This window comes from Aedes albopictus, chromosome 2 (assembly GCF_035046485.1).
Source record: "Aedes albopictus strain Foshan chromosome 2, AalbF5, whole genome shotgun sequence".
Taxonomy (NCBI): Eukaryota; Metazoa; Arthropoda; class Insecta; order Diptera; family Culicidae; genus Aedes; species Aedes albopictus.
The window spans coordinates 309429378-309717735 of NC_085137.1; the positions used below are offsets into that span (position 1 = coordinate 309429378).

Sequence of the window (288358 nt, forward strand, 5' to 3'; positions counted from 1 at the left end):
AGTTTGATATTGCGCTTATACTCGCACCCGCAGCAACTCCTCTTGCAGCCGCAAATTTCGGATGTTCTGAGTTGGTGCTATTCAACTCCCAAACCACCTGGAGACCAACCGGAATGAACTGAGAATGGCAACAATCGTAGAAAGAACGAGTTTTTCATTCGTGCCACCGCAATATTTGATGAAATTATGTTTCAAAACAAATCCGGAAATCAAAACAAAAACAAAAATAGAGTTGCCAAATTTCAATGAGCATGGTGGTGTAGGGTGACCAGTTTGTCGAATTAAAAGTTTACCCCGGTTATACGACAACAGTCGGTGTCGTATTAGCGGGGTAATACGGTAATGCAATTTAAGTATTTACTGTGAATGCAATATGCGCCCGGCTTAGACAGCCTCAGTCCAGACATGTTCTGCTGACAGCGCCGTTCCCACGAAAGGCGAGCCTTCGTTAACATGACACTCCAGGTATCTACCCTGGTTCGTCCCAAAGTAATATGTGGGACAAAACGATACCTATAAATACACCGATTTGAATAAAGAAAAACACACTTGACTTTTAGCAATCATACGGGTTTTACTTCTTTTGTTGCTAATAGTTGGACCGGGTAAACCGTAATCCTCTATTACACCAACAATAACAGAAACTCCCTAAGTTTGGAAGTCTGTTTAAAAAGTATGAAAGCCAACTACTACATGGCGACCGTGATGCCCAGTGTTAAAATACAAACAGTTTTTGCAAATATTGCTGGAACACGGTATCATCACTGAACAAAAAACGGTAGAGAGAGATACCATAGAAGTGAAAGTGAATAATAACGAACTGTGTGCGGGGATCATCATAGTCGAGCCGGTAATTAATGCTAAAGTGAAGGATTTCCAGAAATGGCGGAAGATTTTTCTGCCATATACTACAGTGAAAAGAGCACAACTCGTAATAACAACAAACAAAGGTGTTCTTGACGATAGCGAGGCAACACGATTGAAACAAGGTGGAAAAATTTTCGCATACTTTTTCTGAAAAGTTTTTGCGAAAACGCATGGAAACTGCGCAAGACAAGCTGTAGGATAAGGATGCAGTCGCTAAAAGTAAACATGTTGGTGCAAAAAACCCATGGTAGTTACGTAAGTACAACGGCGTAAATTACAACGGCGTGACAAATATTCGATCATGATAATATTTGGAATGGTGTAAAATTATAATTGTTAAATTTTAAATAAATTTATGTAAAGATTTCTGTATTCCGATGATTTTTTTTGTAGGAAGTGTCTAATGTGTTACAAATTTTGTCTTCAAAACTAATTCAAACAGTGAACTCCAATTGTGTGATCAATACTGCTCTATTAGCTGAAACTTATTTTATAAATATATCCCAATTAGATTATATATATATATCCCAATTAGATCTAATGTTTTAAATTGCTCGAATTATTCTGGAATGCTTTGCCAGTCATGTCGAGAAGTTTGTTTATTTTTTCATATACTTTTACTTACCATATATGTATAATTTCTTAAGTAATGCATCATATTAAAGACTATAATGATTATATAGTTAGAGAAACTTTAAATATTCGGAAAAGTATAAACAGGCCAAGATCATTAGAAGGAATTCTTACTAAGAAACAACAGCTTAAGGAAGCAATCACTGCAGTAAAGGATATACTGCAGAAAAATCAAAACCGCATAAGTTTAAGGGATTGGCTAAAAGAAATTAAAAATTATGAAGCATTAAAAGTAAGGTCAGCAATTGGTGGAAACCCTGCTACACTGAATGACATTATTCAAAATTTGTCAGATAAATGCAAATCACAAGAACAACCTGAAGTTATTCATGCTAAATTAAATGCACTACGACAAACAAGTGAATTAAACAAATTTACTGAACAAGTAGAAAAACTAACACGTGATTTGGAAAAGTTGGACATTGCTGAAAATGTCCCAGTAGACACAGCATCAAAACTAGCCACTAAAGCTGGAGTAAAGGCTTTAGCTAATGGCATACGTAGTCAAGAAACTGCTATTGAAGGCTGGGCAGTACGATAACTTGGCAACAGCAGTAGGAAAAGCGACTGAGAATGAGTGTGAAAATTCATCAAGTATTTTAAGCTTCAAAACAAACCGCTCTGATACACATAACAGTGTTTCTTGCAGAAATTCTTATCAAGGACAATCGAACAGGCATAGAGGAAATCAGTCACAATTCCTATTCCAGCGGGGCAATTCCCATTTTAACCAACGAAACGATCAGCATTTTAGGCGTACTTATGCAGGTCGTGGTGGATATGGACAACGCGGTGGTTATAACAACCGCGGTGGGTACAGTAGCCGTGGTGGTAACCATTTCCGTGGTGGTTACTCTCATCAAAATAACAGAGTTTTCTATAATCAAGCGGGAAACGTACAGCCTCCAGCACCAGAATGTTGGGGGACCAAGACCAGAATTACCTCAGCAACAGCAACAACAAGCACCAAGGCAAATCTCGTTACAACAAGTGTCGAATCAACAGTAAAACGTATTTACAACGTATGTACAAATTTTACAAATTTTGTTTATCTTCAGCCAAAAAACTCAAAACATGTATGTTCATTTTTAGTAGATACAGGAGCAGAAATTTCTGTTTTGAAACCGAACAAATTAAACCAAAATGAAATTATCGCTGTGGACGATAAGTGCATAATAACAGGTATCAATGAACACAGTACAGAAACTCTTGGATCAATGACTATTGATCTGCACGTAACAAACGATTTAATAGTGTTTCATAAATTTCAAATAGTTAATCAAGAATTTCCAGTACCTACCGATGGTATTTTAGGCCGAGATTTCCTCTCCAAATACCATTGTAGAATTGATTATGACTCATGGATACTAACATGCATTACTAATTCGGATCCTGTTGAGATTCCAATCCATGATCACTTAGCAGGAACTATTATACTACCTCCGCGATGTGAAGTATACAGGCAAATATTGATAAACGATGTTAAGGAAGATTGTGTGCTTCAGGCAAGTGAAATTCAGACAGGAGTATTTTGCGGAAAAGCGATTATAAATCCAAATAACCCTATAGCTAAATTCATAAATACAACCAATGATCCAGTCAAAATCAATAAGAATTTTTCAAAACAGGTGATCCCATTACAGCATTACCATGTTTATATGTTTGATGAAGTACATGAACATGACAGAAATAAAAAAATACTAGATAAATTAACCCTTCCGAACATAGCAGAAGAGGTTAAGCAAAAATTAACTAAACTATGCGAAAAGTACAATAACATATTTTCATTGAAAGATGTTAAACTAACCTGCAATAACTTTTATAAACAGCATATAGAAGTCACTGATAAAATTCCGGTATACATAAAAAAATTACAGAACACCTGAAGTACACAGATCTGAAATAACACGACAAGTTAATAATTTACTAAATGAAGGAATTATTCAAAATTCAACTTCTCCATACAACACACCATTATTGTTAGTACTGAAGAAATCAAACACTAGCGATAATAAATATCGTTTAGTTTGTCATTTCCGTCAGTTAAACAAAAAAATCGTAGCTGACAAATTTCCACTTACAAGAATTGATGATATACTTGATCAACTCGGGAGAGCGAAGTACTTTTCGACTCTTGATTTGACAGCAGGATTTCACCAAATAGAACTAGAGAATGATTCAAAAAAATTTACTGCCTTCTCCACTCACCAACGTCATTATGAGTTCAATAGACTACCTTTTGGTTTATCAATATCTCCAAATAGTTTTCAAAGGATGATGACCATTGCTTTCAGTGGTCTACCTCTTGAGTGCGCGTTTTTATATATAGATGACATCATTGTCATAGGCTGTTCTATAGAACACCATTTAGCAAATTTAGAAAAAGTTTTCGCGAAACTTCAACATTACAATCTTAAACTGAATCCAGCTAAATGTTATTTCTTTTGCGCTGATGTTACTTATCTAGGACATCACATTTCAGCTGATGGGATTCAGCCAGATAAATCCAAATTTTCAGTCATTTCAAACTACCCAGAACCACAAAATGCTGATGAGGTACGTCGTTTTGTAGCGTTTTGTAACTACTACAGGCGGTTTATACCTTACTTCTCAGTTATAACAGCTCCACTTAATGCTCTTTTAAAGAAAAAGGTAAAATTCGATTGGAGTAATGAATGTAAAAATGCTTTCAATAAATTGAAGAAGATGTTAATATCACCAAAAATTTTGCAATTTCCAGATTTTGACAAAACGTTCATTTTAAGCACGGATGCGTCAAAACAAGCTTGTGGTGCAGTGCTATCCCAAATGCACGGTGATGCTGAATTACCAATTACATATGCAAGCAAAATGTTTACAAAAGGAGAAAGCAATAGAGATAAGTGACATTTCAACACACGAACACAAGCGCGAATTTTTCCTCACACAAAAGTGCACGCCGATTGAAAGGCTATTCAGATTGCATATGCAAATATTACTCAATCGAATTGGGTAAAACGGGTATATAATGATAAAACTAACGTCCGGGGCAAGAGTGCAAATATTTTCTTCGCAGTTTCACAACTACATCTACAAAAAAGACACGCATACATTTGAACGTGATTACCTCTATAAATCAACCATTGAACAAGAATTAAGGAGTGTATCGGAAATTAACTATAAACATTCAGGATGCTCTATCTCGAAGCATGTTTGGTCTTATCATTTCGGTTCTTCTATCAAATCTTCACAATACAGTCAAGTTTAGAACAGCCTGAAAAAAATTGAAAAATGTTTAGCATTATTGAAAATATTGTAGAATGAATACATCCCACAAATTAAAGTTTTGGACAAATTGTTGTTTTTTAAAGATTTTTCAGCGTTTCAATAACCTGTAGCGAATAAAACTTGTACGGCGAAAAATCCAAAAAATATTAATTATTGTTAGCAGTTATGTACACATAACATATCACCGAACACCAACTTAAAAAAAATATTTATGATCGAAAAACCCTCAACATTTGAAAAATGACCTATCCTAAAAAAAACACTAATTTTTTGTCGAACTTTGACAGTCTGTTTTGAATATCATCAAAGGTTATACAATTCCGTTCTCTACTAAAGCTACCTCGTCGTTAAGTTTAAAAACATTTTCAATTAAAAAAAAATTGAATCATCAATTTGATGTATTTTTTATTTGCGTAATCGTGCTTTGAATGAGCATCAAAAAATAGGGTCCCTGAAAAATGACCTTTTTTCATTTTTAAGAATTGCGCTAAAATGGAATCGAATTTTTTCTTGAAAATTTTTTTTTACCTATATTATGAGCAATCTGGGAAAGAATATATTTGCGCTAGTATATTTTAAAAAATCAAAAAAAAAATCATTTTTTCCGCAATTTCAAATTTTTAAGAGGTGTCCAAAATTTCAAGATCATGCGTTTAAACTTTGAGATTGATGACCATGTAAAATAATTATTTTTACAAAAGCAAAAGTGCCATTCCTTTTTCTGAGGATTTATATAGTACCTCCAAAAATAAAATTATGCATAACTTGAATAAATTATTTTTTAGGATGTTTTGAACATATATAGTTAATTTCCGATACAGTCCTTAACTGCCATTCATTGGGCAATCAACTATTTCAGACCCTATTTATACGGAAGACGTTTTCTGGTCAAAACTGATCATCGTCCTCTAGTATACTTGATTCTTGATCACTTAACCTAATTTACAACTCTATTGTCCACCGGGGCACAACGTGAGCAATTTCAATTGACAGCTGCACTTATATTTTTGTACAGCGCCTAGATTCTATATTCTACTTTATCGAATTGGTTGCCTCTCTGCTACTTTCACTTTATTCTACTTTATACCTAGTAGAATGATGAGCACAAGGATGATCAAGGATGGCCGTTGTTCCGTTCCAGTCCGATTGGTGGTCCATTATGAGTAGCAATTCGCCGATGTCCAGGTATCCGGGATCGTTTGAGCCATGGGGCTCAGAAGAGGGTCAGTGTCAGTTCTCTCGGGGGAAAAGCAACTGACGAAAAATTGCAAGTGCCGGGGCTGGGAATCAAACCCATGACCATCCGCATATGAAGCGAACGTGTGACCAACTACGCCACAGGCCCCGGCTATCTCTAGTATACTTATTTTCTATGAAAGAACCTTCGTCTAAATTGACACGAATGAGAACAGATTTAGAGGACTTCACTTTTGATATTGAATACGTGAAAGGCAAAAATAACGCCGGCTCCGATGCTTTTTCACGCGTCATTATCAATTCTGAGGAACTTAGGACAATGTTCGTCTTAGCAGTTCAGACAAGGTCTAAGACAAAACAAAAACAACTGCAAAGTTTACCAACAGATAATAATGCTATTGAGATTGATCACCTCAAAGCTTATGAGTCTGTCAACAATGTACATGCATTCAAACTACCAAAATTAGTATTTGAAGTGCAAAACCAAAAACTTACAATTAAAATAACATCCAAGACAAAGAAAAGGGAGTTAGCATTAGTGCAATTTACCTGTAATGGAAATATTATTGATGTCTACAAAAGTATTGAAGAGATAAACAATATGGCCAAAAGATTACATATAAAGAAGTTAGCGCTTGAATTCAGCAGCATTTTATTTTCCTATATGAACGTTCAACATTTTAAAGATTGCTGCAACAAATTGCTTAAAGACGTCGAAATCATACTTTACAAAAAAGCAAAAGTAATTACCAATAAAGATGACATTATTAAATTGATAGCCGAAAACCACAATACCCCTTTAGGAGGTCATGTAGGTATCAATAAGCTATTGATGAAACTAAGAAGAGACTATTATTGGATAAATATGAAGTCTATACTTACCAATTACGTAAAAAACTGCATTTCGTGCAAACGAAACAAACATGGAAAACGAACAAATGAAGAATTTGTCCATACTACAACACCTACTAAAGTGTTCGACCTGATATCAGTCGACACTGTAGGGCCTTTCACTAAAAGTAATAACGGTAACCGTTATGCATTAACGATACAATGCGATTTATCTAAATACGTAGTTATAACTCCTATAGTTGATAAGCAAGCCAGTACATTGGCTAGAGCTTTCGTAGAATCTTTCATTCTTATATATGGCTGCCCAAAATCTATTAAAACGGATATGGGGACAGAGTACAAAAATGAAATTTTTAATAATGTATGTAAGATATTGTCCATAGATCAAAAATTTGCACGCTTCTGAGCTGAGAAATCAGCAAGTGAGTGTAACTTTTTGCAAGTGCGGCTCCGTGGTCGTGCGGCTAGGGTCACCAAGCTCTTAGTCGCATCGTGCTGAGGAGCGCGGGTTCGATTCCCGCCGCAGCTGTCAGGAAAAGTTTTCGGCTGTGCCACTGGGCGTTGCATGCTAGTCCGTTGTCTAGTGTCGTGCTTCCTTCAAAGAGCGAAAAGCTCACTGGAAGCATTGAACGTGTCCGTGTCTTTTTAAGTGAGTGTTCCCATCCTTGATTTATGGAACGATTTTTCAGGAGATGTTTCGTGCATTTTTTTTAATCTGGGGAGAAATTATATGAGAAATCTCTTGAGTATTCTTGGAGCTGCCCGTAGAGATAATCCTGAAGGAAACCTTTAGATCTTTCGAATGAGATATGGATCATTATTGTACATTCCGGGCAGGTTACGGGTACATGTGCTCACTTATTTATCCAGAAAGACCGTTTTCTATTACAATGTACAACCTAAACTTAAAGCGAAGAACAACGGATGATAGATGGAAAATCATTTATTATGATGAAGAGTATCGCGACGCAAATTAAATTAAATTCCGGTGAAGCTTTTCCCAAGATTTGCAGAAAAAAGTAATTTTTAATTCGTATTGTTTTCTATGTTGTACTTTTCATCGAATACATACCAATTCAACTAGATTTCATCACCCATAACTTCTTAAACTGCGTACACATTCCTATCCTCGTAACCGAATGCTTCGTTTGGCCACCACATCTTCAAAGTCACGTGGTCCAAATGGTGGCAAATAGTCTCCGTTGGGCTTGTGGGTGGTAATGATCGGTGCCAGTCCTGGATATTCATCGTTGGGTCTGTGAGTGGTAATTATGGGCGCCAAACCCGGATAGACGTCGTTCGGCCTATGGGTGGTAATGATTGGTGCCAGTCCTGGATATTCATCGTTTGGCCTGTGAGTGGTGATGATCGGTGCCAAATATCCATTATCCAGCTTAGGTCTTTCGTAGTGATATGGTCCTTGGTAGTCGGCATGTGACTGTTGAAGCTGGAATGGAACAGCAGCAGGCTCGCCGGACTCTACCACATCGAAGGCCTGCACGTCGTGGCTAACGGGATCCTCCACGTAGAAGATAGTTTCGAACTGGTGGGGGTCTTCTGATTCAGTTGGGTTGAGGTTGTTGGATCTTGGATGGCCACCGTAGTGTGCTGATTGCACAGCAAATCGTCCATGCGACCGACGAAGAATTTCGCTGACATCAGCGGCAACTATGAAGGAGTCAAATTTATCACCACCAAGGTAAAACATTAAATGCTTATTTAATCTTACCGAAGCCCACAAGTGCCACAACTAGAATTAACTTGACCATCTCGACAGATGATCTGCTTCTAACACCAATAGCCCGAGACTGACGTACGAACAATCAGAACGTTCTCATTTTATACCTAAAAGTCCATATCTAAAGCTAAGAAGATTGGTTCTCACGGAAGTTCTAAAAGAACTATTTTTGTCCGTTATGCATGCTTGTTTGCGCGAATGTGTGTGCTTTGCTAAATTCTTGGACAGTTTGGGTGCAATTCTTTTTGCGCTCCATACATAATAGGTAGGACAATATTTGATCTGTATAATCGAAGCTTTGGAAGAACGTCGTTGTTCAATTTACATAAATTATGCCACTTTATCTAGGGTGTGTGATCATTTGGGGAGGGGATCCGTTCCAGTTTTGGACACCTCAATTTTATACCAATTGACGACGGGTATCTAGCCAAGAGTAAAAATTCAAGTCGATTATTATTAAGCTGACTAAGTTATAAGCGGAAGTGTCCAAAAATAGAACCACCTTCACCTATTGTCCCGACCCGTGTAGCATTGAGAGCCGTAGGTGTAGAATTATGATGAACGTAGGTTCTTTATTGTTACTAGTACTGCAGATCAAGTCACTGTGTAACTAGATCGTGGGTTATTAAACTATGTTCCGACTCCCCTAGCCGTATTTCAAGTTTATCGCGACCGCCTACACTTGGCCCATCGCGATTGAAATTTGTATGGGGTATTATATGGAAAAAAAACTTACTTTTTTGCAGTTTCTTTTTGTAAAAGAATAAAATTATTCTGAAAGTATGTTACCGATTATGTAAAAGTATAGCCTCAGATGCCCTGAATAACTTTGTCGACAACCGCAAAGAGATACAAGTCTTGTGACAAAAGTTATAATCAAATGATCGTCTGAGTATGCTTGACATTTAACATGTAAAGGAATAATAAAATATTAATTTTTTGCCGGAATTGCAAAGAGTATATCTTTTCCACATAGATAGGATCGCTTTGCCTCGGAGCCTCCTGACGGACGGACGTGAGGTGATCGAAAGGTGGAAGCAGCACTTAGATCAGCACCTGAACGGCGTGGAGAACGTAGGCACGGGAGCCCACGGCAACGGAGGAATCGACGATGCCAGTGCAGCGGAGGACGGAAATGAACCAACTCCCACGCTGATGGAAGTTAAGGATGCCATTTACCAGCTCAAAACCAACAAAGCGGCTGGTAAGGACGGTATCGCAGCGGAACTCATCAAGATGGGCCCGGAAAAGTTGGCCACCTGTCTGCACCAGTTAGTAGTCAAGATCTGGGAAACCGAACAGCTACCGGAGGAGTGGAAGGAAGGGATAATCTGTCCCATCCACAAGAAAGGCGACAAGTTAATGTGTGAGAACTTTCGAGCGATCACCATTTTGAATGCCGCCTACAAAGTGCTATCCCAGATCATCTTTTGTCGTCTTTCACCTAAAGTAAATGAGTTCGTGGGAAGTTACCAAGCCGGTTTCATCGACGGCCGGTCGACAACGGACCAGATCTTCACCGTACGGCAAATCCTCCAGAAATGCCGTGAATACCAGGTCCCAACGCATCACCTGTTCATCGACTTCAAAGCGGCATACGACAGTATCGACCGCACAGAGCTATGGAAAATTATGGACGAGAACAGCTTTCCCGGGAAGCTGACTAGACTGATAAGAGCAACGATGGACGGTGTGCAGAACAGCGTAAGGATTTCGGGTGAACTATCCAGTTCATTTGAATCTCGACGGGGACTACGACAAGGTGATGGACTTTCCTGCCTACTATTCAACATCGCCCTGGAAGGTGTTATGCGACGAGCCGGGCTCAACAGCCGGGGTACGATCTTCACGAAATCCAGCCAATTTGTCTGTTTTGCGGATGACATGGATATTATTGCTAGGACATTTGGAACGGTGGCAGAACAGTACACCCGCCTGAAACGTGAAGCAGCAAAGGTCGGACTGGTGGTGAATGCGGCTAAGACAAAGTACATGCTGGTAGGTGGGACTGAGCGAGACAGGACAAGCCTTGGCAGCAATGTTACGATAGACGGGGATACTTTCGAGGTGGTAGAAGAATTCGTCTACCTCGGTTCCTTGCTAACGGCTGACAATAACGTGAGCCGTGAAATACGAAGGCGCATCATCAGTGGAAGTCGTGCCTACTATGGGCTCCAGAAGAAACTGCGGTCAAAAAAGATTCACCCCCGCACCAAATGTACCATGTACAAGACGTTAATAAGACCGGTGGTTCTCTACGGGCACGAGACGTGGACGATGCTCGAGGAGGACATGCAAGCACTCGGAGTTTTCGAGCGACGGGTGCTAAGGACGATCTTCGGCGGCGTGCAGGAGAACGGTGTGTGGCGGAGAAGGATGAACCACGAGCTCGCTGCACTTTATGGCGAACCCAGCATCCAGAAGGTAGCCAAAGCCGGAAGGATACGGTGGGCAGGGCATGTTGCAAGAATGCCGGACAACAACCCTGCAAAGTTGGTGTTTGCTAACCATCCGGTTGGTACAAGAAGGCGTGGAGCGCAGAGAGCACGATGGGCGGACCAGGTGGAGCGTGATCTGGCGAGTGTTGGGCGTGACCGACGTTGGAGAGCTGCAGCTGCAAATCGAGTATTATGGCGGCAAATTGTTGATTCAGTATTATCATGAATTTGATGTTAACTAAATAAATAAAAATGAAATGAGGATCGCTTTGCGGTCTTTGACAAAGTTATTCGACACATCCTGATCTACACTTTTATATTAGCGGTTATATATATGTAAAACATATTTGAGCAACTTTCAAGAAAATACGAAAAAGTATGTTTTTTCCATGTAAAATCCTATACAAACTTCAATTGGCTAAAACAATTATACCAAAATTTTGCACAGTTGTTTGGAACCTCAAAGAGCATCTAGAAAACTTGATCAATTTTAAATTTTCCCATACAATTTTGACCCACCCTAATGTACACTGTGATGTATAACTGGTCGGACAAACGCTGTTTTTCGTACCAAATGATCATGTTTGAGATGTTGGAACTGTGGTTTGCTTCGATGGATTGAACTCAATGTTTGACACGGATCTACAAATATGCTAAATTTTATGTATACTAAGTACAAAATGCTTTCTTTCACAGGTCCAGGCTCAACAAGGCGTTCAAAATGTGTAAAAGTGATCGCACAGCGGCACCCCTTTCGATTTAGACGGATGCACATAAACATTTTGAGCGCCTTGTAAGGGGCCTGGTATGTAGATGCCCGGGACTATGACTCCACCAGCCTTCAGTCCTGCTAACATCACTGTGCCTGCATCTGTCTCTACCGGCTATCATGTACTCCATCTTGGTCGAGTTAGTCGTCGATGCTATCCTCGTGTCTCTCTCTTCAGAAGAACATTAGCTTCCTCCACTGCCCCACGATCGATGCCGATGAGATCAATATCGTTCACAAAGTCGTGGAGTATGTAAGGCCGTGTGATAATAGTGCCATTCCGCTGCCCACCTGATCGCTCCTTCGAGTGCACTATTGAATAGTAAATTTGAAAGACCCAGCTTCAATGCTTCCAAACAAAATAGACATTTCACCTGCGATTCGAATTCACCGGGATACCATGTTCTGAAATTATCTGCCAATGCTCATTTTCTTTCACTAAGTAGTACGCTATTTTAAGGTGAAACGGGACGCCGTGTTATTTTTCCTATCTTGCCTCTCTTTCTAACAATTTGCGTCGCGATTTTGAAGATGGTAATCTCGAGTTCTATCGCACTGAAGATGCTGAAAAACAATCAGCATATGCACTGCAAGTGAGCATACACAGTGATAGGTTTTTGTTGCAAAATATGAAGTAGAATCTGAGATTACCATCTTAGTAGCAACAGAGCAATGGCGGATATTTCCCCGACCGTCCCGTCCGCCCTTAAAATCGTTAAACATATGGTGAGCCGGCAAGTTATATTCCCGAAATTTGTTATGGACCATCTGGAGGTTAAACAGGACACGCTACAGTATTTTGTACGCCGAATTTAAAAGGGTAGTTTCTTTTTAATTAGCACCACAGACAAACAGACGTAACACTCTTCAAAACGACTTGGCTCATGCATTTAACGATCAATTCAAATTTCATTTGATTTGCGCGTTCTTCCATCAGAGGCGCTGATGCAAATGAAAATTACAGGCACTTTGTTTGGTAGTGTGCATGTTAGACAAATGTCAAATCAAAATCCATCATGGCTGACAGTGTTGCGCGCGGTTCTACCAACAGGTGACAGTGTGATCATGAAAAAGGCACCGGGCAAAATCGATAGAAAAAGAGTAGTTCTGCTGAACGGCGAAGAAAGAGTGTTAATTTGTTGAAAAGCACAAGATTTCTGGGTGGTCAAAGTAGGACCAGCACAATTGTGCTGGCTCGTCCCCAAGGCTGTCGACGATCCATCGGAAATTGCCAATTGTTAGGCGTTTTATGGTATAGAAGATTGATTTTAATTATTAAATCACTACAAAGTGTTAGTTTATAAAAATTTAGACGTATAATTTCAACTCGAGGAACACGATATCAGTTTGTTTGAGTATTTCAAAGAACTATGAATACCTTGGTGATTAATATTACTCCATATTATCGAAATCATGAATTAGAATGGAACAGGGATTTGCTGTTCTTATTAACTTTTTCTTTTTCACTTCTATGATTTGAATACCCTGTGAAGCAGACCTCGTGTTCCTTGAGTTAAAATTGAATGTCTAAATTTCTACAAACTAACACTTTGTAGTGATTCAATTATTTCAATCAATCTTCTATACCAGTGGTGCTCACGTTGAAGTATAACGCGGGCCAAATTGAGATTTTGCGTCTAAGCTGCGGGCCGCAGGATAAAAATCATCGTATGACTATAAAGAAACTAGAATTACTATATTATATTACAAGTGTTTTAATTTATTTACTAATGCAACTTTAGTATTGTAAAATCATAGATGTTTGTATAATTTCTGGAAGTATCTGTTGCATTTTAATACTTTCAAAGAACAGAGATCAGTTTGACCATTGGAAATGTATTAAAACCCGGAAATCTAAACCAATTGTGAGTTGTCATGAAGTTGATTCATTTGATTAGCGAATCTTTTGCTATTTGGCTAGATCTAGGATAGGATGCGACATGTAGTCAGCTAATTTGAGACCAGTTTGCTGTCGAACGGAGACCAGTCGCTGATTGGTCGAAATTAATATTTGTTTGCTGCAATCAGATTGCTTTGTTGTTGGTTTGGCCATGTTGCTAGTTCGTAGGTTAAGCATTTGATACCAATATTCAAAATAATTGTACAACAATCCATCGATTGCGCTTGGTCATTCTTAAGGATTTCAATCGCGGAAGTTCTTGGGGGACCCAGAACATCTTAGGAAATTGTGTCGTTACAAAACAATGCTCCATGGATCTGCATGATGTTACACCGTGTCAGAAATATAACAACAATTACAACAAATTGATTACGCTTGTAGATCTTAAAACCTTACTCGCGGAAGTCCTTGGATGACCTAGAATATCTTTGGAAATGAGTTCTCTTCAGCACAATGCTCAATGGACCTGTAAGATGTTACACCATATCTGTGATGTTACAACAATGCATAGATTCACAAGGTATTCACTCGCAGAAGTTCTTAGAGGACCTAGAACATCTTCGGAAATTTGTTCCTTGCAGAACAATGCTTCATGGACCTGTAGGATGTGGCACCGTATCATTTATGTTACAACAATCCATAGATCACGCTCGTAGATCTTAAAGCCTTTACTCGCGGAAGTTCTTGGATGACCTAGAACATCTTTGAGAATTACATCTCTAGAGATCTATGCCTTAAGGATCTGTGAGATGTTGCACCGTATCATTTATGTAACAACAAGCTGTTGATTACGCTTGTAGATCTTGGGCCTATATTCGCGAAGGTTTATGGAGGACCTTCAACATTTGTGGACATAACTACTTTACTGAACCATGTTTCATAGACCTATAGAATGCTGCGCATCAGCAGAAGGATAACAAAAATCCATTGATAACGTATGTAGATCTGCTGAAAGTTTCTTGGAACACCCCTGAGCCTTATGCTCCTCCCAAACAAAGCCGTGTATCCTCTTGAACACTTTGTGACAGTATCCGTGATTCTTCGCTTCGTCCGACTAAACCGCCCTTGACACCCTTAAAATACTCTGAAATCCTCCTTGAAACCAGTATGCATTCCCCTCCTTCAAACCCTTCAACCATCCCTTGCCCCCTTCCCCACTAGCCCCTAGAACCCACCCTTGCTACACTACCCCCTAGAACCCACCCTTGCTACACTACCCCCTCCCTTTCTGCTTGAACTCTCTGAAACAAATCCTCGGATATCTGAAGGTCCCTTAGTTTTTTACGCGGGTTCCCGAATTAGCTCGGTTTTTTTTACACGGATTCGAGAACTAACACGGTTTTTTTTACACGATACGTATCCCCGTGTAAATAAAAAGAACTTAGTGCATAGGTTCCTAAACTTTCAGAAGCGCGACCCCATTTGGCCAGCCGACGTACTTTTCGCGACCCACCATAGAAATTCTCTCATTTGTTGGCTGTTACAGTTAAATATTCAACTGACCCCCTGGACGAAGGCCGGCGACCCTCCCTGGGGAGTCGCGACCTACAGTTTGGGAAACCATGCCTTAGTGTATTTCTTTTTAGCTCCCTTTCTTCGTCGGTGAAACATCCGAAAAGGTTCGAAGTACAACAATTCCGGACGTCGAACAGTGTTCAAACCCCCACTAATTAATTTCCCATTAGTTTGGCAAGGGTTCAAAATTGTTAATGAGACCTATCCACCAAAATCTCGACAAATACGTGCAAATACGGCACCTCACAAGTTGTTTAGCTTCGAGACCTGAAGAAGATCCAAACCCACGGATCGAAACGTCGGCGATGAAATAAAAATATCAACGCTTATCTCTGTGACTGCAAGTCGAAACCACTTAAAGTTCTACAGTTGAGATTAATGGGAATTAAAATAACTTTTTTTTACAACTTTTTCAATCATGGAAAATTATTAAAATGTATTAATGTTGTCATTGAAAATTTATCTTATTATAAATTAATGATATATAAATATTTGCATAAGATTAAGCATTATAATATTTTTTCATCATTTTGAAGGATCAATAACATTTTTTCAAAGCACTCAGCGGGCCGCAATCAAGAGCTTCGAGGGTCGAATGCGGCCCGCGGGCCGCGGTTAGAGCACCTCTGTTCTATACCATAAAACGCCTAAAACTAGGCAATTTTCAGAATTTCTTATAGAACAACGACCGCCTTGAGGACGGACCAGCACAATTATTGTACTGGTCCTAATATAACCCCAAAAAGTGCATAGGTGGATAAAGTAGCCGAAGTAATGAATGTTTTATTCTAGAAGACGTGTAGTTTATAAGATAAAAATTGAGATAATCAGTCTTTTATGGTCCGTCCGCATCAGTTGAATTTTTGAGTAATAAAAAGGTGTTTTCACTTCAAGTGTAGGCTGACCATACCGTTTTAATGACCTTTTAGGGTTGTCCCGTCGTATTGTAGAAAAAGGTCAAAATGTCCCGTATTTTTCGGAAGTGAGCATCTTAGAGTTAACAAAAAAAGTTAAGTTTAACTTATTAAGATAATGTTTCGAAATATTTTCCTATCATTATTCTTTTCAATGAAACTAATATTCCTTGATTGAAAAGTAACAATTTTGAGTTAAATATTAATAATTTAATGTATCACAAATATTATTTAAAAGCATACTGAAATTTACAGTTCAATAGGTTTTTGTGCTTCTATTCAAATTCTCAACAAGTTTAAAATTATTGATTGATTTGTCTTTATTAAAGAGACTTTCAGCCCTTGGCTGGTTTGTCTCTTACCTAAGCTTAAAATGTAGTTTGTGAAGTATTAAGCCATAATTTTGAATTACCTTAGAATGTACCCTTTCTCTTCAGCAATTCTACAGGAATTCACTAGAATAAAATGTTAATTTTTCCATTTTTGAACGAATTTTTTTACAGGAAATTATTAAGGAGAAACTTCAGAGAATACAAATATGGCTGCCACAATGGCCGACTGTCGCTAACCGCTGCTGACTGAGCAGCAATTAGATGCGATTAACGACGGTTAGCAACGGGTAAATGCGGATTTTTCCGGTTAGCATGATAAGTGTCATTTCCCCTGGTAAAATGTCATCTTTCTCAATGTCTTTGGCACAACTCCGTCTAGATAAGAGATCCATATAAGAGAATCTTTCCCGACCCGTTCATGTGCCTTAGATCACTCCTAATTAGCATTCAAAACCAATATTAGCTGCCTATTTACCTTTCCGCCTAAAAAGATCTATGCAACGTTCCCATTTTTTGCCAATTCTTGCGTGGAGACAAACAAAGAACGCAACAGTTTTTGAATCTTATCCCAGAATAAACTGCAGTAAGAATAGCCACAATTAGGTCAGCGTTCCCTCAGCACTTATGAAAAGCAATCATCTTCTAGACTCAGTATCAGTTTTAAGGTATCGTTCTTTGGAGTCGAGTCTGCGCCATCATCCATCCATCATGTTCTGCAAATTGTTTTTGCTTTCAGCACTTTTGTGCATTGGTAAGCTACCGAAGGTTTAGATATAAATTCAAATGTTAACTGATTAGGAGTTCTCTCACAGTGGCTGCCGATGTCGGGGAGGTACTGAACCGTCCGAAAGGACGTATCGTCCTGAGGTCCGTTCACCTACGCCCTGCTGCCTACAAACACAAGCTCAGGGCCCGTGAAGTCGATGGCGGTGAGACCGATGCCCAACTGTTAGATACCGTCATCATCGAAGACAACGCTGATCCAGACCCTTTGGATCCCATACCCTTGGCTGTGGTAGACTCATCGGACGTACCGGCTTCAGCATTCCAGCTTCACGAGTCTCATCAGGATTTCCAGGGTCCGTACCATTACGAAAAGCCAACCATCGAGAATGGCTACCTGGCACCGAAACCGGACGGTGACTATCTGCCACCGCATGGGCCGCGAGATTTCGACGATAGTGTGGCAAAGCGGAGCATCAGATTGAGATTGCGGCCCCGTCATTAGGAGTTAATTTGGGACCTGGAGAATGGATGCAAGCGTGAAAATGTTTGTCGAATGATTTGTCTTGTAAAAATAAAAATGGTTATTTTAATGGGTTGTTTAATTTTCCAACCGTATGTCGGCGTGAAATTTCAGCTGAAACTTGTTACAAATCTTACTTTAATTGAAGAAACGAAATTGTGGGATCCTTCGGATTGAATAAAAAACGTTTGAGTTTAATTTCTCGTAATTCTTGATATTCTCTATATTCCAAATGGAGAAAACATAAAACTGCATTATTGTAACACCGTTGCCTTACATCATTTCACATGTTGTATCTCTCTAAGATATAAGTCACACCATACGTTCTCCTTATTGTTTAATACAAATACCCGACGGTCGTCATGCATCGTTATAAGTTCTTACACTTTCGCTCAGTTACTTCCTCTGACATTCCATACAAAACCCATCATTTAAAGCTGCAAAATCTCTCAGTCTAACGCATTATATTTCGTTCACATACAGTCACTCACATTTCTCGTACATTCGCATCTATTCTTTACTTGTTTGTCCTTTAATTGAGAGGATCACCGCCATCGCCAATGATGATCTGCCTGTAATTCTATCGCGTGTTCATCCCAGGAAAATAATATAATTTTAAGTAGATTGGTATATAGTAATCTGTTGCTTCATCACTTCTTAATGTTTCTCTGTAGTGTTCATCTGTTCGTCTCTAAAATGCCTCTATGTCTGGTCTCACCTAGGGTAATAATTCGAATACACTACTGCTTCTTTCTAGTTGGGTAGGTAAGTGGTAGGGCGTTGGAAAGATGTACTGTGTCAGGAAAATTTGAGATCCACACTTCGAATGATGTATAAGAAAAGAATATTACAAATACATCACAGTCAAACAGACGTATCACTTCGAGCATTTTTCTATTCAAATCATAGTCCCTAAAACATGTTCGCCCAATGCTAAAAGTATTGATTTTTGCCAACCATCAACTAAGTAGCGATTGTGGGCAAACGTCAAAATCGAACAAAAACGATGCGAGCTCCACAGGTGGGCAGTTTTCCAACTATCAAATTTTTAAACAGAAGACCGCTGAATCGGTGTATGTACGATGGAAAATGTCAGAGTGTTACGTACACGGAGAAACTAAAAAACTCAAAATTAGGTACTTTTAAACTCAATTTTGAGTTCTTTTTCATCTCCCTTTTCATGCGCTCTTTCTGTTGTTGTCAGAGAGTGAAGAGAGAAACAGCCCAACTTTTGCAGTTCCGTGCGTCAAGCCAAAACTGAGTTTCTAGCACAGTACTCAAATTTGAGTGAATACAACCTAGTCAAAATTTCGGTTGGGTGGAAAAAACTTAAAATTAGGTATTTTTTTCACATGGAAGCAAGCGGGAACAACCCAACAAAAACATCGATTCCATCAACTCAAAATTGGCTTGACGCACGCAACCACTTACTTAGTTTCGTCTCTCCGTGTATGTATGTTTATTTGTTTATTTATTTATACCTCATCTGACTTTACTCTTAATGAGGATGTTATGATGGCGAAAAGCCATTTTGAAAGAACAAAGTTCAATCACAAGGACATAAAAAACCCATATCTTTTCAGAAACGCCGTATTCATGCCTGTGAATCAATTATTGTATTACACCCAGTAAATAACTTCTGCAAATGTCGTTTAGAGGTAGTCTGTTGGGTTCATTCTGCAAAAGGAGACTCACTTCATTCAAATCCAGATTTGTCGCGTCGGTATACGACTCCAAATTATGTAAGGAATTCAAAATAATTTTCTTTCTGCTTGGGGAACGTCCATAATTAACGTCACGCTTTGAGGGGGAGGGGGGGGTGTCCAGCAAAGTGTGACGACTCATACGAAAAAATCAGAGGTCCCGTACAAAAAGTGTGGCATGGGGGGAGGGGGTTGGGTTGAAAATGGTCGAATGTTGCGTGACATGATGCTGTATCGCTTGCGCAAACAAATAATGACAAGCCCTATACTGCCCTGAATCGCATTTCTGTCCCATTTGCATAGGAAATCCGGCAAGATGGGACTGATATGCGATTCACGGCAGTGTAATTCTAAGGATATTTTTTTAAGATCATCTCTTTAAGTTCCGTACGCTTCACATGGAGAAACAGAGTACCCAAAACAAGACATCAAAATATTCATCGGAGATGCAAATGCGCAGATCCGAAGAGACATTCATTTATTTAGTTAACATCAAATTCATGATAATACTGAATCAACAATTTGCCGCCATGATACTCGATTTGCAGCTGCAGCTCTCCAACGTCGGTCACGCCCAATGCTCGCCAGATCACGCTCCACCTGGTCCGCCCATCGTGCTCTCTGCGCTCCATGCCTTCTTGTACCAACCGGATGGTTAGCAAACACCAACTTTGCAGGGTTGTTGTCCGGAATTCTTGCAACATGTCCTGCCCATCGTATCCTTCCGGCTTTGGCCACTTTCTGGATGCTGGGTTCGCCGTAAAGTGCAGCGAGCTCGTGCTTCATCCTTCTTCGCCACACACCGTTCTCCTGCACGCCGCCGAAGATCGTCCTTAGCACCCGTCGCTCGAAAACTCCGAGTGCTTGCATGTCCTCCTCGAGCATCGTCCATGTCTCGTGTCCGTAGAGAACCACCGGTCTTATTAACGTCTTGTACATGGTACATTTGGTGCGGGGGTGAATCTTTTTTGACCGCAGTTTCTTCTGGAGCCCATAGTAGGCACGACTTCCACTGATGATACGCCTTCGTATTTCACGGCTCACGTTATTGTCAGCCGTTAGCAAGGAACCGAGGTAGACGAATTCTTCTACCACCTCGAAAGTATCCCCGTCTATCGTAACATTGCTGCCAAGGCTTGTCCTGTCTCGCTCAGTCCCACCTACCAGCATGTACTTTGTCTTAGCCGCATTCACCACCAGTCCGACCTTTGCTGCTTCACGTTTCAGGCGGGTGTACTGTTCTGTCACCGTTCCAAATGTTCTAGCAATAATATCCATGTCATCCGCAAAACAGACAAATTGGCTGGATTTCGTGAAGATCGTACCCCGGCTGTTGAGCCCGGCTCGTCGCATAACACCTTCCAAGGCGATGTTGAATAGTAGGCAGGAAAGTCCATCACCTTGTCGTAGTCCCCGTCGAGATTCAAATGCACTGGATAGTTCACCCGAAATCCTTACGCTGTTCTGCACACCGTCCATCGTTGCTCTTATCAGTCTAGTCAGCTTCCCGGAAAAGCTGTTCTCGTCCATAATTTTCCATAGCTCTGTGCGGTCGATACTGTCGTATGCCGCTTTGAAGTCGATGAACAGGTGATGCGTTGGGACCTGGTATTCACGGCATTTCTAGAGGATTTGCCGTACGGTGAAGATCTGGTCCGTTGTCGACCGGCCGTCGATGAAACCGGCTTGGTAACTTCCCACGAACTCATTTACTTTAGGTGAAAGACGACGGAAGATGATCTGGGATAGCACTTTGTAGGCGGCATTCAAAATGGTGATCGCTCGAAAGTTCTCACACATTAACTTGTCGCCTTTCTTGTGGATGGGACAGATTATCCCTTCCTTCCACTCCTCCGGTAGCTGTTCGGTTTCCCAGATCTTGACAACTAACTGGTGCAGACAGGTGGCCAACTTTTCCGGGCCCATCTTGATGAGTTCCGCTGCGATACCGTCCTTACCAGCCGCTTTGTTGTTTTTGAGCTGGTGGATGGCATCCTTAACTTCCCTCAGCGTGGGAGTTGGTTCGTTCCCGTCCTCTGCTGCACCAAAATAGTCATTTCCTCCGCTGCCTTGGTCCTCCGTGCCTACATTCTCTTCGCCATTCAGGTGCTCGTCGAAGTGCTGCTTCCACCTTTCGATCACCTCACGTTTGTCCGTCAGGAGGCTCCCGTCCTTATCCCTGCAGATTTCGGCTTGCGGCACGTAGCCTTTGCGGGGTGCGTTGAGCTTCTGGTAGAACTTGCGTGTTTCCTGTGAACGGCACAGCAGTTCCATTTCCTCGCACTCCGCTTCTTCCAGGCGGCGCTTTTTCACCCGGAAGAGACGGGTCTGCTGCTTCCGCTTCTGTCTGTATCGCTCCACATTCTGTCGGGTTCCATGCTGCAGCATTACCGCCCGCGCTGCATCCTTCTCCTCCAGAACCGCTCTGCACTACTCGTCGAACCAATCGTTTCGTCGACTCCGTTCTACGTACCCGATAGTGCTCTCGGCTGCGTTGTTGATGGCTGCTTTGACTGTACTCCAGCAGTCCTCTAGAGGGGCCACATCGAGCACACCCTCGTCCGGCAACGCTGCCTCGAGATTCTGCGCGTATGCGGTGGCGACATCCGGTTGCTTCAGTCGCTCTAGATCGTACCGGGGCGGCCGCCGGTAATGTACGTTGTTAATAACGGAGAGTTTTGGGCGCAGTTTAACCATCACCAGGTAGTGATCAGAGTCGATATTAGCGCCACGATAGGTCCTGACGTCGATAATGTCGGAGAAGTGCCGTCCATCAATCAGAACGTGGTCGATTTGCGATTCCGTTTGTTGTGGTGATCTCCAGGTGTAACGATACGGGAGGCTGTGCTGGAAGAAGGTGCTACGAATGGCCATGTTCTTGGAGGCGGCGAAATCGATGAGGCGTAGGCCATTTTCGTTCGTCAGCTGGTGGGCGCTGAACTTTCCAATCGTCGGTCTGAATTCCTCCTCCTGGCCTACCTGAGCGTTTAGATCCCCTATGATGATCTTGACGTCGTGGTTTGGGCAGCGGTCGTACTCGCGTTCGAGCTGCGCGTAAAATGCGTCTTTGTCATCATCAGTGCTTCCGGAGTGAGGGCTGTGCACGTTTATTATGCTAATGTTGAAGAATCGGCCCTTGATCCTCAACCTGCACATTCTTTCGTCGATCGGCCACCAACCGATCACGCGCCTCTGCATGTCACCCATCACTATAAAAGCTGTTCCCAGCTCACGTGTGTTGCCGCAACTCTGGTAGATGGTATGCGTACCTCTAAACGATCGCACCATAGTGGTTTCGCAGCGCGGTGTCACGAACACTAATGCAAATCTACTGGTTGAAAATATGCCCATTTAATTTTGCTGGGAACAGCTGATCTTTGTTTACTATTTTCAACCAGTTACTCAGGTAGTGTTCGTGTAATGCAGCGTGTACGTACACGCAACACCATCAAAAGCAGAAACCACTATAGATCCTGTCCAACACACCTCCTGCAGCGCTACGATTCCGAACCCGCAGTCCTTCAGTATATCGGCGAGTATGCGGGTGCTCCCGATGAAGTTGAGAGATCTGTAGTTCCACGTACCGAGCTTCCAATCGCAAGTCCCTTTTCGTCGCTGTGGTCGTCGCCATTGGTATCGGTTCGCATTCTTCTCTTGTTGATTTTCCGGTGCTAGTCTTTTTTACGGCTGGCTCGCAGGGCCTGACACCAACCCACTAACCCAGGGAGCTGGGCTTACCTTCCCGGAAGCTACGGGTTCTGCATTGGCATTTCCTCCAACTACAGTGCTAAATAGCTAGGCTCGAGAGACCTAGCTAACTAATACAAGACCGTATATAACACGCACTTCAAAGGAAGAATAAAGATGTAGATGTCCTTCATTTGATCATCCAATTCAATATCATACACGACACGACGTTATGTTAGATGACAGACCACGTGGGAAGTCATAGTAGATTTGAGATCAGTTTCAATATCCATCGCTTGATAGTCGAAAGGAATGCTGCACAGTAGCATCAGAAGTTGGGCAATAGGCCAAAGTAGAGGCCAATAGATTCGACTAATGAAAAGAATGCTGCTAGCGGTCGAATGCTAGTAGCTGATATCCGGCACTACTGGGAGAGATGCAGGCTAGCAAGAGCAAACAGAAACGATTCCACCGTATCGAAAATCGGCAGCACAAAGAGAGTGTGATTGCAAAAGCACAGGAAAGCATGGATCGGCACGTTATGTGGAGGTTTATGCTACTGCCAATAGTGCACGGCCTAAGACTGCGCCAGCGTTCGCTTGTACAATGACATGCAATAAAATTTGCTGACACACTATGATTGCAGCCGGGTGGAAGGCGTTTCGTGGAATTGTAACAACGAAGGTGGCAAAACTTTCAAGCTATAGGAAGCGAGCAGCTGTACATCAATCAATCCACCAAATTCTTAGCCAGATATGGAAGAATGAACAATTGTCCACAAGCTGCTTGCCAGATCTATAAGCAGGGCACAGACTGCTGCCTTTCCTAATTCTGAGTTCAGCTTCCGCTCGATAAATGGGCTTTTCCGACAGTTCAGTTAGCGAGCACCGCTCGATAACTGGACTGAGCTCACGGAGCCGGAGGCTATTGTTATATTGTGTTTTGTTTACTGATTTACAAAATGTGAAGTTAAATATCGTTTATTTTTGACAAACAATTGCTTTTCAACTGGACTTTGGTCTAGTTATCGAGCGCCCAGATAAAAAGCAAGTCCAGTTAAGGACAGACTTGTTAGAATCCCAAAATGGCCGCCACAATGACCGACTTTGGCAACTACTCACGATTTCGAGCGCACAATTCTCTTCGTAAACAAAACCAGCGCACCTGATCTTCTTATTTGAAGCTTATTACAAATGAGCAAGAACAGAATAATGAAATGCACTGTTGTTTGAAGCTTGCTTCTTGAGATTTGTGCGTCTGAAGTTCTGATGTATTGTTCAAGCGGGATTTCAAGACGTTTGTCCTTAAACAGCAGTCCGTTATCAAGCGGATGATGTATAAGATACTGTCGCGTGTTCTGTTCACTGAAACCACTTGAGGAGTTCTTCCATGAGGGCCGATCAACGATGGATTAATCGTATACCATGAGTATGCTCTTAGACAAATTGCGGGAATATAACTTGCAAACTCAACATCTAATCTTTGATTTTAAAGCAGCGTACACTTCAATGATAGTAAATGGGATTTGGCAGATAAATTCAGAACATGGGTTCCCGGTGATGCTAAATACTTGTAAAGCAAATCAAGTACAACAATGCTCTGTGATTGAACTGACGATATTGATCGGTATCGATCGTGAGGCAGTGGAGAAGGCTCTTGTTCCGCTGAAGAGGAAGACAATGGCACTAGGCTTGACAATAAATTTATTGTATTTAAGTCAACTTAGATGAAGTACATGATTGCGGGCAAGGCCAGAAGTAGGCCTTAGTAGTGCTAAGGTAGTTGATTTGAAGTTGGTAAAGAATTTGTTATACATTTGGTAAACACACTGAGGCGCACAAGCAATAATGCTAAAACCTAGTATAAAAGCCAATTGTGACATGTGACAATGGCGTTATCTGTGACTGTGAGTGAAAAGACGTTTTGCTGTTTTGAACATTACCTTTTATGGACTACGAGAGCAGCTTGGGTCTAGGAGTAACGTAATTCGCTTTGTATAAGATGTGGATCCTTTTGGTGGCCCTATTCCGTTACGCAGCAAAAAAGAGGCAGACCAAAAAGCTTTCGGAAATTTTGAGCGCAAAGTGCTACGGACAATCTTCGCAGTGATATAGAAAACGGTTTGTAACGCAGCCAGCCAAAAGCAAACAAAGGAACATGAAATACAATTGCTGGAAAGAAGCTACGCTGAAGCCAACAAGCACAAGGTAATATGGAACGAGCTCATCAATAAATATGCTGATGTGATACTTTAATGGAATTCCTAGTGAAAAAACATTTGTGTTTTTGAGATTCCGGAAAGACCTTACACTACAAGTCGCAATATGCGGAGACAAGATATGACTGAAAGGTGAAAGCAGGATTTCTAAGAACTCTTGAACAAGAATACTTTCAGATTTGTTCAGAACCTGAACAAGTGAGTGAAGTTCATTCTCTTAAGATTAAGCAGAGACTTATGACATGGAGATACCTGGTGGTTTCTCAGCTAATTGTTAACTAAATTTTAGTTGACTAAAATAAGCTCGAGCATGTTGACGAAACTGGAGATAGCACCTCTTGAGAGTCACGGTTGGCAATTAAGTAGCAAGGTAAGAGCAATCACATAGATCCCGCTCTTCAAAGAGATTGCAAATATTTGCACCGGCTGTAGGGGACCCCGGGGCAAAAAGGACACCGGGGCAAGACGGACACCCTTTGATTTCTTTATGAAACATAATAATATAGGCATAATCGATGACTGCTGAACCTTCTACACAGTCTTAAAATGTAATATTCATCATATTTTGTATTGAAAATCCTAAATTGAACTAAAACTTGCTGAAAAGATAGATGCATCTTGGATCTGATCAACAATTATAATAGGGACATCGCACAAAATAAGGATTTTCAAAGGGCATTTAATATTTCTTTAGGGTTTTTCAAAGTAGAAAGCAAGTTTACAATAATTACAAATATTTGTAATAGAATACTACTGGCTATGCCGCCATTTTTTGCGAAAATATGCATTTAAATGCACTATTGACGATCCAGGGCAAAAAGGACACCTCTGCCCGGGGCAAAAGGGTCACTCTTTAATTCGCACTTTGCTTGAACATAACCTTGAATCTAACTGTCAAACAGTTGTTTTTGTTGTGATTTTATAGTGACCGGTGCGTAGTTATAGTGCGTAGGTAAAAGCGGATTTCGACGCGGAAACTATGGCCATCCGCCAGCAGGACCGCGGTAATCAAAGCATTGACTGATTCCGCCATGCCGGTGAAGCGTGCAGCCACCCAGCACGGCAATCATCGACGAATGCTGATTAATTAGGTATGTGTCCTTTTTGCCCCGGTAGGGTGGCCTTCTTGCCCCGGCCCAATTTTTTCAATGAAAAATACATCCGAAATAAATGGTCATATTTTGTCCACTTTCATGATATTTTTCATATTACTATCGATGTAGTTTTGTAGATAGCAAGCTACAATACACTTTGCGTTCGATAAACGTTTGATTTACTGGTGTTTTACCATGTAATAGTTCAACATGCTTAAGGGGACCTTCTTGCCCCGGGCCCCCCTAAGTCAGAATCTGGAAGTTTTCGGAAGTAGCGCATTGACGTGCCTTGCAATAATAACTCATTCAGTTTCGACAAGGACCATGTTTTGAACTCATAAGAGTCGCCCAATGGGAGGTGTTAGGACAAAACGCTCCCCCATCTGTAGCCTGCGCCGAGGGCACATACGAAGGCTGGTACGCATGGGGACAAGTGTTTCTTGGGTGTTGTGGAGGTAAAGGGTTAATTATCCCCACTCTACAGTCTTCCTTCACAGCATCCCTGAATTACCAGACCATGGGCCCGTTATTTCATTTGATTTAGGTGGTGAAGGATGTGTGATTGGATATTTGGGTGGGGATGTGTATAAAAGTCCCTAACATATGCGTGCGTCGGATGGATCATTTGAAAGGTCATTCCTGCCATGGCCAGTTAGCAATCGGTACTGACTACCCAACACCTTGGAGTATGTTAGTGCCTCCAAAACCATAACAAGGACCCTCTTTCGGAGGTTTGGGGAGATTCGTGAATTTTTCAGTCTGAGAGATGGAACTGAAGAAATGCATAAAATTGACATTAGCTAGAATAGCGAGACTATCCTGTTGAAAAGTGCGGACTGTAACAAGCAGGATACGGTTTTCAACAGAGCAAGCCAACTCGTCTTCTTGTTATTGGTGTGCCGTCCCCATTGAGGCACAACCTAGTACTCAACTTTATAAGTGTTCCACGAGTTAGCTGAGAAATTCTTCTACTAATGACCATGTGTGGCAGGCACGGAAGTACTCTATGCCCAAGAAAATTAAGGAAATGTCCTAAACCATCAACACTCTGAACTTTTCCATTGACCGGAAAAAGAAACCGTCACTCTCAGCATGGACTTGTGGAATATGTACTCGAGAGTTTAGCGCTGGGGTATGGGCCCTTATTAGCGTGGTTCAAAAAATCGTTTTTGCTCCACACCGATTATTCTATTTGTAACCAGATTCTGTGCCTTCTCCCAAAATTTGAGTTCATTTGGTTGAAAATTGAGACTGCACAAGCCCTTCAAAGTTTGTATGGGAATTACTATGGGAAAACGATGTTTTTCATTCAATCGACCGTAGTATTTTCCCAAGTTCCCTAGAGCGTTTGTTGACCCTTGGTACTTCTAGGCTACTCTATCAGCTACAACTTTGCCGAAGACCGCATTCAAATCGAATGCCTCATTAATTAGTTATCGATTTGTATCCAACTGGACAAACTTTAGCAATGATCCTCTAGCTTCCCAGCAGGCAACATTGCTACATATGGCGCCAAAGATAGCACAATGAAATCATGGCTACTATGTTTCACTGCAAAATGCAGTGATGCCCACCGATTAGTTTAACCATCATAAGTAACGATTTCGATTCTGGTTGATTGATTGATTTGTCTTTATTAGAGAGACTTTCAGCCCTTGGCTGGTTGTTACGGATATAAATATTTGTTACAATAATAAGACAGAATAATTGTTTAATGTGTTTAAAGTTCAATATTCGTTCGTTCCTTGTGCTACATGTTGAATTTTAACTTGTAAATATAACCCTAGTATTAATTAACATTTATAGGGTTCTGGCAGAATAGAGGCCAATGAAGTGCAATCCTATTTCGATTGCCAACATTCAGGCCATTTCGGGCCGCGATTAAGAACTAGATACGTAAACCTTTCCCTGACACAGACTTCAAGTCATAGAGCTCTAGTATCGAAACCCGTAACGGGATGCCCGATTAGGATTAGTTTTTCTAGACAAAACCAAGCTGTGAATACAGCAACAAATGCTGTGAACTAAAAGGCAAACTGCCAACTAAAATACAATTCCAGGATGACTGATGGACACAAACCCTTACATGAAACCTCGTCATCCTGTGATCGGAAGATGTTATCCATCTGGATAACAGGGCACATTTATGTTATGTGTTGTGCTGCGTCAATTTGTGATGTTCCTAATTTGTGCATTTGAAAGGTTCTATGTGTATCGTGCAGTGTTAATACTTTGTAATAATTAATTTCTTTTATTTTTGTAACATGGCGCCCAACGTGGGGCGTGGATTGTGTTACGGGTATAAATATTTGTTACAATAATAAGACAGAATAATTGTTTAATGTGTTAAAAGTTGTTTCAAATGCACAAATTAGGAACATCACAAATTGACGCAGCACAACACATAACATAAATGTGCCCTGTTATCCAGATGGATAACATCTTCCGATCACAGGATGACGAGGTTTCATGTAAGGGTTTGTGTCCATCAGTCATCCTGGAATTGTATTTTAGTTGGCAGTTTGCCTTTTAGTTCACAGCATTTGTTGCTGTATTCACGGCTTGGTTTTGTCTAGGAAAACTAATCCTAATCGGGCATCCCGTTACGGGTTTCGATACTAGAGCTCTATGACTTGAAGTCTGTGTCAGGGAAAGGTTTACGTATCTAGTTCTTAATCGCGGCCCGAAATGGCCTGAATGTTGGCAATCGAAATAGGATTGCACTTCATTGGCCTCTATTCTGCCAGAACCCTATAAATGTTAATTAATACTAGGGTTATATTTACAAGTTAAAATTCAACATGTAGCACAAGGAACGAACGAATATTGAACTTTAAACACATTAAACAATTATTCTGTCTTATTATTGTAACAAATATTTATACCCGTAACATGGTTCGTCTCTTCTTTTCGATTCTGGATAAAAATCGGTAACTAATTAATGAGGCATGCGATTTGAATGCGGTCTTCGGCAAAGTTGTAGCTGATAGAGTAGCCTAGAAGTACCAAGGGTCAACTAACGCTCTAGGGAACTTGGGAAAATACTACGGTCGATTGAATGAAAAACATCGTTTTCCCATAGTAATTTCCATACAAACTTTGAAGGGCTTGTGCAGTCTCAATTTTCAACCAAATGAACTCAAATTTTGGGAGAAGGCACAGAATCTGGTTACGAATCAAATAAGCGGTGTGGAGCAAAAACGATTTTTTGAACCACGCTAGCCCTTATGTCAAATATTATAGAATCTTTGGCCCGGAACTATGCTGCCGTTCTAAGCATATCTGTCCCATGTTGATTTTCATCATTTTTCACTTTTTTCATCCTATCGCCATAATTGTATGTGTATTTTCATGTAAGCTTGCAAAAGTCCTTAGTTTGTTCTGAAATTTTGAAAATAAATACCAAGCCATATTGTCCCATTGTTGCATTTCCAAGCATATCTGTCCCACTAAAAGAAATACAGTCAAAGACTGCGAAAAGTATGCGTGGAAATTTCAAAGTTGCGTTGTGTTTCAGAGCATAACTGTCCCGCTGGGAACTATTTATTCAAACTTGAAATGTTTTTTTTGCGTTAAAAAAGTCAACTTCACTGATTCCACTTCAGATATAATTAATTTTAATAGAAATACAGCTGCATGTGCCGTTGTGGTACTGTAGTTATTGGTCAATTAGAAAAATACGTTATTAACTTTAATCGCAGTTTTCTCAGTTGCACATTTTTAAACATGGTACAGATATGCTTAGAACGGCAAATGTAAATATATAGAAGAGAGCTAGAATTTGTAATGTCCTCATTTAACATTTGAAGGATGAACCTAAAATTTTCCTATCACCCTCAGTTCCTCAAACACCCTAGTAAGTATTAACGTATTAAGCAAACAGTTTGTTTTTCATTTTACCGAAGTTAAGTATATCGATTCATTAGTATTCACAGGACCGAATGTTACTCGCGTTTGTCCGAAAATGTTAAAGATGGAAAAAATATCACAAAAATGGCGTTGATTAACTCGTCTTATACATATATGTAGCAGGTAGGGGGGATTATCCAGCCGGACCTAATCGAAACGCTTTGGCGGGGGCGGTAGCAGGTTCTCGCTGCTGGCACTCAGATTCGGTAGCGACTTGAACAGCTTCAGTCGGTTGCTGTGATGGTGTTGTTCCACCGCCGATTGAGACTGCAGCAGTGGCTGAGGCATTTGTCGTTGATGTTGCTGGATGGCGGCTGCGGCGGCGTGGTGCTGTTGGAATTGTTGCAGTTGAGAATTCGACGCGGAGGGACAGATCATCGGCCGGCGCACCTTGGCCGTTGGCGATGGACCGAGGCACGGCGAGGACGGGTCGTCTGGACAGTACGAAGAGGAGGACTGGGAGTGCTGCGAAAGATTGCCGAGGGAGCTTTTCTTCTCATGCAATCGCTGGATGTTGGCAATGTCAAGTTCCAGCATTTCCTGAATGTTGAACTCTAGAGGATCGTACGATGATGCCCGGGGCGGGGCTGACTCTTCATCACAGTTGTTGTCGAATTGGATGTCGGTGGTTTGCATCCGATGGCTCGGACTGTCCGCCGTTGTAAGTACGTGGCGATGGTGGTGATGGTGATGGTGCGCTCGATGTGCCGGGTGAGGACTATCTTCCGGATCTTGTGCAACTACCGGACCAAGAAAACTGGTCATATCGTAGATGATGCTCTTAGGGTTAAGTAACAATTGATCTTTGGTAGGGCTGTTTTCCACAGGGCACTCGCTAACGTATGTGAGTTTTTGCTGTTGGAGGAGTTTTGTGTCAGAGTATCTCCGAGTATCGATTCGTGGATCTTCCTGAGTAAAACTGCTACCACCACTTCCGAGAACCGTCGATCGACGGCTAAAAAGCTTGACCTGATTCCCGGTAATTTGATCTTGACATGGAGGATCATTTAAAATATCACGATTTTCTAAGAATATCGCTGAGTTGGGATACCTCCCGGAAGTTACTCCGGAGGGCATACCGGAGCTGCTACTAACGCTACTCAGCTCCGAGGTCGGCACTTTGAACAAGTTCAGATCAGCGGTCTTAATACTACCTCCTCCACAACTACCATTACTCACTTCATGAATACTAGAATTCTGCAGCTGATCCTCTTCATGTACCGTGTTGGACGACCCGGAGATCGCCGAATATCGGTGAGTCGCAACCACTACTCCACTTCCGCTTCCGCTTCCCTCGCAAACATTATGCGCCGAGTCGTGGAACGGCATCGGTGTCAAGCTTCCACTCCCCTGTGGACACGGTTTGAACGACATCTGGCTGATATCGTCCAACGTCCAATCCCGGTCGTAGCTAATCGAACTATTCTCAATGTTGGCCGCTATGATTTGTCCCTGTTGATTGATTTGTAGCTCGCAAGCATGTCCCCCGCCACCGATCGATCCGATCAACTGCTGCTGGTGGTAGCCACGGTACTGTGGGCCACCGTTGTTGTTACCGGAATTATAGCTGGCACTGCTGCCCGGTCCGCCACTGCCGTTGTGGCCGATACCTCCTCCGCTCGTAGCTGCCGTACGAACACGGGGAAACCGCTGAACACCAGGTGATTGCGGTGGGTGAATTTTCTCCGGAGCGTTTTGAATCAGGAGGATCCTAAAATAGATAGCAACGAAATTTATTAACGACTTGAAATATACGAAAAGTGGTTATTCTAACCTATTTGATGAACATTGAGGGCATTGAAATAAGGCCCATATAGCCAAAAGGCTAAATGCTAAATGGGAGTGTGGTTCAAGCTCTATTGAAAAAATAAATTACTAGGTACGACTATCTGACGGCCATTTAGGCGATGCTGTTCATATTTAAAGTTTGTATTCTGTTAGATTTAGCACAGAAAGTACTAGCATTTATAGGACAGTACTTTTGAATTGAATGTCTTAAGTATTATACTGACTGTGTTTGTATTACATAAGATTAGATTAGAGATCCTCCATATTATATCGGGGATTCCTCTAAAATTCTTTCAAGGAGTTCTTCTATTATTCGTTCAGATATTTCTACAAGATTCTATCAAAAATTCCTCTACATTTTTTTTTGTGGAATCCTTTTAGGAATTCCTCCCGGGAATCCTTTAAATATTTCCTCCGCATTCTATCAAGAAAGTCTCATTGATTCATTCCAGGATTCGTTTTGAAATTTCCCCCTGGATTTTTTATGGTTTATACCCAAATTTTCACCATATATTACTGCAGATTTTTTCTTGGGGTTTCTCCCAGGATGCCGCTTGATATTCATTTGTAAATTCTTCATTGATACTTGGAATTTTTTTTTTTCGGATTTCCTTTAGGGACTATTCCCGATATTCTACCATTGATTTCTGCCGGGGTTCTTTGAAAGATCTCTCCCCGAACTCATTCCAACATTCTTGTAGTTATCCCACCCGAGATTCATTATAGGGCTTTACCAAATAACAATGGCTTTCTAGAGCTACATGCTGCTAGCGAGAACACAGTGAAAAATCTTGTGATATCATATTATTTTCGCTGCACATCAGTCTTCGTAAAAGTGATGGGATTTCAACCGCGTCGTAAACCTGGGATTTCTTCATGAATTCCTCTAGGAATAACCTGCAAAAAATCCTTCAGTTATTTCTCCGGGATTTTTTTCCAAAGATTCCTCCAGGAATTCCTCAAAAAACTTCTCCAGGATTTTTTCGTCATGAATTTCTCCATGGGCGTCTTGTGGGGTTCCGATAGTTCCGATCAGAGCTTGTTCCAAGAAATGCTTCAGTAATTCATCAAACGATTCTTTCAAAAATTCTTACAGATACTTCTGCACGGATGCATCGATGAATTTTCAAAGAATTTTCATAAAGCTTTCTTCGGTGATTCTATTTTCTATTTCCTCAGAAATCCCTTCAAGAATTCCTCTAGGAATTTCAGCAGACATTCGTCCGATAATCTTTTCTTGGGATGTCTTTGGAAGTTCCTTCAGTGATGGTTCCAGTGCTTTTTTCGAGGATTCATTTAGGAATTTCTCTAGCGATCCCCAAAGAAATTTCGCCACAGATCCTTTTAGGTATTTTTGCAGGTATTCCTTCATAAATTTCTTCTGGAATTTCTTCTTATTCCATCAAGCTTTCCGCTGGAGATTGCTCGAATATATCCATTTGGAATTATTTGAAGTATTTCTGCAGAAATTTAATCCAGGAATACCTTCAAAATTTTCTAATTCTAATTCTAAATCTTTGAGAATGACTCTTTCAATCATTCTTCCAAATTTTTTTGCAAATATGGATTGCTTTATTTTTATTAGGAATTTGTTAGGACTTTCTTCCAAGAGTTCGTTCTGGGATTTCCTAATGAATTCCTCAGGGATTCCTCTGGGTCTGTGTCATTTGGCATAAGGCCGTTTGGCATAAGGCCGTTTGGCATAAGGTCACTTGGCATAAATACATTTGGCATAACGGTCATTTGGCATAATGGACACATGGCATAATAAAGAAGGGTGCATTTCGATTATGCCAAATGACCATAATGCCGAATGTATTTATGCCAAGTGACCTTATGCCAAACGACCTTATGCCAAATGACTTTATGCCAAATGTCCCGCTCCCGATTCCTCCTAGGGTTTCTTTAGGAATTCCTCCAGGTATTTTCCAAAAATTTCTCCAGGAAATCCTCCAGTGATTTCCTCAGAAATTTCTCCAGGGATTTATTCAGGAATTCCTTCTGGGATGCTTTCAGGAACAGCACCTAGAATTATTTTAAAAAGTCCTTCAAAAATTCCTCTAGAAATTATTTTTAGGTTTCCTTCAGGTATCCCTTTCAAAATTCGTTCAGGAACTCTTCCAGGAATTTATTCAGGAATTGTTTGGGGATTCCACTTGGAATTCCTCTTGGCATTGCTTCCGGGATTCCATCTGGAGTTTCTTTAGGAATTCCTCCAGGGATTCCCTTGGGCGTTCCTCTTGGGATTGCTTCCGGGATTCCTTCTGTGGTACGTACTGGTATTCCTCCAGGAATTCCTCAAGGCATTCCTCCAGGAATTCTTCAAGGCTTCCTTCAGGAATGTATCCAGACATTCCTCAAGGCGTTTCTTCCTGGAATTCCTCCTGAAATTCTCCCAGGCATTTTTTCCAAGAATTCTACCAGGACTTCCTCTAGGAGTTTCTCCAAGAATTTCTCCAGGATTCATTCTAGAGGTTCATCCAGGAATTGTTCCAGGGATTTCTCCAAGAATAGCTATAAAGACTTTTCAAGGGATTTCTACAAAGATTTCTCACGGGATTCCTCCCAAAATCCGAACTTCTCCAGGAATTCATCAAGCGATTTATCCAGGAATTCTTCCTGGGATTCCTCCAGGATTTAATCCAGTATTTTCTCCAGGGATTCCTTCAGCCATTCTATCATGCATTCCTCCAGGGATTCTACCAGGGATTCCTTCGGGATTTCTCCCAGAATCCCTCCAGGGAATTCTCCAAGAACCCCATCAAGGATTTCTTACCAGAATTCCTCCAGAGATTTCTCCTAGAATGCCTCCAGAGATTTCTCCTAGAATGCTTCCAGGGATTCCTCCCAAAATCTCTCCAGGGATCCCTCCAGATTTTCATTCAGAAATTTCTCCAGGGATTCCTTCCGAAGCTCCTCTAGAGATTCCTCCAGGCATTCCTTCAGGAATTTGTCCAGGGACTCCTTCAAGCATGCCTCCAGGAGTATCAGCAGATTTTTTTAAATTACTTCAAAAATTTCTAGAAGAATACCTCCAGAGATTTCTTCAAGATAATTTTGCAGGTATGCATACAAGAGCCAGGAAATTCTCCAACAAGTTATCCAGGAGTTTTTTTTTCACATTTTTTTCGAAGAAATCTTTTAGGAGTTCATCCATGGATTTGATTTGTTCAGGAATCCATCCATGAAACCCATCAAGAATATCCCCTGCAGCTCCAGAGATTCCTCTAGATTGTTTTTCCAGGGATTTTTTGAGAGTGTAAGTACTTCGGGGATTCTTTCAAAAAATAGTCAAGGGATTCTTTAAGAAATTCCCTCGTCAATACCTCGAGGGCTTCCTCCAACGATTTTGACTTATCCTAGGATTTCTAGGAATTTCACCAGGGATTTCTTTCCGAAATCTGTGTAGAGATTTGACAAGAAGTTGTCAAAAATTTTCCAGGGAATCCCTCAAGCAGTTTCTTCAGGAGTTTACTCAGAATTCTATAAGCAATTCTTTGACTAATTCCTTCAGGGATTTTTTTCAGACATTTCATCAGGGGATCCTTTAGGAATTCACCTAGCGAAGACTCATTCCAAATTGTTTCAGGGATTCCTCCCGGTATTTTTCTAGGGAATGCACTAGGAACTCCTTTAGGAAATCTATATTGAATTCCTTCAGAAATTTATTGTTGACAGCATTCCAGCGGTTCGTCCAAGAATTTCTTCAGGTGAATTCAAGAATTGCCGGAGCCCGTAGCGCAAGTAATCACACCCGTTTTTTTTTTTTCAATGCTTCCAATGAGCTTTTTCGCTCTTTGAAGCGACTAACATGCAACGCCCAGTGACACAGCCGAAAACTTTTTCCACTCTTCAGCACGATGCGACTAAGAGCTTGATACCATTAACATCACGACTACGGGGCCGCACTAGAGCAAAAGGATATATTTTTTTTTAGTTAAAGTTTATAGTTCTGGTTTGTTTCACAGTTTCCCGTGGTTTTCATGGAGTTTTTTTTTTCGGTGTTTAGAATCCCCTTTTTATTTTTCAATTTACAACTGTTGAAAAACCGTTCACATAGCGGCAATTTGTTCGTCTGCCGTCCTTGAATAAAAAACAATATTATGTATCACCCTCAGATGTAAGTCACGTAGAACGCTGAAGCATGGAACGTATACACTCAGCGAAGTAAACTACCGAAATTCATCAAAATACCTTATGAAATTTAGCCATAACTGTAAAGTATCGATGCCATAAGAATACCTTATGAAAATTGAACATGCTGAACATGACCTAATTACATAAGAGAAACTAATGAAAAGAGCAGAAAAATCCCAAAATGATGCAGACTGGAATTGATCCATGAACGTGCCCAACTCTCGCGGCTATCGACGCTTTTTTTTCTTCCTTCTAAACCATAGGGGGATAATCTGCACAACAGACACCCTAACAGAAGGTTAGGGTAGTGTAGGTCTGAGGCCGTCTTCTACAACAAAAGTAAAAGCCTGGACTACTCTCTCCTCGTACCCACTAAACACATTCCTATGGTCGCCAAACCCTACGTCTCTCCGGAACCACCAAGAAGGTATTGCTTCAGAGAGGGGCTAGTGCACATCGAACCCTCAAGGTTAGCTGCGTAGCCTAGCAGCAACGAACATCGATGACTCGCTCTGGAGAGACCATCACGGTAACATGCTGGCGCTTAGCCAGTTTCCCGAGTGGTCCTCGCCACTCCCTTTGTCTTCGGAAGGCGGGCAGGGTCAACCCCGCCCGCGCCCTACTGCTTTACAGACATCAAGAACTGATGCCCACGTGCAACCCGATCTGACCTGCTGAAGGCAAGGGTATCACTACGCTTCAAGCCCTATCAGCTGCACCAGAAGGTTGCTGACAGCAGGGTCTCCACCTGCCCCGACCCTTGCCGGGGACCCCTTTCCAACCGCGGGCTCGGATCCAACCCAGTAGACCGACGCCACGACAGCACCGCTACCGGGACTTCCTCTCCGCGGCCACTTAATCGCTGTAAGGGTCGATCTCGACCGCAGGGCACCGGTATGACCTACGAAGCCGACTCCGAACCCCTGGACCACCTCTTGTACTGCATCTGGACTAGCCACTCTCCGAGTCCACGCGCCACCTCCTCTGTAGCTCCCAGACGATATGGACGATAGCCGTTGAAACGGCGTTCCAGCCAAACTCATCCCTACACATCCTCTGGACCAAGTTGTCCGGGTTTGTGTCCTTCCCGCATGTGGCAAGCATGCGGTCACGCATTGTGCGAAAACGCGGGCACACGAACAAAACGTGTTCCGCCGTTTCCTCTAAACCATTGCACACTGGGCATTCGGGAGAATCCGCAAGCCCGAAACGGTGTAGATACTGTCGGAAGCAACCATGACCTGTAAGGACCTGTGTCAGGTGGAATGTAACTACCCCATGGCGCCTATTAATCCAACTATCTACCCTCGGTATCAACCTATGGGTGGAACTGTACCACGCGCGCTTCCATTTGACCATAGAGGCCATCCTGGCAGTCCTGCGTATACCTCTTGTGCCGCGCATTTCGAAGCACTCCATGTCCTCACTGATAAGAATGCTGATAGGCACCATACCAGTAATGACGCAGAGAGCGTCGTGCGACATGGTACGGTACGCGCTCGCAACCCTCAGGCACATAAGCCTGTAAGTACTTTCCAGCTTCCGTCGGTAGCATTTAGTACTTAGCGCGGTGCCCCACGCCGAGCCGCCATACCTAAGTATGGACGTAGCAACACTAGCCAGAAGCTTGCGCTTACTGGCGTACACCGCAGAGCTATTGGACATCATCCGGGACAGTGCCGCAATAGCTGTGGAGGCACTTTTACAGGCACAATCGACGTGGCTACCGAAGGTAAGCTTATCGTCGATCATCACGCCCAAGTGTTTGACGGAGCACTTTGACAGGATAGTACACTCTCCTACACTGATCTCCGTCTGCTGCTCCGACTTCAGGTTGTTAACAACAGTCACCTCTGTCTTGTGGTGAGCCAGCTCCAGTTTCCTGGACCGCATCCACGCCTCCACAACCTTGATCGAGTGGTTGGTAGTCAACTTTACCTCCTCGATCGTTTCACCGTAGACTTCGAGCGTAATGTCGTCGGCAAATCCGACAATCACCACTACCACTGGGTATTCTAACCTCAACACCTCGTCGTACATGACATTCCATAACACCGGACCCAGGATGGAACCTTGCGGGACTCCTGAGGTTATGTGAAAGCACTTCCGACCCACCTCCGTGTCGTAGACTAGTACACGATTCTGAAAGTAACTTCCGAGAATCTTGTACAGGTACTCCGGTATCCCCAGACGCAAGAGCGCATCGGCAATAGCAGACCAGCTGGCGCTATTAACCCTCTACTTCCCATGGTTGCTCTAGAGCACCATCGATTTTCGACGAAATCCGGACAAACGGAATTAGATGAATATGATGCAATAATTTTTAGAATATGGTTATAACCTCATAAGGTTAACCCAACTACTACCTACTTGTTTCAATAGTTGAACTATTGATAAACAATCAAAAACCTATTGATTTACAACCAAAATTTTTTTCATTGATTTCGAAAAATTTAGCCAATTTGCAATAACTTTTGTTCTACCACTTTTTACGGAAACGCTTTTTTGGCATAGATATAGCCGTTCAAAGTCGTGGGAAGGAAAGGGTTAAACGCATTCCTTACATCCAGAGTCACTACCGCGCAAAAGCGTATTCCCCTCCTCTTAGGCTCGAGTGTTTTCTCGGCGGTTTTTGTAACCGACAAGATAGCGTCTACGGTGGACCTCCCTTTCCGGAAGCCGTACTGGTTGCTCGAAAGACCATTTTCGCCCTCAGTGAACCTCAACATTCTATTGAGGATGATCTTTTCGAGCACCTTCCCCGCCGTGACAATCAAGCATATTGGTCTATATGCCGACGGGTCTCCGGGTGGTTTCCCCGCCTTTGGCAATAGTACCAGGCTCTGCCTCTTCCAAGCTTCTGGGAAAACTCCCTCGTCCAGGCATTTCTGCATAGCAGACCTGAACATCTCGGGAGCCGCTGCAATAGCTACTTTTAAGGCCAGGTTCGGAACTCCGTCCGGACCTGGGGCCTTACCTACGCTAAGGGACTTAGCTATCCCCGCAAGTTCCACATCGGTGACCCTCTTCTCATCGCCAGCCCCAGTCCCCGGCTGTCCTACGAAAGGAGGCCAAGGATTAGGATTATGACGCGGTAAAAGTCCTCCAATAATCCCCTCCAACATCTCTGGAGATTGCTCTGTAGGAGCCATCACACCTCTCGTCTAGGCCATAACGATCCTGTAGGCGTCACCCCACGGGTTCGTATTGGCACTCTGACAGAGACCCTCAAAGCAGGCCTTTTTGCTTGCTCTTATCTCGGTCTTAAACGCGGCTTTTGCAGCGGCGAACACCACCCGCCGTTCGTTTCGCTCTTCCTCTGATCGTGCTCGCTGCATCCGCCGCCTAGCCCGTAGGCAGGCGCGGCACAGGTCCGCAATCGCGTCGGTCCACCAGTAAGCCGGTGGCCTCCCATTTCTAGGGTGGACTCGCCTAGGCATGGTCGCATCTCGCATCACACGCACGTGAGAGCACCGCTACCAGCTCGTCGCCGTCTAAACCGATTAAGTTTCACTTACGGAGGAGCGCCTCCCTAAATACCCCTTCGTCGAAGTATGATGTCTTCCACCTGCGAGAGCTTGGCCTTGGCCTAGCCGCCTCTTCTTCTATCCGCTGTCTGCTGTTGTTGTAGTCGATACACGATACTGTAGCGAACCGCCAGGTGGTCGCTGTGAGTGTAGCCATCATCTACTCTCCAGTTCGAACTACTTGTTAGGCCAGGACTACAAAAAATCACGTCAATAATTGACTCCGCTCCGTTTCGACTAAAGGTACTCTTGGTACCGACATTAGCCAAGTCGACATCTAAGATGGCCAGTGTTTCTAGCAGGATCTGACCACGCTGGTTCGTGAAACGGCTTCCCCATTCCACGGCCCATCGACGCTTGAGAGTATCGTGTTGCTAAATGTGTATAAAAGCCAAACTGTGAGTCGATTCTGCGTCATAGACCGACCTTATGAAAATCGTTCTAGCCGTTATGAATTGTTTAAAGGCCATTTCATAAGTTAGATCTTATGATAATCTTAGGTTTATTTGCCTGAGTGTAAGTGCATACCTTCTTCTTCTTTGCGTACATGACAACGGAGACAGAACCTGCTCCTCAGTATAGTGTTCTTTTAGCACTTCCACAGTTTTTAACTGAGATTTTTCTTTAAAAAATATCTATTCTTGCATTCCCACATACTCTATGCACAAGGAATTTAGGAAAAGATCTTGGTCCGACCGGATATCAAACCTAGCAGCTGTCAACATGATTTTGCTGAACACCCGTGCTTATTATCTTACCGGTTGTAAGAGTCCCGTCCCGATGCAAAGTTATGCTTTAAATTAAAAAAAAAAACAACTGTCCGCAAACTTGTCAGCCGACAGATTCCCAGCGGCGCTGATTTCACAACAAGCTACCTCACTCCCAACCGACCAACACAAGCCATATTAAACCAGTATCAATCTTACCGATTCCGAGCGCGCCACCGGTTGCACAAATTCAAATACTGTTTACACTGGATGTACATGAACACGACGCCGCCGGTCAGACCGACCGTCACCACGACCAACTTGGTCCAGAAGGGCCATCCGATTAGCCCGCGGCGCACTTCCTCGGCAGCCCGTTCGATGAGCACGCAGAGGGACCATATCACACATAGGGCAGCGGCACAGTGGAACAGGACCGCACAGAACAACCGCCGCCGTTCCACCCCCGACATCTCCAGACTTCGCCACTGTGGGAAAAGGAGGAAGAAAAAAACATTAACTAGGTAGTCGGAGCTAGAAGCTAAACATGTTAGAAGCAACAACTGTGCAATGTTGTAATCTCTAATTGATTCCATACTTGAAATCTGCAATATTAGAAATTCCAACAGAGCCGAGGAAGATTGGTGTTGCTGGTGTTTTCATGATTTTTACCATTATTTTGATTCATACTGATTGGACTCCCTTACCTCGTTGAAAGGCTTGATCTTGGTGTGCATGATGAAGGGGAACTTGCACAGTTCGCAGGCATTTGTTTCCGATGCGGTTAGCCATTGCTGTAGGCAGGTCTGGTGTACGAACTTGAGGCTTCCGGAGCAGTAGCAGGGCGTCAGGAGGGGATTGTGCGTATCCGATTCGCAGTGACATATCCGACAGATGTCGCCACTACTTTGTGATGCTTGGCTGCTGCTGGAACCGTATCTGTGGATGGAAAATATCGAAAAATAATTAGTCTACTTTGCATGCAAGGTGCTTATATAATATGACAGCAAATGGAAATGTAGGTATATAATTGGCCTGTGGCGTGATCAAAACTGGTTTTACTAACAATGACAATGACATTGAAAAATAAAAACGAACCTTCATGACAAAACAACACATACCAGTTGAAAAAGCCCTCTCGAACTAACCAACCATCTATTTCCTAACCGTATAATTTTGGGAAGATACACACTAGCAGATGAAATATTAAGACAAAGAACTATTGGCACGCTACTATTTTGATTGTCTTGTATTTTTCCTCTGCTACAGTTTTATACACTGATATTGTTTGAGCATCATATTTTAGGAACAGTTTTTACTAATGTCTCCTGAGGTAACATGTGGTCCCAATTGAATTAAAAACAAACTGACACGAGATATGATGGCCCAACACCAGGTGAAGCTTCATGATAAATTGATCTAATTATTGACCACTGAAATGCAATTCAGATTGCGGTACTTAGAAATCACGATAACAGATAGAAACAGTCACACACGATACCAGGACGGACAGCAGCCGCTACCACAGGAACAACGGAAAAATATTGCCAAGTAATCGTAAATCACGGTACTCGTGTACTAGCACCCGTGGAAGCGAGGCGATAATTCATTTCAATCGCCCACACACAGGGACAATGCGAATCCTTTGCGTGCGTGCCATTGAACGTGCATATCATACGTTTCGATATTTATGACACAAACCCCATCCTAACACCGTGCAGCACCGGGGCAAAAAGCACCGCAACGGGAAATGGGCTCCCAACCTATCGTGGCGTATCTAAGTCCTACTAATTGCCCGAGGACATGAAACTTTGGGGGACCGATATCACTATGTTGCTCTGCACTCTCGACCACGTGTCGTGCCAGTTCCAACTGGACAGGACACTTACAGCAGCGGTAGGTTTGGGTCAAATCGATTTTCATGACTATCCTACCGAATGAACGGCTCTGCTGCTGCCATCGGTTATCCATTCACTTGGAACACGTGCGGTGACATCGTCTACAGGCGCTCGGCGGTGTTGTCTACTAGGTATTATGGACCAAAACGTCTAGATTTATGACCCAAATGGATTTGTTTGTTTCCCACGTATGGTTCCCACTTTGGTGAACGAACGATGGTATTACTACGCAGTGTGTAAGGACGTAGGGCCAAGGACGTGAGAATAGGTATACATTTTAAATGATATGCTGGCAAAGTTAGTCTTCTGTCGTTGATATAATTCCTTTCCAATGATTTCCGGGTAGAATTAGAGAAGATTATGTTGTCGTTCTGCAGCTGATTTGCAACTTACTAACATTCAATCCAGTAGATCCACAGTATTTCCGGCCTCTGTTGCGATGTCCTGCTGGATTCCAGCGTTTCAGCCTAACACATGTTTGCAGATTTCGTTCTTCACTATACTAAAGGCTACTGATCACTTCGATTTTGGTGTATAAGCCATACATGATAAGCTAAATCTTTTTTTTTATCTGAACCATCTGCGCAACAGAAACCTGAACAGGAAGATCCAAGTAATATGCGCAAAAAAGTAAAAGCCTGGACTACTCTTTCTTTGGCCTGCTAAACAACATTCCCATGGTCGCCAAACCCTTCGTCTCTCCGGAACCACCTAGAAGGCATTGCTTCAGAAAGGGGCTAGTGCACATCACACCCTCAAGGTTGGCTGCGTAGCCTGCAGCAACGAACATCGATAACTCGCTTCGGAGAGTAGCATGCTGGCGCTTAGTCAGTTCCCCGACTGGTCTTTACACGCCCTTTATCCTCGGGCAGGGTCGACACCACGCCTACTCCCATCTGCACAGCAAGTATCAAGAATTTAACCATCCCGCAAGTAAGGCTCAAAAGACATTTCTGCATAACAGTTCTGAACGTCTCAGATTCTGCAATAGCTACTTTTAAGGCCAGCTTCGGAGCTCCGTCCGGACGTAGGTCCGTACCAACGCTAAAGGATATTGCAATCCACATCAGTGGCCCACATCTCATCGCCAGCCTCAGTGGTCCTACGAAAGAAGACCAGTGACTAGGATCATGACGCGGAAAAAGCCCCTCGTTGATCCTGTCCAACATCTCTGGAGACTGTTCTGTATAAGCCATTACACCTCTTGTCTTAACCGTCACGATCCTGTAGGCATCGCCTCACGGATTCGCATTGGCACTCTGACAGACACCCTCAAAGCGGTGTTCCACATCGGTGGACCTCCCCTTCCGGAAGCCGTACTGGTTGCTCGAAAGACCATTTTCGCCATCAGTGAACCTCAACATTCTATTAAGGATGATCTTTTCGAGCACCTTCCGCTTCCCCGCCGTATCAATCAAGCATATTGGTCTATATGCCGATGGGTCTCCGGGTGGTTTCCCCGCCTTTGGCAATAGTACCAGGCTCTGCCTCTTCCAAGCTTCTGGGAAAACTCCCTCGTCCAGGCATTTCTGCATAGCAGACCTGAACATCTCGGGAGCCTCTGCAATAGCTACTTTTAACCTTTCAGGACGCGCCATCAAGCAGCTGAAACTGCACCGCGCTCGTGCTGTATACGATGAGCGAGCATTTTTGGTAGTGTTGTACTTTTTACAACAGCGCGCGTCCTGAAGAATTAAGGTGAAACGTCAACAAATCCCTTTGCAACTTTGCATACAAACTTTAGAGGCACAAATCTGACGAACGAGGCCTCGAACCAAGCCGCACTTGTTTATCCTGGCTTTGCTCACTTGCAAAAAGAGGCAGCTTTTCCAAATCAAGCGCATTTGTTTGCGAATTTTCAGGATTGGTGCTCTTGAAAACGTGAGTAGGGGTCCAAGTCGGCCATTGTGGCGGCCATATTGGTATTCTCTGAAGTTTCTCCTTAAGGCCAGGTTCGGAACTCCGTCCGGACCTGGGGCCTTACCTACGCTAAGGGGCTTAGCTATCCCCGCAAGTTCCACATCGGTGACCCTCTCCTCATCACCAGCCCCAGTCCCCGGCTGTCCTACGAAAGGAGGCCAAGGACTAGGATCATGACGCGGAAAAAGTCCTCCAATGATCCCCTCCAACATCTCTGGAGATTGCTCTGTAGGAGCCATCACACCTCTCGTCTTGGCCATAACGATCCTGTAGGCGTCACCCCACGGGTTCGTATTGGCACTCTGATAGAGACCCTCAAAGCAGGCCTTTTTGCTCGCTCTTATCTCGGTCTTAAGGGCGGCTTTTGCAGCGGCGAACACCACCCGCCGTTCGTTTCGCTCTTCCTCTGATCGTGCTCGCTGCATCCGCCGCCTAGCCCGTAGGCAGGCGCGGCGCAGGTCCGCAATCGCGTCGGTCCACCAGTAAGCCGGTGGCCTCCCATTTCTAGGGTGGACTCGCCTAGGCATGGTCGCATCACACGCACGTGAGAGCACCGCTATCAGCTCGTCGCCGTTCAAACCGATTAAGTTTCGCTCATGGCGGAGCGCCTCCCTAAATACCTCTTCGTCGAAGTATGATGTTTTCCACCTGCGAGGGCTTGGCCTTGGCCTAGCCGCCTCTTCTTCTATCCGCTGTTGTTGTAGTCGATACTGTAGCGAACCGCCAGGTGGTCGCTGTGAGTGTAGCCATCATCTACTCTCCTGTTCGAACTACTTGTTAGGCCAGGACTACAAAAGGTCACGTCAATAATTGACTCCGCTCCGTTTCGTCTATAGGTACTCTTGGTACCGACATTACCCAGGTCGGCATCTAGCATGGCCAGTGTAGTAGGATCTGACCCCGCTAGTTCATTTAACGGCTTCCCCATTTCGACGGCCCAGGCATTGAAGTCACCTGCTATTACAACCGGCCTTCGTCCAGTCAGCACGGTCGTCATACAGTGAGCTGCTCGATTGACCCCCACGGAGGTGCATACTAGCTACAGAAGAAGCCCCGTTTACTTTGACGTAAGTAGTAGATACCAACTTCTGGATGGGGTATGTACTCGTTGTCCATATCGCCGCCATTTTTCCGGACCCATGTGTGACCTAATTGCCGTTGCCGGCGGGTACTCGGTATGAGTCCGCTATAATGTCTATATCCGTCCCCCACACAGTAGCTACCTGACAAAGCAATTGCTGAGCTGCGTCACAGCGATTTAGGTTCAGCTGCGTTTACTGCACTGTGATTTGTTCGATAGTGGCTAGACCTTCAATAGCCACATGGATCACCCGTTGGGTGCTTTTTGCTCACGGATTTCCCGGAGCAAATCAAATGCGTGTTTGAACTCGTGCAGCCTTGTGCCATGTGGCCTTCGCCGCCACATCACCTGCACGCACAGCTTGCTCCTGTCAGGGCCTTTACAGTCCCATGAATTGTATCCTGGTTCCAGACACCTGAAGCAAACCTCCGATGGCCCATGCAAGGTCACCTTTTAGCTTCCCTACTTTTACGGATCTATTCCGCCACATGTAGCTCTGTCCCTACCGGGTCCTTCCGTAGCCGAACGGCTGCGGTGACTACCACCTGCACCTCGCACTGTAGTCGCAGTGCCGTGACGATCTCTTCCACTTCGGTGACCTCACCTCGACCCCTTCGCCAAGGACCTTGCGCTCCTTGTCGCGCTTGTGCTCGAGGATCATTTTACCAGTACGAGAGCGTCTAGGACTAGCACTAGCGCACTAGATCCACGAGCTTGGCGTCGCTTTGCATCGCCTTCAAGACGTCCGAGTACTTAAAACTGTTCGATCTTGATAACGAGCGCGTCACCTTTCTCGCACTTGGCACCTAGCCTCCTACGTCTTCTGGGTCCCCATGCTCTTGCCCATTTAGCGATATTTCTTCTTCCTCTTCTGCTCAACTGCAGGGTTGTTACGAGAAGTGCGGAAAAAAATCCGCGCCAAATCCGCGCGAGCAAAATTTGAATCCGCGCCAAATCCGCGCGATTGTGAAAATGAATTCGCGTCAAATCCGCGAGAGCGTTAAAGTAAAGTTTTTTTTTTCTACATTACTTATATGCGCTTTTAACTGAAATATACTATTTGAGTGCTGGATGGGAACTGAACTGTTGATTCGTAAATTAACTCATTTCATCTTAAATATTCTAAACTTTTTGAAATTTGGAGACGTATGTCACAACTTAATTTTATGTTTTAATTCAGAAATATTTTCTTCAAAACATTTTAGCAAAATCGCTGCAGCAGTTTACAGAGCGTTCTTGGAGAAATCTGTCTGAGCCCGTCATCCAGAAAAATATACAGGGTGTTAGGTTCATGAGTGCAAACTTTTTAAAGGGTGATAGAGGACCATAAATGGTGAAAAAAATTGTTCTACGCATATGGTCAAATCTCAACCGTTACGTAGTTATTGAACTCCCCATGTTTATGACTCTTATTGCCTTAGCTGGCTATAACTTTAAAATGGTCAAACTTATCGCTATTTTTTTACCCTTACTCGAAAGATTATTAAATTTTCTATCAAATGGCATCTTTCAACGGATTGGTTAAGTTAAATAACTAAGTTTTCTAGAGCAAAATAGCTAAAAATAGCGTGTTTTAATTTGTTTTTGTCAATTATCTTTGAAAAATGCGTAATAAATTAAAATTCTTTCTTTGGCAAAGTTGTGGCCCCTGTTCCACTCTACAATTCGTTCTTTGATGCCAAACTTCTTACTCTTATCATTTTCTTGCAATTTTGATTTAAATGTGCGGCACAGTGCGCAAAAAGGTGCTTACCATGACGATTGCAAATTTATGATCTGAAATGCGACGTTTAAATCGAAATTGCAAGAAAACGATAAGAGATAGAAGTTTGATGTCAAAGAACGAATTGTAGAGTGGAACAGGGGCCACAACTTTGCCAAAGAAAGAATTTTAATTTATTACACATTTTTCAAAGATAATTGACAAAAACAAATTAAAACACGCTATTTTTAGCTATTTTGCTCTAGAAAACTTAGTTATTTAACTTAACCAATCGGTTGAAAGATGCCATTTGATAGAAAATTTAATAATCTTTCGAATAAGGGTAAAAAAATAGCGATAAGTTTGACCATTTTAAAGTTATAGCCAGCTAAGGCAATAAGAGTCAAAAACATTGGGAGTTCAATAACTACGTAACGGTTGAGATTTGACCATATGCGTAGAACAATTTTTTCACCATTTATGGTCCTCTATCACCCTTTAAAAAGTTTGCACTTATGAACCTAACACCCTGTATTTAAAGATTCGTTGAGAAATTTCAAGGAAAGAAAACATTGAAAAATTAAAATAAAAACTATCAGAAAATGTATGGAGGTATCCTTAAAAAACCTTTGAACGCTTGAACTAACATGAATTAGACGGAAGGAATTGCTGAAGCTTTTGAATACAGTATGAGATGCAAACTTTTTCGAAATGCTTAAAATAATGAACATGAATTAGTGGGTATTATGAAAGAATTCGTAGAAATCAAATTTGAGATTTTTTTAGAAACTGAGAAACTAAGAAAGAAACTGAAAGACAATGTTGCAATTTTATAAAAAAATTCTTGCTGATTTAAAATTCCTTTAGGATTTGCGTTATTTATCCATGCATTCCTTCAAAGATTCTCCAGGGGTTTTCTTCAAAGTTTTCACTATAAATTCACACAGGGATTTATATGCATTTTTATAAATTTGCTTCATGGTGCCTCGACAGATTTTCCCAAAATGAACTAAGGATTTCTACTAGAAATGCCTATAGAACAATGTGGTGGACCACTCTGAAAATTAACGTTAAATCTATTTTTTCGGGAACTCTTCTAGTAGCTTCTGATGGATGGATTACTCCAGCAATGGATTCCTAATAAATATTTGGAATGAAATTCCTAGAAAGAAATGTCTTTGTTTTTTTTTTATTTATTTTTGAGAAACTTGTATTTAAAAGATAAATCGTACCACATCCCATGCACGTAACAACGCGCATTTGTTCCGCTTGTTATGCACTACAGCCAGTGAGATCGACTTTGTAGTTTAGGGCCTAAATACGTTGTCGTTACGCGTATGATCATATCCGTCATGGAAATCTTGGAGAAATTGTTGCAGAATTTGTTCGAAGAAATGTTTTGTGGAGTTTTATCCAATTTTATAGGGAATTATAGTAATTCAGAAGCGCTTTACCTGAAATTTCTTATATTTTGTCAGAAACTCTTTTGAGATTTTTTTTTAGTAAAAAAGATATTTTTACAAGATTTTTATTATAGTCATCATCACGTCAGACATCACAAAACAAATCAATTGAGAATTTTTGAGATGAAAGCATTAACACAAAAATAGAAAAAAAGTATGAAAGTTTATTCATAAAAATCTAAAAAAAATTGAAGAAGACCCATAATAATTTCATGAATTTTGTTATGGAATTTCTAAGAAGTATTCGGGGTAGAGCTCGAACTTTAATTCTTGTTAAACCAAAAGATATTATATGTTATGTCAGATGATCATTTATGAAGGTGAAAGAATGCTAGCATGTTTTACTCGAATAGGTTAGTTGTAAAAACTAATTATTCAAAATGAAGTTTATTACTACGACAATTAAGTACATAAATGTTTAACACTTTAATACGTCTCCAACGGTTCATCACGAAACGGCTGCTGCAGATGGAGTATAGCTGATCATATGCATCAGACATGCTCGATAAACACGGAGGAACCGCCGGGGCTCATTAGAGTCTATTCCCAAGCAATAGTTCCAAGTCGGTTGGATTTGAGAAGGTTTTGATGATCGTTACAAATCCTAATGAAAGCATTATAGGATTTGTGACAGGTTCCAAACCCTTTACAGCCAGCTGACTTCAAAATGTTGTTTGGGCTCTATTTCCCACGTTTCTCTGTTGATTTTGATTTGTAATTTATTAATGTCATAGTTGCTTTTCCGAATTTTTTCAATGTTAAATATGACCAATTCTTTAAATAAAGCAATTAAAATCGACCGAAGAATCAATAGTGGGAAGGAGATTTGCAGCACTTAATTGTGCTGATAGATTCGAAGCTAACGTGCGAACACTTAAACGCATTTTTGACGTCAATGCGTTCGACGTGACGTTTTGGACAAAAGCTGACTGCTTTTTATTAACTGAACAACGTTACTTGAGTATGACTAGGTTGACATTTCAAGACTACACTTGGGGGCTGTTCATAAACCACGTAGACCAAAATTTGGCCATCTCAGACCCCCCCCCCTCGTAGACTTTTGTCCATACAAAAATTTTGAAATTTGTATGGAGCGTAGACTTTGGCCAGACCCCCCCTCCCCCCAAAAAGTCTACGTGGTTTATGAACGACCCCTTGAGAAAATGACATCTAGGTAGGACCGATAGGGCAATTGCACGAATTCGAATATTTTTCATAGTATTTGTAGGGGGATGAATACATAATAGTTGACAAGCAATCTTTATTATTTTAAAATTTTATTGCACCAACTTGGCGTATTTTTGTTTATCTCTTAGATGGTATTATGACATCAACAGAAAAATATCAGAAGTTCAGTTACATGTTTCTGTGGGTTTTGGACCGATGACAATAAGGATACAAGAGATGAACACAGAGAAGTAGAAAACGATCAGCGAAATCAAGAAAACAATTTGTCACAGGATCGACTATATTTTAACATGCAGGGTTCGATTGATTCGACAAAATAAAAAATTACGACAACTGACTTAACGAGGAGAAATACATATTGAACCATACCACAAAATCAAACAAGAAGACAAACACAAACCGTGTGACCATAACACTACATAGGCAAATCCTGACTGACTGACCAATTGAAAACTTTCCAATCTTCTACCGTAACTTTCTGAGTCAGTTGCAACAGTGTCTTAATGGATATAATTTTCCGCGTACGGCTGGCAAACTGCTTCTGAAAGATTACGTACTCTTTTCTATCTTCGGGTTTAGTGTAGAGGTTTCAACTCTATTTAGAGTGCAGCTAGAAACCTAGCAAAAAATAAAAAATAAAGTACATAAATGTAACTAAACTGGTTTAGTGCGAAGCTTTGTAGATCAATTTCGTTTTGAATAACTACTGAAACATATTGCCAAAGATCCGAAGGCTCTAGGATTCATATCAACGGGAATTGAAGTTATTTCAAGTACTAAAATGGCTCAACTCTCAGTATTATCACATGCAAGATTTCCATAGCAAAGTACGTCGAAGAGGTTCGTCAATTTATTGGTAGTTAAAAAGAAGGCAATCTCACACAACAAAACTATGATGCAAATCAGAGTAAAATCATGAATACTCAATAAAATTTACATGGCGAAACCAATTCCGCGCCAAATCCGCGCGAGGGCCGAATTCTAGGGGCAAATCCGCGCCGAATCCGCGAAATCCGCGAAATTCGCGAAATCCGCGCTGTTGTAACAACCCTGCAACTGTCGTCCAAGGAGGGTCCTCCCCAGATCCGCCCTACTTTGCGGTTGGTGAAGGCCTAACAACGGTTGCAACCCCTTGTTCCCTTTCATCCGGGACGGGTCAGCCTTTTCAGGCCCAACCTTCCCAGCTTTCCGGAACGCCTGGCTTGGGTCTGACTTACCGACATTACTGCCGGCATTCGGGGTTTGTAACCACCTAGTCTTGCGGGCACTGCCACTGCCACTGTCACTGGCACTGTCACGAGAAAACAACCATCGTGTTGTCTTCCGAAGGTCTCCAGTAAATTTAGCTTACCCTGCTACAACAACCCATCAGGTAGATCATTCCCTTCCGGTATGACTCTGCAGCCATAGGTAATCCTTGCGCTGATGGTGGGAACACAATCATCATCATCATCATCACCTAGTCTTGCGGGCACTGCCAGGCAGCTCCTCACCTGACGGCTGTCTCACCCACTTCTGTGAGTGTCACATACGCCACACTCTTTGGGCTACCTGCGAAAGTGAAGGCTTCCATCTGGGTGCTGCAGATTCCATAAGTTTCTCGTGGTCTTGCTTGGCTTCATTCATTGACTTTCGAAGTTACAACAGGGCCTGCTTGAGATCCTTGCTTGTGCTGGACTTCGAGGACGCAAAGTCAATGATTTTACTAAGCTGCTGCACACCCACATCCATCGCAGAGAGCCCGTGTCGATTTATTGAGAGCTCTTATCAATCACGCTCCGTCCGCTATCTTCCCCGACAGGCCAGCCGGGGAAGGAATCGAACTTCCGACGCTGGCACTACGTGCACAGTTCCCTATTCCTACTTTATCTCCTCTCCTTGCGATCTAGCATATGTGATCGACGATCGTGGAAGCCCATAGCAGCAACAAAAGAAGACCTCGTTGGCCTTGGCAACCAACGAAGCGCACTTAGGATGAAGACATCAACTCCTGCACTGTAGGCCGTCCTTATTTTTGCAAAAATTGGAAATGTCAAAAGTTCAATATTGCAAAACGATCGTTTTAGCTAAAAAATCATCATGCCAAAATTTGAAATCCGTATCTCAAGGCTAAGTGGTCCCCCACGGGGCCTAAAGTTTTCAAAAAATGTATGGGGTAAAAAAAACATATTTTTTTTTTGACGAAAAAAATATCCTATTCTACTACAATCGAAGATTTTGTGGTCAGAATTGCGATATCTCTTTTCGTTTTTGAGTTATTGACGAAAAAGCTGAGCTTGAGCTTGATTGATCGCCCGTAGATCCTACTCCAATATCGCTAGACCAGCTATCTACCGGGGACTAGCAGGCATCTTCAGTGTGTGAGCGTTGGTCTTCTATTTTTAGGCGACAATGGTCAATGTGGAAAAGGGTAAGGAAGTTTGCAATCCACATCTGCAATCGTTTGTATCCACATCTGACCGAACATACCTCTGCGTCAGTACAAATTCAAGCGGATGTCGGAGTGTTGGTGAGACTTGGGTGGCAGAAGGTTCAGACATTGGTGCGTGGATACCAGGGTAAGGGGATAGAATTGTATGTTTTTATTATTCTGAAGATGAGCGACACAGTTTTCTCGATTGCATAACTTGTAGACGTTGTCTAATAGGATTGAGACACTGTGCTGTGAAAGTTTGGAAGGAAGGGAAACGGTTTTTTCAACCGTTTCTGTTCTAGCGATGGCTATGAACATGTGAGATGTATAGGTAGAGAAGAGGGAGAAAGTATATAGAAAGATGCAAAGTCGAAGAAAAGGGACGGGCCAGGGATTGAACCCAGGTCCTTCTGCATATGAATCAGAAGCGGTAGCCACTAGACCAGTTATTGACAAAAAAACTACCGAATAATCAACATTTCGACATTTTTTTGAGATCGCAAAGGAAACTTACCATATTTTGCTCGATAACTCAAAAACGAAAAGAGATATCGTAGTTCTGAGCACATTTTGGCCCTATAGGGTCCTAAAATCGTCGATTTTAGAAGAATGGGGTATGGTTTTCGTCGAAAAAAAATCATGTGACCATACATTTTTCGAGAACTTTGGGCCCCGTGGGGGGATCACTTATCCTTGAGATACGAACTCCCAATTTTGGCCTAATTGTTTTTTTTACCTATAACGATCGTTTTGTAATATTGAACTTTTAACATTTCCAACTTTTGCAAAAAAAGGGACGACCTACTGCACTGGGTCTATATCGCCGCCATTTTGAGCCCATCCACGACCCAGTTAGCGTTACCGGCGGGTTCTCAGTATGAATCCAATATGATGGCGATATTCGTTCCCCACTCAGTGACTGCTTGATACCAACAGTTTCTGGGCTGCGTCACAGTGGTTCAGGTTCAGATGCGTTAATACATGTATAGTGCTCTTTTGAAGGCCGGATAGCTTGGGCCTGCCGTCGGGTGCTCGTGGATTTCTCGAAACAAATCAAATTCTTGGGAGGGTTTATGCAGCCTTGCCCCTAATGGGGTTTACCTCCACATCGCCTGAAAAGCTTGCTTGTACCAATGATGCACATATAATAGGTTTACAAACAGTCAACATTTGAGAATTTTTGATGCTCTCTATGAAGAGTTGCAGCTTGTTTAAACATTTTAGCCATCCCCTGCATAGAGTACAAGGAAATGTCCATTACGCAAAGCTCGTGGCAACATCGGTAGGCGTGTAACATTAGATCATGATGAAGATTCCAATCCTTGTACTGAATCTGTGCACAATTTGTCTTATGAATTCTCACTTTATAGGCCCACGTCAGTGCTGAGCAGGAAACAAACTTTACGGTGACGACAAGGCAGTTCACTTCGTAGGCCAAACTATGACCCGATGCCAATCTGTGTCTTCAACAGAACAAAACTGGACGAAGAATATGCGATAATTAAGTTCCTTAAGAAGGTTTCAGTAATGCTCAGCTAGTATGGGACACACTTCCTCAATCTAGCTGAAGATTAGAAAGACAAATATGCCCTGCAGGCTACACTATCATGGCTAATATACTACTTGTGAGGACCTGAGTTACCACTGCATTGTCGACTCACCAACCCGATCGCGATACGAAACAAAAATGCAAGGTTCGTATGTCTAACTGCAGACCACACTCCTCTACTTGCCAAATGTAAACAACATTCCAATAGACATTTTTTCGAACGTCGGACTAAATAAACAACAGCTATCCGAGTACTTCCACTAAGTGGCGCTCAAGCTCAGGGTATTTTTTGTATCACCTCCTGGCACTATACTATTTTACGAGCTGCTCTCATATTTATATAATGGCAAAAATAACTCCATCCAGAAAACCTGTAATTAAAACTTACACGATGACTTTTCTAAACAGCTTCACCAATGCACCATTGCGCCTCGGTTCATTGAGCCGAATATCTTTGTTCATGTGCTATCTCGGGCAGCAACCTCAAAATGCTCTTCATTCCGGACCATATGCAAACAATCCGTTTCGCGTTGCAGGCAGGATTTATATGTAGTGTCGTGACACTGAATCGATATGCTCTCAACCCCGGCCGAAACGGAATGTACAGTGACCCAATTTTCTCTAGCGCTCTCTCTAACAGGAAAAAAAAACTGATACAATAGCAGCCATGAGATAGTAGCAGAAGAAACTAAATAAAACTAGTCGATATGGATTTTCCCTGCCCCGTCGTATGCTATTATAGTGATAAATGAATGGCGGTATCTATCCACTACTGATGTGACTTTTCCGTTAAATGGCCATCCTTGTGTTCGATAGTGTCTCGAATCTAGGACGCATGGCTTCCTCGAACTCGGCTGGAGTGGTCCCGTTTGGCCTTGTTGAAAAGGAACATCCAAACTCAAGAAGGGCTTCCCTTTCTTGGACTAAGCGGATTAGGAGTTTCACTTGGCGCTTCGTTGCTGGCGTGAGGTTTATGTAAACTCTTTGTTCGGTTCTTATGAGCTTTGTGATCGAAGATATTGGATAAGAAATAAAGAGTAGGTAGGTGATGATCTTAAAACAAATCCAAAAGGATTATACGTAACAATTTCTTAGCTTGAAATTCGCAAAGAAATATGCTGTTACTTTTTACTTGTCGTTTTCTGAATCCGCTAAGATATGCAGCACTACAACTTGACTGGAACTCCGGTTGAAAATCAACAATAACTGTTTGTTAATCATGTTAGGCTATCGAACACCGAGAAAAATTTCTACTCAATGACTGAGTTGGCCTTACTCAGAAATCGAGAAATCCTTTGTTTTCTTACTCAGTTTCGGCTAAAAGTGGGACAACCCATTGGCAATGGGTTGTCCCACTTTTAACGGAAACTGAGTAAGAAAACAAAGGATTTTTCGATTTCTGAGTAAGGCCAACTCAGCCTCTGAGTTGAAATTTTTCCCTGTGAATCTTTCTATTTAACAAGATTTTGGTTTACAGTGCCAAAAATTCAAATTTGAAAATGGTCATGAGCATGAGCATAGATGACCGTACTATTCGTAGTTGCTACTCCGTGATTGACCAGAACAATCGAAGTTGCACAAGGAACCAACAGACGGAGCTTGGGAGTAGCTTACCGTCCTCAATGTGCATCTTCGAGAATTCCAAACTTTATTAGGTCAATAACGGCGCCGGCCACGTCCTTAGGGTCATCGAGGAAGGAAAGGAATGTTATTATGACGTGCGTTGCTTACTAAAGACCGAGATCACCTCTGCGTCTCCACGTCTGTCATGGGAAGGACTTTTTGTTAGTGGGGAGGGGAAAGGGCGCATGATATGAGTTCACTTTGGTAAGTGGAGTGATTCATGCAACCCTATTAATATCAAACCACTTATTTTCATTTGGACTAAAACAAAACACATGCCGACATCGAAGATGACGAACCATTCAGATAGTTTTCGAAGTGCGAAAATTAACGAAAGAGAAAATAAAGTGATTTGAACCAACGTGGCTTTGGAGCTTGGGCCGACACTAGGCCGTCCCTTATTTTGCAAAAATTGGAAATGTTATAAGTTCGTTAGTGGAAAATGATCGTTTCAGCTAAGAAATGATCGTGTCAAAATTTGAAGTCCGTATCTCAAGGCTAAGTGGTCCCTCAAGGGGCCTAAAGTTGTCAAAAATTGTATGGGACCAAAAAAACATGAAATTTTTTTCGACAAAAAAAATACGCTATTCTACTAAAACCGGTGATTTTAGGACCCTAAAGGGCCAAAAATGTGCTTAGATTTGCGATATCTCTACTCGTTTTTGAGTTATCGAACAAAATAGGGTAAGTTTCCTTCGGAATCTAAAAAAATGGTCAAAAATGCTGATTTTTCGGTTGTTTTTTGTCAATATCTTGGAAACGAGTAGAGATATCGCAAATCTAAGCACATTTTTGGCCCATTAGGGTCCTAAAATCACAGGTTTTAGTGGAATAGCGTATTTTTTTGTCGAAAAAAATTTCATGTTTTTTTGGTCCCATACAATTTTTGACAACTTTAGGCCCCTTGAGGGACCACTTAGCCTTGAGATACGGACTTCAAATTTTGACACGATCATTTTTTAGCTAAAACGATCATTTTCCACTAACGAACTTATAACATTTCTAAATTTTGCAAAATAAGGGACGGCCTAGCCGACACTTGACGTGACGAACATTTCAATGTCTGTTGACTAAAATCGCAAAAAATGTTGATGTTGCATTTATCGTATCATAAATCGCCCCGTACGAAGATGAGCAGTCAAATAGACGACGACGACTACGACGACCGAATGAAAACGCGGCCTGTACACTTTTCAAAGCCAGCGCGCGATGCTTTGCTGCTGCCGAACTACACTGAAAGGAGCCTTGCAGTAATGACAAGCACACAAATGTTTTTAAATTTACCATGGCAAAACATGATCATCGACCCACCAACGCTTCTTGTGTGCGTTTTGTTTCTTCTCACATCAACCGGTTCGATAGCTGAGTGGTAGCGTGCGAGCCTGGTGATGTCAAGATTCTTGGTTTGAATCCGGTTGCCAACAGAAACTTTTTTTAATTGAAAATCGAGTCCATGGTAAAATTGAAAACATAATTCTGTTGAATTAAAACGAAACTCAGTCTGCACAAATTTAGTGGCGTTGTGCATTTAAATTGACCCTCAGAATAGTAATTTTCACCGCAAGCCGCCGTTCAGTGTAGAACTACCGCACACTACTGACTGCTTGGCGTCCCGTCGTCGGAGCCCCGCAGAGAAAAGAGAAAAAATCGCAAAAATCTAGCAAAGCCAGCGCGCGATGCTTTGCTGCTGCCGAACTAGAACTACCGCACACTACTGACTGCTTGGCGTCCCGTCGTCGGAGCTCACAGAGAAAAGAGAAAAAATCGCAAAAATCTAGCAAAGCCAGCGCGCGATGCTTTGCTGCTGCCGAACTAGAACTACCGCACACTACTGACTGCTTGGCGACCCGTCGTCGGAGCCCCGCAGAGAAAAGAGAAAAAATCGCAAAAATCTAGCAAAGCCAGCGCGCGATGCTTTGCTGCTGCCGAACTAGAACTACCGCACACTACTGACTGCTTGGCGTCCCGTCGTCGGAGCTCACAGAGAAAAGAGAAAAAATCGCAAAAATCTAGCAAAGCCAGCGCGCGATGCTTTGCTGCTGCCGAACTAGAACTACCGCACACTACTGACTGCTTGGCGTCCCGTCGTCGGAGCCCCGCAGAGAAAAGAGAAAAAATCGCAAAAATCTAGCAAAGCCAGCGCGCGATGCTTTGCTGCTGCCGAACTAGAACTACCGCACACTACTGACTGCTTGGCGTCCCGTCGTCGGAGCCCCGCAGAGAAAAGAGAAAAAATCGCAAAAATCTAGCAAAGCCAGCGCGCGATGCTTTGCTGCTGCCGAACTAGAACTACCGCACACTACTGACTGCTTGGCGTCCCGTCGTCGGAGCTCACAAAGAAAAGAGAAAAAATCGCAAAAATCTAGCAAAGCCAGCGCGCGATGCTTTGCTGCTGCCGAACTAGAACTACCGCACACTCTCTAAAATAAAAACGCTCATTTTTGAGTAGCGCCCATGCCGCACAGGGACTGTGTTGGAAACACACATTTTTTTAAATTGCTCGTACGCTCACATTTTTGCAAAATATCAATATTTTTCGGTATTTGAAGGTGGTTTATAAACCCATTGAGCTGCCATGTCGAAATTATTGCAAAATACATGCTCATGTGAGCGTACGAGCAATTTTAAAAAAATGTGTGTTTCCAACACAGTCATGTGCGGCATGGATGTTTACTAAAAATGTGCAGGTCAAACACATTTTTGAGCGTAGCCGTTTTTGCGTGCACTACTGACTGCTTGGCGACCCGTCGTCGGAGCCCCGCAGAGAAAAGAGAAAAAATCGCAAAAATCTAGCAAAGCCAGCGCGCGATGCTTTGCTGCTGCCGAACTAGAACTACCGCACACTACTGACTGCTTGGCGTCCCGTCGTCGGAGCCCCGCAGAGAAAAGAGAAAAAATCGCAAAAATCTAGCAAAGCCAGCGCGCGATGCTTTGCTGCTGCCGAACTAGAACTACCGCACACTACTGACTGCTTGGCGACCCGTCGTCGGAGCCCCGCAGAGAAAAGAGAAAAAATCGCAAAAATCTAGCAAAGCCAGCTCGCGATGCTTTGCTGCTGCCGAACTAGAACTACCGCACACTACTGACTGCTTGGCGTCCCGTCGTCGGAGCTCACAGAGAAAAGAGAAAAAATCGCTAAAATCTAGCAAAGCCAGCGCGCGATGCTTTGCTGCTGCCGAACTAGAACTACCGCACACTACTGACTGCTTGGCGTCCCGTCGTCGGAGCCCGCAGAGAAAAGAGAAAAAATCGCAAAAATCTAGCAAAGCCAGCGCGCGATGCTTTGCTGCTGCCGAACTAGAACTACCGCACACTACTGACTGCTTGGCGTCCCGTCGTCGGAACTCACAGAGAAAAGAGAAAAAATCGCAAAAATCTAGCAAAGCCAGCGCGCGATGCTTTGCTGCTGCCGAACTAGAACTACCGCACACTACTGACTGCTTGGCGTCCCGTCGTCGGAGCCCGCAGAGAAAAGAGAAAAAATCGCAAAAATCTAGCAAAGCCAGCGCGCGATGCTTTGCTGCTGCCGAACTAGAACTACCGCACACTACTGACTGCTTGGCGTCCCGTCGTCGGAGCCCCGCAGAGAAAAGAGAAAAAATCGCAAAAATCTAGCAAAGCCAGCGCGCGATGCTTTGCTGCTGCCGAACTACCGCACACTACTGACTGCTTGGCGTCCCGTCGTCGGAGCCCCGCAGAGAAAAGAGAAAAAATCGCAAAAATCTAGCAAAGCCAGCGCGCGATGCTTTGCTGCTGCCGAACTAGAACTACCGCACACTACTGACTGCTTGGCGTCCCGTCGTCGGAGCCCCGCAGAGAAAAGAGAAAAAATCGCAAAAATCTAGCAAAGCCAGCGCGCGATGCTTTGCTGCTGCCGAACTACCGCACACTACAGACTGCTTGGCGACCCGTCGTCGGAGCCCCGCAGAGAAAAGAGAAAAATCGCAAAAATCTAGCAAAGCCAGCGCGCGATGCTTTGCTGCTGCCGAACTACCGCACACTACTGACTGCTTGGCGTCCCGTCGTCGGAGCCCCGCAGAGAAAAGAGAAAAAATCGCAAAAATCTAGCAAAGCCAGCGCGCGATGCTTTGCTGCTGCCGAACTAGAACTACCGCACACTACAGACTGCTTGGCGACCCGTCGTCGGAGCCCCGCAGAGAAAAGAGAAAAAATCGCAAAAATCTAGCAAAGCCAGCGCGCGATGCTTTGCTGCTGCCGAACTACCGCACACTCATTCAAATTTGAAAATGGTCAAAGTATTTTCATCTGTTTTGATTCCAATATTCGTGATTGAAATAAATCCAAGAACAACTTGTGTTATCCATACCCCGTAGAAAGCCGAAGTTCTTATGTAAAAGTTAGATTTATCCAGAGCAAACCAGTTCTATGAATCCTTAGATTTAATGTTAACCTTCTCAGTACCAGGTGCCAACATCAAAAGTTTAAAAATCTGTAACTTTGTCAAATTTCATCCGATTTTGATGAAAATTTTACAGAAAATCACAAATGAGTTGAATTTTAGACATATGCTATGGAACCATAAAAGTTCACCGTTGTTCCGGATGTAGGCCGGAAAAACCTGGGGTACCCTAGGTACCGAAACAGGGATTTTTTGAGAAAAACACTCGAAAACGTGTTGAAATTCGCAACAAATCAATTAATTTTAATTCTTTATTCAAGCACACCTGTACATGCACGGTTCTGCGACAGTAGAACATGTTCCGGCCGCGTAGCAGGCCGGAACCGGTTCCGGTAGGGACCCAAAGGGGACACTTTCTGAATTTCACAGAACCACATCGTTCGACGGCTCAAAATTTATGGTTTTTCATGTGGATCTCAATAGGCATAGTGCCGAAGTCCAACAAAGGATCTGGCAACTTCCGGATATTCCGGAACCGGTTCCGATAGGGACCCAAAGCGGACACTTTCTGAATTTCACAGATCCACATCGTTCGACGGCTTAAATTTCATGATTTTTTATCTAGAATCTAATAGTCATAGTGCCAATGATCAAAAAAAGTTTTGGCCACTTCCGGATATTCCGGTTCCGGAACAGACCCAAAGGGGACACTTTCTGAAATTCACAGAACCACATCGTTCGACGGCTTAAATTTCATGATTTTTTTTATCTAGAAGCCAATAGTCTTGGTTCTGGTCACTTCCAGATATCCCGGAACCGGTGCCGGTGGGGACCTAAAAGCTGCACTTTATGTAATTCACAGAACTACATCGTTCGACTCATAGTTCATAATTTTTCATCTGGATATCAATATGCATAGTGCCGACTGTGGACAATGGATCTGGCCACTTCCGGATATTCCAGGAACGGTTTCGGTAGAGACCTAAAAAGGACACTATCAGAGTTTCACGTAAGCCTCTCATTCGATGTTGTCAAAATTCATGATTTTTTATCTAGTAGCTAATAGTCGTAGAGCCAATGATCAAACATGGTTTTGTCCACTACCGGATGTTCCAGAACCTGTGCCAGTAGGGATCCAAAAGGAACACTTTCAGATTTTTACGTGACCTCATCATTCAACGGTTCAAAATACATGATTTCTCATCTGAGTATCAATAGGCATAGAATAGCACGATGGCCAATAATTGATTTGGCCCCTTCCGAATATTCCAGAAACTAAGCCAAACTCAAACGAATCTGAAGGGGATTTCCAGCAAGAATACCAAGAGATATTCATAGAAGGAGCTGTAGAGAAATTCTGAAGGAATCCCTATAAAAAATCTCAGCCTGAATTTCTATTGGAATTCATAGTTACAGTAGAGACTGCTGCATGAATCCCATATAAAACATAACATGAATCCCAGCCAGAATTTATAGAAGAGATAAACTCTAAGAGAGGAATTCCTGGAGAAATTCTTGGGAAAATCTTTGCAGGTATCACATGAGGATTTTTATGAGAAGAAGGCCAACATTTTTGCGATTTTCCAAGCGGAATTGGTATTGAATTTTTTTGAAAAATGTCTGTAAAAATCACAGAGGGAACTTCCCTAGAAGAACTACTGAAGGGATTCTTATAGAAATCCGTGAAGAAATGCCAAGGGGATCTCTTGAAGGAATCCATGGAAAAATCTTAAAAAAATCCACTTGACGTGTCTCCATAAATGCCTGATGGGAGATTCTTTATGAGAGTGCTCATCCAGAGGCTTCTCCAAATATTCCTATACAAATCCGTACTGTGATTGTAAAATTATTCCTGTGATTGTTCCCAAAGAATTCCATCCGGTCATCCAAGTGCATTCCACCAGAAATTCCTGAATAAATTCCAGCAGCATTCCTGCAGAAATTTGCCATGATTATTTCCGCAAGAATACTTAATTATCAAGTGGTTCACTAATCAAGTTAGATTCTAAAATTAAAAAAAAAATCTGGATGATACTTATTACATTTTTTTTTAATATCTGCAGGAATCACAGGATGCTTTTTTTGTAGGAATCTCATCTATAATTCCATAGAGAATTACAGCAACAATATCTGAAGGAGTTCTAGTATCGCTCAAGGAATTTGTCCAATAATTCTCATGTGTTTCCAGGGATTTATCAAAGGACTCTGCCAGGAAATCTTTTTGGGTTTTTTTCCATATTGAGATGCAAGCTCTGTTCCACTTAGAGCGTTATTCCAATAAGAAATAAAAACAACAGAAGGAGGTAAATTTCATCACAAAGAATAACTTAGTAGAACGCATGAAAATTCCTAAAAAAATCCCTAGGAAATGTTATAACAAAAAAATAATAATTTCAAGGGATCATCCACAAAGAACGACACAATTCTGGAAATTCAGCACTCGGTGGCCATATCCGATAACTCCTAAACGGACTAAAACTGTTGATAATCAGTGTAAGATGGTGGGGGAGTAAATTTTAATGGAAATAGAATGAATTTAATTGCGAATGTATATGGAAAATACGCTGTGTACAAAAAAAAACAACAACCATTTTTATAAGAATCTGACCCAGTGACCCACCGGAATAAATCCGGCCACAGGGACCATTCCGACGTTCTCTGTTCACTTTCACAAACTAGAAATATGTATGTACGAGTAAACTGTAGAAAATATATTCAAATTCGTTGAGTATTTACTAAAAGTAGTATAAGTTCGTTTGCGCTGACCCAAGCCAATATGGGTTAAAGCCATAAACACATATAAAATATTATTAGCAGTGGCGATTATCTAACCTCAGATGTACCTGTTCTACGAGTACTAATTTTTAAATTTTATGAATAAATGAGCTGTTGTAGGTTTAGATTGATGTAAAATAATGATTTCAAATATTTTCGTTTTGTTATTGATCATAAATTCACCGCAATGACTGATTTCTAAATCGTAGCACAGGTAAAAAGTGAGGTTACAAGACTCCTGATTATCAGTACCTGGTGCAGTTTCAGCATAATCCATACAGTTGAACTACCGAATTATTGAACGATTCGTCATATTTATTGTAAACAAAAATACATTTGCATTATAGGGTTTAATATTCTTCAAATAAAGGATATTATTTTGGGCACTTTCTGCTATAACTAAATCGATTTCAAAAACTGCGCTGCGTGGCTCTTCGGTGACACATGTGCTGCTTAGGATGACTAATGAATGGAAGAAAAGTCATGCATTTTGAACTGTTGCACGATGGGGTTACGTAAAATTCTGAAAGTGTCCTCTTGGATCCCTAGCGGAACCGATTCCGCAACATCCGGAAGTGGCCAGCTTCTTGATAAAAACAATCATGAATTTTGACTAAACGAACGAGGGGGTTATTGATAGTGTTCTATTTGGGCTCTTATTGGAATCCCGGAATATTCTGAAGTGCCCAGATCTATTGTCCGCCATTGGCACTATACCTATTTACATCAAGATGAATAATCATAAATTTTGAGCCGTCGAACGATGTGGTTTTGTGAAATACAGAAAATGCCCCCTTTGAGTCCCTACCGAAACCGGTTCCGGAATATGCGGAAGTGGTCCGAACCATATTTGATCATTGGCGCTATGTCTATTGGTTTCTAGATAAAACATCACGAAATTTGAGCCGTCGAACGATGTGGCTCTGTAAATCTCAGAAAGTGTCCCCTTTGGGTCCCTACCGGAACCGGTTCTGGAATATCCGGAAGTGTTCAGATCAATTATTGGCCATCGGCACTATGTCTATTGACATCTAGATGAAAAATCATGAATTTCGAACCGTCGAACAATGTGGTTCTTTGAAATTCAGAAAGTGTTCTCTTTGGGTCCCTACCGAAACCGGTTCCGGAACACCCGGAAGTGGCCAAAACATGTTTCGATCATTGGTACTATGCTTCTAGATAAAAAATCATGAAATTTAAGCCGTCGAACGATGTGGATCTGTGAAACTCAGAAAGTGTCCGCTTTGGGTCCCTACCGGAACCGGTTCCGGAATATCCTGAAGTGGCCAGAACCATTGTCGAACATCGGTACTATGCCTATTGACATCCAGATGAAAAATCATGAATTTTGAGCCGTCGAACGATGTGGTTCTTTGAAATTCAGAAAGTGTCCTCTTTTGGTTCTTACCGGAACCGGTTCCGGAATATCCGGAAGTGGCCAAAACTTTTTTTGATCATTGGCACTATGACTATTGGATTCTAGATAAAAAATCATGAAATTTAAGCCGTCGAACGATGTGGTTCTGTGAAATTCAGAAAGTGTCCCCTTTGGGTCCCTACCGGAACCGGTTCCGGAATATCCGGAAGTGGCCAGATCGTTTGTTGGACATCGGCACTATGCCTATTGAGATCCACATGAAAAATCATGAATTTTGAGCCGTCGAACGATGTGGTTCTGTGAAATTCAGAAAGTGTCCTCTTTGGGTCCCTACCGGAACCGGTTCCGGCCTGCTACGCGGCCGGAACATGTTCTACTGTCGCAGAACCGTGCATGTACAGGTGTGCTTGAATAAAGATTTAAAATTAATTGATTTGTTGGGAATTTCAACACGTTTTCGAGTGTTTTTCTCAAAAAGTCCCTGTTTCGGTACCTAGGGTACCCCAGGTTTTCCCGGCCTAAATCCGGAACAACGGTGAACTTTTATGGTTCCATAGCATATGTCTAAAATTCAACTCATTTGTGATTTTCTGTAAAATTTTCATCAAAATCGGATAAAATTTGACAAAGTTACAGATTTTTAAACTTTTGATGTTGGCACCTGGTACTGTGAAGGTTAAAGCTGTGGAAACGAAGAAAGCAAAATCAATACGACGCAATCTTGTTTAGGATTTTTTGTACCCCTTTTTGGAATGATATAATAAGCTACAGAGAACCAGTTTTTTGCGTCGCATCTCGTTTTGCAGTCAACCGCTTTGGCTGCTGGCTGTTGAGCCGTTCTAAGCACCCAGTTTTATGAGCATCTCTCGACTCGATTCTGCCCGATTTGGTTAGATCAGGTTCCGCGGACCGGTGACGAGTGCAAAAAAGACCCTGCAGCGGAAACTCAGGTAAATCTAATCAACTCGAGCAGAGTTAGGTAATGATCATCACCCTGTCGCTTCATAGGAACCTAAAAAAAGCATGAATAATGCAACGCACGTCATCGTGTTGCGCCATGTTGCTCACTAAACTAATTGGTTTTATGGACGTACCTACAGAGAAAGGTAGTCGCAGACGTACTTTCCGTCCGAAAAAAAAACCCTCAGAGTTTGATTTCCCACTTCGATCCATCACTATTAGCCGCCTGAATGGAATGGAAATGTCACATCAGCGATGAAGGCGCACAGCATGTCAATGCATTAGCGTTGTGAATAATTAAACTGTTCGGGAGTTACACCGCACCGCGCGGATTGCGTCGTCAACGTGGGTCGCCGAAGTGTGTAAGTCCTGTCACGGTGACTTGTTGATGATTCCATTGCTTTATTTATCGGCAGGACAGGAGGACAATAGAATAGAAGCGGCCAGGTTCTGACTGACGCACATACCCCCGGCCCAACTGGCTTCAGAAACCGAATAACTTGTAGGCGAATAACATGGAAATTATTATCGAGTTTTCACGGATTAACTGATGGTTGAATATTTTACTGTCTTAAGGACTCTTCAATTTATAAAACGGACAAGTTTGCAAAGCTATAAATGAAAACGCGTAGTACGAATTTAACCAGCCTTGGTATGTTGTTTAGTATATTATATTTACATATAATAAACATAATTCAATTGCATAAAAATAGTTGCATCTTATAGAAATGTGACAAAGTGTAAAAGGAGTGATATTTTTCGATTGCCAAAAATAAAAAAAAAAATAAATTAAAATTACTGTTCAACATTGCATTGGTATATTATTTTCGATTTTATAATAGTGTGTGTCATACTAAAGAAGTACAAGAGATAAGCATTCTGGCAAAATATAAAGCTAATCGGAATCGGTAAGATAAAGCTATAAGTAGGACTCGATTTTTTTTCAACGAAATTCATTTGTAAACCAGAGAGTGAAATATTAAATTAATAATGATTTCGAAAGTATGAATAATGTAATTTCAAATGCAGAAACTGTCTGATAGCATTGTTGGCTTGGTTACTGTGCTCCATGACAGTCATTGGAGTCAAAACAGGTTCGTTCTTTGAAGGTTCATCCAGACCCAGATGGAACTCGTTCCAATTTTAACATAATAATGTTGCCTGGGTCTCCAGTTAGCCTAGTGGTTAAGGCTATGGATCGCCAATCCGGAGACGGCGGGTTCGATTCCCCGGTCGGGAAAATTTTCTCGACTCCCTGCGCATAGTGTATCATTGTCCTTGCCACACAATGTACAAGTTCATGGTATAGTAGGCAAAGAAAGCCCTTCAATTAATAACTGTGGAAAGCGAAAGAACACTAATGTCGAATTCGTTTATTCCCGACGGTGCACTGCACCGATGTAGCAATTGACACCGGAAAAACGAACGGTTTCGGTGCAATTTGTAGACAGGTTATGATGGTATTAGTAAGAGCGCGTGAGAGCGTCAATGAAAACAATAAAGGATATCAAAAATAAACATAATCAATGTTTTCATGATTTCCGTGATGAACAAAATTATTTCTATTTATTTTTATTTTTTACTTTCTATATCCAATTTAACAATTTTAAACGTTTTCAGTAATCCACTTGTACATGATAAACTTGTAATAATAAATTATACTTGAAAATTGTGATCTAATGTTTTAACACTCCTACATTATTTATTTTCTTCATATTCTCGTAATATCATAATTTTTCAATTAAAAGCAACTTTTTAGAATTTAACAATTTCCGTTGCCTAATGAAAAGGATGCTAACATACAATTGTAAACGATCTACGTGCACAAATTTAACACAAAAAATGTTAAAGGCAGTTCAATAGCAAACGTTTAGCTACAACATAAAAATAAAAATAAATAAATGCTTTTTAGAACATAACGTTATTGAAACGCAACTCATATTAAAAACGCTTTAACCTTCCTTTAGTGACATTCAATGTAATAATTCAAAAATTCAATATTTGCTGTAAGAAAAGAAAAATGGACTTTATTGAAACTGTTTGTACTTACAAAATGTTACTTCAGTAATATTTCAGTCCAATTTGAATGAATAGATTTTTATTCTATTCTGGGCTTATCAAAAATTTATTACGTCTTTTTTTTTCATAATTAATAGACCACCATGCGACAGAAAATTCTAATGATTAAAATCATTAAAAGTAATCCACATATTTGCGATAATCAAAAAAAATAGTAATGGGAAAAATATACGTTGAATCAACTCTTTGAAATTTCATGTTACCGATAAATTTTGAAGATTCCTCAGAAGTTGATTGAAAGACGTGATTATCATCGATCAAGTTTAAATAATTTTTAAACGCACAGATTTGCTGTTAAATGAATATCCAAGAAAACTGTTTACCTAATGCCGAAGAGAAAATCATCATTCCTACCAAAACAAAACCACGATACAAGTTCAGCGATATGCGTATTGGTAAAACTAGCTTTGTACCTGCTACACCGCGCTCAAACTGGGTGTAGCATTTTCTTGCACCGGTGCCAATCGAGTGTCAAAACAGAACAGTACCTGCGAATAAACGAACGGTTTCGGTGCAAGTTTGCTACACCCGGTGGCAAAGCGGTGCAGGCGGTGCAAATAAACGAATTCGACAAGTTGAAGCGAGGCAGGCCAGTGGGGACGTAGAACCATAAAGAAGAAGAAGAATGTTGCCGGAAATAAAACTCTACTTGCAATTATGTTGAAATAAGGTATATAATCACATAGGATCAAGACATGTTAAAGATAAATAATAATAAGCTTCTCTAGAGTCGAAAAGTTGCAATATGCAATTTTTCACTATCACCATCATTAAGGATTAAATTAATGATGAAGAATATATTTTAAGGCATATTTTTCTTCGGTATAACACTGTTCGACAAAAAAAAAACTTTTGCCGTGATCAGAGACCCCATTAGTAGGGCATAAAAGCGCATAGAAAATGTAGAAAAATGCCATTTTCAAATCTGTTGGAGCACCCCTAGAAACTTTTTGAGATGAGTTTGAATTTTATTCATTTTTGAAGGTTCGACAAGAGCTTTAAAAATCATCATAAACACATTTGAAATACAATATCTTTGAAATGCAGTTTTGTGCACCGCTGAAATTTTCACAGATCTGAGAAGCAACTTTGATAAATAACTAGTCAAAATTTCTACCTGTTACGACATCCCGTTTCATTGATACATATCCGCAAAGGCTTAACTCTGACTTATATAGTGAAAATCTTTTAGGTTTTTTTTTTAATCTAATCCCATAAAGCACGCCCATATTCATATATGTACATTTAAAAAACTTCTATGCGTTAATGCCGTGCAGCGTCAGCCTTTCGGATACTTCGAACGCCTTAGAATATTGGATGGATTTCCGCTTCAGTAGGAGAAAACGTTTCTTTACAAGTTCTCCACTAGCTCACTAGATGGGACGTCCGTTTTCTAGTGTATTTTTCAGTCTCTGACTGAAGAAGATGAAAATTGTATTTCAAACATCTGGTTTAACTAGGTATGATTCTGGAAAGCTACACGAGAAATTTTGGGATATGATTACAAAGGATCAACAGGAAGAAAGTTAGATTAATTCATTGAGGTCAGCATCAGGGTTGGTAACCATCTGTTTCGTCACTGACCAACGACGAAAAACTAATGTCGAATTCGTTTATTCCCGACGGTGGACTGCACCGGTGTAGTAATTGACACTGGAAAAACGAACGGTTTCGGTGCACTTTGTTGACATCTTATGATGGTATTAGTAAGAGCGCGTGAGAGCGTCAATGAAAACAATAAAGGATATAAAAAATAAACATAATCAATGTTTTCATGATTTCCGTGATGAACAAAATTATTTTTATTTATTTTAATTCTTTACTTTCTATCCTATAATTTAACAATTTTGAAGGTTTCAGTAATCCACTTGTACATTGATAAACTTGTAATGATAAATGTTACTTGAAATTTGTAATCCAATGTTTTAACACTCCTACATTATTTATCTTCTTCAAATTCTTGTAGTATCATAATTTTTCAATTTAAAGCAACGTTTGGAATTTAACAATTTCCGTTGTCCAATAAAAAAGGATACTAACATACAATTGTACTACGTGCACAAATTTTATACAAAAAATGTTAAAGGCAGTTCAATAGAAAACGTTCAGCTACAACGTAAAAAGGAAAATAAACAAATGCTTTTTAAAACATAACGTTATTGAAATGCAACTCATATTAAAAACGCTTTAACCATCCTTTAGTGACATTTGTTTGACTTTCAATCTAATTCAAAAATTCAATATTTGTTGTAAGAAAAAAAATATAATTTACGGTTTTTGAAACTGTGTGTACCTACCTACAAAATGTTATTTCAGTAATATTTTAGTCCAATTTAAGTTAATAGATTTTTATTCTATTCTGGGCTTATCAAAACTTTATTACGTCATTTTTTCATATATCATAGATCACCATGCGACAGAAAATTCTAATGATAAAATCATTAAAAGTAATCCACATAGATGATCAAAAAAAAAAATAGTGATGGGAAAACTATACGTTGAATCAACTCTTTGAAATTTCATGTTATCGATAAATTTTCAAGATTCCTCAGAAGTTGAAAGACGTGATAATCATCGATCAAGTTTAAATAATTTTTAAACGCACTGATTTGCTGTTTGGGAAATTAAAACATCTCAAAATAAACGAATATCCAACACGGTAAAAAATCTGCACTGTGATATAAACTGATTGGCACTTGAATTCGCACTACTGTTCAATCAGTTTGTTATCAATTACATATCATTTGACAAAGAACATCCAATGCCTCTTCAATTTTAATGTAACTTCACATCAATTCGTTGTTGACAATGTTTTGATTTCAAAACAAAAATTAAAAAAAAATGTGTACAGCCGCACCCAGATTCGATACCAGGACCTTTAGATTCACGATCAACTATTTTACCACTACACGGTAAAAAATCTGCACTGTGATGTAAACTGATTGGCACTTGAATTCGCACTACTGTTCAATCAGTTTGTTATCAATTACATATCATTTGACAAAGAACATCCAATGCCTCTTCAATTTTAATGTTACTTCACATCAATTTGTTGTTGACAATGTTTTGATTTCAAAACTAAAATTTAAAAAATAATGTGTACAGCCGCACCCAGATTCGATACCAGGACCTTTAGAGTCACGATCAATTATTTTACCACTACACTGCTTCACATCTGTTAGAGAGGTGCGAATCGAAGCGAAGCACTTTCTACCACCTGACATCTATATTTACTTTCATGCCCAAAACAGTCATTACCAAATCAACAACTTTTCACTTTGGATCGTATTGCTTTTTACAGTAGTGCAAATCGAAGGGATTTTCTGTTGATTTCTCTGGTGGGTTTGTTTTGGTCCTCAAATCAACACTGACAGCATTGCGATCTCAAAGGAAAAGCACTTCTGATCATGTTGATTACGACATTGAATAGTTAAGGGATTTTTCCCTTACATCTAGCGTGCGGAATTTTTACCGTGTACACTGCTTCACATCTGTTATAGAGGTGCGAATCGAAGCGAAGCACTTTCTACCGCCTGTCATCTATATTTACTTTCATGCCCAAAAAAGTCATTACCAAATCAACAACTTTTCACTTTGGATCGTATTGCTTTTTACAGTAGTGCAAATCGAAGGGATTTTCTGTTGATTTCTCTGGTGGGTTTGTTTTGGTCCTCAAATCAACAATGACAGCATTGCGATCTCAAAGGAAAAGCACTTCTGATCATGTTGATTACGACATTGAATAGTTAAAGGATTTTTCCCTTACATCTAGCGTGCACAATTTTTACCGTGAAAAAAACTGTTTACCTAATGCCAAAGAGAAAATCATCATCCCTACCAAACCAAACCCACGATACAAGTTCAGCGATATGCATGTATTGGTAAAACTAGCTTTGTACCTGCTACACCGCGCTCAAACTGGGTGTAGCATTTTCTTGCACCGGTGCCAATCGGGTGTCAAAACAGAACAGTACCTGCGAATAAACGAACGGTTTCGGTGCAAGTTTGCTACACCCGGTGGCAAAGCGGTGCAGGCGGTGCAAATAAACGAATTCGACATAAAAAAGTTCGTCACCAAATAAAACTCTGTCACTTCCATCATCATTAGCGGCCGACAAAGAAACCACGACGAGGATGAACCGAAAATAAAACAGGGAGCTTCAGTTTTCGTCATTCTCTTTTGTCTCCTTTTGCACAGACGAAAAACGAACATGCATTCGTCACATGGCATCCGACTGCAGACGAAAGGCGAATCAGTCAAGCTTTTATTGACGATTTGGCCTCGGTCCTTCCGAGCTGTTGAATTAGCTCTATCGGTATGCTTGTTGTACTGCCAATCTGAGGGTTTTTGGTTCGATTCCTAATGAAGGCGAATTTCATTTTTGCATTTTTTTATCTGATCAGCCATTCCCGTGAGGCTGATTACACTAGTTTACAGCATTTTTGAACTCGGTAAGCTGATGATCATTTTTGGTGTAGAATCATGCCCTGAGTTCGAAAACGCGAAGGAAAAAAATTACAGTAGAGCGGAAATTTTTTCGACTTTCCATACAAGGTTGATGATTTGAAATCGATTTTTGTTCTATTTTTAAGCAACGTCGCTCACTTCACAAATCTCATTCTCCGTAATCAATGCTACGATTGAGCTGAATTTTTTACTGTAACTCGCCTACATATGATATGTCAAATAAACGTTGAGAAAGAATTTTTAGATTGTTTTTTTCTTATTGAAAAAAATACATTTCTTCATATATTTTTGGAAATTTGGCTAAAATTTAAGGAGATCGTCCCTAAAACTCGCCAATATCTTGAATTTTATCAATCTGACGCAAAACATGCATTCAGATGATCGAATGGTATTGTATTCAGCTTTAAATTTATGGAAAAAGATTTGAAATTGGTTGAACAAAACGCAAGATATTTGAATTTTATTAAATTCCATATTTTTAAAAGTTGTAAAACTCGATATTGAGCTAAAACTCGAAAAGTGCTCTACTTAAAAAAATTTGAAGCACGGTTTCGAAATAAGTACTAAATTGTGCTTCAAAAATTTTGGTCGTTGACAGAAGTTCACGACTTTCGTTTTATTTTGTAAACTAGTGTTATTCGTTCGTTCGAACAGGGCGATGCAAGCAACTCAGCGAAAATGCCAATAAAAAGAAACGGCCAAACTTTTTCGTCGCGACCAGCACACTGACTGACGGAAAATAATCATGAGCTGCTGACTCAGTGACGCAAACTTTTTGTTACACGTTGTCATCAGTGATTATGCTTCAGCTCCGATGACTATTAACAACCCTGGTCAGCATGACTGTTTTAAGGAAAAACTTTTCTAGATAAATTTAATGTTCTAATTGCAGTTTTCAAAAACTTTTTAGTCGCTTATGAAAATGAACAAAGTTTATTGTAACATTTGACATCAAATATTACTTTCATAATCATGTTTAAATTCCAATAAACTGTGATTTTGAATGCGATGGATTAGGATCACAATTCAGGCAAAATACACTTCGTCCACTTAATTCAAGGAAGTATTTTGTTTTGATCGAATTTCGAGTCGAGCCCAAATTTAAATATCCATATATCGCATATGGATGAGAATACTTTCCAATGATTTGTTCCAGATTGCTTGACCAGGTGGATATCAAGCAGTTCCATGTTCTTAAAAATTTAAATGCGATGCGGAAAATATATTCAAATTCCAATGACCTCTGCACTGAAACAAATTTGGACTATTTGGACTAAATAAATTATATTCACTCGCCTTAGTGCTTCTGGATAGATAGAATTTAACACTATATATATAATATATTAACACTATATATATTAACAAATAGGGTATTGGACCATTTAGGCAGGAGCACCTGTTTTGGGCACTTGCTGCTATAACTCAGTCAATTCCAAACCGATTGACTTGAATTGTTGCACATAGCTAGATACTATGGTTCTAATTTGACTGATTCATAGAAACATGTATCCAAAATAGGTGATCCTGCCCAAATGGTTCCAGACCCTATGCCACTGGAACTTATAAAGCAATTTTACAATCGTGGAGGACATTATTGAGTTTGAAATTAAGATTGGAAATATTTTACTACATGACAAATTCAATGAATTTCATAAAAGTGTCTTCAATGTTAATGCCCCAATATACACGTTCTGTATTGTGAAACTAACTAAAATGTGATGAAAACAACGATTACTAATAGTAAATGGAGAACGTTCTCATTTTTGGCTTACATTTTTTGAACAGTCGTGAACTTAAACCATGTTTTCTGTGCAATGCCAGCTTCAATTCATTGTATTGAAATGTTTGTTTTATTCAATAAAGTTATCAATTTTACCTATGGCTAGGAGGTTCTTCGAAACATTAAGTGAATATATGCAACCCACGAAAACACTAGAAACGTTTTTTTTTGTACTGATCGCAAAATATAAATATATTAGTTGATGATTAACCTGGGCTTGTTAGGGGAATATCTGTGAATAAAAGAAAATCGGGTTAAGTACGGTTCCTTTGAATTCCACTAAGAATTTGCATCCTTTGACAGATACGTATTTCGACCTCAACTGTAAGGTCGTCTTCAGTGTCTTGTAGTCGAGTCAAGTACAAGACACTGAAGACACTGAAGACACTGAAGACCTTACAGTTGAGGTCGAAATACGTATCTGTCAAAGGATGCAAATTCTTAGTGGAATTCAAAGGAAATATATTAGGTTTTATTTTTATTTTTACACGGGCTTACCACGTTAGTAATTCTAAAAATCGACCGGATTTTCCTCTCGAAAATTTGAATTATTTAAATCATAAGTGTAGCATTTTAAAGTCAAATCAAAGTAAAATAGTTATTTTGTAATGATTAGATAAGGATAGGGGCTAGTTTTTTGTGATTGAATTAAGAGAAAACTTCAAGGATTTGTATTATATAAGTCATATTTGATTTTTCCCGGATATGTATCAATGAAATGGAATGTCGTAATAGGCTGAAATTTCGACTAGTTATTTATCAAAGTTGCCTCTCAGATCTGTGAAAATTTCAGCGGTGCACAAAATTGCATTTCAAAGATATTGTATTCATAAAGCGTTTATGATGATTTCTAAAGCTCGTGTCAAACCTTCAAAAATGAATAAAATTCAAACTCATCTCAAAAAGTTTCTAGGGGTGCTCCAACAGATTTGAAAATGGCATTTTTCTACATTTTCCATGCGCTTTTATGCCCTACTAATGGGGTCTCTGATCACGGCAAAATTTTTTTGTCGAACAGTGTAATTTAGAATGCCATTGCCTACTACACTGCAAACACTTGGAGCTGAATCCGTGGTGTTATTAAATTACAGAACTTATATAAGCGTTTCTAATAATTTATAATGCTTGGTGAGTTATTACTGACCAACTATTAAGCCCTACCTGTAGTAGAATAGTATTAGATTCCAACACATTCGAAATGTCATGAAAATGTTGAAGTTAAGTATGTGGAAATTAAATTCTGAGCAATCGGTTTTATTAAGCTCTAACGAAAAACGCTTCAGTTACAAAATAAATGATATTTTCTATATTGTTATATTTTTCCTACATAGTTGAACAGCTATTGAAAGCTATGCAAAAAACAAGAACAATATTATCAAAAAATAAAAAAGATATCGCATAAACAAGTTGTCCGTTTTATAAATTGAACAGTCCTTAGAATGATTATATTACATGAATGTAATTTTGATAGAAACAAAATACATGCAGGGCTGTTACAAAACTGTTGATTTGCAAACCGCGAAATCCGCGCCAAGCCATTTGAAATCCGCGCCGAGGTCATCAAATCCGCGCCAGTATAAAAACATATGATTTTGATGACTCAAGCTCATAAAAAGCCTAAATTTTTCAATTTTTCGAGCATATTTTTTGTTACACTCCTGATGAAGATCATTTCTAATGTTAAAACCGATTTTAACTATGATTAATCCATGCAACTTCCACATCAACCAAGAAATGTTGCAAACAGGTATTTTTTTTAATTGGAATAAAAAGTTTCGAATAAATAGTTCTATGATTGTTGGCCAATCAGGGTGACTACTATTTTACGAGAATAGGATTTCCTGTTCCCTGAAACAGTTCCATAAATGGAAATTTTTGGAAATAATTATAACTAACATTATAATAACAACATAACAATCCTGCTATAAAATCTGTAGTAAGTCTCAGAAGATCGATTGAGAGAACTGCAAGAAAATTTTCTGATTTTTTGTGAAGATACAAATTGAGTAATTGATTCTAGCGTTATCCATTGATTAAATAAATCACCAATACCAAAAAGAATAAAATCTAAGGGTGCTATTTATTAGAAACATTTCATAAAAAATGTCAGGCAAATGTTCTCATCTTTGAGCAAAAGGTATGTAGAGAAATATTGTTTATTAGAAAATTAAGATAAGAGTTTCTGCCCATACCACGACCTTGGAAATTCAGTAAATATTTCAGCAAGAATATCCTGCATAGGATTCCAAAAGCTTCATAATTTCATGTAAAAAAAATCCTCCACAATTCTACCAAGAAACCCTTTATTAACTGTGCTTGCTACTCCCCTCTCAACGAATGCTCCGATTGGAAATCAAAGATAAATTTTACCGTGACAACAGAAGTTTATTTTTAGGATAATTCTACCAGAGTTTTTAACAAAAATCGATTCGACAAAAGATCTACAAGCAACAGAGTCAACTACAATACCAATGATTTTCTATAGGGGAGACTGAGGAGACTTGATCCCTGGGGAGACTTGTTCCCCCCATATTTGCTCGGAATCAAAAACATTTTTCTTCTAGTATATTTTTTCCAAAACTTCTCCTGGACAAACAACTTTGTTTTGGCTATAAGTGATTTCGATTGTACATTCCATTATTTTTCAACGGCTGATGGTTTGTTTTCAGTCTTTCAGAAATCTTTTAGGCGATTCCGAAAAATCTCAATAACTTTGTGAAAATTGAACCAAATCGTGTCAAAATTTCACAGCACATAGTTTGAATGAAATACATTCAAACTTATTTATCCAAATAAGGCTGTTGTAAACATATTTTAATTAATTCAGCTTAGTATACACAACAGTGTCATGGGGAGACTTGATCCCTCGAGGATTACACACACATTATACATGTGAAAAATAAAATTCTATTTGGAAGCCTATATTTACTTGGAATTCTAGTTTATTCAACGATAAAATGTGTCAGATAATTATAACTTTAGTACAAACCAAGAAAAGGGGGATCAAGTCTCCCCATTTTGAAAAGACGGCATTCCTTAAAAATTTAAGGAAATCTTACAATTTCAAACACTCCATATTCATCGAAAATACAAGATAACTCGAAAAGAAAATGAATAGGAAGACTCTAGAATTATTTTCCCTTTAAATAAACCATGTGCTCAAAGGGGGATCAAGTGTCACCCATTTTTGAAAAATACATCATAAGACATGCCTTCATAAAAACACAGTTTTGAAAACTTTAACAATAATTTAAAGGCCTTCTGTTGAGTATTAACTTGCAATAGATGTTTACCTGCCATTTTGTACGGAAATCGGATCTAATTTTGTGTTTTTCTTAAAGTTTCAGGTAAATTAAGAAAAAGGGATCAAGTCTCCCCAGTCTCCCCTACGAGATTCTTCTAATTCAATCAAAAGTTTATCCAGTGAGAAAGTTTATCCAAAATTTGCAAATTCCATAAAAAAAACAGATTTCAGAATTACCAAGAAACTCTAGGAATTTATGCAGAAATCTTGCCATGATTCAGTGTTTTTCGAACTTCAGACATTACTAAATAAGTTCCATCCAAAAAATTCTATCCAAGAATTTAGCCGGATTAAGACAGAAATGACTTCAAGAAGTTGACTACGAAATTCAGAAGAGGAACTTCTCTGTTTTCAAAAATTGAACGTTTAGTGCAGTGCAACTTATTTAGCACTCCAAGCTAGCGACTAGTAACATTATTTTTACTCAATTACAAAATTCATAACTCCAATATGGAAATGTTCTTTATTTATTCTGATTGTGTTGTGCTACATGTCTACATATTTGATGCAAGTGCATTTGAAAACCATTTCCGCAAAAACCGCGCCGAAATTATCAAAAACGCGCCAAATCCGCGCGAAACGCAAAAACCGCGAAAAACGCAAAATCCGCGCCACCTGTAACAGCCCTGTACATGACAATGCGCCGTTCTGCAAAAAACATGAACGCAAGGTAGAAGAAAGGTGGAAGCAGCATTTTGACAAACATCAGCAGTAATGTGTTTTACATTGCTTCTTTGAATCAGTAGATTTTTGTTTTTTTTTTTTTTAAATTTTGGGTTTATCTAGTTCTTTGAAGAGTAGCAATAAGAATTCAGCCAGAGATTTTGCATCTGAAATTTCAAAAGTGTCTGTAAGCAGCCTCTACGGAAGATCAGATGTCTCTCTACAATCATTTTTAAAAATCTCAATAAAAATACCTGTACAACTAGAATCGCTAAAAGTTCTTACAGCGAATTACTCAAAGTACTTTGAAAATATCTTCAATTCATCGTGTAGCAGGCATACCCTGAGAAGTCAAACTATACCCAGCCCAAAAAGATTTAATCTAACTGAAGGATTATGCATTTACCGCCTCGGCTATATGAGCCTCATTGCGCTGGAATATCAAAGGTACGTGTCCCGGTTTTGGCCAGTCTAAAGAAAATTATTTCTCAAAAAATAATCAGACATTCTATGGTAACTAACAACATATCAAATGAAAATTTGCAATCTATATTTTGTGGGGAAAATGCAGGAACCGGGGAAAATATGGTTCATGCATTAAAATGAGCACTGGCTAAAATAGAAGCACTGGGTCATATTTCTTATTTTGGTATCTATATTTGCCAATTGCGTGTATTTCTTATGAAAGTGGCCAAATTAATTCTTCCTCTAGGTGTTCAGGCGGGAACAGTTTCAGAAATTTTCCTAAATACCGATTCATCAATGAATACTGGTAATTATTTCACCAAGTTTTATTTGCGTGAGTTTCCGTCAGAGTTCGGCTGGAAACGGACCAGGTTAAAAAAGTCATGGAATTTCACCAGAAAGGTTTGAAGAGAGAAATTTCTGAAGAAAACTGTCTGAAATCACAACAATGTTTTCAGGAATTGCCAATTTTTTTTCAGGGAACTTCTGCCGCAGTTCCACAACAAATTTCATTAAAAATTTTCAAACAAGGTTTGGACAGAAACATATATAGTAAAAGTACGAAATACATTAGATGTTCTACCAAAAATTTCAATAGAACATTTCTGGGATGAGAAACTCTACAATGAAAAGATTGGTAACTTTTGGAACAGAAAGGGGTATGGGCGCGTTCTGCCAACTTGGTCGAAGCAGATTTCTTGTGAGAACAAGTTGCATACGGACATTCAAAAGTGCCTGAACGAAAGATGTTGCTTATGAGGATCACTTGAAGATCGTATGGAAGATCATTCTTTATTTTTAGAATATTCGCGTTCGTCTAGTTGTTGCTCTTTGTGCTCGTATATTTTAGGTTTCATCTTCAACTGAGTTTGATGAACGCTGCTAGTCAGCAGGGATGATCTTCGCATCTGCATCCGTTGAACCATTCTGAAAGGCCGTCGTGAAAGTATCACCAAAAGCGCCACTAACATTTCTTTTATATTTTCATGTATCTGAGTATCATGAGTGATAGCAGTAAGCAGGGATAGCAGTGAAAAATGGAAGTAATGCAGTACGACGGTGGTGCGACGCTGGTAAAAATATCGCTGGAGATGAGCATTGTTTGTACAAAGCCATGTCTATACACGCAAAAAAATCCGTTCCGATAAACGTGCACTCCCAATCACGGCAACGGGAACAAACGTGAACTATGCATAGCAACGATAACAACAATAAGAAATGTACACCGTGAACTTGATTTCACGTTTTCTAGAACGCCCATATTGACAGCTGGAACTAGTTCCAGTTCACGGTGTATATTTGCTTGTTCTCATATTTGCGTTTGTTTGTTCACGTTTATCAGAACGGTTTTCTGAGCGTGTAAGACGTGCTCCGAAGTATCAGGAAAGGAAGCATGCATAACGCACTAATCTGCAAAATCCCGGGAAAAAGTTGAAAGACCTTATTTCACGTGCAAATCCAGTGGTAGACAAGAGGTGGATAGGGACGAATGTTTGTTGGAATTGGAAAGGCATTGGTAATGACAGAGCCGAATTTAAGACAGCGACGAAGCGATTGTAGCAGGAGATGGTGAAGTTGGACTACGAAGACGATTTGCTAGAAACCGCAGACAGCAAATGACATAGGCTTATCGTATTTCGATGGAGATGGCGATAAAAAAGAAGCAGCATTCCAAGAACATAACCAAAATTTAATCACAACTACCTACCACAAAAAAAAAAACACGGTCGAACGTAAATAGGAAAGAGCAACCTAGCAAAACTAGTACAGGGGATAGACAAAATGATCGGGACAGGCAAAATTTTCCCTTCTCAAAAAATATTGAAACAGCTGTAACTTTTTTTTTTACTGTAAGTGGATCAACTAGTTGTGTATCAGTGGACAAAATTTGGAAAAGATCGGGCTATTCTGCACGAAGTTATAAAGATTCTAGAAAAAGGTATATGCATTCGATAGCCAACTTTGAGCTGTTGTATCTCCGGATTCAATGAACCGAATGCAATGAAATTTTGACCATTTACGACTTATATAATGAGCTCTGAAAAACGTTTGACTCAACTTGAAATTATTCACAAGCGAAAAAGTTCTAGCGATTTCATTTATTTTATGATTATATTAGTAAATTGGTCTATTTTTAATATGCATCCCCTTACTTTTTCAATGAATTGCCGGCTATGTTGTTACTTTCTTTCAAAACATATTTATACTCAAGACAATTAGAGGGAATAAAAATGAACTATAATTAGCATCTTGAACTTTGAAACGATGTTAAAATTTAAGAAAATTTGGTGTTTTATTAGAAAAATAATCTAATCGTTATAATTTTCTTGCGAGTTTAAGTTAAGTTTAAGTTAAGTCGAAAGTTTTTCAAAGCTCATTATATAAGTCATAAATGGTCAAAATTTCATTGCATTCAGTTCATTGAATCCGGAAATATAACAGCTCAAAGTTGGCTATCGGATAAATATACCTTTTTCTAGAATCTTTAAAACTTCGTGCAGAATAGCCCGATCTTTTCCAAATTTTGTCCACTGATACACAACTAGTTGATCTACTTACAGTAAAAATTTGAGAATATTTGATGCACTTTTCGAATAGTTACAGCTATTTCAATATTTTTTGAGAAGGGAAAATTTTGCCTGTCCCGATCATTTTGTCTATCCCCTGTATGTTCAAAACGCTTACCCCAAACAAGCGACCCAAAGGTAAATTACGTTGACCATTTAACTAAATAACAACACATTCTCTTACAGCTCAATACACCACATCGATTTCCCACCTTTCCCAATCCTCAAGGCCACGCAAAACTTAAAAGCCACGTTATGCCTAGCCAAATTCAAAGGTGTATTATGGACAATGCGAGTTCTCGGACTTGCATTGGAGACCTGGCCCTATGACCCTTGTGAATCAATAAAATAAAATAAAATAATGTTGCCTGGGTCTCCAGTTAGCCTAGTGGTTAAGGCTATGAATCCGGAGACGGCGGGTTCGATTCCCGTTCCGATCGGGAAAATTTTTTCGGCTCCCTGGGCATAGTGTGTCATTGTACTTGCCTCACAATATACAAATTCATGCAATGGCAGGCAAAGAAAGCCCTTCAATTAATAACTGTGGAAGTGCTCAAAGAACAGTAAGTTGAAGCGCGGCAGGCCAAGTCCCAGGGGACGTAGAGCCATAAAGAAGAAGAAGACCACCCAACATGTCTGTAAAGCTTTTATCACAGACAAACAGATGTAACAGTCTTCAAGAGGGCTTGGTACATGAATTTAACGATGAATTTTAATTTTATTGGATATCCGCGATCATTCCATCAGATGCGCTAGTGTTCGATCGCTTTGACGTTTGCTAGTGTACACGTTGCTGAATGATGGAAATGAAAATTACTGGCGATTTGTTAGTAGTAGGCGCATATATTGGAACAGCGAAATTTAGCTGGGGATCTCCTTCCCTTCCCCGATGACCGTAAGTATGTAGTCGGCGCCGTTATTGGCTTAATAAAGTCTAGAGTTCTCGAAGCTGCATATTAAGAACGGTAAGCTACTCTCAAACTCCGTTTATTGGTTCTCTCCCTGTGCAATTTCTATTGTTCTGGTCAATCACGAAGTAGCAACTACAAATTGTACGGTCATCTATGCTCATGCTCATGCTCTGTTGAACATTTTATTTTCATTCGAAGAGTATGTTCAAAATGAGAATTAGTTACGTGACGTTACAACGTTGGTTTTCCAATGAAAACTAAATGTTCAACAGATCATATTTACTGCAAGTTTTACAGGAAATCCGAATACGGAAAATTTTTTGAGGTTTAAGGTCGTATTTATGAGTTATAGCAAAAGTTTGACCAAAAAGACATCAAAACGTTGTAACATCACGGTAGAATGTGTCATTATCAAAATAAAAAGTAGTGTAGGAATGACAATAAAAACATAAAATTCCAACAAAGAAAAACAAACGATTTCACACAGAACAGTTCTGATCTATTTTGTTATCATACGTGCTTATTTTCAACAACGTTTCGTTAATAAAGCTTTGTTATACGAAGCCATAACGCATTACACAAATAACTACTATTTACAATAATAAAATGTTGGGCAGGCCATATTGATTTTGGCCGCCATCTTGGATTTTTATACCAAAGCATTTTTTTCACCATAATGGCAACCACCGATTTTCAAAATTTTTGCATCAATTGAAAGCTGAGACATTTATACATAACATACATATCAAAAAATTAGAGATGTCTTTTTGTAAATAGTGTAATAGTGTAAATAGTGGGCCGGTCTCAGCGAGAATAACCTATATGCACTGCAAGTAAGCATACCATCTTAGTACCAAAAGAGCAATGGCGGATATTTCATTGACCGTCCCGTTCGCCATTAAGATGGGTTCCGTTCCCCTATTGATCTTTAGCAAACTGTCACAGAAAATAGAATACTAATTTATTCAGTACTATTTCAATGGTCACGAGATACGTTCGTGCCATCAACCAACAAACCCTTATTGTCAATAAAACGATGAAGGTCAACAATCTCAATCGTCATTTTATGCGTGTCTTCGAGCTTAACGAAAACATTCCTCTTATCCGGTTACCTGTTACGAATGAAGTGGGCAGCTAGCGTGATCAAAACATCCACATCAAGAACCTCCAATTCCGTTCTGCCTTCTTCAGTACGGACCAGCAATACTGTGTCAATTGATTGGGGCAGGTCAGTGAGCCGGTCAGACAGCGTGAACGATTTTTTCATTACTCTCGCAGACTGAAAAAACACTCAGTCAGAGCAACGCTCGTAAACAAACATATTGTATTCAACCATTATAATTCAACTCGGGGAACCCGTTCATGCCTCAGGGTAGCGCAAATTAGACACCCCTGATCAGGATCGATAGCACCGGTTGCTGCCACGCTAGAAGCACATCAATAACACACGTATACGTATCCTACGGTCACATGTTAAACGCCGTTTTAATGCGTGTCGGCATTAATTCTTATCGAATTTATCAAACGTGCGACTGCACTACTCGTGTACTCCTTAGTTTCAGTACGATGGAAATAGGAGATCAAATCTAACGAATAAAAAACAGTCATGCGTTTGTACAGCTATGTGGGTGTGCGGTACATTGGTTGTATATTAGGCCTGTCCAGCTTTTCAAAAATGTTCTCTGATTCTTAAGTCCACCCCCATATTTTGATTGGCATCCTAAAAGAAGTAACTGGTCAAAATTTCAGCCAAATCCATTGAAATTAAGAGGTGCATCAAATCAAAAAGCGTGATTGCACCCGAAAAGCTAGTTTTTAGGCCACATTTGGCTTTCATGAATTTTAGTAATTTTTGCTCAACTCCTACAGCATTGGTGCCAAAGAAGCAAATAACCAAAAAACATTGAAAAATATGATGCCGTTTTGAAAAATCCAACTTATTACGTATATTAGGGTATTTCAGAACAAAATATATCAAAAAATCAACTTTTTAAGGTTTTTCTGATTACAAATGTGATAATTACACATGTTTCCTTCAATTTTATTGGCACACGTTGCTCGGAGAAGTTATAGCAAACAAGTATAGCTTTCAATTTCTGCCGAAAGAATTAAGTTTAGACATTTTTTTGTGTAGTTATGATTTTTTGAAGTTCAAAAATAGTCGAAAAACACAAAATTGATTTGATGCACCTCTTAATTTTAATGAATTTGGCTGAAATTTTGACCAGTTACTTCTTTTAGGATGCCAATCAAAATATGGGGGTGGACTTGAGAATCAGAGAACATTTTTGAAAAGCTGAACAGGCCTATTGTATATCTTCCATTGAAGGGCACGTGTTTCTTCTCCTGGTTAAGCTCTACCATACAGATGTACAGATATTTCATAGCAATGTGAAGGAAAAAGAATTTCTAAAAGCGTGGGTATGAGAGAAAAAAGTTGCACGTTCAAGCTTACGCAACAGGATTCAAATTTCTTAGAAATGCTTTCCTATTTTTTACAAAGCTTTTAAACTAGGAGAAGGATTGACACCATCAATTTATCACACAAATTTCATAACGTATGCTAATCTCGTTTTTCCGCGTTGCAAGGATTGTTGGTCGCCGAAATGAATCCTTTTTGCCTGAATAGTTTTATGAAGCTTTTTGGAGCTATTATGCTTAAGAAATTAGGCAGAATGAAGTTTTTTGTTGAATTCATCGAGAAATTGCGTATTGTACTGTGCATTCATTGAAATGGTTTGATCCGAACCTAATACGTTTTCCCTTTGTCAAATAAAGCAAGTCGCCTTCTTACATGACCAAACACACAGCTATCGGTTCCGCAGTTGCCCACCCGTAAACTGATTGTTCAGGTAAATCTTGGGACACGTGGCAAGGAAATAACTGGGAGCGTGACAATTTTCTCAAAACGGATTTGTTTGATAGAGCTTACATAGGTACTCGAAGCGTTTTCTCGAGCTACACGTTTCCTAGTATCGGATTTTCCATCGCATTGAGAATGTCACCGCACCGGTACACAGTATTGCATCCGCCCGTGTCAAACTGGTAATTCCTTATCAACGAGTGCTGATGCTAATATTTATCTGCTGTAGAAAGAACACGGCTGTTTAATTAAACTTTCATCAATGGTTTTGAATTCTTCAACAGAAAAGGGGTAGAAGGGAATTTAATAAACTTGTTTCTTCAACATAACCTGGACATTGCTTGAGATACAGCCAGGATATCCCATTGACCTTATTTTGAAGGACCTTACAACTAGATGCTTTCTGAGCGTTTTGTCAATTATATTAAGATACCTTATCTTACACAGGGTGGTCACTCAAAAATGAATAGCAAATTCCAGAGCTTGCACGATATGCCTCTCGAAAATTCCCCAAGAATACCTGCTGAATTTATCAAGAAATTCCTCATGTGGCTCCTATAGAGATTTTCTCAAGGATTTCTCCAAGAATTCCTCTTGCAATTAATCCTAGAATTTTCCTGTGATTACCTCGAGAAAGTCTTAAGAAAGTGATTTCTTAAATTATTCTTCATGGGAACATCTAGCAATCACTGCTCAAACTTATCTATGGATTCCTCCATAAATTTATTCGGAGATTTTGCTTCTGGAATGCTGTTGGTATTTGTTCTGAAATTAGTGTTGCAATCCTCCAAGAAGTCTTGTAGGTGTTCCTCGAAAAATTCTTGCTGGAAACCTCCAGAAATTGCTGGATGACTCCTAAGAGCAACAACTGCACAAATACCATCTGGAAATGCTTGAGAAATTTCAGCAAGAATGCTTAGAGAAATCCTGGTAGGTGTTGGAAGCTAGAATTCCTCGAGGAATTGCGAGAGGATTTTCTAGTGGAATCTATGAAGAAATCCTTAAATGAATCAACGAAGTAATTTCTGGAGAAATCCATGAAGGAATCCCAGAAGAAATTTCTAGCAGAACCCTATTAGGCATTCCTGGAGACATTTCAAGAATATTGCTCAAAAATATCTCCAGCAATTCCTCTAAGAATGTCTGCTTGGGATTCTCTGAAAATTACACCAGGATTTCTTCCTGGGATTTCTCAATGGACTCCTTCAAAAGTTCTTCCAGGAATTCCTGACACGATTCCTTCAGAGATTTCTCCAAGGATGCCTTAACCCTCCTAGGATGTTAGGATTTTCGTGCCACGACGACGTAGTGCGCGTCCAGCGTGCCTGTCTGGGTCATATTGACCCCAACATCTTACTAGGGTTAAGTAATGCATCCACAAATTACTTTTTTTTAAATTTCTTGGGAATCCATGCTGGAATTTCTTCAGGAATTCTTGCTAAGATTTCTCGGGAAATTTCAGCAGGAATATCTCCAATTACACAGCGCAACATTTTTTTATCTCAAGAGCAAACTTATGTGTCTCCGAAGGATTTTGGGCCGCTGAATCCAAATCCGAACTCAGATTTGCTCCAACACGTCACAATTTTGAGCTATACCTCAATTTATAGGGCAAAATATGCGATTTTGGGCTCTTTTGACTGCAAGCCATTAAGCTTGGAAATATTTTTTTTTAAGTAATCAAAAGGTTAGTTGATCAATTAACATCCAAATTAACGACTCATGCAAAATATTTCGTTTTACCTAATCGAATTTGATAGATTTAAGCATTTTATGTTAGTATGAAAACTTGCATGCAACTTTTGGAGGGTGACTTGTATGGGAAATATCGTACCTAACATAAATCGTTTAAAACTATCAAATTCGATTTGGTAAAACGAAATATTTTGAATCAGTCGTTAATTTAGATGTTAATTGACCAATTAACCTTTTGATTGCTTAAAAAAAATGTTTCCTTGCTTAATGGCTTGCAGTCAAAAAAGCCCAAAATCGCATATTTTGCCCTATAAATTGAGGTATAGCTCAAAATTGTAACGTGTTAGAGAAAATCTGAGCCCGGATTCGGACTCAGCGGCCCAAAATCCTTCGGAGACACATAAGTTTGCTCTTGAGACAGACAAAAAGTTAATTTTTGTTACGCTGTGTTATTGCTCTTGGGATTCCTCAAGGCATCTCTAGATGGAAAACCCAGAAAAATCCCCGGGAAATATCTAGAAGAATCCTAGTAGCAGTGTTAGAGTAACCCCAGCAGTTAGAACACTAGATTTCTGAAGAAATCCATGATTAAGTTACAGCAGGCATTCCTGGAGGCCTTTTTTGGAAGACAGATATTTTCAGATCCTTGAAGATATTATTGCAGGAATTTTGTCACAATAGATCTAAAAACAGGTCGCAGTGACTTATATACCCAACAAGGAATAAAATAAAAACTTGCAGGAATTTTCATCCTTGGAGGAATACATGAAAATATTCTTGGAGAAATTCCTAGACGAATCTTAGGAGTAGATTACTGGAGGAAGTGGACTCCTAGGAGTAATCTCAGAAGAAATTCATTGAGAAATCCTTGAAGGTATTTTTTAGCAATCACAGCAGACATTTATAGAGAATCTAATCAGACATTTCTAGACAAATCTTTGAAGAAATCTTCTGGGAATTCCTTTACAAATGCTTGATAGGATTCCTCTAATTTTTTAGATTGGTTCAGAGGTTTTTCCAAGGTTTCCTATACATATCCTTCCTGTGATTCCGCCAAGGATTTTTTCAAAGATTTCCGAAGGAATTCTTATAGAAATTCCTTTTGCGATTTCTGCAGAGATTTATTCAAGGTTTCCTGTAGAAGTTTCTCGTATCAGCTAGTATTCCAACAAGGATTTTTTTTTTTTTCAGAAATGTACCTAATTGAGAATTTCAGCTGAGATTTCTTCAATAATTTCTCTCCCAGAATTCATGAAGAATTCCCAACATGAATTGTTTGAGGAATCCCAGTCAGCTAAACTTCTTGGAACATTATATCAGCAATTTCAAAACAAATACCAGCAACATTCCTGGAACAATCGCAACTTGGATTCCTGTAGGAATCACAAGTCGATTTCCACCTTGAATTACTGGGAGAATTACAACAAAATTAATTAAGTAATGTTCGTAGAAATCTCTGAAGGAATCACAGTAGTTTGGAAAAAATCTACCCTGTACCCAGTATGCTCTATAAAAAAGAATAGAAGTATCAACGACATGATCTGAATCACTTGGGAGTATCAATGGACGGTGAGTTTCCATGAAATTTGGCCGCAACGAAATCAGAAAAGATCCCAATTTGTTGACCAAGGATCCCTAAAACGTAAAACTTGCGAAGTAACAAAAAGGATGTACCAAAGATGAGATGAATACTCTGCATCAGACACTTGGTCAATTGATCAGCTGCTAACAAATTCTTCACTGCCAACAGTTAATCAACGATAGACCTTGTGAAGTGCATGCGAATATGTGATGATGCCTTATTTGAAAGCAACCGTAGGATGACAGCACCGATCCAGAGATGCGTGTAGCAACGATTGCGTTGTTACAAGTACACATGCTCGAGGCATGACATGCGAGTATGTCATTTCATTCTTACTGAAAGAAACGCACAAGGTTACTTAGATAGAAATTTCTCTTACGAGAGTAAGGTTTTTGGCCTAAAGCCACATGCGTTTCCCATTTCGCATGAGTCTGCGAAGATTTAACGTTGCTTTTCTTTTATGGTGAAGATTGATCTGAACTATACCAACCGTAACCACTACCCAAACTAGGCAGAATCAAACTCTTTACAACCAGAACGCATAACATATCAGCAGAGATAAACGAACAAAAATGAAAAAAATATATGAAATATACATGAAAGATTGATAAAAAAATCAACCTTCTACACGCAGAAAAAATATATTTTAAACTCAAAAATAAAGTGCTTTGAATCAAAGAAAATAAACCATTGAACCACGGCTTAATACCCTTTTTCTTTGAATCAAATACATTTGATTTTTGTTTCAAAGCATTATTTTCATTGATTTAACATTCACGCCTCGGCGGCACTGATTGTAGTTTCAAATACTTGTTGACTTTGAATCTATCACATCATTGCTTTGAAAGTAAGTAATTTTGCAATTTCAAAGACTTTATTTTTTTGAAACAAATATTCACGGACTTAGATTCAAAAACAAAATATTTTTGTTTGAAAGTGGAAGCAAAATAAAAAAGGCGAGCGAGAATCGAACACGAATACTGCTATAATACGCTATATACTGATAGCGAGTTATCGTTCACAACCAGATCTGCTCTTGAAAATCTGAAGGTAAAACTGAATCACCTTGCTCATATTGGCATTATCCATTCTCCAATATCGAAAACAAAGAAATATTTTTTTGATTCAATAAACCTCGCGACTTAGAAACAAAGTCTCTTTATATTTGGTTCTAATATGTGTTATTTTTCTGCGTGTATTAATCATGACAAGTTCAAATGGTATAAGATAATGTCAAAGTTATTTTGACCTTCAACACCAATGACTAATGACTAACTTTATGGGAAGTTCCATTCTGATACACGTCTAACATGATAATTGTCACAATATCGATTGGTCTATACCAGACATTCGTTGCCATACCTGAAAATAAAAAGAGAAAGGAAATACAATGCTATTATTATGACTTCAATGACATTCACACTGATGAAATGAGCGTTATAGCATGGTTATTAACGTGCGGGTTTCGATTTTCAAAAGAAGCATAACACCCCTATGGGCAGAAGTCAATCTACCAACCAAAACCACAACAAATACTGTGATATGCAAATCTATCGGGCAGATTTCCGCTTGCTATTGTATTTCTGTGCAAACAGCAATAGGTAGACCAGCGATGCGACCACTCAACCGTGCCACTGGAAAAATGCATAGTGCGGATCTGATTATCCAGTCGAGCATGTGGCGGTACCCATACCTATAGGTATATTCGATTTTCGGTCGCCAAGCGTGAACGCAAACGAAGCTGGTTCGCTGATTGGTTGGGTCTCACATTACAGGGCCATCGACACGTCGTGGAAAAACAAGTGACCAAAAATCGAAAATTGACTTTGTTTTCTGATTAGAGATTCATGTTCAGTAGTTGGAACGGCTTGGGCCAATATCAGTTCACCAATTCGCATACACTGAAACCTCCATTTAAGTCGATGCATGGCTAATCGAAAATATTTTTTACCGTGCAAGCAATTACTAAACTATACAGTTTTATATTTTTTGATAAATCTCATTTGCCATGCGATGTGTTAAAAAATATAAAAGTCTTTAGTTTTGTCATTGTTTGTACGGTAAAAATTATTTTCGATAAGCCATGCAGCGACTTAAATGGAGGTTTCAGTGTACTTAGAGATTAAGGAATATGAAGTCGACTTAAGACAAACTTGGTGGTCTAGTAGTTTTTTTTTTATTCTTAATCACTTAACCTAATTTACAGCTCTATTGTCCACTAGGGCACTACGTGAGCGACTTCAATTGACAGCTGCACCTATGTACAGTATTGTACAGCGCCTAGATGTATTCTATTTTACATTATTGAACTGGCTGCCTTTCTGCTGCTTTCACGTTTCTACTACATGGTAGAATGATGAGCACAAGGATGATGGATGGCCGTTGTTCCTTTCCAGTCCGATTGGGGGTCCATTATGAGTAGCAGTTCGCCGATTTCCAGGTATCCGGGTCCGTTTGAGCCATGGGGCTCAGAAGCAGAGTTGTGCAGTTTCAGGATGGTCAATGTCGAATGACACTCGCTCCAACCATCACTTCATACGACAAACGCAGTCCATCAAAACATAATCGATTCACGCAAAAGCCACTCAAGCCAACCCTCGTTCAATGCAGAGCCAACCACATCCAACAGCAGCGATCGTCTCTTGTTTCCGAACCACACGATGAAACAACGAAGCGAGTTTTTGTTCTACGCTTTGCATTCTATTCATAGGGCGTGCTATGTTTGTGTTTGCTGCGCCATGCAATACTACTTAACAAATTGACCCTCATCCTGGCATTTTCAGACGAGAGTCACCCAGCAGTGAGTGACATAGCTCTGCGCCGGAACGACGATTAAGAAGCGTTCGGCTACTCAAGAGATTTGCAGAGAAAGAGCGTGGCGGCGGCAGCCACCGTATCAATGCGTTCGTCTCGAATGTGTTCGATAGCAACATAGAGACGGTCGGCTGTAGCGTTCAAGGATCGGTATATTCGCCTCACTCCATTCATATTCACTCCTCTTTGCTGAAGCGAATCGAGAAAGATGCAGCAAACGGATTGTCATGATCAAACACGCAACCCCATCACCAGTAGGAAGCGATGCGCCGGCTGCTTGACATGAATATTCGTTGCCATTCGTCGCAGTTTGGATCGCAAGCGAATGAATGAATGGCGAATGGTGAAGAATACTGATGAGCGATCGAAGCGGCTATTATCATAAGTAGAAGAGAATTTCTGCATGTAATGCATACATTTTTACTGTATTGTCGCTGAAATGCTAGATTAGCAAAGAAAATAATTCGAAAACATCAATAATTCGTATGCACAATATCAATCGCATCACTCACGAATCGCATTCGCTTGCGATGCGAATGTGGACGAATGAATAATTTCCAAGTGTGGCTTCCCACCGTTCGCCGGAGTTTTCTGTCGTCGCTGACAAGCACACACACGAACTCAAGCGACAACCGTTCGCTGCTGACTGTCTTCGAATGGGGAAGAAGATGAAAAGTGGAAATCAGGAACCCTGGTAGCGTTGATGGAGGAAGAAGGGCAATGTTGATGTTGCGGCTTTTTTGTGTTATGATGGTGATAATGCACAAGACTGCTCAGAAGTGGGTCAGTGTCAGCCACTCTCGGTGAAGAGCAACTGACGAAAAATTGCAAGTGCCGGGGCTGGGAATCAAACCCATGACCATCCGCATATGAAGCGAACGTGTGACCAACTACGCCACGGGCCCCGACGGTCTAGTAGTTACCATTCCTAATTCGTATACAGAAGATCCTGGGTTTAATCAGTGACCCGCCTGTTTCCTCCTACTTCGCATCTTTTTATCTAATTTCTTCCGCTTCTCTACATACTTATAAAGTTCATGTGTATTCAATATTTATATGTGTAGGGGAGACTGGGTAGACTTGATCCCCTTTTCTTTATCTCAGATTATTTCTTCAACGCTATGAAGAGCAAGGAGTTACTTTGTAGTTTTAAATACATCACATAAATGTTGAACATCCTCCAAAAAATTATGGATTTTCTTTGCATAGAACAAAAGTTATAAAGATTTTTGAAAAAGTGATCAAAATCGAAAAATGTTCAGACTAGTGGAGACTTGATCCCTTGTTTGGGGAGATATGATCCCTCCCTAAAACAGCAATTTTAAACTTTTTTTTGCTTTTTGTGAGAAAATTATGCCAGCAGAAATACTATTACTTTAAATAAAACGATCTCCCCATGATATTTTGAACAAATGTTCCCTAATTTTATAAGAATCGTCACGTTATTCGAATTTCTTTTTTAAAACGTTTCTGGTAATTCAGGCTATTAATAATGAAATAGAAACTCAGTCCTCGTTTTAAACCATTTATTCAAATTCATTCAGTTTACATTAATTATGTTCACGACAACTTATTGTTTGATGTGAAAAGGGAAAAATATAATTGACTTTCGGACTTGTTGGAGAATTACAGTTTACGACGGCATGTTTTTTTGTTGGGCTGTTTCTTGTTTTGTTGTTTTTCCAGTTTGATTTTAAACTCCTGTTCGATTTTCACTCGAACAGGAGTGTCCGTCAGGATTTGAGTCGCACCACGCTTCCGACCCTTCCGCAAATTTTTGCGTGGTGAAGCTTTGGGAAACGGTCGAATTTCCTCTGGAGACTTGATTTTGTGTTCAGTCGCTGGATCATTACGAGGTTCCTGCTTGACGTCTGGTGTAGGTAGATGTGCAGTGAGGGGAGCAGCTGTTTTTTGTTGCACCTGGAACTTATTCCGAACTGTCTTCTTCGGAAGCTTCGGTGGTTCTGCCCGGGGTTCTGCCTCTGGAAGAAATCTAACTGGTTTACGACGTTTCCTGGTTCCTTTCTGTTGATCACCGATGGAGTCAATTGTTGTATCATGTGCATCAACTGGCGCGGAAGTTTCCGGAGCTGGAGTTCCTGAAATGCCGTCGGATGAACCAGTTTCCTGTCGGTCGACATCAGCAGCATTACTTTTTTGAATGATTGATCCACCCTGATCGACAGCTACAGGAGCGGTACTTGGTTGATCAACAGGTTCAGGTCTGTCAGTCACGTATGAAGACAGAAAGTCTTCGTCAGTGAATATTTCCGAATTCATAGGAAAAATCCCAGTTGTTCGGAATCCACTGAGGATGTTTTTTGCAGTAAACGCTTGAGGGAAAACCTTGCCAAAACATTCCGCTATCTCATATATAGTCAGTGTTTTTCCTGCATGCTGTGACATCCAATCATCACATGCTCGGTTGTAGAGTGTTTTCAAAGGGCCATACACAGTCCTATCCAGTGGCTGCAGTTTGTGTGATGTGTGCGGTGGGATTGTTAACAAGTGAATTCCGTTGGTCTTGGCGTAAGATAGAGAGTCGATACTAATGTGGCTGTCATGATTGTCCATAATTATGAGGCATGGCCTACTGATCGAGCACTTAGTGTGTTTCACGAAATGCTCAAGGAACTTGACGAAATTCTCGGCGGTCATCCAACCACTTGGATGGGGTTTGCCGGCAGTTCCAGGATAGCAGTTGCTGAGCATCCTATCCTGCCAGTTTTTTCGAGGGAAAATCATGAACGGAGGGATAAAACCTCCTGCAGCATTAATAGCACAGCATGCCGTGACTAACTCACCTCTTTCGCCGGATGTAGCTTTGCTAACCTGCTTGCTTCCTTTAGCAGCCACTATCTTTGTTGGGTCATGGACAGTAGTTACGCCAGTTTCATCCAAATTCCAGATGTCGATTGCCTCAAAGTTGTACCGTGCTAGAACCGTTCGCAGATTGTCGAAAAATTGAGCAACATTGTGCTTGTTGAAGCTGGTAGCGCGACTCAAACTTGTTGCCTGTGCTTTCCTGAGCGCCAAACATTTGCGCCGGCGCATGAATCCATAATACCACTCAAAAGAAGCTAAACCGTTCACCCATTTTGCTGCGATTGGTTTATTATTTGCAAGTGCAAACTGGTAAGCTAGTTTCCGGACACCAATGGGAGTAAGTCCGTGATTAAGCTTGCTCGCCTTTAACGCATAATCCTGCAGCATTTCCTCCTCTTCGTCGGAAAAGGCTCTCGACGACGATCCGTACACCGGTCCGTAGCGAATCAACTTGTCGGAAGCCTTCTGTTTCCGGGTATAGCGTTTGACGGTCATGACTGGTACCCCGAACTGTTTAACAGTCGTTTTGATGGGCCGACCCTCCAGCACAGCGGCCACCGCTTGCTGCAGTGAGGCCTCATTCACTCGCACTCGACCGATGAATTTTCCTTTTGCTTTGTAGATTCGTGGCATTCTGAAACTCAAAAACAGTATTTATGGTAGAAAAAGTTCACAATTATTATAAATTCACAGTTCTTACCTGATGTTTTTACAGGATTTTTCGATTTTCCCGCAGAAATCTCCAAGACGAACTTTTTTTTCTTCAAAAACCCCAACTCAGTGTTGTTTTGGTAGTGAAATGTCAAACTTGTGAGGCAGGGCTGCCAGTAACGCCGGTTACATTATATGTATTTATTTTTCTGTATGCAAAATCAATGCTAACCTATAAATATTTATGGCAGCCACTGCTTCTACGATGACTGTGTGTTTTTTATAGTGCTTAGTGGTGTTAGTAAGCAATTCAGTTGAGGGATCGTATCTCCACAAGTTTAAGGGATCAAGTGAACCCACTTCAAAAAGTTTAGGAAAATTGAAATATTTAAATTGGTACAAATATTTTTGCCTCCAACAAAAAGTATACGCATAGATAACATTATTGCCGAATGCTTTGTACCTTAATATTATGTTTTGCGGGTGATTTTATCTCATCAATAAAATAATGAAAATCTTAAAAAAAGATCTTCTTCTGTTGCTCAATTTTCATTTTCAAAAAATTGTTTAATTTATGTTTATGTATTATCTTAGTTATTATTTTTGCAACCAAATAGTAGTTTTGAGATATTCTTAACATTTTTCTAAAACAGTTGATTAGTGTTTTCTAACTCGAAGACGAAATACAGGAGAGGGATCAAGTCTCCCCAGGGATCAAGTCTACCCAGTCTCCCCTATAGATTAAAATGCCATTTCCCTTCCTTCTAGCTTTACAGATCACCTGGCATCCACGCACCAACGTGAACCCTCAGTGAACACCACGTCGAGAAAATAATTTTGGCCATCAATTGTTACGAATCTGCCGCATAGTGCGACATGCTATCGTCCACATCGGAAGAGCACTTGACTGCTATTTATACACCGAAGTTGCCGGTTGCCGTATGCGTGTTGTTATATCTGTGTGCACCTGACCAGGTAGGAGCTACGCTAGAAGCTCCAAAGATTAGTAGTTAATCAGATAGTAGTAGCTCTACTAAATATGTTCGGCGTAGAACACGAACTTTAAGCGTAATGTTCGATCCACCCCATTTTAACACATTAAGGCAAAATCTTGCGCGGCCTTGACACTGATTCTCTTCTGAGCAGAGATGCCAGATGATTTTCTATATCACTCGTTCAAAAATCTATATCCCATACAAAATTTGGATGAAAAATCTGTATCCCATACAAATGGAAAAGCTGTATTTCATATAAACGCTATCTGTACCGATGCTAAAAAATCTGTATAATACAGATAAATCTGTATATATGGCATCCCTGCTTCTGAGCGAATGCTATTCATTCTATCTTCAACGGTAGGAGAAAAGCAGCATCAAAGTAATACTATATTTATTAGAAATGTATTCAATGTTTAATAAGGTAGATAAATGACCCTCAGAATCTGTAAACAGTCAACACAACCCTTGGTCGCGTAGTGCTCGAGTGGACAAAAAAGCTTTAAAATTAGGATAAGTAAATAGCGAACATTACAAAATTGTCCAACTATTCGATATCTAAAGATATCTTTCCACAGATATCACCAGACCTTTGCTTTACATTTTCTCTGCATTAGTTACCCTCTAAGATAGAGCTAGGTAATAACTTACTTTGTTTTCTTAGGGATATCCCAGGCTTTTGGTGGGATTTTAGATGTTTTACATGAAAGTCACAACTTAAAATATGCCATGAATTTTCAATTTTGTAAGAATGTTTAGAAATTCCACTGATGTTTTGAAAATTTGGTCCAGCGTCAGCCAGGATTATTCCATTTCTGATTTTTAGCTCTATACTAGCATTAGGCACTACAAGTGTTAAGAAATCTACAAAAATAGTATCATTTTAAGTCACCTGTTCTAGTAACATTCAATAACCAGATCAAATCGCAGAATTGTACTACAGACTTACACCGTTCCACTCTTCCTTAACTCAGGTGCAGCTTACCGGCCCCGGTCGTGCGTGGAGGCCGGGCTTCGTTATCGATCGTCGCAAAGTAAAACTTACCGGGTCACCGGTGGTAGAATAGCCGACCGACAGTGCAGTGCAGTGGCGGCGGTGTTGGCGGAGATACGTTTGCCGGTGTCATGTGCCTTTAAAAGAGGGCTCGCAAATATGGTTTGGTTGAATGAACGGAGGAACGAACTCCACTGCTGCCTGCTGGTAGAACAGTTTTGCCCGTACAAGAGAAATCGATGTCTAGTAGGTTCAAGCTCATTGCTATACTTTCAAACCCGGTATCCGATATTGTTCGGGAACAATCATCCACCAACAACGGTGGTATGCAGTAGTAGATGATGTGCTCGATGCAGGTATTCGGTTTTCAAGTACGTCGTTAATACAAATAAACCGATGCAATGTTTACACTTTATGAAGGTTAGAGACCATCTAATCAATTCTGTTTTGAATTACAGGAACTTATTTCCTTGATGATAAGATTAGACAAGACGAGAATACAAAATCTGATATGTATTAGGAATACAAGTACAGAAAACAGTAGAATGGGCGAATGTTATGGAAACAATTTCAAAGACCATGCCAAGGATTAAAACGTAAATCCTGAGAAAAAAATCAAAAGGGTGTTTTTTTAATAACAATCGAGTTTTAAAACATTGGCAATTTATAAAATGTTGGAATATGCATTCAGAGCACCGTAAACCGAAATCAAATTGATCAATCAGGGACTACATTGTAACTCCATAGAAACTACAACGCGCTTATGATCAAAAATGTCTTACCTCATATAGCTGTAGCACATAGATGTCTATGTAGATAAGTGTTTTGTGAAGTAATGTAGATACATATTAATATGAATCGGTTTCAAAAGTTTCATTTTTTGTGAAAAACGTATTTATTGTTCATAAAACGTTTAGAGTTACAATTTCCACGACCCATACACAATAAAAACATTATATATTTCCTATGTTCGTTCAATACTAGAATATTCCCGACTAGAAGTTTCTAACAAAAATGTAACATATTTCTAACTAAACCTGATATTTATAACTTATTGTGTTATACTTCTGTTAGAAACATTTGGTGTACATAAATATTATAACACAATTATATCACATTATGTTATAAAATCTGATTATAACTCATTGTAATATACTTAAGTTTAGATTCTTTGGTATTGAAATAGCATTGTTACACAGATGTATCAAATTACGATCACGATCGATCAATTCTGACTATACGTGTCAATGATTGCTCCTCCGTGATTGATCTGAACTGGTACCAGTTGCACTGTGATCCAACTGAATAAGGGGCTGGGACATTCCACTTATTCTCAAAGTGCAATTTTAGCAGCTCATGCATATTTGATCAATAACGGCGCCGGCCAAGTCCTTATAGTCAGCTGGGAAGGGAAAGGAATGTTAGAGTGTACTGGTTGTTGCTACTAGAGACCGAGAGCACTCTGCATCCCCACAACCCGCACGGACTGGGGTATTTGTTAGACGGAAAGGATGGGAGATCTGGGAGTCATCGTTGGGTCGGTGATGCGATCCATGGATAGGGTTATTTATAGTGTTCGTGATAGATTGTGTGGTGAATAAGGTGAATAAGGTCAAGCGGCACAGCACGCTTTGGTTGCATAGCTTATAGGCGTTATATATACACTGTGCTGTGAGTGGGAGTTGGAAGGGAGGGAACGGACTTTTTTTCAATTCGTTTCTGGTTCTAGCGATGGCTATGAACATATGAATATACATGAGTAGTATATGTAGAGAAGAGAGAGTGAGAGAAAGATACAAAGTAGGATGAAAAGGACGGGCCAGGGATTGAACCCATGACCTTCTGCATACGAATCAGAAGCGGTAGCCACTAGACCACCAAGCCCGTCTGTTACACAGATGTATCAAATTATAATAGAAACTAGTTATTTTGAAGCAGAGATTTATATCACGTTTTGTTATAATTTTGATCTGTTCATAACACAATAAGTTAATTTCTTGATTACACCAGAGTACTTTTTGTTACAATTTTAGTTATTTTAACATCATCCTGCATCTAGTTTATAACATAATAAATTATTGAAAACTTTTATAACATCATAACACAATATGTTACAAACTTGATATAATTTGCTAGTCGGGTTGTTGTATAGTATGGTCGCCATTTTCAGATAATCACGTCAGCCGAATAGAATCTGTTCAAAAACATTTTTATTATTCGCTCTTCGCAAACTAGGTTGGAGATGTGGGCAGCCTCTACCACCTTATGAAGCACGGTGCAAGCTGTTAGATATCCAAACATTAAAAGAACGTCGAAAATTCGCCATGATTTCATTTATAAATGACGTCGTATCCAACCGAGTTGATTCACAGGAAATTTTATCAAAATTGAATTTTTATGCACCTACTCGTCAATTACGAAATCGCAGCATTTTTTCTACTAATCACTATCGTACTACAGGTATGCCTCGATTTAGTGGACCCTCGAATATATAGACCCTCGATTTAATGTACTTCGATTTTATGTACATTTTACCTCGATTTTATGTACAATTTTGTTAATGGTAAAATTTTTAATATTCAATCAGTTTAAAAGTTGCAGCTTGTATCATAATGACTTATATTACAGGGGTTTTCAGCCTTTTGACACGCGGAGCACTTAAGATCAATAAGTTGTTTTGTGGAGCACTAATATTAGCGTCAAAGCATACCTCATGATATACTTAGTTCTATATGTTTACCTTAATCTCATACTTCCCTTTCTGACACTTTATTTTTATTTCTTAATATCTATGGCTTTGTCGATGATCACGATGAGCGAAGTATATGTATGGGGTGATTTTCTAGCGATATTTTTTACAGATACCTTAGCAATGACAACATTTTTGGCGGATGCACGCAAACTGATCATTCGCCAGACTTTTCTTCAAATTTCCCTAACAAACTTTTTTCAACATTTATTATGGTTTCCTCACCGAGAATAGGGCACGATCGGTGAAGTACTTTATTTGTAGTAATGAGCTAAGTTTTTATATAGTGAGAAGGTTTTTTCTCCGTTTCTGCGAGAAAATGGCACGAAAAAGCGTGGGTATTACGATTATTTGTCTATTTTGACGAAGTTTGAGCAAAAAAAACAACAGCACAGTTTTTCAATGTTTTGCTCAAACAGCTTCAAATTAGACAAAGAATCATAATACCCACGCTTTTTGCACGACATCCTCGCATAAACGGAGAATTTACCTTCTCACAATACAAAAATTCAGCTCATTACTACAAATCTGATTCTTTAAAGATCGTGTCCGATTGCATTATATTCCTGATATTTTTTTTGTAAATGCCTGCTAATTGAATTCCAAAATTTGTAGCAAATTCCATTAAAAGATCATTGTCATGCTTTTGAAGATTACAAGATGTGTGATAAATTATTTCTGATGCTGTCATGGTTCCTAGAACATGAACATTCCTAAGACTATCTTGAGAAATCCTTAGAGCAATTTCTGGACAAGAAAAGTTTTGAGGGAATATCTAAAGGAACGTGAAGAAATTTTGGGAATTTCCTTAATATTCTCTTGTAGAATTCCTAATCAGTCCTAAGCAATCTTTGAGATAGATCTTTAGAAAGCATATTAGAAAAAATCGAAGGAGTTTTGAGCTTCTGATACTCAATATACCAAATTCTAAAAAAAAGTATATGGAGTATCTTTGAAAAAGTACATGGTAGGTTTTCTAGATGAATGCTTTGAAAAAAATCTGGAGGAATCCCTGTTAAACAAATCTGAAGAAATTCGTAGATGAATTTCTGGAACAATCTATGCAAGGTTTTTCAAATCCATGCAACATTTCTGGAAACTGAAACTAAATGACATTCTAAAGTCTAAAGGAATCCTTAGAAGATATTATGAAAAAAAATGCTGTCAGAATTTCTTTAAGAATTCCTGGAAGATTTGTTGAACTTTTTTTAATTAAATCCTAGGATTTTCCAAAGGATTTTTTGGACTTAAAAATCTAAAAAGTTTTGAAAGAAAGGTAAATCTCTGAAGGATTTTCTAAAGAAATCCCTGGAGAAATGTCTATAAAAAATCATACACAACTCTTTCTGAAACTTCTGAGAAATCCGTAGTGAAATTTTGTAAGAATCACTAGAGGAATTTCTACTCAAATTCATGGATATTTTTTTTGGAAAAAAAGTGGAGGAATTTCAGAAGTAAATGATGAAATATGCATTGAAAGAATTCTTTATGAAATTTATAAAATAGAAGGAATTTCTAAACAAACCTCTGAATGAAATTTACGACTGAATCAATGAATTTTTTTTTAATGAATCCGTGAAGGATTTTTTGGTCGAATCCTCGGACAAGTTTCCGCAAACAAAAATAGAAAGACGTTTTAAAAAAAATTCTGAAGAAATTTTTGGTAGATTTCCTAAAGAAATCTCCAAAGGATTCTCCGTATGAATGCCTAGGGAAATTTATAAATAAATAAATTAAAGAATTTCTGAAGTAATCCTTGGGCGAGTTTCTCAAGCAATCTCTGGAATGATTTGTGAAAAATCACGGAGGAATTGGTGAAGCAATTCTTGCCAAATTTCGTTAAATATTTTTTTGTGATTTCTGGAGGAACACATGGAATTTTCTGAAATATTCTATAACATAATAATTTGATGTGGGAAGTTTTATTCGGAGACCGTCGTTATAAAGTTGAAAATTCTGCGTTGATTTAATTTTATTTAACGCCTCAGAATTGCAACAAACGGCCACCGAGCAGATAGCAGCACAAACCTACACTACTTATACAGAAAGAATGTTCGGCAAATACAGAACATCCAGTTATCACGCCATGTCAAGTGCTTGTCACGAGCCTCTTTATTTCTGAAGGAACCCCTTGAGGAATTTCAGATGCGATCCCTGCAGGAATTTATGAAACAATTCGTGAAGAAATTGTAGGGTAAATAAATCCTCGGAGACATTTTCAAAGGAATCCCTGAGTGAATTTCTAAACTTTTTAAATGTTTTGGGACATTTATGCAAATAATGTTATTGTATATTTCCATTGCTCAAAATGTTGGTTTATTTTCAACCATACATAGTTTTGACGACAAAAGTTTTCGATAGTAAGAAAATAGCGAGATAGTGGTTAATTCGTTATTTAGCGAGAATTACTAATATATGCCAAAAACTCCGAGCCTTTTATCTAAACAATTTTCATGCAGTTATTATAAGTTTTGATACATTTTTGTATAAAATTTAAATAAAAATAAAATAAAAAATTTTGCTTCGATTTTATGTAAAATTCGATTTTATGGACATTGCAAAAATTGAAATGTCCACTAAATCGAGGTATACCTGTAATTATGCCATGTCTGGACCTATAAATCAAATGATGAGGATATATAATGAACAATGTGAGTCCATTGACTTCGGTATGTCGAAAGCTAAGCTTAAGAGACAATTGAATGTAATTCGTTACTAAAAAAATAATGTTAGGTTAAGAAAACATAGTTGTAACAATTGGTTTACATATGATTGACAACGAATAAATAAACTTAACTCTAATAGAATTAGCATACCTTCAGTAGTAAATTTAGGTGAAGAACTATTTTTTCGGTATGATGTTAAATTGTTTGTTGATCAATTTCGTTATTTCGTTCGAGTTATTCCACTTGACGTTAACATTTGTTACTAGTTTTCGGCTACGCAGTCTTTATTTAATTAACGACGTTCTAAGTTTTCCCAAAGATTCGATACTTGGTGTGTGTCTTCCTCAGGGTGTCGTCCCCTGAACAAGACACACACCAAGTGTCGCAACGTTGGGAAAATATAGAACGTCGGTAATAAAATAAAGACTACGTAGTCGAAAACTAGTAATTAAACCATACAGTCGATCATTTATCAGTTAACAATTGTTGAAATTTTATCTCGTAGTTTTATGTAGGTTCACCCGTGGCATACGTGGAACCGCGCATTACTCGCAAACGGAACGGCCGATTTGGGTCGTCTTTGTTTTGTTCTGTTAGATTTCACCCAATGAAGGTTTATGAGACAAAAAAACATAGAGAAATTCAAAGAAAAAGTAAAAAAAAGACGCGTGTTTGAGGCAGTTGCGATGGGGATCGCGATCGGATGGCATTGTTCGGTGAAAAAAACGAAAAGTGATGCGTGTTTGAGGCAGGTGCACATTCTCCTTCCTCGTGAAGTAATCAAAGTGGATGCACACTTGGTAGCAAACAGTATTGCAGAAGATGGAAGGAGTCAAGAGTGGTACCGGTCATCCGATGACATGAAACTGGGTGAGATCATTCCGAGTTTTTTTCTTCACATACTAGAGGAAGTTCGGGTAATTTCGCCAATTCGTTTTAATGAGGCCTCCTGGAGTCTGTAATATCTGCAAATTCATCTTGTAGCTCTGGTGCTGGCCTAATAATGAAGCGATAAAAATGTTAGAAAAATGGTCTGAATGTTTATTGGAAACACGTTTTAGCACAAATATCTTTGTAACTGGTAATAGATCGTACCTTTGTATCCTTTGCAGGAATTCTGAACAGAATCCCTGGAGAATGTTCGGGATAGGTCTTTATAGAATTCCGGAAATAATCCTTGAAAGATTCACTGAAGATGAGAATCTGGTGAGATCTCTGAATGAATCACGCGAAACCCTTTGAGGATGACAAAATCTGTCAAGAAATCACATGAGGTATCTATAATGCAAGCCTTAATAGAATCGTTGGAGGATTCTCAACAGTAATATATGGAGGAAGCTTAAAAATATGAAAAATTCCCGGGAAGGATCTTTGAAGAAGTCTTTGGAAGGAAACCCTGTCGGAATGCTGAGAGAATACCCTGGAAAAATCCCAGGATGAATCAATGGAAGAAGTGTTAAAAAAAATCTCTGGAGACATCCCGGGTCTCCAGTTAGCCGAGTGGTTAAGGCTATGGATCGCCAATCCGGAGACGGCGGGTTCGATTCCCGTCCAGTCGGGAAAGTTTTCTCGACTCCCTGGGCATAGTGTATCATTGTACATACATGCCTCACAATATACAAATTCATGCAATGGCAGGCAAAGAAAGCCCTTCAATTAATAATTGTGGAAGTGCTCAAAGAACACTAAGTTGAAGCGAGACAGGCCAAGTCCAAGCGGGGACGTCGAGCCATAAAGAAGAAGAAGAACATCCCGGTAGGAATCTTTGAAAAGTATCTTAAGATAACTCCTGGATAGAAACCCTGAGATATCCCGACAGGTATATCTGAAGGAGGTCATGGACGAAACTAGGGAAAAATACATTGGGAGGAACCCTTGGAGAAATCCCAGATAGAATCCCTGAAGAGATTCTAGTTAGACTCCATGGGGGAGTTCCAGAGGGAATTCCTGAAAGAATCCTTGATAAATTCTCGTAAGGAATATACAGAACAGTATTTGAAAAAAAAAATCCAAGATGAAACTCTGAATTGATATCTATAGGAATTTTAGAAGGAATAATGGAGTAAATCGCGAGAGTAATCCCTGAACAACATGTGGTGAAATCCCAGGATAAATTCCCAGATGAATGAAGATATAAATATTTGAAGAAAATAATAAATAAAACCTGGCGCAAAACGCTGTAATAAAAGAATGCCAGTAGAAATCCCTGGAAGAATCTTTGAGAGGGATCCAAAAAATCTCGATGAGAATCCTATAAGTACCGAAAAGAATTTCGGGATGGATCCGGGAGTTCAATTCTAAGTCGATCCAGGAACTTATCGTAATGAAAATTTTCTTGACTTGCATGAGCACAGAGTATTGGTATAGGAAGCTCTCAGTTGGGAACTGTGAAAAAGCTCATAGAACACAAGCCGAGGAGCAGGCTTTGTGCCAGTTACGCTAAGAAGAAGGAGAAGAACATCTGAAAGAATCCCGAAAGGAATTCATGCATCAATGATAAAATCCCAACAGGAATAGGGTATGTGTACCGTTCCTTGGCCTAATATGCCAGCCGCCTTGACAATTTTGACCATAACTCGTGAAATTATAGCAGTATAAATTATGTGTTCACTCTATCACGCACTCTAGGCAGTGCATGCATCTGCAATTGGAAGTAAACTAGCGTAAATATTCAAGAATTTACTTAATTACGTTGAAAAGATTTGATGCGATGGTATGCAACGTTGGTCTACGGTACGAAAATTGGCCTATTAGTGGATACAACGTTGGCCTATTGCTTTCCAAACGCTAGAGCCACTTATTCTATATTTTTTAATATTTCTGCTGAAGTATTATCACTGTTTGTTCACCAATCTTGCTTTCAAATTACATTTTCGGAGCCAAATTTTCACATAGCTATAAATAAATCACTTAAACTAAAGTTCTTTCTTTATTTAGTAACAATAACAATGCAACTACATTATTGTGTTATATTTTTACAGTCATCGCACACAAAATCTTTCTTCTCGTTCGTTCTTTCTGGTTCATTCGCAAGCAATGTGGTTGACGTCACTTTTGCGGTATTGTTGACGTCATTTTATTGGTGGGCCAAGATTTGGGTACATAGTGAAAAAAATGTCCTCAATATTCGGCCCACATTCAATTTGTAAAATAGTTATTATTCGTTGAAAACAAATACAGAAGTTCAAAATAGCGTCTTTGACCATCGCATCAAACGTTCAGTTATTGAAAAGTCAATTCGAAATGTTTCAGAATCATGCCATTTATGATCATGTGTATAGACTACGCACTAAGCCGAAGAATCATGGCGTCTACAAAAGCTAAACAAAATTACATTTTCATTCAATTTGAATGCTCCAAAATGCTAAAATTGAAACGAAATGTTACATTTGTTTGGCGCATGGCTTTTCTGATCTCCAGTTATGCGTGTTTGTTTGAGTTTTTGGTTAACGTTAAGATAGGCCGAATGAGGGGACTATGCCAACGAAGCATCCCGATACCCTATTTGAGAAAAACCTGGAAAAATCTTAGCAGAATGAACAATGATGCATATTGTGTGGAGCACACGTAAATAACGTCAGGGAGAGGGCAAGGTGTTTGTTCAAGGAAGTGTGACAATCCATACAAATATTTTGAAGGTTCAATACAGAAAGCATGACATACGGGGAGGGGGTTTATAATAGTATTTTTCGCGTGGCGTAATTAATGGATGTTCCCATGTCAGAAACATTTGTCTGTCTGACCTTATAAACTCGGAAACTACAGAACCGATTTGCGTGAAATTTTGTATGGGGTGGTTTTGAGACCGGGGAGGTTCTTAGCAAGGTGTGAGACCCCTGCTATCTATAGAAAGGGAAGCTTCCAATACAAATATCTTTATGGAGATGTATTGCTCTACAGTTTAAAATCGGAATTTTTGACACGCGAAAATCGATTTTTCTCCTAAATCGTGTGTCGGAGGTACGTCGGACACAGTGCGCTGGATAGAGGGCCGGGTCCGCTGTCCAGCGCATTACGTCCGACGTTAGGTTTCACGTATGGATTTTGAGAAAATTCAACTGTCGGGTGTGGGAAAACTTCGGGTTTCAATCGCGATGACAATATCACTAAAATATATCCCAGTTTTATCACCCCATAATTTACTAAGGGAGAGGGGACATGATGAAATCGAGACATTGCTGCATTTGTATTGCTATTGTATCGATGTGATGCAGTTCCTTGTGAAATCTTGACGTGTTTGCTGTTTTTTTTTTAAATAAAAATATCTGATTTTCTCAAGCACATAAAAAAAATAACGTAAAATACATTAGGACTATCAAAAATTGTAACAATTAAGAGGAATTTTGAATATGTTCATCGGTAAATGTTTGGTCGGTCCTGGATTTTTTCGTATTAGAAATATTATAGGCTTATTTGAGCATACTTATCGTACCAGTCACACGATATACGAATGAAAAACGGCCAAATGGCAAAGAAAAATCTCAAATAAAATATAATAGTAAGTGCATAATGCATATAGAACACACTATGCTGACAGAAGCGCTTGTCCTAGATGAGTTTTAACTCCGGAGAGAAGAAGAATGTTGACATTGATAAGAAAAAAAAAATCTACACATTGATGCTCAATTTCTTACGAATTTATTCAGAAATCCAGATATTTATTTTCAGAGATTCTGCCAAGACTGTCATCATCAAGTCATAAAGTTCTCCTCCTTAGAACTTTAGAAAAAAGCAACCTACTTGGAATTCTTCAGAATGGTACTTGAGGTCCTTCCATAATACCAAGATGCTCAAATTTACAGAAAAAAAAACAACAATAAATAACTTCCAACAGACTATCATCTTTTTCCTGGAAATAATTCACAATTTATTCTTGAATTCTTTACATATTCTCACTCCAGGATCTACGTAATATGTATTGTCAAATAGAGAAAAGCAATTGCATTACCTACAAGTAGAGGTGAAACGCACTCATTCGCATAAAATCAGACATCTTTTTTAGTTCAATATGTGTGCCAAATTTCACGTTATCGCGATTTCATAAAAATTCTCGATAGGTAAATCACGATAAGGTAATCTGTTTATTTATGATTGGGTGTTGAAACATCATCACTCCTTCCCGTTAAAGAAATGCCATGATATCGTAGTAGGTACCAACAGCAGTAGTTGGTCAATCGATAAAATAAATACAAATGTGGAGGCATGTCACACTTTTTTTTTCTCTCGGCTGATTAAATTAACGCTCGCTTTTTATCGCGCTCCAGTGTAGGTGTGAAACCCACAGTCACGATAGGGTGAATCCATTTTCCTAACTGGCTCCTGGTACACGTGCGGTACGGTTGTGCCGTGTGGGTACTAGGTATACGAAAATCCATCAATCGCGGTTTACGGTTTATACGAGATGTGTCGTTTCAGAAAAATAAGATTACAAGGGTATTAGGATGCCTTCGTCACTATATTAGAATCAACTTCGGGTTTAACATTTCCGCCAACGACAGGCGGGTCTTTGCTGGAATGTGTCTGTGTGTGATAAATGGTTGTCAAGCTGGTACTGGCTCGAATAAATGGTTTCGTGTTGAAAGATATATCCTGTAAGCGCGGAGCACGGATTCACGTTAGTTTGTGATACAATGTACAATGGAAGAAGCAGCTATATACACACAGTGGATCTCAATTTTTTACTGGTAGCGTGGTTTCAAGGATACCTTGATTGGACTTTGCAGTGTTTTATACAAAAACTCAAAAATATATAAGATTACAAGTGTTTTTGATCATTGAAACTCATTTCATATTTCAATGCGAAGGATCTCCCAAGACGTTTAATACCCCCTTTCTTGAAACATATTGCATGATTGAATGTGCTCAACGCAAGCAAATGATCCCTTCATCCATAGTTTGAAACCCCCTGATCCCTGTGGCATTCGGCATGTATCCATCTGCTTGCTGATAAATGGCTAATGGATCGGGCAAGCAGCTAGTCGTAAACAAAGAGATGATGATTCGTGCCATTTGGTGCGGTTCCTTATCGAACATTTTGCGTACCGCGATGATTGCTATAGGAGGGAGTGCTTGACAACTTCGATGCAAATGTTTGTACTGGCTGATAATACAAAGAATGTTTGTTTCGTACTTGTCCAACAAAGATAATACTAGTAGGTACACCTATTGCCATGCGGGTTGTATAACATCGCTATTCAATCGTTCGTAATTAACGACGTGTACTTTTCTATATTTTTTTGTGGATTGGTTACGAATTTTAATTTTTTTGTGACGAATTGTTCACGAACTTCGCAATGTGTTGTTTGTTGAAAGGTTTCTAAATTTATATGGAATTTTACCGTGCTTGCCATTGAATTGCTCAACATGGTCTACTTTACGAAGGCAATTGGGAATCCCCTTGACCTCCAGTCGCACAAATTCGTAGGTGGTACAGTCCCACACCGCTAAGAATTGCCTGCTTCTCGTCCGAAACCAAAGCACAGAGATTTGAGGCTAATCACTGACTTTAAGGACAGACTTGTTAGAATCCCAAAATGGCCGCCACAATGGTCGACTTTGGGACTTACTCACGATTTTGAGCGCACAAATCTCTCCGTAAACAAAAGCAGCGCACCTAAGCTTTTTATTTTAAGCTTATTACTAGTAAGCAAGAACAGAATAATGAAATGCACTATTGTTTGAAGCTTGCTTCTTGAGATTTGTGCGTCTGAAGTTTTGATGCACTGTTGAAGCGGGATGTAAAGACGTTTGTCCTTAAGACAAGATTGACGCATTCATCCAACGGTAGAAAGCTACCCTGGCCACGTCCTTGCAATAGCTCATGGATGGGAAAGGAATGTTAGTTGAACCTACGAAAGGTATTCTCTACGTTCTCTCAGGCCAAGGTGTCACGGGAGTTTGGGTGTTGTTAGTGGAAGGGTCAAGTCGCAAGGATACGTTTTGTGGACGGCCTAAAAACGATATGTGTATAGGAACAAACTCACCAAATTATATAATATTCCAGTATTCTCGAGACGAAATTGCTGACTTGCATTTGCGTCACCGACATCCAGCAACAAAATTACATGTAAATCATGCGAAAACGAAGACGAATTCGGCACCCCAGTGAGAATAAGACAAACTCTCACAGCAATCGAATTGTCCTACTCAACACTATTAGAATGCCGGCTCCATAGGCATGTTGAACACCGAAGATCAATTTGTAAGCACTTTTTGAGGTATGATTTACGAAAGGCTCAACCAGCCGTTTCTAAATTCGACTGGCCTGTAAATTCAAATATGTAAAAGTTTCACAGGAGATCTCACTGTGGATTCTCCTTGGCGCTACATAAGGATTTCCTCTATGTGCTACAACAAAAGGTTTTTCATGGTCTATTACATGACGTCTTAAAACTTTTTTTTAATAAGGTTTGTCCATGGTTTTCCTCACAAACTTCTCCAGAAAATCACTTGAGATCTAACCAGATATTACTCCAAGAACTGTATTAAAATTTCTCCTCATGGTTTCCTTGAGGAGTCCTTCTGAATAATTTTAAGAGTATTTTATTCGGCAAGGCATCTCGTGTGAACTTTCTTAGTTTGTATTTTTTCTACCTCGTAATTGATCAACGCTAAAATAAAAATCACGATGAAACAACTGAAAAGATGATTTCCAGGTATCATCGTGAATGATCTGACTCGAGAAAAAATTAAAAAGAGCACGTGATGACGAATAGACCGAAAACCTGTGGGGGAATCTGTCGTGAATCACACCGATGTAAAAATGTAAATTTCTGTATCATACAATGCACGGTAATTGAAGCTTGAGATTCCACAAAAGATGACATGCCATTTAATGTAAATCTCATGATATTTTTATATGTTATGTAATTCACCGTAGCTCCGCGTCATAACGCGAAATACAGAATCCATTAGGGTATCATGATGCATCACCAAGCTTTCATACGAATCATTGACTTTTTGTTTTTCAATGATTGTTTGCTTCGCGTTTTTGAACACATGAAAAACTGCCAATCCTCAGCCACGCAGCAGAAAAAGTATCATCGCAATCACTGCGAGTCAGCAAACATTCGCTTTGGTGGCAGACAATTATCACTTTAAAATTTTGAGCCACATATCCAACATGGCTACCGATGCTGATGATGCCGGAAAAAGCTTTAAGGACAAACGTCTTGAAATCCCGTTTCAACAGTGCATCAGAACTTCAGACGCACAAATCTCAAGAAGCACGCTTCAAACAACAGTGCATTTTATTATTCTGTTCTTGCTCACTTGTAATAAGCTTAAGGCTCAATTGAGAACGGCAAATGTTCCAGAACTAAAAAGGCACTTTTTCCTAAAATGATCCACAAATCTAAGAACATAAAAACGTCCGATTGTTTATTTAGTCGATTATGATAATCGGACACACCGATTTTGTTCGCTTTTTCGTCATTCTGGAGAAAAGTGCCAATAGTATCCATAGCGTTTTATCGATGGTGTCCTTGCCATTGGATCTGATTCGCGTTTTTGTCTTGTTTCCGTTACGCTGCTTTTAAGGCTGGTTCCCTGGGCCGAACACCAACCTTCTAACATTCCGGAAGATCATAGTACATCATTTTATACAGTTGAGCTTAGACTCTAGAGCAACTGATGCGACCAAATGATGGCGCTGTAGACGTGCAGAATCACGAAGCAGTGTTGCCGGACAAGAACGAGTACAATAACGTTCCTCTAGATTTAGAGGACTGTTGGAGTACAGTTATTGCAGCCATCAATGACGCTGCCGAGAGCTCCGTCGAATACGTGGAACGTAGTGCAATGAACGATTGATTCAAGCTGCAGCAGAACGTGAAACGTTTCAAACAAAATCGGTAGCAACAGACTCGCCTCTTTCGAGCAAAGAAACGTCCTTTAAAAAAAAAAAACAGAGTGTAAGTTAATGGGACTGTTGTACCGTTCTCAAGAAACACGGAATAGTTAAAAGAAGCTTAACTCATCCCGAAGAGGCTTCGTTCCGCGAGTCGAAATGTGCAGGAATGCGGATGAAAGCCTCTTGGCGGACATGAGATGATGAAAAAGTGGAAGCAGCACTTCAACGAACACCTGAATGGTGCAGGGAACGCAGACACTAAGGATCGAAGAGAGCAGAAGAAATGACTACGTCAGGACGGCGGATGGTGGGAACCAACCAATTTCCTGAGTGAAGTTAAAGATGCCACTTAACAATTCAAGCTCAAAAAGACAGTTGGTAAGAAGTATAAAGTAGCTGAACTTATCAAGATTGGCCCAGAAATGTTGACCGGTTAATTGCCAGGATCCGATCAATTTGATTGTTTCACTGACGACATGAGTATACATACCGTCTACCCCCGTTGGTTTGACCGCATCTAATATGACCACTTTTTAATTTGACCCCTGTTAACCTGCACATCGTTCAAACTAAAAATTGTTCAAACGTCATTCTGCTCAAGAAATGGGGTGAAACGGAACGCAGAATCAAAATAAAACAGCAAAAAGGGTTACCATCAGTATGTATTTCGATGCCCACAGAGTTACTAGAAGTTCAAATTAAAAAATGAACCCCGTTGGTTTGCATGAGGTGTCGTTCAAACCAACGGGGGTAGACGGTAGTTGGCAGAACATTTGGAAGCTGCACATCTGGACAGCCATCTGAAACGCGAAAGCGCCAAAAAACGAAATACAAGCTGATAGGTGGAACTGAGTGAGACAGGACAAGCCTAAACAGCAGTACTGATGCGATAGACGGGGATGCCTTCGAGTTGGTGAAAGAATTTGTCTACCTTGGTTCCCTGCTAACGGCTGACAATAACGTGAGCCGTGAAATACGAAGACACATCTTCAGTGGAAGTTGAGCTACAGAAGCAACTAACCAGGTACAGGATGATATTACGACCGTTGATTCTTTACCGATAAGAGACATGGGCTCGGGAAGGACTTGCCAGCACCCGATGTGCTCGAGCTACGAGTGCTGAGGGCAACCTTTTGCGACGTGCAGGACGACGGTGTTCGGCGGTGAAGAATAATTCACTAGCTCGTTGCGATCTACGGCGAACCTAGAAGGTGATTGAAGCCGGAAGGATACAATAGGCAGGGCATGTTGCTAGAATGCCGAATAGCCCCTGCATATAGTGTCATTACGAGAAATTCGGATGCTAGGTGGGCTGACCAGATCAAAAGTGATTCTGTGAGTGTAGGACGATTCCCAGGTTGGAAAGCAGTAGCGAACCGAAATGTATGGTGTATATTGTCGGCGAAGCACTAAGTTAGAATTCGGTGGTTGGACTTCCGAACCGAACTTTTCTTCCGAAGTAGCCAAGTGTCAAACTACTTGTCACTGTTGTCACTGTCATCTGTGCTCTTAGTATATAAAAAAGGCAAAACATTGGTTCTCCAAAGCGCTGACTGTAATTTCTTAGTAATTAGTGTCTGAGTTTGTGGGTTTTTATGTGATTCTTATTCCATTATCCATTAACGCATGAAAATGGATAAATAGAAATCTTCAACCACCTACAGCAGCATTATTATAATGCTCCGTAATCATCATCCAGTGTGCGGTGTGCGACAACTGTAGGCGAATCCAACACGGTTTGTGTGGGCACTACCTTCTAAGGATTTTGAAGCACAATCTGGCTATTCGGGAAATCCCTAACGAGAATTGACTATCGCTTCAGCAAATATCTGAAAGATGGACAAAAGAAACAAACGTACAAGAAGTTTCCGTGAAGCGCTGCTCTATTTGGTTGAACCGGTAGAACATAAAAATCTTCAACAATCTCGGAAAAAGTCGATGGAGCGAGTGCTGTAAAATGTAAATAAACCCTAGTTGCACCAGCGTTTTAAGGTTGTCTGATCAGAGAGACACATGAATTGCATAACTAGACTTTTTTTCTGATAACTGTGCAAAATCGCGTCGAAAATGCAGTGAAATGTTTTACAACGTTACTCCTTTTAGGAAAACGATTATTCAATATACTCAAAAGATTATTTGAAGCTTTTATTTATAGTTACAAAACATGAATTATTTCAAAATTTTTCGTCATGGCCACCCGGTAGTGACATACTATGAACTTCGGAAGAAGGCAGACGTGTCGTTCACCGAAGCTGATTTTCTAGTTTTTTTTCCGAACAGACAATAATAGTTGACTCAGTCTTATCTATGAAAAGATGTTCAACATCATATGAACTCAATTTATGCTATTAATTTGGAGAAATATAACAGTCTTAAACATACAAACAAAATGCAAGTCGCATTCTGCTTCTTGACTTAATTGCTTTCCGCAACCGGCGTAGAAGTATGGAAAACTCGTTAGAGAGCCACAGAACACTCGAGTGGCGTTGATTCTAGATTTAATCAAAATTCGAAAATGACCCGCCCCTTCCACGTCCTCGAAGTTTTATCGCTCGTTCCCACAACTTGGTCTAAGCCTTGATGGTTTTGAATTTCTTTTTTTTTTTGTTCAAACAAAACCACATCACTGCAAATTCAATTAGGCAGTGACGGTGCCGGTTACGACGGGGTAGATACCGGTGCCAAAGTGGACTGCGGAGGGCGGACCTTCTTATACCAGCAGCGCAGCAGAATAAGATAATCAATTCACGACGTTGTTGTTGATGACGGCGATGGGTTCAACGCCTTCTGCTGCATGGCAGCCGGGCAGTTTTCTCCTCGACTGAGCTTGATTCGTTATTAGTTTGCAGCAGCAGCACCAGCAGTCAGTCAGTGGTGGGAATGACTTGACTAAACCGGTATACAAACAAACAGAGCCCTGGCTGATGATCTGGCAATCCCATTCACAAGTTTGCAGATGTGTTTGGGCGAAAAGTTGGCATTAACTTTGAATGCAGCACCGCCGTCGCATCGCTGCAAAACGATGTTGTTGTTGCTGATGATGATGATGATGATGGTCATGGCGATTCTCTTAAACTGCGATGCGAAAATATTAAACCGGCAGCTTTGTTCGCCGCCGCTACGCCAGCCGAGTTGGAACCTGCCTTGAAAAGTGAGCAGTTCGAAATTCAAGCTAAGGTTTCTAAGCCGGTATCTGCACTTGGGGAAAATTGAGCTGGCAATAAAACTGTATCCATTTATCCACTTCCATACGTTATGTTATTCAGAAATAATGAGACAATTTTTAATGATATGACACCCACTCGCTGTGAAAAAAAAAACGATTTATACAAAGTCTTTGAAGATAAAGTGGCAAAATTGGCGGATTCAAATAAGAATGAGCATGAGCATTGGTGACCGTACACTTCGTAGTTGCTACTCCGTGATTGACCTGAGCTAGTGAAATTGCACAGAGAACCAATAGGCTTGGGGCGTGGGATTTGCCACCATCCTCAATGTACACGTTTCGAGAGCTCAAACTTTATTGGGTCAATGACGGCGCTGGCCACGTCCTTACGGTCTACCGAGGAAGGGAAGAAATGTTAGTTCGACAACCGTTGCTACTAGAGGTTGTATGTACTACTGGACCCTCCACAGTTGTCACGGGAAGGAGTTTTGTTAGTAGGGAGGGATTGATAGTTGCATAGATCAAGGATTCACTTTGGAGGGATTGGGTGAGCGATGCGATCACAATAGATCAAAAAAATGGTCGCAGTGAAGGAAATACCCGACACGGAATAAAAAAAGGTATGCGATCCATGCAACCGTACAGTAAAAACACAAATGTTTCACCTAATAATTTGGAAAAATGGTGAGACCATGAAAGTTTTAAATGAAAATTTATGAAATAAAAAATAATTTGCTTCACTTAGCAATTGAGAAGACTGGTGGACCAATATGCTACTTGTTATGAAATTGATATATTGAAACGAAACTTTGTGCCGACACTGACAGTGACGGATCGCACAATCTTAGGCAAAATACTAGCGTATTGTGGATCAAATCAGTGGGGCTGTACAAAAATACAGGAGAAATTATTTAAAAATAGCTGTCCCGGCAAACATCGTTCTGCCTGCCTACTGTGTTTTTTGACATGCAGTTCTAAAGAAAAATGTCCCGCAAAATGAAATTTCAAACTTTCTAGATTTCGGCGCGTTCCCGGTCGATTTTCCCAATTATTTTTTCACACGAAAACGTCGGAGCCCTGCACGAATTACACTGAAAGAATGCACGCATACCAGGAACCTAAATATTATCGAACTTGCATGAACCTAAAATCTGTTTCCATAGGGTTTCAGCTTATGGTCTTACCTTTCAGAAAAGTCTTTGTTCAAAATATTCTATCGGTAAAAATTGAAATAAATCAAGTTTGAAGATTTTCTATCATATGAGGTATATTCAGAGCATAATTTTGTTGATCATCCCGAACTGCAAACAACAAGGCATCGTGCGTGACCTGTCACATACCCGATGGTCTCAACTTAGTTTCATAAACATTATATTCACTTGTCATTTCTCCGGCATCTGTGTTATATAATCAGCCCAAGGGGGTCTGCCGTGGTTAATTAGCTCATTTTTTTTATTTTGTGGGCTTCGTGGTCATGCGGTTAGTGGAGTTTAACGCTTAGGTGTATATGTAGTAAGTCATGGAGTGAGACTCGGAAAAAAAACGTTTCGTGAAACGAAAAATTCCTAACTAGTTTCTGTGTGTTGTCTGTTATATGGTGGTTATATGGTGGTATTCAGTCTGTTTAGCGTCTGGCAGAAAACGGTGTGCAATGCCAAAAAAGAGTTTAGGTTCATGCAAGTTTGATAATTCTTAGGTTCCTGGTATGCGTTTCTTTACGTTTCGACAATGTTTCTTGTCATCTTCAAAGGAAAAATCTTTGTTCGTTCTGTGTCTGTTGAACTAACCTTCGCCCCCCTAAAATTCTGCTCTAATCCTCGCCACTTCATACATAAAAAATAGAATTTGTATGGAGAGGGCGAAGACTAGAGCAGTCGCGAAGTCTAGTGCTTTTACCCTAGATACAAAAAAATTGATGAAAAATATGGCCGACACTTGAAGTGACGAACTTTGCAGTTCTTGTTGAGTAAATATATGAAGGATGATTTTAAACTAATAGATACACTTACTGCGTTTTTCAAAGAAAAACAAGGAAATAGCTCACCGATCATCAATCATTCACTCGAGCACTCGTCGATCTATCAATAAAATCGATACGATCGTGCGACACTACTTTTCGACACTCGCTTGCACAGCAAAGAAGAACACAATTGGCCTCCTAAAGTGAGGTTAAGTTTTGTGAATTCGCATTTCGTATTTTAGTGATTGAGTCGTTGCAGATAAAATTTAATGTGGGATCGGGGTAGAAAAAATCATTTTTTTTAATTCTTAATCACTTAACCTAAGTTACAGCTCTAGTGTCCACTGGGTCACTACGCGAGCAATTTCAATTGATAGCTGCACTTACATTTTGTACAGCGCTTAGATTCTATTCTACTTTATCGAACTGGTTGCCTTTCTGCTGCTTTCACTTTTTCTACTTTATACCTAGTAGAATGATGAGCACAAGGATGATGATGGATGGCCGTTGTTCCTTTCCAGTCCGATTGGGAGTCCATTATGAGTAGCAGTTCACCGATGTCCAGGTATCCGGGTCCGTTTGAGCCATGGGGCTCAGAAGAGGGTCAGTGTCAGTTGCTTTCGGGGGAAAAGCAACTGACGAAAAATTGCAAGTGCCGGGGCTGGGAATCAAACCCATGACCATCCGCATATGAAGCGAACGTGTGACCAACTACGCCACGGGCCCCGGCAAAAAAATCATTTTATCGATAAATTTACCAAAAAATTGATGATTAAACTGATGGGGAACTGGTATTTCCCTTTCAAACTTCCAAATTTTCACGACATAACCTCTACTTTTAATCGCCAATACTCCGTAAGCTCTTTTGGATTCAAATAACATAAACAGGTTTAGAGGTGGCACAATCGCCTCAAAGTTGAATTTTTAAGTAATAAAAAGGTGTTTTCATTTCAAGTGCCATAACTTTTTCAATTTCCAATCGATTTTCAATCTTTTATTATGAATCCTTCCCAAATTAAATTTTGAATAAACTTGTAAAACATGATTTTTTTCCAAAGTCACGCAAAATATGAGTTTTTAAAGATTTAATTTATTTTAACTTTTAAACGTTTGATCAATATTAAATCTTTTTCCGTGGTTTTGTAGATATTTTTGTTGCCTAAAAATGCCGTGAATAAACTGTGAATAGGGTATGTGTTTCATCATTAATCTCACGCTGCCATAATCATCCTATTCGAAAACAAGCGATTACGACACCGATTGATTCCGTTCTTTTTGTTTTCATGGGTGCTCACTTCTAACAAAAAATACAAAAACAAAAAACAAAACAAACAGCGCTTCAATCCTTTGTTTTTCGTAGGATGAAAATGGGAGCCACGAGCTTAAGAAGGGAACCAATGCCCTAAATGGTTTCAACGTGGATAAATATAAAAAAAAATTGTAAAAACACGAATTTTCATGAAAAAATGAGAGTTTTGGCAAAGTTTTATTTGTTTGCATGTTTAATTTCGGGCTTCACGTTGGAAAATTATTGTAAATACCTAATCATATTGAAGTTTGACTTCAATTTATGGAGTGTTCTGAATTAAAAAAAATATGTTCATGTTCTAAATGCGAGGAATGTTTTTTAACCCTTCACAGTGTTCCATATCCCTAAATATGATGCTGAGTACCTGAATTGAAGTGAAAATTTGCAAAAAATCGTCCTAATCTTAAATTGTACACGAAAAAAATCAAGTTTTAATGTATGTTTTGGCAGTTTTTGGTGAAAAGTACCATGCAAATTAAGACTTTGACGAATAGTTTGTTCAGAACAAAGATAGGCAACAAAAATATCTACAAAACCACGCCAAAAGTTTTGCAATTGGGGAAACGGTTAAAAAGTTATCGGGCCCTGAATTTTTTTTTTGCGTGACTTTGGAAAAATTTCATGCTCTACAAGTTTATTCAAAATTTAATTTTTGAGAGATTTTTAAAAAAAGATTGAAAATCGGTTGTAAAATGGAAAAGGTATGGCACTTGAAATGAAAACACTTTTTTATTACTTGAAAATTCAACTTTGAGGCGATTGCGCCACGTCTAAATTTCAATATTTTTGGCTCAAACTCGGACGTTTTTCTTTTTATGTCATTTCAATCCAAAAAAGCTTACGAATTGCAGATTTCAACAACTTTTGAAAAATAAGCCACAGCCTACTAAGCAGGGATAGTCGGAATATTCAGTGCGGTGCAAAAACAGCCTGTACTTCACAAAATTTCAAATGCGTGTTTTCCCTTTTTTGACAAGTGAAGATACGAATAAGTGAGAGCTTTCGTAATTGTGCAAGAAACAAATTGCATCACTACCTGTATTCTTTATGCCGCAAAGAATAGTGCATCGTGCTTGGGATTGTGCTTTTCACTGTACATATGTTCAGTACCGAAAAATGGGGTATCATTTATCAGCGGGATAACATTGATCGGCTAGACCAACTGCAAAAAATATATTTTTTTTTCGAAGTGATTACGGCGGTAGCAACACTGTGCTTATGTTTCACACCGCACCCTTTCCCTACATTTGCTTCTAGGAGCCTCTACTTTTGTTTCAACACACAGAAGTACGTAGGCGTATGTGGCCTAAGTCGACACTGTTTTGGCCTGCGTTGAACAAAAATAGTTTTAAAAGATGTTTCCCCTTTTTTTCCTTTTGTCAATTGGTTTTTTGTAGTAGGGGGGGGGGGGGGGGGGGTTGTTGGTAAGACGGACATGTCTAGGAAACACTCTATTTTGACAGTGTAAACCATGCGACAATTAAAATTTTATCTCCATACTTTTTACTTCAACTAAGGTACTTTACAGTCTGCAAGCCGATTTTGCAATAAAATTTGATTTTCCATGACTTTTGAGATAATTAAAAAGTAATCTTCAAATGTATGTTTTTCAACAGTGTGGGTAAGACGGACCAGTAGGGTGGGTAAGATGGACACGTTTGGAAAATGAGCTAATAAGCCATTAATTGTGTTAAATGATGTTTATGGCTGTTTATATTCGGTAGATCAATCATAGTAGAATCTAGATTTGGCTTTCAATCTCTTAGCGAAGCGTGTGTTTGCAAATTAAAATCTATTTTGTAAATTGAGAACCCCCATACACTGATAAACGCCTAACAGTATGCAATGCTCTGGTAATTTTGCGAAGTTCAAACTGATCCAACAACAAAAATTCTAATATAATGAATTTTTAAACAAAATATCAATATGAATTGCTTTACACGGCTTCCACAATCATTTTTGTACTCCATAGATCTCAAGCTGTGAACAATGTGTGGGTTTTAATGTGTTTCTCATGGCACTATTAAAGTAACCTTAACACTGTCCGTCTTACCCACCCACAAGGCGGACCGTCTCACCCCCACACAACGCAAAATATTCAGTGCACCACCGGTATTAAAAATCCATGAAATTTACATGCATTTCGTTGTGTATTGGATGGAACAATTTAGAACAACTGGGAGACTCAAAATAAAATGCGAAAACTTAGCATTTTGCTGTTAAAAAAGCTTATTTATTGCCGTCCCAAAATTAGATCCCATCACAAAAGCGTGTAGCCAGGTAAATGATTGTTTATTTTTGCACTTTTGACATATGTGTTCTTTCATGGAATGGTTTAATATTCATCAACTCATAAGAAGATAGAGTTAATCGAGAAAGAATGACCAATTTCAGCTCTTAAGTGGCAGAACTAGTCAGTGGTCCGTCTTACCCACCCGGTCCATCTTACCCCCACCCCTTTATGGTCCATGTATTTAGTTAGGTTCTTGTCAATTTGTCAGTTATTCGAAGTAGATCTCCAAGGTAATAGTCAATTAAGTTATTCTGATCTGTTCTATCATAGCAACTTTAGTCTTTGCTTTATTGATGTGTAGTTTTATTGGAAATATGCTGAATGTCGTTATTAAAAAGAGACGTCTGGAACTGTGTCCTGCTAGTTGTTCCGTCATGACATACGTCATGTCCTAATAATGCCTAGGAGATTAACAAAAACACGTGTGTTCGGTCAGATGTTCATTGCGTAGAAAGTCAAGGTAAATAGGTTTCTTTATTGTCAGTTGTTATGTAAGCCTCGCTTGAAGCACTTCCCGTGAGAACCCTGTCATCTGTACACCAACTAATCTGTATCTCCGAACACAGCTAAATACTGTACCGTCAACCGGCGAAAAGCGTACGGATAAATATTAAAAAATGAATAATAATGCTGTCTAGCGCATTGTTTCCTATCGGCCACTATTTTAGTCTAGTCCCAACTGCAAGCTTTTTTCCAATCTTAGCGTCAATTCGCCTTCTTAATGCTAGAACTAGGTAATTCGTTTTGGAAAATGCGGTTAAAATTTAAAAGTTAAAAACTTATTCTGGTATAAAACAAATTCTTTGTTGGTTTTAAAATTTGAATTAATATGTGTTTTCGGATTTTCAATTGACAAACTTGTGTTTATTGTGGTGTACGTTCAGATATAAACAAATTTCTTGCGATTTCGCAAAACCAGTTATCTAGTTCTAGCATTAAGGGGACGAATTGTCTTCTAGATACTTCTAGATAGATTCATCGAATCAGTCGAACCCGTATGTTAAAATATGATCGATTCTGTGTCAAATTGTTTTCTTGATTTCGCTAATCGTTTTCTACTTCTCTGTGTTCATCTTTTGTGTCCTTAAATCGTCATCGGTCCAAACCCCCCGGAAACATGTAACTGAACTTCTGTTATTTTTCTGTTGGAGTCATAACACCATCTAAAAGATAATCAAAAATACGCCAAGTTGGTCAGTTGATTGTAATAAAACAAAAATTGCTTGTCAACTATTATGTATTCATCCCCCTACAAATACTATGAAAAATATTTAAATTCGTTCAATTGTCCTATCGGTCCTACCTAGATAAACCATGTCAATTTCTCAAGTGTAGCCTAGAAATGTCAACCTAGTCATACACAAGTAACGTTGTTCAGTTAATAAAAGCAGTCAGTTTTTGTCCAAAACGTCACGTCGAACGCATTGACGTCAACAATGCGTTTAAGTGTTCGCACGTTAGCTTCGAATCTATCAGCACAATTAATTCTTCGGTCGATTTTAATTGCTTTATTTAAAGAAAATATGACCAACTAACATTATAAAAGTTCTAAAAAGCGACTATGACATCAATAAATTGCTAATCAAAATCAACCGAAAAACGTGGGAAATAGAGCCCAAACAACATTTTGAAGTCAGCTGGCTGTAAAAGGTTAAAAAATCCTGCCACAAATCCTATAATACTTTTATGAGGATTTGTAACGATCATCAAAACCTTCTCAAATCCAACCGACTTGGAACTATTGCTTGGGAATAGACTCTAATGAGCCCCGGCGGTTCCTCCATGTTTATCGAGCATGTCTGATGCATGTGATCAGCCATACTCCATCTGCAGCAGCCGGTTCGTGATGAACCGTTGGAGGCGCATTAAAGTGTTAAAAAGGTGATATGTTTCACTGAAGAACGCTACATTACAATAATCAAAATGAAACTCCTTCACTTTAATACCGTCAAACCCTGAGAACTTAGCCAGGAATAAGGGATAAAATCGCTTAAAATTCTTTAAGTTTTTTAAAAGCGCAATCTATTGGAGAAGAGCAGCTTACTGTTTCGGCTTTCGGCAGCTACAAGACAGTAAATAGTTCATATTTTGATAATTTAAATTGCACTATCATTTGCTTTATAATTTATATTTTAGTTCCATTATTTGTCATCCAATACGCGACTCATCTAACATCTTCAATATTAAACCATTAGTAACTATATCGTTTCGTTACAATATTCTGCGAAGTAACTTTTCTATATGACACTACATAACAATTGTTCATCTTCAAGCTTGCATCTTTTCTCTGCGGCAGAATATAACAAAATCTAGATACTATTCAACGGAGAACTCGGGGCTCGCTAAGTATCGAAGGAAATCGCTTGCCTATTTCCAATAGAGCCCCTAAACCAGGGGCTCTAAATGCACTAAACACCCTCAAAACGTTTCACAAACCCTCCCAAAACACCGTTGGACACTTCCAAAAATCACTTAGTAGGCTAAGTGAATGATAGCCACTTAAAACCCCAAAAGCCTCTTAAAACCCTCTCCTGAAATCGCTTAAAACGTTTTGAAACTCCATTAAAAAAAAACTCCATTTGGAAGCATCTAAAACGCTCCTGAAATCTCCGGAAACGCCCTGGAAACCTCTGAAACCGCTCGCTCTGCAATCCCAAAAAACGCTCCTGAAACCCCATAAAACCTCTGAAATTTACTAAAACTTCTTGGTACACCCTGAAACTCTTTCAAACTTTCTTGAAGTGCTTTAAAAATTCCCTGGAACCTTCCCCTGGCCTCAAACACTTCTAAAATCCCATATAATGCCCCAGAAACTTCATGAAACACCCTTGAATTTCCCAGGAAACACCATAGAAACTCATCTAAAATACCTTTTCAATCCCTTGGCATTCCCTAAGACCCCTTGGTTGTCCTCAGAAACACAGAAACAGATGCTGCAGAAGATTGTGGAAATGTTGTACCCACGCCATGACATACGACCATGGGCTCTCATCTTCTATGGCCAAACCGGCTAAAGCTAGGTTGCCGCTGGGTCAGATGAGGAACTCATCGCGATAGCTAAGCTGCTCAAGGTGAACAAAGCATCGGGTCGATATGGTATTCCATCGGTAAACATAAGGGCTCACCTTGACATGTTCAGAATGGCTATGCAGATCTGCCTGGATGGAGGCGAATTTTCGGAGAGGTGAAAAATACAAATATTGGTTCTACTGCTTAAGTACGGGAAGCCACCTGGCGATCCGTCGGCGTACAGATCAATCTCTCTACTGGACACCACCGGGAAGCTATTGGAATGGATTATTCTATCGAGGCTAACAGTCCATACCGAGAGGCCAGACGACTCTGAGCTCTCGGATGACTAGTTCGGCTTCCAGAAGGATTGATCAACGTTGGACGCTATTAGGTCTATGACCAAAATTGCCGAGATAGCGCTCCCAAAGAAGTGAAGGGTAATCCACTACGTAATCGTCACGCTAGAACGCCTTAACCCTTTATAAGGCAGTGGCAACTATATTGCCACCTTATACACATATTTTTTTTTCTGTTCGCTTAGAAAATTTTTACAACTTCTGTTTTAACTGATGGACACATTAGGTATTGCGGAGACCGCCAATCTATTGGTGCAATATCTGCAACCGAAAACCCCTCGTTCAACGATTTCGTTTGACACGAGGTTATCGCAGCTCTTTGAACATACAGATCGGCAACGGAATAGGTGATAGACGTCAAACAAAATGATATGCTGAAATCGTGTGATGTCGAAGCAGATGTTATTGCGAGAAGTGAAACAATTATATTGATTTATCTTGTAGTTTGCTCAAGACATTAATCTGTTCTATTCGCTAATTGCAGTAAGAAATTAAGTTGAAACTTATGATCTTAAAACTAATCCAAATTGTATTTGAAATTAGATGATTTGCATCCAATAAGTGACGTGTAGGAGTATCTCAATACTCAATTGAGGTTAAAAATAATTGTAAGCAGTAATGTTTTCATGGATGTGACTTTTTTATTATAATAGTTATATGATTTTGCAGCACATAATTCATCACAATACGATTTCTCTGCTTGTTGGGGTAACATGTGAACTAGGGATACCGATGTAAGTCGTGTAAATACTGAATTATCATCCTATATTTAATTGAATATACATAGCTTACAGCCCCTCCTGAATTACAACACTAAACCGGTGTTACGGCTCGTAAGAAACCCGAAAGTTTCCCCCAACAATTCTGTAAGATCGCTCAAGATCTGAGCGGATCGACATCTGCGTACTACAGCGATGCCGAGAAGTACTAAAAGTACACGAAGTGCCAAAGGCCACTGTAAGGCATGCAAAGAACCAGACGATGACCGGATGGTTAGCTGCTGTCACTGCGGATCCTGGTGGCACTTTAAATGCGTGGGCGTCAACGACAGTATCGCCGAGCCCGACCGGGTGTTCACTTGCCCAGAGTGCCAACGGCCGTCGGCGCAAATACCAATCGTCAAAAACGCTGAGAAGAAGATGAAAAGCGTGAGTTCTTCCTGCTCCAGCAGAGCGGCCAAGGCGCGTTTAGAGCTCGAGAAGCTCGAGGCCCAGAAAGCTCTGGCAGTGAAGCGGCTAGAACTTAAGCGGCGAGAGCAAGAGCGGAAACATAGGGAGGCAGAATTGTTGATGCAGCAGAAGAAGGCGCAAGAGGAGACGGAACTTCAACAGTTGGAGCTGCAAATGGAAGAGACGGTGATGAACGAATCATTCCGTCTGCGGGAGATAATCGCACAAGAGGAGGGCGACGACGACGACATCAGGAGCGTTACATCCGAGCAGAGTTCGAACAGCAAGGTTCGGCAATGGAGAGCATTCAACTCGACAATGGTAGCCTCGACGGAGCAGGCTCCGCCGATTGACCCGACCGGCAACGAAGCAACGTCAGCGACCGGAACTACACCAGTTAGGCACGGCAGTAATGAACGGCCTCCTAGCAATCAGGGAGTTTTGGAAGACGCAATGACAGGTATTTCGTTAGGGCAATCAGGAAGCGAGCCAACGTTAGGAGGAATTATCGGTCGCACAGAAAGCACCATAGTAGCGACAGCTGGTAGGAACAAGACAGGCCTTCCCCCGCCTCCCCCGGCTCCATAAGGGACTAGCTTTAAAACTCACCTAGAGCAATTCTCGTCTCGTAGTTTACCGACTCCCCCCGTCCCTTCTGTTGACATACGTGTGCCATTCAGTCAAACCTCCGCGAACGTGCCCGTGAACAATCCGGCAGTTGTTTCACAAATCGCGAATTCGTGTTCTCGCTTTGCCGCGCAGTCGTCTGTGTTACACGAAGTCGGTCAAACTAGTGCAAATCGTAATAGTGGAATGTCAGTGGCTGACCTACTTGGAGGTCCACCACGGCTATCGTTTTCTGCTCAGCCCGGACAAGAATAACTGGGTGATCAAACAGTGCTGCAGAGAGGACAACTGGAGCAACCATATAGTTCTGCAATCCAGCCACCACTGGAACATCCTCCACAGCATCCTGGCCTGGCATATGGCGGACCATCCCCGCAGCAATTAGCTGCTAGACACGTGATGGCGAAGGAGCTACCAACGTTTTCCGGTAATCCGGAGGATTGGCCGCTATTTATTAGTGCGTACGCCAATTCCACTCAGGCGTGTGGCTTCACAGACGCTGAAAATTTGGCGAGGTTGCAGCGGTGCCTCAAAGGGCATGCACTAGATTCGGTTCGGAGTCGGCTGCTTCTGCCAGCGGGTGTTCCACATGTCCTAGCTACGTTGGAAACACTATACGGAAGGCCGGAATTACTGATCCACGCGTTATTGCAGAAGATTCGAGGAGTTCTTCCACCGAAGCAGGACAGGCTCGATACGCTCATCGGATTTGGTATGGCAGTACAGAATCTCAGTGATCATCTGGAAGCTGGAAGACATGAAGCGCATCTCAACAACCCAATGCTACTATTTGAGTTGGTAGAGAAGCTTCCGGCACAGATGAAGCTCGACTGGTCTCTGTACAAGCAGCGTTGCGCAGAAGTCAACATTCGCTCTTTTGCTCAGTATATGCAGACATTGGTGCGGGCAGCGACCGATGTAACGTTACAGTACGACCCAAGACAGCAGCATTCAGCACAGCTGCAGCGGTCATCGAAGGAAAGGTTCGGCAAAGATAAAAACTTCTGCGGAACCCACACATCCGAAAACTCAACACCGATATCGCAAGCAGCGGTAGCAGTAAGAGGTGCGTCACGCTCATCAAATCCAACTTGCCTGATTTGCAAGGATCCGGAGCACCGGGTGAGAGATTGTTCAGAATTCCGTAAGAAGGCCGTCGAAGAGCGTCGGAAGATGATACAGCAACTCAGCTTGTGTCGGCTGTGTCTCGGCGCACATGGAAGAAGGCCATGCAAGATTCGCAAGCAATGCGACATAGGTGGATGTCAGCGTCGACATCATCAGTTGCTGCACTCGGATGAGGAACAAAGGGACACCAGGCGAGTAGAAGATGGGAAGCATGGCAAACGTGACAGCAAGCTACCAGGAAACAACGTCGTGGCGAATAGAAACGAGGTTTCACAAGAATCGGCCGAGCCAAAGCCGAGTGGTTCTAAGGTTTCCACAAATCACCATTTCGCCGGTAAAACAACGCTGTTTAGGATCCTTCCCGTAACGCTGCATGGGAATAACCGCTCCGTATCTGTGTATGCCTTCTTGGATGACGGTTCGGAGAAAACATTGGTTGACGAGGAGGTTGTGAAACAACTAGGTGTCATTGGAGAGAACCAACCGTTGTGCTTGCAGTGGACGTCGAATGTGAAGAGGACAGAGGCGGGTTCACAACGTGTTACCTTGGAGATCGCCGGGTTTTCAAGCTCGACCAAACACACTCTGTCGGACGTGCGTACAGTGAACAAGCTGGACCTACCCAGGCAGACGCTACGGTATGCGGAGTTGGTAAAGACATTCCCGTATTTGAGAGGCCTACCGGTCGGCGATTATGAGAACGCGCAGCCTCGCATCCTTATCGGAAATGATAATGCGCACGTCACTTCTACCCTGAAATTACGGGACGGACAGCCAGGAGAACCGATAGCAGCAAAATCACGTTTAGGATGGACGGTTTACGGTTCCAATCAAGAAAAGTCCGTAGACAGAGTTCACACCTTCCACCTTTGCGAATGCCAGGAAACGGATCAAACGCTTCACGAGCGGGTGGAGCAGTTCTTTTCGGCAGATAGCCTGGGAATAATGGAAGTCGATCGTCCTGAATCGGTTGAAATCCAGCGAGCTAACAGGATCCTGCGGGAAACCACGAAGCGTATCGGGCTTCGTTTCGAAACGGGACTTCTATGGAAGTACGACTGCTTTGAATTCCCGGACAGCTATCATATGGCGGTTCGACGGCTACAGTGTCTGGAGAGGCGGATGCAGAACGATCCTGTTATTGGAGAGGGCGTAAGAAGGCAGCTGTCCGAGTATCAGTCGAAAGGTTATATCCATAAGGCGACGCAGAAGGAGCTAGACGATTCAGATTTAAGACGTACGTGGTATCTACCCTTGGGGGTTGTTATAAACCCCAAGAAGCCGTCCAAAATTCGCATCTTTTGTGATGCGGCGGCGAAGGTCGATGGCATTTCGCTCAACACGATGCTATTAAAAGGGCCAGATTTTCTCCGGACATTATTGGACGATCTCTTCGGTTTCCGAGAAAGGCGAATCGCTCTATGCGCAGACTTGAAGGAGATGTTTCACCAGATTCGGATCAGGCCGGAAGACCGTCAAGCTCAACGGCTGATCTGGCGCGAGGATCCATCTCAGGATCCCGAAGTATACTTGATGGATGTGGCAACTTTTGGTGCAACATGTTCTCCGTGTTCGGCCCACTTCGTCAAAAACTTGAACGCGGAAGAGCATGCCAAAGAGTTTCCTGCCGCCGCAGATGCCATAATTCGGAAACATTACGTGGACGATTATTTGGACAGCGCTGACAACGTGGAAGAAGCGGTAAAACTGGCGAATGAGGTAAAACATGTCCATTCTCTCGGCGGATTTCATCTTCGGAATTGGCTTTCGAACTCCAGGGAAGTTCTGGCACGGGTCGGGGAGACCGATCAAGCCACGGAGAAGTGTCTCCAGCTGGACAAAAGCACTACCACGGAACGCGTACTAGGGATGTATTGGAAGCCCGACGAAGATATTTTCATGTTCTCCACTATCCCAGCGCTGAACACGAAACACCCTACCAAACGTCAGGCGCTACGTGTAGTCATGAGCCCGTTTGATCCGGCAGGATTGTTGTCTTTCTTCCTCATCCACGGAAAGATATTAATCCAAGATCTGTGGCGAGCCAAGACCGACTGGGACGAACTGATTCCGGAAAAGCTGTGTGAGAAGTGGACGCGGTGGATTGAGCTGTTTCGCAACTTGGAGGACATTCGTATTCCACGTTGTTACTTCCCGTACCATTCGGTGAACGACATTGTGTCACTGCAGCTGCACATCTACGTAGACGCGAGCGAGGAAGCATACGCGTGCGTTGGGTATCTAAGAGCAGTATTTCCTGATGGAATTGAGGTAGCGCTGGTAGGAGGGAAATCGAAAGTAGCTCCGCTGAAGGCACAATCTATCCCGCGACTGGAGTTGATGGCAGCAGTCATCGGCGTTCGCTTCTCTCAAACAATACTCAACGGCCACTCTTTGAAAATTGAGAAAGTGTTCTTCTGGAGTGACTCGAAGACTGTGCTGGCCTGGATTAACTCCGATCATCGCAACTATAGGCAGTTTGTCGCCTGCAGGGTAGGAGAGATTATTTCGAAATCGAATCCAGAACAGAGGCGCTGGATTTCTACCAAGAAGAACGTGGCGGACGAGGCTACAAAGTGGGGGAAAGGTCCCTGCCTGTCATCCAATAGTCGCTGGTTTCGTGGTGAAGATGATCTGTACCTCCCGGAGGATCAGTGGATATCGAGCGTGCAGTCATCAGGAGTGCATACTAACGAAGAGCTGAGATCCTGTATGGTGCATTGCAAGGCGGTACAACTGGTGGCATGGGAGCGGTTCTCAAGGTGGACACGTCTGGTTCGAGCGGTAGGATACGTCCATCGATACGCGCAGAACTTACGACGGACGGCGAGCAAGGGATCAAGGCAAACCGGCCCGCTTTCACAAGAAGAGTTGGCTAAGGCGGAAACAACCATATATCGTTGGATGCAGCGCGAACGTTATGCAGATGAAGTGACGGTGCTGTTACAGAACAAGGGCAAGCAGTTGCAGGAACAGCAGCGGTTGGAGAGGACCAGTATCATTCGCAAGCTGTCACCGTTCCTGGACGAATCGTGCATCATCCGTTCAGATAGTCGGATCGCTGCGGCAACTTTCGTTGCGTACGACACCAGATATCCTATAATTTTACCCAAGGAGCATTTTGGTACACGACTGTTAGTTGACTGGTATCATCGGAAGTACTTACACGCAAACGGTGAGACAGTCGTAAACGAGATAAGACAGCGTTTCCACATTTCACAGCTCAGGTCCTTTGTGCGCCAGGTAGCGAAAGAATGCACACTGTGCAAGGTAAAGAAGCCGAGTCCAGCTGTACCTTGAATGGCACCGCTCCCTGCAGCTAGATTGCAGGCGTACGTGCGTCCGTTTTCATATGTTGGCATCGATTATTTCGGACCGATTGCCGTGAGAGTGAACCGTAGTACATCTAAACGATGGGTTGCACTGTTTACGTGCATGACGACTCGTGCGGTACATCTTGAGGTTGTCCACACGCTTTCCGCAGAGTCCTGTAAGATGGCGATAAGGCGTTTCATCGGACGCAGAGGAGCTCCCGTGGAAATACGAAGCGACAGAGGCACGAACTTCGTCGGAGCGAGCAACGAGCTGAAGCAGGAGATGAACGAAATGGATCGCCAATTAGCCGAAACGTTTACTAATGCCAACACGAAGTGGCTGTTCAACCCGCCAGGAGCACCCCATATGGGTGGGACCTGGGAGCGCCTTGTCCGTTCGGTAAAAACTGCTCTGGCTGCAATGGACACTCCTCGGACTCCAAACGAAGAAACGTTGGCGACGGTACTGGTAGAAGCAGAGAGTGTAGTGAACTCGAGGCCGCTAACGTACATCCCTTTGGAGTCGGCGCAGCAGGAAGCGCTTACACCGAATCATTTTCTTCTGCTAAGCTCCAGTGGAGTAACGCAGACCCCGAGGATGTTGGAAAACCCGCAAGAAGCTAGACGAAACGACTGGTCGACAAATTTTGGCAACGGTGGATACGAGAGTACCTTCCAACCATCGCACGTCGTACGAAATGGTTCGAAGAGGTCAAACCAATCGAGGTCGGAGACTTGGTGCTTATTGTAGAGGAGAGAATTCGTAACGGATGGACCAGAGGGCGCGTAGTCAAGGTTACCATGGGGCGTGATGGGCGCGTACGAGATGCTGTAGTGCAGACTGCACAAGGCCTGGTGCGCCGGCCAGTGACGAAGCTGGCGCGATTGGATATAGCGGAAAGTAAAGCCGGACCAGAGATACCTGACCAGCCTTACGGGTCGGGGAAGTATTGCGGAGACCGCCAATCTATTGGTGCAATCTCTGCAACCGAAAACCCCTCGTTCAACGATTTTGTTTGACACGAGGTTATCGCAGCTCTTTGAACATACAGATCGGCAACGGAATAGGTGATAGACGTCAAACAAAATGATATGCTGAAATCGTGTGATGTCGAAGCAGATGTTATTGCGAGAAGTGAAACAATTATATTGATTTATCTTGTAGTTTGCTCAAGACATTAATCTGTTCTATTCGCTAATTGCAGTAAGAAATTAAGTTGAAACTTATGATCTTAAAACTAATCCAAATTGTATTTGAAATTAGATGATTTGCATCCAATAAGTGACGTGTAGGAGTATCTCAATACTCAATTGAGGTTAAAAAGAATTGTAAGCAGTAATGTTTTCATGGATGTGACTTTTTTATTATAATAGTTATATGATTTTGCAGCACATAATTCATCACAATACGATTTCTCTGCTTGTTGGGGTAACATGTGAACTAGGGATACCGATGTAAGTCGTGTAAATACTGAATCCTATATTTAATTGAATATACATAGCTTACAGCCCCTCCTGAATTACAACACTAAACCGGTGTTACGGCTCGTAAGAAACCCGAAAGTTTCCCCCAACATTAGGCCTTTGTGAAAACTCATGATTTTGTTGAGCCATAACAAATATGAATGGGCTTTTTTAGAACAAAATGTCTGTTCAAATACAGTGGCGTTTCAGTTTTATCACTAGTCGTTTTAATCACTACTCGCCCGAATTCACGGTTTTCTATTCGATTTTGTCACGATTTTTGTTTCGTTTTTATCACACATGTTCTAAAACATTGTGAAATCAATATAAAATCAGTACAGTACTCCCCAGTCCACCAAAACTATTAAAAAAAATGTGAACTACGACTCCTACATTTTGCAGCTGAATGATTTTGAATAAAAAATTTACATTTTTTTCTCGTTTCACCAAATTCACGGTTTCGTTTATATCACGGTAAAAATTTGTTTGATCGTGATAAAACCGAAAAACCACTTTACTGCCATTTTTGGGTGCATAAAGGTTTATAAGCTCGAACTTTTGTTGTAGTGAGCGAATTAAAAATCCAATGATGGGGAATAAAAGGCCTATGTTCCTTATACTTGTGGACAACATTTCAACTTGATTGCTTCATTACTTTTAGGAACTCAGCCTGTTGAAAAAATGTACTATTATAAATGGGCATGTACTAAAATTGCCATATCGTCCAAAATGATTGATCAATCGAGTTCAAATCCACACATGTAACTCACGAATATTGGGGCAATAAATTATCAAAAAATCAAAATGATTGATAAACGCATCACAGAATAACAACATTTTAAACTTTGTTGACAAAAAGTTGAAATTTAGACCAATTTTTTTCATACAAAATCGACCATCGTATTTTTTTGAAAATAAAATCGTTTTTGTTCATTACTCCACATGTACTTTATATTCCAATGTAGAACGAGTGGATTCCGTGCCTGGTTTTCTCGGCCTTATAAAGGGTTAAACGGTGTCAGCAGGACCGAAGTCTAGAGCACCATGCATTATATTAGTTTTATTTTTGTGTTAAATGTTGGATTTTAACTTGAAAATATTCCCCTAGTATTAATGCACATTTATAGGGCACTGGCAGAATGGAGGCCCGCAATCCTATTTCGATTGCCAACATTCAGGCCATTTCGGGCTGCGATTAAGTACTAGAGATGTAAACCTTTTCCTGGCACAGACTTCAAGTTATAGAACTCTAGTGATGAAACCCGAATCGGGATGCCCCCTTAGGATTAGACATTCCTAGACAAAACTCAAGCTATGAAAGCAACTAAAGCTGCGAACAAAAGGCAACCTGCCAAAGAAAATACAATTACAGGATTGACTGATGGACCAACAACATTAATGAAACCTCGTCATCCTGTCATTGGAAATTGTTATCCACTAGGATAACAGGGCAAATTTATGTTGTGTGTTGTCTATTTGTCCACATGTGATGTTCTATTTTATTACGCATTTGTAAAGTTCTACTACAATATGTCATAATTTAATGTGCATTGGTAGTGCTTCATTATTTTTTCCGTAATAATTACCTGCAAGTCCCGGATAGCCTATGCCGGACACTGGAGAGCTATTTTAAGAACAGGGTGCTCCTCAATGACAACGAAAAAGGAGAGAGGAGGAACAACATTACCTCTGAGGTACTTCAGGGGTCAATCCTGGGCTCGGTACTATGGAACGTACCAGATTTCTGTACAGTTCTTGTTTTGTTATCTCAGAGATTCAATAAAACAAATGTGATGAAAAGGTACCGTTTTCATAGGGATTTATCGCAAAGATCACCACGGAGAAGCCTCAGGGGCTAATTGTGGGCTCAGTACTATGGAACGCTTCTAGATCTTTTTGAAATTTTTTTGAAACGTGGTCAAAATAGAAAGTTAGTTTCTTAAGGCCAAATGATACGACACAATACTTCGGTACATTTGTTGAATATCCGATTAACAGCAAAGGTTTCTAGCTGTTGTTGCAGGAAAATTACATCTTGAAGTTGCTTATTCGTGAAATACAGCTGCAGGTCTTCAACTTATAAAACTTGTATGTATTTAAGGATATTTGACATAATTTATATACAACAGACATAGAAATGGTTCCAGATGACTACCTAAGGGATCGCCGAATCATACTATAAACAGGGTTATCACACTCTAAGAATAAGAACAACACAGTCATCCCCAAGTTGGCTAGTGAAGAACTTTACAAGGTAGGTACCATCCAATGAGAGTATATTACAGGTGGGGAAGAAGAAGTGATGGCTATGTATTAGTAAGAAAGAAAAATGTAAACACAAATAGTGACGTCACTATTTGACACGCGTTCTTATGGGAGCTCGCTTTGCTTGTAGTAGTGACATGTTTTGCACCAAACACGGATCTCACGCACACGAAGTATCTCATTGGGTACCATCATCTAAACCATTGAATTGAGAAGATCAATGTAGATACGAATGCTTCCTCAAAAATTATTTTTGCCCACATATTATAACACATTGTCTAATGTGCGACGCTGCACTTTTGATCGGCGAGAAATTACCACGATAGAAAGGTTTTTGCCTGCACCGGTAGGTCAAGTGAGCGTTAAGCCACTACTAGCAGGCCGGTTTCCAGCGAGTACATTGAACTTGTTTTTTTTTGCCTACGCTATTGATTCCAAAGTTTTTCTGTGAACCATTTGGAGCAAAAGCTGATTTGGCCAGATCATACCGGTATGTACTAGGAACAACCCGAGGTGGTACGACCCATAACCAACATGAAAGCCGAAACAGAGATCGTAATTCCGTCTTTTTCCTTTCGCGCGAATGCATAGCGTCGCCGTCGGGAAAGACCCCTGATCATATAAGTACAGGCCGGCCAAGCTGTGAAGCCATGGCGGCGAATAAGGCGGCCCGATGACCGACCGTAATCGAGGTTTTGTTATCCAAAATTGAACCGTAATCAGCGTCACAATCTACTTTACGTGCTCTGATTGGACCGGCTTTACGAATCGCAACTGTAATCAACATTCAGCGGTGTTGATTGTTAATCGGCAATATTTTCAGATTGTATAATTGGATGATGATGGATGTGGCATTTAATAATCACTGCCTGAAAATACGTAGCGAGATCTGTATGAAATCTTAATAATTCTAGCCCCGTACGCAACGCCGAACGTTGCGCCTTTTGAATACGATTGGATGACGAGTGAGGGAAACCACATTATAATATTGTAAATGCCTCATGTGTGATGGAAGCGATTTTGCAGCTGCACCTTGTAGTATAGCTTTCAGCCGCCATGTGAATATATAAGTTTGTTTACAATCGCGGTGAGTAAAGTTGCAAAATCGATGCAACTTTGCCGTGGCTGGCTGTCACACAATAAGGGAAAATACGACGCGTAGACGTTTTTAACGACCGATGGCCGTGACTTACTAAGAGAAGTGTTTTCACTCGTAGAGGGTTGTGAGTGATAATGGAACTCGAATGAATCCTTGGAAGGGAAGCTTTACTGAATGTTTTACTGTAGTATAGAATTGTGTTCATATTTAGCTTGATTTGATAGCAAACAACCCGACAGAGTAAAAATACGCAATGTGCAAAAGTTGTCCCAAAATTCAAATATGAAGTAAGCTTAAACCGACAATTTAATAGACTGTTTATAAATTGGTAATTTACTAACAAAAAAGATCTACTACAAACTATAGATTATCAAATAATTTGAGACCCTCATTGTTCGAAAATGCTTGCCGAAAGACACAGCTTGAGCTAACTCAATGGTACGCATTGAGTACAATTGAAACAGCAACCTGCAACATATTGTCACTCACAGTTCCCGGTCGACTTGAAAACAAATAAGCGAAAGCTACAAAAAAGTAATCGAAAACAAAAATAAACCCATCCAGATCCAGTAGTGCGTGACTGGATTGCCAAATGATATGTATGTTATTTCATATAGCGTGGTTCCGTTTGTTCAGCTGTGTGATTGTTTTCATTGCTGAAGTTAGTATTTTGGCAGTACATACAGGGTGCGGCAGGAAAAAATGCGAAAATTTCAAGGCGCTATCATACGCTGATTATGGGATATATATATGACTATTTTTCCATGACAGTGTATCAGTCAATGTCTATATTCTAGCAATAAAAAATAAAAATAAATACTGGGTGTCAGATTCGTGGGTGCAAACTTTTTAAGGGGTGATAGAGGACCATGAATGGTGAAAAAAATTTTCTACGCATATGATCAAATCTGAACCGTCATGTAGTAATTGAACTTTCCATGTTTTGTACTATTATTGCCTTAACTGGCTATAACATGAAAATCGTCAAACTTATCGCAGTTTTTTACCCTTATTCGAAAGATTATTGAATTTTCTATCAAATGGCATCTTTGAATCGATTGGTTTAGTTAAATAATCAAGTTCTTAGAGTAAAATTGCTCAAAAGTAGGATCTTTTAATTTGTTTTTGTCAATTATCTTTGAAAAACGCGTAATAAAAATTAAAATTCTCTCGTGGGCAAAGTTGTGGCCCCCGTTCCACTCTACAATTTGTTCTTTGACACCAAACTTCTACCTCTTATCGTTTTCTTGCAATTTCGATTTTTTCCAGCGACACAGTGCCCAAAATAGTGCTTGTACAGCTGCAAATTTATGATCTGAAATGCAAAGTCTAAATCGAAATTGCAAGAAAACGATAAGAGGTAGAACTTTGGTGTCAAAGAACGAATTGTAGAGTGGAACGGAGGCCACAACTTTGCCTAAAAGAGAATTTTAATTTAGTACGCATTTTTCAAAGATAATTGACAAAAACAAACTAGAAGAGCCTACTTTTGAGCAATTTTACTCTAAGAACTTGATTAATTAACTAAACCAATCGATTCAAAGATGTCATCTATATCTACATTACATTTATTTGTTAAACATCATTAAGACAAGACATAATCAAATACTCGGTTTGTGGCTGCCGCTCTCCATCTTCGGTCGTGCCCAATGCTCGCCGTCACGTTCCACCTGGTCCGCCCATCGTGCTCTCTGCGCTCCACGCCTTCTTGTACCAACCGGATCAGTTGCAAACACCAGCTTTGCAGGGTTGTTGTCCGGCATTCTTGCAACATGCCCTGCCCACCGTATCCTTCCGGCTTTGGCCACTTTCTGGATGCTGGGTTCGCCGTAAAGTGCAGCGAGCTCGTAGTTTATCCTTCTCCGCCACACACCGTTCTCCTGCACATCACCGAAGATCGTTCTTAGCACGCGTCGCTCGTGCCAGTTACACTGAAACCTCCATTTAAGTCGATGCGTGGCTGATCGAAAATAATGTTTACCGTGTAAGCAATGACTAAACTATACTGTTTTATATTTTTTGACAAATCTCCTTTGTCATGCGAAGTATTAAAAAAATAAAAGTCTTAAGTTTTGTCATTGCTTTTATGGTAAAAATTCTTTTCGATCAGCCATGCATCGACTTAAATGGAGGTTTCAGTGTACTAAGATCTTTTTTTATCCCCATTGCTCGGGAAAATTAAGCCATTGCGTCTAGGAAGCTGGTATATGCTGATCTGCTTAATTGATTACAAATGTTAGGTGGGTTTCTGTCGTGAACCTTGTCAGAGTACTGGCACATTACCGACAAGATAGTTGATGGACTCCTTCAAGTTCTCATAAGCAAGTTTTAAATAATTTTTTCACTATCGGATAGGATTGAGTATACTGCTTGCGCAATGCACCCGATAGTTCCTCTATAACACCCATACACAATCAATCATCAATCCTGAACATCTAAAAGCAAAACTGAATAAATGAAAATGAAATTAAATGAAAACTGAAACGTTAGGTTACACTAGTTTACAGCATTTTTGAACTCGGTAAGCTGATGATCGTTTTTAGTGTCCAATCATGCCCTGAGTTCGAAAACGCGAAGGAAAAAAAATATAGTAGAGTGGAAATTTTTTCGACTTTTCATATAAGGTTGATGATTTAAAATCGATTTTTGTTCTATTTTTAAGCAAAGCCGCTCACTTCACACACCTCATTCTCTGGAATCAATGCTCTGATTCAGCTGATTTTTTACTGTATCTCGCCTACATATGATATGTTAAAAAAAAAACGTTGAGAAAGAATTTTTAAATTGTTTTTTTTTCTTATTGAAAAAAAATACATTTCTTCATATATTTTTGAAAATTTTACTAAAATTTAAGAAGATCGTTCCCAAAACTCGCCAATATCTTGAATTTTATCAATCTGACGCAAAACCTGTATTCAGATGATCGAATGGTATTATATTCAGCTTTTTATTCATGGAATAAGATTTAAAATTGGTTGAACAAAACGCAAGATATTTGAATTTTATCAAATTCCATATTTTAAAAAGTTGTAAAACTCAATATTGAGTTAAAACTCAAAAACTGTTCTACTTTAATTTTTTTTTAAGGATAGTTTCGAAATCAGCGCTAAATTATGCTCCAAAAATTTTGGTCGTTGACAGAAGTTCACGGTTTTCGTTTTATTTTGTAAACTAGTGTTATTCAAAAGAAACCGGTTCACAGCAGGGTTGGGAAAATTCACTTGCAAAGAGTTACACTTTTTTTTCATTTGGATAACGCAAAATCCGCGCCAAGCCAGTATAAAAACAAATGGCTTTGATGACTCCTAACTCATAGCCAGAATTTTTCAAAGAAAATCGGCTATTCATGACTTTTGTTGCACTCCAGATCCAGATGAAGATCATTGCTATTGATAAGTTGATTTTTAATCATTATTATTCCATGATTTTAGATGTCAATTTCTGCATCAAACAAGAGTTTAAAAAATGCTGCAAACATCTTGTACCGCCTTTTCGAACCCTCTAAGCCAGGGCTGCCCAAACTTTCTCGCTTATTTCATACATTTTTGATCCGCGCGAACGCAAAACTGGCCAGATATAAGATCTTCTAGCATAAAACTAAAGCCTGATATTAGGGCTAGTAGATTTATATACAACTGCTTGGGTACCGTCGTTCAGGTGACATTGGGCCTAGAAGGTCACATTGCTCCATCGGTCCCACGGATTCAATATAAGTCAGAGAATCCGACGGTGGATGCCAAGTATTTTAGAAATATGTATTCTAGTAGTTTAACACACAATATGCATTCTCGTCGTATTCTAAACGTGCGGAATAGTGGCCCAATGACATCCCGCACGACGGTAGCTAAAAATTGTCAACAATTTCAAACTTTCTCACTGGGATAACTTAGATGTAACACTAAGCTTTCATTTGATGTCAAAATTGTCCACTAGGCTGCGGCTTATTTTTAAAAAGTTGTTGAAACCTGGAATTCGTAAGCTCTTTTCGATTCAAATAAAAAGAGAAACCTCTGAGTTTGAGTTTTGAAACTGGTTAAGCGGTTAAAAAGTTATCGGGCCTTTTCATAAAAACCCGACCATTCGCAATAGTCGGAGAGGAACAGCAGCTGACGAAAAATGGCAAGTGCCGGGGGCCGGAGCTGGGATCGAACCCATGACCATCCACTTATGAAGTGAACGTGTAGCCGCTACGCCACGGGCCCCGGCTGTCATAACACTTCTACGTTTCTTTATAAACTATCGAGGGATCTAACCCTTCAACGACTATTGGAAGAAACCCAGAAGGAACTTCTGTTCAGTAAGAATTTAAGGAGAAACACATACATCAGGGATGCCAGATGATTTTTCCAAAAATCTTTATCAGGATTTTAGAAAATCTGTATTTGTCTGTATTTAGAAACTGTGACTGAAAGCCAAAAAAACACCAAGTTTTCGTAAATCCTGTCAGACCCCGTTAGAAATCTGTGGGTTTGTGTTCCGAATTTTGCACGAACATTCCTATTTGTAGTAAGTTTTCACTAAACGGTGTAAATAGCAGAACGTTATGGTTTTGAATAGTAAAATAAATATGTCTATCTATATATATAAAAATGAGTTTGGAACCCCTTTGAGGCAACAAAACTCAAGAACGGCTGAACCGATCGGGATGACTCTTGCATGGTTTGATTCGTATTCATGGTAGCTGTGTTTATATGTAAAAAAAAGTTACGAAAATCGACTCCAAAAGTTAGAAAATTGATAAAGAACTGATTTTTATGAACTGAGAAGAAAATCAACATGATCGAAATCAAACCAATCTAGAGTGCGGTGCTATTTTCGATCTCAACAGTTGTCAAACCATCACAAGACGGCAAGACAAAGTTTGCCGGGACAGCTAGTTCTTAATAATTCTGAACTTTTACGTCGCCGGATTTCTGTGAAAATTTCTCCAGGGATTCTTCCAAGAATTTTCCCTGGGACTTTCCTGGGAGTTTCTCAAAAAATATCCTGAAACCGGTTCACGGGTTTCCGCAGAAATTCTTTTCGAAAATCCTCATGGGATTCTTTAAAGGATTAAAGAGATAATTCCTTCAGGGATTGCTACATAAGCTATGCTTGTATTTCTTAATATATTTTTTTTAAATATTTTTGGGGAAATTCCTCCAAATTTTTCCCAGGAGTTTTTCTATAGCATTTCTCCGAAAATTTATCAATGAATTTCTCCAGGGGTTTCTCCATGAATTTCTTCTCACGTATGTTGAAAAATGCAATTCTAGGAGTTATTTTTCTTTAACAAACATTCAGAGATTCTATCAGAAATTTAGAAACTTTCAGTTTGTATGAAGAACTAGCATAAGTTAAAATACACAAAAATAGAGAGAGTATAAAAAATAATCTTCATGAACCATTCCAGAAATTTTTGCTTGAATTCCTTTCTAAAGGTTTAGTCCATTTTTTCATGAATTTTCTCGGGATTTTGTTGGAAATTCCTCTAGAAATTCTCGAAAGATTTTTCTGTAAAGTTCCTCCAGGAGTTTATCCAATAGTTCCTTGAAGTATTCCTCTAGGCATTGCTTTGGATTTGTGCAGACCTTTTATCAGAGATTTTTTTTCATTTTTTTTCCAAAAGATTTTCTCAACAATTAGTTCTGCAGCAATTGTTGGGAGAATCCTTTGGAACTACTAATAAGCTTTATTCAAATATTTTTTTCTAGAAATGTTTCAAAGTATGTTTGTAGAGGGTTCTCCAGTTCTTGTAGGTTTCTCAAAGATTCCTTGAAAAATCTGTTTTTATTTCTTTATTGGTTCTCTAAAATATTCTTCCAAGAAATCTCTTCATAAACTGCACGAGATTTTTTTTTTCGATGAATCCTTCAGAAGTACCTCCAGCAGTTCTTCCAAGGATTCCTTCAGAAAATCCTCCAGGGAATCTTTAGAAACTCAATGAAGGATTTCTTTAAAAAATCCACAAGTACCTTTGTCTGCAATGTCTGCATTTTTTAAAGAGATTTCTTTAGAAATTCCTCCACGGATTTTCCAGGAATCACTGCAGAAATTTCTCAAGGATTCTTGCATTGATAGAGTTACTCCAGAAGTCTATCAAGATTCTTTTTCATTTTTTCTAAAAAAAACATGAAGGAGTTTCTGCAGGAATCACTGAACGAATTTCTCAAAAAATCTTGGAGATACCTGGGAAGAGTTTCCGAACAAATTCCTTTAGGATTTGTGAATAATTTACTTGAAGAATTTCAGAATTTTTATTTTTTCAGGTATACAGTGGTTTTTCGGTTTTATCACGCTCAAAAAAAAAAATTACCGTGATATAAACGAAACCGTGAATTTGGCGAAACGAGAAATAAATGTAATTTTTTTATCTAAAATTGTTCAGCTGCAAAGTATATAAGTCGTAGCTTATATTAATTAACTGTTTTGGTGGACTGGACAATGCTGTACTGATTTTATATTGATTTCGGAATGTTTTAAAACAAGTGTGATAAAAACGAAATGAAAATCGTGATAAAATCGAACAGAAAACCGTGAATTTGGGCGAGTAGTGATTAAAACGACTAGTGATAAAACCGAAACGTCACTGTACTCCATGAATGAACTTCTAAATTTTGAAATCTTGATGAAATCTCTGGAGATAAATATATCTTCACATTCGAATTTCTAAAGAAATCTAAGCAGAAAATTCTTAAACAAATCTAAATCTTAAGTAAAGTAAAGTTAGTGGTAATTAAAAAGAAAATCGGGTTAAGTACTGTGCATGGTACTGTGCCTTTGAATTCCACTACGAATTTGCATCCTTTGACAGATACGTATTTCGACCTCAACTGTAAGGTCGTCTTCGGTATCTCGTACTTGACTCGACTTCAGTCAAGTCCAGTCGAGTCAAATGCGAGACACTGGAGACGACCTTACAGTTGAGGTCGAAATACGTTCTGTCAAGGGATGCAAATTCTTAGTGGAATTGAAAGGAACAGTACTTAACCCGAATTTCTTTTTTTACATCATAGAAGAAGTACCTGAAGAAACATTTCGGGAAATCCTTGGTGGAACGCATTAGAAAACATTTGCAAAGATCACAGAAATAAATTCTTCAGGTATTTCTTGAAGAATTTTCGTAGAAATTCTTTGGAAATAATCCTGAATGAATTTCTCAAAGAAGCCGTGGAGATATCAATGGAGTAATCCGTCGACAAAAAATTTTCGATAACTTCTTAAACAAATCTCCAGAAAAGTCTGTAAAGTTTCTCTTGCTGGAGTTTAAGAAGGAACCCATAGAAATCTATTCAAAAGAATTCCAGGAGAAATTAATCAAGCAATATCTTAAGAATGCCCTCTAGAAATTTCTCAAGGAATCCCTGCAAGAATTTCTTTAAAAAAAAACCCTTCCCATTACTGGTGTTCCATACACTAGACGCTTCTCCGCCTTTTACCGAAATTAGAAGAAAAAAACTCCTCCCATGCCGCCTTCTCTGTTCTTCAACAAGCTAAGATGGGCAAAATTGCTAGGGCGTGATATTCACATCCAAAGGATCTGAGTTCAATTCGCGTTCGCAATTCTTTTCTTTTCATCTGCAACGTAACGTTGAAAATGTTCAAATATTTTCATCACATATGAAGTGTTCCTTTTGCTACATTCGATGCATCATATTTTTGCAGGTTGTATTCGTACTCTGTAGTTTCCAAAAGCTCTATCGATTTTTTATCTTCTACACAATTTTATAGTTGTTTGAAAATGTGGGTACTGGCTATTTCTTCTCAGGTTCGATTCGATATTATTATTTAAAAACAGTCATTATTTTCAATTTTCAACGAAAACATTATTAGTAAGTTTTCTCATTATTTTCATTCAACATATAAGAATGAAAAGCATAAAGAAAACCAGGTATTTTGCTTAGCAAAGTTTCCAACTTTTATTTCATTTTTCATGTACTGAAGCTTAAATTTGCCTTACATCTTTATATTTCACTGGAAATTCGCGACTCTTGCAAATTGTCAAGCAAACAACAATACACATAAAAAGAATCAGCAAATATATAATTTATTCGATTTTATAGGTACTAACATAATCTTTGAAAAATTGCTAAAAACTTCATTTTGGGCGAAGGTTAAAAGTTTTATATTACAAGATTAAGATTTCAACGTGATGAAAACATAAAAAACGACCTTAACGTATGCTTATTACATATCTAGGACGTTTTATGTTTCGTAATATTTGTTTTATTAAATTAAATTCCAGAGAAAAATTTCCTGTAATGAACCATCTTGCATGGATGTATGAGGAAAAATATATGTGGAGGAAAAATCTGTATCAAGATCATAAAATCTGTATTTTTTCTGTACTCTGTATCCTGTCTGTATCAACCTCTAAAAATCTGTATAATACAGAAAAATCTGTATGTCTGGCACTCTGCAAAAAAACGAACGAAACGCCTGGAGTAATGCCGTGAAGAATTCCAAGAAAAACAAAGGGAGTCCTGTAACACATCGAAGATTTTCCATTATGAATATTTGCGAGTATTCCATAATGAACTTCCAAAGAAATTCCACAAGAATTTTGCAAGAATCTGAAGAAATCCCGGGAGGAGAAATAGAAATGAACCTGCCTCGGGCTGAAAATCTCTCTAATAAAGACACCTATCCTAACCTTCTAGAGAAATTCCGGAAGTAGTTCCAAAAGGAAATCAATTACGGACACAGTTTGTGGAAGGATTCCGAAAGAAACTCGTGAAGGAATCCTGGAAGGAGTTCCTGATTCTCAGAAGAAATTCTTGAACGACTCTCACAAAAAAAATGGTGGAATCCTGACGGAATTCCAGAAAAACTTTCTGTATAAATTTCAACCAAACTCCCAAAGAAATTTTGAATAAAAATCCTGGAAAAAGGAAGAAGATCCTGAAAAATCTCTGAAGGAATATGAAAAAAAAATCCAGAAAGAAAGCCCAAAGAAACTCATGAAGAAATCCTATAAGAAATCCTTGGAAACGTCCTAGAACCTAGAGGGAACTCCTGGTTGGTCTTTGATGATAATTGTAGAAGAACCCCAGATGAAAATATTGTAGGAATCCTAGTACATAGTAACTTATAGGAACTTCAGGAAAACTTCCAGGGGTCTTCAAGGATTAGTCCCATTCTTCCTTTTGGGATTCTTCCAAGACTTTTTTTTCTGCAATTACACCAGGAGTTGTTCCGAAGATCTCTCCAGAAAATTCACTATACATTTCTTCCTGGATTCCTTTGGAAGTTCTTCCTGATATTGCTGGACGAATTCATTCCAGGGTGCCTTCAGGAGTATTTCTGGGATTCCCTCAGTTTTTTTTTTTCCTTTAATCCCACCCATATTAGGAATTCCATAGGATCCCCTCATGATTCTTTTCGGATTTTTTTTCTGAATTTGCAAGAACTTTTTCTGGGTTTCCTTCAGAAACTCGGCCCAGGCTTCCTCCAATAACTTCTTTTAGGAACTCTCTCCAGGATTCTTTTGGGAAGTCTCTGTGAGATTCCTCCATAAACTCCCTTCATTTATTTTCGATATCGACTTCTAAATGTATTGAATAGTAGAGAATGAATACTACATACCAATACGTATTTGCAAAGTTATGATGATCCTTTCCTAGGTGACCCATCTTGTCGGCTCCACTCAACATGGGATAATTTCATGATTTCTTTGTTTTCATCGGAAATTACTATAAGATTTAAAAGAGTCCCTATTTTTTGTGTTAAACATCAATAAGCCCTGTCTAGCGCCTACCATCATCAAAACATACCTACAAAATCAATATAAAGCGTAAAGCATGTACGCTTGCTATAAAAGGTTGGCATCGTATTCTACGTACCTGGTGTGGGTCAGCATCCCGGTCGAATTCCACTCCGCATTCTCAATGTCAGAAGATGTTTTTCCATTGGATATCGACATTTTTGCTGCGTAATCTTGTTCGGTCGGTAAATTCCCTCTCTCTCTGATGTAGCCTCCTCCTTCTTCTTCTTCCGTACCAAGGATTCCGTTTGAAACTTACTCGATCGAGCGAAATGATTTTCACTTTTCTTCTCGTAAAATTCGATTATTTTGTTTTTGGCAGTTACTAAATCGCTCTTCGTCGGCCGATCAGATCACACGTTTCTCCACAAGCCAAACAAAATTCCTTATTATACACTTTCATTAACACCAACGACACCAGTGCTGGTAAGCTGGCACATAAGGGTATCCCAAAATTTCACATCTTCAAAAACGGTTGTGGACTCATCTTTCAAAAAAAGACAACAGATGGCTTAATATTATTGGTCATTAGGGTAATTTTCCAATTGTTGCACGGCTAAAAATTCGCAAATTGTTGCACACCTCATAAGAATAACATGGAGTGTGCAACAATAGGCGAGTTTTTAGCCGTGCAATAATTGGAAGATTACACTATTAATAGGTTGGATTGTTTATGATTGATTGATTGATTTGTCTTTATTAGAGAGACTTTCAGCCCTTGGCTGGTTCGTCTCTCGGATTGTTTATGGTTAAACGCTAAGGTAGGTATGTATATCAAAAAATGTAATGTTCAATGAATTTAAAATACAAATGCGATACGAAATTTTGTTGCAGCTTATTTTTTCCAAGTACATAGTTTGAATTCAAAAGTGGGTATGATCAAATTTCGATAAAAATCAACGTCATTATAAATACAACAGATTCATTCTAACACCATTAACTATCATGGATATAGAATCCTCAAAACCTTTTGATAATGTGCAATTCTGGGACACCCTACTGACACATACGCACAGAACGCCTAGAAGCTATTTTTAATCGCGACATTAAACACAACTCTCACGATGGAACTTTGTCTATGCATTGAATCGGGCTGCGATGGTCGGTCAGCATTACCTTCATCATCATAGCAAGCGCTGAGCTGTGCTGACTGATAGGGACACGACGATTGCGATCGCCCTAATTGACCCGTACGATACGATGACACACCGTCGCGTCGAGTCGCGAAGTCACAGCAACCTAGATCACAACATGTGATATTGGCTGCAAACGGCTCCGTTCGTGAAAGAAACGGATAGCAATAAAGTAAACCAGGCCGCACTCACCACCGTCGACGTCTTGCACCTATGATGATAGCAGGAGAACCTAATTGTTTTCAGCATTGGCAAACAACGAATTCATTCACAAATTCACGACACACGCGCGCGCTCGGCTACCGCAACACGCTCGTACAATGGCAATTTAGGTATGGGTATCCTCTATTCAGGCGATTGATTGACTATTACGAATGATCATCGAAAAACATATTGACCAATGTTGCTTATCAGGTCCACATTTTCGTTTTTGTTACATAAAACATTATTATCTTCGGCTTTCCTGTTTCTGCATTTTCTCCTCACTATGCACATGCACAATACACTGAAGCACACATTGCACCTCAATGCTGAATGCAATGCTGATGAACCGGGAGATGTTCTTTCACTTTTCACACACTCACTCCTAGTGGATGGAGAGACCTTGGCTCCGATAACTATACACTACTCTTCTAGAGCGAAAATGTGCTTATGCCTACTTCCGCAAATTTTCGCACTCTGGCATCTGTGTCGTAGGTATGTACCTATCACGCTCAGGCAGGCAGGCGTTCTTTATTCTTCTGTTGACGGCGCTCAGATGCCGACCGACGACTGCTGTTCCGACAGCAACGCGGTTGGAATCTGAAAACAACATAAAACAGACGGGAGAGAAAAACGTTAGCTGAAAGAAACCTTGACGTGTGTGAGCTTATTTTCTGTTTATATTTTCGTTGAGGAATGCGGATTCCTTTATTTGGAAGGTGGATGGATGAAGATGTTTCAGGAGAGTAGTATAGCTAATGGTAGTAAGAATACCATCTAAGGATTTATTGTTTTAAACAATACTGTTTACCTTTAACTCGATTTGTATTATTTAATACAATGCTTATATTTTTTAAACTTTATATGTTTGTGATTAATTGTTTTAGTGTTTTCATAGAAATAGAGGACTTACTAGCAGGAACTTCTTTCCGTGACAGTCGGGAGAAGTAGAGGCGATCTCGGTCTCTAATAGCATCGCACGTTGTACTTTTTTTAATTTCTTTGTATTTATGAATTTTAACTTAAGCACGTCTTTTTTTTTTTTGCTAGGTTTCTAGCTGCACTCTAAATAGAGTTGAAACCTCTACACTAGACCCAAAGATAGAAAAGAGTACGTAATCTTTCAAATCTTTCAGAAGCAATTTTCCAGCCTTACGCGGAAAATGACATCCATTAAGACACTGTTTCTAAAATGACTCAGAAAGTTGCGGTAGTTTTCAATTGGTCAGTCAGTCAGGATTTGCCTATGTAGTGTTTGGTCACACGGTTTGTACTTCTTGTTTGATTTTGTGGTATGGTTCAATATGTATTTCTAATCATAAGTCAGTAAGAGGCAATCAGTGAAGTACTAGATTGAAAGTAGTGAGCTGGATTTTAGTATGATGAGATGATCAATTCTCCATTTCTGCAATGAAATGGAGCAAACAGCGTGGGTTATATGATTTCTTGACCAATTTGATGCTACTTGAGCAAAAGTTTGGGTAACTGTGATGTTGTATTATTTATTTCTTGCAACTTCAACACCACAGTTACCTAAACTTTTGCTCAAACAACATAAAATTGGACATGAAATCATATAACCCACGCTGTTTGCACCATTTCATTGCAGAATCATCTCACCATACAAAAATTAAGATCACTACTTTCAATCTAGTACTTCACTGATTGCCTCCTGTTGTCGTATATTTGTCATGGCATTTTCAATTTCTAGTCTGTTGTCTGAAGTTTCTTGAGCGATTCCTTTTGAACTCGAAACTGCGCTATAGTTTGGGTGCCCTGTATCTTCTCTAGTAGATGTTAAACTAACATTCCTACTCTTTCCTAACGGTTGTAAGAACGTGACCAGGTATACAATGTGATGCTTGTTTCGTAACACGTAGAAAAAGGCGTTAACCCCAAACATTATTTTAGCGACAATATGTGTTAGATTCTACAAACCATATGAAACCAAGTATGAAACTGAGCATTGTATAGCCACCCACGATGCGTACAATTGCCGATGCTATGCTATGCTAAATACTTTACAACTATAAACTGTACAACAATAAATACAGCAAACATAAGTATATCCCCTTCGGGACGGAGCGCCAAAAAAGTGAAATCTCCATACAAATGACTCAATTTTGGCTCTTCAGAACTCTTTGATTTATCAACAAAACAACAACTATTTTTCCTCATTTGAAAGAACTACCCTTTATCTTTTGATTTCTAGCTTTGACTACCTAGATAAATCGGAAAAACAATTAGGCGACAAACAAAACATGAGTGTAATCAGTTTTGTTCAAACAGGATCAAATTAGGCAAGGAATTATAATACCCATGCTTTTTGCACCATTTCATTGCAGAAAACGGAGGATCTTCTCACCATACTAAAATTCATCTCATTACTACAAATCTAGTTTTTCACCGATCTGCCCTATTCTGCTTAGGTACATTTCTGAAAAAGGTTATTGCGGAAAATCTAGGTATAACTCTGGAAAAATATTCTAGTTGAGTCCCTGGAGAAAAAAATCTTGCTGGTGGCCAGATTACAGAGTTTTTGAAGAAGTCAGAGCTTTCTGCATGATGAAACGAAAGGTAGTTAGATTCCTTGTATAAAATCCTGTACTTAAATTATGGCAGAGATTTCTTAAGCAAATGCCAAATGAATTTGTGGGATAAAACTGCTTAGACATCATTGAGAAGCTTGAGCAATCCCTGGGGAATTTCTAAAGGATTTTTGGATAAATCTTTAGAGGAAATTTGTGAAGGTAATCTGAAATTGTTTGTGGAATCTCTGGAATAATTAATGAAGGGATACTTCCAACTGTACACTGTTGGTTTCGTTGACAGAATATTAATGAAATACACTGACCCCACACGTATGAATCATCTAAGGGTTATTGCTTCATAAAAACAATAATACAGAATAAAATAAACCATATATTTTAATGTAGTTAAAATTAAATAGTAGGATTATGTCTATTCTTTTCATTCATGAACACTTTGCTCGTTGAATGTAATGAAAAATATTAAAATTTTGACTTTCCAGAAAAATGCCGGAAACCACAGTTTATGAATCACCATAATAGGGTGGGGCGGGGCAAGATGGGTCACCTAAGGATGCATCACCATAACTTTGTAAATACAAATTGTATTGGTTTGTATTCGTCCGCTACTCTTTGATACACTAGTTAGCTATGCTAAAAGTCGATAAAAAGTTCATTAAATACAAAATATGATGTTAAACAAGCAGTTTTAAAAAATGATCGATTTTGCGCCGTGAAAAAAGTGCGGGGCAAGATGGGTCACCTTTTAAGTTATTCACATTTTCTCAACGAAAAACGTCAAAATATAAGATTTTTTTCGCATTCATATATGCTCCATATCCATACTGAGTAAACAACAGCTCCTAGTAAACATTTTATAAATTTATTTGAAATATAAAAAACTGTATGATTTGAGTGGTCTTAAGACGACTTGAAAATTGATGTTTTCACTAAAAAAATGTCATAATTTTATGTTATAATTTTGAACGTTCATTCCGCTTGATTGAAGTCATTTATAAGATAGTCTTGTAATAAAAAATAAATAACTTTTAAATGCTCCAAAAATACGTTCAAAATTGAAGGTGACCCATCTTGCCCCGCGGCCGTTTATATGGAGATTATATGGAATGTATCGCATAAGAAAAATGGCAAAAAACCATTTTATTTTTTATTTCCAATGAGAATGAATAATTTTTCAATCAATGCCCCAAACTTTTGTATATTCATGCTGGTCATCTAACAAAATTATTAACATAATCAAAATGCGCCCGAAAATGGCACTGACCCATCTTGCCCCGCGACCCATCTTGCCCCGCCCCACGATAGACGAACAATACTCCAACATGGTATTCAAACATTCAATTGGCATGGGACTGAATACTTTATATGCGCTAAACTGCCGTGAACCGCATATCAGTCCCATCTTTGCTGGTTTTCCTATGCAAATGGGACAAATATGTGATTTACGGCAGTAAAGGTATCGCAAAACTGGTATCGGAGAGGTTTAAAGGCTATTTATAGTCAATTATTGAAGATCGGGGTCCAAAACCCTTTTCATCGTTGCTTGCTATTCTCTTGAGATGTTATCAATCACCACCTCTATGGGCCTGTCCATAAACTACGTAGACTCTGAGGGGGGGACGGGGTGGTCTAGCCAAAGTCTACGGTCCTTACAAATTTCGAAAATTTTGTATGAACGAAAGTCTACGAGGGGGGAGGGGGGCGGGGGGTCTGAGATTGCCAAAATATAGTCTACGTAGTTTATGGACAGCGCCTATGTAGTGTCACATAAGGTTCAAGTGAATAAGAGGTTGATCTCTTCGAAAATCTCCTTTAGACCCAAGTTGATACCATCAACCAGGGATGCTTTCACTCACTTGGTAATCATTTAATTCATTTGTCTATAACTCAGTTCAGAAGCTTGTTACTACAACGTGATGTTCGATAAACTTGTGAGGTAGTGAGATATTCTAACTCTAATATTCACGGCGCAAAAGTGTTAGTACCACCTACTGTTACTAAACGATTCATGTTACGATCATTTAGTATGAATAGGTAATACTAGCCCTCTCACGCCATAAATATGGTGTCCTTGGTGATAATTGTAGATAAAACACTACCCTACAAGTCACATTCTAGTAACAAGCTTCCGAACTGAGACAAACGAATTAAAAGATTGCCAGGTGAGTGAAAATATGCCACCAACATGTTTTCAAGTTCTGTTTTGACATATTCAAATCAGCGTAACCTGAAAATGCACAAAACCCTGTGCTCTTGATCAATGATCGCTCCTGATACGCCCTCTATCAAGTGTCCAGCAAGCAGCGATAACAACATACAAAAAGGCATCGAATCTGTTGAAGGTCTTCCAGGTTCTATAAGATGCTGGAAATTTCTTACAAAAATTGAAAAACTGGTGAAATATATTGAAAAATTGCAAAATATCAGCCGATTTTTACCTGATTCATAAATTGTGTGATATCCGTTTTTTGCCACAATTTATGAATCAGGTGTTTTGCTCAATTTTTATGTGAAGTCGCCATTTCACAGCACTTTTCCATCATAAACATGCTCATTCAACATATTACAGTAGGTTGCTGCTCGGTTTATTCCCAAATAGCTGTACAGAAACGTTGAAATTGACAGTTTTTTTTTGTTATCGACAACAATCGTACGTCTTGCAAAAGCGGCTAAAAAAATGGCAACAATGACAGCATAAAAACCACGCTGACAATGTTCGTTGATTTCGGAAACAAAATCCGATTCCGCGCTGTAACAACTGTTGTAATGTCCGATATTCCCAAGGATTTGTCAAACAAAAATACTGTTTAGATGTTTTGTGACAAGTTACCTTCTGATTGTGTTATATAAAGCCAGCTAATTCATAAACTGTGGGTGATTCATCGGTGTGGGGTCACTGTACCTAGAGTGACTACTCAAGAAAGCCATCCTTAGAAGGGTGAACATCACACTATTTTTATTTCGCTGGAAACCAGCAAAATTTTGCTGGTGCTGAGTGTTTGACAATTCTTTTACTGATGTTCAGCAATTTCTAATTTTGCTGACTCTTCAGCTATTATTACTGAATTTTCAGCAAACTACAGTTTGCTGATCACGTTCCAGCAATTAGTTTTGCTGCATGAAAAATCAAAATTTGGTGTGATTGTTAGAATTCCCATTTTTTTTTTTTTCAGAAATACTTGAACATTTTCATAAAGATTTTTTTAGAAACTATTGGTGGATTACTTTGAATAGTTCGAAAATTACATTGATACACTCCTAAGATGTGAACAGTTTATCTCGAGATTTTAACCGATAGTTTTCCGATTTCTCTTGGGTTTCCTCACGGAATTTCGCTCATAATTGTTCCTAGGATTCCATAAGGTTTTCAGAATTCCTACTTGGATGCCTCCAATATTTCCTCTCGGGATTACTCTTTTTTCCGAAATGTCTAATTTTTTCTCAGGTTTCTTTTTTATCTGAAGTTCTTGTCGAATTTCCTTCAAAAAGATTATGCGGAGTTTCTCGCAAGATTTCACTCCGATTCCTTCAAGTATTTCTCCGGGAATTTCTTATAAAGAATTTCGTAAGTTTCCTGCAGAAAAATCGTGAAAACTCCTTAAGAAATCCTTGGAAAATTTAAGACTGAAGTATCCTAATCCATTAACATTTCAGGCAGTGTTTGCATCATTTGTGCACCATTGCGTTTACGATTGGACTGCGCAATACCGTTGGAGTTGCGTCCATGTCAGGGCCCTCCAAATAATCGAACCACAATTCCAATCTGGGCCATACAGGTGAGCAAGCAAATTACGAGATAACATTTTTTTTCCCTAATTGTGTGCTTTGCAATCTGCCTGCGAAAGAAGTCGACTCAAGGTTCGCAATTTTAATAAGGGACCTTATTTTATAAATCACGTAGACTTTGAGGGGGAGAGAGATTTTGGCCAAAGCCTACGCTCCATACTGCCATATCAGTCCCATATTTGCTGGGTTTCCTATCAATATGGGACAGTTATGCGATCCTAGGGAGCATACAAATTGTAAAGTTTTTGTATACACGAACATCTGCAAGGGGGAGGAGGTGTATGGGATGGCCAAAATTTGGTCTACGTGGTTCACTCATTTTAGAACACTTGGAGCTGGTTCAAGGAATCATGGAAGATTTCACTTAACTACTTAACCACAATAAAGAAGAATGTAAAGCCACAGAAAAGCTATAGCTTTAGATAGGAGAAATTATGTATTTTCGACAGCTTTGTTCTCTTCGTCATAAGTGGTTTTTCGAAACCTATTGAACTCAGAGCTGGCCTCAAAGTCTTCCCAACCAAGCTGTTTTGAGTAATTTAGTAGACAAAAAACCCCATGACAGAGCACAAACCTACCGATTATGCCCAAAGTCACCCTACATTATGTAGAATCGTTATTAACCTACTTTTGCTTAAACTAAAACAAAAGTGAAAAATTCGAAGCACTCAAACATGCTATCGCCTATCCATCATGTAATGCATGTGTTAGTGCATCTATCTCTACTAAGAGATCAAGAACATGTTCATTGAATTGCTATGTACATAAAAAGCAATGTTCTTAGAAATAGGGCGGTAAATAGCTAGGATAGCAGAAATATAAATTGCAATATGTATAAATATATTGTTTAGTTGTAGTCTAAAGAATAGTACTCCTACCTTCTGATTGTATTACCGCATCCGATGCACACGACCCAACATCTCCGACGCAAAAATGGTCGAACAAAGCTGTTTTCAATTCTCCTTGACCACTTTCGTCGTCGTCGTCGTCGTTCACAGCAATGTTTTGAATTTCAAACGCACTGCCAAGAACTTCTCACGGTCATCATAAACGTCGCCATCATCACTGAACTAAGCAAACACCGTGTGCTGTAAAGTCCCGAATAAACCAGTGCAAATTATAATGAGTGTACCCTCTTTTAGCACTAGTTTTATGATTCTTTTATAATATTTGCGCACTCGCGACGTAATCTTTCTTTGCTTGCTGGTTGTTTGTGTATCTTATCACTCTCCCACAGCCCACCACTCGGTCCAGCCACAACAGAGCTTCTGTCACCACCACAGCAGGATTTTCATTAAACCGACCGACGCTAATTATACACTGCTCTCTGCCGGCCCCGGCTAATTATTATCACACTTCAGTTATTTGCAGACGTCTCAACATCTGATAAGGAAGATTCCCATCGAGGGTATTAAATATTAATTTCATTGGTGAAACGACATTGATCCAAAAGCAGGGCGCTTACGTAGATAGATGCTACCGCGGCGATGGTTGTCACTTTTCTGAAACGATCGAGCGCTTCGTTTTCATTCGTGTGTGGATTTTGTTTTTGTTTTTCGAATTTATGGGAGAGAAACTCTCGCACACGCGAGAAGTGAGAAACTTTTATGCACTTTTTCGATTTGACATTAGAGTGCATCGGCAGAACATATCGAAAACGAATCGATTGAAAGCATGCAGCCAGATGTTGAAATGTAAATGCGCATGGGAAAGCTAGAAGATACAGAAAGGCCAGTAGTACACAGGGTCAAATATTTGACAAGGAAAGAACTCAAGAAACAACATCAGTTTGACACTAATGAAAATTTGATCGAGTCAAACAAGATGTTTGAGCATTGGTTTCTTTTCGGTCAAATATTTGACCCTGTGTACTAGCATAGCAGCTAAAGTCGGATTCTAAATATTTATTGTTAACAAAAAATTATCGTATACCTACTCCAGGGTATAGTCTTCCAAATTTCCATAAGGCTTATGAAACGGCCTTTAGACAATTTATAATGATTCGAATGAATTTCACGTAGAATCGTCTCACAGCTGGGCTTTGATCGCTTTGATTATGTTTACCAACATATTGTTCGTGCCAGTGAAGAGAATTGTCAGACAAAAGGGGCACAAATCAAGCAACAAAAAAGACGCAGTAATTACTCACTATCCCCTGGTAACAGACAATGACATGAACTCGAAAAATTGTGTTGCAGACAAAACGGAACCTGAATTTGTTGCGTACTTTTCAACTCGTGAATAATCCATAATTCTTCTTCTTTCTGGTTCTACGTCCGCACTGGGACTTGGCCTGCCTCGCTTCAACTTAGTGTTCTTTGCGCACTTCCACAGTTATTAATTGAAGGGCTTTCTCGAGGGCTTTCTTTGCCTGCCATTGCATGAATTTGTATATTGTGAGGCAAGCACAATGATTACTCTATGCTCAGGGAGTTGAGAAAATTTTCCCGACCGGAACGGGAATCGAACCCGCCGTCTCCGGATTGGCGATCCATAGCCTTAACCACTAGGCTAACTGGAGACCCCTATAATCAATAATTACCAACCCAAAATCGAAACTTTTTGATGATACATCTTCAGCAGCGTTGCAGTGTTTAACGAGTCGAAGGTACCGTTTGAAATTACAATGGAAGCCTTAAAAATCTCTACACTCGTGGTGCACGATCTTTGTCCTAGTCTGTTCAAGTTGGGACAAACCTATGTCGCATTGGGTAGAATGTCGCAACAAATTCAGGTTGCGACATTGTCATTATTGTTGCGTGATGGTTGAGTTTTGATTCACTGGTTCGTGCAGTTGAAAATCCGAATTTTTGACACGCAAAAATCGATTTCTCTCATAAACCATGTGTCAGACGTATGTCGGGCCACGTGCGCTGGATAGAGGGCCACATCCGCTGCCCAGCGCACTACGTCCGACGTCAGGTTTCACGTATAGATTTGGAGTAAATTCGATTGTCGCGTGTGAAACAATCCCTTTCCGATCAACACATCACAATTTGTCAAAATGTCCACTGTGATATCGTAATAATTCAAAGAGAATCGGAACAAAGAGAGTCTCTCTTTTGCAGATTGGACGCTTAGATATGTTTGTCTCCAGTAGTATTCCAAAGTTGACAAGAAGAACAGATGAAGTGAAGCGCTTGCTTGTTGTTGTGAACTCTCTAAAATAAAAGCTCTCATTTTTGAGTAGCGTCCATGCCGCACAGGGACTGTGTTGGAAACACACATTTTTTTAAACTGCTCGCACGCTCACATTTTTGCAAAATATCAATATTTTTCGCTATTTGAAGGTGATTTATAAACCCAGTGAGGTTGCCATATCGAAATTATTGCAAAATACATGCTCATGTGCAGGCCGAACACATTTTTGAGCGTAGCCGTTTTTGCGTGAATGTTCCAGCGTCATGTTTTGGTTTCGACGATGTATACACTCAAACTAATTTACTGATAGAATTAAAGTGCAGAAAGCACATAGATCACGAACGAGAGAGAGAAAAATCATTCTATGTGCAACTAATGAAAATTGAAAGTTACATTATTGTATTTCATTCTTCCTATAATATATTTGGAGTGCAGCACCATAAAAAGCAACCACCCGCATAATCGCTAACTGTAAATGCAATGTTTATTATACTGTAGATGACTATTACAAATTGACATTAAACTATATCACAGACTATCCGAGATAACAGTAAGATAACCATTCCATGTACAGATTTACCAGTTTGACGAATGGTAATCCGCCAACTTACAGTATGTGGAATAGGCGGTTAAGATAGGTTACCATAAAAATTCGCTCGTTTTCTCGAACAAAATTTTCGCAATACAGTAAAGGATACGGTCAATATACTATCCAGTTTTTGAGACAATCCACAGCATAGCAAATGGTTGAAGAACAGTTTAACAATAAATCTAAAAGAAAACGAACAATGTATGTGTTGTTATTGATTTATGGTTTTCCATGGTATTTTAAGCTTATGGCATGTGGTTCGACTGCATTTAAACCGTTTATAAATAAAAAGGCGGTTACGCGTTCACCAAAGATTTTTTTTATTCAATAAATATTCTCCTCCAATCTCTCCTCCAATTTATATCTCCAAGATGCTTTTTTTCGAAAGATTTCCATGCGTCATACCGAGTATTGCAACCTGTATAGATGAAGGAGCATCTCGGGTCATTCCAATCGGATGAGCTGGGTTGTGATGTCGACGTCTGCTTAAATTAAATCGACTTGCGACGTACGTGTTCCATCCTAGGCCCGGTAGCACCCACGGCGACTAAAACTCACTTTGAATTTTCCTCCGATGGATCCGGCTATTTATTCGCAAGAGGCACACACAATTCCCGCCCGCAGCAGAACGAATCCTTCTCGGCACACTCAAGTTCGCGAATTCTGCAAAATTCCAAACATCCGATTAGATATGGCACAAAAAAAAAAAGAAATGTATACATTATGCAAAACTTACCTATGTTTCATCCAGACTTGAGACTTGCGCTTGAAACACCGAGGCAATTTTCAATTTGTTTTCACTCAGCTCACGAACGAAAGATTTTATTTTATTTTTCTAAACAATTGCAAACTGCAAAGTTCAATCGGCACAGATACCAATGAAAGCTACTATTTGGCAAACTGTTAAATTGAGGTGACATACAGTGAAATACACATGTGTAAGTGAGTTGCGCACAAACCGTTTGAGAAAAGGTCATTCTATATTGCCACCATGTCTCCCGAGATTTCATCCTTATATTATTTGACAATTTCTGCACAATATGATATGTTGTTACAACTTAGTATGTAACCTATGAACCGTTCTTTATGATCGAAAGCTTCAAGTTTCACAGTTGCAACAGGAAAGCACCTGTTCATGGTACAGTAACAGTAACAGATAAAGGAGACATACTGTTTGGAGTGTAATACAAACTGTATTTCATTATGCGGGCATTTCAACATCAAATCTAAGCACAAGCACAACAAACATAAAACAAGCATTGCGAGCGCAGAAGACATGCATTTTGTCGAAGAAAGTTCAAAAACTTCTTTTTCAAACGTGGTGCTCCGTGGACCGAGTCCTGCTGTTTTTGAAGGTAAGAAGTTACGTTATTATTCAGGCTTCACAAACTTTTTCAGACTACTTGCATTCCTTTTGTATTTTTCATAGAATTGCACTACAATGTCGACTGCTTCTCCACCGTCACCAATGACGAACTTCCGAACGGTTTGGAAGCTGCCGGATGCAGCAGCGACTGGGAGCGTGAAGTGACAACGTGCTTTGGATAGCTATAAAACCGAGTATAATACCTAAAATCAAGTATTAGATTTAATAAAATCTGCTTGATCGTAGACTAAATATGCGAAATTTTGTATTTATTTACATTTTGAAGCTCTTCCCACGCGTATATCATGTTATTATTCGTCATAATGAAAACTATGCACTGAACGATTGGAAATCAATAGCAACGCACATAAATTACATCATGATTGAATCGGAAAAGATTCAATAGCGCTGCACTTATTTTCCAAGTGTAAAGGCAACTGGTCACGATCTAAGTGCAGAACTTTTAAATTTAATATGGTATTTATTCTGAGTGTAGGCTCCTGATCCCGACGTTCATGAATAAAATCGAGTCTGCATCATTTTGAGATTTTTTTTTGCTCTTTTCATTAGTCTATCTTATGAAATTTGTCATAACAAGCACGATCAATTTTCCTAAGGTTCCTTTTCTTATGGCAAAAAATCATAAGATATTTTGATTAAATTTGTTATTTTTTTCTTCGCTGAGTGTAATATAAACACTTCCCTGCTTGCCAATACTGGCGTGATAGGCATAATTTAGCAGACCACGTTTACATGATGTAGCATCAGACAAACAGAATGTAATGCTCATTTTATCACGGAGACAAATTTCGTTCGTTTGAAACAAAAATATTCATGTTTATTCGGTAAACTGATAAAATATTTAAAACTAAAATATTAATTTTTAAAACAAACTTAATTACATATTGATTTCTACAATATGTACACATTGAAGAGCCCCCCGTTCCGCCGTCGAGAACACAAACAAAACTCTCAAGCTCCAGCTGCATCACCAAACAAGATTTCCTCTTGCAAAAAAGGCAAGTTTCACCAAAAATTTCCACGAAATCCCATTGATTTCGGGAGCGTATGTTTTTCTTTTTTTTTTTGATGACCCACCACTAACCCCCACACCAAAGAGCTCGTTTTCTTAGAGCCCCCTGGTAGTGGACGCATCTGTTATATATGTATTTTTTTTAACACCGAAACTAACACAAATTGACATAACACATAATATAACACAAGTTTGCTGAACACTGAGGAGGAAGTGATGAGAAATATTTAAGTATATGTACTTAGGGTTAACCCAGTGGAATAAAATTCCTTTAAAGGGATCCCTATTGATTAATTACTTAAGATAAGTTAACACAAATTATTATTTCTTATTTCAAATTTTCAAATTCATACAAGAGAGAGTGTAAATCTTAAAAATTAAAAATTCTTTAAAATTAAAAATTAATACTGGCAACATCGATACGGTTATCAAAGCAAAAACTCACTGATTTTTGATTTGAAGTATTGCTTTAAACTGGTTTTGAATAATACGCGACTGTTCAGATTTTTCAAATTTTCGGGAATGGCGTTGTATACAGACGGACCATGAAAGGAAATTCGCATTTGGCCGAGGGAACTATGTGCTCTGGATCGTAACAGATTACTTGCGTAACGAGTGTAATGACCATGATCAGAAGTTGGAAATGTAAGATTTCGATAGGTATTAGGACTTTTTAACATATCGTAAATAAACAAACAAGATTGCAGTCTACACAAACCTCGCAACGGAAGAATACTATGTGCAGTATTACTGTAGAGCTGTACGCTAGAAAATAATCGTGGTAACTGGAAAATGATTTTAAGGCACCTATTCTGCAAAATTTGTAGTTTTTGTAGGTTTGATTTGCTGGCATGACCCCATACAATAATCAGATACTGCAAATGTGAATGAACGCAACCGTAATAATAACTGAGAAGAGCATTTATTGGTACGTGTTTTCTAACTCGATATAATAGACCACAAAATGAAGAGACCTTCCTCCGAAGATGCTCAATATGTTCTTTCCAAGATAGTGTTGGATCCAATACCAGTCCAAGATATTTGAAATGTCCTACTTTCTCAATCATTGTGGTCTCAAAAGACGGATCGTTGTGAGGCAGAAGTTTCTTTCTCGGGGAATGGAATACCATATATTTTGTTTTCGTTAAATTTAAAGAAAGTAAGTTGGTATCGAAGTACATTATAAGCAAACGTAAATCATAGTTAATGAAATCTAGTATTTGTGAAATGTCTTTACTTGGATAGAAAACTGCGGTGTCGTCTGCAAACAACTTTGGTATACCTTTGAGTGCTACATTTCCAATGTCGTTTATATATATGAGAAATAGAAGAGGGCCAATATTACTTCCCTGTGGGACTCCAATGTTTATAGGTTGCAGGGAGCTTTTAGCGTCTTGTATCATAACAAACTGCTTCCTGTCACTCAAATAGCTTCGAATAATATCGTTTGCTAATCCACGTATGCCATAACTTTCTAATTTTCTTAAAAGAATATCATGATTTAATGTATCAAATGCCTTTTTCAAATCGATGAATAGGCCTCCAACTACCCGGATAAAAACTAACCATAGGGTGTATGGTGAAAACCATTTCTGCACCATACAGTGTACCAGCTACAATAAAGTGTATTGTGATGAAATGGTTCGCTATACTATACATTTACAATGGATTTTTATGTAACAATATATTATACTGTTTTTCTTACGTATGAACCATTCAATTTTCCGAAACATTATTTTTCCGTGAATTTTTTATTATTTCTGGTGTTCGATTTGAATAGGTCGTATGTTTGCTGTGATTCATATGCAGATTCGGCCTATTCAAATCGAACACCAGATTTATTTATTCAGTTTAACATTTTTTCCGTGCTTTGTTTTGTGACTTTTTTGATGCAAAGGAAAGCTTTCATAGGAAAGAGAAAAAAGTGAATAAGTTGAAACATCAATTGAAAATCAATAACATGTTTATATTAAAGGTAAACCAAATGTCCTATCCTAAGAAATGCAGTTTCAAGCAGGGGTCCAAGAGATATGGCGGGCTACCCAACTAACAATTGCAAGCCACAAACAAGCAAGCTTGCTGAATTGGTGCTTAATAATGGTTATGATAGCTGAACTAAAATTATGCTCTACACATTACTGTTTAAATGATTTTTCAATTGAGAAAATAGTCAATGTTCGACTTTCTTCATCAGTATCAACAATGATAAATTAAAACACTTTTCAAAAGTTTAACAAGAAATTTATTCGACAAGCATTGGTTCCTTAACAAAAGAGTTAAACAAAACATTTATCTGCATCTTATTAAGCTGATGTATCGATAAGCATATGCTCCTGAACAATGTGCTTTTCACTTGTCAAATAAACGCCTTCAGCCCGTCATAGTTTGACTCGGAACTTTGATCGGAATATGGGATAAATTATGGCTAAAACTGTTTAGACAACCAAGTTATTAAAGAGTCAATATTTTAAACGAATCACATAAAATAAAACAGAATAACATTGAGTGCCAAGAGACGTAATCCACGTCAAAATGAGGCATTTATTTATTATTATTAGTCTGTAACAAGATATCTTGTATCTTGATTATTATATTTTTTATCTTCCGCAGCAGTTCGATTGTACGAGACGCTTGGATCGATGCATTTGACATTTCAGTGCTGTCGTGTTTACTGAATATTGTTCTCACAGTCACCTAGATAACCAAACATCATTCAGAAATCGACACATTTCAAGTATCCCTAAACATCCTTATGCACTATTTATTGAACATAACGAGGAACATAATATCAAGAATCTATGACAAAAGCATAAATAAAAAAATGCTTAACGGATCTTCGACTGAGCATGAGTAGATTACTCTAGATACCTCTGATACCCCTGGAAACATTATCTTCAATAAGTACCAACACTTTTTGGCCGCATTGGATACAAGTTTTCTCACCATGCGATAAAAATACTGACAGCGAAATCAGAATGGAAAACACGTGTTTTGGGCTGAACAGCTGTTGAAGTATGAGGCGTTGTTCAGTTGATTACCACGTGCTGTGCATATTCACCACTGCTGAACACAAGTTCAGGAGTGATCATTATTGAGTCATGGGAAGATTATGTTTTGCTTTGGTTGCTGCATCTCACCATCTCTAGGATGGCGCAGATAGGAAGGCATGCGGCTGGCAATCGACAGGTCTCGAGTTCTAATCCGGATTTAGGTAATTTTATATGTAATTCTTATTTCATAACAGGTGTTCTTAACATGAGAGCAAATAATAACTCTCGTGAGAGTTCAACATTTTTGCATTTCATTAATTTTCTGTCATTTTTGCCAATGCTTAATAACAACTTTCTTGTACATTTATAAAACGCTTTGAACAACAAAAAATTAAGTTGGTGCACAACATGATGCTTTATAACTTCTCCAAATTTGTGTGAACAAAACCCGAACATAGGTTGTACGTGAAAATAGTTCAAATGTTATTCAACATTATGCTGAACTAATTCGTCATAATGGTGCCTGTTAAATGAGTGATTGTTAGTTGGGTAGGTGTGTAGAGGGCCCATATAGCCGAGGCGGTAAACGCACGGGTATTCAGCATGACCATGCTGAGGGTGACGGGTTCGATTCCCGGTCGGTCCAGGATCTTTTCGTAAAGGAAATTTCCTTGACTTCCTTGGGCATAGAGTATCTTCGTGCCTGCCACACGATAATACACATGCAAAATGGTCATTGGCAGAGGAAGCTCTCAGTTAAAAACTGTGGAAGTGCTCATTGAACACTAAGCTGAGAAGCAAGTTTTGTCCCAGTGAGGACGTTACGCCAAGAAGAAGTGTGTAGAGTGCGATGAGAGAAATACGAATGTAGGCCAACCCGGAATGATGCAGGTCAGATTACCGTAAATCAGTGGATGAGTTTAACATCAACACTATTATTTCTGTATTTGCATTTAGGGGAATTTTCTCCTCTTCTCTCATGTGAACTTGCCTTCGACCACAATCGAAGCAAATGCGATTGACAAACTTTATCTTTGACGTAGAGCCATCTTTAACACATGGACTGGACTAAATACTGAAATATAGGTTCGTCTGCGGTTTCGCTTTTTAACCTAACTTATACTTGAATCGAACTTGACAGTTTTCTCATGAGTTGTTATGTATTTCGAACTTTAGTCAAACTGGAGCCTCAATATTGCAATAACGGTTAAGCACGCTGTAATGATACTTATGTACCTCGTCACCCACTTCATGCAACTACATTAGTGGTCTAATAACACTTAGCGTGCTCGGCATAGTTTCATCATGCCGCTCAAAGTGTTGCCACAAATAATGCTTAGTTTGCGAAACCCGGTTATCTGGCTGGTGGGGCATGGGAGCCTAAGCTTCAACCACACACAAACAGACGTAACTCTTAGAGGAAATTCATAACAAACTTTTGCCCGGAGTCATTTTCATGAGCACACTGCCACCTGTTGGTAGAACCGCGCGCAACTCTGTCGACCATGATGGATTTTGATTTGACGTTTTGCTAACACGCACACTACTACATAAATTGCCTGTAAATTTCGTTTGCATAATTCAGCAACGTGTACACTTGCAAACGTCAAAGCGATCGAACACTAGCGCATCTGGTGGAACGATCGCGCAAATCAAATGAAATTTGAATTTATCGTTAAATGCATGTGCCAAACCGTTTTGAAGAGTGTTACGTCTGTTTGTCTGTGCTTCATCTGTTAATGCAATCAGAGACTACTCAGACCTCGACTCAGACTTAGACGTACGCGATCCAATATATGAAGGGTACGCTCTAGAGAATTCCCAAAGCGCATTCTCATAATGCTAGTAAGCCTAAGATGCCATTAACAGGAGGAAAATGGCAAGATGTTATAAATAATGTTATGTTATATTTTACATGGTAATGTAATGTAAACCAATACAACATAACAAAAGAGAACCATTCCAAAACCATTCAATTAAATGTATAACCAGTGGTGAAACTACAATTAAAAACAATATATTTACGGTACATTTTGTTGTTTGAAACCATTCGTGTACCATACAATGTAAGGTTTATTAAAACCCACGTATCCAAGCACGTATCAGTATTTATAACAATTCATTTACAATATAATGTATGGTTTTGCAAAAAAAATATATATGGAGAAAAATATTTTTTTATATTGTTACGATACTTAACAACCCGTATAGTATATTGTAAAAATCTTATTTACAATTTACTGTATGGTGTTCTACATTACATTTTATTGTTTTTGTATTTTTATTTTTACAGTGGTTTCTATTGTAAAAATATGGTTTTAAATAGTACTGTTACAATACAACGTTCGGTTTTTCTACTGTATTTTTTATTCGGGTATGCATTTGTTATCTATTTTGTTTGCTAGAAAGTCGACTAGCTCAACGATAGCAGTAGATGTACTACATCCTTTCCTAAAACCATACTGAAACTTATATAGAACCTTGTGCTTGTTGAGAAACGCAACAAGTCTACCAACTAATAGTTTCTCAAAAACTTTACTAAACACAGACAACGATGAGATAGGGCGATAGTTACATGGATTAGATCTATCACCAGATTTGAAAATAGGTGTGACTTTAGCGATTTTTAAACAATCCGGATATTTACCTACCCTAAGCATTTCATTGAAGAGTTCGGTGAAAATATATGCAAATTTAGCAGTATTAGATTTTATGATACTAGAAGGAAAACTATCGGGTCCACAGCTCTTTTTAGTATTCAGATCATTTATTATAGAAGTAACTTCTCGTGTATCGGTAGGGTTTAAAAAGACAGTTTGCTCCAAACGAGTTACGGTGTTTAACGGATTGGCATTATTTTTCTTAATAGTTTCTGCAAGCTTTGCACCAATATTTGAAAAATAGCTGTTAAATATTTCACAAAATGTTATCTACATGATATTGGGTTTTCCTAGAGAAGGAAATGATTTTGTACATTTAATTGGAAAACAAATATTTCCGTAGGGCTGCCCGGATAAAAAATGACCATTCATTACATGGTAAATATTATTAATATATGACTGGTTTTATTGTTCACAATAAAACTCATAGTAGATATATTGTTACTTTTTACAATAGAAATCAAGCCCATATAGTTCGTACAATAAGTGAACATTAGCTTTATTAGTGACTAAATGATTCGATTGTTTTCAATAGTTCTATAATCATTTAAAGTTATTATCAGTAAACATTAATTTAATTGGTTATTATATAGTTGCAAAGTTGCCTGCAAAGTTCTCATGGACCTTTTATTAAAAAAGAGTTTATTTCTCAATTACACTTAAAAACAATTAGTAACAAATAAATAACAATAAATATTATTGTTGCTTGGATCAGGTTTGTATAATCAAATACAAAATCACTTGACATTTTTTTTTTTAAGTTTTCGCGTTTTCGTTTTAAATTTGAGTACAGTAGATGTTTCGGTTATCGAATGTTATTCGCTGAAACTTCAACGACTGACAGACGTCAAGCCGTGTTGGCAGAGGAAGCTCTCAATGAATAACTGAAGAAGTACTTATAAAAAACTAGCTGAAAAGCAGGTTTTAGCCAAGTGAGGACGTTAAGACGAGAAAAAGATGAACAATGATTTTACTAATGTTTTCCAATAAATTAAAGGAATCTAGTAAACAGTAAACTACCATTGATAACAATACAAATACAATTTGTGTAATGGGGTCAATTGAACCGATGTTAAAATAAACATGCAATAATATTTGTTGTTATGTAAACAGATTTCGCCTTTGAAAAACCAAAGAATTCATATTTCTTGGTAACATTTTTCTTCAGCATTTACAGATACTAATGGCCACATGAATTGTGAACGATTTATGGTATGGATCATACGACCTGAGGTCTGACTTGTGATATTTGGCAGTTATTTGAAAAGATTGATGATAGATCTTATCAACAGCTGCCAAGCAACACATACCAGACAGACATCAGAGTGTTTTACACTTATCATAAAATGTGCATATCATTCTGGCGGCCGTTAGTGCTCGTAAATGCTGGATATAAATGTTAGCGGGAAATTTAAATTCTATGGATTTTCAAAAGCGAAAACTGCTTACAAATAACAACAAATATTATTGTATTTTTATTGTAACAACGATTCATTTGACGCCATTCAATTAATTGTATTTGTATTGTAAAAACAATAAAAAATCATTAAGATATATTGTTTTCTTTTGAAAATTGCCCTAAAAATGTCTCATTAAAACACAATACATTCTATTGTTTTTCGCGAAAAAGTGTATGAAAATTTTCTCAAAATTTTATGGTTAAGATACATAACGACCACCATTTTTTATTGTAAAAGTGCCATTTACCATTCGCCGAATGGTATAGAACAATAGGGGTGATGGTGAGTGTACCGTGTAAATTACAATACGTTTAATGGTGAATATTTTTCGAAAAAATGGTGTTGTAACAATAAAATTTATCGTATTTTTATGATATTTTTTATCAGGGCGAGCTGCCACAAAAAAAAAACAAAAAAATTTACATTTGTTTCTAACATAACCTGTCAGAAGATACATGTTTGTTTCAAAAATGGATTGAATTTGCTTCAAATGTGACGTTCGATTTGCTCCAAACAGTTTTATTTTTGTTGCCAGAACAAATTAACAATCAAGTTGACAATTTATATGAGTTTAGAGAAGGTTCAAATATTACGTCCATCGTGTTTCGGGTTTTCCAGACCCCCCCCCCCCTGTCACGCAATTTTCCTATACCCAATACACGTACTGTCACACTTTTCTAGACCCCCCCTCCCCCAAATGTTGGACGTAATTTTTGAACGTTCCCTTACCTGAAATATTTTTGATTTTACCATGCTATTTTCTGCGTGATTGTCAGTTCAAAAGTGTTTGCATAGCGCTAAACTGACGCCAAAACTGCTCGATAAGGTATTATCGCTCAGACAGAACTATAGTTTGCTATATTTGCAATAGCAAATATTATGTAAACGGGCCATAATGACTGAAACACCTCCTCCTCTCCTCTTCTTGGCGTAACGTCCTCACTGGGACAAAGCCTGCTTCTCAGCTTAGTGTTCAATGAGCACTTCCACAGTTTTTTACTGAGAGCTTCCTCTGCCAATGACCATTTTGCATGCGTATATCGTGTGGCAGGCACGAAGATACTCTATGCCCAAGGAAGTCAAGGAAATTTCCTTTACGAAAAGATCCTGGACCGACCGGGAATCGAACCCGTCACCCTCAGCATGGTCATGCTGAATACCCGTGCGTTTACCGCCTCGGCTATATGGGCCCTTGGCTGAAACACAGAGAACAGAAATGCAAGCCTATAGAAAATTTTCTCGAAAGCTGTGTAAGGATTCAATTTTTTTAGCGTTGACAACACTAGTGATATGTCCGGTAACTTCCGGAATGAAAATGCTTTTCTTGTAGTTCTTAAGTAGTAGTTGCTTTATTGGAAGCCAAACTTAGAATGAATCAACCAGTGCAGATTCCTCTGCTTATATAGTGGAGCAAAGGCTGCTATGATGATAAATTCGTATTTAGGGTATTATTCAGTTGACGTGTAAATCCATTGATTGCTGTGATCCAACATTTCCCCTCTTAAGGTTTCGTCATCCAATAGGGCTTGAACCGGGCTGGTAGTTGAATCATGCGTCGTCCTCTTTCTAGTATTGGAATCTCAGGTTGGGCTGGTTGTGGTTCATCAATTGCATTCGGAGCCGGAGTCGGTTCATCCTCGGTTTCTTCGGTTCCAGCAGCTTCTCCATCCGACATATCATCCGTCAAGATAGAATCTTCCAGATTATTGAGAGGTGGGTCATCAAGCGGTTGAATTGCAGGTTGAACTTGAGGAGCGACATCCGCTGGTGCTTCTGTCGGGACCGTTAATCCGAATCCATCGAAGAATATGGAAAGTGCAGATGGTTGGTTCTTTGAACTCTTGTCTGGAACACGACTCTTGAGTTGATTGGTGTGGGACCGTATTAAACGTTGTTGATCGTTCAGGAACACATTGTAGTTAACGTTCCCGATTTTCTCAATTACGGTTGCTGGTTCCCATCTCCAGGAATTCGTTGAATGAACCTTGGCATATACGGAATCGCCGTGCTGGAAATTCCTCTGGACTGCACCGTGCTTCTTATTGAAGGCGTCGTTTTGCTTTTTCCTGTCCCTGGATGCGGTTCCACGTTCACTCGGTCTGAGCATGGATTGTATGGTACGAATAGGTCTTCCGAACATGATTTCCGCCGGAGACCTACCTTCCAGGTCATTGGTGGGCGTTGAGCGATATACTTGCAAGAAAGTGCACAGTGCTTCTTCTAGTGTTTCTCCCCCTGAGCGAATCTTGCGGAGGCTTCTCTTCAAAGTATCCACGAATCTTTCAGCTAGTCCATTTGATTGCGGGTGATATGGAGCGATGCGAATGTGATGAATTCCTTGACTGGTGCAGAAAGTTTGAAATTCGTGACTTGAAAATTGGGTTCCGTTGTCTGACACGAGTACCTCTGGAACACCGAATGTAGCGAAGGTTTGATTCAGTAATTTGATTGTTGCTCTTGATGTCGTTGACTTGGTTACATGAACTTCTGGCCACTTGGAGTAGGGATCTGCTATCACGAGGAAATAGACTCCATCCACTGGACCAGCGTAATCGATGTGAATCCTCGACCAGGGTCTTGAAGGTACAGGCCAGGATTCCAATGTTGTCTTTGTAGGAGCCTTTCCTGCCGTTGCACACGGTGTACAGCGCTTGACGTAGTCCTCAATTTCTTGATCGATTCCAGGCCAGTATACAAAACTCCTTGCTATGGACTTCATGCGAACTATTCCCGGATGACCTCGATGAAATTGCTTCAGAATCCTTCGTCGAAATTCGTCAGGAACGACAACTCTGTCGCCAAACATTATGCATCCGTCGACAATGGTGAGTGACTCGCGTCTGTGATAGTACGGTTGAACTGCAATGGGAAGATCCTTGGAACAGTTTGGCCAACCTTCACGGATGTGTTTAGAAACGGTTTGGAGTGTGGTGTTTGTTGATGTAGCCTTCCGCAGTGCTGCAAACGAAACCGGAACCTTTTCTGCTGCGTCGGAGAGAATGCTTGAAAGATCTTCCTCAAGGTTGACCCAACTAACAATCACTCATTTAACAGGCACCATTATGACGAATTAGTTCAGCATAATGTTGAATAACATTTGAACTATTTTCACGTACAACCTATGTTCGGGTTTTGTTCACACAAATTTGGAGAAGTTATAAAGCATCATGTTGTGCACCAACTTAATTTTTTGTTGTTCAAAGCGTTTTATAAATGTACAAGAAAGTTGTTATTAAGCATTGGCAAAAATGACAGAAAATTAATGAAATGCAAAAATGTTGAACTCTCACGAGAGTTATTATTTGCTCTCATGTTAAGAACACCTGTTATGAAATAAGAATTACATATAAAATTACCTAAATCCGGATTAGAACTCGAGACCTGTCGATTGCCAGCCGCATGCCTTCCTATCTGCGCCATCCTAGAGATGGTGAGATGCAGCAACCAAAGCAAAACATAATCTTCCCATGACTCAATAATGATCACTCCTGAACTTGTGTTCAGCAGTGGTGAATATGCACAGCACGTGGTAATCAACTGAACAACGCCTCATACTTCAACAGCTGTTCAGCCCAAAACACGTGTTTTCCATTCTGATTTCGCTGTCAGTATTTTTATCGCATGGTGAGAAAACTTGTATCCAATGCGGCCAAAAAGTGTTGGTACTTATTGAAGATAATGTTTCCAGGGGTATCAGAGGTATCTAGAGTAATCTACTCATGCTCAGTCGAAGATCCGTTAAGCATTTTTTTTATTTATGCTTTTGTCATAGATTCTTGATATTATGTTCCTCGTTATGTTCAATAAATAGTGCATAAGGATGTTTAGGGATACTTGAAATGTGTCGATTTCTGAATGATGTTTGGTTATCTAGGTGACTGTGAGAACAATATTCAGTAAACACGACAGCACTGAAATGTCAAATGCATCGATCCAAGCGTCTCGTACAATCGAACTGCTGCGGAAGATAAAAAATATAATAATCAAGATACAAGATATCTTGTTACAGACTAATAATAATAAATAAATGCCTCATTTTGACGTGGATTACGTCTCTTGGCACTCAATGTTATTCTGTTTTATTTTATGTGATTCGTTTAAAATATTGACTCTTTAATAACTTGGTTGTCTAAACAGTTTTAGCCATAATTTATCCCATATTCCGATCAAAGTTCCGAGTCAAACTATGACGGGCTGAAGGCGTTTATTTGACAAGTGAAAAGCACATTGTTCAGGAGCATATGCTTATCGATACATCAGCTTAATAAGATGCAGATAAATGTTTTGTTTAACTCTTTTGTTAAGGAACCAATGCTTGTCGAATAAATTTCTTGTTAAACTTTTGAAAAGTGTTTTAATTTATCATTGTTGATACTGATGAAGAAAGTCGAACATTTACTATTTTCTCAATTGAAAAATCATTTAAACAGTAATGTGTAGAGCATAATTTTAGTTCAGCTATCATAACCATTATTAAGCACCAATTCAGCAAGCTTGCTTGTTTGTGGCTTGCAATTGTTAGTTGGGGACCGCTGCGATTACGTATTCTTCCTCTGGCTGATTGGTTCGGTTGATGAGCCGTGACAGCAAATCTGCACATCCGAAATCGTTCGTTGATACATATTGAATCTCGAAATCGTAGTTCAGCATTGTGAGTGCCCATCGTTGTAGTCGATTTGCAGTGTGTAGCGGGATACCTTTCTTGGAACCGAAGATGGACAGCAGTGGTTTGTGGTCCGTCAGTAGTGTGAAATGCCGACCGAGCAAGTATTTATGGAACTTCGTTACCGCATATATTAACGCCAGTGCCTCCTTCTCCGGTTGTCCATAGTTCCGTTCCGCAGGTGCGAGCGTTCTTGAAGCGTGCTGTATTGCCTTCATTTTGCCATCGGGAAACTGGTGAAAGATAACCGCGCCGAACCCTGTGTTTGATGCATCAGCTGCTACGATGATCGGTAGTTTTGGATCGTAGTGTGTCAAGAGCAAGTTTGATTGAAGTGTTTTCTTGAACTTGTCAAAAGCGTCCTGGCATTGTGGAGTCCATTGCCATTTTGATTCCTTCTTCAACAGCTGATCCATCGGGTGGCGCAATTCGTGTAGGTTGCGCACGAATCGTCCGTAGAAGTTGATAGCTCCAAGATAGGACCGTAGTTCCGGAACGTTGGTTGGAGGTGGAATGGCTGCAATGGTCTTCACTTTCTCCGGATCAGGGCGGATGCCCTGACTGTCCACTACGTGTCCCAAGTAACCGAGTTGAGTTTGGAAAAATCGGCACTTCTCAGGTTTAACGTGGAAACCGTACTCCTTGAGGCGCTTGAAGAGTGATTCTGCGTGTGACTTCATGTCCTTGCTGAATACGATAGCGTCGTCGATGAATGTTCGTACACCAGGAATATCCGCAATCATTCCGTCCACCAGGCGTTGGAATGCCCCCGGTGCTGATTTTACCCCTGGAGCGAGGCGGTTGAACCGGAACAGTCCACGATGGGTATTGATGGTGAGGAGCTTCTTGGAGTCGTCATCTACTTCAAGCTGCAGGTACGCGTCGGAAAGATCAATTATGCTGAAGACGGTACTGCCGTTGAGCTGCGCGAATATTTCCTCCGACGTCGGAAGCGGGTAGTGATTGGCCTCGAGTGCTTCGTTGAGTCCCGTTGAGTAGTCCGCGCAGATGCGAACTCGGCCGTTTGGTTTGCGTACTGCCACAATAGGAGCAGCCCACTCGGAAAAGTCGACGGGTTCAATGATGCCCAACGTTTGTAATCTTGTGAGTTCGGCATCGACCAATGGAACGGTGTTGAAAGGAACTGGCCGCTTGGGGCAGAAAACAGGCTTTGCATCCGGCTTCAGGAAAAGCTTCACCTTCATTTTCTTGCAATGCCCCAGAGAATCGTCGAAAACGTCCTTGTGCTTCACTTGGAATTCACGGATTTGCTGATCGATCGTCTTCGTCCTGACTTGATTGCAGACCGAATCGATGGGAACCGACCACAGCTGGAACAGCTCGATCCAGTCGATGCCCAGCAGGTTGAGGTTTGCAGCCGTTGTGACGAAACATCTTCCTTCAGCAGTCTTACCGTTGATACTGACTTTGCACTGGAATTCTCCTAGCAATTGGAGCGGTTTTCCGGACGCATTCATCGCTTCAATCGTTGGTTTCTTGATCGCTGGTTTTCCGAGGTAGTTCCATGTTTGCTGTGAGATCACTGTGATGTCGCTTGCTGTATCCAGTTGTAGCTTGGTTGCCACGCCGTTGATGAATGTGGGCACGTACTTCCGTTTGCTGGAGTGTTGAGCGATGTGATTCACTATGTAAACGCCACGGATTTTCGCTTGACGGAATTTCTTGGACTTGTTCATTGGTTGTTTCTCCTTGGCTGGAACTGACTTCGGCTTGGATAGGCAGCCACAGTAGCCTTCCTTGTGGCCAACACGATTGCACTGTTTGCACTGATGATCCGAGAAAGGACAATCCCGAACATAGTGCATTTGGCCGCATTGCCAGCAAGGTGTACGAGGAACTTTACCTTCCGGCTTCGAAGACTGCTGTTGACCTGAATTTCCCTTCTTCTCCTGGACGGCGTGCACTGATGATTTCGAACTTGATTGATGCTCGATGATGGATGTGTCCGCCTTCAAATTGATGAGCCGTTGATAGTCGTCAATGAGGTTCTGGAGAGTAACGGGATTTTCTGGTGTCTCGCCTTCGATCCGGGAAAGTAGCCTGGCTCGGATGTCGGTGTAGCTATGACCTTTCAGACCACAGACAAACACCAAACACTTGAACTGGTCAATTTTCATGTTCTTGAAATCGAAATCCTCACATGCACGGTTCACCTTGCCTCCGTAGCTGATAATGTCTTCGGCTTCTGACTTGACCAGCTGCAGGCAGTGGAAACGCTTGTTGAATGTTGAGGTTTGAGCTCCAAAAATTTTCTTGAGGATTTCGACGGTGTCCGCAAAATTGACATGTTTGGGAAGCTTCGGCAGAATGTAGTTGACGTATCGGGTGTGCGAGGGTGTATCCAACTTCCTTAGTAGTGTAACGAGTATACATATGTAGTTTGTTCACTTAGTGTTTTTCGTAATCTTCTATAAAATAATCTCTTTAATTATTAATAAAATATTGAACCAGTCTAAAAGATTGAAATCGCCTTTTTGCATGAACTTTCATTAGAACTCACGAGTAGCACCTCTTAAGACGGACAGTTAAATGAGTTCCACTATAGCCAACACGCACATGTGACCTGCAGGCCCAAAAGGCATAGTGCTAACACTTTTCGCAAAATTGCGCGCTCGGTGCTGTGCATTGACCCCCCTATAATTGCATTCAAAGAACATTGAACTTAGCCGAATGGGTCGACTCTCTCTTGGGTCGGAGATATAGACGAGTCGTATGACGAAAGACTTTGGATGCAGACCACCCTCCTCCCCCTGACCTTGAATATTTCGCGAGCGTGGATACGATATCTGCGATATTTCTCTCGGGAAATATTTCAGATTCGATGGAAGATAATTGCATTTCGCGACTTATCTGAGGCATCTAGAACTTGGTCCGATCACTTCGTTCTGGCTAGTGGAAGAGGCAGGAGTGATCAAGTTTAAGTTTCGCGCCGTGATGTGTTGTTAAAGGTGATATTTGTAACATGCTTTGTCTTCTTGAAACTAATTAAGTCTTTCCCTGTTTAGTGTAGTAGATTTGAGCTAAAGTGCAAATCGTTGCAAGTTGATTACTGTGTGCCAATTTCGTGTGTGTTTCCTTGGAATCGAAGGTAAAATGTGTGCTTTTTGTGTGTAAATTGTGTGTGTGCTAATTTAGTCGTTGAACGACACCACGTGTTCCTAAATAGGTCTGTGGCAACCTGCGAAACCGAACGCATCACACCCCCAGTCAAGATCGCTTCTGACCCCACCGTCAGCTACGAGGTTTTTCCCGGAGGTGCGGAAACCGGAAGAGGGCCAGCGTCCGTCAATCGCGCCCTAGGCATAGGTAGCAGGCACCCCGTTCATCAGCAAATTGCGCCAACCGTCGAAAGGTTCATCGGCGGCGCCGCGACGGCCGCCCCCGTCGGCCAACCCACAGACCGGAGGTTTACTGCAGCAGCGTCCATCTCGAAACCCCTCGACGCGCGATCCCCAGCGGCGAGTTCATGCTCGGATGAGTGACCGCCGTGGGTAGATCGTAAGCAGCCCTCCAAGCGTACGAATGATCAAACCGTGAGTAGAAATCATGCATGATATCGAATAAGTCCATGCGCATGGCTCATTTTCCCGCTATCGAAACTATATGAAGTAGATAGCGTAATTTTTCGAATCACGTGGCCCACCGTAGTACCGCCTTTAGCGCCGGTAGCCACACTGAGCACGCACGCACACACACGCACACGATCCCGGATGAATTCTTGCACGTAGAGTACTCGACACGACAACAGCGAAGACAGAATAGGTAGATAGAAGGGAAAGCAAAGAGTAGGCCTAGGCTAGCGAAGAGCGAGAGAATGGAGAGAGAATAAAATTGTAAAATGAATGTTTGATGTCTATGGCGTTCTAGTGTATTGATGGTGGGAATAAATCCAGGCGGTGCACATGGATAAAACTATCTTGTTGAAATAGGAGATAGTTACCAATAAAGTGACATGAAGGTTTAGCATGTTATTTCCGTTCGTAATTTAATTTCTTTTCTGTTATTTATTTTACTGGGGCGGTTCCCTGAAACAACCGAGACTACTCCCTAATTTTCTGCTGGATAGTTCAAGGGTTGGTTAAGTCAGCCAGTGATGAGAACTTAGCGAACTTACTGTCTTGCTATCGTCTCGTTTCCTCGTCTCCACGAAACTGAATCCTTGTTTCCTTTTCACCTTGAATTGTCTCCCGAAGTTTGACGTCAGCCGACTCGTTTCGTATCTCTGATCGGGAGTAAATTAGACCCATTCCCTGGGGGTCTCAACGGCCGGGCAATCCATTAACTTGTAGGTGGTCTCCGAAAGGAGTGGCGCTTAAGCCACCTTACTTAAACCCGAGAAACTCGCAGGCTGGCGTGTTACATTTGGCGCCCCACGTTGTTACATTTGGCGCCCAACAAAACAAGGCTTTTGATCGTGTATATATTATTTTCATATTTTCTGTAGAAGCGTATTTTCAGTCGGAACATTTAGTTGTAATTTGTAGGTGTTTCTCAATTCTATAGTAAATTGCACGTTTTTTCATTTTTGTATTTAATAATTATTTATTTGGTGCTGTAGCTACTCGTTGTTTAAATTATTCTGTATTTGTGAATATAATTTATATAAAAGAGTGTCCCGTCAGTATTTATTATTATTTATTATTTATTTGTGAAGTTTTTTTTCTTCGAGTAAATGTATTTGACTGTTTTCATGCATTTTGAATAATTTCTTTATATAATAACGAATTACATTAAAAAAATAGAACAACTACAAACTCAAAATGATTCGCATACTCCCACGAGCTGAAGATCTCAATCAAGAGGAGATCGATTATGAGCTCCTTATTCGCAATCAAGAACAAGATGTTTTTGCACTCGATTTGGCTGGAAAGCAAAGGCATTTGAGAAGTTTATTTAAAGAGGATTTGAAAGAGGGAAGATCTTACCAATCGCCTCTCTCAATAACGGCAGAAATTGAACATATTCAAGGCAGGATCGATACACTCGAGAAAGCGCTTGAGAAAAAAGTGGAACTGAAATACGAATCCAGGGTTTTGCATTACTGGTATCGGGCAAAATGGAGTAAGGCTTTTGGGGAGGAAGAAAAGAGAATGCGAAGGGAACTGTGCCAAAGGATTGAAGCGATAATGAAACATTATCAGTTTGGACCACCCCAAAACCCTATTGTAGGTCAAATTAATACTATACTCTCAGGTACAGAAGGTGCTGTAGGCGGTCACAGATCAAGGTCTGAAACGTCTGATCAGGGAAGCGAGAAGAACAAAGCTTCGCCAACGGCGGACAACGAGAAGCATACAGGGACAAAACCTAAAGAACCAATGGAGAAGTTCGATAACCCTTCAGAAGTTACGATCAGCCGTACTGAATGGCTAGAGATGAAACGAACTTTGGCAGAGTTAACCGCTAAACTGTTAGAAGCCAATGCAGCGCAGCCAGGTGGGTACCGGTACGATACTCCTGGGACTTCGTATCAACCGAATACGGAACCGTCTAAATTAGCTCCGGTCAACGGACAGCAGCATCTGCCGTTGGACAGACGTTACCAGCTTCCAGCTCCACCGACTCAGCTCAATTATGCGCACAGTCCAAGTAAAGTCGCACCAGGACATTCACATCCGACAAACCAAGGCTGGGATCAACCTCAACCGTTGAACCTACACCGCGACACCGAACAGGACACTAGTAGCGAGGACGATGAGCGGAGGCACCCGCCGATGACAAATGGACAGCAGTACGAAGGTCAAAGGTTCTTTCCAGGGTCGCGGGATATCAACCATCGAGAAAGGACACGCTGCGTAGATAGACGGGGAAGACTTTCAGGGCCAGTTGAAAGTGAACTGGACAATTTCTCGGAAAACCGTTACAGTGATTCTTCCAGGTTTCCTCGTGGAACTGCTCGGATGGGTTTCAGCTACAGACAGGCGCACCAAAACCGAATTGAAAAATGGAAGCTTCGTTTTTCCGGAGATCAAAGGTCCGTCTCTGTGGAAAACTTCTTGTACAAGGCCAAAAAGCTGGCTGACAGAGAAGGGATTCCCAGAGAAATCCTTTTACGGGACGTGCACATGTTGCTGGAAGGACCAGCGTCAGATTGGTTCTTCACATTTGTGGATGAACTGAACTCGTGGCAACAGTTCGAGACGTCCATAACCTACAGATTCGGAAACCCTAACATGGATCAAGGGATCAGGTCGAAGATCCATGAACGGAAACAGCTTCGAGGGGAAACATTCATAGCCTTCGTTTCGGAGATTGAAAAGTTGGATAGGCTGTTGTCTCGTCCGTTATCGAAGCGAAGGAAGTTTGAGGTAGTGTGGGACAATATGCGCCAACACTACCGGACTAAAATATCACTGGTCGAGGTAAAGGATCTTCAACATCTGATACGGTTGAATCATCGGATCGATGCGGCCGACCCTCAACTTCAACAACAGACCGGCGAAGTGCCGATGCGCCGACCAGTCCACCAAATCGAGGCCGAATATAGTGACTACGATAGCGATCAATCGGCATCGATAAACGCGATTGATAGTCGGAACAACAGAGCCTTGAGACAGAGGAATCAACGAGATGCTCCAAGGGGTCAACAGATCACAACTCCTCGTCAGACAGCTCCTGAACTGCAGCAGCTCAATTGCTGGAACTGTCAGGAGCAGGGACATAGCTGGAGACAGTGTCAGAGACCTAAGGTGGTGTTTTGCTATGGATGCGGAAACCTGGGTAGGACCATCCGCAGTTGCGAACGGTGTTCCAGACTAGGAGAAGGACAAAACCATGGCCAGCAGGGAAACGAGTAATGGGGTGCGACGCCGGGAATTCGTTCATCCCGCAGGAAGCCGACATTCCCAAATTAGCAAAACCAAATACAACCTACAATCCATTTTCACAGATTTACCACGTTAAGATTAAAAATTCAAAGTGTCCTCACATTAGGGTGAAAATCTTCGAGTCAGAATTAGAAGCTCTACTGGACTCGGGAGCGGGGATCAGTATTTTAAACTCCCTAGATATTGTTCATAGGTATAATCTTGTAATTCAACCTGCAGCGATCCGCGTAACCACAGCCGATGGTTCGGTACACGGATGCTTAGGGTACGTCAATTTACCTTTGTCCTATAAAGGACTTACCAAGGTCGTGCCAACTCTGGTTGTCCCTGAAATTTCGCGACATTTAATATTAGGGGCCGACTTTTGGGAGTCTTTTGGCATCAGGCCAATGATTGATCTAGGTCAGGGACTCGAAGAAATCGAAACCGTAGAACATCGCACCAGTTCAGCAGTTTGCTTCACGATAGAGCCTTCAGGCGACCTCCCGAAGGTGGAAGCAACGGAAGAAGATGACACACTAGACATTCCGGTCTATGAAGGACCTACGGATTCTACACCGAACGTTGACGAGATAGAAACGGAACACGTACTGACAGTAGAGCAAAGACGGAAACTCTCAGATGTGGTCAAACAGTTCGGGCTAACAGGTGAAGGAAAGCTAGGGAGGACCAACCTGATAGAACATGAGATAATTCTCAAGGATGGAGCAAAACCTAGAGTAACGCCTATGTACAAATGTTCTCCGTACATCCAACAGGCCATTGATGAGGAAGTAGAGCGGTTCAAAAAGTTAGATGCGATAGAAGAATGCTACAGCGAATGGACTAACCCTTTAGTACCAGTTCTCAAGAAGAATGGCAAAGTAAGGGTGTGTTTAGATTCGCGGAAGATCAATAAAATGACCGTGAAGGATTCGTACCCAATGCGGAATATGCAAGACATATTCCGACAATTGGGGAAAGCAAAATACTTTACCGTCATTGATCTGAAAGACGCTTACTTCCAGATACCCTTGAAGCAAGAGAGTCGCAACTTCACAGCTTTCCGTACGGCGAAAGGAGTATTTCGGTTCAAAGTACTTCCTTTCGGATTAATGAATGCTCCATTCACTATGTCTAGGTTGATGGACAAAGCGATAGGCTTTGACCTAGAACCTTACGTCTTTGTCTATCTAGACGATATAGTGATTGCGTCGAACAGCTTTGAGGAGCATTTAAGGCTGCTGAAGATTGTCGCGGAACGGTTACGGAGTGCAGGACTAACGATATCCATTGAGAAGTCCAGGTTTTGTAGGAAGCAAGTTGTATACTTGGGGTACCTTCTCAACGAGCACGGAGTGGCCATCGACGCGTCCCGTATACAACCCATACTCGACTACGCTCAACCAAAAACCCAGGAAGACATCCGAAGGTTGATGGGTCTAGCGGGTTTTTACCAACGCTTTATTAAAAACTACAGCGCTATTACGGCCCCGATAACCGACCTTTTGACGAAGGAAAACAAAAAGTTTAAATGGACGAAAGAAGCCGAGGAAGGATTTCGTGAACTTAAGTCTGTTCTCACATCGGCTCCGATATTGGGTAACCCAGACTTCTCTCGGATGTTTACCATCGAGTCAGACGCTTCAGACAGAGCCATAGGCGCCGCCCTAGTGCAAGAACAAGATGGCGAAACTAAGGTCATAAGCTACTTTAGTAAAAAGCTGAATCGAACCCAACGTCGCTATTCTGCTGTAGAGAAGGAGTGCCTAGGAGTGATCTCGGCCATACAGCACTTCCGTCATTATGTAGATGGGACAAAGTTTCGCGTGGTAACGGATGCTCGGAGTTTACTATGGCTTTTCAACGTTGGCACAGAAACCGGTAATGCCAAGTTACTTCGATGGGCTCTTCGTATCCAGGCATACGATTTTGACCTGGAGTACCGGAAAGGAAAAGCCAACATAACAGCGGACTGCTTGTCTCGCTCAGTAGAAATCGACACACTCACGTTGACCGAACCAGATTTTGAGTATGAAGACCTTATCGACAAGATCCAGTCAGATCCAGGGAAGCACACAGACTTTCGTGTAATCGATGGTCAAGTCTACCGATACACGAAAACCCAAAGTAGACAAACCGATCCGCGGTTTGCGTGGAAACTGATTCCAAATGCGGCACAGCGGAAGGAAATAATTAAAAAGGAACACGAGAAGGCTCATCTAGGATTTGAGAAGACGCTAGCTACTGTGAAGCAACGGTATTTTTGGCCCAAGATGAACGAGGAGATTCGCAGGTACTGTCGAGATTGTTTAAAGTGCCAGACGAGCAAAGCTGGGAACACCAATGTCACTCCACCGATGGGGTCCCAGAAACCTGTTGAGTATCCCTGGCAATTCGTGACACTCGACTACGTCGGGCCATTGCCACCGTCCGGGAAAGGCAGATACACTTGTCTGTTGGTTGCAACCGATGTGTTTAGTAAATTCATTCTCGTACAACCATTCAGGGAAGCGAAAGCGCATTCGTTAGTGGAGTTCCTGGAGAACATGGTCTTTCGTTTGTTCGGAGTACCGGAGATCGTGCTAACCGACAACGGCACGCAATTTGTGTCAAAACAATTTAAAGAGCTGCTCAGGACTTACAATGTTTCCCACTGGCTAACGCCGGCTTACCACCCGCAGGTTAATAATACCGAGAGGGTTAACCGGGTTATAACAACCGCCATTCGCGCGACTCTGAAAGGGGAACACAACCATTGGGCGGACAATCTGCAGGAGATCGCAGACGCGATCAGAAACGCGGTTCATGACTCAACCAAGCACAGTCCCTACTTCGTAGTATTCGGCCGGAACAAAGTGTCAGATGGGTCCGAATATGCGCGAATCAGAGACAACCACACGACGGCAACCGACAATGACAAAACTATAACCGATCGTAGACGGAAACTTTTTGATCAAGTGAAGCAAAACTTATCGGCCGCCTACATCAAGCACTCCAAGACATACAACCTGAGGTCGAACCCTAACTGCCCTACCTACACAGTGGGCGAAAACGTTCTGAAGCAGACTTTTGACCTATCTAATAAGGGGCAGGGCTTTTGCAGGAAGTTGGCTCCAAATACGAACCGGCAGTTGTTCGTAAGGTTTTGGGAACCAACACCTATGAACTGGAGGACTTGAATGGCAAGCGTTTAGGGGTCTACTTCGCAAATAAGCTGAAGAAGATGCCAACTCGTCCAAACCGATAAGTGGTATGGATTTTCAAGCTATGTCCCTTCTAGTGAGAGCTGTTAAAGCAACGAACCTCCTAGAAGCAACCACAGATTACGACGAACAAAAACACCTTCGGGTTAACAACATCTTCAGGCAACATTCGACGGACTCGTGGGAGGGGAGTTTTCGAACGAACCGAACACTTGAGGGTACCGAATTTGTCAACATCAGCTATGAACAACTTTTCTGAAGTGACTACAAAACCGCGCGTTTACGAAAACACCAACAGGGTACTGTTCCAAGTCTTACGACCCGAATTACGTGGCGTAAGCATTGTAAATATGTAAAAAGTTAGTAGTTAGTATGCCTAGTTCCCTAACCCTTAGATGTAGTATTAGTAATTAGCCTATTTGTTAATAGTAAAGCATAAATTTCACTCACAATATCGTTGTTGTTCGTTTGGCGATACGTCGTCCTTGTAAATAGTAGATTTAGCTAGGATTTTCCAATTTTTCCGTTGATTGTTATTTATTTCCATCGCGTTTCCATTTTCGTTATTTATTTATTTATTCGTCGTTTGATATTGTGCCTAAAAGTGAAGTATAGCATGAATTTGTTGCAATAAATTGTTATTTCTGTAGATTAGTACGATTTCTTACCGTTTTGTAGTCAGTTCCTTGTTGCTATGCAGTAGACCTCAATCGTTCTCAAGTTTTGCCATTTCGTATTTTCCGTCCTTTCAGATTCCGTTAATAGGTCCAGTCCACGTCCTTCCTCCCTCAGTTAACCGTTTCCTCCGTCCTATCGTTCCGTTTACCATTCTCGTCCTTCAGTGTCCTGCTGGGGTCGGTCCAACTGTGGAAGAAAAACATAAACAAACAACTTACATCTAATGTTGGAACGATCATTATCGTTTTACTCTCCTCAAATATTCTCCCAGCGGGAACAGGTCGCCTTCCGTTAGCTCCGTAATACAGTTTGTCCACCGTAATGCACCCGAAATACACTAAATTTTCACTTTCTCACAAAATTTTCACGCACTGTTTTGATCGCGAGCACCCTCTGTGCCGTCGGTCGGTTTTGACGTTTCTCTCTCGTTGTTGATGACTTGGTATGTGTGATGAATTACTCTGTGTGTATGAGTGAGTGATGAATGAAACGATGAACCTCGTTCATTTTGGTGTTTGAATGCGAGGGGTGTGTGAATGGATTTTTTTTGTCAATGTTTTAATGATTAATTTCTTTAAGAATTTTGTTGTCGAGTAAAGCTCGGCGTTTAAAAATTCTTTTAAGAAGATACTTTGCGTTTCAATGTTACGATAAGCGATTATGGCGGATCATTATCCGTGGAAGCAAATCGTGAGTTGAAGCAGTCATTTATGGTGGGAAAGAGTTGAATCTCGCGTGCTCGCTTCGGGTTGGGCTAGAGATTGCAATTCAGACCCACCGGTTTACGTCCATTTCGGTGGAGATTTTCGTGTACATTGTCTTCGTTAATCGGCGTTGTCCTGGTGTAGAAGATGATGTATCGTTTCGTGTCAGTTTTCCGCGTGAGCTCTCTCAATGTTCGTCGACCACATTGAGCAGATGCCTTTTAAATGTTGTTTCAGTTTCCATGTTTTTTTTTTTTCGATTTTGCGTGTTTGGAGTCATCAGCAGCAGCAACAACAATAAACCAAATTTCCTCAAACTTTTTCTTATTGCCGCTTTCTTGCCATTTCGAAATTTCCTGTTAGTTTAAATTATTGTAAGTAGTGGTGGATCATTTGAATTTGTTTTCGCTGGAGACTGGAGACAAAATTGTCGTTGATAGTCAGTAGCAGGCAGGTTCCGTAATAGAATCTGTGCTGTAAGCAGAGATGGAGTCAACTTCGGTTGATGATGAATCTATATGACCCCGAAAATTTAGTTCAATGTTTCTTAAGCTCTTGCAATTTGTAAATATGTAATTAGATTTTTTGTTCATTGTTTTGCCTACGAAAATTTGATTGGTGATTGCAATCTCCATTCCAATGCCAATCAAATTTTCGTACTTTTAGTGGGGAATGATGTAACGAGTATACATATGTAGTTTGTTCACTTAGTGTTTTTCGTAATCTTCTATAAAATAATCTCTTTAATTATTAATAAAATATTGAACCAGTCTAAAAGATTGAAATCGCCTTTTTGCATGAACTTTCATTAGAACTCACGAGTAGCACCTCTTAAGACGGACAGTTAAATGAGTTCCACTATAGCCAACACGCACATGTGACCTGCAGGCCCAAAAGGCATAGTGCTAACACTTTTCGCAAAATTGCGCGCTCGGTGCTGTGCATTGACCCCCCTATAATTGCATTCAAAGAACATTGAACTTAGCCGAATGGGTCGACTCTCTCTTGGGTCGGAGATATAGACGAGTCGTATGACGAAAGACTTTGGATGCAGACCACCCTCCTCCCCCTGACCTTGAATATTTCGCGAGCGTGGATACGATATCTGCGATATTTCTCTCGGGAAATATTTCAGATTCGATGGAAGATAATTGCATTTCGCGACTTATCTGAGGCATCTAGAACTTGGTCCGATCACTTCGTTCTGGCTAGTGGAAGAGGCAGGAGTGATCAAGTTTAAGTTTCGCGCCGTGATGTGTTGTTAAAGGTGATATTTGTAACATGCTTTGTCTTCTTGAAACTAATTAAGTCTTTCCCTGTTTAGTGTAGTAGATTTGAGCTAAAGTGCAAATCGTTGCAAGTTGATTACTGTGTGCCAATTTCGTGTGTGTTTCCTTGGAATCGAAGGTAAAATGTGTGCTTTTTGTGTGTAAATTGTGTGTGTGCTAATTTAGTCGTTGAACGACACCACGTGTTCCTAAATAGGTCTGTGGCAACCTGCGAAACCGAACGCATCACACCCCCAGTCAAGATCGCTTCTGACCCCACCGTCAGCTACGAGGTTTTTCCCGGAGGTGCGGAAACCGGAAGAGGGCCAGCGTCCGTCAATCGCGCCCTAGGCATAGGTAGCAGGCACCCCGTTCATCAGCAAATTGCGCCAACCGTCGAAAGGTTCATCGGCGGCGCCGCGACGGCCGCCCCCGTCGGCCAACCCACAGACCGGAGGTTTACTGCAGCAGCGTCCATCTCGAAACCCCTCGACGCGCGATCCCCAGCGGCGAGTTCATGCTCGGATGAGTGACCGCCGTGGGTAGATCGTAAGCAGCCCTCCAAGCGTACGAATGATCAAACCGTGAGTAGAAATCATGCATGATATCGAATAAGTCCATGCGCATGGCTCATTTTCCCGCTATCGAAACTATATGAAGTAGATAGCGTAATTTTTCGAATCACGTGGCCCACCGTAGTACCGCCTTTAGCGCCGGTAGCCACACTGAGCACGCACGCACACACACGCACACGATCCCGGATGAATTCTTGCACGTAGAGTACTCGACACGACAACAGCGAAGACAGAATAGGTAGATAGAAGGGAAAGCAAAGAGTAGGCCTAGGCTAGCGAAGAGCGAGAGAATGGAGAGAGAATAAAATTGTAAAATGAATGTTTGATGTCTATGGCGTTCTAGTGTATTGATGGTGGGAATAAATCCAGGCGGTGCACATGGATAAAACTATCTTGTTGAAATAGGAGATAGTTACCAATAAAGTGACATGAAGGTTTAGCATGTTATTTCCGTTCGTAATTTAATTTCTTTTCTGTTATTTATTTTACTGGGGCGGTTCCCTGAAACAACCGAGACTACTCCCTAATTTTCTGCTGGATAGTTCAAGGGTTGGTTAAGTCAGCCAGTGATGAGAACTTAGCGAACTTACTGTCTTGCTATCGTCTCGTTTCCTCGTCTCCACGAAACTGAATCCTTGTTTCCTTTTCACCTTGAATTGTCTCCCGAAGTTTGACGTCAGCCGACTCGTTTCGTATCTCTGATCGGGAGTAAATTAGACCCATTCCCTGGGGGTCTCAACGGCCGGGCAATCCATTAACTTGTAGGTGGTCTCCGAAAGGAGTGGCGCTTAAGCCACCTTACTTAAACCCGAGAAACTCGCAGGCTGGCGTGTTACAGTAGCAATCGTACCTTGGCGGCATCTTCCAGATTCTTGGCATCCGAATCAAAGAGGTCCACGTACCGGCTGTACCACTTGTCAAAAGTAATTCCATTTTCCGGATCGAAAGAAAACTCACTGATGTTCGTAGCCAAGGCTTCTAGGGTTTGCTCCGGGTTACTGGGTGTTGGTTGCGCCAGCTTCTGCAGGAGTTCCGCCATCTGGAGTATTGCTTGCTGAAGGTCTGCCATTGCTTCGGGTTCTTGAAATCTCGTCGCCAAATTGATATGTCCGGTAACTTCCGGAATGAAAATGCTTTTCTTGTAGTTCTTAAGTAGTAGTTGCTTTATTGGAAGCCAAACTTAGAATGAATCAACCAGTTTTTACATTAAAATCAATCTTTATTTTCTTCTTTTTGTCTTATTTACATATTATTCTTATTTTAAGAGATATAAGTTTATCTTTTTCAACCTTCGTTTTGTTTCTATTCTGATCAGTGATCTGTGTTACATGTTTTTCTTGTATTAATTTGTGTGTGTGTTTGTTTTAAAGTTATAACTGTTTTAAATTTGAAAACTACTTAACCTAAAATTTAAAAATTACTAATTTTCTTCGCCATCCTGAGCGGGGGTTTGGAGATGCTCGTTCACCTCGCTGACGTTTTCGGGATTACAGTTTATTTCACTCCGTATTTGCATGCCATCTGACCGATGACACCAATCTGGTCTTTTCGGGATTGGCACTGTTGTAGCCTTCCGCAGAACTCTGTGAAGATTGCCCAGCATTCAGCAGCGCTGAACATGGGCATCTGGTCGGTTGCTCCCGGGCTGGAGCTTTCATTTTGGTTGTCCACGTTGTTTCGATGGTCAGTGGTGTGCATGTTGGTCCAGGAATTGTAGGCGGGCTGTGAACTCGGGGTGTTGATGGGTCCGGCGGATGCCGAAGTGGGTGGTAGCGGAGGGAATTCCACCGATGACAGAGCAGGAGGACCTCTAATTCCTGTTCTCCGGCCTCGTTGGTTTGCTACCGTCGACTGCTGCCGAATACGGATGTACTCGGCACGCTTTGGACAGCTACGGTCCATTGCTGAGTGTGCACCATCACAGTTGGCGCATTTCTTCTCGGGAACGTTCTTCTTCTGGCACGCTTCAGTACTGTGCGCTTCGCCACAGTGGTTGCACCTCCCCTTAAGGTGGCAATTCCTGGTTCCGTGGCCGTGGTACAAGCAATTCAGACACTGTGTTGCATCTGCTCACTTGTTGCGGTAGGCTTCCCACCGCACCGCAATTTGAGCGACAGTTGTCACCTCGCGAAGTTTCTTCAGGATGGTGTGCCCCTTTTCGAAGCACACCAGATGAAATTTTTCATCCAGCGCTGCGCACTCTCCTTTCCTCCGGATGATGTGAACGGACTGGGCTGTCAGATCATATTGCTCCTTCAGACACACCTGGAGCCTTTTCGGGTCGATCGATGGTAGACCACGTAGGACGACGCGATATGGTCGGTCGTTTGGACGGTCGTGCGAGTAGAACTCCAGTTCACTCTTGATGAGGTGCTCCTTCACCTGTTGGTACTCGTCGATCGTGGCACAAAGGAGTTTGATGCCAAATCGGGTTATTTTGTACACCGGCTTGGCGATGCACGAGTCCATCTTGTCAAGCAGGGTTGCGAAATTGACATTTTTTACTACCAGTGGGGGTAGTTTCTGCACTTTCTGGTTGCTTCCCGGCGGGGATACTACCGGAGTTGTCTTCCTTTTCGTGCCCTTGGAAGTGCTTGGAACTTCGTTGCCATCGATGTCCGTGGAGTGGGCCGCCAGCTTGGCAAATTTATTTTTATCCAGCAGCTGCTGTTTCATTTTTCCGTCGTCGGCAGGGGGCGACGGCTTTCGCTTTTGGGTTTTTCCCACGGGGGGAACGGCATCACTACTCTTCGGTGCTCCCGGCTGCTGCCAAAGAAGTGTTACTGTACGTTGGGCGTCTTTTTGCTTCCTCTCGCCGTTTGGGAAAAGAAAATGCGGCGCGTTTTCTTCCTCCTCTGTTTCCATCTTCGTCGTCGACGTCCGATGCGAAGCGCGAAAACTTTTTCTCGGCCAAGCGCAGAACACGTCCGGACGTGCCGCTTGCTAGGACTGGGATGAATCAACCAGTGCAGATTCCTCTGCTTATATAAGGCTATCCATGAGACAGATACGATCAGCTGATTTCTTTTGTTTACCATGTATTTTTGACATACGATGATCGGGGTGACAGTTGAACACAAAGGAATTTGTTAAGCACCGACGACACTTGACGAAACTTTGGTAAGTTGTACTCACACTATGTTTACATTTTTGGCTGTCACCCCCATCGCGAAAAGTCGTCATGGATTGCCTTATAGTGGAGCAAAGGCTGCTATGATGATAAATTCGTATTTAGGGTATTATTCAGTTGACGTGTAAATCCATTGATTGCTGTGATCCAACAACTAGCATCACCTATGCGGCAAATTGCTACAGTCAGTGGTGAGTATGCATATCTTGTTTTATATTTACCACCGACAACAGCGTGGGAACTATGCGATGCCATTTCAAATGACCGTTAAATTCCTTACACAGTTTTGGAACTAGTCTTGGATGTCTGTTCTCTATGGCTGAAACCCCTTGGAGCAAATGGGCCGGATCACAACGTCCGAGGCCATACTGTCCCGGTCGGTAAGTCGCATTTTTTTGCGAAATAACATCCAAAAGTTAGGGTGCGTCTTAATATCCTATGTGCCTTCTTTCCTTGGACTTCGTGACACACTTACATGTTTGGACGTTATGCCCCGAAAAAATGCGCCATAAAGTCCTGATGGGACATTATGGCCTCGGACGTTATGATACTGCGCCTATTATTGCTTTTTTTGCACCGTATTCGACCCCCTGCAGAAATTTTTTGTCACACCACAATATGTTCCCACCAGTTTCAGCATACATTGGTTCGTTTCACTGCTAGAAATTTTAAGCGACGGTTACACTTTTTGGGTGGTGCATGGAATAATCGGTTTGTTTACTTGCTACTTTCCTTTGTGTTTGACGTGTGAACAAATATTTTAGACGATTGAACATTTGCACGGTAATCTATGAAGCAAAGCAAGATGCAATATTAATAATTTTATTTTTTATGAACTGTTTCATCAGCTGCTGATTCGTTATGTTGTCCCAAGACACCAACCTGACTCCCCTGTTGGGAAAAACCAACTTGCTTGTTTACGACTTGTCAGTCGTTACGCTTGAGTAACGCTTTTCATAATCAGATGCATCCGGCGGGTGCATAAAAATCGTCAAAATAAGTTCGAATGGAAACCCAAAATATAGATCGATCATCACCGGAAGTAATATAATCCACCATAATCTCGAGCCCTAAAAGAACACCAATGGCATCAAGCTTGCTTCAGAACCGACCGCAGTACGAGCAGTTGTGCAAGGATTACCTGAACTTGAAAATAATGGCCGGGAATTGTAGTGCACGCGAACCGGAAGTGATACAAAAATTCAAAAATTATCTGAAAAGTGAAGTAAATTCCGTTAGAAAACTAGAACGTGCTCTTGGTTTGGAGGATGTACTCTGCTTGTTAGAAAGAAGAAATCTGTTGAGTATGCTAAAAATAAGACTATTGATACAGTTAGAAGGATGCTTAGAGGACATAGATTATTCTAAACTTTTGGGAAAATATCGAATATCATTGGAGGAAAACTTTACCATCCTGAGACGCTTCTACCTTGAAGGTAACCTGATCAAGAACAATTATAATTATAGGAACTACATTTCAAAACCAATGTTATTTTCAGATCTTCGTCATCGGGATCGTCGGACACTTCTGGAGAAGGAAATAGAACAAGCAAAGCTGGACAACCCTAGCCAAGCAGAACCGCTGTCGTATGAAACGCCGAAGGTAACAAATGATCCGAGACCACCCAGCAGTCACGACGCAGGCGATAGATTTAGTCAGCATCGTCAGGCAATCTTCACTTTACTTAGCAAGGAGATAGGTCGCAAGTGGCATACGTTTGGGCGGCTAATGCAGCTGAGCGATAGTAGTCTGGAGGAAATCGAATTCCGACATCCAAGGAACGTTAAGGCCATTGTTGGCGATATTTTGGAATCGGCCGAAAGGGAACAGAGCGAGAACGGTCAGAACAATTTTGTGGGTGTTCTGTTGGAAGCTTTGGTCGAATTTAGACGAAAAGATTTAAAGAACAAAATCGAAAAACTAGGAGTGGGTAATGTCTGAGACATAACCTCAATGTTGACGTAGGACAAAGGCTGGAACGACTTTTATATTCTCATAATACAATGTTTGTTGTTATGATAATACAAATGGGTGGACTGATGTGTTGAGTAAAGTTGTTGTGTGATCGATCGCTTTCGCTGAACGCATTCATAACCCAACAATCATTTTTGCTGTATAAGAGTAAAACAAATCACTCTTAAGCTAACTTAAGCTCAAGAAGCTGTTATTCGGTTACTTGGGAAGATTTTGACTAGTTCAAGAGTTATTTCGTTTTGAAGAGAAATGATCAATTTACTCTTCTACGAGAGAATTTTCATCGAGCGGATAAAATTATTAGATAATTGAACGGCGTTAGATAGATCCTTTTAATTGAATATTAACGTGAAACTCTTTTAATAATACGTTGTTTTCATCTGGGAAGAACATATTAGTGGCCGACTTCACTATTGCTGAACTACCAAGCTTTCAGTCTGTCGCTTTTAATTGTCTGAATCATAACTCTTGAGAAATCATTTTCGCTGATCCTGAAAAAAACCGTTTATAAAACGGAAGATTTTTGCAATTATTGCATGAATTCATCACGCAATGCGAGTTGATTTTACTCATACTGAATGCGGCCGTTTGCTGTCGTGGATGAGATTTCTGGTGCTGCCACCACGATAGCCGAGAGTCATCGCTGAGTTTGTGTGCAGCTGCCTAGCTGGGAGGTGACATCTCCCATCTCCTTGACTGATCCAAGGAAAATGACGAAAGTTAACAGAGGAAACAGCTGTTATGCCCCTAGATTAGCAGATGAAGCTCCTCCCATTCGGCGGGCTTTCCAGCTTATTCCGTTTGCATGACCCGCCCACATTGTGTCAGACGCTTTAAACGAGTAATCAACCGTTCTTTGAGACAATTTCTAATCGAACGGATGAACTAACCGAAGTATTGAAAAGTTAAGATCATTTTAATTCGATAAATATTAGAACGAAACAATGTTTCAGGCACAATTTGTCCGAATAAGATACTAGAACAATTAGAACAATTAGAGGCCGGCTATACTGTTGCTAAGTTTTCAGTCTGTCGCTTTTAATTATCCGATTCATAATTCTGGAGGAATCATTTTCGATGGTCCTGAAAAGGACCTTTTAAATAATAGAATATTTCGGCAAGACAATTGAAAATTATCCGCACTGAATGCTGGAAGCCGTCGAAAACTGCCATCGCTTACTGCCGTGGATGAGATTCCTGGTTCTATCAGCAAAATAGCCGAGAGTCGTCGCAGGATTGGTGCGCAGCTGCGGAGGTGACATTCACTCCCTTTGACTGATCCAACGAAAATGACGGAAGAAAACAGAGGTCACTGCTTTTATTCCCCTTGATTAGCAGATTAGGCTCCTCCCATTTGGCTGGCTTTCCAGGTTATTTCGTTTGCATGACCCGCCCCGAATGCTCCAGACGCATCAAGTAACTAATCAACCGAGAAATGAGCAAATTTTCATTGAACGGATAGAGTAACCAAAATATTGGATAATTTCGATCAGTTTAATTCGAAAAATGTTCAAACTAATTTTAATTAAACAATGTTTCACGCAAAATAGTCCGGATAGAATAATGCGCTGTTAAATTCCGGGTGGAATCATTAGGCCATTAGTGACCGGCTTCATCATTATTGCAGGGCCACCAAGTATTCAATCTTTCACTTTTCAGTTGCACTACACTTTTCTCGTTCGATGGAATGAAATTAGCTGATTCACAAACTCTTAAGGAATAATTAACGGTGGTCCTGAACATGACCACCTGAACATTTGACGAGTTTAGGAACGAAATGGCATGAATTTCCCATGCCACGCAATGCGTGTTGGTTTCTCCGTGCTGAATGATAAACGCCACCGAAAACTGGACCGCCGCTTGCTGCCATGGATTAGAATAATGACCAGTTTCACTATTGCTGGCAACGATGCTCTGTCTTTTGCTTTTTGGTTGCACTACATCTCGATTGATGTTGGAAATCATCCAATTAACTCTTGAAGAATCATTTTCGATGGTCCTGAAAAGGACCGGTTTGAATAATGGACGATTTTAATTCATTCACCATGCCACGCAATGCGTGTTGGTTTTCTCTGCGGAGTGCGGAGAATGCTGGACGCCGTCGAAAATTGGCCCACCGCGCCGCTGCCATGGATGCGATTCCAAGTGCTATCATCAGCACGATAGCCGAGAGTAGTCGCTGGGTTGTTGTGCTGCTGCCTTGCTGGAGGTGACATCCACCTCCAATCTCCTTGACTGATCCAACGAAAATGACGAAAGAAAACAGAGAACAATGCTTTTATACCCCTAGATTAGCAGATGAAGCACCTCCCATTTGGCTGGCTTTGCAGTTTATTCCGTTTGCATGCTACAGACGCTTCAAACGATTAATCAACCAAGAAATGAGAAAATTTTCATTGAACGGCTGAAGTAACCAAAATATTGGTTGGTTGAACCACACTTTTCTCGTTCGATGGAATGAAATTATCTGATTCACAACTCTTGAGGAATAATTTTTGGTGTTTCTGTAAAATACAGTTTGATTAATTGACGATTTTAGGGAAGAAGTGGCATGAATTCACCATGCCACGCAAGGTGTGTTGATTTTCTCAGTGCTGAATGATGGACGCCACCTGAAACTGCCCCGCCGCTTGCTGCCGTGGATGAGATTAATCACCGGTTTCACTCTTGTTGGCAACGAAGTACACCTTTCTCGATCGAGGGTGGAAATTTCTTCAATTAACTCTTGACGAATCACTTTCGATGGTCCTGAAAAGGACCGTTTGAATAATGGACGAATTTGATGAATTCATCATGCCACGCAATGCGTGTTGGATTTCTCCGCGCTCAATACTAGGCGCCGCCGAAAACTCGCCCGCCGCTTGCTGCCGTGGATTAGATTCCTAGTGCTTTCAACCGAGAGTCATCGCAGTCGATGTGCGGCTGCTTGCTGGAGATGACATCCTACCTCCTTGGCCGATCCAACGTAAATGAAGACAGAAAACAGAGGACACAGCTTTTATACCCCTAGATTAGCATATGAAGCTCCTCCCATTCGGCTGGCTTTTCAGTTAATTTCGTTTGCATGACCCGCCCCTCATGCTCCAGACGCATCAAACGATTACTCAACCGAGAAATGAGAAAATTTCCATTGAACGGATAATGTAACCAAAATATTAGATGATTTAGATCATTTTAATTTGGAAAATGTTAGAATTGAAACATTTTTCACGCAAAATGGTCCGGATATGATAATGCGTTGCCAAAGTCCGGGTGGAACAATTAGGCGTCATAATTGTTGCTGACTGAGTCACCAAGCATTCAATAATTCACTTTTCGGTTATACTACACTTTTCCCGTTCGTTGGAATGAAATTATCCGATTCACAGCTCTCGAAAAATCATTTTCGATGGTCCTTAAAAGGACCGTTTGGATAATGAATAATTCTAGGAAGAAAATTAAATGAATTCACTATGCTACTATGCGTGTTTGTTTTCTCCGCACTAAATGCTGAACGCCGTCGAAAACTGGCCCCCCGCTTGCTGCCGTGGATGCGATTAATGACCGGCTTCACTCTTGGTGAGAAACGATGCTCTGTCCTTGCTTTGCACTACACCTTTCTCGATCGAGGGTGGAAATTTATCCAATTAACTCTTGGGAAATCATTTTCGATGGTCCTGAAAAGGACCGTTTGAATAATGGACGATTTTGATGAATTTACAATGCAACGCAATTCGTGTTGGTTTTCTACGCGCTCAACGCTAGACGCCATCGAAAACTGGCCCGCCGCTTGCTGCCGTGAATGAGATTCCCGGTGCTATCAGTACGATAGCCGAGTGTCGTCGCTGAGTCGATGTGCCGCTGCTCAGCTCGAGGTGTCACCTCGACGGTGATCGAAATGGAACTGACGAAACAGCTCTCGCATGATCGCATTCCTTCCTGCATCGTAGGTAGTTGCCCCCACGATGCGCACCAATCAGAGAGCGTTGGTAGACTGAACGAGAAAATTAGTCCGCTACCCATATTTATAGATTTCAGCGATTTCAATGTCTAACTTTAAAACAACTTTTCAACTATTTATCAATGATTTTTAGGTTCACCGAATATTACAAATTGAACGTGGGAGTTTCATCTCTCGGATAACGGGATTTGTTTATCATTTCATTCAGTGGGAAAGATACTGTGAGCGTTTAAAATCTTTCACTCAAACGTAACGCTCTTGGTTTCATAAATTTTGAAATGACACCGGGTATAGAAAACAGAGACGTAGTCCTACGTCAAAACTGATTAAATAATACTGAATAACAGCCGGTGAGCAAGGTTTTCTAATTTTCTGGAGTGAGTGAAACGATGTCACATCCACATCCTTATAATCGCACTTCCTTGCTACCTTCACATTAGGAATCATCAGGCCCGGATTAAGGATTGTGGGGGCCCGGGGCCCGAGTGGATGTGGAGGCCCCTCGGAGAGATGACCAAACATGTTTTTCGAAGAGTACTAGAGTAATATGAAAAATAAAGCTAATGTTAGCAACCAAAAAAGATTTTTGTGGAGGCCCCAAAAATGTGGGGGCCCGCCCCCCCCCTTAGATCCGGCCCTGGGAATCATACATAAATTACGTATATCTGAAGGGAGGTATTATGGCATTTACCCTCATTCGTGTTTACGGATGTATCAATTTTGGAACGTATTTGATTCGTTCGTGTATCCGTAACCCATTTTATTTTGCGTGCGTAATTAAGGGTTTACGCCACAGGGTGAGAGGAACCATGCTTACACAAGCTTTAAACGAGCGGCTGTGTCGTTGAATGTTAGGGGCTGTCCATAAACCACGTGGTCATTTTTTAGGGAATTCTCAAACCCCCCCCCCCCCCCCCCCCCTTGGTCATTAGTCAATACAAAATTTTTTATGTCCATACTAAATGGTCATTGGCCGAACCCCCCCCCCCCCCCCCCACATGACCACGTGGTTTATGGACAGCCCCCAGTGTCTGCGGCAAACATGTCCAGCTGAGTGATGCGTATCTGATAATGGTCATGTGGAGCAGGCCAACCCAATCTGGTCCTCTTGCGGGTGTCAGAATTACCCCCGCGGGAACCTGGATCGTGGACATTTCAGTTAGGGCACCAAAAGCAGGCATACGAATGCTCTATCCACATGATTTTTTTATATTCATCTTCTTGGTCACCGTAAAACGTCAAATGGCCTCCCTGGTCAACCCGTGGCCACCGGAATGTGCTCTGCAGGTGCCTATTTCGAGGACGTTTTGGCCATAGCGCCAAAACTAGACATGCGACGGCTCTTCTTTCATGATTTTTCATATCCATCATCTTGGTTACCTCCCTGGCCAATCAAAATGCGTCCTGAAGGTACCTTCTTCATGGACGCCAAAACTAGGCATGCGACGGTCTATTTTCTTGATTCATCATATCCATCATCTTTTTTGTCCTCCCCGCTGTTGAGGGAATTAAGCCACTACAAATCCCACTGCATCCATCATCTTAGTAGCCATAAAAAGGACCAATGGCCACTATGGTCATCCCGTGGTCTTCGGAATGTGACCTGGAGAAAACTGTTTCGAGGACGTTCAGGCCATGAAGCCAACACTATGGTCAAATGGCCTCCCTGGTCAACCCGTGGCCACCGGAATGTGTCCTGGAGGAGCCTTCTTCGAAGACGTTTTGACTATGATGCCAAAACTAGGTATGCGATGGCTCTATCTTCCTGTAGGAATTCCTCCGGAAATACGTCTAGGTATTTCTCCAGAAATTCCTTTAAGAGTTCCTCCGGAAATTCCTCTAGGGGTTCCTACAGAAAAAAAAAAACGTTAAAGGAGATAGACCGAAAAGCTTGTGAAGTGTTTGAGCACAAAGTGCTCCGGCAAGCAATAAAATGGTGTGTGGCACAGACGCATTAATCGAGAGTTAATATGCCTTTGGGTTCGATTTCTTCAACTCGGCCAGGTGTAACTGTATGGGTAAGCCTGGCTTACCGGTTAAGCCGAGGAGAAGAAATCGAACCAGAGACTGACAATGATGATGCTACAGTTACATACATACATACATTTATTTGTTCTACATCATTAAGACAAGACATAATCAACAATAGTACGCCACAATACTCGGTTTGTGGCTGCCGCTCTCCATCCTCGGTCGCGCCCAATGCTCGCCAAGTCACGCTCAACCTGGTCCGCCCATCGTGCTCTCTGCGCTCCACGCCTTCTTGTGCCAACCGGATCCGTTGCAAACACCAGCTTTGCAGGGTTGTTGTCCGGCATTCTTGCAACATGCCCTGCCCACCGTATCCTTCCGGCTTTGGCCACCTTCTGGATGCTGGGTTCGCCGTAAATTGCAGCGAGCTCGTGGTTCATTCTTCTCCGCCACACACCGTTCTCCTGCACACCGCCGAAGATCGTCCTTAGCACGCGTCGCTCGAAAACTCCGAGTGCTTGCAGGTCCTCCTCGAGCATGGTCCATGTCTCGTGCCCGTAGAGGATCACCGGTCTTATTAGCGTTTTGTACATGGTGTATTTGGTGCGTGGGTGAATCTTTTTCGACCGCAGTTTCTTCTGGAGCCCGTAGTAGGCCCGACTTCCGCTGATGATGCGCCTCCGAATTTCACGGCTCACGTTGTTGTCAGCCGTCAGTAAGGATCCGAGGTAGACGAATTCCTCCACCACCTCGAAAGTATCCCCGTCTATCGTAACATTACTACCCAGACGGATCCGGTCGTGTTCAGTTCCGCCTACCAGCATGTACTTTGTTTTTGAGGCATTCACCACCAGTCCGACCTTTGCTGCTTCGCGTTTCAGGCGGGTGTACAGTTCTGCCACCGTTCCAAATGTTCTAGCGATAATGTCCATGTCGTCCGCAAAGCACACAAATTGACCGGATTTTGTGAAAATCGTTCCCCGGCTGTTGAGCCCGGCTCGTCGCATCACACCTTCCAGCGCGATGTTGAAGAGTAGACATGAGAGTCCGTCACCTTGTCGCAGTCCCCGGCGAGATACGAATGAACTGGATAGTTCACCCGAAACCCTTACGCAGTTTTGCACACCGTCCATCGTTGCTTTAATCAGTCTAGTCAGCTTCCCAGGAAAGCCGTTTTCGTCCATGATTCTCCATAGCTCTGCGCGGTCGATACTATCGTATGCCGCTTTGAAGTCGATGAACAGGTGGTGCGTTGGGACCTGGTATTCACGGTATTTCTGGAGGATTTGCCGTACGGTAAAGATCTGGTCCGTTGTCGACCGGCCGTCGATAAAGCCGGCTTGATAACTTCCCACGAACTCATTTGTTTTAGGTGACAGACGACGGAAGATGATCTGGGATAGCACTTTGTAGGCAGCATTCAAAATAGTGATCGCCCTGAAGTTCTCACATTCCAAATGGTCGCCTTTCTTGTGAATGGGGCAAATTACCCCTTCCTTCCACTCCTCCGGTAGCTGTTCGGTTTCCCAGATCCTGACTATCAGCCGATGCAGACAGGTGGCCAACTTTTCTGGGCCCATCTTGATGAGTTCAGCTGCGATACCATCCTTACCAGCTGCTTTGTTAGTTTTGAGCTGGTGAATGGCATCCTTAACTTCTCTCAGCGTGGGAGTTGGTTCATTTCCGTTCTCCGCTGCACTGGCGTCGTCGTTCCTTCCGTTGACGTGGGCTCCCGTGCCTACGTTCTCCACGCCATTCAGGTGCTGATCGAAGTGCTGCTTCCACCTTTCTATCACCTCACGTCCGTCCGTCAAGAGGCCTCCGTCTTTATCCTTGCATATTTCGGCTCGCGGCACGAAGCCGTTGCGGGATGCGTTGAGCTTCTGATAGAACTTCCGTGTTTCTTGGGAACGGCACAGCAGCTCCATTTCTTCACACCCCGCTTCTTCCAGGCGACGCTTTTTCTCCCGAAAGAGGCGGGTCTGCTGTTTCCGCTTCTGTTTATAACGTTCCACGTTCTGTCGAGTCCCTTGCTGCAGCATTACCGCCCTCGCTGCGTTCTTCTCCTCCAAAACCGTTCTGCACTCTTCGTCGAACCATTCGTTCCGTCGATTCCGTTCCACGTACCCGATGGTGCTCTCGGCTGCGTCGTTGATGGCTGCTTTCACTGTACTCCAGCAGTCCTCTAGAGGGGCCTCATCGAGCTCGCCCTCGTCTGGCAACGCGGCTTCGAGATTCTGCGCGTATGCTGCGGCGACATCCGGTTGCTTCAGTCGCTCTAGGTTGTACCGTGGCGGTCGCCGGTACCGTACATTGTTGATGACGGAGAGTTTTGGGCGCAGTTTGACCATCACCAGATAGTGGTCGGAGTCGATGTTGGCGCCACGATAGGTCCTGACGTCGATAATGTCGGAGAAGTGCCGTCCGTCAATCAGAACGTGGTCGATTTGAGATTCCGTCTGCTGTGGTGATCTCCAGGTGTAACGATAAGGGAGGCTGTGTTGGAAAAAGGTGCTACGTATGGCCATATTTTTGGAGGCGGCGAAATCAATGAGTCGTAGGCCGTTTTCGTTCGTTTGCTGGTGAGCGCTAAACTTACCAATCGTCGGTCTGAATTCCTCCTCCTGGCCTACCTGAGCGTTCAAATCTCCTATGATGATCTTGACGTCGTGGCTTGGGCAGCGGTCGTACTCGCGTTCGAGCTGCGCGTAAAATGCGTCCTTGTCATCATCAGTACTTCCGTGCACGTTTATTATGCTGAAGTTGAAGAATCGGCCCTTGATCCTCAACCTGCACATTCTTTCGTCGATCGGCCACCAACCGATCACGCGCCTCTGCATATCACCCATCACGATGAAAGCTGGTCCCAGCTCGCGTGTGTTGCCGCAGCTCTGGTAGATGGTATGATTACCTCTAAACGTTCGCACCATGGATCCTGTCCAACACACCTCCTGCAGCGCTACGATGCCGAACCCGCGGTCCTTCAGTAGATCGGCGAGTATGCGGGTGCTCCCAATGAAGTTGAGAGATCGGCAGTTCCACGTACCGAGTTTCCAATCGCAAGTCCTTTTTGTTCGCTGGGGTCGTTGCCGTTGGTCTCGGTTCGTATTATTCTGTTGCTGATTTTCCGTTACAATGGTTTTTTACGGCTGGCTCGTAGGGCCTGACACCAACCCCCTACTTTCCGGAGGACCATAGTGCACAGTTGAGCTTAGAGTCCTTCCCTGGCACTCGGACGTAAATCAGCCGCCCCTAACATGGGGATCAGACGCTGTTGTGAGCCGCTCCTCCTGGAGAACAGACGCTCAGGTTTGCCGAAGCAAACCCCCCCTTCCCTGTCAGCCTACGACCAAAGTTCCCACCGGGGTTGGTTACCCGATCTTCCCTAAGGTTGCTCATAGTTTCCGGCCGGTACCGCGTGGAGGTAGGGATAGGAGTTACTGGGCAGAGGCTAGTGGATCACAATGGGATCTGAATTGCGCAGCATACCCAGCCTTTACCGTGCGTGATGCTACAGTTATTTTATGCAATTCAGTATCATAATTTCTATTTTATGTAACTTATTATGGTATCATAATGGTCAACTTTTCCGAACTGATACATTAAGCAACTCAAATGAGTTGCATAATGAAAAAATCATTGCATATTTTTTTTTTGCAATTTCTCATCGTAATAGGCTATTTTACATGTCGCAAATCTGACAGGAAAAGGCCTACTTTTTCTCATCAAACTAGCAGTGCTGTAACCCAACAAACATTTTTGCTGTACAAGAGAGGAACAAACCACTCTTAAGCAAACTTTAGCTTAAGAAACTGTTATTCAGCTATTTCTGTTTCTTGGGAATGGTTCATTACAGCACTGATTTGCGTGGCGTAATGAACCATTACAGCACTGTTTTCAGTTTTGATCAACTTCTTGATACTTTGACAGTTTTGGAAATTTATGACAACTGCACAGTATTTATTTATAACCTGCTATATCAGACTTTCTTAAACATGGCTATGAACATCAGTGTGCAGTTTGATGAAAAAGTTTTCTTAAAAACTATTCAAACGTCTTAAAATCCCGGTTCAACAGTGCATCAAAACTTCAGACGCACAAATCCCAAGAAGCAAGCTTCAAACAACAATGCATTTTATTATTCTGTTCCTGCTCACTTGTGATAAGCTTAAAATAAGAAGCTCAGGTGCGCTGGTTTTGTTTACAAAGAGATTTGTGCCCTCAAAATCGTGAGCAGGTGCCAAAGTCGGCCATTGTGGCGGCCATATTGGGATTCTAACAAGTCTGTCCTTAGGCGGTGATTTATGAAATTGCAAAAAAACGTTGTACGCAACTCGGTGCAGAACTCGATTTTTACAGCAATCTTCATTCTGCACCTTGTTGCGTAAACTACTAGTATGTCACTCGTTGCAAAACCCGATTTTTTTCAGCACGAAGAGTGCTCGGCAAACCTCGGCAAACGACTCGTGCTGAAAAAAAAACAACTTTTTGCAACACGTCACATAAATAACTAATGGAATGCTCCAAAAATACGTTCAAAATTGAAGGTGACCCATCTTGCCCCGCGACCGTTTTTATGGAGATTATATGGAATGTATCGCATAAGAAAAATGAATAAAAACCATTTTATTTTTTATATCCAATGAGAGTGAATAATTTTTCAATCAATGCCTCAAACTTTTGTATTCATGCTGGTCATCTAACAAAATTATTAACATAATCAAACCATGAGTATTGCGCCCGAAAATGGCACTGACCCATCTTGCCCCGCCCCACCCTATATTTTTTTTGCTGTAGTTAAAGGCAAACTACCTAGTGTGAGTTTAATCGATATAATCAAATTTTAGTTATTGGGCCAAACTAAGCGATTGCGTCAAAAGAACTCAAATTTGGGTAGCTTGGCGGCTCCGTGCACGTTTTCAAGAGCTCCAATCTTCAAAATTCGTATACAAATGCTCTCAATTTGCAAAAACTGCCTCTTTTTGCGAGTGCGCAAAGCCAGGAAAAACAGATGCTTCATTCATCAGATTTGTGCCTCTTACGTTTGTATGCATAATTGCAATGGGATTTCTTGATGTTTCACCTTAACCTTCTTCATGCATCACGTCGGGAACAGCTCGCTGACGCAGTGCGCGGATTGGGTAAAAAATGACCCTGACTGCGCTGCCATAGTGCCGCGGGAAAGTGAGAGTGGGACTGCGCGTCCAAAGGATTTTCGTGGATTTGCTGTTGTTGATATTCTTCTTTGCGGCTTCGCACACGCGCACTCCCACTCTCACGCGTAACTATAACGGCGCCCTTATGCATAAGGGTTAAAATGGCTTTCTTTCCAAATTTTTAACTCACTTTGGAACATTTTACTCTTTTAGAAAATAGCAATCGTAATAATTGAATTCTATACGGTACAATAAGTAATTGTTTTTTATAAAAATATGCCATACACAGTAATTATAGTAATGAATTAGTCAATAATTTCGTTATGATAAATCATATAGTATGATCTTAAACGAGGTTTCAACCTGCCCTATCGGAGGAATTAGTTTTGCCATTGGCCACTTTTTCTGGTGAGAGAAAACACCAATTTGTTCCACATATTAATCATTTCGGGACTTTCTCCAAACTAGTTCCAAAGCAAACCAATCAAAATCAGTTTCCATAAAAAGTGGTGATTTTCTTCCTAACATATTTTTTCGTCTTACCACCTTCTCTTCGTCTCCAACACGCCCCTTTCTCTTCATGCGCAATCGATTGCATCCTACAATAGGTTTCGGTATTTCAACGTTCGGACAATGTGTGTTCTTCTAACTAGTTCAATGTTGGGTTCTTTCGTATAAATTCTTTTATTTAGCATTAATTCATAATATAAATATGTATGTTTCAGTGTGTTTTATCCTGCATTTGACTAACACGAGAGAAAGCAGGAAGGGAAATTACGATAACCGAGAAGGAGGAAAGCGTGTTGTATGCTTAAGTCGTAAATATACGTGTCTACATGTAGGACTTCCGCATCGATAATAGTTAATAAATTCTGTCTGCTCTTCGTTTGCTTTCGTTGGAAATCCAATCTTTGCCCCACTAGAATCTACTAGCGGACAGTGACTAAGTTGTTCGGCAGAAGTAAAGAAGTAACCGCGTTCAAGGGAAATCAACAAGGGGAGTAGAGCGATAAAGGGAAACAAAAAGGGATAGTTTTACGCGGCAAAAAAAAAAACGGAGGAGCCTACAGGGTGAAGACGGCTTTCACGCTCGATCCGGATTTGACCATTGTGTCCTTGTGAAGATGGTATGTGAGCGGTGCATTCAGTCCTAACCGTTCCTTATAAATGCGACCAATGTTGAGAACGGCTTCACGGTTCTGGAAGTTGGAAGTCCAAATGGCTGGAAGTAAAAGTTAAGTAATTGTTTTAGTGACTGCAATGGCGGAATTATGGTACAGGTCGGACTCGATTATCCGGAGTCGGGTTCTGGCGCTTACCAAAATAATATCTCGCAAACGGAATGGAGTAAGAAGCTGAAATTTTGACTGATAACTAATCGAAGTTGGCTTGACAAAATGTCAAAATTACAGCTTTATACAGCTCTCCGTTGCCCAGATATATGGTTGAGAAGCATCAGAATCTCACTCCGGAAAATCGAGTCCGACCTGTACAGTCAAACCTCCATGAGTCGATGTTCTTTGACTCGATATCGACACATGGAGGTAAACTTTTCCATACTGAAAAATAGTTTCTGGGTTACTATGATGGTCCCCCAAAAAGCTTCCCAAAGGATGTTTGTTCCACTACTCGATATTTCCTTAAGTCGATGGTCCCTTCAATATCGACTCATGGAGGTTTTACTGTATGCTGCCCGAGGTAGCACAAACGATCCACCGATTTGAAACGAACATTAAGGACAAACTCATTGGAGGCTGAATAAGCTATTATTCAGCTGTCATTGTTACTTGGGAAGTGACCAAGAACAAACAAACAGTGAAAAGCTTCAGATTAGCGTATATTTAGAGATTCTGGTGTAATGTTGAGTTGGGATTCCAAGACGTTGGTCCTTAAATCATATTAGTGCCAGACGAACGGACCAATACGCGATTTCACCAGTTTGACTTGAGCGGTGTTTTATTATTATCTAGATCGTAGTCATGAAGTAAACATAATACTGCTCAAACGTCAAATTCGTGAACTTGTACTTAAAAGATAATGCTGACAGTAGTCCTGTTAAATGTAATAGGTTTAACTTGCTAGAAGATGCATGCTGCATTCTGCTTTTTTCCATTCGTCCACAAATAGAAGAGCAGGATGTAGTAACTTCGAGTAAGTTCAACCTACCTCATTGAACAGGACTAGTATGAATGGATAAGTGATGCAAACTCACCAATTTTGTCTCCTTTCGGGCGTACGTTCACCACGGCTCCGCAGATATCATCTGAACTTTCGAAGGCCTCTCCGATGAGACACAAAATCTGCAATACAAAAAAAAATGCAAAATTAGCACAAAATTCGCTCAAATGCCGATGTTGATCCCTACCGTATCCAGCCAATACTTGTCCAGTTCCTGACGCTGCGACCGCGGCACATTGACCATCCACCGACCGCCGCGCTTATTGCCCTCGTCTTCCCACATCGGACGGATGTCCTTCTTGAATAAAGAGTAATCGCTACCGACCTTGATGTCGGCCGGGCTCTTGATGTGATTGTACAAGCTCCAAAAGTCCTCCACCGTGGAAAAGCTGGTCACCTCGTTGAGGGTGTCTTCCCACGATTTGCTGCGGTCCGGTTCCTGGTACCAGAGCGTCCAGGTCGACTGCAGCGGGTGCTTGATCAGACATTCCGGATCGACGACGACTCCCTGATCGGCGTGGTTCTGCTCGGTGTTTTCCGTTTGCTTCTGGGTGGAGAGAAAAGGAATTCGTTATTAGTATTTGTCGATTACCAACTTTTTTTTATTGCTGTCTGCATTGAACCCACGTAATAATTATGATCGTGTTCGTAAGGATAAGCATATTCTTGGTAGGTATCTTCGTATGGCGGACGAACGGCGGCGTAGTCTTGAAAGGTGGGATGCAATTTCCGCATAAAACGATTTCTAGTGCTCAACATCATGTTTATAAGATTGTTCGGATTTCAGTTCTGATTGGATTGCAGAGCACGCAATATCTTCGATCTTTCGGAAACCTCAGAAAACGTTTGCCTTTCTTGCCACAAACTGCAACTTAAATGACGGATAGTGAAAAATTGACACCCAGATTGCTGCGATTGGAAAATTTGAATTCGAACATCAATGAACATCAATGCACTGTGGTTCAGGAGATCGTCATTGTGGTAAATAAAAAAAAATGTTTTTTTGTTTTGTTAGAGATGTGTCTGGGCTTCTTTTTTTGTGTATTTAAGGCCGGACGGGACGGTGGTTGAATCGTCCGCCATTGCTCTGTTGCTAGTAAGATGCAAATCTCAACTTCTACTTTATATTATTGACTAGCTGACAACTGCCTAAGGTCATCGCAGCACCGCACTCTAGATTGATTTCATTTCAATCAGGCTGAAATTCTTCCCGGCTCATAAAAAATCAATATTTTCTGATTTTTCATACTTTTTAAAATGATTTTCGTAACTTTTTATGCATATAAACACAGCCACCATGAATACGAATCAAACCCTGAAAGAGTCATCCTGATCGGTTCACCCGTTCGTAAGTTTTGTTGCCTCAAAGGGACTTCAAACTCATTTTTATATATATAGACTAGAAATTTGATCGTTCATTTGCTCACTTGTGGTGCACAATCGACTAAAGTTTCAGCTACGTCAGTCAGTGCAGTGGAAATTGATATTTGCTTCTTCAAAATCGCGAGGCAAATTGTTAGAAAGAGAGGGAAGATAGGAAAAATTACACGTCGTCCCGTGCGGCCTTAACCCTTTCTTTCCCATGATATGAATCTAAACATGGGTTGAAAATGGGAAGTGAGAGTTATATGCGACGCATGTGGTATGATTCTCAGATCGCCATTATACTTTTATATGTCTTGCATTTTGCTTCTATCATGTGAGCTGGATGCGCCAATGTATATGCAACTCCAATAATATCTTTCACATTTTGAAAAAAAAGTCTGCTTAGGCTGGAGCGGGAATCGAACTCACAACGCCTAAATGACCGACGCCGCTAGCCGCACGACCACGAAGCTCAGTTAGTGGAATTGTGAATTTCTGCTAAACGTATTCCACTTTATCTGCCAATGTTGCTTTTCAACGCGGCCAAAGTTATATGCACAGCTACTAATGTATCGATTGTGGTATATGCATATAACTCCGATATGCGCAAATGTCATTGAGTTTTATTAGAAGGCTTTTCAATCGGAACTGTTTATGATATGATACGTATAACGGATTCATTTGATGTGAACGTGTCAGACTACGGGTACCATGTATGTGCAGTGTCTGATAAAATAGGCTCTTAGAATTATTTCAGTGTATGATATTCCAATAGTGCAGAAATATAGGACTGACATATAACGATGATCGAGAGAGTTGGCTCAGTGTGGTAGCACAGGTGATCCACTACTTTGCACTCTTCATACAAATACAGGATACGTTAGATCATTTCCATTTGATCATCAGGTTTGTATATGTTTAATGAACTATTATGCCATGTTTTTTCAAAATTTCTCTACTCTTTGTTGTTCTAGAGCTAAATGATTTAGCGAAAGTCGGTAAATTTTTCTATTTTAATTCATACCTTGGCCGAAACCTTAACATTATTTTCAACGGAAAAAAAAAAATACTAGCCTGCCCTATACTGCCCCCACTCGCATAACTGTCCCATTTGACTTTTCATCATTTTTGAGTTAACGTTATGAATAGTCATCATTTTCGATGTACTTCCAAAAACAATAATAAAAATTACGAATTTTTATGTCAATGTGTGAAAAAAATACCAAGTCATGAGCGTCCCATATCAAAAGTATCCGCATAACAGTCCCATCATGGATTTTTGTGTCACGTAACACAAAACTGAACAACTTTGTAGTGATTGTAATATTTTTTTTTGCAATTTCTCATCGTAATAGGCTATTTTACCTCACGCAAATCTGACAGGAAAAGGCCTACTTTCCCACACCAAATTATCAGTGCTGTAATGGTTCATTACAGTACTGATTTGCGTTGCGTAATGAACCATTACAGCACTGTTTACAGTTTTGATCAACTTCTTGATGCTTTCTGGACGCAGGTTTGAAAAATTGTGACAACTGCACAGTATAACCTGCTATTAGACTTTCTTAACCTTTCAGTACTCGCGCCAATTTTTGTACCGCGAGCAGTCGCGCGTTGTACTTTGTACAACACCCATACATTCTGAAATATCTAAGGATCCTGATTATTTAGAGGAGGACTGTCTTTGGCAAAGTTGTTGTAAATTTCATGGGCTACTTGATGCTGACAAACCGAGTAACCGTGTTGTTTTATCCAAAGTTTTGCTCAAACAGCATTAAATTAGACAAAGAATCACAATACCCACGCTTTTTGAACCATTTCTTTGCAGAAACAGAGAATAGGACAGATCGGTGAAGTACTAGATTTGTAGTAATGAGCTGAATTTTAGTATGGTGAGAAGGTCAATTCTCCGTTTCTGCAATAAAATAGTGCAAAAAGCGTGGGTATTATGATTCCTAGCCTAATTTAATGCTGTTTGAGCAAAACTTTGGGAAACAGTGTTGTTATTTTCTTCATTTCTTGCAACATAAACAACATTGTTTACCAAAGTTTTGCTCAAACAGCATCAAATTAGGTAAGGAATCATAATACCCACGCTTTTTGCACCATTTCATTGCAGAAACGGAGAATTGACCTTCTCACCATACTAAAATTCAGCTCATTACTTCAATTCTAGTACTACACCGAGCGTGCCCCATTGACTAAGTTATAGCGGCAAGCGCCCAAAATAGGTACACCTGCCCAAATGGTACAAGACCCTACCTCAACTTTCCTATGAAACAGCTAAATTCACTTTATTGTGAAGTTTTTCAACAAGTTAATTCCCAGTTGGCAACTCTGTTACCGCACATTGCAACGCGAACCAAAATCCCATCCGTCAGCGAGCGGCACTTCTTCCTCACACACAACACACACGAAACAAACAACGTAAGCGCTAGAGCGGGCAGCAGACGGAACGAAACGGAGCACCGCACGACCATTTTTGTCGGCGGAGAGAAAGCGGGGGACGAAAGTCGTCTCCCTGTCGTGCGTGGATGTGAATGATCCAATATGGTCGCAGAGAACGAAGGGTAACATTATGCAAAAGCAATCGGAATTTCCTCCGGTTTCAGTCGCCTGGTCCAGTAACACCCGGCAGGAATAGTAAAATTTTAATCTACGCACGCCGCAGTCGCTACCGACACCCAAAAATCCACCATTTCTCTCGGTGTGCTGCCCAAAACCAGCGTAAGAAATTTACCTCAACCTCTTCGTTGGATTTGCCAGCCATTGTCGTCGCGGTTTTGCTGCTCGTAGCTCAACTTCTCCGGAATCTCTTTACTTTTCGGATGATTGTTATTCCTGGGGCCTGCCGGAAGAAAATCACTTTTTCGCGCACAATCCGACCGAAACACGTCCTTTTCGACTCGAATAATCACTTTCAAAAATGGTTCGAAAAGAAAATTGGAATTTTGTGTCACACACGTAGGGCGCCGTCACTCTGCTAGAGCCCACGACCGCCGCACACGATTGAAAGAGGATGACGGGAAAACGTCGTGAGCTCGCGACTCTGACACGCGATAATCGGCGAGCGGGACGCGTTGGTGTGAGTGCAAGTGGGGAGCGAAAAACGGCGACGAAGCAGCGGAGAATGTGAGAAAGCGATGACGTTTCGAAATGGATTTGGCTGCGTTGCAAGTTTAACGAAAGCGTTGGCTGCATGCCATCGGGACGAGGGGCCTAAAACTGAACGAAGTGATATTTGGACTACACTGAACAAAATTAGGGTTACGAAAATGACGATTTTGTTAAAAAAATAATATTGCTTGACTCAGCTCCGAGTTTTTGCCAGAAGCCTTGAAATCCATTACCGCGAGTACAATGAAATCCATGATGCGTTAACCATGATGTGTGAATCAGAGGGATTCCCGAGAGAAAAAATACGAAGCCGGCAGCTGTGCAGCCACAAATCGTGAAACAAGCCCTCAAAGCTCCACTCTTGGCTCCACTACCCACTTTCGATGGAAAGTACGAGCACAGACATTCTTGAATCCCCAGTGCGAAAAATGTCGAATTCCAACACGTCAAGGTTGACCTCAAATGTCAAACTAGAACTATTTACCATTTTACTTATTTCGATTTTTTTCATGATTCCTTCGTTTTTCGCTCGGTTTTTCGAGTTCGAGTCAAGTCAAATTCCAATTAGAATTCCGTGCATGATCGTATTATACAATTAAAGCGAGATTCTGTCTTTAATTTTAGCCCCCTATTACCATAAACTAATAACATATTTTCCAAAAAGTGCACATACTCAAAAATGCTTAAATAACACTCACACATAGGAAAACAATGCTCAAATATGGGTAACTCTCGCTGAGACCTCGGCTGAGACCGGCCCACTATTTACACCTTGTCTTCAAAAATGTTTAAGATGCCGCCTTTCTGAAAGTCCTCGCTAAAAAAGTAAGGAAAATGCATTTGGTTATTCAAATTTATGGACCCCCCGTAAGTTAGAGTAACAACCATTTTTGCAGACCCCTCGATTTTTGGTCAAATAGTGGCTCATTTAAACCGTTATAACTCGAAAATTTCTCCAAAAACCACCTCAAAACGAATTGTTGTTGAAAAGAGGAAAGATATAGCTACTATTTACAATAATAAAAAGTTGGGTCGGCCATATTGATTTTGGCCGCTGTGGTAGTCGGGTTCACCTGCGGATGATCACAGCAACCGTGAAGTTGAGGAGACTGACACACAGGGTGGAACACAGTCATTGGAAGACAGAATATACTTACACCAGTGATACCATAGATTTAAGTTAGCCCAAATGAACAATCGAATGAATTTTACGTTCATTTAACGTCAATTGATGGGTTTTTTGACGCCTATTTGACGTTGCAGTTATCGAATTTTGTTCGCTAAGTGGAACGTAAACATGTTGCAGTTATCGAACCTCTACTGTACTAAATATTTACAATAATAAAAAGTTGGGTCGGCCATATTGATTTTGGCCGCTGTGGTAGTCGGGTTCACCTGCGGATGATCACAGCAACCGTGAAGTTGAGGGGACTGACAATAGAGGTAATAAACTATAGAGGAAGAATGTCGCTGGCGTCGCTGCCGAAACATCTCTTGCTGGCGGAGATAGGCCGGGCTATAAGTGTCAAAGCAAAAAAGTATGCAGTTTGACAGATAGATACCCGACATGTTTGCGAGCGAGAACAAAGGGAACAGCAGCGACATTCGTCCTCTATAGTTTATTACCTCTATTGGACTGACACACAGGGTGGAACACAGTCATTGGAAGACAGAATATACTTACACCAGTGATACTATAATAATGGAATAAATAATTATTACCTATCGTGGCTACAATATTTCAATAAATACCCCATAATGGCGACGAAAATCAAACTCACGTGTGCGGGACGCTAGAGTAAGTATTATTTTGACGAATTTGGCCCAAAAAACATCTCGCCTTGAAAGAGGGGGATGCCTGACGGTTGATGAAAATCTGACCGGTTCAGGCAAGAATATCTCGCCTCGAAAGAGGAAGATGCCTTTGCGGCGGATGAAAATCCGACCGGTGCGGGCAAGAATACTTCGCCTTGAAAAAGGAGGTGCCTTTGCGCCGGATGAAAATCCGACCGGTGCGGGCAAGAATATTTTGTCATGGTAACGGGAGGTGCCTTTGCAGTAAATGTAGAAATAGGCCACACAAGGCGGAACACGACTGAGAATGAGGCATGTCATTTGAAAGAGTTGGAAATCGGGCAAGAATAGCAAAACCTGGTAGTCATTTAGCAGAAATGTGGTTCATGTAAAGAAAATTCGTGCCTTATATCATACACCTGAAATCCGAGAACTTTCTGCAATCGATGATAAGCAACCCGCTTGGAACTGAAGAAACTAAAACTGAAGGCGCACAAACTGTTTGCCAAGGAGAAGCGGTCGGATGACATGAGCGGGGGCAATCTGGACACCCTCTCGGTGGATTCCTCCTCCAGGCCATCCAAGATCGGAGGCATGGCGTTCACGCTGGACGACATCCAAGATGTAGTACCCAACGAACCCATCGCCGAGGAGGATGCCAACAAGGAGAACGAAGAGTTCGGTGGAGGCGGCGGCAACGACGACTTCGAGAGGATTCGACGTGAACGAGGACGAAGACCGGATTTGTTGCCACTCGGAGGAAAATGAGGATTCCCACGAGAAGAAGCCCATCTCTAAACTGCATCGAAGAGACACTCCACATCATCTAACAAAACTAACGCGTACATCACAATGCCGCCGTCAAGAACATCAGTCGGATGCTGAGTTCGCTGAAGCTGGAAGCGTCGCTTCCGCCACCGCCGAAGCTCAAGGAACATCCGGCCTTAGAAGCGGCCAGTCTAGGTGGTGGTGAGTAGGCTGATGTGGTGGCAGTGGCGACGGCGGCGGCAGTCGAATCAAAAGATGCCACGGACGCATTTACGGAGCTCAAAGAGGACCAGTTGGAGATCCCCATCGAACGCACATCCACTGGGCTGGGGTTAGATGGGTTAGACGCATAGTCCTTTGTTTTTTTTTTGGAAAAAAGGAGATGTGGTAGTCGGGTTCACCTGCGGATGATCACAACAATCGTGAAGTTGAGGAGACTGACACACAGGGTGGAACACAGTCATTGGAAGGCAGAATATACTTACAACAGTGATACTATAATAATGGAATAAATAATTATAACCTATCGTGGCTACAATATTTCAATAAATACCACAGCCGCCATCTTGGATTTTTATACCAAAGCATTTTTTTCACCATGATGGCAACCACCGATTTTCAAAATGTTTGCAACATTTGAAAGTTGAGACATGTATACATAACATATAAAAACATTAGAGATGTATTTTTCTTCTTCCAAAAGCTATCTTCCGTTTTGTAAAACATGCCACTTTTGCGCATTGGACCCGGTGCCGATCGTTTGCATAAATGCAGCGTTATTTCGCAGTGCTTACGAACACGAATTTAAAATCTGAACCCACTAATGGAAAGCTGAAGATTTAAGCTTTTCAAAACATTAAATAAGTTATAAAAGCAATGCCAACATCATTGAGAAACAGTAAAAAACGGACACGAACTTCCGATTCGCCCAAATTTTGCGGCAGGTGCCTTCGTGTATACATGCAGGCGTAAACTCGGATGCTGTTGCATGTCGTTGCCGGTGCGCATGGAAATGTATGGAAAAAACGTGGCCTAATTTACAAAACTGCAGATAACTTTTGATAGAAAAAAGACATCTCCAATTTTTTGATATGTTATGTAAAAATGTTTCAGCTTTTAATTGATGCAAACATTTTGAAAAACGGTGGTTGTCATCATGGTGAAAAAATGTTTTGGTATAAAAATCCAAATTGGCGGCAAAATTAATATGGCTGACCCAACTTTTCATTATGATAAAACGCAAATACAGTGGTTTTTCGGTTTTATCACGCTCAAAAAAAAAATTTACCGTGATAAAAACGAAATCGTGAATTTGGCGAAACGAGAAATAAATGTGAATTTTTTATCAAAAATTGTTCAGCGGCAAAATATATTAGTCATAGCTTATATTAATTAACTGTTTTGGTGGACTGGACAATGCTGTATTGACTTTATATTGATTTCGGAATGTTTTGAAACAAGTGTGATAAAGACGAAATGAAAATCGTGATAAAATCGAACAGAAAACCGTGAATTTGGGCGAGTAGTGATTAAAACGACCAGTGATAAAACCGAAACGCCACTGTAGAACGTCTAAATCGAATCTGAAATACCCTCGGAAATACCTAGCTCCTTGTCTTGCTCTTAATTTGAAATCTGAACGTAGTATGTAGGTCAATTTATTCATGGGTGAACGCACTACAACGGACCAGATGTTCGTCATCCGCCAGATGTTGCAGAAATGCCGCGAATACAACGTGCCCACACACCACTTGTTCATCGATTTCAAATCGGCGTATGATACAATCGATCGAGACCAGCTATGGCAGATTATGCACGAGTACAGATTTCCGCATAAACTGATAAGATTGATCAAGGCGACGATGGACCGAGTGATGTGCGTAGTTCGAGTATCAGGGACACTCTCGCTCGATGCCCTTCGAATCTCGCAGAGGGTTACGGCAAGGGGATGGTCTTTCGTGCTTGCTGTTCAACATTGTATTAGAGGGTGTAATAAGGAGAGCGGAGATAAACACGAGTGGAACGATTTTTACGAAGTCCGTTCAGCTGCTTGGTTTCGCTGACGATATTGATATTATAGCTCGCAAATTTGAGACGATGGCGGAAACGTAGGTACATCCGACTAAAGAGTGAAGCCAGGCGAATCGGATTAGTCATTAATGTGTCGAAGACAAAGTACATGATGGCAAAATGCTCCAGGAAGGAACGCGCCCGCCAGCCCGAATTTCTATCAACGGTGATGAAATTGAAGTGGTTGAAGAATTCGCAGCCAAAATATTTATAAAGAAATATGGATTTCTTTCCATTTCAAGAAAAAGTCTTATTTCGGAGAGATAATTTATTGAAAATCCAACTATCGCTAAAATATTATTAAATATAACAAAGAAGAGGTGAAATGATTAGATTTTTTTCTGATTTGATATAGTTCTATATATGTATGTACTTCATTAACCACCAGCTTTCTTCCGTACAATAAACACAGGCGACTGCCCGTTCTAAAAGTTTCCTGTTATCAACATAATGGTAATCGAGGTGTTAATATGAATAAATAATAATTTAATCGGTAAAAATATTCGTTATACGATACTGCTTCTGATGTGACAAAGAAGGGACAAATCAATGAGTCCTGATCTTAAGCGCTATCCTACTCCTCCTGCTACTGGTTCATCTTTTCTTTTCTTTTTTCTAGGATTAGGATTATCTTTAGTAAATGTTAAGTCAATCATCTCTGATAAGAGTGCCCAAGTAACCACAAGCATTACATCATAACATTAATTCAATCGTATTATAGTTTAGCTAATGCAACATAACATTTATTTTACATCTGTCAAGTAATGAAGCGTTTAATCTTCATTATGAAAGCATTGAAGCATTACGAGATTTTGACAGTTCTGTATAGTTCTATAGAGCCGTTGTAAAATGCTTCATTGCATTACCATGTTAAAAGCTTTATAGCAATCAATAATGCAAGCATTTATTACTTTATATATGCCTTTACTAAAGCTTCCATCGTTGTAAACAGAAAAATATCGCTCAGCTCGAAAAAAAAAACTGTAAAACACTTTTAAAAACAGAATCATTTAAAACAAAAGAAAAACGAACCAAAATTGTTATAGATTGCTGCGGAGCACTTAGATTATCATGCTCAGATGTTGCTGTTTGAAAATTTATATTTTGTATGTTTTTTTGGGTTTCTGGTTGGGACATGAAAACAATCAGATGCTGAGCGAACAAAAATGATGTGGGTTATCGGTTTCCTTATTTAACATAACGCCTCGATTTCATAAAAGGAAGAATTAAAGCGCTATTTGTATGGTTTCTTATTTATTGTATATTAGGTAGAAGTGAGCACGTATGAAAACAAAAAAAACAGAATCAACACAACAAGAATTCGAAAGTAACACAACTGATGGCATTCAGACCACAGCACATTTTTTGGAGTTGCTGAAAACACAACTCAATAAGGCACGAGCTAAGTATACGTTTCTTTATGTTGCGCATTTTTCCAGGTGCAAAATACATGGTATCGTAGCACACAGCGTTAGCGCGTCCGAGTTTCATCGTGGTCCAGTTTCAGCAGTCTAGGTTCAATTCCCGAAATACAAAAGAAAACATCAAAGTGAGAGCATCGGAAGATAAAAATAGATCGAAAAATGAAAAATATACTTTTTTTCTTTTTTGACATGATGCATTAAGTATGCATTCCATACGATTTGATTGCATTAGCTATAAGGTACAAGCATTTTATATGCTTTAGCAATCACCACAGTAAAGCTTGCTTTAAATCAACAATAATAGCGCCACTTTCGACTTTAAACCTACTTTTATGGTGCCTATATGACAAAACAACTTTATATCGCATGTCACATAATACACTATAAAGTGAAATTAATGCTCTATATAAAGCGTCATGGTTACTTGGGTGCTCTAATAGTAATATTCCGCCTTCTGCGTTTAAATACAGTTTTCTTTCTTTCGTTGACCGCCTAGTTAAATAGTAGGTGATAATTGATTCTTTTTCTTCTTTCATCTTTAAGCTTAGGAATAACAACGTTAACATAAAGAGGGAGAGGATAAGCGATCAATGTTAGGGATACATTTTCTTTATGAAAGCATATTTTTTGCGTTCTACTCTTTTTTAAATACTTTTATATTTTTTGTTTCTGTTCATCTTAATTAAGTTTTTTTTTTCGATAAAAGCCGTTAAAAACTAGAACGACCATTAGTGTTTTTATTTAAAATTTGTCTCCCATTCATATAAGGTGTAGGTTTTGATGTTTGTTTCTTATCGTTTTGTTCTTAGTAAAAGGCAACTTTTGTGAATATAGGCCGTTCCCGCTAATCTCGTGTGTGAGTGTTTGTGTTGCTTTGAAAGTATCTCTGCTACAGGATAAAATAAAGCCAACTGCTTGTCCTAAAACTGTCTTCATAGAATAATAGCTTTCTTTAAAATATATATTTTAAGCATTTAGTTTAGAAATATATCATCCAATCTATGACCTTTGAAAATATTCTCTATGGCAATACAATAATTCAACACGTTTCCACAAATAACCGATATTTGAGGAATTAAAACCATCATAAAATAAATCCTGAATTTGTAATTTCTATTGAAGGAAAAAAAATCATAAAAGCAATAAGTTATGACGCCACAATATTAAAATCATTCAGAAAAGCGCCTTGCAAGATGGCCACCATCATCGGGTTGTTTGACAACAACTCTAGTACATACACTGTGGTGAAAGACTGCTTCACTATAAGTTATGGTAGTTGTGTTGTTGATCCATCGAATGAATGTAGACTATGACGATTTTCAATTCCTTTAAAACACTCGGTTGGTTGCTTTTAGAATATCAATTTGTTGTGTTTTTGTTTCGTTGTAACAATTGTTTCAGTTGCTTTCGTTTGCAATTTAGAGAGAGATAGAATATATTTTATGTTATTTTGATTTTTGTGTTTCGTTTTCTACAATAGTGTATGGGATTGTGGGTGTGTTTGTGTGTACAATTGTTTAGTGAAGTGCCACCACTACTGGCGGGTCGGGTTTGCTGCTTCTCAACTTCTTACATCAGCTTCTGCTTGGCACACTCCGGACAGATGACGTCCTGTTCATCGGTGATGAATCCACGACCGACCAGTGACGTTTTGCAGATGGCGCAGATGAAGCAATCGTTGTGCCAGTGACGATCTTCGAACGAGATGAAACGGGTACCGCCGATTCCTGTGAAAAATTGTTAAAAATAATCGTTAAAAATGTTAAAAAGATGGTTTGTGTTCCGATATCTCAAACGATTGTTTGTTTCAAGCTTCTGGAACTTCATGTTGTAACCAGAGATGTCGGATAATAACTCAGTTTTCCGCGGGGTGACGCCTACAGGATTGTGATGGCCAAGACGAGAGGTGTAATGGCTCCTACAGAGCAATCTCCAGAGATGTTGAGGGGATAATAGAGGGGCTTTTTCCGCGTCATGATCCTAGTCCTTGGCCTCCTTTCGTAGGACAGCCGGGGACTGGGGCTGGCGATGAGGAGAGGGTCAGGTCTGCTATGTAGAAATGCCTGGACGAGGGAGTTTTCCCAGAAGCATGGTAGAAGCAGAGCCTGGTTCTATTGCCAAAGGCGGGGAAACCACCCGGAGACCCGTCGGCATATAGACCAATATGGTTGATAGACACGGCGGGGAAGGTGCTCGAAAAGATCATCCTCAATAGAATGTTGAGGTTCACCGAGGACGAAAATGGCCTTTCGAGTAACCAGTACGGGTTCCGAAAGGGGAGTTCGACCTTAGACGTTATCTTGTCGGTAACGAAAACCGCCGAGCCTAAGAGATGGGGGATTCGCTACTGTGTAGTAGTGACTCTGGATGTAAGGAAGGCGTTTAATAGCGCCAGCTGGTCTGCTATTACCAATGCGCTCTTGCGTCTGGGGATACCCGGGCACCTGTACAAGATTCTCGGAAGTTATTTTCAGAATCGAGTACTAGTTTACGACATAGTTAGAGGTGGGTCGGAAGTGCTTTCACATAACCTCAGGAGTCCCGCAAGGTTCCATCTTGGGTCCGATGTTATGAAATGTCATGTACGACGAGGTCTTGAGGTTAGAGTACCAAGTGGGAGTGAAGATTGTCAGAATCGCCGACGACATTACTCTCGAAGTGTACGGTGAAACGATCGAGGAGATGAAGTTGACTACCGACTACTCGTGAGCAACCGGAAGTCGGAGCTGCAGGCGGTGATCAGTGTAGGTGATTGCACTATCCCGTCGAAGCGCTCCGATAAGCTTACCTTCGGTAGCCACGTTGATTATGCCTGTAAAAGAACCTCCACAGCTATTGCGGCACTGTCCTGGATGATGTCCAATAGCTCTGCGGTGTACGCAAGTAAGCGTAAGCTTCTGGCTAGTCTCGCTACGTCAATTCTAAGGTATGGAGGCCCGGCGTGGGGCACTGCGCTAAGTACTGAATGCTGCCGTCGTAAGCTGGAAAGTACTTGTGCCTGAGGGTTACGAATTCGTACCGTGCCGTGTCACACGACGCTCTCTGCGTCATCATTGGTATGGTGCCTATCGGCATCCTTATCTGTGAGGACATGGAGTGCTTCAAAATGCGCGGCACAAGAGGCATACGCAGGACTGCCAGGATGGCCCTATGGTCAAATGGCAGCGAGCATGGGACAGTTCCACCAAAGGAAGGTATGGGTCCACTTGGGTTGATACCAAAGGTAGATAGTTGGATTAATAGGAGCCATGGGGAAGTTACATTCCACCTGACACAGGTCCTTTCAGGTCATGGTTGTTTCCGACAGTAACTATACCGTTTTGGGCATGCGGATTCTCCCGGGTATTTGGTTAGCAATGGTTTAGAGGAAACGGTAGAACACGTTTTGTTCGTGTGCCCGCGTTTTCGCACAATGCGTGACCGTATGCTTGCCACATGCGGAGAGGACACAACTTCGGACAACCTTGTCCAGAGGGTGTGTAGGTATGAATTTAGCTGGAACGCCGTTTCAAAGGCTTCTATCCACATCGCCTGGGAGCAACAGAGGAGGTGGCGCGTGGACTCGGAGAATGGCTAGTTCAGATGCGGCACAAGAGGTGGTCCAGGGGTCCGGAGTCGGCTTCGTAGGTCATACCGGTGCCCTACGGTCGAAATACCCTTACAGCGATTAAGTGTCCGTGGAAAGGAAGTCATGGTGGCGTTGCTGTCGTGGCGTCGGTCTACTGGGTTGGATCCGAGCTCGCGGTTGGAAAGGGGCTCTCGGCAAGGGCCGGGGCAGGTGGCAACCCTGCTGTCAGCAACCTTCTGGTGCATCTGATAGGGCCTGCTGGGTAGTGATACTCTTCCTTGCGGGCAGGTCGGATCGGGTTGCTCGTTGGCATCAGTTCTTAATGTCTGCAAAACAGTTGGACGCGGGAGGGGTTGACCCTGCCCGCCTTCCGAGGACAAAAGGAGTGTTAGAGGACCACTCGGGAAATTGGCTAAGCGCCAGCATGCTACCATGATAGACACTCCAAAGCGAGTCATCGATGTTCGTTGCTGCAGGCTACGCAGCTAACCTTGAGGTTGCGATGTGCACTAGCCCCTCTCTGAAACTGAAGCAATGCCTTCTTGGTGGTTTCGGAGAGACGAAGGGTTTGGCGACCATAGGAATGTGTTTTGTGGGTCGAGGAGAAGTAGTTCTGGCTTTTACTTTTGTTGTAGAAAAAACAGGCCCAACGATGTAATTTGACCAGTCAGCAGGCCAAGGCGATAACAGGCCCAGGATAGAGATATGTCACGTTGGTTTTTTGCACGCACTATGTGGGTCCACAGGGCTGAAAGTAGAAAACAAAGCCAAACCATTCTTACCTGTGATTGGCTTGACACAGGCGGTGCATCTCTTGGCGAACAGCTCTCCGAAGCACTCGGCACAGTACGGCTTCTCGTCGCGGCTGGTGAAGCGTTGCCCGGCCAGGGACACCTGACAGTGGGTGCAGGTGAAGCACTCGCGGTGCCACGGTTCGTTCTTGTAGGTCACACCGCCGCTGGTGATGATCTGTTGGATGAAATGGGGTCAGTTTTGTTCTGAAAATGCCGTGCGGTTCGGTTGGCTGCCCTGATTTCGCTTACCTTCTTGCACTTGATGCAACGGGTTGCGTACTTTTCTTCGTAGCATCCGGCGCAGTAGATCTCCTGCTCACGGGGGATGAAGGATTTGGTACCGATGGCGGTTTTGCAGACGCAGCAGCAGAAGCACTTCTCGTGCCACTGTCTGGTCTTGTACTCCATCTTTTTGGTTCCTGGATTGAGAAAAAAAAAATAAGAATTAGTTTCCAGTAGCCGAAAGCAATAACAAAGTACTCTGCCTAACCATGATGTCACTTCGGACAAAACAAGACGCAATCAATCAACTTTGATTGTTGATTGAACCCAACACGAGGCAGACGCGCTAATCCTTTACGATTAAACATTTGTCACTTAAAAAGTTAGTTTTCAATTACTGCCAGGCAAACATGCACACTTCTGAATGGGATTCCATTAGGCTAAGCCGGAGAGTACACTCCATGATTGCTGGCGGAACCGCTTGTGCGGGCACTTGAAAACTCGTGTGCGGATTCCGAACGAGGAAAGAAACGGATGAAAGCAATGTGATTGAGTCAGGTCAGTGCATCGCATGACTTGCGCGCGCTTTTCCGTTTCGCCATGCGGATCCGGTGTTCTATGAACAGAACAGAACACCACGTTCGCTGGTGAAAAGGCGAACGCAATGCACCAAAGACGCAAGTACTTGCACATTGAGTGATGCTGCTATTACGGCTGGAAGTATGGAATTATTATTTTTATGGGCGCACTAAACTGTTATGCCAAGCCAAGAGGCGTCCTACACACGGTTCGCGAGAGGGACTTCGCTCGAGGAGGAGGATGATTCATGGCGGCTGACTGGCGCACGCTACCGTAGAAGGCTTGGAATTCACGCGAACTGTCAAATAAATAAGAAGCGCGATCTCGCGCCGGATGAAATAGCACCACTGGGATTACAAAGTGGCAATTTAAACAACAATTCATCGTCTCGCGTCGATCGTAGATTCTCGACAAAAGCTGCCTCGTTCGACCCTAAGATCAGATCAGCTGTTGTTGGTAGGAAGGTGCCGGGAGTCATTGACGAGTACGGAAGAAGAGTGTTGCACATTTATAATCTTGTCTACCGCAAGCAAATTTACGATCGCCGCCGACCCTATAAGGCGATGTTTTCACTTTCCACCATCTAGTCGTCCGTCGTTATTATGGACCATTGGACGACGGACCAGCTTGGCTAGAGCTCAAAGTGCGTGGGCGTGAAGACTTTTCTAGTACGGGTCGGGTAGAGAAACGGGCGTCGTTGTGTCGTAACGACCGTTTATTGCTCGCGAAGGCTGCATCGCTAAAGGTATGGACCGGTTCAAGCGACAACCCTAATGCCACGCAGTTTTACAGCTCTTTGTCGAAGAAAATGTTTGTGAATTCATGGCAAACTTGATAACTATCAAAGCACGCAGCCAAATCCATCTGTCACGCAAATATCATGTCAAAACTGCAACATTCAAGACTGTCAGGAACCCCTCGGAAACCACTAAAACCGCAATCAGTCGATTGCACAGGAAGTAAAGCCGATTGCATTTCCGAGAGATCAGATCTCCTCGAGTGAGTGCACCCAATCACGATCAACGTCGTTGTCGTCATCATGGGGGTTGCCATGCCAGCAGCCATACCTTGCCGAGCAGGCTGAGAAGATTGACAAATGTCGTTCTATGAAAAGAGATTGAACTGCAATTAAGCGTCGCTTGATGGTTTTATTTGGTGGTGGGCGGATGAACTAGATCAAAGTAAGTCAAGGGGTTTGAGGAATCGCGATTCAATCTGGTGTAGCAGATTTGGCGAAACGCAATCAGAGGTGGCTTAACCTGGATGCCCCAATCGAGTAGTATGATGGATGAAGCCAGTGGGCGCCATTGTCGCTCCGCATATCTTCTTATTAGTCTGAGTCAAGGGGCCCAAACGACACTTGTTGCCACTGACTGCTGGCTGACAGTTGAGTTGACCTCTACACTACAGGTTGCCGGTGGTGGCGGTGGCAGAATGTGGAGTCAGTTGATTTGAATTTCAAATTTTCGCTTACTATTTTATCGAGTAGCATTAGGACTTATTGAGCCATAACGATTTATGGAGGATCGTTAATAAGTAATTCACTGATTTTATGGCTGCGCATTCAGATGTGGGTGTGCGGATTGTACTTGCATCAATGGAAACAATTGTTGGTTTCAGTAGTTGCAACATGAATCAACTAGACCAAATGAGTATACATACTCGCTTGTGTACTTTTTAACATGTGTGAATATAGCTAAAAGTAAGAGCCAGTAGAATTTTCTTCTGGAATCCTAAATGTTTTCAGAAATTTTATGTTACAAACAGAAGGTATATCTGAGTATCCTACGAAATGTTCGATTTTTGCTGAACATATTGCGCAGTTCCCACCCAACTGGACCCCTTTCGCAGTTTGTATAAGTGCGGGATCGTGAATAAAACTGCGATTTTGCATCAAATCGTTTCGGTGTCTTCTGCGCACTTATTCAGTATTTTGTAATGCATAAGTGCGCAGAAGACACCGACACGATTCGATGCAAAATCGCAGTTTTATTCACGATCCCGCACTTATACTAACTGCGAAAGGGTGGGAAATGCCCAATATTTAGCTTAACGCTAAGATTCTCATTTCTGAGTTATGTGCCAAAATTTCGGACTACTACGCACCGACAGAAAGCAGTTGATCACTGATGATATCTGGAGGAAAAAAAAAGCTAAAACCGGATTAGAGCGAGCGAAAATACGAGGAGCCAAATTTACGGCTTACGGCCTGGAGCACATAGCGTTCGTTCCGTCGAGATTTGCGTTTTTTTGACAGTTTTCCCATGGGAAATGTGTCAAACTACTGTCACGCACACGCAAACGTATGCATTGTGCGGGGCACTTAACCCGTCAGCGTAATTCGGCTTTTGAGAAGATATTGAATGTTGCTTTCACAACAAAACGCGCTGCCAACTTCTAGTCGGCATTTCTGAATCATCGCGACGAATCAAACACCACCTCTGCTGCTGTTTGTGTTAGTGAGATCGAAGAAACGTCAGATTCCTGAATGGCTGAATGGCTGGCGACGACTCTGGCGATAGTTTTACCCGCGATGGATTCAAATCGTCGCGTTCGACAAAGGGGAAAATCGACAATAGTGGTAGAGTAGATAAAGGAGCGTTGACGGACTCCCAAGCCGACGAAGGTGAGAAAACAGCAAATATCGGCAACATTCGTCTGCTCTGCGATGTCTTACGTCACCTTAGTGGGACTAAGATGAATGCTACGATGCCCTTGAAAGACTGCACAGTTATTGACTGACCAGGCTGACCATTTGAAACGCTGGTTAGAGCACTTTGGAAACTTTTTTAAAGTGTCGGCCACGCCACCAACACCTCAGCATGATCCGCCTAGGGTTCGAGGCATTATCCATGTCAACACCGAAGCTCCATCATTGCAGGCGATAGAAACAGCCATCCGTAGCAGGAAATCGAACAGAGCCCCGGAGGTCGATCTCATATCAGCCGAGATGCTCAAAGCTGACCCCGTACTACCCAGGTAACCACTAAGCACTGTTCTGAGCATTATAACAGCCATTAAACAGCTTTTCAGTATACTGTTCCTCATCGTAATAGGCGAGATCCTGGTAGGTGCGATAGATCATGAACCAAATCGTGGGTTGCAGAGGTAGCCCATCCCAAGTAACATCTTGATAACCAATTAGTCTTGCAAAGGTTTTGAGAACCGTCATAAAACCTTATACCTTATATTTTGGTTTTATGATGACTTTAAAAACCTCTTCTAGACTATTTGACTACAAGTTGTTACTTGGGATTACCATGGTGTATTTAAATGAGTTCGAACTGGTGGAAGATGTTCTCCTAGCTCAACGGCGCTCTGATATGCAGAGTAAGCTCAATGATCTTGTCAATCGCTCCTCGTTGGAAGGTCTTACTATCAACGTCAACAAAACAATATCGTTGGATGTAAACACGGTCAACCCTTCCAGCTTCACGGTATCTGAACAAGCAATAGAGAATGTTTAAATCTTCCAATATCTCGGTAGTCAAAAGGAAGCCGGTGTGTGGTGGCACAAAGGTGCACGGATCAAGAAGGCGAGGACTGCCTTTGTGAGTTTAAGAAATGCATGGAACGACAATCAGATCGATCAGAGTCGACGTACCGAAATCTGAATTTTCAAATCGAACGTGAAATCTCTGCTGTTGTACGCCAGTGAAACTAGGTGTGTATCAGTGGAGATCACTCAGCGGCTGCGATGTCATCAAGAGCCAATAACTACAGAAATCCGGGAGCGAAAGTGGAGGGTCGGCCACACTCTACGCAGTGGCGGGAACGAAATCTGCAAGCAAACGTTAGATTGGAATCCAGAAGGATATCGCAGCAGAGACAAACCTACAGGCTCATGACTGCGCAGCATTAACAAGGAAATAAAGGAAATCGACAGATATTTGACCTGGCCACAGGTCAAAGCGATGGCGACCAATGGTCCAGGATGGAGATCTCCTAATTCAGCTCTCTGCTCCATTATGGCTGCTCAGGACTGAAACCTGCTACTGCTACATACTAGTGGAAAAAAAGGTGATCTAATATTAAGATTACTTTCAAAAAATGTCCATGACACATCCACAAAAAGCGCATGACACCCCCTGTTTGAGTCCTAATCTTGCGTCATTCCTCAGAAAACGACACTCTCCCGCAGTTCGTGATCAACACCTGCCCCTCTTGATCGGAGCCAATCTTGTTCCCATGATTTCGACGCTAAAACAAACACTCCAAGCCGATCTCACATCAAGCCAAATTTGATGCTAAGTGGCTAATCGTCCATATTTTGCATCCGCCCGCCAAAATACATATGAAGATCGTTGTGATTTTATTATGACGAATATTGGCATCGCGATGAGCTAATAACTGATTCAGTTCAGCTCTCAAAATTCTATGCAAAGTCTCCGTCGGATGCGATCGTGTTTGATCTTCACATGTTACACATGCACGGCATTCGACATTAGAAGCCCACGCGCGAAAATTTAATGAAAGCAACAGAAAAAAAAAACGCCAAACGGTTCTGCTCGATCGCGACCACCTCGCGCGCTCAGGTAAACATTCAACAAGGTTGCCGAACTGAGTTGTGATCTTTCTTTCTGTCGTTTTTTTTTCGTGCCTCAAGATTAAAAGTTGTGTTATTGGGAGAAACCGGCACGTGGGTGGTTCCAGCGAGTTGCGATCGCTACCGCGTTTGTTCATAATGGTCATCACATCATCGCGTCGATCAGATCGGACCGTCATCGTACGCGGTTCAAGGGGTCATTAGCGAAGACCGAGTTGCCAACCCCTATATACGTTGCGAGGGGACGCAGCATGTTGAAAATGTCAAATGGCGTTACATCGCCCAATATGGCGTCCAAAACAATAATTTATTAATTGGCGCGTAGAATTTTTGCGCGGTTTTTTCTCGCCGTTGTTGATGTGTTCCGTTTAAACGTCGATTCGGAGCGGCAAGGTGTCCAAAAGTGGCAACCCACTACCTACTGCGGTTTGATCGATCCATATTTATAGGGGAGCAGAAAAAAGCTGATCGTCGCGATCAGCGATCAGAGCGGTAGGTGATAATAAAATGGATTTTTATTGCTGCGTTCCGGTTTCAGAGCGATGCATTTGTTATACTCTCGGAACGATCGGTCGCAATGATGACATTAACCCGCACGTGAAAATTTATGCCTTTGCGTGGTGGAGACGAAGGGGTTAAGACGAGACTTTTCTGGCGACAAAGTACAATCATTTGGATCTTTTGTGGGCAATTAGTTTTATCGTTAATTGATTGTAAACGATCGTGATAGTTGTAACGGCAGTCAGTCAGCGGTGGGCATTGGATGTTAACAGGTTAAGCGATGTTGCAGAAGCACTCATGAAACGGGAAGTGATCAACTCCAGGGAATTAGCTGACATAAAGTGGAATGAACGCTGGCTATAAAAATATGAAAATGTCGATATGACATGTTTTTACGCTTTCTTGGAGGATTACCGATTCGATACTGTATGTCTGTATCTAAAGACACGGACACGTTCAATGCTTCCAGTGAGCCCATTGAAGGAAGCACGACACTAGACAATGGACTAGCATGCAACACCCAGTGGCACAGCCTAAAACTTTTCCAGACAGCTGCGGCGGGAATCGAACCCTAATCGACACTAGCCGCATGATCACGAGGCCATACAAATCACTAATGTCATAGTCGAAGCGGTAAATGCGCTGGTAGTCAGCAAGACCATACTAAGGGCTACGGGTTCGATTCCCGGCCGGTCTTGGAACTTTTTGTAATAGATATTTGTTTGACTTTCTGCGTAAAATTTCGCCATTCAGTTCCACTGCACTTGAGAGTTCACAATTCTTCTCGTTTTTCCTACGACGAAGGCAACCGCATCAAAGTATTAAATTGGTAATTGTGCAGCTGCAAGCAAAATAGTCGAATTTCTTATAAGCTACTCCGGCAGTCGTTAGCTCTCATAGAGATGAGATATATTTGTATCTATTTAGTGAAGTCATCCAAACTGTTCTTGAGTTCAGATCCTGAAGTCTACGGGTGTAACGGTAACTTCTTTCATTATGTAAAGCTACGATTTGTATTCTATCATGCCCAGTAGTCTTCTGAAAGCTCAAAAGATAGCATCAGAACAGTTGGGATATCCTAGGTCAACCAAACTGTTCATGAGTTCAGATCCTGAAGTCTACGGGTGTAACTGTAACTTCTTTCATTACACAAAGCTACGATTTGTATTCTATTATGCCCAATAGTCTTCTGAAAGCTCAAAAGATAGTATCAGAACAGTCTAGATATCCTAGGTCATACAAACTGTTCTTGAGTTCAGATCCTGAAGTCTACGGGTGTAACCGTAACTTCTTTCATTATGCAAAGCTACGATTTGTATTCTATCATGTCCAGTAGTCTTCTAAAGCTCAAAAGATAGTATCAGAACAGTCAGGATATTCTAGGTCGTCCAAACTGCTCTTGAGTTCAGATCCTGAAGTCTACGGGTGTAACTGTGTTTTCTTTCATTATGCAAAGCTACGATTTGTATTTGTATTCTATCATGCCCAGTGGTCTTCTGAAAGCTCTAAAGATAGCATCAGAATAGTTGGGATATCCTAGGTCATCCAAACTGTTCTTGAGTTCAGATCCCAAAGCCTACGGGCGTAACTGTAACTTCTTTCATTATGCAAAGCTACGATTTGTATTTCATCATGCCCAGTAGTCTTCTGAAAGCTCAAAAGATAGTATCAGAACATTCGAGATATCCTATGTCATCCAAACTGTTCTTGAGTTCAGATCCTGAACTCAACCAGTGTAACTGTAACTTCTTTCATTATGCAAAGCTACGATTTGTATTTCATCATGCCCAGTAGTCTTCTGAAAGCTCAAAAGATAGTATCAGGACAGTCGGGATATCCTAGGTTATCCAAACTGTTCTTGAGTTCAGATCCTGAAGTCTACGGGTGTAACAGTAACTTCTTTCATTATGCAAAGCTACGATTTGTATTCTATCATGTCCAGTGGTCTTCTGAAAGCTCTAAAGATAGCATCAGAATAGTTAAGATATCCTAGGTCATCCAAACTGTTCTTGTGTTCAGATCCCAAAGCCTACGGGCGTAACTGTAACTTCTTTCATTATGCAAAGCTACGATTTGTATTATATCATGCCCAGTAGTCTTCTGAAAGTTCAAAAGACAGTATCAGATCAGTCGGGATATCCTAGGTCATCCAAACTGTTTTTGAGTTTTGATCCTGAAGTCTACGGGTGTAACAGTAACTTCTTTCATTGTATAAAGCTATAATTTGTATTCTATCATGCCTAGTAGTCTTCTGAAAGCTCAAAAGATAGTATCAGAACAGTCTAGATATCCTAGCTCATCCAAACTCTTCTTGAGTTCAGATTCTGAAGTCTACGGGTGTAACCGTAACTTCTTTCATTATGCAAAGCTACGAGTTGTATTCTATCATGTCCAGTAGTCTTCTGAAAGCTCAAAAGATAGTATCAGAACAGTCAGGATATCCTAGGTCATCCAAACTGTTCTTGAGTTCAGATCCTGAAGTCTACGGGTCTAACAGTAACTTCTTTCATTGTACAAAAATACGGTTTGTAATCCATCATGTCCAGTAAGTCTTCTGAAAGTTCAAAAGACAGTATCTGATCAGTCGGAAAGCCTAGGTCATAAAGACTAAAAGTCAAAATTAAATTTGTATCAGCCTTATTACAAATCTTTCATGAAGTGACCCTTGAGTGTTAAGAGGTTCATGGATTGTTTGGAACGTTTGGAACATTTTGTGGCCTTTATGGCTTTCGTTGGTGTGTTCGACTGTTTTACGAAACTGTTTCGTGGTGGCTTGTCAGTCTTGACAAAAATAAAACACTATTTATGTTATTTTGTCCCCAAAATAACATAAATAGTGTTTTATTTTTGTCAAGACTGACAAGCCACCACGAAACAGTTTGTGGCTTTCGTCAGACAAATTTTGTCAAATTTCGGACTTAGAAATTTAGCCTGCTTTTCATGGGTGGTTCGCATGAATTCAACTTGTGGGGTTCGTGTGCGTGGGAAAGTGCGCTGGGTCCTGACTTGATGACGGCGCGGTGGCAACCCTCCAGGAGGTTTGCAGGCAGCTCATCCGGGATTCCCCCAAGAAATTCTTTGCGGTTTCACCATAAAGTTGTTCCAGGACTCCTCCAAGGGTTTCTTATGGGATTCGTAGGGAGTTTTTGATGAGATTTTTCCGCGGTTCATTAAGGATTCCTTCAGAATCTTCTCCTATGATTTCTAATTTCTTCTGAGATCCCTAAAAGGTTCCATCTGAGATTCCTCCAGGAACTCCTGTTGGTGGAAGACCAAAAGGAATTTGATGGAATATTTAATAAAAAAATCTTTAGGAACTTCATAAGGAATGCCATAAATAAAAACTGCTGGAGGAATTTCTCAAAACTTTCCCTAATAAACTTGGAGGATGTCCATTCGAAATATCTGAAAGAATTCCAGAATGAACTTCTGGATGAATTTCGGAAAGATCTGCAGGAATTCTAAGCGGAACTCATGGAGGTAACCAAAAAAAAAAAGTTCATAGATGAATCCTGGAAAGTGTTCCTGAAGAAATCCCCTAAGCAGTGTCTGAAAGAATTCCAGAAGAACTTCCCGGAACAATCCCGGCAAGAGTTTCCAAAGGAATCCCGCAAGAAATTCCCAAAAGGAATCCACGAAGGAGTTCCTGAAGAAATTCCAGAAGCAATTCCTGACAGAAGTCCAGAAGAAATTCTCTGAATTCTTGAAGCAATCCTTGAAGTAGTAACTGAAAGAATCCCCGGAGGGAGTTCCTGGAAGAATCCTGGAGAAGCTTTTAAAAAAATACTGAAAGAATTTCTTGTAGGATTCCTGAGAAAGAAGAAATCCCTCAAGGAATTTCAGGAGGATTCTCACATGAAATTCCTGGAAGAAATCCCAGACGGAATTTTGGAAGGAGTTTCTGTAGGAATCGTAGAAGAAATAACTGAGATTTCTTCAGGAACTCCTGTTGGTGGAAGACCAGAAGAAACTTGCTGGAGTATTTTATCATAAAATTCTTTAGGAATTTCATAATGAATGCCATAAATGAAAACTGTAGGAGGAATTTCTCAAAACATTCCCCAATAAACTTGGAGGATGTCCACTCGAAATATCTGAGAGAATTCCAGAATGAACTTCTGGATGAATTTCGGAAAGATCTGCAGGAATTCCAAACGGAACCCATGGAGGTAACCAAAAAAGAGCTCATAGATGAATCCTGAGTTCCTAAAAAAAAAGAGTTCCTGAAGAAATCTCCGAAGCAGTTTTTGAAAGAATTCCAGAAGAACTTCCCGGAACGATCCCGGCAAGGGTTCCCTAGAAAACTCCCGGAGGAATTCCGGAAGAAATCCCGGGTGAATATGCTGGGATTTCCAGGTATATTTTCTAGGATTAGAGTAGAGTGGGGCAAAAGTTCGAGTGGGGCAAGAGTTTCTTTTGAAGTTTTTGAGCTCAATTCAAATTATTTCTTTCGGGTGTCAAGGTTGTTCGAAGCCTTTTTAAAAAAGAGACTTTCACTCCAAAAATAATGAAAATTGATCAATATTTCGAAAAGTTATGACAAAATGTTGGTTTTTGACCAAAAAATTGTAATATGCGATGGTCCTTCCAACACATGGATTGGAATTGTAATGAAATCGAATTCAGTCTTTTGTTTTGGGGCGTAACTAGGTATATTTTGAAGATGCTTTAGCATGTATAACTTTTTGCAAAAAAGATTTGGAAGTCAAATTTTACACATAGTGGGGCAAAAGTTCGAATTGTGGGGCAAGAGTTCGAGTCATGTGGCAACTTAGGGTAAAAACCTAAAATTATACAAAATGTACATATTATCTCTAAAAATAATGGAATTAGTGAGAAAATCCGATCAAAGTTGAACAAAAATGTTGTTTTATCTAAATTTGACGAAAAACTACTAATTTTTTGGTGTAGTAAATTTAACCTTGATTTGGGAAAAATCCAGATCAAACTTTAAAGTGTATTCCAGTTCCAACATCAAATATTAATTGATTTCAGGTATTCCTATTACCAAAGTGTCAAAATAGTGTGCTACGGTTAGCGAAATTCCGCAAACACTTGATTCGAACTTTTGCCCCAGTGGTGGGGCAAGAGTTCGAATAAAACGCACACATACAAAAAGCGTTGTAACTCAAAATTGAAAAGACATTTGGGGTGACTTTGTTCAGCAAAATTTTAGCTCATGGATGGTAGAATCACCATACGGTATTCATTTATTTTTATCTGCTTTGATTTTTTGAAAAAAGTTGTATTTTCAACTAGGGTCGAACTTTTGCCCAACCTTACTCTACTATGAGGAGAATCCAGGATGAAATTCCTTTACGATTCCTGCAACTCCTCGAGAAGTCCCGCAAGAAATCCTTTGAATTCCTAAAAGGAATTTATGGAGAAACGTTTAAGGAATCTCAGAAAGGATTCTAGAGGGAGCTTCTGAAAGAACCTCAAAAATTATTTCATATAGAGCTCCTGAACAATCACAAAAGGAAACCTTGAAGAAATCCTAGAATAAATTTGTGGAGAAACCACGGAATAAGTTCTCGGAAGAATATCAGGATAAATGGCTGGGATAATTCTAGAAGGAGTTCCTGGGGGAATCTCGGAATAAATTGCTAGAGTGATTACGGAAAGAATTTTAAAGGAATTTAGGAGCTCCAGAAGTAATCTCAGAAGGTATTTCTTAAGAGTACTTCTGGAAGAATCCTGGAAAGCGCCCTTGAAGGAATGCCAGACAGAGCCTCTTTAGGCATCTCAGGAGAATCTCTTGGAAGAATCCCAGATATAACAAAAGAATCCCAAATAAACCCCAGCAAGAATTTCATCAAGAACTCCGCGGGAATCCCACAAGAAACACCTGGAGGAGCCCTGGAATAAATTTGTTAAAAAACCACAAAGGATTTCTTGGACGAATCTCGGATGAAGTTCTAGCGTGATCCCAGAAGGACTTCCTGGAGAGGTGCCACCGCGCCGTTATCATGTCATAAACCCTATAGGGCACTGCATAAAATTCTTTCCTTCTCTTTCAGTCTCACAGAAATTATGTAAGCAACAAGGCCAAGAAACGCCAAAACCCCATACAAAATCAAAACAGTGCAGTGCCCTATTCTGATTTCTCTTAAGAGGCATACCTAATACTATAATAATCTTAGAAACATGTTTAACGTTATCGCAGCATGTTGAATTTTGGTTTAGGTCATTCAACGTCAATCTCGCGGTTGTGTCTTGTATACAATCCATCACAGCTTTTATATTTAACTGATGTACCTGGCGTTGTGTCCCGACAATCTCCCAACCGGCACTCGATCCCCAAATGACACCGGAAGGTGGCATTCTCTTTGGCTGCGGTCGCCCCCGGCAGGAACATACTCAGCACAGCAATGTCCTCGTTGTTGTCTTTGGCCCGCTTGATCCGATCTGCTCCAACGGTTTTGGTTTTGAGCCTTAACCGGTCAAAATCCGTCGACAAAATATCGGTCGCCATAGTGAACTTTCAAACCTTCCCGGACACCGTGTAACAAAATAAACTTAGCCCCCACGACTTCTCGAAGACCCACTATTGCATAAAACAGCAATCCGACACTTTTCACACTTTCTTTTCGGTTGGTTGTGTGACCACTGCTGTAGCCCGTGATCGACGGTGATCGATACTCAAATTGCTTTCCAACAGCCTCTCTAATAGTGCATCCGCAAATGATTCAAAGCAGAGCCCACCAGCACTTTCGGCCACTCTAGTTGGGGGCAGTTCGAGTCACTTTCGTTCACACGCGCTGCGTTTTTTTTTTCGATCGTTCGTTCGTTCCCTGTACCGAACCGGCACCTTCGTAAAATCCGCGTCACGTTGTAACTTCACACGCGACTACTCCGAACTCTCCGAGTGAGCATCTAGCACCGCAGCCGCCGATGTAATCCAATCAAAAGTTCATTCATAACTGAAACCGGCGCGGCGACCAGCGCCAGTGTTATTCTTATTGTGTGACTTGGCTGGCTCTCCGCGTGGTAGTCGGGTAGGTCGTCGTCGTCTGTCCGTTTGCTTGTTCGTAGCCGTAGCGGTTGTGGTACGCTAGAGCTCTGCGCTATAAGGTATCCTCCTAATACCTTCCAGTTCCAGCCGGTTGGTTGGTGGTTGATGGAGCAAAGCTCTCGTCCAAGAAGAAAAGCTCAACTCTCTTTGGTGGTTGTAGGAGCAAGTTATTTAAAACGTCAAAGTATGCCATTCCAGTACCGGTTATTTTCACTAGAAATTATATTTAGAGTCATTCAAAGTGGTGATAGTAAACATTGTACCATAGTTTTAGAGCAGAAAACTATGCGTTTCCATCTAAGTTCAACGAAATAAAAAAAAATGGAGCAACATGGTTGCTTGTTGCAGGATGGAAAGACTCAGTTTATTAAGAGAAGTTTGTTTTCTTCAACTCTTCAGGATTTGTGCATATAGCAACTCAGAGAACGTTGCATTTTAAACCAGCTTACCCCGCATATGGCTAGTAGGCATCTTTAGCCGTAGAGCGTGGTGGCAAACAAATTGCATGGAGAGCATACCACGTATGACTCATGTCCACTCTGTCATTGCCCGAGGTTACCCCGGTTTGCTGGATATTTTGACAACAAGCACTTGCGTGAGATTGCATAAACTTCCTGTGTAGCCGTATGGCTCTGATAGGTGTATTACTTCGGGTTTTAAGTTTCGTGCAAAGATGCAAAATTATACTTCGCAATAGGACAGCGATACAAGATCAGGGAGAGAAATGCAGCTCAGCAGATTAAATAACATCAACAACAGATCGTACAAAAACGATAGCTTTACGGGCTTACTTCGCTCTAACTAAAATAAAAAGGGTTTTTATTTAATTCCCGCTTATCTAAACACCGATCAATAATGATCGAATTTATACTTGCATTTCATAGGTGAAGGCGTTAGGACGCCTAATAGCCAAAAAAGTATTGTAAAAGAACAACAAATTTCGTTAAAATTATACAATTGAATAATTTCTCTCGAATTCTGTTTCCGTCTAGTTCACGTCTATTTTGGGCACAACCTGAATTCAATTCCTGGCATACCTGCTACGTGATACTATGATGCATAGGATGGTCTCTAAAATTATTATTTGACCGTAGGTGTTTATTCTTAAAGCCGGTCAAATTCTTTGTAATTGAAATCAAATCATGTGCTCAAAGTACTAATTGAGCAGAGCGTTTTAAATTGAGATAGGGTGCCTGTACCAGTTATCGCACTACCTAAGAAAAACTATTTCTACAAAAATAAGAAGAAGACCGACGAATGTAAACAATAAGTCAAATGATTGATTTGTTTCAATACTTTACAGGAAAAATATAGAAACGGAGCCAAAACTACTTTTAGTATTTATTACGGCGTGTGCCAATGATAGGAACCCTGTACCAGTTATGGACACATTTGTTAATTTGGGTTCCACTTCGCACTATTCACATGCATTCCTTATGGGAGTTGCCATAACTGGTACACTATGGCGAAATAGGGTGCAAGGAGGCCGAAAAGTTAAGGAAAATGATTTATTTCTACCATAATTTTAGCAAATTGTGAAGTTTGAATGATTGCAATCATCTTTAGTGATCATGATCTGTTGTTCACGATTTTTTTCTTGTTGATTTGTATCTTTAAAGGTTGAAAATCAACTATGGCGAATTTGAGGTACTATAGCCATAACTGGTACACTGAGCCTAGATGTAGCTTTAGAATATTGACCAAGATATGCCGGTTAATATGTTTGCCCACCAAATCATAAAACGCCATCACAGTGAAACGAAGAAAATTTTCTCTTTGGTTGTGGAATACGATGTTTCGAATGCTAAAAATCCATGCATACTTTTGTCTGCATCTTGCCAAGGACGAAAACAACTGTTTCTTTACAATCTACCGACGGGAAAAAACAATTTATTTCAATAATTCAACAGCTTTTGCTGCATTCTGCGGCAGTGAAATCCAACTTCAAAGTACCTCAGAGCTTTTGTGGGGTCTGAATTAAAGGTTGGTTAAAGAAGTAAATCCTTCGAGACTCCGACATCGTGTCGTTGCAGGAACTTTGTTGGACTGGACAGAACAGTGTGGAAAAGCGGGCATCGAGCAGCTACCTTCTACCAAAACTGTGGCATCACCAATGAACTGGGAACAGGATTTATAGTGTTGGGCAAGATGCGACAACGTGTGATCGGGTGGCAGCCGATCAACGCAAGGATGTGCATGTTGAGAGTTAAGGGCCGTTTCTTCAACTACGGCATCATCAACGTGCACTTCCCACACGAAGGGAGACCTGATGACGAGAGAGTTAGAGCAAACGGTTGCTCACCGCGTGACGTGAAAATCGTTGTCGGCGTCATGAACGCGCAGGTAGGAAGGGAGGAAATGTACAGACCGGTAATCGGGCGAAAAAGCCTGCACGCCGTATCGAATGATAACGGCCAGCGATGCGTAAACTTTGCAACCTCCCGTGGTATGGTAGTCCAAATCACCTTCTTACAAATCGACCACGTTCTAATCGACGGTAAATTCTTCTCGGGTATAACCAATGTCCGCACGAACCGCAGTGCGAATATAGATTCGGATCACTACTTAGTCGCTGTATGCATGCGCTCAAACTTTCGACAGCTATAGAGATAAGTGACATTTCAACACACGAACACTAGCGCAAATTTTTCCTCACACAAAAGTGCACGCCGATTGAAAGGCTGTTCAGATTGCATATGCAAATATTACCCAATCGAATTGGGTAAAACGGGTAAATAATGATAAAACTAACGTCCGGGGCAAGAGTGCAAATATTTTCCTCGCAGTTTAACAAATACATCTACAAAAAAGGCACGCATACATTTGAACGTGATTACCTCTATTGCCAGCGTCGAACGCCGCGCTTCAACATCGAGCAGCTGCATAACGTAATAGTGGCTTAAGGTGCCGGTCAGAGTGGACGCGTCACGCGGCGCGGCGCGGTGCAATGCGGCATTTGACAGGTCGCGCGTCGACGCGCGGCGGAACTCCGTTCATTGGAATACAAGGAAAACAATCATAACATGCCAGAGTGCGCGCGGAACGATGCGAAGCGGAAAGCGTTTAGCCGCGCGACGCACGACAAAACAGTGCATGCACTGTTTTTAATGCGGAAGTCACGCGGTTCGCGCGGAGAATTTTGTATTTTTGTGTGGATTTCGTCCGTTTTTACCAAACCATGACGTTAATTTTACGAAATTGTTTTTCAAATGTATTCCAATGTGAATATAAAATATATTAACATGAATAATACCACATGTTGATTATACGGTGGCGTCTGGTAACCTCACTTTTCACCTATTATGCGAAACAAAATCAGTAATTTCTTCAAATTTATGACTAATGACTTAACGGAAATAATCGAAATCTCTGTCATTCTACACCCATTACAAGCAGAGTTTTCACATTAGCCCTACCCATGTTTCATGCACAAAAAGGGTTGATACCCTCTCGTTTATTTTACTATCTCAAAGTATTCTACTAGGTGTAAGCTTAAAAAATAGTTTCAAAATAAAAATACACTGTTTAAAAATAAACCAAGGGGCGCCATTTTTTACGTATACAACCCTGTGGTAACTCTGACTACAAGCTCACTTGTTCATAAAATTCCAAAATTTGTACCTGTAGGATGGGTAGATTTGAGGTTAGGGAATCACCATTGTCCCAAATGTATATCTCTTCTGAATCATCTGAAGTAAATAGCATTTGAGGGTAAATTTAGATAAATGATTTATTTTTAATTATAGGTTGAGCACAATAATCACATATCTCTTGGAAATTTTTCATCAGATAACATGTACTCATGTGCAAAGGTGACGGAAATTATGAAAACTTTTCAGTTTACTTTACGAACAGACGCGTTGCACCGCGTTCACTCTGGCTATCAAGCCGCGTTGGAAACCGCGTCAAAAACGCACCGCACCGCGTCGCGCCGCGTGACGCGTCCACTCTGGCCGCAGCCTAAGACTACGTGCAGCAGCTAGCAGTGGCCGTACCAACGGAAGAACAGCTTGGCGCAGCTACACTTGAAGATGGCTGGAGGGATATCCGATCCGCCTTACACGGAGAAATCAAACTACCTAATTTTTGGGTCGATTTTACTCAAAGCTGAGTATATCGAATAAACTAGTTACCCAACATTAGGTTGTTTTCCCTCTTTCCCTCACCGATGTTGTCAAAAACAAACAGAGTTGCATCTACCCTACGGGGGTCCTTGAGCCCAATAAGCCAATTTTGGGTAAATGCAGGTTTACTCAAATTTGGGTTGAATGAGGGGGGTCTTGGGTTGAATTTACCTACTCTTAAGTAAATGTTTTTGCTGGAGGTGAAGGCAATTTACCTAGTGTGAGTTTAATCGATTTACTCAAATTTGGCTTATTGGGACGAACTATGGGATTGCGTGAAAACAACTCAATTTTGGGTAGTTTGGCGGTTCCGTGTAGATAATACCTCGGCTGCAACACTAGGCTTCGCGACTCCGAATCACTGAAACGACTGGTACGACGGCGAAAGTGATCAGTTGAAAAACGAGAAGAATGCATCATGGGCGAGAAGCCATTCTTCCAGAGGAAGAAGCGCCAGCAGGAAGAACGAGATCACGAAGCGATGGAAGAGCTGTACCGCGCTAAGGACACACAGAAGTTCAACGAGAAGCTGAACCGCTCGCACAGACGCTTTGTGCCACATGCCGACATGTGCCGAGACAATCACGGGAATCTTCTCACGAGTGAGCGTGAGGTGGTCGAGAGGTGGCGGCAGCATTACGATGAGCACCTCAATGGTGACGTTGCAAGCACCGAAGATGGCGTCAGGGATGGGAACACTCACTTTTAAATATTTACACTCACTTGCCATTTACTCAGCTCAGAAGCGTGCAATCAAGAAACGATGTATGGACGTCTTTTGCATTATGGTTTTGTCTAAAACTTTGTGGAACAGAGTAGGGGTCGCACACGCATACCAAAGTCATGACAGAGTTGTAAAAGCGACTCTCCACGAGGTGAGTGTAATTTACATTCACCTCGTGAAGAGTTGCTTTCGCAGCTCCCTCACGACTTCGGTATGCGTGTGCGACCTCTACTCTTTTCGGCAAAGTTTTAGACAAAACCACAATGCAAAAGTCGTCAATACATCGTTTCTTGATTGCACGCTTCTGAGCTGAGAAAATAGCAAGTGAATGTAACTCTTTGCAAGTGAGTGTTCCCATCCTTGGATGGCGTGGTAACAGATCTAGGAGTATGTGCACAGGACGAAAGACTTCCGGCCCCTGACCTCCAAGAGATTGAGGAGGAGGTTGGCCGGTTGAAAAACAACAAAGCCGCTGGAGCAGATCAACTATCGATCAAGTTACTAAACTACGGTGGAGAAGCACTGGTAAGAGCACTACACTGGGTCATTACCAAGATTTGGAAGGAGGGAGTATTCCCGGAGGAATGGAGGGAAGGTATCGTGTGTCCCACGGCGACAAGTTGGATTGCGGTATCTACCGCGCGATCACACTGCTGGGCGCTGCTTACAAGATACTCTCAAATTTTATGCCACCGTCTATCACCGATTGCAAGAGAGTTCGTGGGGCAATATCGAGCTGGATTAATGGGTGACGCGCTACAACGGACCAGATGTTCGCCATCCGCCAGGTCTTGCAGAAATGCCGCGAATACAACGTGCCCACACATCACTTGTTCGTCGATTTCAAATCGGCGTATGATACAATTGATCGAGATCAGTTATTGTAGATTATGCACGAGTACGGATTCCCGAATAAACTGATATGATTGATCAAGGCGACGGTGGATCGATTGATATGCGTAGTTTGAATCTTGCAGATGGTTACGGCAAGTTGGTGGTCTTTCGTGCTTGCTGTTAAACATTACTGTAAAGAGTGTAATAAGGAGAGCGGGGAAAAACGCGAGTGGAACGATTTTCACGAAGTCTGTTCAGATGATTGGTTTTGCTGATGATATTGATATTATAGTTCGTAAATTTGAGACGATGGCGGAAACGTACATCCTACTAAAGAGTGAAGCCAGGCGAATCGGATTAGTCATCAATGTGTCGAAGACAAAGTACATGATGGCAAAGGGTTCTAGAGAGGAATCACCGCGCCCGCCACCCCGAATTTCTATCGACGGTGATGAAATCGAGGCAGTTGAAGAATTCGTGTACTTGGCCTCACTAGTGACCGCCGATAACGACACCAGCAGAGAAATTCAGAGGTGCATTGTGGCAGGAGATCGTGCTTACGCAGAACTCTACGATCGAATAAAGTTCGCCGTAACACGAAGTTAACTCTACAAAACGCTGATTAGACCGATCGTCCTCTATGGGCACAAAACATGGACCCTAAGTGCAGAGTACCAACGCGCCCTTGGAGTTTTCGAACGGAAGGTGTTGCGTACCATCGTCCACAACGCGAAAATCGGGAGGCTACGGTGGGCGGGTCACGTCATCAGGATGTCGAATACCAACCCGACTAAAATGGTTCTCGAGAATCATCGGCCCGGGACAAGAAGACGTGGTGCGCAGCGAGCTAGATGGGTCGATCAAGTGGAAGACGATGTGCGGACCCTTAGCAGAGTGCGGAACTGGAGACACACAGCCATGGACGGAGTAGAATGGATACGGCTACTATGTACAGCAGAGGCCAGTCAGGCCTTAGTCTGACCGGTAAGGTAAGGTCAACAAGTGAATGTGGCGAAGGGAAAATAGAACGGTGATGAAAAACAATTTGGCTAGCTGCTGCTTCGGTGCGGTTACATTCGTCGTGCAAAGCGAGAGAAATTTTCAACTCGTAAATGCAGTGAAATTGAAACGTTATCGATAGTCTACATCTATTTGCTTCCATCTGATGTGCCATTGGCAAAGGTATATTGCGGCGCTCATAATAAATCCACATTGGGCGGCGGCGATATGGCCGCGAGGAGATTCCCGCGATACCGACGCAATGTCAAAATCGAACAGATACTGTCACCCACCCAGCAGCCTTCAGGCCATTCATATCAAAACAAAAGTTAACACAATGGCAAATCAGGTGGCCAGAAATCGTAATAATATTTATCGCGACATTGATTCACTATACGCATACGCATCACCTCGTCGGCTTTGTGTTTAATAATCGGGATATTATTTAATGATGCTGCAGCGGGATGCGGCTTCATCTTTTCCATTTCCACATTGCGTCTGTATCGCGTGCATCTCCTCGCGGCTATATCGCCGCAGCCTCATGTGGATTTGATATAAGCGCCGCATGCAGATTTTCTGACCATCAGGTCGCTCATAGTGGTGCGGTCATATTTTGACAACTTGATGAAAAAGAAGAAGACAAACGCGTTTCGCGGATTTATCTTGCAAGGCACAATATAAGTTGGAATATCTGTACTGCCGTTCTACGCATAATTGTCCCATGTTATATGGGATTCCCATATAACATGGGACAATTGGGCGTAGAACGGCAGTGTAATTAATGGCTATTTCTCGTCTGATATGACGGGAACTAGCGCATATGACGAAGTAGATTTCTACCCTATCTCAAGTGTAAATCAGTGAACACGGTAATGGCATTTTGTTCTCCCCAAAAGCGTGAATCATGTGTTCAGAACGATGATCATATTATTGATATCAACATTTCTCTGCAATTCTAATTTGACTGCCGATAGTAAAAACAGCTGAAATAGATTTCACTACGAAGAACCAATGGACAGATACATAGATGCGTGATATACGCTCGTAAACAGGCTTGAGCACCGAACTGTACTTCGAAACAATTTAGTCACAATTTTATGCCCTTTTTTGTTTCACTCGATTGTTTGATATATGTACCCAAAAGCGACACTGGCTGGCTGGGGTCAGGTTCAAGGTAAAGAACTGTGAGACTCGACTGATGGAAATGGGGGAGCAATTTCATTCGTCACGCTACGGTCTTCCTCATTCGCTTTGACGATTGATGTCTCAGTCGTCATGATTGTCAACAAGTTGGGAAATGAATTTTACTATGGGATTCCTGCAGAGTGTTTTATATTGATGTCGGATTGGTCCTATGGTTTGGATCGATTTGAAAACTTTTCTTGGGATGCGATGTTTTGATGAATCACCCAGGTGGTTCTTTCATTACTAACCTTTCCCCAACTATAGCATCAGAAATCTATCAATTGGGCGAATACTGATTTGGAAGTGACTTTTGAGATCCAAATAGACATATCAATCAATCTAAATGAAATATATAGCTCATATCAATTTCGTCGTAGGTTGCACAGGAGGGCGCCACTATAAAAGGTCACCTTTCCTGGTGACAAACATTCCTCGTCAACAACTGCTAGAATCAATTGATAAATGCATACACGAGTCAGTCAACACCGCATCCAGCACTAAGTCAATAATATGAACAGAGGCGCGATACACATTTCGTTCATTTCAATAAAAGGTATTATTTATCGGGTTTTACGATTGGCGATCGACGCGCTCCACAGAGGCAGTGCTGCCATTAGCAGCCTCAGCCAGCACCAGCAGCAGCAATGCCGTTCTGGGAATGTCTTCCGGGGGCGGTAGCTAAATGAATCGAAAAAATGCGCGTATGTGGGGGCAGAGATATCACGCTGCCCGATATGGTGGCCACAAGTTTGTTTTGCTTCCCTTTTTATCCGGCAGAAACAACGGCGAGGACGCTGCCCGCCGATCACCTACAAATAGGTGATATTGCTCTGGCATCCCTCGTAGTCCGCGGTTATGAATGCGATAGAATTAGAAATTTAAATAAATCGTTCTACATGGCCTAGCTAGTGTCCACGAGCCACAACAGGGAGCCGATAATGGGTGTTTATGATAATTGATAATGGGTTTTCATGATAATAAAGTGCCTTTTCGAAAACACCATGGGAGACCTGTTGAAATGACATATTATTGGCTAATTGAAATCGGAAGTAATAGAGCGAAATTTCTATAAAAAATAATATTTTTTTTATTAAGGATCAAGGTATCTCTTATTTTTTTCCTGGGGTAAAATGTTTTTTTTTTATATAAACAAAAATATGTCTTAAACAAAATTTCGATAAAAAGGTTTCTGGGTAAATGATAAAATTTTAAAAATTTTGGAGATACCTTGATCCTTCCTCTTAATGCGTGGGAAAACTGATTTTGAAAATATTACGCCGTTATTTAATAAAAAACAAAACCAAAAGATGAAGAAATGCATCCAGTTTCACCTTAAGTATTACATTTCAAAGTTACCATTAAATTTCGATAACACAGGGTCGCAAGACTTACGAAATTAAAAGTGTTTTAAAATACAGATTTTTCTTGATGTTATTTAGTGTCCTTGCAGGGCCGGATCTAAGGGGGGGCCAGGGGGGCCCGGGCCCCGGGCCCCCACATTTTAGGGGCCCCCACAAAAACTTTTTATGGTTGCTAACATTAACTTTATTTCACATATTACTCAAGTACTGTTCGAAAATAGGGAAAAACATTTTTGGTCATCCCTCCGAGGGGCCTCCGCATCCGATCGGGCCCCGGGCCTCCACAATCCTTAATCCGGGCCTGTGTCCTTGTCTCAAAACTTCCCAGGGAGCATCCATTAAGTACGTCACGCCAAAATTGGGAATTTTCAACCCCCCTCCCCTTTCGTACGGGTTTTTCCTATAACTAATACATTGCTTGTCACACTTTCACAACCCCCTCCCCCCTAGGATCGTGACGTACTTAATGAATGGCCCCCATTGGCGTAAAAAGGGGGTGGCCAGGGGGGGCCTGGCCTCCTCCAGAAAAATCCATTTCGGAAAAAAATCACGCAATTCAGGTGAAAAGTTTCTTTTTAGTATAAAAAATCTATATCGATATGGCCTTGCCCCCCCCTAGAGCTATGACCTAGTTACGCTTATGATGACCCCCATGAATGAATTGGTGCAACTTCCTGAAAAGAACCGTAAACTGGGGTGTAGTTGATCAGTGGGGTGAACCTGATCACTCAATTACCCACGAATATCGACTTTCAAGTAAGTTACCATTCCATTTTAAGGTAATGTCATTGGATTGCGAATGGTGAAAATAGAATTCTTGCTTCGTTGAAAGTCGATATCCGCGGGTAATTGAGTGATCAGGTTCACCCCACTGATCAACTACACCCCAGTTTACGGTACATACCCTCCGTATCAAAAATATTGGGTCACACAAAAATTGTACTTTTCAAAGACTCTATCTTTGCTAATTTATTTCCGATTTTAGAGCTCAAAGTCTCATGCGGAAAATACGTGTACCAAATATTTTTTTTGTATCTACAAAATTTGTGCATGAAAAAAATTAATTAAAATTGTGAAATTAAAAAAAAAATCAGTTTTGCAGTATAATCTTAACATGTCTGCTGATTTCCACTACCTTTACCAGACCTCAACACAAACAGTGAAACAAATACCGGAAAAATCGACCATTAGTTTCAGGTCACTTTGGGTTCGTTCAAGTATTACGTAACGCAAAGGGGGAGGGAGGTGGCCTAGCGTTGTGTTACGCTTCATACAAAAATTTAAAACTTCTTATACAAGAGTTGTCATGTGGGGGAGGGAGGGTATCTAAAATGGACAAATGTAGCGTTACATAATATTTGAATGAACTCTTTCATACAATTTTGAAAGTAGTTTTTTTTTATTTTCGTCTTCATTGTACAATTTTAGGAAAATACTTGCATATGCCTTGAAATGAAAGTATTTTTAATTCTTCATATTTCAAATCAGACTTCGAGTTTGGCTTAAAAAAAGGATTTTTTTATGTGACCTCAATTGTGTAAAAGCATTCTGAGCGATAGAACAGTTTTGGCCAAATACGGAACATTTTCTCATAGTTTCCATAGGGTGGTGCTAGATAAATCGTTTTATTTTCGTGTGCCTAGAATGTTGCTACGTCATTCCAGTCAAAAGATAATGATAATATTCAAGAAAAATAGGCACTCTCAACTATTTTTTTTTGTTTTGAGTAGCAGAAACAACAGCTTTCTAAATTTTTGATGTGTTTTGTAGCAATATTTCTTCTTTGAATGCTGGTAAAAGACATTTTTTATGTTTGCCCCAACCCATATTCAACCCATATTATCCAATATTACATAAACTGTGATTTTTTAATGAAAATGCATTAAACTATAAGATAACGACAATCTCTGAGCACAAAACGACGCGTTTTCAAATGCTCTATAAACGTTTCTTGGACGACTTTGATGAGAAATTGAAACTGAAAAAGTTAGAGCCAGAAAACTGTTTTTTCTTGAACCAACCTAAGTAATAAGAATAGTAATATTCTTTCGGCACCTTCTTTTAAAATTTTATCACTAATTTGTTTGATTTTTGCTAATTTTTTTAAAGGAAAAAAATATCAATTTCACCAACAAATACTTCGGAAGTTGTTATACAGGTTTTGCGCCAATAATTTTGGGAAGTGTTTTTACATTACTTCAGCAGTTCTTGTGATTCTTTGGAATTGTGTTGGCCATTTTATTTTCTGGAATGTACCCAGTAATCCCTTTGGGTAGCCCTTTGAGAGTTCCTTCGGTAATGCCTCCAGTAGTTAATTCAGAAATACTTTGAGAATTTCGATTTTAGGCATTTTGGCGATTCGATTTTTTTTTTCAGCAATTCATTTGGAATTTGCACAGCTTTGCATTTTTTCGGCGTATTTTATGCAAATCCTTAGGGAAATTCTGCATCAATTCCTTACGACATTCCGTCGGAAATTTCATTGAGGAATCTTTCGGTACTCCTAAATATATTTCGTTGCAGAAGGGATTTGCATAATTATTTCGTGAATTCCATCTGCAATTCCAATGAATTCTTCAGTTTCTTTCTTCGAGAATTTCTTCCCCAATTCTTCAGTGATGTTTTTGGTAATTCCTGCGGCAATTTTTTTTTTGAGAATGTATTCGGCTATCAAACTTGCTACGAAACTTTTTTTTTACGAATTTCATTTATGCACAATTCCTTTGAAAACTTCTTAGGGACACCTTTTTCATTTTTCTACCATTGTTGAAAGATGAAAATAAAATCTTTCGAACAAGACTGAAAGATTTGAAATCGGCTTGCGCCATTCTGAAATATTAAGTCAAAAATGAGCCATTTTTATAAGAAACCATGAATATTTTTTTATATTGAGGATTTAGAACTTTGCTGCTTTTGGGAAAAAAAAAATGTTGGATATTAAATGCACTAAAACTGCCAGGAACAAAGCTTTTGTGAAAAATCAATGTATAAACAGTTATCGGTTTTTTCGGATGTCACCCTATATCTTTTTCTTTAAAAAATAATATCTCTGAAACCTTGAGATATAGCAATATGGTTTCATCGGCAAAGTTGTTCATAATAATTAAGTGTTATTCAACTTAGTAGAAAATGTCGTTGCTCTTTGTGGTAAGAATGGAAAGTTGACATTTTCATCTTGAAAACCATTTGGACCAAACTTTCCCGAAGACAGCATATAGCTAAAACTAATAATTTAGGGAGTGTAGAATTAGCAACTAGTTAAAATACACAAAAATAAAAACAAAAAAAAATAATAATAATTTAGGCGTAAACGTTTTTTTTTTCCACTTAACCTAGTAGGATGTTGGGGTCAACACAGGCAGGCACGCTGAAAGTGCACTACGCCATCGTGGTGCAAAAAACCTAATATCGTAGGAGGGTTAAATACGGCCCACGGACCATTATACTATGTCTTCAAAGAACCGGGAATTACTTTTATATTTCTCTGGCAATTCTTTTATGTTTTTTTTTTCAGAACTTTCTCCAACATTTTCTATATTTTTTGTGAATTCTTTCGAAAATTTCCTTTGAAAGTTATTCGAAAAATCTATCGGAATATTTTTCCAAATTTTCTATAGGAATTCTTTCAGCAATTTCTTAGATTTTTTTACAAAGGAATTGTATGAAAATCCATTGTATGAGAAATATCCAAAGAACTGCCGAAGAAACTTCCTTAAAATATAGCGAAACAATTGTTGAAGAATCACCAACACAATTACCTTGGAAATTTCCAAATAGATGACCTAAAGATTTTCTAATCAAATTGCCGTAAAAGCTGGCTATAAAATTTTCGAAGTACAAAAGGATTAAAAAATAAACCGGTAGGAACCCGGGTAGACGAGAATATCTAAATCATATCTCAAATCGAACACTTTTTGCTGTCATAGCTCAATGTGATTTTGATGAGTTATTCAAAATTCTAATGAATATCGCACGAATAGCTCAAAGTGATATGATATCAGTTTTTGTTCTTGTCAAAATAGCTGAAAATTTCTACGTAAGAACAAGTTCAACTCTTCTGCACGAAATGGAAAACATACGCCCATAAGGATTGCTCAATGTGAGTGAAATGCCTTGTGCCCCTTTCTGAGCTGTGGAAACGAAGAACGGGATGCTCTTATTCCCAAGTCATTTACTACAGCGAGCCACAGTTGAGTGGTAAGCATCGCCGCCTGTGAATCCTAAGGTCGTAGGTTCGATGCTGGATGCTGACATTTTTATAATTTATTTTTTCAGGAAAAAAGTGATATATTTTGTCTGCTATTGTTTTGATCTTGTAATATCTTACCGAGCTATTATTGAGTAGTTCGCCATATTAGATTTTGCTATTATTTATGTTCTTTTACCTCTTATATCAATCAAACCAATATCAGTTTTTGCTCTTCAGTAATTCAATCAATCATTACTGAATATGCTATTCATCAGATCTTTCCTATCTATATATTCCTATCTATAAAGAAGTTACCGACAGAACTCTCGAAGGACTTGCTGTATTAATTTTTATAGAATTGTTTAACAAATTTTTGAAGAAATTTTCGTAGAAATTTCCAAAGAAATTTCCTCACAACTTTCCAAAAAAAATACCCAGGGAATCCCTAAAAACAATTTCCGCCTATGTAGCGTGAAGCTTGTTTGGTATAACTTCCAGATTCTATCATGTTTGTTTTTATAATAATATGATCATGCTTCTCAAACATGTGTACGTGACTGATGGTAGATACGCGACTAATAGTGCATTTTTCAGTGCACCGTTAGCTGTTTGCGAGATGAATCGAGATCAAAAAAATACATCTGTGACAAACAAATATTTTCTCCTTTTCTTAATATTTTTTCATTTTCTCCATTAAAAAAAAATAAATTCAGCTATTCCAATAGTAAATTTTTGGATTTACAAAGGAACTGTATGAGAAATATCCAGAGAACTGCCAGAAAAACTCTCAAAGAATATTGCGAAACAATTGTTAAAGAATTCCCCACGCAATTACCTTGGAAATTTCCAAATAGATGGCCTAAAGATTTTCTTATTAAATTGCCATAAAAGCTTGCTATCAAATTTTCGAAGTACAAAAGAATTATAAAATAAACCGGTAGGAATTTATAAAGAAGTTACCGACACAACTCTCGAAAGATATTAATGTATTAATGTATAAATGTATTAATTCTATTAGAATTATTTAAGCAATTTTGAAAATAATAAAAACAAAATTCAAACAATTTTTCAAACAAACTTCAATAAATTTTTGAAGAAATTTCCAAAGAAATTTTCGTAGAAATTTTCCAAAAAAATTCCTCAAGACTTTCCAAAAAAAAGGAATTGCAGTATTCAGCAATTTTTGGAGAAATAAATATAACTAAAATGAAATTATATTAGAAAAAAATAAATGGAATAACTGGAAAATGATCAAAGGTTTCCGTTGAAAATACCAAATTTCAAAATTATTTTTCAATTTGTGATAGACAGAATATCACAACATCAGACATAATTTTCCAAAACAACAAGTTCTCATAAATGCTGAACAAATTCCAAATAAACTACCAAAAAAAACCATTTGTTCTTCAAAGGGATTTTCAAAGAAATCGTCGAAGGAGTTAACAATGAAGGGCCCTAAGAAATTGTCGAAGGAGTTTAGAAAGAATTGCCGGCATATCTTTTCGGAAAATTCACAAAGGAATTGTCGGAAAAATGTCAAATTCATTACTGGAGAAATTCACTATGGAATTGCCAAAAGAATTCTTAAAAAAAACCGAAGAAATTCTCAAAGTAATCGTTTAGAGAACTTTAATGGGAATAACTAAAACAATTTATAAAAGAAGTGCCGATAAAAAAAATATTCAAAGTCCAAAGAATTTCCCTTACAAAATCCATTAGAATTTAGAAATATTCGCTGATCAAAATTAAAACATTCCAGAGGCACATGTCGCATTGCGGTAAAGTCTCTTAAAAAAATTATAACATTCTTGAATTATACATATTTTGGTAAAAATATCTAGTTTACCGCTGTTTGGCAGACATGGTTGTGGGAGTGATAATAAAGCCTGTATCCGCAATAATCGGGACACAGAAATACAGCTGTAACTCTGCAATAGGTACATTGAAATTTCTCAAATTTTGTCTAATAACATCTTAAGATGTGTTCATTTCACCTGCAAAATTTCATGTGAATCGGTGCAGTACTTTTTGTTGTAGCAACGAAAGAGTAGAATGTGCGCCATTGTATTTTGTACAGCCCCTAGTTTTACTTGTCAGCGCTGTAACTTTTGAATTTGGCAAAGGAAATAGCTGAAATTTTGAACACAAATCTCTCAATCTACATTTGTTGCATAGGCAAAATTTCAAAAAAAATCGATGCACTTTCAACAATTTTATAGTCGAAACATGTATTGGGACCGAACGTGATTGTAGCCCCTCAGACAGCAGTTAGTCAGCACCCCTTATTGTTTCGATTACTATTAAAAGTACTTTACCAATAATCATCGAATTCTGCAGGCATAGTATGCACATAATCAACTAGCTTCTGTGCAAATTTCATGAAAATTGGCAGAAAAATTCAAAAGTTATGAATAGGTAAAAATCGCACATGAAAAACTCGAAAAAATTTCACTAACACTCACCCCTATCAAAACCAATAGCTTTCAAACCATTTGATCGGAGTTATTGAAATTTTGCAAGAAAGTGTCTCTATTAGTATCATAACTGCTAACGAAATTTCATAATTTTCATCACATAACTTTGAATTGTAGCGTAAAAGAACCATCTAGTATGCGAATGAAAATTGATCATGATTGTACAAAATGCTTAAAACCCCGTCTGTTTGTTTTTAATCCACAATTAAAAGTAATGCATCAATTTTCATGAAATTTAGCACAAATAATAAACAAACACCAAAGAGTTCTCAGTTAAGTATTTGGCCAATTTTATCGATTCATTACAGAGCTACTTACGTACTTCTGTGTCCCAATTATTTTATTCAGATCTGGACCGACATCGATTGACTCAAGGACCAACTAGCTTATAACATTCTGTAAATTATAATTGAGGTCGAAGCTTGAGTTATTGTGCCAAGACAATCGATGTATGTACTCCCCGATTCCATTCAACTTTCACATGTAGGTACCTACCATACCACAAGGCGCAAACAGTCGTAAATTTGTTCAAATATGACGGGAACAGACAACTAACATCATCACGATCCTTTCTCGTTTTGGACGTTTCGCCGTCCTCTTCATTGGATGTTTCGGAAAGAGTATAGATCATCCATCCACGGTCACTTGGTCCCTGACGACGTTTGCGGTAATAATTGGCTCTATAACAATTGAGTCGTTATTACCGCAAGCCATCGCATCGTTGTTGTCGCCGTTTTGGTCGCCTGGCGGGCGGGACTGGCAAAGTGTCTCACTTGGCATAACTACAATTTGAACGTGGGTGAAATCTTTTGTTCACGAGTCTCGCCCTGTCTCACCATAAAAATTGCTGGCGATCCAGTGCATCGATAAAGTTGAACCTTAAGATCAAAAAAAAAAAAAGCTTCAAGTGAAAAAGTTATGAGATGAGTAAACCGAGCATTCCATCTAAGGGAATCGATAGAAGTTCAAATCATCAATAGACGCTTAGTTTCGATTCAAGTCGTAAGTTAAGCAATTTAGAAGAAACAACACATTCTTCTAATAAATCCCGCAGTTTACGGACATCAACAAGACTGATCCACAACAAACTGGTAATTGGACTACAATGACGCATCGCAAACATTCTTATTTAGAGGATCGAGTTTGTTTGGCCAACAATCAGAGATCGTCGCATTTTAGCAGCGCCATGTGAATAGCAGCGGCATGTGGGTGTCAGTTTTGCCATGTCCAAAATATGACTGTTCTAATAACGTTTGCCAAGTCAATCCAGCCGCATTAACACCCCAATAGACACAACGCATATACGGGAGATGACAGATGCAGATTTATTGCGGGGGACAGTTGATTTGGTTGTTTGACCAAATTTAACGACACTAGTGATATTTTTTGCGGCTGTGCTGACTGCTGATAGCACCTATAAGCTGCAATTGCTACACAATGATCAGTAGTTTCATATAGGGATTAGTAACTAGCGAGCTGTCCGTGCGAATGACTGGTTTATTTCCGCCTATGAAGCGTGAAGCTTGTTTGGTGTAACTTCCAGATTCTATCATGTTTGTTTTTGCATTAGTATGATCCTGCTTCTCAAACATGTGTACGTGACTGACGGGTAGACACGCGACTAATGGTGCATTCTTGAGCAGTGATGGAAAACAGTGAGGAATGCAGCTGAGCATACACAAACGCAAAGCTATCCTACTCGTGAACAACAGAAGCCAGAATATATTCGCACTTCCTTCACTCGCGAGCTAACGAAGCTGGTCGCACTCGTGATTGATTCGCGAACCAGCTCTGAACATTTTTCAATTTTATGAAAAAACGAATTTACATGGCCGGCAGATTTACTTTTCAGAAACAATAAAGCACAAAACACTACTATCTGATGGATAATTACTTGTTTTGCTATTAATATCGCACTAAAATGCAATTCCCGCATCTTCACTTGTTCTTCGCGAATAAAAATTCATGAGTGTTTTTGTTTTTGTTTTGCTTCATACTCGTGAAGCAAGCGGGTGCGAATAAACTCACACACGGCTTACTCTCGGCACCGTGAGTAAACACCGTTTATTGGTTTAACACTCGCGAGTTGATTCACAATGAGAGTGTTTCCATCTCTGTTCTTGAGTGCAATGTTGAGTTGTTAACGAAAGGAATCGAGATCAAATAATCACATTAAATTTTAAAACAAATCAATATGTTCTCTTTTTATTTTTTTTTCAACAAGTACTGAGGTTTCATTTATGAATTGTAATCGAACGTGTCGGGTTTGAATTTTTTGGTTGACTTTTTTCAATTTTAGAATAATATTATTAGTGTCCCAAAAACACACAATCGAGGCCCGTGGCGCATTTTGTTACACGTTTGCTTCATAAGCAAATGGTCATGGGTTTCATTCCCAGCCCCTGCACTCCTGCAATTTTTTCTCCTTAAAGCGGCTGACACTGACCCTAATTGATAATTACAAGAAAAATAATAAAAGTAATCGATTATAATATATCATTTTCCAAGAATCTTCGAAGAGTATGTATCACACTTAGAAAAAAACACCGGCTTCGGTAATATTTTACCGAAATCTTAACCGTTAAGTTTGTTTCACCGGAAAATCGGTAAAGTCATCAACTTTTACCGAACTGTGTTAAAGTTTGTTCGATAAACGATAACATTTGACCGAAACTTGATATTTTTTTACAGAATATCGGTAAAAGCCCATTACCGAACGCTCAGTAGTTAAGATTTCGGTAAAAATTACCGAACGCAGCTAGCTGTGTAGGCAGATGAAATTTCCAGAAAAACTTGTGCCAAATTTTAACAGAAGTTATTGATGGACTTTTTAGAGAAACTCGCTAAGGAAAATGGGAACGAACCCTTCAATGGTGAATTTTTGATGGCGTTTATTTACTTAAAATTGTGAAACAAATATTGTTTTTCTCCGTTGTAAGGCTGTACATTTGTACAAAGTACAAAGACCAAATCTGAAAACCTTAACCCGAAGTAAATCCTTAGGGAATTTGCGCATCAAAGCCTTATTGAATTTCGTAGGAAATTTCATTGGGGAACCTTTCAGTAATCCCATTTGAAATTCCTTACAAAATTCATTTGTGAATTCCTTCTGTAACTTCCATGAATTCTTCAGACAATATCTTCGTGAATTCTTCAATGATGCTTTTGGTAGTTTCTGCGGCATTTTTTTTTGAGAATGTCATGGGCAATTCCTTTCAAACTTGCTTCGATAATTTTTTTTAGGAATTTCATCGACAATTTCTTTGGAAATTTCTAAGGCAAAAATCTCTACGATTTTTTCGAAAATTTCTTTGAAAAACTCTTAAGGAAAATTTTTAGGACTCCTCTGGAAATTCTTTCGGAAATAGCTTTGGAAAATCCTTCGCCAGTTTAATTGAAAAATCCTTCCGAGATTCTTCTTTTGAGGAGTCGTTCATCAATTCCTTCAGAAATTTCTCTGCCTTTGTTTAAAAAGAACCGTTTGGAAATTACTTTTAAATTTCCCGAGCAATTCTTTTGTTATTTTTTCCGAAATTCCTTCAGCGTTTTCTATGAAAGGTCCTGCAGAAATTTCTTTGTGAATTCTGTTGGATATATTGAAATTTCTTCGACAAATCCAACGGCATCTTTTTCCGATTTTCCTATAGGAATTCCTTCGGCAATTTCTTTTTTTTCGAGAATTTCTTTGGAAATTCCCTCGGCAATTCCATTGGGCAGTTTTTCGGAAATTTGTTCGGATTTTTTCTGTGAATTTCTTTTTAAATTTATCTGACAATTAAGATGCTTTCGGATTTTCTTTTGGAAATCGCAATTCCTGTGTGAATTCTTCCTGTAATAAGTGTCCTTCAGAAATTCCAATTGGACATTTCTGAATTTACAACGAAATTGTATGAGAATTAACCAAAAAACTTCCGAAGCAACTCCTAAAGAATGTAGCGAAAGAGTTGTTGAAGCACTCCCAACGTGAAATTGGCTTAGAAATTTCCAAATAGATGACGTATAAATTTTCTTATGAAACTGTCGTAGAAGCTGGCTATGAAGTTTTCGAAAAAAAGGAGCTACTACAGGATTTTCAAAAAAATAATAAAACGGTAGGAAGTTATAAAGAAGTTGCCGGCTAACTAGCTGTATACTTTTTATTAGAATTATTAAAGCAATTCACTAACAAATTGTTGAAGCAATTTCTATAAAAAAAACTTTCCAAAGCAACTGACAATGAAATCCCTAGCAATTTTCGGAGAACACATATAAACACAAGAAAATACAAAGAAACTACAAGAAGAATCTTATTAAAATTGGCACAATAGAATTACTGATCAATTATCAAAAAAAAAAAAATGCCGTTAAAAAACCAAATTTAAAAATTATATTTTTATGTGATTAACTTACAACTTTTGACAGAAATTTCCAAATAAAGAACTTCTTAAAGAAAATGTTAAATAAGTTCCAAGTCAACCGAAAAAAGAAATTTGTTTACTAAAACTTGTGAAACATAATATTGTCTTTCGTCATTTTAAGGTTTCACAAAGTACAAATCTAAAAACCCGAACATCAGTTGATGACCTATTAATCAACTTGTCAGGATGAACCTACAAAATTGAAGGTGTGGCTTCTTAATACTTAGTACATAAATACACTTACTTGAAACTTTATTGGAAAATGTCTAACACGTTCTGTAAATAAAATTGAAATCAATTGGTGCACTGGAGGCTGAGATTCAGAAAGACCTCTAAATTAGAGTAAATTTGTTAAAAAAAAATCGTCAAACTGTTCTACACACAGTTTTCTGAGAAATTATGAAGCAGATTAATACTAAGTAGACAATTTACTTCGGAATTGGGTCATCAGGTGGCGTAACTGTTGTTGCAATATGAATATATTATTTTTGCCGAATGTATTTCACACCCGGGCATTTTTTTATTATCGTACAAATTGGGCCGAAGGGTCCCAGATTTTCATGAAAACTTTTCCACAGGCTGGGCTCATGAATATATGAACAAAAAAAATGAGAAAAATTCAGGGTCACCTATTTTCCCGGAAAACTCTTTGGTGGAAACTCTTTGTTTTCCCCTGACACTATTAACTTTGAAAAATCGAAACTCAAGAACGGAGCATCATAGAAACAAAGTTTTTTTTAGGAAATGAAAGCAAATTTTCTCAGAAATCCCAAAAAATATGAACTGGAAAAAGCTTTCCACAAAATTTTCCACAGTTGAGAAAATTCGTGGAGAAAAGCCGGAAAAACAATGCTGAAACTCGTTGAAATTTTCAAAAAAATATTTTGAATACATTCGATTTTTTTTAAATCGAGCTCGGCAAGCCTCGTTGGATAAATGTACGACTCGTTCTGAAAAAAAAAAAATCATCATTTTGCAACTTGTTGCATAAATAACTATTTGGAAAATTTCCCGCGAGTTCGGGCATAGTTTTTCCGGCTTTTCTTTATGAATTTCCTCAACGGTGGAAAATTTTGTGGAAAACTTTTTCCTTTTCATATTTATTTTGGATTCCTGAGAAAATTTGCTTTCATTTTCATTAAAAAACTTTGTTTCTACGATGCTTCGTTCTTGTGTTATGATTTTTCATAGAAAAGGCATATGACACATTTGGACATTTTTCAACAAATTTTGGCCATAACTCAAAAACGAAAAAAAAGTGCTTTCCAAAAATGTCAGCGATTAAAGCTTATGAAAAATCTTCTCAAAAATATTTTTTTTCCCGAACTCGTAGCATTGTTTTTCCGGCTTTTCTTTACGAATTTTCTAAACGATGGAAAATTTTGTGGAAAACTATTTCCAGTTCATATTTTTTTTTTGATTTCTAAGAAAATTTGCTTTGATTTTCTAAAAAAAACTTTGTTTCTTTGATGCTTCGTTCTTGAGTTATGATTTTTCAAAGTACGTAGTTTCAGGGGAAAACAAAGAATTTCCACCTGAGTGTTCCGGGGAAATAGGCGACCCTGAATTTTCCTCAATTTTTTCTTGTTCATATACACAGCGCAACATTGTTTTTGTCTCAAGAGCAAACTTGTGTGTCTCCGATGGATTTTGGGCCGCTGAATCCGAGTCCGGGCTCAGATTTGCTCTAACACGTCACAATTTTGAGCTATACCTCAATTTATAGGGCAAAATATGCGATTTTGGGCTTTTTTGACTGCAAGTTATTAAACATGGAAATATTTTTTTTAAGCAATCAAAAGGGTAATTGGTCAATTAACGTCTAAATTAACGACTCATGCAAAATATTAAATTTTTCCTAATCAAATTTGAAAGATTTAGGCATTTAATGTTAGTATGAAAACTTGCATGCAACTTTTGGAGGGTGACTTGTATGGGAAATATCGTACCTAACATAAATCGCTTAAAACTATCAAATTTGATTTGGTAAAACAAAATATTTTGCATGAGTCGTTAATTTAGATGTTAATTGACCAATTTATCCTTTGATTGATTAAAAAATATATTTCCTTGCTAAATGGGTAGCAGTCAAAAAAGCCCAAAATCGCATATTTTGCCCCATAAATTGAGGTATAGCTCAAAATTGTGACGTGTTGGAGCAAATCTGAGCCCGGATTCGGATTCAGCGGCCCAAAATCTGTCAGAGACACATAAGTTTGCTCTTGAGACAGACCAAAAGTTATTTTTTGTTACGCTGTGATATCCATGAGCCCTGCCTGTGGAAAAATTTTGATGAAAATCTTGGACTCTTCGGCCCAATCCCGTACGGTAATAAAAAAAATGTCCATCCGAAACATACTAAAAGATCAGAAGCTTAATTTCTGGAATTCCTTCCGGGATTTCTTCAAAGATTTCTATAGAGATTCCCCTTGGAATTATTGCGAAGATTTTGCACGGGATTTCTCCTGAGAGTCTTCCCGTTATGATTTCGGGAATCTTTCAAGGGATTTCTTCAATACTTTCTGCAGAAATTAATCATGGAATCCCTACATCGGCTACAGAGATTCTTCCCAAGCTATGCTTATCGAGGCGACGCTGAAAAATTACGTAACGTTCTTAGAAAATGAGAGAGGTTGGTTCAAGCGTCATGGTACATTTTTTTTGGTTTTCGTACAGAAAAGCATTAGGGAGAGAAAGTACAATGTTCGATTTGAGCGTTACATAATGAACAGACGCTCCCTCAAAGGAAATTTTCTCTGATTTTTTTTCGAGGTTTCATCAAGATGTAGGGATCATTAGGGATAATAAGAGCACGGCAGATGAATATTCCCAATTTGAATAAAAAAAAAGCAATATCAATCTTAGACCTCTGATTATCCTTTATACTTAATCCTTAAACCAGTGATTTCTTCACACGTTTTATCAGGTATTCCTCATGGAACACTTCAAAAGATTCCTCGTGGAGTTTTCTCCGGAATGCCTCCAGGAATTCATTCTGAAATTTCTATGAGGATCCTTCCATGGTAATTATTCCGAAGAATTCTACCATGATTTAACCAAGCATTTCTCTGCATATTCTTTAAAGGATTCCTCGCGGAACTTTTTAAAAAAGTACTTCAAGAATATTTTTAAGAATTCCTCTTGGGATTGCACCCCGGATTTCTCATAAACTGCCTCTCGGTTATTTTTCACTTGTTTCTAGGTATCATTGCTGGATATCTTATGGGATTCCTGACGAGATTTCTCTAAAAGTTCCTTTCACTTTGGCTCAGGGATTCTTCAAAAGTGACCCTTCAGAAATTTGTTCCAGGATCCCATTAGGTATATCTCCTGTTTTTTTTTAATAACTTAATAGGGAATTCTCCATGGATTTATTCAGGAATTCCTTCAAAAATGTATCTTGTGTTTGTACCCGGAATTTCTCGACAAATACCTCGTGGAATCCTTCACCAGATTCCGCCAGGGATTCATTCCGGAGATAAATGATCATAAATGATCATAATTTCATTGCATTCGGTTTATTGAATCCAATCCGGAGATATAACAGCTCAAAGTTGGCTATCGGATAATTATACCTTTTTCTAGAACCTTTATAACATCGTGTAGAATGGCCCGATCTTTTTCAAATTTTGACCACTGATACACAACTAGTTGATGAACTTACAGTGAAAATTTGAGAATATTTGATGCCCTTTTCGAAAAGTTACAGCGAGTTGAACATTTTTTGAAAAGCGAAAATTTTACCTGTCCCAGTTATTTTGAGTATCCCTGTATGTCATAAACATACATAAGAACTTGTAGTTAGAAGGCGCAGAATGTTGGTAATTGACAAATTGAGAGATGAATTAGTGGCAAAAATCGCGTTCAGGTGGGATTCGAAGCCACGATTCCGTATTCGCTAGATCGGTGCTAAACCCAACTAAGCCACAGCACAGATAATGATTCTGCGGAATAGAAAGCCAAACTGAACTCGAGCCCACACTATGAATATTCCTCTTAAATTAGACACCAGCAAACAGACTCCGTGGTGACTAGGTATGCGGAGTGCGAGAGTAAGTCTCGACTTCAAATTAAAACAATTCGCTCTCACTTGTAGTTATTGGGCACAAACGCGGGTGGTTTGTGGATTGGCATCTAAGCCGAAAGAGAGATTGTTCGCGAAAAAAAAAGGAATGTTCATGGTGTGGGTTCGGGTTCAGTTTGGCTTTCTATTCCACAGAATCATTACCTGTTCTGTGGCTTAGTTGGTTAAAGCGCCGGTCTAGCGAATACGGAGTCGTGGGTTCGAATCCTACCAGAACGTAATTATTTCACAAATTCATCTCTCAATTATTGAATTAGCAACATTCTGTGCCTTCTAACTACAAGTGTTTCTGTATATCCCGGTAGGGATTTTATAAAGGATAAATGGTGAATTCCTCTACACAACCTAAAACCAAAAACTATTAAGGAATAAAATGTTAAATTAAACCAACAAGTTCTTCACAGATTCTTACGAAGCTAGGCAATTCACCCTTGAGACTTTTGTGGAGCGGACCTGGTGGTTAAAACCTTGACACCATCACGACGAGGACCTGGGATCAAATCCCACTCATGACATACACACAAATTGTGAGTTTTTCCTTTGGAAGGGATGTACAGCTGTGGGCCCCAAGATGAACTAGGCTCACGTTGAAAATCTCGTTTATAAAGTTAAAAAAAAAACCTTGAGACTTTTATTAGAAAGAAATCCTTTCTGTTCTGTCGAATTTTTTATAAGAAATGTCATGACTAGCCCTTCTTATACAGTTTGATTGAATGGTCGCTTAGACACTAACGACCAGAACCAAACCACCGATGCCAACCCGCGAAATTTAATCTTCATATTTTTATTAATAATCACGGCAATGGTTGCATGGGGATCTCGTGTGTCATAGTAAAAAAGAAAAAAAAAACTGCCGCGTCGGACAGTAATCACCACTCATTATACTGTAATTAACACGCGTACTCCCGCGGTCGTTGTTGTTGTCGTTGCCGATCTTCTCGGATCCAAGTCGTCTGATCTTGCTTCCCTGCGCTTCGAGAAGATCTGCCGAGCGGAACCACCGACGACGAAAACGACGGTATGGTTGTCAACAGAAAAATTACGATCAATCTTCAGTTAGCCCGGCCCGGCTTGGTTTGGCATGGATTGGATGATGCCATTCATCAAGATTTGCGGTGAACGCGGCACGTTCTGTGTGTGGCGCGCGGTTGACTTGACATTGATTTAGGCAACATCATCGTCTTGTGTATAGGTATGTGGGTCAGGTTTAGGAAGATGACAAGAACCCTCTTTGTTTTTGGCGAGCGAATGTGCAGCGTGGGCCGGTCAAGGTAATGAGTGTGTGATTCCGAGCGAAGATGTTTTAATTGGAATATAAGATCCGAGTTGGTCACCATTTTTCCTTTTCATTTTAGAGTAACGTCCCAACTAGGACAAAGCCTGCATCTCAGTTAGTGTTCTATGAGCACTTCCACAGTTATTAACTGATATCTTTCTCTGCCAATGGCAGTTTTGCATGTGCACAATGTTTTGCAGGTAGGGTAAAAGGGTATAATGCGCCCCACCGGGGCAAAACGCCCCTCTTCATTTTCTAGCGATTCAAGCGCTTTTCGCATGCGTGATCGATTAGAAATATTAAATATTGAAGAATAACTGCCATAAGGCAGGCCCATTAGTGGATTGATACAGAAAAGCAATAAAAATCTCAAAAAGTCTGAAATCGAGGCTTTTGGCGTAATATTTTACCTCTTGTAAGCTGACTTCATTGTAAACGAAGCTAGTTCTGTTCGCTTGTGTTACTTTGCAACTTTTATGCAGTTCGTCAAGCATTTTACCAGGTGCCATTCTACTATCGTAGTCACGGGATCAAGACTTTAATGTCTAGAAGCGATATTTTTTATAGATGTTCTTCTTTGAATGACGACATCCTTTTTAAGTTATATAGCGCATTTAGTTCACTACTGAACTATCGCACTAGTTTTCACGAGTGCGAAAACGCAAATAGAAGTGCGCGATTGCATCCAATCAACTTGGTGTCTTCAGAGCACTTATTCAGCATACATCGAAGAAATAGTGCGCCGAAGACATCAATTTGATTTGATGCAATCGCGCAGTTTTATTTACGTTTTCGCACTTATGAAGACTCAGTGCGCAGTCCAGTGGTGAACTAAATGCGGTATATCACTTGTACTGACATGCGATGCACCTTGTAAATTGCATTTCATTGTTGCGTGAGTGTACTCTTTGTTACAAAGTGACTGATGTGCGGTAATCGACTCAAAGACAACCGCGTTGACAATGTGGTATGCAAAACAAAACAAAAAATCACACAACAAAGCTAAAAACTCACTGCCAGACAAATAGTCTGTCAGACTGGAAAAAGCGTACAAAAAAATAGGAAGCCAGAATGCACTTGGCTTCGTGCGACAATGACAACGACGACGTGACGGCGGACAACCCACACGAATTTGTTTGCATCTGCTGTCTGAAAGTGCAAGCGCGAAATTTTCCTGCATGCATGCCTATACTTTGAGTTGTATGTCTGAAGGTTCACTCGGGCGTTCTAGGTACCTACGCGGGGAACAACGCCGCGCCGCGCCGTGACATTGAAACTTAGTTGACACCAACACGGTTGAAGGACTTTCCTCGCACTCGCTCAATGATGGAAGACCCACGGAGTTTGGCGAATGTGTAAGCTAGCAAGTGTCCCCTCCCGGCACGTTTCAAATCACGTAGGAGGGGGAACACATTGCATATTTATCACTATAATTATCATTATTGTTTATGGTAAAGACAGAGCTCGTAAATTTAAAAGTTTAATAGAAAATAAATAACAACGTAGTTCTATTAGAACATTCTTAGATAAATGTAAAGATTGTTAAGGGAATTTTCAATTACTGTTACGAAAACAAATGCTTAGTTAGAAGTTACTTATTTATTCTTGTTTTGATAGTGTCATATCTTTTTTTTTTATTTCTGTTGACATCAATAAGACTGTTGCCCTCGGATATGCAACCTAGGATGTGATGGGCTGGTGAGCTCGTTTCATATATCTCTTTTAATGCATAACACTAGCGTACACAAGTCCTGAACTTTTATTGAAGATGAACATTTTTGATACATAAACACGTGCTGATTTCGATATCGAAAGATCTCTTTATCGCGTCTGAGGTCACTTCCACAGTGACTATTGTGAAAATAAACCGTTTTTTTTAATTTTGCGATCGATTGGTAAAATCGGAATTTTGCTTGCTCTACGATTATCGCGACGCGTATTTCCAGTGGTGTGAATCATATTACCTACCATAGGTGACACCCAGATTCACACCCTACCTTACCCTACTAACAAATACTCCTTCCCGAGACAACTGTGGGGATGCTGTGGTTTCCACGGTTTCTAGTAACAACGGTTGTCGAACTAACATTCCATCCCTCTTCCGATGACCGTAAGGACGTAGCCGGTGCCGTTATTGGCATTCAAATGTTGAACTCTCGAAATGTGCACATTGAGCGTGTGTAACTAGTTCCAAGCACCATTCAATGGTTCTCTGTGCAACTTCGATTGATCTGGTCAATCACGGAGTAGCAACTTCGATGTGTACGGTTATCCTTGCTTTGCCTTGCTTTGCATAAACACGTGCTGATTTCGAAATCGTGCTCAAAAATTTTTAAGTGGAACAATTTTGAAGTTTTGCATGAAACTCGAGCTCTACAGTTTTTTTTAATATGGAAGATACTAAAATCCAAATTGCGTTGCAATCAATTTTCAATACTTCTCATGAATGAAAAACTGAGAGGCATCTGAAGAAGTTTCTTCAGGTATTCTGCCAGCCATTCATCCAGGATTTTTAGAAATAGCTTCAGGAATTTTATCCAGGAATCTCTCCAGAATTTTTTACGAACTTCCTCAGGAGCCTGTAAAGGTATCACCAGGAGTTTTTAAGGGATTCCTTAAAACAATCCTCTACGGATTTCTTTTGATTATTCTTCAGGGATTCTTTCAAGAATTCTTTTAGTAACGTTTTGTGCAGTTTCTGGAAGAACTTCTGAAAAAATCACTGGAAAAACATCTGAAACAATTCCTGCAAAAATCTTCAAAGAAATACCAAGAGATATTTGTGACGGAGCTGCAGGAGCGAATTAAAAAAATCCTTGTAGGAATTTGTGCAGGAATCTATGAAGTGATTGCTCATGAAATTCTTGAGGGAACCCTAGGAAGAATTTACAAAGAAATCTGCAGGATTTTTGAAAAAAATTAACGGATTTCAGATAAACTCGATGGAAGAACTTTTGAAGAAATCCTTTACTTAAATTCCTGAAAAAAAAAAATCAAAAATCTGAGTATTCTAGGATATTTTGGAATGAATCTCTGAGAATTACAAAAGAAGTTCGAGCAGAAATTTCTGAAATAATCATGGAGGTATTTTAGAAAAAATCTACACTAGAATCCCTGTAGAAATCTCAGGAAGCACCCTTGAATGAATCTCCATAGAAATATCTAAAAAAATTCCATGGCAATTTTTGAAGGAATCCCAGGAGAAATTTCTGATGTATTAACTGGATTAATACCTGGTGAAACTTCTCAGAAATGGGCTGTTTATAAACCAAGTAGATAAAATTTTGGGAATCTCAGACCCCACCCCCTTTCCTCACGAAGACTGTCATACAATAAAATTTAAAAAAATGTAAGGAGACACTCCCTGCCCTCAAAAAGTCTGCGTGGTTTATGAATGGCCCCAAAACACTTGGTGGAATTCTCAAAAAAAGTTTATAGTGATTTTTTTGGAAAATTACAGGAGACTTTTTCTGAATATTCTTGGAGGTTTTTTAGGAGTATTCCCAGAGCAATTTGTGTAGGTATTTAGATAAGCTTTTGAGAATATTCCTAAAAAATATTTTGAAATATTTGTTAAAGAATTCCTGTAGAAAATCCTAGGAAACATTTCGTAATGAATCCCGTACAGAATTCGTGGAGAAGAGTTTCAAGAGTTATCCTTAGAGGAAATTTCTGATGATATACGTGAAAAAATATCTGAAATCCTGAATCCCTGGAATCTCTGGAGAAGTTTCTGCCTAAATCAGTGAAAGTAATTTTTGGATCTCTTGAGCAATTCCTAGACACAAATCCGATAAAATAATGCGAAAATCTCTGGAGGAATGCTTGCAGTATTTTCCGAATGAAAAAGAATGAAAAATTCTTTGAAAGAGTATGAAAAAATCCTTGAAATAATTTCTGAAAGAATCTCTGTTGAAAACTCTGACGGAATCCCTGGAGAAATTTGCGAATGATACTCAAAGTGAATTTCTAGCGAAGTATCAGAAGGAATCACCAAAAGAATTCTTGTCTAATTTTTTGGAGATGTTTTTAATGAAATATCGAAAGGAAGCCCTGGATAAATTTCTTAAAAAAACCTGGAGGGATTTCCGAGTAACCCACCGGAGGAGTTTTTGAAAGAAACCTTGGTAGATTTTAAGAGCAGATTTCTGCAAATACTTCCAAATCAATTCTGAAGGTTTCTCTGAAAGCATTTATGAAGGAATACCTGGATGATTTCCTGAAAGATTTCTCGTACAGTTTTTTGAAAGAACCGATGGAGGAATTTTTGAGGAAACCCATGGAAGTTTTTCTAGAAGAGATCTTGGAGCACTTTCTGGAGGATCTTCTACAGGAAATCCCAAAGGACATTCTCGAGAAATTTCTGAAGCAATCCATGGAAGACTAGGAGAGAGATTGCAGCCCGAGCACAGAAAAACAGACGTAACACTCTGATAATTCCCATCGTATACCGAAATAAATAAATAAAATAAATTTAAAGGATAATCCGTGATAGACTTTCTGAAAGGAATTCCTGGAGGATTTAATAATAGAAACTATGGTTCGAAGGAGTTTCTACATTCATTTCTGGGGTAATCTCTAGAAAATTTTGAAGAAAATCCAAAAACTACGAAATTTTTGTAGGAATTCCTGGAAGAGTTCCTGAAGGAATTTCCAGAGAAATCCTCGTATGCATTCCTGGCAGAGTTTCTTAAGAATATCCCTAGAAAATATTCTGAAGTAATCGCAGGAGGAATTTGTTAAGAAACGCCTGGAGTTTTATTTTACAGAAATTCACGGACAAATTTCTGAAGATATCGATGAATGGTTTTCAAAAAGAAACGTTTGATAAATTTCTGGAGGAATTGCTTAAAAAATCACTAAAATATATCTGAAGCAATTCATGGAAGAATTATGAAGCAATTTATGCAAGATTTTCTATAAAATCTTTTGAGAAATTATGGCGAAATATATAGTAAAATATTTGAATCAATCCCTTTAGAAAACTGAAGAAATCATTCGAGATAATTTCAATGTAAATCTTCTATGAATTTTTAATGAGCCCATATAGGAATTTGTGTGGTAATCCTTGAATAAGCTTCTAAAGAAATCCTAGAACGAATTTCTGAAAGAATCTTTGATTTTTTCAAAGTTTATCTTGAAGGATTTCTGAAGGAATCCCAAGAAGAAATCCCAATATCACAGACTTTTTTGGTGCGTGTGAGGGCACAAAAAATTGGAAAATTTACGCTCCTTGCTTGTGAAATCACAGGAAAATAAAAAAAATTAAGTGATTTTATTGTAGAGCAATTCCAACTTGACGCACGAACCGCGTATAGACGCGACCTTTTTCAATTTAGATGAAATTTTGCTCATGTATGAGCTTCTATACAAAAATGTATTTTTTTATATATTTGTTTTACACTATTCTTCGCCTAACTTTTAAAAAAGGGCGTATGAAGAAAACATCCTTTTGTTCATCTCCAAAAATTTTATTTCGGAAACGATTTGTTGGATTGAAAAGATGTCTTCGAAGATGTTTTAGGATAATCAAAGGACTTGTAGAACAAAATATACACTAAGAGTAGTATGCATCGCGGATCCTTATTAGATGTCATATAAATTTGGTTCACAAAAACCTTACCCTTTTATTTTTTTATTTTGTTTTTCTGCAGAAAGCTGACCTTCAGCCTCAAAATCTTCCGAATAACCTAGGATGGCTAAATGCTTCTAAATATTTTTCTTGAACTTTTATTTTTCATCCATTTCCAAAACAAACAAAATGAGATAGTTTTTGAAATTTTAGATACCATTCTTCAATTTACAATGAAAGTAGTAGACAGTTAGCGCAAATATAAATAAATGTAAAATTAGTATTTTCAATGTTGATTTTCAGGTGCATTATTCCAAAGCAACGTTATGACTCAGTATTGCCACATGTGGCAATATATCACGTCAACTAGGGTATTGGTTCCCTTTTTAAGCATGTGGCTCCCATTTTCATCTTACGAAAAACAACGGATTCAAGCGCTGTTTGTTTTGTTTCTTATTTTTGTATTTTTTGTTAGAAGTGAGCACCCAGAAAACAAAAAGAACGGACTCAATCGGTACCGTAATCGTTTGTTTTCGAATAGGATGAATATGGGAGCGTGAGATTAATGATGGAACACATATCCTATTTTATATTGCATGGAAGAAGTATTATTTTATGAAATTCAGTTCTTCTCCTCTAGCTCCCACGACCTGCTGAATATCCCATCTTGACCCTCACTTGGATGACAATAACTAGTAGTCCACAAGATTTATGGATCTGAATCCACAACTTCAAAGCCAAATCTGAGATCGTTTTTAAAATCTCAATATTCAGGTTCACCAGCTTATGATGACGAAGAGACGTCGACCTCGAAAGTGGATTGTAAGCGTAGAATAATTACGCGTACGACTTTAGCATTGCCGTCCAAATGCGACGGCAACCGCGGCGGGGGCGTTGTCCAAAAGTACGGAAATAAACACAAAACCTATTCTCGATGAAAGATTGCCGCGCAGCCCGAGATTCGAGGTCTGGTCATTGATTGTGCTGTGTAAGAAACCTAATTGAGTGGTTCCGCCGAGATTGAGAAAACAGATGCCCGACTGATCGAGTGGCGAGAAGTTTAATGAGATTAGCGCCATTAGCCGCGTAGTTCGAAAATGATAATGCTGAGACACGGATGACGTTCAATTCGGTCGCCTGTAGTCTGAGTTTCAAGATTCGAGAGAAATCGACGAACAGCGATTGAATGGAACCCCATTACATAACGGTGGTCGGCCGGCCACTTGTTACAGGCTGTGCGTCATTCCGTCCCGTCAACAGTCAGTGACATCATGTGTGGGCAGTTTAAATAGAAGTTTCAATCTGAAGAGTCAGAAGAAAAGAGCATTGTACTACTTACCAGCGCGGAAGATTTCCCCACAGCCGTCACATCTGGAAGCGAACTGGGCGTCGTAGCAGTTTCCGCAGTAGATCTTGTCGGCCTTGGAGCCGAACTGTTTGTCGACTAGCGAGATGCGGCACTTGTTGCACAGGAAGCATGCTTCGTGCCAGTGCTTGTCTTTGTAGGACAGGTCCTGGATGAGGGATAAAAGGATAAATAGGAATATGTTGATTAATACTAGTATAACCGCACTGTTTGGAATACTATCATCAACAGTTGTACTATCAACTCACCTTAGAATCGATGCCGATTGTCTTGTTGCACTCCTCGCACACGTTAGCGAACACATTTTCGTAGCACTTGATGCAGTATGGGTGCTCGTCACGCAGCACGTACCGCTGGCCGGTGAGACTTTCGTCGCACTGCCAACAGCAGAAGTGACCCGAGTGCCAATCCTTCGACATGGCCTTGGTGTACTCGCCACTGAAAATTAGCTGCAATGAGAGAGATGAACGGGAGAAGTGTGATCATTAGGATGCGTGTTCCAGCGCAATCGAGCTAGATTGAAGTTTCCGACAGTTAACAAAAACCTACGAGAATGTGGTGTACCTTGGCATTAGTCGGGGGTAACCGTGGCCTTGGATTTCGGATGGGTTGAAGAGGAAGAACAGGTGTCGGCGAGAGATAGCCTCAATACAACTCATCATCTTTTTCTAGATCAAATAAACAGTTCAAGGTTAAACAGACGAGAACGAACTAACAATCCGTCGATTCATCGCCACCCAAAAGTGCATCTTGTTGACCACGAGCAAAGCGATCAGATTTGACATGAAAACATACATTTGTTTGAATAACGTTGCCGCCTCTATAGACTCACAAAACAGTTTTTTTCTTCTCAACTAGGCCACATCGTCACAAATCTGGGACTAGCATCTCTACCTAAACAACTCGCGAACATATTTCGGTGAAATACCACCGTTTCCAAAAATAGCGGACACGTTTATGAAGTGTGAGGCGCCCCTGCTGTCGGGAGATGTTTTTCCAACCGCCAGAGTCGCCAAGGCAGGCGGCGAACAAACGCAGCTTCGACATTTGGGTGGAAAAACTCGGTCAACGATGCGAGCCGAGTGCAAAATAGATTTTAGTTAACTTGGTACTGTAGGAGAAAGAGCCTCAAAATGAATCAAATTGGTAATACGGTTTATGGTGAAATATTTTCGATTACCTATCGTTTTCTAACTTCATTTGGTTTAAGCACATTTGTTGCTTGATGTTGTTGTAGTTTTCTATTTTTCTTCTTGGCGTGGCATTGCAATTGCATTAGTGCCCGTTTCAAGTTTAGTGTTCTACTAGCTCTTTTAATAACTGAAAACTTGAATTCCCACAGAGCTTCTAGGTGGGAGTGGGAGAATGTGCCTAGGTTATAAGTTCCAGTTCAGCTCATAAAGCAATTCTCCACGTTTATTTTAGAAGGGGAACAAATTAATCAATGCATTTTGGTGTAATCTCCTTTACAGGAAGTAGGTAAGTGTGACAAGCGTGACAAACGCATTGTCGGTCCTCCATTTATCCTTTAGGTCGGTGTTGGTTTTTATTATCGATATTTATCGATGTTTTTGTATCATTCTTATTTACATAGATTTTTTTTTAAATTTAGTTTGATTATTATATTGTACCGCAAGAAATAAGGTAGAAATTTGCATAGTGTCACTGTGCCACTAATGACCCTGATCTTACAATACGTACATATTGTCATTATTCATCGTATTTGGAAACATATTTATGGAAATGATTCCGATTGACTCTATTGCTTTTGTCATCATGCTTGTTAACTTTTAACCAACATACAAAAAATAGGAACAGCGCAAATAAAATATCAACCGTTTGTTTTGCGTAGGTTTCCCACAGCATTTCAAAACAGCAACATGAAGAATGAATGGTTTTAAAGTGCATCTGAGAAACGTCATAGATCATTTTGGTTCAAAAACTCATTACACTCAATTGAAGAGAGTATTCTGCTTAGAGAGTTCAAAAAGTCTGTGCAAGATATCTCAAAAAGAAATGTCACAGCTTCCTGAGCAAAAAAAAAAAATACCAAAAGTATTCCCACATGTTTATGCATGGCAATCAAAACTTCAAACATGATGAATGCGTCATCTCGTCGGTCACTATGGCGGTGGTGACGCGTACACTGACCCCACACGTATGAATCATCTAAAGGTTTTTGCATCATAAAGATAATAATACAGAAGAAAATGAACCATATATTACAATGTAGTCAAAACCAAACAGTAGTATTATGTCTATACTTCTAATTCATGAACACTTTGTTCGTTGAATTTAATGAAAAAGTGTAAAATTTTGACTTTCTCGAAGAATGCCGGAAACCACAGTTTATGAATCAGCAGAATACTTGCCCACAGATATGAATCAGTTGAGACACTATTTATGAATCATCGAAATTTTGGCAAATCTCTTAAAGCTCATGACACCATACACCTCAATGGCTGTAGAACCATCATCTCAGAACACATAATATACATCTGCCAAAAATCTGAATCAATTTCAGACAGGTTTGTCTACTTTTAAAATGAACAAAACTGCAACATAGTATTCTCACATTCGATTTGCATGGGCAATTTTACAACTATGCAACTTTACATGCACTAAAAGGTATCGCAAAACTGATATTAAAGAGGTTTAAAGACTATTTATAGTCAATTATTAAAGATCGGGATCAAGAAGCGTTTTTCATCGTTGCTTGATATTCTCTATTGGTGTTATGTAGCGTCAGAAAAGGTTCAAATGAATAAGACGGTGATTTCATTGAAATTCTTATTTAGACCCAAGTTGAGGCCACCAACCAAGGATGCTTTCACTCACCTGGCAATCATTTAATTCAAGCGTCTATAACTCAGTTCAGAAGCTTGTTACTACGATGTGATGTTCGTCAAACTTGTGAGGTAGTGTTTATCTTGCAATTATCACCAAGGACGCCATATTATAACTTTTATATTTACGGCGTGAAAGTGTTGGTACCTAACTGTTACTAAACGATTGAATTTTGCGATCATTTAGGATGAGTAGGTAATACTAGCGTTCTCACGCCATAGATATGGGAGTTATAACATGATGTCCTTGGTGATAATTGGTGGGAAAACACTGCCCTACAAGTTTGCGGAACATGACATTGTAGTAACAAGCTTCTGAATTGGGTTACAGACAAATGAATTTAAAGATTGCCAGGTGAGTTAAAGCATCCTTGCTACCAACATGTTTTCAAATTTTATTTTGTACTATCTCATCACACATACCTAATTTAATCAGCGTAGCCCCAAAATAAACAAAATCCTGTGCTTTAGATCAATATTCGTTCCTGATACGCTCTTTATCAAGTGTCCAGAAGCGATAACATCATACAAAATGGCATCGAATCTGTCGAAAGCCATCCAGGTTCTATAAGATGCTGAGCATTTCTTACAAAAATAGAAAACCTGGTGAAATATAATTCAAAAATGCAGAAGTTCAGCAGATTTTCACCTGATTCATAAATTGTGCCATACCCGTTTTTTCCCCACAATTTATGAATCAGGTGTTTTCTTCAATTTTTATGTGAAATCGTCATTCCACAACACTTTGCCTTCATAAACATGCTGATTCATCATGTTACAGTAGGTTACTTGTTCGATGTTTCCTCTAAAAGCTGTACAGAAACGTCTAAATTGTCAATTTTTTCTTATCAACAGCAGCCGTGTGTCTTACAAAAGCGACTAAAAAATGGCAACAATGACAGCATAAAAATCACGCCGACAATTTTTGTTGATTTCGGAAACAATATCGGATTCCGCGCTGTAACAACTGTTGTGACGTTCGATATACACAAGGGTTTGTCTAACAAAAATACTTTTTAGATGTTTTGTGACAAATTACTTTCTGATTTTGTTATTTAAAGCCAGCTGATTCATAAACTGTGGGTGATTCAACGGTGTGGGGTCACTGTAATTTAAGCTAATTTCTGCACCACTAAGCGTTAATTTACCAGAACTAATGAGCGGATCGTGTGGGAGGTCCGACCATCACCGCCGCAGTCAGCCAGCTAGTCAGTTAGTTGGGTTTGTTTTACTTCCGTCGTTTACGGTTGCGGGGAACAGCAATAATGGTTAAGAGAGAAACAGCTATGGACTATAGAGTGATTTTTGCATCATGTTTTACTGACCAACTGAGGAAATAATAATGATCCAATCCCTGAAAGTTAACAATTTTCAGGACAAAATTTCTAAAATTTTAAAATAGTTGGCATGGTACACGGTACATATTTCATTCGAATTCAAAGTTGCATTGTTTGGAAGTGAACACAGTAGATCTTCACCGTTAATGTTCTATCGATCTTCTTCTTTTTGGCGTAACATCCCAAATACGACAAATGTTGCTTCTTAGATGTTCTATGAGAATGCATTTTGACAATTAATAACTAAGAGCTTTCTTTGCCAATATTTGCGATGATTACGACGAAGTTGTAACCAGAAAAAATCCAAGTCATAATATCATAGTTATTATGCATAGTATCATCAACGAGTTGACCAGAATCATGAATAGAAACAAGCATTTTCATAAATTATATTTATGGTCGTTACATAGCGTTACATTTATCTACCATATGTAATTATATAATTCGCGCGGTTGTCCTGCACCGACACATGGAAAAAACGAAGCTGCTATTTTTGCATGCTTTCATTTGATTAGAGCAGTGATTCCCAAAGTGGGCGAAATCGCCCCCCTGGGGGCGAAAATCGGCTCCAGGGGGGCGAAAATTAGAAAAATCAAAATTGGGGGGCGAAAATACTAAAAAGGTGGGCGATTTTTTCAATGATTGGAAAACATCAGTATTATTGAATTATAAGTCGAGAATATAAACTGAATCATAAAAAACTCCCTGATATTCAAGCTTACAGTTCAAGTTTTGTCTAGGATCATAGAAAAAATGCTGTCACTATTAACCTTCAGTGACTCGCGCGGTTGACCACCGTTAACGCTGAGTAGGTACATAAAACGAGATTGTTTCAACGTGTTGTACAAAATACAACAGCGATCGCACGAGGCATAAACATCGACTTAATTTTAAATAGTTATTGGGTATTTATGTGGACTTTATGGTAAAATTGCTAGAACAAAATTCTACACGTATTACGGAAAGGTTTCTGAAATTCTGGAAATCTAAAAAAATATATTTGGACACCCCTATAACGAACATTCGTAAATCGTGATTAGCTTTTGTCAAAATTATGAACAGAGAACAGATTTTTTTTTCACGAATTGATGAGCAAAGTTGGGTTTCAACTCGCCGGCGGATTTCTTCATGGAATTTTCAATTAAAAACATGAGGTTTAGTTGAATTTTAGAACACTTTTCTGATGACATTCGTAACACAGTGTTCACAGTGTAACTTCACGCACAGTGTTTGAAAATATTTCAGAGAACTTCTCAGAGGAATTCCAAATTTTACTGGAAATTAATTTGAATACATTCAAAACAATATCCATAAAATTCTGTTCAAATCTAGTTACGAATGCTACATATTTACTTATTTGACAATTTATTTAAAACACAGGAAGCATTCAAATTTATACGAAGCTCGTTGATTTTAATCTGGATTTGAATTTGGAGAAAAGTAATTACATTTGAAAATACACTACTTGTGACCAAGCATTGACTCTCGTTTGTTGCAAAACTCCCTTCGAGAACAATGGTAAAACATCTGGTTGGAAATATCGAATGTTCATAGGTGTTCACAGTCCATTTTATTTCGATTAATCAATACTCAATCAACAACGGTTTGAGAAGTAGGCACAAATGCGATATCAATATTTATGTAAGCACGATTTAAATTCAGTATATTTTTTTTCAAATGTTTAACATCAACGCATTTACCAAACAATTTAATGAAAATGAGAGTGACACAGATTTAGATACATTAAAGGGCACTACTAGAGTAGCGCTTTTAAAGGCTTTAGCTAAGCACAGTTCCATCAGTCTACTAAAAAAATTAAATGTCACCAAGGGGGGGCGAAAATATTTTTTTGAAGCTGTAAGGGGGCGATACCTCCTTAAAGTTTGGGAAACATTGGATTAGAGTAATAAATGTGCATTAGGCCCGTCAACTTTTTCAGAAATGTTCTCTGATTCTTAAGTCCAATCCCATGTTTTTCGTTTGTTCTGGCATCCAGCGGCTGATTAAGAAAAGCTGCATCACGCCCAGCTAGATCTAAGGTGGTAGTCCCATCAATGTGGTCGTCCCAGTGTTGGTTGGGACGTTAAACAGAACTGGCACAATGGCCCTCCGGCGAGACTGGAGAGTTGGCGAAGGCCCAATAAGCCACCCGTAAAAATCCCCATTGCGAATAACATAGGAGAAAATACGACTCGATACCATCGGCAAAAACCCACCCGACCAAAAAAGGACTACGATTGAAAACTTGAAACATGGAATTGTCACTTGGTTTCGCAGGATGTGATGGGATGATCTACGACGAACTACATCCCCGAAACTTTGATATCGTGGCGTTGTAGGAACTTTGTTGGACTGGACAGAAAGCGTGAAAAGCGGGCCGCCTTCTGACAAAGTTGTAGCACCACCAATGAACTGGTAACAGGATTCATAGTGTTGGGCAACACAAGGATGTGCATGTTGAGAGCTAAGGGCCGTTTCTTCTGATGACAAGAAAGTAACGTTCTACACGCAGTTAAAGCAAACATACGATGGTTACTTGTCGCGTGACGTGAAAATCGTTTTTGGCGACATGAACGCGCAGGTAGGAAGGGAGGAAATCTACAGACCGGCAATCGGGCGAAACAGCCTGCATGCCGTATCGAATGACAACGGCGAGCGATGCGTAAACTTTGCCACTTCCCGTGGTATGGTAGTCTGAAGCACCTTCTTCCCCGCAAAGGTATCCACAAAGCCACCTGAAGATCAACCCCGACCATCAAACAGAAAACCAAGTCGTCCATGTTCTAATCGACGGTAAATTCTTCTCGGATATAACCAATGTTCGCACATACCGCAGTGCGAATCACTACTTAGTCGCTGTATGCATGCACTCAAAAATTTCGACAGGTTTACCACCCGTCGAAGTCGAACGCCGCGGCTTAACATCGAGCAGCTGCGTAACGTAGAAGTAGCTGGAGACTACGCGCAGCAGATAGCAGTGGCCGCAGCTTGGCGCAGCTACACTTGAAGATGGCTGGAGGGACATCCGATCCGCCATAAGTAGTACATCGGCTGCAGCATTAGGCTTCGCGACTCCGAATCATAGAAACGACTGGTACGACGGCGAATGTGATCAGTTAAAAAACGAGAAGAATGCAGCATGGGCGAGAATTCAGCAACATCGTACGAGAACGAATGAGGCACGTTATAGACAGGCGCAGAAGAGGCAGAACTCAGTCTTCCGGAGGAAGAAGCGCCAGCAGGAAAAACGCGAAGCGATGGAAGTGCTGTACCGCGCTAAGGACACACGGAAGTTCTACGAGAAACTGAACCGCTCGCGCAGATGCTTTTTATCTCAAGCCGACATGTGCCGAGACAATCACGGGAATCTTCTCATAAGTGAGGTAGTCGAGAGGTGGCGACAGCATTACGACGAGCACCTCGATGGCGACGTTGCAAGCACCAACGGTGGCGTGGTAACAGATCTAGGAATACGTGCTCAGGACGAAAGATTTCCAGCCCTTAACCTCCAAGAGATTGAGGAGGAGGTTAACCGGTTGAAAACAACAAAGTCGCGGGAGCAGATCAACTATCAAGCGAGTTACTAAAATGCGGTGGAGAAGCACTGATGAGAGCACTACACTGGGTCACGTGTGTCCCATCTACAAAAAGAGCGACAAGTTGGATTGCGGGAACTATCGTGCGATCACACTACTGAGCGCTGCCTGCAAGATACTCTCTCAAGTTTTATGCCGCCGTCTATCACCGATTGCAAGGGAGGCTGGATTCATGGGTGAACGTGCTACAACGGACCAGATGTTCGCCATCCGCCAGGTTTTGCAGAAATGCCGCGAATAGAACGTGCCCACACATCACTTGTTCATCGATTTTAAATCGATGTATGATACAATCGATCGAGACCAGATATGGCAGATTATGCACGAGTAGAGATTTCCGGATAAACTGATATGATTGATCATGGCAACCATAGATCGAGTGATGTGCGTAGTGCGAGTATCAGGGCTACTCTCGAGGCCCTTCGAATCTCGTAGAGGGTTACGGCAAGGTGATGGTCTTTCGTGCTTGCTGTTCAACATTGCTTTAGAGGCTGTATTAAGGAGAGCGGGGATAAACACGAGTGGAAGAATTTTCATGAAGTCCGTTCAGCTGCTTAGTTTCGCTGATAATATTGATATTATAGCTCGTAAATTTGAGAGTATGGCGGAAACGTACAGCCGACTGAAGAGTGAAGCTAGGCGAATCTGATTAGTCATTAATGTTTCGAAGACAACCTACAACGGCAAAGGGTTTCGGGGAAAAATCATCGCGCCCGCCACCCCAAATTTCTATCGACGGTGATGAAATCGAGGCGGTTGAAGAATTCGTGTACTTGGGCTCACTGTGCACTGGTGACCGCCGACAACGACACCAGCAGAGAAATTCAGAGGCGCATTGTGATAGGAAATCGTGCTTACGTTGGACACCGCAGAACTCTACGATCGAATAAAGTTCGCCGTCAATCTACAAAACGCTGATTTGGCCGGTAGTTCTCTATGGGCACGAAGCATGGACCCTGGAGGACGATCTGCGGACCCTTCGCAGAGTGCGGAACTGGAGACCCATAGTCATGGACCGAGTAGAATGGAGTCGGCTACTATGTAAAGCAGAGGCCACTCAGGGCTTAGTCTGACCAGTAAGGTAAGTTCTCTCCAGAACTGCATGTAAAAAAACATAGTAGGAAGTATTACGACGTTAACCAGGACAGCTCGAAATAAATATTTTTGAAAACATGGAAAAACCATGTGACACGTTCCACGCATTACGTTTGCGCGAGAATCAAACTTTTGCTTTAAAAAATATGGAACTATCGACACCACCGCAAAGACAAATTTTGACTTAGGTAACGTTAGTAAATTTAATATCTTAAATTTACTAACGGAATTTTTAACACGCAAAAATTGATTTTTCTTTTAAACCGTGTATCGAACGTACGGCGGGCATTCTGCGCAGGAAAGAGGACCAGGTGCGCTGTCCAGCGCGCTATGTCCAACGTTAAGCTAAGTTTCGTGTTGCCAAGTAGAGCGCTCAAGTAAAATTCCCTCTTTTCCCGCAAGTAATTTTGACAACTGATCCAGTATGGGGAGAAACGTTACTTTTCCTTACGGAATAATAGCGCGGACAATTTTTCCGCAAGGAAAAGTGACAGCTCCATTTGATTCGCACGGGAGGCGTTATGAGTGTTACACTTTTATCCTTACTTGCCATCTGCGAACCGCTCAAGTAATTTTGAAGCGGAATCATTACTTGACCATTACTTGTCCTATCTTTTTGCACAGTACGTACGAAGTGGAAACTAGCCATTAGGTTTCACGTATGTATGGGTTTGTTGAAAAGTCGATTATCGCATGTGGGGAAACTTCGGGTTCCAACCGTGACGACAATACTTTCTTAAAACATTATCAAGAAAGTTAATGTCAAGCTTCAAGTACTATTTGCATTTTGCTGCAAAAATAATCAAAATTGAAAGTAAGAGCATTGAAATATCGTTCATTGAAGTTCAAAAACCGCGGTATTGAAGTATGTGACATGTGTCACGAATCGCATAGCCGGATGATGCGAGACAGGATGAATGAATAATTTCCAATCCTTCGTCGTAGTTTGCTATTGTCGTTGACAAGCAGGCACACAAACAAAAGCGACAATCATTCGCTGCTGAGTGGCTTCCAATGAGAATAAACACAGAAAGTGGAAATCATGAGCCCTGCCACATTTCAGGAATATTTTTCTGGAGATTGTTATGAAAGTCTCTTGAAACTGATCTCAAGTTCAAATGTTCTAGTGAGAAAGAATCCCAAGTAACAATTTCATTGCTGATTGGTTTTGTTTGATTTTTATTAAGGTTTAATTACAGCATTAATTAAAACTCACAGTTTTATGACTACTTTTATGAAAACCATTGATGAAATGTTTTGACACAGACAAACAGACGTAACATTTGCGAAATTTCCATCGACCACGCATTTTAAATTTTATTTTTTTTAGTTGTGGCTTTGACAACCAGAGGCGCGCGCATCGTTTTTCTATGCGTTTGACGTTTCACATTAGCGCCTTCTGTTGACGATATTGCACAACACAGTGATTCGTGCAACTTTTCTACCAGGTAATGGTAGTGTGAACTGGGCGATGGATTTCCATGAAAATCGTTCAAGGTGTTACGTCTGTTTGTCTGTGGTTTTAAAGTATACTTGAAGATATCCATAAAGCCAGATTTTAAGAGTAAACAAATCTCCGATATGTAAACCTTCTGGCATTCAATATAACCACAATAAAACTGTTCAAACTCTCAACAGATGGTGATCCATTCGATTAGTAACGACATCTGTTGGCGGAAAAGCAGAAACTACGACACTGTTAGGTTTATTACGGTCATCATAAAAGTAAACTTGATTTCGTTTTATTTTCGCTAATTATGGTCGTCGCCATATTAAAAAATTGGCTGACGTTTATGGAAAATAGTTAATTTTGCTCAAAAAGGCAATGAATTGAAAGTTTGCAGCCATTTCCATTACATGCCCACATAAATAAACTCTCTCAGCTGAGTTTTCTTGTGATTCGAGATAGTTTTACTAAATTAGCAAATTGATGAATTCCATTCCAAGATGATAATATTCATTATTTTAGGAGCGCATTCATTTTATGTTTCTGCAACCCCAATATTCACGGTATAATTGAATGCGCATAAGCCTACCAACACAATAACTACTAAAATATTTCTTTGAAATGATCGCTTTCTACTTACGAATGATGTATCCTCCTGAACTTTACGTGCCATCGAAGAAGCTTCTCTGCATCTTTAGCTGTCATAGTTTTTGTTAAAAAAAACAACAACAATCATCATAACCTTTATTCGAGAATGGAAATTTTTTCACCTAGGTTTTAAAACAGTTTTATTGCAACCCTTAATGTGGTTTGCAAAACCACTCCGAAAGTGGTCCACTTAGCCGGAAGATGCTCTTAAAGAGGTTTTCAAGAGGTTTTGATGTATACGTCAGTTTTATTGAAAGTTTTATGAAATTGGTCATGAAGATCTCTTATAGAGCCGAACGAAACATAAAATGTTAATTGGGAAGTTTTATATAAATACTGCATATTTGAAAAGAATCACAAAACCCTTAATCATGGATAATTGTGCTTGGCTGGGAATATAATAAAACCTTTAAGAATACGTGATATTTAAATACCTATAACGAATATTTTAACGAATGATCAGAGTTGACTTTGACAGTTTTTGAATATTTCCAGAATCATACCAGAAATATTATCTCCGAACTACGATGGAGTTTAAATGATAGCATATTTCATATGCATGCATTCAAAGGGGAAAGTCCATAGATTACATTACGCAAAAAAAAAAACATTTTCAATCCGCTCCCCTCTATGCCACACTTTTTGTATGAGACCTCCGAAAATATTGTATGGGTCGTCACACTTTGCTGAACCCCTTCCCCATCAAAACGTGACGTAATTTATGGACATTCCACAGTGTGAAATTAGCTATTCGCATTTCTAAAAAATGACGTTTTACAAGACTGGTATTATGATTCCAGTTCAAAACCGAATTAGCGACATTTTTTGTTTTACTTCCGCTGCTTTTTCCTTGAGTTAAACACAATGTCGGAAGTGGGGCGCTGTATTGTACACCTCTTACTCTATACAGCGACCTACTTCCGAGATTGTCTTTAACGCAAGGCAAAAGCAGCGGAAGTAAAAGAAAAAATGTCGCTAATTCGGTTTTGAACTGGAAACATAATAATTATTTTATGAGTTTCCATGTTTTTTCATAATTAGTAGTGGGTCTTTTAGTGATAGTTTGAGAACTGCTGCTGTATAAAAATATTAAAAAATATGAATAGGTCTTCTTTATTTAAAATTGTACGAATTTGGCACTGTGTAAGAGTTATTCATTAAAGTTTGTGCTATAATGATTATTTACATTAGGGAGAATCCATAAATGACGAAGCACTTTTTGGCAGCTTTTAGCCCCTCTCCCCTTGTAAAATATTTTCCCATACCAAATAAATGGTTCGTAGCAGAATCAGACACTCCCCACCTTCCTAAAAGCTACGTCATTTATGGATGATCACTTATCTCATTCCAAATTATTCAAAACAAGCCTTTCAAAATCTAGAATGTTTTGTTGGAACATTAGTTAAATCGTGTAGATTTTGTATTTTTTTTTCAGAAACATCTGTAAATTTTGAAATAAGCTAGTAACAATCGGAACGGTTGATAGAATATGTCTTATAACAACTGATTTAAATTCTGTCGCATCGGCCGCGCATCAACTGCAATGGTTCCGATTGAGCAGATAGTGCTATCGTTCGTCAAAATAAATGATGCGCCCAGTCAGCAAACTCGCGGAAGCCGATGAGATCAGCAGCAGACGCACAATGATGTGCTCGAATGTCTAGCCATAGTGTTCTGCTGCGCGTGATTTATATTGATCACAATTCATTCAGATGTCTGTTGGACCGATACTGTGTTTCATCGGAATCCGTTACCTCTGGACTATGATTCATGTTGGTGAGCATCGATTTTTCTTTAAGCAAAATTATAATTTACACAAGTTGTATAACACAACCATAGCGCGGACAGGAACAGCACAGATGGTTGTAACGATCACTTATCATTTTAATCCGATTATCCTGAACAGGGCGGGGCAACGAGCTTTTTACGCAGTATAACCTTGCCAGTTACAGCTAATGTCAAAGGGGCGCTGTAAGAATACATTTTATGAGTTTCAATAATCGATCGCAAACGATCAATTCAATAAATCCTTCGCACCAGAAAATCACTTCAGATAAAATATTATTGAGCCATCCTTTTTTGGTCCTGTCCGCAGCAATCCTGCTCTTCATCATCATCATCACCGTCGAAGCAAATCAATCGAAGGCCACCGTTACCCCTTATCCTCGATGGCGTTCTGATTCTGCGTCTGGTAGTCGGTCTGCTCCATCTCGGTGATCATGACCTCTCCGGTCTGATCGGACGACTCCCGGCGCTTGGTGGTCGTCTTCTTCACTTTGCGCGTTTTCTTGACCTCGACGGTCTGGGTGCGCATCACATCGACATCGGCCATCGTTGATTAGTAATTTATTGGTTTTCGAATAAGCGCGAACAATAAGGCTAACACACTTGGAACTTCGAGGTTTGAGCAAATAGAACTTCACCACAGTCCCTCAGGGGTATGTATATCACACGCGATTTGAGATAGCACAGAGCGCAAGCTATAGAAAAGAGGTATTTCCCGGCGTCCGACGGATCCGCGATGCTGCGAATTATTAGTAAGTATATTTGAGCTAAGCCAGTAGCAAACTGTAGCGCCCAGAGGTTCGAATTTGATCTCGATCTCTTGTCGAACGATTTTTTTTTCAGCCGCCGTTGCCACTCGCGGCGCATTTGGCTGAGCCGTTAGTTCAAGTAGCGAACTCCAGAGAGTTTCCTCCACTCTCAGTAGGGAAAATTTGTTGGGGTCGTCTGCGATGCCGCCGAAGCCGTTAAACGCCTTCGAAATTGTACCGAATACTCACACCCACGTGAAAAGCGATGCCTTTGCCGGCGACAGACGACGTCATCGTTGAAAATTTTTTGATGACGGTGCTCTGGCAAGGGGAGTGTATAACCCGCGCGCCGCTAGCGCTGTCGTGACTGAGTTTCATGACTCGGTCGCTCGCTTGTTCTATAGACATACCATATCATATTAGCGTGGTTCAAAAAATCGTTTTTGCTCCACACCGCTTATTCGATTCCTATCCAGATGATATGCCTTCTCCCAAAATTTGAGCTTATTTGGTTGAAAATTGAGACTGCACAAGCCCTTCAAAGTTTGTATGGGAATTACTATGGGAAAACGATGTTTTTCATTTAATCCACCGTAGCATTTCCTCAAGTGCCGTAGTGGGTTAGTCGACCCTTGGTAATCCTAGGCTACTCTATCAGCTACAACTTTGCCGAAGACCGCATTCAAATCGGACGCCTAATTAATTAGTTATCGATTTGTATCCAACTGGGCAAACTTTAACAGTGATCCTCCAGCTTCCCAGCAGGCAACATTGCTGCATATGGCGCCAAAGATAGCACACTGAAATCATGGCTACTATGTTTCACTGCAAAATGCAGTGATGCCCACCGAATAGTTTAACCATCATGAGTAAAGATTTCGATTCTGGATAAAAATCGGTAACTAATTAATGAGGCGTTCGAGTTGAATGCGGTCTTCGGCAAAGTTGTAGCTGATAGAGTAGCCTAGGATTACCAAGGGTCGATTAACCCACTAGGGCACTTGGGAAAATGATACGGTGGATTGAATGAAAAACATCGTTTTCCCATAGTAATTCCCATACAAACTTTGAAGGGCTTGTGCAGTCTCAATTTTCAACCAAATGAGCTCAAATTTTGGGAGAAGGCATATCATCTGGATGGGAATCGAATAAGCGGTGTGGAGCAAAAACGATTTTTTGAACCACGCTAATATCATATGCAATGTAGAAACAAGTATGCTTGCATTAGAACGGCAGCAGCGCAAACTCTGAGGATGGAACGACGAAAGTGAATCAGTTTTAGTTACTGTTTAATTCTTGTTTTTGGCGAGGGCATTTACGCTGAAGGGGTTCTGCGAAGTCAGGTGCCGATGCAGCATTCCTGAAGTTTGTTTAATAGTTAAGTATCCATCTCGCAGACTTACTTGAGTAGGTGCACTCTAAGTAGGAGTGGAAAACGATCAGAATAGGTTTGTTGAACGGACGGATGCTAAATTTAGAACGCAGGAATGCTAGGCGCCGGTATGCAATTCTAAGAATTTTCATTCTCGACTGAAAAGAAAGTTTATAGAAGCACCGATCTAATGGCGCACAGGATACATTTATCTGCTTAACAGGTACGAGAGGTTGCAGATTTTGATACACATTAAGTACTGGCGTCAGCGAGCAGTTGCGGACTTAACCATTCTGGTCAAATTTCAGTCCGTAATCCTCAAATTTTAATACCAAATCATTAACAAACTAGTTAACCATTCGTATTGTAATAGCTGGGGTTGTTTTCGTTCTCTATTTAGCGTTTTTCAAATTAGGTTTCTGGTATTTAACCTCTTATTACTACCAGTACATACTATATTTTGGTTCCCAAGTACTGACCTAGGATTGGGTAGTGAAGATGTTGCTGCTAAGTTGGACATTACTGTCGGGCGGAGCTTAATTTGACACTTTTCTCGATATTCCAACTTTGACGCAATATTAAGAGATTTTTATAACTTCAACGGGGATGCATATGTACATGCAGCTTTTGTGCAAAATTGCATCCGTACCGTATGTGAAAATGAGAATTTTCATTTAAATTCAATGATCGATTGTTTGTATTTTTTGCAATCATCTAAAATTTTGCATTCACATCAAAATAAATTCTTGTGTTATAACATCATTTCGAATGGATACATTGCCAGATATTACTCATGCTGGTAATACAAACTCATTTGCTGTGAAAGCATTTTCCATACACGACAATTTGCATCGCCTGTAGGCCATTTTGACTCTAATTTTACTTTTAAGAAAGTCCAAAATTCATAGTAAAATATTTGCAAAAACATGTATGTACATATCTCAGAAACAGTTTGTCCGATTGATGAACTGTCTTCGGCAATATTTTAGACAATTCATGCGGACTATATGGAGCATGTGTACACTGTAAAAGTTGTAAATGCAAATTTATATAAACTTTATTTTTTTTATATGTTATGGTGGACATATGTATAATGCAGTTTATTGCACAGTGGGTCGTTATATCGTGTTAAAAAGAAATTGATTTTTTGAAAATTATTATTTTTTTATTCTTTAATCACTCAGCCTAATTTACAGATCCACTAGGGCACTGCGTGAGCGATTCCAATTCGAAGCTGTACACACACTTTGTACAGCGCCTAAATGTATTCTATTTCTATTTGTACTACATGGAACTGATGGCCGTTGCGCTGCTTTCACTTTCTACCCTATCATGGTAGAATGATGACATGATGAGCTCGAGGATGTTGATTAGGCTGCGGCTTATTTTTGAAAAGTTGTTGAAACCTGGAATTCGTAAGCTCTTTTGGATTCAAATGACACAAAAAGAGAAACCTCTGAGTTTAAGCCAAAAATATTGAGATTTAGAGGTCGCGCAATCGCTTCAAAGTTGAATTTTCGAGTAATAAAGAGGCGTTTTCACTTCTAGTGGCATAACTTTCTCAATTTTCAACCGATTTTCAATCTTTTTATATGAATTTCTCACAAAATCAATTTGTCATAAACTCGTAGAACATCATTTTTTTCCAAAGTCACGCAAAATATGAGTTTTTGAAGATTTAATTCATTTTTTTCTTCTATTCACAAAAAATTTTAACTCTAGAGTTCTATAACTTTTTAACCGATTGACCAATTTTAAATTTTTTAGCTTGATTTTGTAGATATTTTTGTTGCCTAAGAATGCTGTGAATAAACTGTACCTTAAAAAAAATGTTTCAAAATAGATAAATACCAAAACCCGCTCAAAAACACGTATTTTATTGGAAAAATCAGAATTTTGGCAAAATTTTAATTGTTTTTATGCTTAGTTTCGGGCCCAAAGTGAAAAATTTATTCTCAATAATCATATGGAAGCCTCGAACTTCAGTTTTTGGAGTGTTCTGAATAAAAAAATATGTTCGAAACGCGAGGAAAACATATTTGAAAAAATAAAATTCTCCAATGTGTTCCATATCCCTAAATATGATGCTAAGTACCTGGTTTGAAGTAAAAAATTGCAAATAACCGTCAAAAACTCCAATTATGCATGAAAAAATCAAGTTTTAAGGCATGTTTTGGCAGTTTTTGGTAAAACTATCATAAAAATGACTACTTTGAAGAAAAGTTTGTTTGGGACAAAGATAGGCAACAAAAATATCTACAAAAGCAAGCTAAAAAAATTTAAAATTGGTCAAACGGTTAAAAAGTTATAGGACTCTAAAGTTATTTTTTTTGTGAAAAGAAGAAAAAATAAATTAAATCTTCAAAAACTCATATTTTGCGTGACTTTGAAAAAAAATAAATGATGTTCTACGAGTTTATTCGAAATTTAATTTATGAGAAATTCATAAAAAAAAGATTGAAAATCGGTTGAAAATTGAAAATGCTATGGCAGTTGAAGTGAAAACACCTTTTTATTACTCGAAAATTCAACTTTGAAGCGATTGCGCGACCTCTAAATCTCAATATTTTTGGCTTAAACTCAGAGGTTTCTCTTTTTGTGTCATTTGAATCCAAAAGAGCTTACGAGGTATGCGGCAAAATTGTGCTAATATGTACTATCGTGTATAAGATACAGCTATTTTGTAATAACTTTTACTGAAAATATCCAACTTACGGTCGTTTTCGATTGTTTTTCAATGTAGGATTTTATTCAGGGTGATTCAATGTTACGTACTGCGTTGTGGGCAGTCTTGCAATTAATCGCGACCATCACGAGACAATCACTTGAACCGCTTTCTGGAGTCACCCTTCTCAAGGTGATACGAACCAACTAGCATGTCATGCCTGGAATGACAAACATGTTGTGGGTTCCACCCTTCGCAGCTTTGCAGCGATAGCAGTTGCTGAGTATGCTTCAGGCGGGTTGCTAGATAATCAATCTCTCTGAGCAACGATGCATAACGGGCGAAGTGAGAGCGTTTGCCATAGCCAGGACGAACTGCGTGGTGCGCTCAATGTGTGCGTTTAAACTGAGCTATGCAAAACGAATAGGATTTATGACGTAATACAGTGCTTGTGATAATACACATGCATAGTTTTACATGCTGTTGGGCGTGCATCCGCTTGAGGCGATGGAGAGAGTCATGACACTCACATGAGCCGTATCCAAGTCAGGATGATTGTAGCAAAACAAGGGTGACCGGGTGACTATGATGGGATTCTGTCTTTTCTGGTGTTAGCGACTGTAGAGAGAGCGAATCAGAAACCACAGAGACAGGGTGATACAAGTTTGGTGTTTATCAGCTTTTTTGTGACTTGTACGCTGATGCTTCGCGACACTGGTTGTGGGTAATAATGTAAAAATGTTGACAAATGTGTAACAGGTTTACAAAACAAAAGAAACACGTAAAAAGCAATCGACTCACGAAATGCTTTAGTATTTATTTTTCCCAGTTAGTCCAGTGGTTTTAACCCATTCTTTCCAAGAATTTCAAGCTCGCTATCTATGAGCAGATCAACTACCAAGTGAACTGCTAAAATACGGTGGAGAAGCACTGGTGAGAGCACTACACTGGGTCATTATCAAGATTTGGGAGGAGGAAGTATTACCGGATAAGTGGATGGAAGGTATCGTGTGTCCCATCAACAAAAAGACCGACAAGTTGGATTGCGGGAACTACCGCCGGATCACACTACTGAGCGCTGCCTACAAGATACTCTCTAATTTTATGCCGCCGTCTATCACCGATTGCAAGAGAGTTCATGGGGCAATATCATGCTGGATTCATGGGTGAACACGCTACAATGGATCAGATGTTCTCCATCCACCAGGTGTTGAACAAAAGCCGCGAAAAGAACGTGCCCACACATCACTTGTTCATCGATTTCAAATCGGCGTATGATGCAATCGATCGAGAACAGCTATGTCATATTATGCACGATTACGGATTCCCGGATAAACTGATTTGATTGATCAAGGTGACGATGGATCGAGTGATGTGCGTAGTTCGAGTATCAGGGACACTCTCGAGTCTCTTCGAATCTCGCAGAGGGTTACGGCAAGGTGATGGTCTTTCGTGCTTGCTGTTCAACATTGCTTTGGAGTGAGTCAACCAACTCTTTTTTTGTGGAGTGATCTTTTTTACCAGTCAAAGACTGAGGATGAAGTGCTGAAAAGTCAACAAACGAACACTTTTCGGAGGTCGGAATTCCTTCTATCGTCTTGACCCGTGAAAATGCGTGCGTGAGCCGTCTTTGCCACCACTGACTGCAGGAAAGCTTCGTCACCAGGAGCGCAGACGAATACGAAGCTGAGCTTCCAATAAATGTGACGTCACAAAAAAAGAGCACTGACCACAGATAAGAGATAGGGTGTGACTAAGGGAACGCACACTTGCTTGGAGGTAAAAGAGAGTAGAACGAACACAACACACATGATGATTTCGAATTCGATCTAATATTTTCTGTTTTGAACATGTATCCTAGGTAATTAGTCAATATACCTACACGTTCAAGCCAATATACTTCGTATCCGTCCCATTAGAATCTGGAATAAATGTGTTTTGAGTTTTTTCCTAGGAGTTTGGTTATTTAAATGTATTTAGCATCACTAGGGTTTTTGACCCCATTCCCGGCACTACATGTATACAAAATTGTTCAATACCTAAATTCCCAACGAAACGACCGTTTTCGTCCATTGCTTCCATCTGAATCCAGGGATAGGGTGCGACTCAAAACTCTTTGCGTGCCGCACACTCTGCTACGAGACAGCACAACAAACTAGAAGGAGACGAGTACGCGCAATCGGTTGTTTGTTGCTCGCTTACTTTGCCGCGCGCTGGAGCTCTCCTGTCTCTCACGCTCTGTCGTATGCACTCTCTCGGTGCTTGTCTTCGTGCTTTGCACTTGGCTCGATACTACGCATGATTGGAAAAATTTCGAATCAAACGACCCATCACTTGTCAGCCCTTGACAAGCTTAACAACTTTGGGGCTGTCCATAAACCACGTGGTCACTTTTTTGGGACTTCTCAATACCCCCCCCCCCCCCCGTGGTCATTACTCAATACAAAATTTTTTATTAGTCCATACAAAATGGTCATTGGCCGAACCCCCCCCCCCCCCTCATGACCACGTGGTTTATGGACAGCCCCTTTGCCGAAAACACAAACTCTTCAATTAATTTATTAATTGATTTTTTCTGTTTAAAGACAAGCACAGTCCAAGCACCGTGCATTACTCCCTGCGCCGTGGAGCTAGTGCTGCGATTGTCTCTCGCACAATTATGAAAGCTCTCACTCATACGTCTCTTGTCTCTCGGCAAAACGGGAGACGAGCACTTGCGATTGTGTGAAACATACGCTTTTTTCGCACCGCACGGTACATGCCGCCAATCCCTGTCTGAATCAGATACCTTATTGCGTAAACTTGTTGTTAACAGTGATTGTAGTGAAGATTTTCTGCCGGAAAGTTGATTTTGAACGAGTTTACTGCACCTAGTCCAGCACCAATTCCCGGTACCAGTGCCGAACTTCGAGCAAAATCAAATGGGGAATCACTTCGGCACCCATCTTTGTGCTGCCGAAGTGCACTCGTCTACGTGTAATATTTGTTTTGAGCACTTGTGCGGCTTAAGAGTGAACGTGTAGCTCATTGACTGTGGATCCCATTGCGGAAATGTTGCGGGAGACGATTACTTACGGAAGTGCGTTTAGAAAATTAGCCTGTGTATGCTGGCAAAATTCTTTTGTTCTTTGACTTTTACTGCGAGCTCTGTTTTGGTGCTGTCCTGCTCACTCTCACAGAAATTTTGAACACAGTGCTCGCAGTAAAAGTCAAAATCTCACAGAAAGTCTCTCAAATAAAGATAAATCAATCAATCAATCAAAATCTCACAGCATGCAGAGTAAGGTGGCCCACACTTATATGAAAAACAAAAATTTTGAAAAATGCCAAGTCTTACCTCCTAAATCAGTTGTTTTGGACTCTCAGAATCTACGTTCAAAATTTGAGCAAAATTTATTAAGCCTAAGGGGGCGCTCAAAACGCTTGAAATTTGTATGGGAAAACTTGGCCGAATTTTGCCTCTAGGTGGCGCTGTAATCGTTCAACAATCAAACCCTCTGGTATTATTGTAGGTGACTATATGCCAAACAACTTCGTCGAAGACCGCAAAGGGATTCAACGTCTGTGAAAAAAGTTATACCCTAGCTAAAGTGAGGATAAACTTTATTGTTGTTTTTCCAATACAATGATTTAGGAGATAAGACTTGGCATTTTCTGAATTTTTTGTTTTTCATATAAGTGTGGGCCACCCTAATGCAGAGGCTAATATGCGGCAAGTGATATATTGATTTGTTCTGCTGTGAAGTGCCGGGAATTGACGCGAGTGCCCAAGCAGTTCGAAACCCTACGTGTTTCTCTGTAGTTTCGTGTCCCGTCCACCATGTTCAGTTTGCTTGGGTTGTTTTTTGAGTGTCTTCCAGCTCAGTTAGGGATCTAGTGGTGAGAAGAGAGAGTTCGTCAATGATGAGAACTTCTCTTCAGTGAGACCGTAGGGGTGCAGATGAGATCTCTCACCATCGTCTCTGAGTGTCGTCGTGATTGTGCTGTTATGTTGAGGTAATAGGGATTTTCCGTTTGGCCGTTTTAGAGCGTAGCCAGCTGGATCGATCCATAAATCCTTTCCAGGAAATTAAATAGATTCGCCCTTTGGGAGTCTCATCCGGGCAATTTGATATTGGGCGCGTGGTCTCCTTCGTGGAGTGGCGCATAAGCCACGTGTTTTTGAATACAGATCGCCCGACATGGCTACAGTAGTTCTACGAACAATACTCGACAGTAAAGAAAAAAAAACGACATCTGGCAGCATTGCATGAATCATGAGCTATCAAGCGTATAAAGAAAAGGATATTGTCAAGCAATTGAAATATGGAAGATTTTTTTGAGCTGGTTACGTCGCAAGGATGCCGGAAGATAATATAAAAAAAGAACTAGTGAGAAGTTGGCACTTCTCAGCAGACCACGCGCAAGATGGCTGTTTGCGGTCAAACAGGATCTAAGAGCTTCAACTTCTTGAGGTTTGTGCTAACTTAAGATCCTCGACAATACACATATTATAATACCGTCGATGGGGATGACAATGGGCTGGGGGGTGAGATTGGGTCAAAACGGAGAAACATAAAATTGGAAATAACTCATCAACTATCGCTAATTTATATTGATAACCTTATGTTTTTACACATCATGATTCAGAATAAGATGTTTAGCAATAATCGTTTTTTTGTTAAATTTGTGGCTAAACTTATATGATGAAACTACTAGTAAATCACACTGAAAAAATTTCTCCTTCGTAATGTTTCACACAACCATAAATTATCCTCAAAGAGGTTAGCTGTAGTTATTACCTGGTTGATGCAACGAAAAAAGCGGGCTGTCAATGCATTTTTTATTTAAAAATTCAATATTTTCGACCCTATGTCTAAATATTGAGAATGGGGGTGAGATTGGGTCAAGCAAGTTATCGAGTGCACATAATTTTAACTAAAAATTCAACTTGTTATCCAGTCCCCATTTGACGTTAGAGTGGTGCCACGTTTACCGTATCTTCATAAAAGCACGATTTTTTCAAAAATATGTCGAGGAATTGTCAATCGAGTTTGTTCATACGTTTAGTGCCTAAAATCATTTATAACAATAAACCTCTGGACAGCTCCTCTGATCATCAGCTATTCTTTAGTGTACTGCAATATCGTAAGCTCACAAAATAGACTTGATAGCGTTTTTCTCCTCTACTCATTTTTTAAATTTTAAGGCAATATCGTGAAACTACCAGACGGTAGTGGCCTTCAGGAAATACTGGAGCCATAAACCCGGTAACCCCGAGCAGAAGAGAATAACAACAGCATAACAAAATGCGTTATTTTGGCAAAATAACTGTATAATGGAATTAGTAATTTTCATGTTATTAACATAACATATTGAGTTATAAACTTGTCTGTCATAAGCGGCAAAATAACAAGTCACATAACAAAAATTTGTTCCTGAAAAATCAATTTAATAACATGTTTTGTTAGTGGCAATAACAACTTAATAACAGTGAATTTGGGAAATATTTCAATAACAAATTTTGATAATAAAGAGTTATTGATAACATCCCGAAAGCAAAATTAGGGTAAAAACTAACTTTTTTTACTCATTTTTGGGTAATGATTTTAAGTGTGTTATTCTATTTTTAGAAAATAATAGGTCACATAAAAAAAATTCGATTTCATTATAAAACTTACAAACATGGACGGGATTTGAACCTCCAATCCTGCTATCTTAAATTTTCAGTCGCCTTTACCAATGAGGCTATCACAGCACTTGCAGTGAGGGACGATAGAAGCTTTACTGGTTCTACGTATTGCCAGTTTCCCCATTCCCCCATTTCATGTTTGCCAGTCGCAGGACAAAAATAGACAGAGATTTGAATGCAAGATCAAACAATGAACCTCTCTCTCTTACCAACAGCGCTATCGCGGTGCGCAGACATGCGCACTGAAACACTAATAACAGTGGTGGCATGGCCCGTCGTCGGCTATTTCCAAGGAGTAAAGAGAACGATGAAAAGTTCTAGGTAGTCGACTATTTATGATTGAGCTTCGTCATGGGGTGTATTTTGGCGGCGACAAAGATTCTTTCCGGACGGAGATGATTTTTATTTTATTTTTTGTTTTGTTCGCGTTGTGAGAACGGCGATTATACACGTACCTACGTGAGCGAAGGTAAAAGCGAAGACTACTTTATCAAGAAGACATGCAACTCTGTTATTTTCCCATACTAACGGCAAGCGTCACCGACGGCACTGCCGCCTGTTGAGTTAAGGTGGTACCTTTGTATAAAAGTGTAAGAGTGTATTGGTGCGAGTATGAAGATTTACACATACTATCATAAAAAGTTCCACCTTTATCCGTGGTGGCGCTGGTAACAGTGACTCCCGATCTTCGGCAATGCTGCAAGTCTTCTTGATAAAGTGGTCTTCGGTAAAAGGTAATTATATCATATGCCGATATGATTACTTCTGCAGATGCTGTTTAGTTTTATTCTGTTTAGGATTATTTTTAGTAATGAAAAAAGATATTTATGACATAATGTCAAACAATATATGATCGAATAATAATAGATCGAAAGGAAAAAGTTATAATAGACAAATGCAATCACCAATTGAGCAGAATTGTCTGTATAGTTGACATTTTTATTGATTAGAATTATTTAGTAGGTACCATATTTGCTATCTCCACTCTCACTAACATTCATTACTTCGTAATACATAGTCTGTTCGGTACTTTTTGACGTTATAATTAGAGGTTAGAATAGCAGTACTGTTGAAATGACATATAAATTCAACTAAGTTTACTCAATTTTGAGATAAAAAAAAACTCATTTGCAGATGTATCACTTTTTGAAGCTAAAATTATACTTAACCTATAAGAATTGGGAATCGTAGAAAAGTGATAGGAATTTGGCACCGTAACGGGACTGGGATATTGAAAGAAGGAAATTAATACAAAGATAAACATATCAATAGCTATGATGCTATATTTACCCAAAACTCAAATTATAGCAATGAATAAAATAAAAAATACGGAAGAGTCTGATGAAATTCCTAGATATTGCAATGCCTTTATTTTTTACTTCATAATATGAAACAGCAGACAATAAAATAAAGCAGGTAAACTATGTAATGGTTATATCTGCGATAAATTTTCTCCGATTTTGACAATATTGATCTCATTTGATCCAGATTTATTTTTTCCATCAAAAACAAATCCGACTGAACCGATCTGGTCATCGTGAGTTAAGAAAAAACCTGAATTCAGTAACAAATTTTGAAAACGACGTATAATCAATGGTGTAGCATTGATTATACGTCGTTTTCAAAATTTGTTACTGAATTGCCATACACGTGGAATTTTCCATAAACCAGCTCTAATTGGCTTCTTTAGTGGTGTTGAGATAATTCCATATTCACAATCTACATGCCAAACTGAGCCGAAATCCGAAATTTTTTCATGAACTTTGGTACCCGGGAACCTATTTAAAAATCGATTTAAAGTTTGTATGGGAGCGATTTGTCGAATCACCCCTCGTCGCATTTCGTACTGGGCGGAGCTGTCAAGCAGTTGCCCAGCTGTCAAAAGGTGATTAAAAAAAATCTTTTTGTAATTGAATTTAGGTATCAAAAAAAAGTTTTAAAAATCTGAAAAAAACATACTGGCTTATAAAAAGGTGCTCTTTCGAATAAAATCAAAAAAATCAATATATTATTCTTAATTTAAAAACCCAATTGGTGATTGGTACAAATTAAATACCTTACCAAGAAAAAAATGTTAAATTTAAATTTATACGTTCAATATGTAGTCCGTCCAAAGTCTTACACCGTACATGAAACCGTTTTTAATTAGATTTTATTTTAGATTTTATAGAGGCATTTTAAAATCTTCTCCTGTGTGATAGGGATAGGATTTTTCAAAACACCATCGTTCTTCTTCTGCTATGTTCTGCTATGTTCTCGTTTAGATGTATGCAGGGTACTGCGCCACTTGGGCAGTGGCTGGTATTTTGGGTACTTTTCAGCTACAACTCAGTCAATTTCAGAAATTTAGCAAAACCTCGCGCCGCCCAGCAGGGACTTTGTTTTGTACACATTACAGCACCTCCATGTCACGTAATATACCACACCTCTTATCAAATGTGATACCGTAAGCGTACCATACTTTGCGCACCTAGGGCCTAACTTTGCGCACTTTTCAAAAAATCGTTAAACAGTTTTTCTGGTGCATTATGCAAACTTTTTCCCACGAAATACTAGTTAGTGATATGGGGTATGCACTTTGTCTCAGTTTGGATGTAATGATAAATGGAAGAGGAAGACAAATTGATGAGTGAATATGCAGTTGCTTTCCCTCAAATGCTGTAAATAACGTTGTAGAATGACGTAGGTTTTGTTTCAAAATTTGTTTTAGTTTATACCCCGGACAGACATGTGATACAAGTGTGATTCCTGTACAACGGTACGCACTGTCAAGAAAATTCTACCAAGACGGACTTGAACTGAGAGAATTTTCAGTATGACACTCATTTCAAGCGCAATTGTACAGTGATTCTTGTATCACATGTGTGTCATAAGTATTAGATAGCAATACCATAAAGTATTTGTGCACTCTCAATAATACAATACAATAATAACCAAACTTGTTCCACAGCAGAATGTAATATTGAAATGTTATTTAAGGGCTGCATACCAATTGCTTGGTCATAACAAAATAAGATTGTCCAACAAAATATGTTATGGAAACGTAATGCCTTGATAATTCAATAATAACAAAACAAGATATAAAAACAGGTTTTGTGATTTCGTAGTTATTAATTTGATATTCCCCTCTGCTCGGGACATGACAAAATATCGGAAGACGAACGAACGACGAAAAATATCATGTTTTTTTTTTCAATAAATCTTTCAATGCGCCTCTCCCTAGTTATAATCCCCTCCTCCTCTCTTCAAGTTGAAACTTTAAATCAGGATGATTATGGTGTCTAAAATGCAGATACAACATACAAACTTTATTTTATCAAATTTCAATCATTTTTTTCGATTGTATTAGCCCTTTTAGGTGGATTAATCATCTTTTAAAATTACCTAAGTTTTTATTCGTCATGGTTACATTGTATTTTAAGTAGGTTTACTAGATATGATCAATAAAATTAACTTGTATTCTTAAATAGGCGACTTCGAATACTTTGACCCATTCTCACCCCCTCTAAGGGGTGAGATTGGGTCAATTTTCAATCATTTGTAGTTTAGTAGACAATTCATATAATGTGATTCTTTCTTGCTAAACTATCATTACCACATAGAAGAGTGGTACATTTTATGTGTAGGATCTAAGAGCACTCAACATGCAGGGGCGACTGAAAGCGATTATCCCAGGACCGAGTCCAGCGAAGAAGGATGCACAGATTTAACTGGGTGAATTGTAACCCACTAAATATACAAGTACAGTCATAGGCAGCATCCATTTATTACGTAACGCTAAAATCGTCATTTTTTGATCCCCCCTCCCCCTCCGTAACGCCTTTTTGTATAAAAATCCTAAAGTTTTTGTATGGGCCGTAACGCTCGGCCGTACTCCCCCCTCCCCCTAGAGCGTTACGTAATTTGTGGACGGCGCCATATTACAATCATGGGTCACCCTCAATTATGGGTCATTTCCATTTGATTACAATGGTAAACTCACTGACTAATAATTGTGACAGAGTGACCCATGGTTGTGCAATGACTGTAGAATATTATTAAAATGCAACATGCTAGGACAATCCTCATGTAGAATAATGCATATTTATGAAACATTCAAATTTTCCATAAGTTAAACATAGAAAATGTACTATGCAACTATATCCTAGAACACAGCGCATACAATGCAACATGCTAGAACTCACGTCAAATTGCACCTTTCCACCCAGTTCCTAGACACATAAATACCTAACGACATAGCGCTGCAGCAGAAGCAGCAGCAGCTCGGTGGGAAACCAAAACAAAAACTAAAATAAACAGACCAGCTTAAACCAGATGGGCAACCGTGCGCAACAACAAAAACAATTTCAGCGGCGGACGCACTGCCAGCCAACAGCAACAGTGGTACAAATCTATTAGGACCGACGTCTATTTTTGAGCATCATCCCTAAGTCCCAACACATAGGCCATAGAGCCAACCCATCCGTTAGAATACCTATGTGTACCTACATTTTGAAAACACTCACCCAGACTGGTTGGCTTCGTCGCGGCGCTGCGCTTCGCTCACGTCTAGAAATTTTCCGCATTTCGTTTCGCCGGAAAATTCCCTCCCACTCGTTCGTTACCGATGTTGGCCGTTATTCCACCGCTGTGCCGCCGATCGTCTGAGAAAGGTGGCGTGCGCCACCGTTTAACGGACGACGGCAGTGAGTGACCGAGCGTCGACGGCCGATCTCCTCCGTTTGTTTTTCATTTTTCCTTCGCTTTGGCTGGTTGGATTTTCCACTCAGGGAGAGGTGAAGCCAGCAGCCGGAGCGCCGGCCGCTTGCAATGTAGGTAATAACTTGAACATTGCACACGACCCCAAGGAACATTTTGCAAACACACGGCGGGCGCACACACGGCACATGCAGTGTGGGGTGTTCCCTGTGTGGGGTGGGGTGGGGGAAGAGAGCGGGGGAGGGCTTGGGAAAGTGTGCGAACACGACTTTCCTCCCCGTCGTCAGTCAACCGTTTTCATATTCATCTTGCGGCGACGGTGATGATCGCGATTACGACCAACGGGATTT

The 288358-nt window shown here is 40.4% G+C and overlaps 8 protein-coding genes across 22 annotated transcripts in view; 2 read left to right on the plus strand and 6 right to left on the minus strand.

Annotated features, from left to right (window-relative positions):
• Positions 1 to 7575: 7575 nt before the first annotated feature.
• LOC109428688 (uncharacterized) lies at positions 7576 to 8667 on the minus strand. The gene is made up of 2 exons (XM_019704500.3): positions 8546 to 8667; positions 7576 to 8484 (listed from the first exon to the last, which is right to left on the minus strand). Exons 1-2 carry the CDS (start codon positions 8583 to 8585, stop codon positions 7940 to 7942), a joined length of 585 nt encoding a protein of 194 aa, XP_019560045.3. The 5' UTR covers positions 8586 to 8667; the 3' UTR covers positions 7576 to 7939.
• Positions 8668 to 16687: 8020 nt separating this feature from the next.
• On the plus strand, positions 16688 to 18673 carry LOC109428634 (uncharacterized). Its single transcript, XM_029863632.2, has 2 exons — positions 16688 to 17173; positions 17235 to 18673. The coding sequence occupies exons 1-2, from the start codon at positions 17047 to 17049 to the stop codon at positions 17648 to 17650; spliced, it is 543 nt and encodes a 180-aa protein (XP_029719492.2). The 5' UTR covers positions 16688 to 17046; the 3' UTR covers positions 17651 to 18673.
• On the minus strand, positions 17862 to 151775 carry LOC109422494 (uncharacterized). 9 transcript variants are annotated; one of them, XM_029880115.2, is made up of 6 exons: positions 151120 to 151763; positions 144410 to 144506; positions 142652 to 142957; positions 41143 to 41374; positions 40658 to 40923; positions 17862 to 31990 (listed from the first exon to the last, which is right to left on the minus strand). In XM_029880115.2, the coding sequence occupies exons 3-6, from the start codon at positions 142729 to 142731 to the stop codon at positions 30427 to 30429; spliced, it is 2142 nt and encodes a 713-aa protein (XP_029735975.2). In that variant the 5' UTR covers positions 142732 to 142957; positions 144410 to 144506; positions 151120 to 151763; the 3' UTR covers positions 17862 to 30426. The 9 variants fall into 9 exon arrangements, with proteins under 9 accessions (XP_029735975.2, XP_029735976.2, XP_029735974.2 ...); XM_029880116.2 differs by having other exon boundaries at positions 142652 to 142968; XM_029880114.2 differs by having other exon boundaries at positions 142652 to 143003.
• A 13206-nt stretch (positions 151776 to 164981) lies between these two features.
• LOC134286668 (uncharacterized) lies at positions 164982 to 165587 on the minus strand. Its single transcript, XM_062848320.1, has one exon. The coding sequence runs from the start codon at positions 165585 to 165587 to the stop codon at positions 164982 to 164984; it is 606 nt and encodes a 201-aa protein (XP_062704304.1).
• A 2411-nt stretch (positions 165588 to 167998) lies between these two features.
• LOC134286669 (uncharacterized protein K02A2.6-like) lies at positions 167999 to 170746 on the minus strand. The gene is made up of 2 exons (XM_062848321.1): positions 170721 to 170746; positions 167999 to 170513 (listed from the first exon to the last, which is right to left on the minus strand). The coding sequence occupies exons 1-2, from the start codon at positions 170744 to 170746 to the stop codon at positions 167999 to 168001; spliced, it is 2541 nt and encodes an 846-aa protein (XP_062704305.1).
• Positions 170747 to 185462: 14716 nt separating this feature from the next.
• LOC109422464 (fas-associated death domain protein-like) lies at positions 185463 to 198520 on the plus strand. The gene is made up of 3 exons (XM_019697245.3): positions 185463 to 185967; positions 186031 to 186458; positions 198497 to 198520. Exons 1-3 carry the CDS (start codon positions 185616 to 185618, stop codon positions 198518 to 198520), a joined length of 804 nt encoding a protein of 267 aa, XP_019552790.3. The 5' UTR covers positions 185463 to 185615.
• On the minus strand, positions 198064 to 204151 carry LOC109428631 (eukaryotic translation initiation factor 4E1). 4 transcript variants are annotated; one of them, XM_019704421.3, is made up of 4 exons: positions 203857 to 204151; positions 199939 to 200298; positions 199786 to 199873; positions 198064 to 198795 (listed from the first exon to the last, which is right to left on the minus strand). In XM_019704421.3, the coding sequence occupies exons 1-4, from the start codon at positions 203884 to 203886 to the stop codon at positions 198638 to 198640; spliced, it is 636 nt and encodes a 211-aa protein (XP_019559966.1). In that variant the 5' UTR covers positions 203887 to 204151; the 3' UTR covers positions 198064 to 198637. The 4 variants fall into 4 exon arrangements, with proteins under 4 accessions (XP_019559966.1, XP_019559967.1, XP_062708236.1 ...); XM_019704422.3 differs by having other exon boundaries at positions 199939 to 200295; positions 203857 to 204147; XM_062852252.1 differs by lacking the exon at positions 203857 to 204151 and adding an exon at positions 200379 to 200556 and having other exon boundaries at positions 199939 to 200295.
• A 6776-nt stretch (positions 204152 to 210927) lies between these two features.
• The window catches only part of LOC109422497 (four and a half LIM domains protein 2), an 866140-nt gene continuing 788709 nt past the window's right edge, over positions 210928 to 288358 (minus strand). For 2 of the 4 annotated variants that reach the window (XM_062852254.1, XM_062852255.1), the window contains exons 6-10: positions 260348 to 260548; positions 260073 to 260247; positions 214901 to 215070; positions 214640 to 214826; positions 210928 to 212016 (exon numbers count right to left, since the gene is read on the minus strand). In XM_062852254.1, coding sequence (XP_062708238.1) covers positions 211859 to 212016; positions 214640 to 214826; positions 214901 to 215070; positions 260073 to 260247; positions 260348 to 260548 — 891 coding nt within the window. In that variant the 3' untranslated portion in view covers positions 210928 to 211858. Of the gene's footprint in view, positions 212017 to 214639; positions 214827 to 214900; positions 215071 to 226757; positions 227444 to 260072; positions 260248 to 260347; positions 260549 to 273224; positions 273644 to 288358 lie in introns of those variants that run through there. The other 2 variants (XM_062852256.1, XM_062852257.1) reach the window with 2 other exon arrangements.

Coding starts and splice junctions, on each gene's coding strand:
- LOC109428688 (XM_019704500.3), bottom strand. CDS start 8,585: ATGGTCAAGTTAATTCTAGTTGTGGCACTTGTGGGCTTCG. Junction 8,485..8,545: donor TGTGGCACTTGTGGGCTTCG/GTAAGATTAAAT, acceptor ACTCCTTCATAG/TTGCCGCTGATGTCAGCGAA.
- LOC109428634 (XM_029863632.2), top strand. CDS start 17,047: ATGAAAAGCAATCATCTTCTAGACTCAGTATCAGTTTTAAGGTATCGT. Junction 17,174..17,234: donor TTCAGCACTTTTGTGCATTG/GTAAGCTACCGA, acceptor GTTCTCTCACAG/TGGCTGCCGATGTCGGGGAG.
- LOC109422494 (XM_029880119.2), bottom strand. CDS start 142,731: ATGTCGATATCCAATGGAAAAACATCTTCTGACATTGAGAATGCGGAG. Junction 40,924..41,142: donor AGATCAAGCCTTTCAACGAG/GTAAGGGAGTCC, acceptor CTTTTCCCACAG/TGGCGAAGTCTGGAGATGTC. Junction 31,991..40,657: donor CGGTGGCGCGCTCGGAATCG/GTAAGATTGATA, acceptor TATCTATTTTAG/GATCCTCCTGATTCAAAACG.
- LOC134286668 (XM_062848320.1), bottom strand. CDS start 165,587: ATGCTCAGACCGAGTGAACGTGGAACCGCATCCAGGGACAGGAAAAAG.
- LOC134286669 (XM_062848321.1), bottom strand. CDS start 170,746: ATGCCTTTTGGGCCTGCAGGTCACAT. Junction 170,514..170,720: donor TTTGGGCCTGCAGGTCACAT/GTGCGTGTTGGC, acceptor TACACTACTAAG/GAAGTTGGATACACCCTCGC.
- LOC109422464 (XM_019697245.3), top strand. CDS start 185,616: ATGGCATCAAGCTTGCTTCAGAACCGACCGCAGTACGAGCAGTTGTGC. Junction 185,968..186,030: donor GAGACGCTTCTACCTTGAAG/GTAACCTGATCA, acceptor TGTTATTTTCAG/ATCTTCGTCATCGGGATCGT. Junction 186,459..198,496: donor ACAAAATCGAAAAACTAGGA/GTGGGTAATGTC, acceptor TTGCCCCACTAG/AATCTACTAGCGGACAGTGA.
- LOC109428631 (XM_062852251.1), bottom strand. CDS start 200,513: ATGATGTTGAGCACTAGAAATCGTTTTATGCGGAAATTGCATCCCACC. Junction 200,299..200,378: donor AACACGATCATAATTATTAC/GTGGGTTCAATG, acceptor CTCTCCACCCAG/AAGCAAACGGAAAACACCGA. Junction 199,874..199,938: donor ACAAGTATTGGCTGGATACG/GTAGGGATCAAC, acceptor TTTGTATTGCAG/ATTTTGTGTCTCATCGGAGA.